Source organism: Plecotus auritus (assembly GCF_963455305.1).
Source record: "Plecotus auritus genome assembly, chromosome: 6".
NCBI lineage: Eukaryota > Metazoa > Chordata > Mammalia > Chiroptera > Vespertilionidae > Plecotus > Plecotus auritus.
In genome coordinates, this window is record NC_137773.1 from 100058130 (window position 1) to 100313252 (window position 255123).

At 47.8% G+C, this 255123-nt stretch overlaps 6 protein-coding genes across 15 annotated transcripts; 5 read left to right on the forward strand and 1 right to left on the reverse strand.

Annotated features, from left to right (window-relative positions):
* Positions 1 to 64383: 64383 nt before the first annotated feature.
* Positions 64384 to 73859, reverse strand: DOK2 (docking protein 2). Of its 3 annotated transcripts, XM_080673390.1 has the most exons (6): positions 68646 to 68814; positions 67311 to 67592; positions 67020 to 67107; positions 66033 to 66217; positions 64842 to 65506; positions 64386 to 64695 (listed from the first exon to the last, which is right to left on the reverse strand). In XM_080673390.1, exons 1-5 carry the CDS (start codon positions 68706 to 68708, stop codon positions 64844 to 64846), a joined length of 1281 nt encoding a protein of 426 aa, XP_080529516.1. In that variant the 5' UTR covers positions 68709 to 68814; the 3' UTR covers positions 64386 to 64695; positions 64842 to 64843. The 3 variants fall into 3 exon arrangements, with proteins under 3 accessions (XP_080529517.1, XP_080529515.1, XP_080529516.1); XM_080673391.1 differs by lacking the exon at positions 68646 to 68814 and adding an exon at positions 73812 to 73859 and having other exon boundaries at positions 64384 to 65506; XM_080673389.1 differs by having other exon boundaries at positions 64384 to 65506; positions 68646 to 68817.
* A 255-nt stretch (positions 73860 to 74114) lies between these two features.
* Positions 74115 to 170936, forward strand: XPO7 (exportin 7). Of its 2 annotated transcripts, none has more exons than XM_080674230.1 (28): positions 74115 to 74212; positions 134122 to 134268; positions 136797 to 136890; positions 137455 to 137621; positions 138661 to 138753; positions 141517 to 141621; positions 143624 to 143789; positions 144364 to 144437; positions 145537 to 145656; positions 146812 to 146958; positions 147718 to 147890; positions 150018 to 150211; positions 150657 to 150762; positions 152716 to 152851; positions 153360 to 153433; positions 154575 to 154655; positions 155736 to 155799; positions 156137 to 156245; positions 157165 to 157271; positions 160558 to 160646; positions 161375 to 161482; positions 163727 to 163809; positions 164049 to 164263; positions 164475 to 164613; positions 166608 to 166768; positions 167503 to 167601; positions 168048 to 168175; positions 169363 to 170936. In XM_080674230.1, exons 1-28 carry the CDS (start codon positions 74195 to 74197, stop codon positions 169454 to 169456), a joined length of 3291 nt encoding a protein of 1096 aa, XP_080530356.1. In that variant the 5' UTR covers positions 74115 to 74194; the 3' UTR covers positions 169457 to 170936. The 2 variants fall into 2 exon arrangements, with proteins under 2 accessions (XP_080530356.1, XP_080530357.1); XM_080674231.1 differs by having other exon boundaries at positions 138661 to 138726.
* An 11248-nt stretch (positions 170937 to 182184) lies between these two features.
* On the forward strand, positions 182185 to 207304 carry NPM2 (nucleophosmin/nucleoplasmin 2). Its single transcript, XM_080674326.1, has 8 exons — positions 182185 to 182470; positions 182561 to 182646; positions 182778 to 182903; positions 204655 to 204745; positions 205742 to 205908; positions 206047 to 206081; positions 206898 to 206931; positions 207021 to 207304. Exons 1-8 carry the CDS (start codon positions 182416 to 182418, stop codon positions 207063 to 207065), a joined length of 639 nt encoding a protein of 212 aa, XP_080530452.1. The 5' UTR covers positions 182185 to 182415; the 3' UTR covers positions 207066 to 207304.
* A 4923-nt stretch (positions 207305 to 212227) lies between these two features.
* Positions 212228 to 217169, forward strand: FGF17 (fibroblast growth factor 17; the record flags this gene model as incomplete). 2 transcript variants are annotated; one of them, XM_080675562.1, is made up of 5 exons in its annotated part: positions 212228 to 212262; positions 212445 to 212481; positions 215320 to 215497; positions 215703 to 215809; positions 216876 to 217169. In XM_080675562.1, the coding sequence occupies 5 exons, from the start codon at positions 212228 to 212230 to the stop codon at positions 217167 to 217169; spliced, it is 651 nt and encodes a 216-aa protein (XP_080531688.1). The 2 variants fall into 2 exon arrangements, with proteins under 2 accessions (XP_080531688.1, XP_080531689.1); XM_080675563.1 differs by having other exon boundaries at positions 215353 to 215497.
* Positions 217170 to 227847: 10678 nt separating this feature from the next.
* DMTN (dematin actin binding protein) lies at positions 227848 to 248634 on the forward strand. Of its 6 annotated transcripts, XM_080675361.1 has the most exons (16): positions 227886 to 227975; positions 229963 to 230072; positions 237853 to 238057; positions 238284 to 238358; positions 238726 to 238881; positions 239753 to 239797; positions 240058 to 240157; positions 240524 to 240580; positions 240786 to 240938; positions 241677 to 241801; positions 242412 to 242517; positions 246287 to 246351; positions 246507 to 246567; positions 246885 to 246950; positions 247212 to 247292; positions 247431 to 248634. In XM_080675361.1, the coding sequence occupies exons 3-15, from the start codon at positions 238040 to 238042 to the stop codon at positions 247244 to 247246; spliced, it is 1062 nt and encodes a 353-aa protein (XP_080531487.1). In that variant the 5' UTR covers positions 227886 to 227975; positions 229963 to 230072; positions 237853 to 238039; the 3' UTR covers positions 247247 to 247292; positions 247431 to 248634. The 6 variants fall into 6 exon arrangements, with proteins under 6 accessions (XP_080531486.1, XP_080531489.1, XP_080531487.1 ...); XM_080675360.1 differs by lacking the exon at positions 229963 to 230072 and having other exon boundaries at positions 227848 to 227975; XM_080675364.1 differs by lacking the exon at positions 238284 to 238358 and having other exon boundaries at positions 227887 to 227975.
* Positions 248635 to 251279: 2645 nt separating this feature from the next.
* Positions 251280 to 252333, forward strand: LOC308251779 (small ribosomal subunit protein eS12-like; the record flags this gene model as incomplete). The annotated part of the gene is made up of 2 exons (XM_080675475.1): positions 251280 to 251956; positions 252316 to 252333. Exons 1-2 carry the CDS (start codon positions 251537 to 251539, stop codon positions 252331 to 252333), a joined length of 438 nt encoding a protein of 145 aa, XP_080531601.1. The 5' UTR covers positions 251280 to 251536.
* Positions 252334 to 255123: the final 2790 nt, after the last annotated feature.

Genomic DNA, 255123 nt, shown 5'->3' on the forward strand with positions numbered 1-255123 from the left:
CCTGCTTCCCCCAACCTATCTTTCAGGACCAGATCGACACCAAATGGTACCACGGGCCAGGTTTGGGTACAGGGAGCGTCCCTGGGCCCTGGATCCTGCTCTCTTCTTCTATGGTTTTGAGATATCGGGACAAACGATGCTTCCCAAACACAGATCACAGACGCAGCACAGGATCAAGACACATTAGCAACGACTCAAACACCCATAATCTCCCTCTGCTCAAAGCAGAGCATTGCACAGCCTCTGGAATCACCTTGTTCACAGTTTCAGCCCTGAAGGTTTCAAAGGTGACAAAGGCAGCAGCTTAATTCTGATCCGCCAGGAGGAAATTACTGAGCGCTGGAAATGACAGAAACCAGGTGCAAAAGGGACAGGAGCTTAGAAAAAAGTGGCCGTGGCGTCTCAGGGCTCGGAGCAGCCCAGGAGAACAGTGGTGCTGAGGGGTGTGTGGAGACTGTGGGAAGCCTAATTTCCACAGTCAGAGAAAAGGTGGCCACCGTCCTGCAACCAGAGACCCTAAGGGGAAGACAACTTGCAAGGGATGGGCAGCAATTCCTGGAGACAAGGGTCTCTCTGTGTGATGGCTAACTATTCCAGCGGGGAGAGGAGAGAGAAATCTAAAGAACACAGCGACTGTCTTGGCTGCACCAGCAGCTCTGGCTTCAGCAGGAAAGCGGAACCAGGAAGCGCCTACCTTCTTCTACATCAAGGACAACGAGCTCTGTTCTGAAAAGCCAGTGTGAGGCACGTCACCACCCAGCTTTCACATGTTCCTGGCGCCCTCTGTCACTGCCCAGCCTGCCAGTGTGGACCTGGCTTACGCCCCCAGCCTCAGCTCCACTCCTCTCCACCCCTGCCACATCAGGCGCCGAGCCAGGGGTCAGCCAGCTGCGGCCCGCAGGCCAACACACCTCACCACCTGTATTTTATTGGTGTTAACCCTCACCCAAGGCTATATTTTTCCCATTGATGTTTTTATAGAGAGAGTGGAAGGAGGGGGGGAGACAGAGACAGAGAGAGAAACATCAATGTGAGAGAGACACATCAACTGGTTGCCTCCCTCACACCCCAACCGGGCTGGGGATCGAACCCGCAACCCAGGTACATGCCCTTGACCGGGAATTGAACCTGTGACCCTTTGGTGCACGAATCGGCACTCTAACCACTGAGCAGCACCAGCCAGGGCTCACCATCTGTTTTTGTACAACTTAGCAATGTTTTTCACATTTTTTAATGATGAGGGGAGAGAACCAAAAGAATACTATTTTGTGATGTGAACATCATAAATTTCAATGTTCATAAATAAAATCTTATTGGCACCCAGACACATTCATTTGTTTACATGCTGCCTGGATCAGTTTCCTGGGGCTGCCAGAACCAAGTCTCACAGACTGGGGGCTTACACACAGTCGTTTATTGTCTCAGTCTGGGGGCTGGGAGCCCAAGATTAAGGTGTCAGCAGGGTGGTTTCTCCCGAGGCCCCTCCCATGGCTGTGGAGGGAGGTCTCCCTGTGTCCTCACATGTGTGTCTGTGTCCTAATCTCTTCTTCTTGTGAGAACACCAGTCATATTGGATTAGGTCCAGACCTAGTGCCTCATTTCACCTTAATCACCTCTTTAATGATCCCATCTCCAAACCCAGTCCCATTCTGAGTCCCGGGGGTTAGGACTTCAACATATGGATTCAGGGACACAATTCAGCCCATGTTACCTGTGCTGCAGCTGCCACAGAGCCACATGTCCACAACCACCATCAAAGACAGACTTTCACCATCTACAGACTATTTACTCTCCAGCCCTTTACAGAAAATGCCTGCCAACCCTGTGCTGGATGATCACATGTTCCCCAACACCATGCTACAGGTTCCCCCAACACTGTGCTACAGTTCCCCCAACACCGTGCTACAGGTTCCCCAACACCGTGCTACAGGTTCCCCCAACACTGTGCTACAGATTCCCAACACTGTGCTACAAATTCCCCAACACCGTGCTACAGATTCCCCAACACCGTGCTACAGGTTCCCCAACACCGTGCTACAGATTCCCCAACACCATGCTACAGGTTCCCCAACACCGTGCTACAGGTTCCCCCAACACCGTGCTACAGGTTCCCCAACACCGTGCTACAGGTTCCCCCAACACTGTGCTACAGTTCCCCAACACCATGCTACAGATTCCCCCAACACTGTGCTACAGATTCCCCAACACCATGCTATAGATTCCCCAACACTGTGCTACAGTTCCCCCAACACCATGCTACAGATTCCCCAACACCGTGCTACAAATTCCCCAACACCGTGCTACAGATTCCCCAACACTGTGCTACAGATTCCCCAACACTGTGCTACAGATCCCCAACACCGTGCTACAGATTCCCAACACCGTGCTACAAATTCCCCAACACCGTGCTACAGATTCCCCAACACCGTGCTACAGGTTCCCCAACACCGTGCTACAGTTCCCCCAACACCGTGCTACAGGTTCCCCAACACCGTGCTACAGGTTCCCCCAACACCATGCTACAGATTCCCCAACACTGTGCTACAGTTCCCCCAACACCGTGCTACAGGTTCCCCCAACACTGTGCTACAGTTCCCCAACACCGTGCTACAGATTCCCCCAACACTGTGCTACAGATTCCCCCAACACTGTGCTACAGATTCCCCCAACACCATGCTACAGATTCCCCCAACACTGTGCTACAGATTCCCCAACACCGTGCTACAGGTTCCCCCAACACTGTGCTACAGGTTCCCCAACACCGTGCTACAGATTGCCCAACACCGTGCTACAGATTCCCCAGCACTGTGGTCATTTTCTTTTTTACTGGACCTGAGTTCTGAGTGAAACTTAGATGCCCTCTCCTTTCACGGATAAAGCCCTTCCTATCCTCAAGGCACCAATACTGGCCATGGCTTCATGTGTGGCCACTCCCAAGGGCATTTGCATTGAAGCCAAAGAAATGTGTCTCTCATGAGAGACTTTCAGATCATCATTCACACTGATCAGGAAATGCATCTGGGACTATGGGATGTAGCTGTCCTCACTCGGGGAATGGGTAAGTCTGGGGAATGAGCCCTAGAGATTACAAATGGGGTTGGGGGGCAGCAGAAGATTCTAGGCTAGAGAGCGCTAAGAGGTAGGTGTCAGAGGAGAGAGGAGGAATCGAAGAGAAGCAGCAAAAAGAGGAAAGGTGGGTAACAGGGACTAGGAGGGGAGCTTGGAGAGGGCACGGGGTCATGTGACAGCTCCCGGAGACGGGATTCCTGGGGCATAGTGTCCCGGGGCCCTAAGTGAGGTGCTGGGCTTATGGAAGGAGCACTAGAGAGGCGGGTCGGGGGCCTGGGGCTCTCCTGCCACCAGGCTGCCACATGGGGGCAGGTCAGCTGGGCAGGAATCTGTAAAGGACACAGAACACCAGTGAGATAGAGAAGTAAAATGGTGTCCAGTAACTTGCGTCTCTGCACATGGCTTCTTTACTAACTGGACCCCCACTTCCGCTAAAATGGACAGGGCTTGCTCAGGAGCCCCACATTGCTCCTCTTGGGCACCAATTCCACCCCCTCTGAAAGTGTGGGGCACATTTCAGAAAGCCTGTCTGAAGGGCCCCATATGAGGATGGGCGCAGGTACGGACAGGTCCAGGCCCTGGCTCCCGCTCCGCCAAGCACTCGCTCTGTGACCTTGGACAGCTGCATCCCTATCAGCCTCAGCTGTCCTCATCTGAAGCACCAGGGCTGGACCAGGCCCTCCCAGCAGTAATGTTCTGGGAGGGGCCCCGTGTGGGCCTTACTGGGACTGACAGATGTGGGGGAGGGCTGGGAGCAACAGCCAGTGCTGGCTGGATGCAGCCCAGAAACCCTCGCTGTGGCTTGTTTGCTCTGAAAGCGTGATAAGGGTGTCTGCAAGGAGAAAGAACAGGGCCTTGCCAACGAGGCACCAGCAGACAGATGGTGTGCTTAGCATGATGTGCACACACACATACATGCATGCGTGGATGGTGTGCGCCGCCTTGAATGTGCCTTCCCGGCTGAGGAGGAAAGAAGGGAAGCCTCAAGAAGATGGTGCTCCAGAGAGGGAAGTGACAGAGGGCCAGTGGAGACCCTTTCTGCTCAGCCCTGCACAAAGCTCTATCACTTTCCCCATTTTATAGACAGAGAAACGGAGGCGGTCCTCAGTACGAGCATCCTCTTAAAAGATAAACTAGAAGCAGCCGGAGGCCTCGGACGCTGACGGCGGTCTAGGTCTCACTTTAATTGATTGGCAGGGAGGGAGGGGGAAGGATGACTCAGGTGGAGGGCGGGCTGGAAAAGACCTCACCCCTTACAGAGGAAAAATCCACAACCACACAGCGCTGCCATCCACTGAGAGCAAAGAGCGGAACATTCTGGGCACTGAGGCCTGTGGTCAAATAAATGGCCCAGCAGCCTCATCTCCTCACCCTCCTTGGTGTGTGTTTCCATTTGCCAACCTCTGAAAGGAGGCACCCTCGAGGGTAGCTCAAGCCCCAGATCACTGCATTCTTATCTAATATAATTCCTATATTAAAAAATAGTATTTGAAGGTATGTTCCCTGAACTCTCAGACATACTCCAGGCCTCGCTCTCTGTAGTGATCCCCATGGAGATGTCTCAGCTCATCACAGACTTCTCTGGAAGGGAAACCCAAGCCTGTCTTGTTGAATCTAAGCTCCGTGGAGTGGAATCCAGCAGCCACAGGGGAGACCAGTTTTGTAGACACGAGTCCCGTGCACCAGCCCGGGCCCAGGGGAAATGGGGGTGGAAAATAAATAAAAATTTTTAAACAGTTCTCACAAAACAACTGCTTTGGACTTACTACTGGATCTGGTCCGAGAACTTGCCGTCTGAGGTGAAACCTGCTGGACCGACTCAGGCGTGCCTGGAGGGGTGACTTCTGATGGGGGGAGTATGTTGGGGGTGGTCATTTCCCTTCACAGTCATCCTGAACATCCTCTAATATCACCTCATGGACCCATCACCCCCCAAGTGAGTGAAGTCTCGGGGCCTGCTTACATTTCCAGCAGGTCCCTCTCAAGGGGCGGGGCTCCATGCACTTACCACCCTGACACAACAGGGCCTGCTCCCTGTTTGCTCTAAAACTGCCCCCCGAAGCCTCCCTGGGGCCCCTCAGCACATCCTCCGGACAAAGGTGAGGAGCAAGAGACCAGAATCTCTGGTCAGTCCTGCTGCCCTGAGATGTGGAGGGTGGGGTGGGGGAGACCCCGTGGGATCCAGGGGTCTCCTGTGAGGCATGTGGTGGGCCCAAACTGCCCTTGGGGAAGCAGCTCCCAGCAGCCTTCCTGGCTTGTCACTGTCATTGTGCTGCTCAGATGAATTCCTGGCTACGTTAGTTTTCTGTGGCTGCTGTAACAAATTACATCAAACCTGGTGGAAGAAAACAAAGGAAATTTATTCTCTCAGAGTTCTGGAGCCAGAAGTCCAAGATCAAGGGGTCAGCAAGGCCACGCTCCCCCCAAAGACTCTAGTGGCGAATCCTTCCTTGCCTCGGCCAGCTTCTGGGGCCTCCAGCATTTCTTAGCTTGTGGCAGCATCACTCCAATCTCCACCTCTATCTTCCTGCCTTCCCTTGTGTCTCATCTCTGTGTCTTTCTCTTATAAGGATACCAATCATTGGATTTAGGGCCCATCCTCTATCCAGGATGATCTTATTTTGAGATCCTTCATTGCATCTGCAAAGACCTATTTCTAAATAAGGTCACATTCCTAGATATGGGGAGGGGGCTGTGGGACTTGAACATTGATGTAAGAGAGCTAAACATCAGTTGGCTGCTCCTTCATGCTGCCTATGAGGGATTGAGCCCACAACCCCTGCATGTGCCCTGCCTAGGAATCGAACCAGCAACCTCTGGTGCATGGGCTGACACCCAACCAATTTAGCCACACTGGCCGGGGCTGGTCTTTTCTTGAAGGTGACCCCCTCTACCAAACTTTGAAGTCCAGACTCTCCTGTGAGTTATTCAAGGCCCCCCGTCTTATTTACAGGGCCCTATTCCCATGTTCCTCACCACATGCACCATAGCAGTTCTCTCACTTTCCCCTCTCCGTGTCCTCAGTAACGTTACTGAACTCTGCTCAAGCTGTCCCCCCACCAAAGTGACCCCCCCTTCCCACTGGATCCTGCCTCAGAGCCTTCCCCAACCACCCCAGCCCCGGAGAGCCAGTGGGAAAGGAAGGATTTGGCCCTGAGGCCCTGAGCCCTGGCTCACTTACCAGCTGCTGTAGGTCAGACAAGGCTCGCAATGTCTCTGAGCCTCAATTTCCCCACCTGAAAATGGAGACAGATGCTTCCATGCGGATTGGTGAGAAGTAAATGGCACAGCGCACATGAAAGAATCTGCCACCCAGTAAATTCCCAATGAATGTTTGTTCTCTGGTTATTTGATCTTCCCTTCTCTGCATCCAATTCTATTTATGGTCAGCACCGCCCTTAATTATTTCATTCTGTTGCCTCATGTCCTCGGGTTATGCTTCGTGAAGAAAGGGACAGGATTGGGGCTTTTGGGGGATCTCTCACAGCACCTGGTGTAGCCCTAGCTGGTAAAGGCCAGATGCCTGGAATAGACCCACAGCAACACCCGTCTGTCCTACTTCAGACTAGAGAAGCAGCTTGGCCTGGATCCCAGACCCTGTGACTCCCTGTCACCTCCCTGGTCTACTCCCCCCAGGGCCTCACACCTCACAGGAGAGGCAGGGCTGGCCTGGCTTCTGCAGGCAGTGGCCCAAGTGGAGAGAGGTTGGGGGGGGGGATTAGGGAGGGACAGTAATGGAATGAGAGGCACTGAGATCCAATTCCACAACCATTAAGGTGAGAGAAACAAACTCCAGAGGCCAACTGTTGGGTGTAATTAGGTTGAACAGCGAATCATAACAGGCCTGAGAGCCCCCAGGCCAGACAGGCCTGGCCCATCCCTGGTTCAGGAGGACTCTGTGGTTAGCCAGGCCGAGGAGATCTCTCTCCATTAGGTCCTGGCAGGGAGGGGCCAGGGGCCTGCTCTTCATCATCAGGGTGGAGCGGCTGAGTGGATGTGACATAATTGAATGAGGCCTCCATATCCTCCACCCTGAGCGGAGGAATTAGCAGGCTGGCCCTCGCCTGGGAGACGGCGTTCTGCCCTCATCTGCCTGCATTGCTCCACTCTGTCCCCTACCCTACCCGGGTAGGGGGGAGCCCAGTGCCGGGAAGAGACACTGCAAGGACTTCTGGAGGGAAGGAGGGAGCTGGAGTCAGGGATGCTCAGCCAGGGAGTTCCCAGGGGAGGGCTATGGAGCGGGGGGGGGGGGGGGGTGCGGGGGGGGCAGGGGATAGTGAGGGCAGGGGCGGGAGACACCAGGACTGCCAAACAGATGGCAAGGAGGTAGCCAGATTCAGGAGGGAGGATGGGGATGGAGGGTCTGGGGAGGGATGGAGACGGGCAGAGATCAGGAGATTAGAACAAGATAGGCTGACATGACAGCAGCCAGAGATAGAGAGATGAGCTGAGTGATGGAGGGGAAGAACAGGGGCCGATAAAAAGAAGCTTAGTAAGAAGGATAGGCTGATGGGCGGTCAGAAGGAATAAGCAGACGGGAAGATAGGAGCTTCATGTGACATGGGGCTGGGGCCTCCCCCGTGGTTGGTATAAGAAACCTTGTTCCTTTTGTATATTCATGGTGTGGCGGTCACTATCCTAAATGCTCCAGGTTTTCTCCTTTATTCCTCACAACCCTCCATCTTACAGATGAGGAAACTGGGGTTGGAGAGGGGAGGCGACCTGCTTAAACCTGGCTAGAAAGCAAGGGAGCCATCATGACCCCAAGTCTGGCCTGGCTCCGTGGCCCCTCACTCCCACACTACTGGGGCCTCGCCTGGGTTCAGCCCCGGGTGAATCCACTCCGAGTTTGTTGCCTCCCAGGCTGGCCAGATGCAGAGGACCTCCTGGTGGCTGTGGGCATGGAGTGTGGTCAGGAGGCTGTCTTTTCCACTCTTCCTGGTCCCTGATCCCTTCTCCTGAGACCTCCGCAACTCTCAGCTGGCTCTCCACAAAAGTGTGGACTGATGTCATGTTATGGTCTGGCCTCACTAGGAGTAGTTAATGTTAGTGGGGGGCTCGGGGTGCAATAGGAGAGACATTGGGGGCAGAAAGTGCTCTGTGTAACCTTTAATAACCCATCATGGCCAGGCTCCTCCCACACAGCAAGCTAGTCTATCTGACCTGCTCTGTCCAGATGGGGAGAAAAGATATCGGGACACACATCCCTTGTCTCCCACCCCTATACCCCAGCCGTGGGAGATTTCCAATCAGAGGCTCCAGCTGGGAAGGATCTGCCTGCCAGACCAACCCACCCTCCCCCAGGAGCAGGGCTTTGCTTCCAATGGGAGCCACCAACCAACTGCTCCCACTCGGGGAAGGGGCTCCTCTGTCCTCCCTGGCTGCCCTGTCAGGGTCCAGAGGGCCTTTGGGCCACTGTAACCCCCCAGCTCCTCATTGCTGGGCACTCTCTGACCCAACCAGATGGCTATGGGGGCCTGGGGAGGGCCCCTGTCCCACCCAGTGCCTTCCCAGCCCCAGAGGGAAGAGAGAGGTGGTGCCATTTCAGCTCACAGACAGCAGCAAAGCTGGGTCACCTTCACGGTCAGTAGTTTCCAAACCGCAAAGCTGGGATGGACAGCGCCAGGAAGGAGGTGTGACCCCTCCATCCCCTCCGCTTGGGTGCAGCAGGGCAGGGAGCATGTCAGCTGGCAGAGAAGGCAGGGAGGGAGGCAGAGGGCAGGAGCAAAGGTTGAAGACATAGTCAGGAAAAAGACAGGAAAAAAGCTGCTAATGAAGGAACTCAAAGCTGGAGGAATGGCTTTATCCAAGCCTCTGCCTTGACCCATAAGGGACTCACCCAAGGTCACTCAGCTAGTCGCAATACTGCATGGGGGCCTCCCAGGGCAATCTCATCATCAGATCCTGATTTGTGGATCCAAGAGGAAGCTCATGGCTTAGTCAATAAGGGGCCAGGGGCCTAGCTCTGCCCTGGGTACCAAGGAGCCATGTCTCCCCTTCTGTTTCGAAACCCTCCATGGGCTCCAGAACCAAGGTTCCCTCCTGGGCCTGCAGCCAATGCCTCCCGCACCGGCTCCAGCATCCTCTCCACTTCCCTCCCAATCATGCTCACCACAGGCCCTGGTCAAGCTTATGGCTTGCTGTGTGGTGACCCCTGCACTCCCTCTTCTAAGGTCAAATGGCAATCTCCTTCGCTTTGGCGCTTCTCTCAGATGTCAGTTTTTTGTGTTTGTTGTTTTTTTTTTCAGAGAGTAAGGGAGGGGGAGAGGGAGAGAGAAACATCAATGGTGAGAGAGAATCATTGATTGGCTGCCTCCTGCACGCCCCACACTAGGGATTGAGCCCGCAACCTGGGCATGTGCCCTGACCAGGAATCAAACCCTGACCTCCTAGTTCATAGGTCAACTCTCAACCACTGAGCCATGCCGGCCAGGCTCAAATGTTAGTTATTCTGAGAGGCCTTCCTTGAGGCTTTCAGGCTTCAAGGAGCTCTCCCTGTCCTGTATGGGAGGCCACATTTTTTGTACCTCTTTTATGGAGACAGAAGAATATTATTTATTGAGATCAGTCCCTACCTTAAGTTTATCTTTACTTTACAAATGATGAAATAGATTCAGAAAAGTTAAGTAACTCACCCAAAATTACACAGCCAACTATTAAGTGAGTGGTGGAGGTAGAAATCAAATCTAAGGCTAACTCCAAAAGCCTGCCCTTTTGTGTTATAGTTTCTATGTATTATCCATTCACCATCTGCTGTGCAGCAAGTGTGTGGATGCAGGAGATATGCATGCTCATTCCTGTATGTCTAGCACCTGGAAGAGTACTTGGTGCATAATGGGCGCTCCAAATCATCACTTTTAGGATGGGTGAGTGGATGGATAATGGATGGGTGGATGGATGATGGGTGGGATGGATGGTTGGATGGATGGATAGATAAATGGAGGATAAATGGGTGGATGGATAAATGGGTGGGTAGATGGATGGATGGATGGATGGATGGATGGATGAGTAGGTGGATGGATGGATGGATGGATGAATGGATAGATAATGAGAGAGTATGACATCTCCACCTGAGAGGGAAGAAGCAACTTAGAAAGGCCATGCAGAACTGTAGAGTGGGATTTGAGCACCACTTCAGGGATCATGACCAGTCACCAGCAACATTTCAGCAGAGTCTTGGGAAAAAGGTAAAGGTGTAACTGCCTTGGAATCTAGAGTGTGAAGAGCTGCTACACTACCAGAGCAGCAGGGGCACTTCAGCAAGTGGCAAGGATCATCGGCCTTGAAACATTGGCTTTGAACTGGGATATCGTTAGAGATAATGAGGTCCCACCTCGCATCACTCCTACTCTCCCATTTTACAGATGAATAAACTGAGGTTCAGGGAGAGACAATGACAGGCAATGTCATACAGCTGGGTGATTCCAGACACTCAGTTTCTATAGAAACAAAATGACTTTGTGTAGGGGTATAGTCCATTAAATGCATTCGATGATATTTAATGCTGTGTCTTGCTGAACAGGAGCCTCTGCTTGGAGACACTCTGTGAGGGCCGTGGGAAAGTGGACGGCAAGAAGGTCACTGGGCTACTCACCACCAAGCCCAGGGCACTGAAAGGGGCTGCACCCCCTTTGCTGAGGGAGGCTTGGCAGTACTGCCCACTTAGGCTACACGTGTGGCCGGCCCCATGTCACATCAGCTTGGGAAGGACCTTTGATCTACTCCACCTGCCTCCATTTTCAGCCTACTGCAACCACAGGCTGTCCACTTCTCTGGACAGCCCTAGGTCCAGTCTCGGTAACTCCTTCAGGGGTGAAGACAACCCCCTTTCAGGCTGTGCTGTGCTCTGACCTTTACTTCAGGAGGTCCAAACACATTTGTTGTGCTCTGTTTGGGCTTCCCTGATACAACTACAAATGACAACTCACCTCCCAACACCTTCACAAGGCAGGAAAAAAAGATGAGAACACTACCTGTGTTCCAGGTGAGGAAGCCAAGGCACCGAGTGGCAATGCGCATTCGCCCAGGTAAGCCAGGAGATGGAGGCACAATCAGAACCCCTCAGTCCCAGCTGACCAATCCCGCCTGCCCTCAGCAGCTCAGCCAAGCCCAGAGGCAGCGCGGAGCTGAAAGTCTTCCCAGGGAGACGTGTGTCCTTTCTCCTTTTGTGCCAGTTGCACGTCCTCCTATCTACTAGTTTTCATCCCCGAGTGCTCAAGGGTCCCATGAAAGAGCTTCAAATGGAATTCCCCCTGAAACCCTGGAAGAAAGGAGGACAACAGGGAAGGGCCCTGAACTGGGAAGGAGCCTTGGAAGGCCCAGGGTGGGAAGCAGAGGCGCTCAGCGTGGACAGCAGGGCGGGCCTACCAGGCCTGTGGAAGTTCCAAGACGCCTGTTGGGAGCTGATGAGAGGAACTGCAGACAGGCCGGCCATCCTCCTGCTGCACTAACGCTCTGGGTCAAGTCTGCAGAGGCGCAGGGCTGGGCTTCAGCTCCGTGAAAACCCTCACCTCTTCCCCTCCCTCAATGAGACGAGGCACCAGTACTGTCCTCCTCCCCCCACCCTCACCCCCCTATTCCCACCCACCCCTGTTCCTAAGCCTGAACCAAATGAGATCCAGAGGGCAGTACTGTCACCCAGATCAAATTCTCCCCTCTGCTCCACTCACGCACCTTACAAATGTCAACGGAGACAGGGGTTGCAGCCCACTGTATCCAAAAGGCCATGGCTGTCAGGGGTGCGTGGAGGGGAATGGAGACCCACTTGCCTGGCTTGCCCAGGGGCACCTCAAAAGCTCAGGGTCTGGTAGGCAGGCCCCCCCAGAGGCACCTGAAACAGGATTTCTAATTATGTTTCCGCTACTACTGAGCTGTGTGACTTCCAGCAAATCCTGTCCCTTTCAGGGCCTCCATTTCTTTATTTGTGTAACTAGAAGCCCAGTGCACAAATTTGTGCACCGGTGGGGTCCCTCTGGGTGGCCTGCAGGGATTGGGCTGAAACCCACAGTCCAGCGCTGCCTACAGCTCCTACCTGCTGCTCTCACTCATCCTGGCCCCACTGTGCGTGCACTGGCTCATGCCCAATCAGTCCTGATGGGGAGAGATTCGTGCTGCCGCAGCAGCGCTCACCAGCCATGAGCTCTGCTTCTGGCACCCTCCCAAGAGGAGTTGCCTGTGGGATCAGGGTGAAACTGGCTCTCTGACATCCCCTGAGGGGTCCCAGATTGTGAGAGGGTGCAGGCCAGGCTGAGGGACCCCACCGGAGCATGATCAGGCCAGGGAGGGACCACAGGAGGGTTCCAGGGCATGTCCAGCCCATCTCACTCAGTCCCGATCAGCCAGACCCCAGCAGCAAGCTAACCTAACAGTCGGAGCATCTGCCCCCTGGTGATTAGTGCTCGTCATAGTGAGCGGTTGAGCAACCTTAGCATATCATTAGCATATTACACTTTGATTGGTTGTTGGGTTGTTTTGCCGTTCAGTCTATTTGCATATTACCCTTTCATTATATAGGATGAGAGAGCTCAGGAGACAAGAGAGGGAGTTAGCAATGGGACTTGGGCCTCTCCTCTCATCCTGGGCCTGGGCAACCTTGCTTTTGTGTCTTTTATTTAAAAGGCTTGAGTAAGATTTCACTTGAAAAAAAGTTTTGGTGGCTGTAAAAAAAGCGGGGGAGGGACTTAAATCCATTGGCCTAGAGATGACCTCTGCAATTCCTCTCTGTCTCATTCTAGGACAGAATACATGCCCATGTGTTTTCTGTTGACTACTCTCACCGGTCAGTCCTGATTTCACCCATTCTTTCCAATGGTCCCCACAAGGTGGCCATAGTAACCAGGGCTCATGCCCTGGTTTGGTTCAAAATGCAGGTCCCCCTGCACCTCTGGGTGTATAATACATGGCCCCATCCAAAGTTCAGGAACCAGGTGCCCCTGAAAGGATGCACAGCCTAGCCAGAACATCTGTGCCAAGTGTAGAGAGAGGGTTTTAGCCATGAAGGGTGGCAAGGGGCTCAGGAAGCAGAGGTGCCCTGGGCTACAGGACACCAGGCAGCCTTCCTGGGTGAAGTGGGATGAGACCCAGATACGTAGAGATTCCAAGATGGGATTCACTGGTTGTGGGGCTCAGCAAATGGAACCATCTGGCTTCAGGGCTGAGTGAGGAGGTGAGATGTCAAGACTCCAAGTCGCAATACCTGGGTTTAACTCTGATTCTCTCACTTAAGTGCCATTATGACCTGGGCAAGCCATTTACAGTTTTAGCCCCAGTTTCCCCACCTGTTTAAGCAATACCTAGGACTCCATCCAGTTCCCTGTAAGTCTCTGGTGCTTCTGCCTCAGTCTCCTTCCTAGAGGGGGCCTTGGTTAGAGATGGCCTCGGTCACAGTTTTCATAGGAGAAGAAGAGGACAGGGAGAAATTCAAAGCCCAGACAGATCAGACCAAACCCCCCAAAATTGGGGATGGAACATAGAGCCCGGGGCCTTGCTCCCTGGCTCTGCCTCGGCCATACTCCCCGGGTCAGGAGGGGCGAGAGGAGGCTGGGGAGAGGAAAGGCAGGGTGAAGAAGGACCTCTCTCTCTTTGCCTGCCAGGTTCATTAGCAAGCCTGGAGGAATTCCGTGGTTCAGAAGGGAGCGCTCCTGATGAATATTCATAGTCACCAAAGGACTCATTTGCACTGTCCAATGTGGCCGAAAAGCCACAACCAACAGCAGCTTCTGTCCTCCCTGGCTGCCCCTCTCTGGGGAGATGACCTGCCCATCTAGGACTATCACTCCTGCAAACCGACCACCGCCTTCGCCTCCTCTCACCCTGGAGAGCTCATGTTTGCCCCACCCAGCAACCTGCCCCCCAGGCCCCAGGGGAGCACCAAGACCCTCCACTGTTGAACCCCAAGCTGAGCAAACAGGTGGGCTGCCAGACCCAGGTGAGGGAAGACAGCCAGCCCCAAGCTGAGAAAGCAAGAGAGGTGAGTGAGTGTGCGCGAGGGCCAGCGGGGGCACCCCTCTGGGAGAGCAGCAGGGGACAGGATGGAGAGCGGGGAAGAGGTGGTTTTGCCACCTCATTCAGGCAACACCAGGAGAAAGAGATTGACGAAGGGAGAAAAGCATCATGCCTTCATCAGTGGACCATGGGCCTCACCACTCAGGCCGCCTTCAAAATGCAATTTCCATTTAGAGCAGTCAGAGGTCCATCAGTGGAGGATTGGTTAAATGAGTGGTGCCTCCTGCATATCACAGGGTATTACATGGCCATTAAAAAAGAAGGCAGTGCAGATTAAAGAACAACCCACAATGTCGGCAACATGTTGCTAGGTAATAGAGGAAGTTTCAGAACTATGCTTAGTAGGATCCTGCTTTTCTAGCATAAACAAAGGTAGTGGATGAACCAGAAAAAAACATCTGTAAGGACATACCCAGCTATCTCACAGGACACCGGGATGGATAGAAGGGTTGTTGTTTTTTACTTTTCGAGTTAAATATGTTAAGTATTTCCTTCCTGTTTGAAGTTTGAGTGCTTTACAATGATTTGTTTTATCATCAGAACTACAAAGTAAAATTTCCCGTGAAAAGAGGATGGTGGTGCTGCTGCTCAGGGCTGTCTCCTGTGGTGCCAGGAGGCCTGGCAGTGGGCTGGCCGAAGGGCTGCAGAGGAGAGGGTGCTGGCAGGGGTGGCCCCACCCGACCCCACCCCAAATCATCCTGCAGGCCAGGCTCCTGTCTGGCCTTGGCCTTGAATCAGGCTGTTACTTCATCTGTGTTTGCCAGAGGCTTGCTCTCTGGAGAAGCATGTAAATAACTTTTGTAAGTTCTGACCAATTTACAAAGCACTTCCCCACTTTCGTTCATTCATTCAGAAACATCCGTGAGCCTCTCCCGCAAGGTGCTGGGAATAAGAGAACAAACAAGCCATAGGCCCTGCTCCTGTGGGGAGACCTCGTGCAGGGTGGCGCCTCACCTTGAGGCTATGTCACCGATGTGCCCAGGGTGGATCGGAGCCCAGAGGCCCCAGTCTGAACTTAAGGGGAGCAAAGGCATTAGCCCGATGACGAGGGAAGGAGCTGTAGCAGAAGAGCTCTCGCCAACAGATGCCCAGGCAAAGCCTGGCCCCATGTTAGGAAGGGAGGTGCCCTCCTTGTTTAATCTCCACAACAACCGTAAGAGGTGCAGCATCACTGTCCCCTTCAGAGGAAAAGGCCAAGAAGCCAAAAGCACGGGAAAGGGCAGAAGCTGGGGGAGGCGTTTGGGGTCACGTTACCCAGGGGACAGAGGCCCTGCTGGTCCCACAGAAGCCTTCACAGTGCCTGATTCTCCCTCCCACCAGTGGGCTGGACTAGTTCGTTCAGAACCGTCCCCCATACTCAAACTAGCCAGTGTGACCACATCCACAGCCCAGGGTCTCCCAGGGTCTCCCAGGGTCTTCCAGGCTCCCTGGGTCTGGAACAGCTGTTCTGCCTACTCCCCGCCCCTCCATCCCCACCCCCCAAACAGGCACTCTGCAGCCACCTCGAGAGGACGACGCTGGGTGCTGCCTCCCAGGAGGGTGGGTCTCCTGCGGGGTCCTCTGTGCAAACAAGGCTCATGGGAGCCCCCACCCTTCATCAGGCTGCTCCTGCCCAGATGCGGCCCTGCAGGTCCCTACGCTGAGCACAAACACAGACGCTGCTCCCACTGTGAACCTGCTTCATTTGTGCCAACTGGACCACTCTCCTCAGAACAACTCACTGCCATCTACAGCCCCCAGAGCTTAGTGGTCCTTCATGGCCTCGGGGTGTGTGTGTGTGATCTGTGTAGGCGTGTGGGCATGTCTGTGTATGCGGTGCATTAGCATGTGTGTATACAACTAAAGTGTAAGTCCCCGAGGCCAGTGCCGTGGCCCTGCTCCCACTGAGTGTCAGTATTCCCTGACCACACCAGTCACAAAACAGGGGTTCTCTACATCTGCTCCCAAGGGCATGCTCCCAACTCCCCCCGCCCAAAGAGCCCCCTGCTCCCCCTGCAGCTCCCCAAGCACCCCCATGTGCTCAAAGCTGCTTGTTGAGGGAGTGGTCCATGCTTAGATGCTGAATGTCCCTTGGACGGTGTATCTCTGGCTGCCGCCGCCATCTCCTCGTCCATTGCTCCCTCTCTCTCATGGGCACTACGGAAGGCCCATGCCCGGTGGCTGAGCCGCAAGAGCAGAAGTTCCCATTGTGTCTCTGAAACCAAGCCAGGCCTCCAGACAGCAGGGAGGGAATGGTGGCTCCAGGAGCTGGCGGCACTTATTCCATGACCCTACCCCCCTGGGAGGGCCTCGCCACCTGGGAAGATGTGGGGTGACCCTGACTCAGGCCTCCCAACCATCATGTAGGAGCGAGGACCAGCTAGGGAGCCCATCCTTCAGAAAAAGGGCTCAGAGATGGCCGGAGTGCCCTGGGGCCTCCACTACGAAAGTGGGTCACCATGGGGGGAAAGGTGTTTAAAAAAAGACAGACTCTGCTTCTGGAAGCTGGTCTCGGCGCTGACTGGGAGCTAGGGGTACCCTGAGGGAGCTGCAGAAACAAACCTCCTGGGTTTCTTCCCGGCCTCCGTGAGCCGAGCCTGTCCCAGCTGCCACACAGCTCTACTCTAGGCAGAACCCACGGGGTCTGGGGGCCTCTCCCTCAGCCCACACACCACCACTGCCACCTCCTGGGGCTCCCTTCTCCAGCCAGTGGCCCGAAGCCAGACCTGGGCCCTGGAGTGGGGACTGCAGGGTGGTGTGGGTTGCGTGTCTGCTTTCTGGGTTGTTTCTGAACTGCTCCACTTCCCCTTAAGTAGGACACACCAGGGAGGGATGGCGCTGAGCTCCTAGACGGGCCAGGCAGATGCACGGCAATTCCCCAGGCCAAGGAGGGGCCTCTCGAGGATCCCCTAAGGACAAGGCTCAGCAGTGGGGGGACTCATCCAAGATCACCCCACTAAATGAGAGGCCGGGGTGGGACTGGCCATCGCTGCTCTGTCACAGTGCTTCAGTGCATGGGGCAGAAGGAGAGGCTGGACTGGAAGCCAGACACCCAGGGACCATAGCTGGCAGACAATCTCAGACAAGTCATTTCACTGCACTAAGCCTCAGTCTTTTCATCTCTAAAATGGGAATAACAATATCTACTTCATGGGTTGTTGTCAAAACTGTATGAAATACTGTATGTAAAAGATGTTGGTGTATAGGACTTAATGTTCTATACAAATGTAGGATGTCATCGTTATTCTTATCTGTGGTCCCTTCTATCAGTAAATCCCCCAATTGGTCACATGTTGGCAACTGCTGAACCTGGATGAGGGGGTTCATTATACCACTCTCTGTATGTGTGTGAAAGCAGGTCACTGTTGGGTACCTCTTGTGGGCCAGTCACTTCAGAACATGTGATACAACTGTCATAACTACCTTTATTATTATTACTAGAGGCCCAGTGCACAAAATCCATGCATGGGTAGGGTCCTTAGGCCTGGCCGGCAATCAGGGCCGATCAGGGACTTTCAGCTGCCAGCCAGGGCCTTCCTTCATTCCGCCCCACCGCCTGGTGGTCAGTGCACGTCACAGAGAGTGAGCGAACTCCCGGTCTCCCAGTCAAATTCCCGCGGGGACACTTTGCATATTAACCTTTTATATATAGATTATTATTACTATTCCCAGTTTACAGAGATTAAGTGACTGATTTTAGAGTCAAATTCTGGCCAAACTCCAACCCCTGAGCTGCGCACTTAGCCACTGCCCTGAGGCCTGCTCTCCTCTGGCCATCACGGCGGCTTTATCCTTCTCTGTTATGAGCACAGGTTCTGCCAGTCGGGCCCCTCACTCCTCAGGGGCACAGCTCGTTATGAAGACTGTGTCCAGTTTTCCCTTTCCCTCCTTCCCAGAGCCCACACCAAACCCTCCTCCTTCATGTCAGTACCCACTTCCATGTGTTTGCTGCACGTCCTTAAATAGCGTATGTTCCTGTAAATTATAGAGCATTGTTGTGAGCATGTGTTTTGAATTTTCATTAATGGTATTGTGTTATGAATGTTATTCTGCATTTTACTTTTTTCAGCTAACACTGCTTTTATGAGATGTATCCTGCTGCTGTAAGTATCTGGTTGGATGATTGCAACACTTCGTAAGACCCGCAGTAATCACCCATCACAGTCCTCTTCATTGACAGACATCAAGGGGCCCCCAGCTTCCCTCTGCCACAAACAATACACTCTGTCCATGTCCCTTTTATCAACTATGGGTCCCACCCTGCCAGTGGGGTCACTAGGTTGTAAGACAAACACATACTCAGTCAAATAAGTTAGTCATGATGTGAGTTGGTATTTGTGAATTGCCTCAAACTGTGTCTAAACACAGTAAGGCCCTAGTCGATGTGGCTCAGGGGTTAGAGCATTGGCCTGCTCACTGAAAGTTCTCAGGTTTGATTCCTGGTCAAAGGCAAGTACCTAGGTTGCAGGTTTGATCCCCAGCCCCAGCCCGGTTGGGGTGCATGCAGGAGGAAACCAACCAATGTGTCTCTTGCACATTGATCTCTCTCTCTCTCTCTCTCTCTCTCTCTCTCTCTCTCTCTCTCTTTCTCTCTCTCCTTGCCTCCCTCCCTTTCACTCTCTCTAAAAACGAATGGAGAAAAATATATCCTCGGGTGGGGATTAACAAAAAAGCAATGGAAAAATCTACACTAACAAAAGAGAAATATGCAAATTAACCATACCTCCACGACGCCCACCAGTCAATCAGGAGTGAGTATGCAAAATTAACACAACAAAGAAGGCGAGTTATTTTGCATACACAGGTGCAGAGTGAAGACTGAAGGCTCTGGCCCAAGCGAAGACTGAAGACTGAAGACTGCAAAGGCTTGGCTTCCAGCGGCCAGAGCAGAGGAGCTTAGCCTCGGGGCTTGGCTTCTCCACTGCAGCCAGAGCAAAGGCCTGGGTCCCGGGTGCCAGAGGAAAACCGGTGCTGGCAACCAGGGGAAGAAAGGCCTATTGCACGAATCTTCATGCAACAGGCTTCTAGTATCCTAAATAAACACAGTAAGCAGTATGTGAGGTGTGTTCAATAAAAATAATTAAAGAAAATAAATAGCACTAAATTTTCCAGATTGCTTTCCAAATAAGCACACAGTTTCTGTGCCTACCTGAGATTCAAGGGAGGCCTCACCTACACACACACACACACACACACACACACACACACACACACACACACACATCCTCACCGATTCTGTTTGATCCATCTTTCTGATTTTGACATTCAGATAAGAGTAAATTTTTTAAATTTACATTTCTCTCATTCATAGCCTTTGAACCTCTCTTCAGATGCTTGTTATTCGTTTGGTGTGTGTGTTTTAGTGTTAGAAATGTGCTTGCATTCCCCAAGGTAAGCCAAAGAACCTGAGACTCTTTCTTTTTTTTTAATAGGAAGGCAGAGGGAGATAGAAACATCAATGATGAGAGAGAATCATTGATCGGCTGCCTCCCGCATGCCCCACACTGGGGATTGAGACTGAAACCTGGGTATGTGCCCTGACTGGAATCCAACCGTGACCTCCTGGTTCATAGGTCAACACTCAACCACTGAGCCACATACACTGGGCAACCTGAGACTCTTTGGTGCCACCTCTGGTGGAAGTTGATTTCATGTGGGGGGTGGGCGGGGACAGAATGGAGGGGAGAGGCAGAGAAAGAGGTGAATGTGGTGGGGAAGGAAGTTGTTTTCTATACAGGGCCTCAGTCAACTCATGAAGGCTCCTCCCCTCCCGCCCTTGCCCAGGCCCCAGCATGGTGGTCCTCATACGCTGGTAGCCTCGGAACCCTCTGGAAGGAAGGCTGCTGAAAATGCAGCTTTCTGGGCCCCACCCCTCATTTCTGGTTTAGGGGGTCTAGGTGGGGCTGAGAATTTGCATTTCTAGCAAGTTCCCAGGTGGTTCTGATGCTGCAGGTCCAGATCCCACTCTGAGAACCACTGCAGGAGAGAACTCACCACCCTGTCAGTGTGGCATTGTCACCTGCAAAAGAGTTCAAGCCTTTCAAAGAACATTAAAATCCAACCGGCCACAAGTACCCACCTCTCCTGTGTGAAGGGGTGCCAGCTCTCACTTCCAGGGCCCGCCTTTGGAAGAGGTGAGCAAGGCCCCCCCAGAGCAACACCCAAGAAGGTCCTTCCCCCAGGCGCACCGCAGGGTCAAAGTCGTCTAGAATGTTGTACCCTAGGGGCCTCGCTTGCTTGGCCCAGCCCTGGCCTATCCTGTTCCCTTCCCTTCTGCTCCTAACCACTGACAGTAATCACATGTTGCATTCTAGCACTTTATCCATTTTCAACCTATATACAGTCAGCACATTATCTTATTTGATTCTCAAGACAAACCCTAAGGGGTTCTTTACCCCCATTTGACAGATGGAATCACTGAGGCCTGGAGGGTCTCTGCAGCAAGTCAGCCAGGCTTTGCTGAGCAGCATGTTCCAGGCCCTCTGCCTACGCAGACCACCACCTGGCTGCCCTGCCAAAGCCTCAAAGGACTCCACAACCCTCACCATCCACCCTGCTGGCCACCTCCAGCATCTCATTTGCATCCTCCCAAAGCGCTTTGAAGGAGGTCCTTGAGGCTATCATTACCATTGCACAGCAGAGGTCATGGAACTTCAGAAAAGTCAAGGCCTTTCCCAAGGCCACTGAGTTCGTTGGTAATAGCACACATGCTACATTCAGCCAGCGTGGCCCACTGACATGATTCAAATCACCATCCCTTCCCTCCTGGTGCACTTGCCTCATACATCCTTCCCACCTCTTTCTTAATTGAAGACAGGGAAAGAGAGGGATTGGCTCATGCAATTGTGGGGGCTGGCAAGTCAAATTCTGCATGGTGAGCCAGAGGGAGACCCAGAGAGGAGCTGATATTGCAGCTTGAAACTGAAGGCTACCTACTGGCAGAATTCCCTCTTCTCCAAGGGACTCAGTCTGTTTTCCCTTAAAGCCTTCAATTGATTTGATGAGGCCCACCGTACTATGAAGAGTAATCTGCTTTACTCAAAGTCCACTGATTTAAATGTTAATCTCATCTAAAACTATCCTCACAATGAAACCTAGGCTGGTGATAGATCAATATATGGGTACCCAACCTCGTCACGTTGACACAGAATTAACCACCCCAAGGCTAGCACTGCTCCCTCTCCTCTGTAGATGACCCTGCCATGTTTACTTGTCTGCGTGGCCACCAGGCTGCATGCTCCCTGCCGAGATCACATGTCTGTCTTATTCATTGCTGTATCCACAGATGACCACAGCATGAGGCCCTCTGGGAGAATTCTATAAGCTGTCACAGGATGAATGAATGAAACTGGATGTCGCTGCCCACCACCACCCAATGCTGTTCTGTTTTGCAATCAGTGTGCAGGAGCTCTTCCCCATCTGCTCATTGGTCCTCTCCTCAACTCTGCACAGTGGCAGAGCCTTCTCTGATGCAGCATTGAGCAGAGGGAGTCGGGCCCAACCACTTTGGCCCCAGGCAAATCCCTGATTATCTTCCGCAGGGGGTCTTCTCCCCTCTCCAGGCAGTCACTCATTCCCTAGGGTCCTCTGTTCATCTCTGTTTGTGGTTGGCCCATGACTACTGCCCAGGCTTTCAGGGTTAGGACTGAAGGACAAGCTGTAGGACTGGCTTCCCCAGGGAGACAACAGTGCTCGGAGGGACAGGCTACACTGGAGAACAGGGCTGAGGGATAAACACAACACTTGTCCCTGCTCTCCTACCCTCCCCACAACCATTTACCTAGGTGACATCACATAAAGTGCATATCAAGCTCTTTTTTCTTTCCTTTTTTTAATATATATTTTTATTGATTTCAGAGAGGCAGGGAGAGGGAGAGATAGAAACATAAATAATCATTGATTGGCTGCCTCCTGCACACCCCCTACTGGGGACCGAGCCCGCAACTGGAGCTTGTGCTCATGACCAGAATCGAACCCAGGACCCTTCAGTCTGCAGGCCGATGCTCTATTTACTGAGTCAAACCGTCTAGGGTTCAAGCTCTTAAAAAAAAAAAGATTTGTTACTGATTTTTATAGAGAGGAAGGGAGAGGAAGAAAGAGAAGCATCGATGTGAGAGTGCAATATCAATCATCTGCCTCCTGCGTGCTCCATACAGGGGATAGAGCCCGCATCCCAGGCATGTGCCCTGATGGGAATTGAACTGGCAACCTTTCAGTGCACGGGATGATGCCCAACCAACTGAGCCACACTGGTCCGGGCTTTTTTTAATTGATTTTAGGGAGAGAGGAAGGAAGAGAGAGAGGGAAACATTGATGTGAGAGAGAAACATTGATCAGGTGCCTCCCATACATGCCCTGACTGGGATTCGAACCCGCAACCTTTTAGTACACAGGATGATATTCTCACCACCTGAGCCACCTGGCCAGCGCTCAAACTCTTTTAAAGCAAAAGAGAAGTTGCATAAGGATGACATAGGATGGGAGCAAAGGAACAGAAGGGTCAAGGGGAATGTGTAAAACACATGCCAAGTATGTAGGTGTGCGTGAGTGTGTGTGTGTGTGTGTGTGTATGTGTGTGTGTGCATGAGTGAATGAGTGTGTATGTGTGTGCATGAGTGTGTATGTAAGTGTGTGCATAAATACACTGACCTTTTATGTTCACATGGGCAGGTGGAGCCACCCGCTCCCCTATCCCAGCACCCTCCCGCTAAACACACACACACACACACACACACACACACACACACACACACACACTAGCCCTAGTTCAGGCTCCCCATTTCCTGGCTGCATCCTGGAGACTGCTCTGCAGAGGGGAAGGCCAATGCCTGGGAAACAGCCTGCAGCTGGGATTGCAGAGGCAGGTTGAGGCTCAGACACCCCTGGGGTCAGAAGGGAAGGAATAAGGCTTAGGACAAAAGAGGAGGTAGAGCTGAACCAGGGCAGGACCAGTCTAGGGGGAAATCACCAAGGATACACCTGAATAATGAGATGCAAATTGCCAGGCTGGGGGTGGAGGAGATGCTTATATGCAAATGAGCAGACCAGACCTCTATCTGGATTAAGCTCAGCTATAGTTTTTAACCCCTTTTTGGTAGAATTAGTCCCCAGGCTAAGGGGGCAGAGAGCAGCCCTCTCCATTCTGCAAAAGGGAAAGGTGAGAACCACTCATGGAGAGTGTCCAAGCGGGCAGTGGAGAAGCAACTAAGTGCCCAAATTCAGGGGGGCACCTAGAGCCCCATCCAAGAGGCCCTCCCCCACCCACGACCCCAGGAATCTGCTTGCAGCCTAAGCCCCGGTGTACGGATTCATGTGTGCAAATGACCCAGCACACATGAACCCCTATCTATGTTAAAATCCCTTGGACTAATATCTCCCTATCTAAGGAGCCAGGCCTGCGTCAGACACAGGAGGATGGGGCCTGAAGGATGAAAGACCAGGAAGAGGAACCAGGGAGAAGCTGGGGGAGGGAATAACGTCATGCATATGGAAAAGGAGAAGGAAGAAGGCAAGCATCAAAAGGGGCCTAGAGCAGGTCTGCCTGGCATTCCCAGGAGAGCAGAGCAGAAGAGGGAGAGAAGCAGCTGCCAACTGGCTCACTTGCAGGGCAGGGTCCCCACAAAGCTTGGTTCCAATTCCCCTTCTGCAGTAGATGTGTGACCTTGTGTAAGTCACTTAACCTCTTGAACTTCGGTTTCATTTTCTGTAAAGTGGGAACCAGTGCTCCCAGCCCTGCCTACTTCACAGAGTGACCAAGGATCACGTGAGATAATGGCTGTGAGAAAGCTTTATAAAGTGCTATGCAAATGGTGCTAGCGTCATAATTCCTGGCCCAGTAGTCAGCCAGGGAGTCGGGGCCAAAGATAAGGGTCTTCCTCACCACTGGAAGCAACAGGTGTGCGGGGCTGGTGCTGGGAGACCTACCTAAGGATCCTGCCTCTTGAGCCCCGACACCCCTGGGTTAGCCCCAGGTGGCCTTGGGATCAGGAGACTTGGCTTCTGGTCTGGCCTCCGGCCCCAGCCACCTGGTGGCCTTGGGTGAGTCACTTCCTCTCTCTGGGCCTGAGCTTCCCACCTGCAGAATGAGGTCTCTGGGCCTGAGCTTCCCACCTGCAGAATGAGGTCTCTGGGCCGGATGGCCTCTGGGGCACGGCACGAAGCCTGCTGCCCGTGCAGAGCAGAGAATCTGCTGACCCTTTGGCTGATGGGTGACCCATGAGAACTCAATTTGTGTTTGGTTTCATTTTTGCTTCTTTAGCAAGAAACGCTTCTCAGCATCACATGGAGGGATCAAAAGCTTTTCACTTCTCCCTCAAAGAGGGAAGGATGGGCCTTTCCGCTTCTCAGAAGCGGCCTTGCCTGGCCTGGGGAGTGGGTCAATAGGTCTTTCTCAGTGACTGGAGAGCAGAGAGCTTCCCTGGAGGATGCAGACAATTGTGGGATGGGCCTAAAGGAAGGTGGGCAGGACCATGCAGAGGAAATGGGATAGGAACTGGGAGAGGGGGCTGTGGCCAGGGTTTAGACTGCGGGTCCCATCCCCAAAAGGTCTCTAGAACAGGCCTGTGGCCCAAAAAACGCTGAGTCTGCGAGCCCCCAAGAATTGCGTGCACGCTCCCTGGTGTGTGTGGGAGCAGAGAGCACAGCCCAGCTGCAGCCCCGGGGGAGCGGGCGCCTGTCCGGCCTGTACCCACACACCTCGCCCAGGGAGTTTCTGTTCCCTGCTCAGGGGCACACTGGGTATTCAGGAGCTCGGGGGCCACTGGGAGCCCAGGAGGCCAGGAAAGGGCAGGCTCCCTAATCTGAAGTTAGGGCCAGACTCAGACATAGTAGGGCTCCTTGATCTGGAGACAGGGGGACCACACCGCACCATACACACTCATCTGTATCCCTTTACCGTGTTCCGACAAGGGTTTGAGACGAACTTTGCCTGGTTACCACAATCCAGGTTCAACGTGATGAGGAAACAAATCTGGACGCTTTTGAAAGGCAAATGACAGCAGACCCAGTAAGCCCACCCCGGAACCAGTGACCTTCACCCAGGAAACAGAGAAGACCCTCTGCCTAAGATGATGGCATTGAGGCATGAAGAAGGTTTTTATGTCTGCCGGCCAACTTCCTGGCACTCATACGTCTGAGCATTCATTTCCTGGAGCTGCTGTAACGAAGGGGGAATCCTTCCTGGCCTCTTCTAGCCCCTGGGGATTTCCGCCCATCCTGAGCATTCATTGGCTGTGGACGCATCACTCCAACTTCTGCCTCCTTCTTCACATGGCTAGCTTCCCTTTGTGTGTGTCTTTGTGTCCAAAACTCCCTCTTCATATTAGGACACCAGTCATTGAAGTTAGAGCCCACCCTAATCCAGTATGAGCTCTTCTTAATTTGATTACATCTGTAAAGATCCTATTTCCAACCCTGGCTGGTTGTGGCTCAGCTGGTTGGAGCATCGTCCCATGCACTGAAGGTTCATGGGTTCAATTCCTGGTCAGGGCACATACCTAGGTTATAGGTTCAATCCAGGTCAGGTGTGTGCAGGAGGAAACCAGTGGATGTTTCTCTCCACCCCAACCCCCCTTCCTCTCTCTTTAATGAAAACATGTCTTTGGGTGAGGATTGAAAAAAATTCCTGTTTCCAACAAGTAAGGTCACAATCACAAGTTCTAGGTGGACATGAAATTGGGGGGGTGTGAGGGGACATCATTCAAGCCAGTATAGTTGATAAGCGTTCACTTTATCTTTATGCATCCAAAATAGAGTATCACTCTCCCAAAGGAGAGACCTTTCTAAGTTCTGTATGACTGTCCAACCAACATATTTACTCCAGGTTAAGGCACAAAGGGGAATGAGACATGGTCCCTGCACATCCACACGTTTGTGGGCCGGTGCATCGTCTGGGGTGGGGGCAGCTGCTAAAGGGGTGGGGGAATGACAGTCAAAGCTGATTGAGAACAAGATTCCACAAACCAGAGCAAGAGGGGCACCTCTGCACACATGCGACTGGAATGCACACCAGTCCCTGGCCTCAAGCATGCACAGTCCACCATCATTTTAAGAAGCATTTCATGCCCAGGCCGGTATGTTCAGTAGTTAGAGCATCAGCCCATGCACCAAAGAGTCATGGATTCAATTCCAAGTCAAGGGCACATACCTCGGTTGCAGGTTGGATCCCCAGCTCCAGTCAGGGCGAGTGTAGGAGGCAACCAATGGATGTGTCTCTTTCACCTCTCTCTCTCTCTCTCTCTCTCTCTCTCTCTCTCTCTCTCTCTCTCTCTCTCTCTCTCCCCCCCTTCCCCTTCCATCCCTCCCTTTCACTCTCTCTAAAATAAAATAAAAAGCAATGGAAAAAATATTTCCTCAGGTGAGGATTTAAAAAAAAAAAAAAAAAAAGCATTTCTTCCCCTCAGCATTATCGACATTTTGGGTAGGATAATTCTTCATTGTAGGGAGCTGCCCTGTGCATTGTAGGATATTTAGCAGCATCCCTAGCCTCTACCCACTAGATGCCAATAGCAAGTCCCCTCCTGTGATACCAAAAGTATCCCCAGACATCACTAAATCTTCCCAGGAAGCAAAATCTCACCCGGTTTAGAACCACTACCTTAAAGGCTCAGAGGCGACAGTGTCCAGAAAAGAAGCAGGCTGTACTCCTGACCACAAGAAAGGCCCAGACATTTGCTGTTACAGGTTTTCTCTCCCATGACCCTCCCACACCCACCTTCTCTAAGACCAGGACATTTGATAAATTTTTGAGACATGATTAAAATCATGCCTATCCTGAGTACCATCACTCACTACATAGAAGTTTGGACCTCGTGGTGAAATCAACTGATAGAATCCATGAGCTTCAAATGCAAGACATGTTAGCATCTTATCGGTGGACCAGCAAGGGAAGAGGACAATTTAGGACCTCAAAGGTAGAGCTGGCCCCACCCTTCTCCTGGGCCCCAATCACAGAGCCCTGTTTGAGTCCAATCAAGCTATTGCTGTTGTCCACGTGGGTGTGTTCGCCCAGCAGGAATCCTGATTGAGTTCAAAGGGGTCTGCTAGGTTAACACAGAACCCTAGTGAGTACGTGGAGCTACAGAAAACATCCTGGCTTCTGTACAAACTGCCAAAAGCTAGCCAGAGAGACAGAGCTCCTCCCAGCAAGACCAGGATTCAGACAGGCTCCATCCCACCAAGGAGCTGAGCTGCCGTGGCCTGCTGCTGGACCAGCTCTGCCCAGCAGAGCTTGGAGGTAGGCCAGATCTCACAGGCACCCGAGACACCAGGGACTTGCCTAGGACACACTTGGTGGCAGTGGAGGAGCCACGATGTCCTTGGTGCCACTGACCGAGCGGCTGGGTCCTGCGGGAAGGGGAGAGCCTGGCCTGCCTCAGGACGCAGCGCCTTCCTCTGCTCGCCATGCCACTTGTCTCGCATGGAGGCCTGGAAGGTTCCCTGGCTGATAAACTGCCCCTCCCCTTTGAATGTGAAATTCACAGTGACGTCCTCCAGTGTCACTTCTTTTTTTTAATATATTTTATTTTATTGATTTTTTACAGAGAGGAAGGGAGAGGGAGAGAGAGTCAGAAACATGGATGAGAGAGAAACATCAATCAGCTGCCTCCTGCACACCCCCTACTGAGGATGTGCCCACAACCAAGGTACATGCCCTTGACCAGAATCGAACCTGGGACCCTTCAGCCCGCAGGCTGATGCTCTATCCACTGAGCCAAACCAGTTAGGGCTCCAGTGTCACTTCTTAACTATATCAAGCCTGAAGTTTATGGGGTCTGCGGAAAGCCTCCGGTCGGTGAGACTGCAGGAGGCGGCAGAACATGGACAGAAAGATCAGGGCTTCGGGCTCCCACGAGCCTGCATCGGTACTGCTCAGCCGTGTGCAGGCTGCTTTACCTACAGTAGTAACTTATCCTCTGTGCCTCAAGGTTCTCCTCTATAAAATGGAAGGAACTAGAGGCACCCATTTCAAAGGACCTGAGGATTAGGTGACATGACTTACTGGGACATAAAGCTTTGGCACAGTGCCCAGCACATAAAAAGTCCTCAACAAATGTGCTTTCCTCATAGACAGCCCCATCCCACAGACATTCCAGGTGTGGCCTCCACCATAGGTCAGGGAGCCAAGAGCTGTGCACATGCAAAGTTTATGCAGAATTTCCAGTTGTGCTTCTCAGTGGTGCGCCCCCAGGTGGCCATCAGCTGGGCTCAGGGCCCCTCAAGAATCAGTGAGCACACCCTCCTGAGCTCTCCCCACCACCCTGGGCACGGCCAACGAGGGCCAGGGTGCTCATTGCAAACTGCAGTGATGAAGGTGCATCCGTTGGCGCAGCAACTTCAGAGGCCACCGTGTAACCCACTCTGGGAGAAGCCAAGTGGCCAAACTTTTGAAAAGGAATCGGAGGTCTAGGTTTGCATTAGAACAGCCCACCCAGAGGCCGGTGCTAACAGATTTCCTCAAAGAACCGCAGAGAGGCCTGTGTGAGGAAAGTCAAGCCAAGGCTAGTTTGCAACAGGCACCCATTGCTCACCTTTCCTCCCTTCCACAGCCTCATCGGGCTTTATCGTGGCCTGTCTCCACCACTCGGCTGTACGCTCTAGGAGAGGGGGACCGTGGCTGGCTTGTATTTGCCATATCCCAGCACTACCACCATGTCTGATGGATACATAAATATGGAATACAGGATGTTAAACTGACTTTGAAAAGACAAAGCATGGGACATGGTTACATCAGGTGATCTGGAATCATTCATGGACTCGGTGAATGTTGTTGCCGCTAGTGCCTACTGGTTGGTAAGACTGTGGAGAGCCCTGCAATCGAGGTATTTACTCTATAGAGGTATTGACTCTAGTAAGACATGTGCACACCAGCCCAGCAGGGAGCGAACTCCTCCTTCTTGGTGGACCTCGCCCAAGCCCACCAAGAGGGAATCCACAGAAATAAATAATTGTCACTCATTGAGGAACAGCTGAAGCACCTTAAAACGTAGGATATGTGCTGTCCTAGAACTTCCCCAGGCATTAAGAACACCAGGGGGCCCTAGCCTGTTTGGCTCACTGGATAGAGCATCGGCCTGGGGACTGAGGGGTCAAGAGCGCAAACCTCAGTTGCAGGCTCCATCCATTGGGGTGTGTGCAGGAGGCAACTATGGGCCTCTAAGTCTGCTCCAGGGTGTTTTAATAAGCATAATTAACCATTTCTGACGCTTCACCTGACCCCACCCGGGCTGTGCTAAGCCACCAGGGGCCACAGAGAACGGATAAGCCAATTGCTTATGACTTGAGAGCAACATCATCTGGGCACAAATTGATAAAGAAGCCCTGGAGATTATCACAAAAGTCAAGGAGCCTTAAAAATAATTCTATGTCCTTGCAATTATAAACCCTTTTTGCAAATCTTCTCCAAGGACAAGCCTTCCCTCTTAATTATGCCACAATGTATGCATCCCTGAAATGAGAGGCTCTGCTCAGCATTTATGACGATATGCTTATCTTCCAGCCTGGAGATACACTGTCACGTGCTGACTGCTGAACCATCTACTGTGCCAGGTTCCAGAAAACTGCCCCTCAAAGCAGAGAAGGGACAGACGGCCACAAAAGTGGAGGTGGGGATGAGACATGGTAAGGATGCAATTGACAGGATGTGCTACAGACAGACATGAGGAAAAAGACCCTACTGCTCCAAAGGAAGAGGACCCCTCCCCCAAACCAAGCAGCGGAGCAGACTGGGGGACAGTCAGTACAGGGACAGGTTGGAAGAACTTGGGCTCCACGCCTTCCATGCCAGACTTAGAAAGGGCTCCCAAGGTCATGTGGCTTAGCTCTGTCTCCTGGAATCTAGAAGCCACCCTATGAGAGCTTCAGCCACCTCCCAAGGCCCAGTGTGAGTCTATGCAGGTCTCTGGGACCGACAGTGACCTGCCACCCCAGCCCCACAGCAGGAAGCTGCCTCCAGGGTTGAGTGTCCCCGCCAGGCCCTGCCACATCTTCAGCTTCCAAAAATAGTATGAGACGGGGATAGAAGTTCTTTGGATGCCAACCCTGTGGCTTTGTTGAATTTGGGGGAGCACAGCGAATATGGACTGAACTGTGTTTCCCAAAATACACGTGTTGAAGCCCTAACCCCTGATGGGACTGCATTTGGAGAGAGGGCTTTTAAAGAGGTAATTAAGCCTGACCGGTGGTGCTCAGTGGTTGAGCGTGGACCTTTGAACCAGGAAATCACGGTTCGATTCACAGTCAGGGCACATGACTGGGTTGCGGGCTCCATCTCCAGTGGGGGGGGGGGGTGATGATGTTTCTCTCTTTCCCTCTCCCTTCCTCTCTCTCTCTAAAATCAATAAAACATATCTTCAAGTGAGGATATTAAAATCTTTTTTTAAAAAAAGAAGTAATTAAGGTTAAATTAGTCATATGGATGGGCCTTGATCTAATAGGAGTGGTGTCCTGACAGGAAGAGGAAGGGACGCCGGGGATGTGCATGCACAGAGAATGAACCATGCGAGGACACAGCAGAGGGCAGCCATCTGCAGCCTCAGGAGAAACCAACGCTGCCACCACCTGGGTCTTGGACTGCCGGCCTCCAGAACTGTGAGACCATAAATGTCTGATGTTTAAGCCCAGCGTGTGGTGTTTTGTTATGGCAGCATGAGCAGGCTAACCCCACAGCGAAGCGAATGCCTGAGCTAAGAGCTGCAGCCCTGGAGTCCAGGCAAGGGCCATGCTGCAGCCTTGCAGTGCTGGGTCACTCGGCTTTTGGGTCAGGTTGACTGACTCCTTTAGTCCGAGTAAACCCCCAGGACCTGAGGAAGGTGAGGCCCTGGGTTCACTAACACAGGGGGCAGGTGGACTACACCACGTTCTTACCCCAAACTGGAAAATGTTACCAGTGATTATCTCAGAATTATAAGAGCTTGTGCTTTCTTTGTTTGATTTATGTACATTCCTTCAGTTTTCTAAAATGAACATGTATTGCTTTTGCATTATAAAAAGAATAAGTTAATCACGTTTAAAAGCTCTACCATGCTTCTGGGCCCAAATCCAAAGCCACTTTCCCCAAGGGCTGCTCCCCCACCGCTGATGTCTGAGCCTTTTCTACTCTGAGGCCCGTGGGAGTGGACTTTGCCCCCGCTCCCTCCGTCTGGGCTGTCGTTAGTTATGTGCATGATTTTCTTAGACCACGTGCCATCGCCTCCCTGGGCCCACAGACAACGCCCGCCCACCTCTGTGGTCACTGTAGAGCTTGGCGTGCCCTGTCCCATACTACAAGCAAACACTTTGTAAATCATGGCTCTTCTGATTTTTACAATAAAACTGAACAATATCTGTCATCTTCCTTATTTTATAGATTAGGAAAGTAAAATTCAAAGATCCTACTGCAGATGTCACTTGGGTTCTGACCTCCACTTTCACCTCAACTGGGTCTGGGCTGCACTGGCTGCCATTTTAGGCAAAGAAGAGCTCACTGGGGCCGGGGCGGGGGGGTGGGGGAGGAGGGGACAGGGACCAGGCATCCGTGGCTCGAAACAGGGAGATCCCTCTTCCCTCTGCTGTGCCAGGCTCCATACAGAGCCCTGTGTGTCCAAGGGAGATGAATAAATGCAATGTAGACATGTCAAATTAGGAATCTCCTCAGATGCAGACCAATGCCCTATTCTCCAACTGCTTTTTCAGTAATAAGGAGGCATTTTCACCTCCCTCTGCCTGATTCATGACTCAGAATTTGCGCAGAGAAGAGAAGGTATCATATAAAGATCCCCTCAGATGCCACCAGAGTCCAGCTGACCCGGAAACATGATGTCGCTCCTCTGGTAACCGTGTTGGACGGACCCTAGGCAAGGTTTCTCAGCCTTGGCACTATCAGGATTTTGGATGGAATCATCTTTGCTGGGGGGCTATCCTGGGCACTGGAGGCTGGTAGGCAGCATCTCGGACCTGCCACTGGATGCTAGTAGTGTCCCCCCAGTCATGACAACCAAAAGTGTCCCCAAAATTGCTGAACGCCTCCTGGGAGCCCTGCTCTGGAGTTTGGTACTCCCCGACTTCTCCTCCCTCAGTGTCAGTCTGAGCCCTTCAGAACCTGCCACTGGGGGATAAGAAGGAATAGGGGCTTTGACCCCACATCAGGACTAACCTGTGAGCAGTCGCAGATAGACAGTCTTAGGAGAGGAGGTTATAAGCAATTAGTCATTCAACCAGCCAATCAACAGATATGTATTTACTAGTGCCCCAGTGCACGGATTCATGCTCATTGAAAAGAAATTAATTAGAAGGTGGCCAGGTGAGACAGGCCAGACACACCCTGGAGCCAACCTCCCAATGTCCCTCCCCAGCCAGCCGCACCTGAGGTGACATCGTGGCTCAAAGGGTGTCTGTGGAGTGAGTGGGGGTCCCTCCAGCAGATGGGGTCCCTCAGCCTGGCCTGCGGGGATTAGGCCGAAACCAGCTCTCCGACATCCCCCGAGGTGACCCAGACTGCAAGAGGGTGGGTTCTCTGGTGATGCACCCCAGTATCAGGCTCCCTCCTCTCTGATTCCAGGGTGCATCACCCGAGGACCGCCACTGCCAAGTCACTGCAGCTCAGCAGCTCCTGCATTGAGCATCCGCCCCCTGGTGGTCAATGCATGTCATAGCTACCGGTTGGATAGTCAGCCGGTCACTTAACCTTTTATATATGTAGATTGATCTGTCCACTGGGCACTGTGCTACAAGTTGGGAACACAAAGAACAAGAAGATAAGCAAAGGCCTTGCCCTCACATAGCTTGCTCTCCAGCAGGAAAACAGATATCAATTACGCAATCGATGACAATAAAGTGTGTTCAGGTCGATGATGGAAAAGTACAGAGAGCTCTGCACGAATTTACAAAACATGAACTTGGGGGGCTAGGAACAGCTCTTTTGTGTCATCTCAAGCTATAAAATACCAAACACCAGCCAATCTAACAAGCCACCTCTCCCCACCCACCAGGCTCAGAGGTTCCCCCTCAGATCTGGAAACAAGATTGTGAGTTGTGACGGCAATCCCCTGGGACCAGGCAGGCCCCTGAGGACTGAGGGTGTGTCAGGATCCAGTTGACTTTGCTCCCAGGTGTAAATTCTGATTCCATTTTGAACCAGCTGAGGCCGTGGAGTAATCGAATTAGGCAAATATTATGGGGAAGAAAATGGGCCTGTAAGTAGCTTAAAGTGATGGAAATGACCTAAAGGTGGCCATGCAAATGGTCTGTATAATATCCTGTAATAACCCTGGCCAGCCAGCCCGAGGAGGCAGGCTTCCAATAATGAGGTGTCTGATTAGAATAATGTTCAGTGGGATAGTGTGTGAATGTCCGCATAAATCAGGCCTGGAGAGCCTCCCCAATTAGCCAGGAAGGAGACAGGCAAGGTAGGTGCCAGCGCTGCACCTGGAGGCTGCTGGGCAAGCTGCAGAGGGGGGGGGTACTAATCATCTTTATAACAGCCCCTGACGTTTTATAGCACTCTACAGTTTATAAACTCTTTTCCTGTACAATATTTCATCGGTCCTAGCAAAGCTGTTCTAAAGATTAAATGAGATAATAATGCTGTCCTGTGAGATCATTAATGGTCTGTCTGGGTCATGCTCTTACCCGCAGCACCCAGCATGGTGTCTGGTACATAGTAGTTGTTCAATAAACAGGAGCCATTAAGGAGCATGTAGCAGAGTGCTGACTGCACTGAGGACACTAGCAGGCTCTCATGCATCCGTGGAGCACTTCCCTTCCCTGCCTCTGCTCCCCAAACTATGGGGTAAATTAGCATTATGTTCAAAAATAATTCTTAAATACCCAGTGTGGGCCAGGGTCAAACACATGGGGAAAGAGGAGAAAACGGAAACCAACATTTCTAGGAGCCTGGGTCTGGGAAGGACATAGAGCCTGGAGAGGTCACCCCGCCTGTGGCCCCCCCTGCTCCCTGGGGGCCAGAATCAAGAAGTCTTAGGAAGGGTAAAAGAGCCTCCGGACTCCTCACACCTGTGGGCAGCTGGGCCGCAAACAGGGGATTCCACTCTCACTCCCCCCGTCCTCTGAGAAACATGTCCATTCTCTTCCTTTCACAGAGGAAGATCCTGAGGCTCTAAGAAATGAAGTATCTTGCTGAAGATAGCATAACTGATAAGCAAAAGCTTATTTCAACCCAGGGTTTTAGACTCCAAATCTAGTCTTTTCCATGTAAACAAGTGTGTGTAATATTCAAACTCCTGGGCTCACCCTCAGCCTCATTTAGCAGATCCACATGTGACCACTATACTTACCCAAACACTGTGTCCCCACATGCAAGCCCACACATGTGCAGACCCAAGCAACACCCCAGGATGGCACCTTACCTCTTGGGCTTTTATCTTTTGATGCCAAGCGCAGCAATTTGTGGGGGAGCAGTTAAAGGGCCAAAATGGTTTTGGAGTACTGCATCCTGTGCCCTGAAATGCTTGGCTGGATGTGAAACTTCTGGGGGCCAAGATGGGGAAAACTTGACCCACAAAGAACTTTTGTGATCTCCCAAAGCTCAGACTAATTTGAAGGTTCCTTTTGGTAATTTGTTATGTATAAATGTACTACCTGCTTGAATGAAAGAATGTTCCCCCAGGTATACGTCTGATCAGGCTACTATAGCAAAATGCCAGAGACTCGGGTGGATTAAACCACAGACATCTATTTTCTCACAGGGCTGCAGGCTAGAAACCTGAGCTCGAGGTGTCAGCAGGGTTAGCTTCTGGTGAGGACTCTCTTCCTGGCCTGAAGACCACCACCTTCTCACTGTGTTTTCACCTGGCCTTTCCTCTGTGTGCATGCAGAGAAAGAGAGGGCTGGTGTCTCTTCCACTTCCAATAAGCACACCAGTTCTATCAGATTGGGGCCCCACCCTCATGACCTTATTTAACCTTAACTGCCTCTTTAAAAGCCCTCTCTCCAAATAGTCCCACTAGGGGCCAGGGCTTCCATATTAATTTGGGGGAGACATAATCAGTCCATAACACATCCATGCCATAAGCTGGAGGCCAGCTCTGGGCATAGGAATGTAGAAACATGTAAACAGCTGCATGTCACACTGACCTAGGAGCAACCCTACAGGGCCTTGGTTACTGCACATCTGGAGCACAGCTTCCTTCTGTACCAGAGGCTGGTAGCACATAATCCTAGAGGGGGAAGTCTGTCAGAATGCAGAAAGGCTAAAATTCAGACTCTCCCTGGTACTCAGGAGCCTTCTCTCTTGACCCTTCCCCAGCATCTGGAGATGGGGCTGGAGGAATGGCTGGTCCAGGAGCAGCAGGAAGTACCCCCTGAACCCATAGGTAACCAGTTACAGTTGCACAGCCTTCTGAGAAGTGGGCCCAAGCAGAGGAGAAGAGGACATCCACAGCAGGGAACAGAAGCAGAGCTGTGGAATTCCAGCTTGCAGACTGAGAAGAGAATCTAAAGCCCAGCCCCTTCAAATCCCTCATTTTGCAGAGAGGGGAACCAAGAAAAGGGACTTGCTCAAGCTATAACTGGTCCCCAGGCATGTGCTTTCATGAACACATAATCCCAACTTCTTCCAGCCAGTCTCCAGAGTAGCAGGCTAAGGACCCCCACGTCAGAGCACCTATGGGCTGCTTGTTTTAGGCAGATTCCTAAGTCCCACAGCCCGAGGCTCTGTTTCATAATGCCCGAGATGGACCCCAACATGTTACTTAGCTCCCCAAGAGGTTTGAGTGCACTCCAAAACTTGAGAATGATGCTCCAGAGGAGTCTTGTCTGCTGAACTACTCAGAAACTACCAAGCATTAGGGACAGGGAGAGACAGCATGTAATGGTGACATGGGTAGAGGGAAGCAGTCCCCGACTGTAGCCAGCATGGAGCTAATGGACAGTCTCACATGGAACAGAGAGCCCACCCATTCATCCAGGTCACCAAGTCCACCCTGGTGAACAAGAAAATGCCAGATTGTCCTTATATCTAATATATAGGCACATCCTTTTCTTTGGGAACCCCAGGATTTGGCACAGAGAATCCCGAGTCTTAACTTAGAAATCTCGTGTACCTAGAAGTACACAGAATATTTGCACATTGCCTCTCCCAGCCATCTAGAAGTCCCCTCAAACAGCACTGAAGCTGCTCTAGGTCTGAGAGGCCACTTGGTGACCACAGGAGGAACTGTCTGACCTGACCCCTGTCCCCTCCCTGCCCTCATCCTTTCAGTGATATACACAACTAAGCTCCCTTTTCTCTTTTTATCTTTTACTAGAGGCCCGGTGCACAAATTCATGCACAGGTGGGGTCCCTCAGCCTGGCCAGCGATCTGGGCCAATCGTGGCCTTCTCACCCAGTCCCCATTGGGGCCAATTGGGCCAGCTGGCCAGGACCGCAGGAGGTTGGCTGTGGGAGCACACTGACCACCCGGCTAGCCAGGGGGTGGAGAGGGGAAGGTTAGTTGTGGGAGGGAGCACATTAACCACCGGGGGGCAGCTCCTTCGTTGAACATCTGCCCCCTGGTGGTCAGTGTGCATCATAGCTACTGGCCATTTGGCCATTTGGCAGGTCGTCCAGTTGTAACAGTCGCTTAGGCTTTTATGTATATACTAGCAGATTATTTCTTCCAGTTGATTCCCTCTCAGGTCATCTCTTTCATGCAATCACACTCACATTCTTTTCAATCCCCTTGTTAAATTATGTCACTTGGGGTTTCCAAACCTAAATGCCTACAGAGGCCAATCGGAAAACATTTTTATTGAATGAAAAGGACCTGGTCAGGTAAGCACCAGTCTATTGTCACCTGTGGAAGTTTAGTGCCATAGGCCCAGGTTGCTAGGGCTTCCCATAGCCAGGAATCTGAATATTTTTAATGACATTTTAATATTCTGGAAGATAATTTTTAAAGCTTTAAAATGTTATGTGATACACTGGAAATTTCCTAAGGGGATGGATCTTAAGTGTTCTAACTACAAAAGAAAACGGTAACTATACAAAGTGAGGAATATGTCCATGTTAATTAGATTGCAGTGATTATTTTACAATGTATACTACATCAACACATCAAGCCATACACTTGAAATATATACCATTTTTTGTCAATCATACCTCAATAAAGATCGAAAAATAAAATTTAAAAAGTTTTAATTATAAAAATAATTATGTTGGCCAGCATGACTCAGGCCCAACAACACAGGCCTGTGGGTAATGCTGGGATAATGATTGCCTCTTGTCCTGTTTCACTTTCTTCCCTCTCCCTCTCCACTTTTCATTGCTAAACCCAAAAAATTGCAATGTTGGATGTGAGACTTAGGTCAATGCTATCTCAGGGAAGAAATAAAGTGGTATAGAGAAATCCTTGCATTTTTTAACCAAAATCAGACATTTAAAGAACTTGTGCCATCAGCCTCCGTCAGAATCCCCTGAGAGAGCCCAGAGGAGCCAGCGCAGACTCCCTTCCTCCCCCCACCTCAACACACATTTCCATAGTTCTTCTAAATTAAGCCACTTCCCTCGAGCACCAGGATCCTAGCTAAATAAAAAATGAGTCCTTATTCAATGGAATTGTTTTTGTTTTGTTTAATTACCAGTGTTGTGGCAGTATTGTTTCCTGCCATTTTCAGTGCAAATGGGCAGTGTTTCTGCTTCACTGGGGATTAATCAGCTGTGTTTCATGAGCTGGCCCTGGACGCTAACCAGCACGTAAAAACTATGCTTACGGAAAAATAAGTGCCAGATTCCAAAGATCCAACTTTTACAGATCAGCTCTGGGGTACGGTCTGTTCACATGCTGAGGGCTGCCTGGACAAATGCCGTGTTTTGAGGAGTACATTTTGCTTTTCACACCAATCTTATGAGCCTCACAGACTGTGAGGGTGAGAAGATCTTTAGAGACCATTTAGTCCACCCTCTCGTTTCACAACTGAGGAAAATGTTTACATGTGAGAGAGCAGTGAAATGGAGTGACATGCCCCAATTCACACAGCTAGTCAGTGACCCAGGTCCCCGGGCACCCACTGCCGAGATGGCAGCCTGTTCATAAGGTGGGAAAACCATGGCCACAGGGACCTTAGGGGGACAAGAAGTAAAACTGTAACAGCCAACATTTATTGAACACTTACTCTGTGCCAAGGACCATGCTAAGTACTCAAGCACATGTAATCTTCCCAAAGGCCTATGGGGTGGTACAAATACTATCCCCACTCCATAGATAGAGCTCCAGAGGTTAAGCTATCAGCCCAAAGTGACACTGTGAGTGCATAAGTAAGTGGAACAACAAATCAATGTCTCTCTCTCTCTCTCTCTCTCTCTCTCTCTCTCTCTCTCTCTTCTCTCTCTCTGTAATCAATCTATACTAATAAAAGGGTAATATGTTAATTAGACCAAACAACTTCCGGACAACTTTTTGGATGTCCTTTCAGACAAAGCCATGGTGGTGGGGCCCAGGCAGAGGCAGTTAGGGGTGATCAGGCCGGCAGGGGAGAGCAGTTAGGGATATCAGGCCAGCAGTCCCAGATTGCAAGAGGGAAGTCCAACTGCCGGTTTAGGCCTGATCCCTCAAGGGGTCCCCGACTGGAGAGGATGCAGGCTGGGCTAAGGGAAGCCACACACCCCCATGCACAAATTTCATGCACCAGGCCACTAGTCAATAAATAATTTTTTAAAATAAGTTGAATAAGGTCTGAGCGGCTTACGTATAGCATGGTGACTACAGTATCCTGCATTCTATACTGGAAATTTGCTAAGAGACAGTTCCTCCTTAAGCATTCTCATACACACACACACACATACACACACACACACAATGTGACTGTGTGAGGTGAGGGTGTGTTATTAACCTGATTATAGGAATCACTTCAGCATGTACATGTACATCAGATTATCATGTTGTACACTTCAGATACATTATCATTTTATTTGTAAATTATACCTCAATAAGCTAGGGGAATCATCTCACAATAAAAAATTACAGGACAGGAAATGAGAAGCACCTGAAGGGAAAAGCCACGGGGAGAAGTGAAGGGGGCTCCAGGGCTGAGGCCAATCCAGGCAACAGAGCAAAGGAACAACTGGCCGTCAGAGGACATCTCGAGGGGCCGCGCCCTGTGCTAGGGGCTCCACATGGACATAGCCATAACCTTTACCTGCACGTTCAACCAATCAGCCAATGACAGGCTTAGAAACAAGCTTAAAATAGCAGAATTGCAAAGGGCATTATCGACAACCTATTCTCAGTGTTTATCACATTGCGAGTCTTGCAATTTTGTCCAGTTACATAGATAGATGATAGATAGATAACAGAGATAAATGTGCACACAAATATTTATACACAAATGTGTGTGTGTGTGTGTGTGTGTATTAGTCAGGGTTCTCCAGAGAAACAGAACAATAGGAGATACACACACACACACACACACACACACACACACAGGTTGAGGCAAAAGTAGGTTTACAGCTATGAGTACCCAAAACACAGAGTTTATTATTGCATTATTATTTAATTATTGTATTATTTTCCATACGAACTACTGTAATCCTAACTACTTTTGCTCCACTCTGTGTGTGTATATACAGAGGGAGACAGACAGGCAGGCAGACAGACAGACACAGAGACACAGAGTCAGAGAATGAGGAATTGGCTCACACAGTAACGAGGGCTGTGATGCCCCCAACCTGCCGCCTACACACTAGAGCCACAGGAGAGCTAGTGGTGTAGCTCAGTTCTGGTCTAAAGGCCTGGGAGCCAGGGGAGTGGAGGGTGCAGGTGACAGTCTAAGAGCAGGAGAAGAGGAGCTGAGATCCCGGCGCAGCGGGACGGAGGAAAGGAAATGCCTCTTCTCTCTGCCTCTGTTCTGCTCAGGCTCTCGGTGGACCGGGAGGTGCCCACATTGGGGAGGGCCACCTACCACACTGGGTTCACTGATTCAAACACTAATCTCATCCAGAAACACCCTCGCAGACACCCCAGAAACCATGTTAATCTGGGCACCCCATGGCCAGTCCAGGTGGCACATAAAATTAACACCGAGGTATATATGTGTATCCATCACATATACACACACGATATGAATACATATACCGGGTGTCAATGTAAAATGTATTTCTAACTGCAGATCAAAGTTTTAAAAAAAAGTCTAGGAAACACCGATACAGCCCCCGGCACCATCTTCTTTCATGGGAAACTGAGGCTCGGAGAGGGAGCCACCAAAGGTGCCAGCCTGGCCAGCGGAGTCCAGGTCTCCCTGCGGCTGTTAGGGCAGCAAGGTGGCACCGGAGCCTTCACAGGCACAGCCCTGGGCTGGGACGCCCCCTCACCTGGCCCGTGGGGAGGGAAGCACGGAGCAGGTCTGGCTTTGCACATGGTGGAACATGAGGTCATTGCCGCGCCCCTCTGGCTTCCAGTGATGCCTCCTCCTTCCCACCCCTTTGGCAGGAACACCCGTGGCCCTTCTGCTGTCTGTCCTCTCCCACTCCCCAGGCCTGGTCTTGGGAAATGAGCTGGTAACCTCCTCCACACACAGGTGTGACTTACACTCATGCTATCTGCTATCTTCTTCCTGGTTATTTGCTCTCGTGTTGAATGAAGGCTTGAAAATTTAAGCCAAAGACAAGAATTTCTCATCCTGCAGTCTCTCTCTGGCGTCAGCGTCTCTGCAGCGGAGCACTGAGGGAGGCAGTGCGGGAGGGAGGACATAGTCGGCCTCCTGGGTACCTGGCGACTCACCATGTCTAGAGCTGGGTGACCACATGCCACTAGTGACAGTGATGGTCCGAGGGGTGATGGAGACCTTGCCATTTTCTTCTCCCCGTGATCTCCTCCAGCTGCTCTTTTCTCTGATACAGAGCCTTCCGTCTTCCTATTTGCAAGGCTGATAAAGAGATTAACAGATACAATCATAAAGTTATGAAGCTGCTTTTTTTTAACAGACTTAGCAAAATGTATCAGTCTGGATAAAGTCTGTCCCTTCAAAGCCGTCACCTTGGGCAAGGAATCGCTTATGTCAATGATGCTTCTATTCATTGCAGAATCTCTGTTTTAGGAATATTAATCATTACCAATTATGAACTGCCTGCTGTGGATCAAAAAACCACACCAAGCTGTGCATATTATACCTTATTAAATCCTGTAAAAGAAATGTTGTCCCCTTTTGAACAAGACAAAGCTAGTTTTATTCTATCTGTATCAAACCTCATCAGTGGCCACGAAAAAAACTCTTAATCCCCAATTTTGGTCATCACACTTGGCTCCAAATGACTTTGGGCTGTTTCCAGAAATCAAATCTACCCTTGAAGTACTAAGAGTGACCCCACAGAGAACAGGCAGCGCATGTCCCATGCTCAGTTGGATTTCCAAAAAAAAGGAGTTCTGGGAGTATTTTATGCCATGGCAACATCTTTGCAGTAAGTTCATGGTGCAAGATGATGGCGCACACGTGTGTGTGTATGTGTGTGTGCATGAGTGTATGTGTGTATGTGTGTATATGTGTGGATGTATATGTGTGGATGTTTGTGGATGTGTGCATATGTGTGTGTGTGTTTAATCAGCCAAGGCACTGTAGAGATGTGGCCTATATACCCTTGGAAAGATCTATCTAAATGTCTCACCTGGAGGGGAGACAAAATGGCAGCGGAATAGACGGACGTGTCCTGAGCCTTGTCCCGGAGCAAATAGAGGGAGCAGCTGAAACGAGTGGAATCCAGCCCGAATTGGCGAAGGAGGCGCAGCTGGTGAGACAGTTTGCAGCTGGGAAGGGCAGAGATCCCCCCCGATAAAGATTCCTTTATTAACTTTTGGTCGAGAATATGTTTGTATATTTTCAGAAAACAACTCCAAGACCATGTGGATCCTGCAACAGAGAGGAATTGGCAGGTCTGCTCCAACCACGAAGACAAGAGGAGAAACAGTCCAGAGATGGGAGACGCTGACAACGCCTTGCCACGCTAGCAGTCAGCAGCTGTGTGACGCAGCAGGTTGCCTAGGACCAAACCAGAGAGGGTCGGACCTGCATTGCTACCATGTGCCCACCATCCAGATATCATTGCTGACATGTACACTTAAGGAACTGTTTGACATTGAAACTGGGACTCAGAACTGTTGGACATTGAAATTGGGACTCAAACATTTTTTATTATATGTTTATTTCTAGTCTGCAGAGGAGGTTGAGGGCGGGGGGGGGGGGGGGCTGTAAGAAATCAACCAAAGGACTTGTACGCATGCATATAAGCATAACCAATGGATAAAAGACACTGCGGCGGGGGGCAGGTAAAGGCATGTACTGGGGGGAAGGGGAGGCTGGGGGGAGGTCAACAGGGGAAAAATAAGGAGACATATGTACTACTATTTGTAATACTTCAAACAATTAAAAAATAAATAAATAAAAACAGCCAAAAATAAATAAATAAATAAAAATAAATGTCTCACCTGGTATTTGAGAGAGGGAGGGAGCAAGGAGAGGTGTCACAGGAGTGTCCCTTCCTGACCCATGAGGGGGCGTGGCCACTAGTTCAGCTGGCGCCCCACTCTCTAGTCCTGCACCTCCCTTGTCATCCCACAGGCTGCATTTCTGGGGACTGCACACAGCGAGGGACAGAGGGGACGGCTTGGCTCTCAGCTGCATGGCTTACCTCTCCTAGAAGTTCTCCCTCCTCCCTACTTCTGTGAGACCTACCCTGGAAGAAAGGGGGTGCCCTATTGGTTTGGCCTTATTTTCCTTCCCTTTCAGATCCTCCTTTCTTCAATATGAATGACTGAAGTTCCTCAGCCTCCTGTGGGCCTTGTGCAGGTTCATTGTCAGACCAGACCTGCATCTCTAAGTCCTTCAAACACAGAAATTCTGGGGTTGCCACGTGTCAGGTGGCCCTAAGTGCTGCCCAGCTGTCGCCACACTTCCTGAGTCCCCTTTTCTCCTCTCTTCAAGCTTCCAGCACCTCCTCTCGCGTCCCCCTCGGCCCGTGTTTCTTACTTCACTGAGAGCAGAAGCAACCAGAGACCACAGGCTCCCACCACTGCTTCCCGTGTCCTGCCTCTGCCTTCCTCTAAGACAGTGACCTACCAGCAACATTTAATTAACAGGTGGGTCACCATCCCTGCCCCTCAAAACCCTTTCTTCCAGCAGCTTCAGGGCAGCCACTCTCTCCTGGTTCTTCTCGGCTTCATTAGCCGCCTCCTCTGTTGTCTGTGCTGATCTGTCCTCAGCCTTACTAGTTGTGGTGCCCCAGGGATCAATCCTTCAATCCTTTGATTTCTTATCTTTTTTTTACACTCAGTTTCAAAGTGAGCTCATTCTGTCTCAGAGCTTTCATACACCATCTAAACTCTAAAACTAGCCCATAACGTTCGGTCTCTAGCCCACACTCTTCCCCCCAAGTTCCAGGCTCTGTGATTAACTGCCCACCCACTTGAAAGGCACATCTTCACCTTAACCTACACCCCAGGGAGCCCTTGATCTCCCTCCAGACCTGCACCTCCTGCAGCCTTCACTGTCTCCACAAATGGCAGCTCCATCCCTCCAGCGGCTCAGAAAGCCTTGCCGCCTTAACGTCCCCCTCTCACGCTCATCCAATGAGGAACTCTCACTGGACCTACTTTCAGAGAATATCCAGAATCCGGTCACTATCGCCTCCCCGGTCTCAGCCACCATCCCCTTGTCTGCGTTATGGCAGGAGCCTCTCTCTGCCGCTCCTCCTGCCTCTCAGAGTATATTCTCAACAGTAGGATGATCTGTTTAAAAGTAAGTCACTTTATTGACGTCTCTGCTCAAAATCCTGCATTGACACTTAAAATAAAATACCACATCCTTACCCACGTGGAATCCCCAGGCCTTCCCAAGACCTGGCCCCCCACTGCCTCTCTACCTCTTGTCCCGCCTGTTCCCACTCACTCTGCTCCAGCCCGTTATGCTGCTGCTCCCTCTGCCAGGAATATTCTTCCCTGTCCTCTGCCTGCTTTCCTTTTCTCCTTGTCCTATCACCCCTCCGCTCTCTGCCTCCCCCTCCCCCAGCCCAGCAGAGCTTCAGGAGATGGGGGGAGGGGTCTATCTCCACTCCCTGCCCAGCAGTGCTCAATGAAGTCCGCCTAAGAGACCCTTCCTGGAGCTGCAGCTGCCCCCTGTCCTAGAAGCCACAGTGTCTCCCCTCTTCCCCACCCTCTGCCCCCCTCACCCACCTCTGGCCCTTTCCACTTACCCTTCTGCCTGGCGCTGCCGTGGTTGTGCCCATGAGATCTGACACTCAGGAGCAACATCTGGGAACTGCAGGGCTTTGCCCCCCTCCTCCCCGCCCCCCCACCCAGGCCACCCCCACCCCTACCCAGAGGATCTCAGGAAAGGCTGGCCGCTTGCAACGAGGTCTCTAAGTTGCTCATTTTGTGGTCCAAGTGGGGCTGAGTGTCCTTGATGACTACACACACCCTGACCCCGGGGGGCGCCTACTGGCCCCAGAGCTGACTTACCCAAGCCCACCTGAGAGCTGTGGGGACCTCCACACTCCTCAGCCCAGAAGGAGAGGTGAGGGAACCTCGCAGCCTTCGCAGCCCCTGAAGTCCACCTACGTCCTGCTGCCGGACCTTGGACAGGCATTCAATAGCATTGACCACACAATGAAAAAGCTCTCCCTTTTCATTCTCTTTCAAAGACCCTGCTACGGAAAAATTGTGCCCCCCTGATAAAAGGCATGCGGAAACCCTAACTCTCAACACCTCAGAACGTGAGCTTATTTGGGAATAGAGTTGTTGCAGATGTAGTTAGTTAGGATGAGGTCATGCTGGAGTAGGACGGGCCCCTGATCCAACAGGACTATTGTCCTTATAAGAAGGCTAGTGACCTGGTGCATGGATTCATGCACATTGAAAGGAAAATAATTAGAAGGTGGCGGGCTGGGTGGGACTGGGCGAGAAGGGCCAGACACACCCTGGATCCAACCTCCCATGGTCTCTCCCCAGCTGGCTGCACCTGGGGTGACGCTGCAGCTCCAAGGGCATCTGCGGAGTGAGTGGGGTCCCTCCAGCAGGTGGAGTCCCTCAGTCTGGCCTCCGGGGATGGGGCCAAAACCGGCTCTCTGACATCCCCCAAGAGGTCCTAGAGTGCAAGAGGGCACTCTGTAAAGTTGCTGTTGTACAGGGTGTGGAACGCAAACACCCGTGTGCAGTAAACTAGATTCGGGGTGACAGTGCCCTAGCAACAACATAACCCACAGCTGAAGGTGGAATCGCCCAGCCCCGCGAGCAATTGGGCTCCCTCCTCTCTGGTTTCAGGGTGTGCCACCCAAGAACCGCTGCTGCCAAGTCACTGCAGCTCAGCAGCTCCTGCGTTGAGTGTCTACCCCCTGGTGGTCAGTGCACATCACAGCGACTGGTCAGACTGGCAGAGGGACACTTAGCATATTAGCCTTTTATATATATAGATAGATGGCCATGTGACAGTGAAGGCAGAGATTGGAGTGCTGCAGCCATAAAACAAGCATTGGAGTAGGCAGTTAGTTAGATAGTAACAAAAGAGGAGGGAGCCACTGGAGCAGTCACCCTGGAGGGTAACCGGCATCTTTCCACTAACCAGAGCCAAACATCCTGCCTAGTGACTAAAAGATAGCTTTACAGCTATGGGGCGGGAAGGGGGGCGGGGCGGGAATGCAGGATTAATGGGGAAAGGAGAAAATTGCTAGAGGGAAGCCCTTTTACAAAGCACATGCACATTACAAGCCAAACCGGCACCATGCAAGGGGAGGGCACTGGCCTGGGAAAGTCTGGGAGAAAGATCAGGTTGGGGAAGGGCACAGTCCCGGAGAATCCAGGAAGGAGATTGGCTAGAGAGAGGGCACGAGCCTGAGCCCGGGATAGGCCAGGAAGAGATTAGGTAGTTTGGCAGAAAGCCTGCTCTTTCCTGAACCCAAGGAAATATATGGAAGCTAGACAAAGAACCCAGGCATGCCCTTCCTCTCTCAGGCACGTACTTCTTGCCTTTTCTCCTAAACTCTACAGGTCCACTAGACTTGCAACCAGGGGAGCAGCGAGCAGTGGCAGAGGACTCTCCTTTTGCCTCTGTGACTTCCTTTCCTGAGTCCACACAGCCGCTGTCCTCTAGCTGGCCCACTTTCTGCCTCTCTCCAAGAGTGTACGATCGCTTTATGCTCTAATAAATCTTGCCAATATCCCTTAAAACTCCATCTATGTGAGTGTCCCCAAAATTCTTTCCCTGGGACACTGCTGAAGGACCTATTTCCTCCGGTAACACAAGGAACAACAAGGATCACCAGCCAACCAGAAGCTCTAAGTAAGAGGCAAGGAAGACCACAATGAGATGTCACCTCACACCTGTTGGAATGGCCAGCATCAATAAGCCAATAAACAAGTGTTGGTGAGGATGTGGAGAAAAGCAAACCCTCGTGCACTGGTGGTGGAAACACAGATTGGTGCAGCCACTGTGGGAAACATGATGGAGGGTCCTCAAAAAATTAAAAACAGAACTGCCTTCTGACAGAGCAACTCCACTTCTGGATATTTATTGGAAGAAATCCAAAACACTACTTCAAGAAGATACATGCACCTCTATGTTCATTGCAGCACTACTTACAATAGCCACGATGTGGAAGCAATCCAAGTGTCCGTCCAGAGATGAATACTTCATCCATCCAGGATGAAGAAGAAGTGGTGCATATAAACAATGGAATAGTACTCAGCCATAAAAAATGATATCTTACCACTTTGACATTATAGATGGGACGAGAGGGTATTATGCTCAATGAAATAAGTCAGGCAGAAAGAGACCCATACCATGATTTCACTTATATGTGGAATCTAAAGAACAAAATAAACAAACATGCCAAACAGAAACAGATTTATAGATACAGACAATAAAATGATGGTTGCCAGATGGGAGGGAGGTTGGGGGTTTGGGTGAAAAAGTGAAGGGATTAAGAAGTACAAATGGGTAGTTATAGAATAGCCACGGGAATGAATGTAAAGAGCCTCATAGGGAAAATAGTCAGTGATGTTGTAATTGCTATGTATGGTGCCAAATGGGTGCTAGAATTACTGGGGAATCAATTAATATCTATATATATAATAAAACCCTAATATGCAAATAGACCAAACAGTAGAACAACCGAACAACCGGTCGCTATGACGTGCGCTGACCACCAGGGGGCACACTCGAAACATGGCAGGTGTTGGCAGCAGGCAGCAGAGTACATAACATGGCGGGCATGGCCACAGCTGGATGGTGGAACAGGTGAGCAGGGGCGCCAGACCAAGGCAGGGTGCCGGTCGCTGTCATCGGGCTGAGCCTCTGGTGATTACTGAAAATTCTTTGCTCCCACCCACTGCGGTCCCACCGGGCACTTGCATCTGCTGCCAGCACCGGCCTGCTTGCACCCGGTGCCAGCCCTGATCACTCGGCGCCATCAGTGGGTGTGAGTGGCAGCTGCTGGCCCCAATCACCCCTCAAGGCTTCTACATCTCCCCCTGCTCCTAAGTGGCGTTCAGGGCCAGCAGCCAACTCTCACACCTGCTGCTGGCGCTGGAGCCACCTCTCGCACCCACTGCCGGCAGCGTTGGTCCCAATCACTCAACACCGTCAGCAGGTGCAAGCAGCGGCTGCCGGCCCTGATCACCCCTGAGGGCTTCTCCATCTTCCCCTGCTCCTGAGGGGTGATCAGGGCAGCAGCCACTGCTGGCACTCACTGCTGGCACTGGCCCCAATTGTTTTGCACCATCAGTGCATGGGAGTGGCAGTGCTGGCAGACAGGGGACTGAGGGCCGTGGTGGGAGGGGCCAGGTGGGGGCTCGGAGGGTGGGCCGAGACCCGCTCTGTGCCCACTGCAGCCTCTCGGCCCACAGTTCCTTTCAAGGTGCACAAATTCATGCACTGGGCCCCTAGTACTACATAAATGTCTAATCATGCTGCTGTACACCTGAAATTAATATAATATTGAACATCAGCTGTAATTGAGAAATAAAAAAAAATTTTTTTAAAGAGGCAAGCAAGGGTTCTCCTCTACAGTTTTCAGAGAGAGCGTGGCCCTGCTGACACCTCGGTTTCTGCCTTCCGGCCTCCAGAACTGTGAGACAACACATTTCTGTTGTGCTAAGCCGTTCAGTTTGCAGCAGCCCCAAGAAACTAACACAGATCCTGATACCTCAGGAAAGTCTCGCTTGGGGGGGTCGGGGGGGGACAGTGGTGGCCAGCAGATTTTTAATACCTTCCCAACACTTGCTAATTTTCCTTTTCACAGAAGAGAAATAAACTTTAGGCTAAAAGCCTTTGACAGCAAAGGCACCTGACAATATTTTAATAAATGTCTTTTGATCTCATTATAATTATTTTATGATTACCATCTATTTCTGACAAGTGATAACTGGTTTTCCTCGCACAATAATAAACCAGAGTTTAGCTTTTAAATAAATTAAGTTAAAATGAGTTTTTAAATGTTATATCATATTAATAAAAGTGGCATAAGATATGGCCAAAATAGCAAAGGTAGGGATGAAGACTGAAATTTGGCATACATTGTCTAAAGAAAGGCCAAGACCAGCCAGCCAGTATAGAGCTATCTTTGATGTCTTGAATCATAAACTACAAAAGATAAAATGAAAATGACAATACATACAGTCAGGTAAAACAGGACATAGGCAAAATTATCTTCACATCAGTCTTGCTTTTCTATGCGTTTTCTCCATCCCATCCCATCCCACCCCCTTGTTGGCCTTCCCTCAGTTGGGGGCCAGGGCCTACATATGGCCAGGCTCCCTCTTGTCACCAAAGAAAACTGAGCTGATAACCCGATCCCACTGAGCTGGAGTTGGAGGATCTGGGTGACAGCCACATCACGTCACTGATGTGATGAATGACCCTGGGCAAATCCCTTCGTCTCCCCAGACTTCAGTTCCCTCTCTACAAGAGAAGATAAGACTATCTTTAGGATCTCTTCCGGCTCTGAATTCTGTGCTTCGGGGATGTTAGTGACTTAATGCATTTCCCTCTTAGGAACTCATATTTCACTTTAAAAGAGACCCCAGGAAAAAGATGAATAAATTCGTAGGAATGAGTCCCTGGTGGAGGTATTCCAGGTTCCGTGGCACATGGAGGAGAAATATTTTCAGAGTGGGGGGTGGGGCACTTCTACAACCACACAGCTGGCAGCCTCTGCCTCTGCAGGAGGCTGGCTGCATCCCCAGGTGGCAGGGGACCATCACCTCAGACCTCTGTCCCCAGGTCGCTTCCCTCCACATTGTCAGGAATCAAGAAGCCAGATCTCCAACAGGGCTGAATGTCACATCTTTAATTTTTAAAAAGCACGCGCGCACACACACACACACACACACACACACACACACACACACACACTGATTTGGGGGCAGAAAAGGGCCAGGAAGAAAAATCAGTTTTGACAACCTAATAAATGTCAATTTCTGAGGGGGGCTGAGTTAGAAGATGGATCCTCACAACTTTAATTGGAGACACGATGCTGGAACTTTGCTGGGCAGCCCCACCTCCCTCCAGATCCCCCCAGAGACAGTGAGGCCCTTGCCTTGCTCTCATTGACGAGAGGCCTCTGTAGGTCAGGATTGGTTTCTGGGATGTCAGAGATGCCAGGCCAGGGTGGGGTTGGGGCGGGGTCAGGATGGGAGAGTGGTAGTGACACAGAAGCAGCAGGACATGGGCTGAGCAGCCACCTAGATGGTGCCCCACCGTGCCTGCCCATATGACATCCGGGAGAGACAAAGGGGTCTCCCAACAGTGATGCTTGCCCCCACCTAACAGGAAGTCAGGGGCTCCTTTCTGACCCAGTGCTGGTGCTCTAATCTAGGAGCAGTGGAGGGACGGACAGCACCAGGGGAGGCAGGGAGCCAAGGGCCTCCCACCAAGAGGCAGGGTGCCATAATGGCTGGGAGAACTGCTCCAGAGCCAGACTGACTGGAATCATAGCTGAACCCACTCCCGGCTGCACCTTGAATAAAGTGCTTGATCTTTCTGGCTTCGGTTACATCATCTGTAAAATGGAGACAATCATATGCCTACTTGTGCATTGTAAGAGGCTTAAATGAGCAGTTACAGGTGGAGCATTCACGCTCACACCTGGCCCAGGGTCAGAACTCAACCAGCAAGAGCCCAGCACACCTCTCCCTGTAGGGGCCTTGGAGCCAGCACTCCTAAGCAAAGCGGGGAGCCTTGGTGCCATTACCCAAACAGGGGACAATCCCCATTTTGATGGATCTGGGCAAGAACATCAGTCCCCACCACCAACCCGACCCTCCACGTCCCGCTGACCAGCCGATTTCCAATAAAAGAGGGAGAACACTTTCCCTTCAAGACGACCCACTTCAGCTGCTCCTGCTCTGTCCAGAACCCCAAGCATTCTCTTCTTCCCACCACCCCCCACGGACCCCCACCCCCACAGACTCTGGTCCTACTCATGCAATTTAGCTCATTTTTATAATAGCCCAGGGAACTAGCATCTCCACGGTGCTTTACAGTATACGAAACCACTTTTAATTTATACTTTTGAATTGTTAATACACTCACAAGGCTCAAAAAATAAAATATGCATATTAAAAGGCAAACCCTGGCCTAGCCGGCGTGGCTCAGCGGTTGAGCGTCAACCCATGAACCAGGAGGTCACGGTTTGATTCCCAGTCGGGGCACGTGCCCAGGTTTCGGGCTCGATCTCCAGTAGGGAGCGTGCAAGAGGCCGTCAATCAATGACTCTCTCTCATCATTGATGTTTCTCTCTCTCTCTCTCTCTCTCTCTCTCTCTCTCACTCTCACTCTCTCTCTCTCTTCCTCTCTGAAATCAATAAAAATATATTTTTTAAAGAAGGGCAAACCCTGGAGACTCTCCTTGTTACTCTCACCTCTTATCCTTCAAGATCCCAGCCTCATCCCCACAGAACCACTGTCAGAGATCCGTCTAGAGTTTCACTACATAATCATGGCAAATATTCCCACTTCCTCCTTTTTTAAACACAAATGTACATACTGTACATAGCATTCATACCTTGCTTTTCTTCCTTGGCAATGTGTCTTTTACATCAGTACAAAAGCTTTCTCTTTCCCCTTTGCAGCTGCATAATCCTCCATGGTGTGGTTGAGCCATGGTCTCCTAAAGACCCCTCTTGGTGGACATTCACATTGTTTCAAATCTTTTCCCATCTAAAACAACTGCAACAAAAAGCCATAAATATAAACCCTTTGCACTTATGCAAACATATTTGTAGGATAACTTCCCAGAAGTGGAATTGCTGGGTCAGAAGATACGAGTATTTATATGGTTGATAGCTATTGCCAAATTGCCCTCCATGGAGGTTACACACATTTATTTCCCAATGAGAAATATAAAACTGCCTGTGTCCTCACAACTTCCCCATTAGAGTGGGTTATCAAATTCTGGAATCTTGCCAATCTGAGAGGTGAAAAAATTATCTTTCAGTGTAATTTTAATTTACATTCCTCTTATTTTGAATGAGATTGAACATTGTTATACACATTTTTAATATATTCTTATTGATTTCAGAGAGGAAGGGAGAAACATCAATGATGAGAGAGAACCATCAATCACCTGTCTCCTACATGCTCCCACTGGGGACCAAACCCAAAACCCAGGCATGTTCCCTGACTGGGAATCAAACCATGATCTCTCCTGGTTTACAGGTGGATGTTCAACCCCTGAGCCACACGGACCCGGCTCGTCGTACACATTTAAGAGCTATTTGTGTTTCCTTCTCTTGTATGTACTTTGCTACTCATTTATCTCTTTTGGTCTTCACAACATCCCCATGAGATACAAAAGGCAAGTATTAATAAGGTCTGCATTTTAAAGTGATGAAGCTAAGGCTCAAGGCATCTAAGATATTGGCTCAAAGCCATTGGCTGGTGTATGGCAAAGCCAAACTCCATCATGCCTTTTTCTCTTGTCGGCCTGCATCCACCCCCCTGCACCTGGAACAGAGCTGAGATGCAGCAGGAGTAAACCCAGGGGCCAGGAGGCCTGCGACCGGCTCCTGAGTTATTGGCTGTGCCTTCAGGCCAGACCCTCCCCGCTCAGGGCAGACTTTGCATATCTGCAAACCAAGGTTCCAATAAATCACAAAGGACCCGTCCAGAAAATGGTTATACTATAGTGGGAAGCACTCCATGAGTCTTTTATTATTATTTCTTTTTGAGCAGAGGAAATAAAACAGTTTTCAAACCTCCCAAGTTGAGAACTTTCAAATCACACCCTTTTTATGTGAACCTAGTCTCCTCAGAGGTGGTGAGAGAGGTGGCAGGGGAAGGGAGAGGGAGGCTTTGGGCAGTGTCGGGGGGGATGGGGCCCTGTGGCCAGGTGCACTGGAGTTGGCCCACACTGAGAGCCGATGGTGAGACTTTTCAGGGGTTTCAAAAGCCAACTGATGTCTGATAGCTTGAAAGCAGCCCTAGTGATTTAAACACTGAGAAGGCACCTACTAAGAAGCGCTCCTGGTGGCTAACTGGGCTCAAATTTTAAAAATTAAAAAAAAATACTAGTAGAGCCTAGCAGCCATTTCTGTACAAGAACCTCTCACACAAACTGCACTTCTCGGAGAAACCTGAACCACCTGCTTCTGCACTAGAATTGCACTGTTTTTCTGCCATCTGAGCCAGCCCTTATAAAGGAGAGCCTGAAATCCTATTTCAACCAATAGGACTGAGGCTTTCTCCATCCAATCAGAACTGTGCAGCTGTGGCCAATCAGAGTGGCTCTATTCTGACCAATCAGGACAGTGCCTTTGGGCCCAATCAAATTGTGAGAATTTGGAGTCCTCATTTGCATGAGGAGGAACCAATCAAGGACCCCAGGGACAGGCACTCCTGTCATATAAGCCAGCTCCCAGCTGGCTCTCTGAGAAGGCATTTTCCCTTTCATTGGAGAATGAAGATTACCTTTCCCGTAGCTGGTTTGCCAAAGCAGAGTAAAGCCAGGGGAGGCAGGCCAGCACAGTGCGAAGCAGATCAGCAGGAGCAGAGCAGACCATCAAAGAGCATCACACAGCCCTAACTGGTTTGGCTCAATGGATAGAGCGTCAGCCTGCGGACTCAAGGGTTCCAGGTTCGATTCCGGTCAAGGGCATGTACCTTGGTTGCGGGCACATCCCCAGTAGGGGGCGTGCAGGAGGCAGTTGATCGATGATTCTAACTCCCTATCCCTCTCCCTTCCTCTCTGTAAAAAAGTCAATTAAAAAAAATATATAAAGTGCTGTATCACATACACATATGTGTGTGTATATATATATGTATATATATATATACATACACATATGTGTGTGTGTATATATATGTATATATATATGTGTGTGTGTATATATATATATATATATATATATATATATATATATATAGGCATCACACAGCCCAGGCAGAGAAGGCCCAGCCCCAGAGCTGCTCTACAACAGTGCTGTATCACAGCTGAGCTGTTTTGCACTTAGTAAAGTTTCCCTCTTCACTGCATGCACCCCAGATTGCAGGTTCTTGTAGGCCTTGAATTGTCACCAAGGACCATCCGTTGAGAGTGCCAGGGGTCCTCAAACTTTTTAAACAGGGGGCCAGTTCACTGTCCCTCAGACCGTTGGAGGGCCGGACTATAGTTTAAAAAAAAACTATGAACAAATTCCTATGTGCACTGCGGGCCCGGACGAGTCGGCGGCTAAGCAGGACAGGCAGCGGCACCCGGCGGGCCGGATAAATGTCCTCGGCGGGCGGCATGTGGCCCGTGGGCCGTAGTTTGAGGACGCCTGGTTTATACCATGGAAAGCAGCAAGTGCTACAAATGAGAGCATCCCATCTTCTATCTCCAGGGCAGGTTGCTCAGATTCTATCACTATGTCTTTGCTTGTGGAGGGGGTGGGCAGTATCTACAAATACCATAAGCAATGGGGAGCCTGGGAATCAAGAAGACTTCCCAGGAGGCTGCTGAAACTGAGCCAGCTCACCAGAGCCAGCACCATGCCCACATCCGGCAGCCTTGATCAGTAGGAGTCAGGACCCCACATTCCACATCACTTCCAGGGGTAAGAGCATGGACCTGGGAGCACACTATGGGGTTCAGATCCCTGCTCTCCACACACCAGCTGTAAGATGAGTAAGTTGCTTCCCCTCTCTACCTTAGGGGAGTCATAACCATGTACCTGCCTCTCAAGGGTCTGTGAAGCAGAGGAGTTAGTCCATATAAAGACCTCAAGGCCTGGCTTCATGAAAGGCTCAGTGAGGATGGCTGCTGGTATTCTTTCACTGCAGCACAGGGCTAGCACGCTGAAGCAGCATGTGGGAGGGGCCCCTCCCTGTGTGTAGCTATGAAACCTTGAGTAACTCTCTCAGCCCCTCGAGCTTATTTCTGTAACCATAAAAGAGAGGATTGGACCCATAATCACTAGGATCCCTCAGCTCCCCCGGCTCTAGTGGCAGTGTCCCTTGACCCTATTGGGGTCCGCCAGTGATGAGTGCAACCCTCAGGAATGTCTGCTGCAGGCCTCCTCCCTGCCCTGCCCTGCCAGGGGCGGTGCTTCAGGTTATGACCAGCCCTTCCTGCCTTTACTCAGCACATTCACCGTACGTTCCATCCAGAGGGACCACACAGCTGTCCCTCTGCCCAGAGCGCCCTTTCTCCTCCCCAGTTTAGGGGGCTGCCCTGCATCACCTGGCCTGGGATGGGACACCTTCCTTCAGGCCCAGGTAGAGTCAGACCTCCTTTCTAAAGCTGGGCACCCATGCTGTGTCTGCAGACCTCTGAGCACTAAACACACCCAGCCTGGAGCATCTGCTGTCTGTCCACTAGACTCCACGAGGCAAGAAATTTTCCTTTGCTTCTCTACCCCCTTACCTGGCCAGAGGAGGCCCTGTGGTGGAATGAGGAAGGGAGGAAGGGAGAGAAAAGGAGATGGAGAAATAAACAGAGCAAGGGAGACCAGGCACCTTCTGAAACAGGCCCATGGCCACCTATCCTATGCCCTCCCCACACCACACACCCTCCCCTCTCTCCATACACCCTTACCACTTCCCTTCCACACCCCCCCATCTCCTCCCCTCTCACCACAACACCATCACAAGCCTTGACTTTCTGCTGCAGTGACCCCTGACATCCCACATGGCTACACTGCTCCCTCCAAACTTTGGTGTGAAAAAGTGAGAAATGGCCCAGATTAGGGCTGGGTAATGAGCCATAAGAGGTGAGCAAGCACTGTTTCTCACTAATTTGGGCTGGTCCAGAGCTTTCTGGCTCCACCCACTCCCTCCTTCTGTAACCCAGGGAACATTTCCAGATGGTGGTCTGCCAGAGGGTCTCCCACATGCCCCTTTGCTGGACCCAAGTGCTCTGTGGCTCTTGGGGTGTTGGATGGAGGAGGAGGCGGCAAGAGCATAGGGAAGGTCCCAGGGCACTTGCACACCCCTCAAAATAAGACCTTCATCCAGCCAGTGTGGCTCAGTAGTTAAGCGTTGACCTATGAACCAGGAGGTCATGGTTTGATCCCCGGTCAGGGCACATTCCCCAGGTTTGGGGCTCAATCTCCAGTAGGGGGCATGCAAGAGGCAGCCAATCAATGATTCTCTCTCATCATTAATGTTTCTATCTCTCTCTCCCTTCCTCTCTGAAATCAATAACAATTTTTTTTTTTTTTAATTTTTAAAGCAACTCCTTCTAGTCCCGGGGCTTGCAGAGGCCAAGAGGCTAGTCCTTCCCTCATAGACAAGCCCCCACCAAGAGGTCTGCCCCTCCTGCAGCCATAATCCTGTCCCCTCCTCTGCTTTACTCTTCCCCACAGCAAGGACTGCATCTGACATACATACGTTGTATTTGGCTTTTTGTTTGTTTGTGTGTGTGTGTTTGTTTGTTGTCCTGTTGCCCCTCCCCGCCCCCATGTAAATGCCACAAGGGCCAAGGGTTTTGTCCCTTTTTTATACTCTGCAACCCCAGAACCAAGAACACTGTTTGGCACCTCATCGATGCTTGGTCAATATTTGTTGAATGAATGGAAATATACATATCCATCCACAACCTGAACACACACACATCACAACACAGATACCTCTATCCAGGCCAAATTCCTGGCTCATCTATTTCCTGTTAAAAATGATAATAATTGACTGTTAGCTGGTGATGAAGTTAAGGCATGAGCACTTTATAGAGGTCTCTGCATTTTATAGGCGAGGCCTTTAGAAATGATAAAATCTTTCATTAGCAAATGGAGTGAAGCGATAATGGATGAATTACATGGGGGAGATTTTTGGGGCCCCCTCTGCCCCACTCAGGGTGCCTCAAAGCAGATGAATACCCAGAGGAGAGTCAGAACCCCAAATCACGCAGCCATCAGCCGCACCCCCCTCTGAAGCCCAGTTCTCAGTCCCTGATTCTTGGGGAAGCTGCATCACTGTCTGACCCCTCCCCTTCCCTACCCAGCTCCCCAGGAGGCCTCATTCTGTCTGTGTCCAGCCTGTAGGTCTGGAGTTGGAGCACAGGGGCAGGGCTCTCTAGGGCAACAGTTCCCAGCCAGGGCTGGGGGGCCCAGGCCGCCGCTACAGAGGTTCCCTGGCATGTCAGGGAGGTGTTACTAGGCCCAAACAAGGTCCTGTAGAGTTCATGGGAACTCTGAAGGTCTTCTAACCTAGAATCCAGCTCTTTCATTTTGCAGATGGAAAAATAAGGCCCTGAGAGACTTGCCCAGCATGCCACAGCCAGTTAGTGGCCAAGCCGGAAGTACAACTCCCAGCTCAGGGCTTGGTCTGGTGGTCCATATTTTCCTTCCTTGTGGACACATGGAGGTTAAGGGCACAGAGCTTAATCCCCATGCCCTATACCCTGCTGCTGGCCTCGCTGCCTTGGCCATCAAAGGAATCAAAAGGCCTTTTTTTCATGGGGGTGAAGCAGCTGTATTTTGTCTACTAGGAAGCAGGATCCTGAGTTAGGCCAGCTGAGCAAGAGGCAGGAACAGGAGAGTGCAGGTCGGCTGTCAGGACCTGACAGAGCCCAGTCTCTGCCTTAGGTTCAGGCTGGGTTCGGCTGGTCCATGAGGCCCAACTGGCCCTGTGGGCCTCCGACATTGGATGCCTGGCTCTGAGCACAGAAGCCTGCTGAGTGCTCCATGCCCATGCTCTGTGCCTGTGCTGCACACCCCGCGGGCCCAGCCGAGCCCACCCAGGCCGGCCATGTTCCCCTGACCCTCCACTCCTCCACCAGCACCACCTCCCACCCCCCAGGCCCAGCCAGGTCCCCACTCCCTCTCAGCCAGCTGTTCTGAAGAAAAGCAGGATTTTTCTCACTGGTTCTAAAGCATAAACCCAGGTTTAGACAAACCCACCTCCCAGGCCACCTGGCAGCCCTGGGTCCTGGCTTCCATAACTCTGCTTCTCTCAAGCCACCACCCCTTGAGATGTCTCCTTCCTCTGTGACCAGGCAGGAGGTCTCATCCCAGCTGCTCCCCCCTGCCCCCCCCCCAGATCCCTAGATAACTACCCCCACCCCACTGGAGCCTCAGGCTCCTCACCCAGTCACCATCTCTGTTTGTTCCTTCGTTCATTCACATCTTCTTGTCCAGATCCATCCCATTCGCCTCCCCACAATCCGCCTCCTGTCCACCAGCCCCTCACCTGCCCTCGTCTCGCACACATGCATGGACTGCGTTGTGCTGGTCTATCGGTGGAAGCAGGACCCTGGAGCCAGGTCTGGCTGCTGCCCCTGCTTGGGAGTTGCCTGCTGAGCCCAGCTGCCCCGGGGTCAAGAGTAAAGTGGGCAAGGGGCTGGGTGGGGGTAGTGACTGGAGGAAAATGAAAAGGGAATAGGACTGCAGGCGTTCCTTCCCGCAGGGACCAGCGAGCGACCAGCAGAAAATGAACAGCTCGCGTGTGTAAGCTGCCCTTGATTAAGCTGGGCCTCTGGTCACACCCCTGGGCATTTGCGTGGTGATTGAAGGAATCAAAATTCTGCCATCCTGAAGCTGCTTTTTCGGATATTGATTTTAAGCTGTTTATTAAGAAACAAAAGACTAAGAAAGAACCTTTGACCCTCCCCACCCCTTCTCCTGCCCAAGAGATTCAGACAGAGAAACCTGCTTCCGGAAGGAGATCTTAGGATGCTGCCTTAGCCTAATTAAGCATGGTAAACAGGAGGGTTCAGGCCGGTGCCTGTCAGCTCGACAGCCCCTGTGTCCCGTTGTTTCTGAGTCAGCCAGCAAGAATTGTCCTGCCACGTGTGTTCCGATCTTCCTCAACTACCTGAACTTCCTCACCCCTTCTGACATCTAATACCCCATTTTCTCCCCTTTCTCCTTTGTCCAAAATGTCCTGCATACCCAGTGTTGGACTTTTCATGGCTGTATCATGTCCATGTGAGTTCCCCGTGTGCATATATTAAACTTTGATTTTTCTCCTGTTAATCTGTCTCAGTTAATTGGGTTGTGAGCCCAGCCTAGAGGAACTTAGAAGGTGGGAGAAAAGGGATGAATATTTTTTAGCACACATGAATTTGGGGAAAGGAAGAAAGCCTTTGCTGAGAGATGGTAGGACTCTCCCCTTTGTCCCTCCCCATCCACATAAAAGGTCACACATGATCTCCCTGTGAACATCCCAAGTGTCAGCATTAGTGATTTGTTGCTTTGCATTCAGCACAACTGTAAACAAAATCTAATCTATAATAATAAAAGTGTAATGTGCTAATTAGACCAGACATCCTTCCAGACGACCTTCTCCAGCTGCCCCAGACGAAGCCACGGAGGAGGGGGCCGAGGCAGAGGCGGCTGGCCACCGTGGTGGGGGCGGGGGGGGAGCTAAGTCCCTTGCACGAATTTCATGCATCTGGCTTCTAGTAAAATATACATACATCTGAGAGGGATTAAAAACTAACTCGGCCTCAGTTTCCTTAAGTGGAAGATAAGGACTCAGGAGAAAGGGTTGCTGAGGCCCCTTTTGGCTCAGACTTTCTGCTCCTTGAAATGTCAGGGGAGAGGGGTTTCTCAGCCTCCAGGGCATCTGGCCCATGGGGGAGTGGGGCTGAGGGTTGGAGATGGGCACAGGAGATAGATGGGCATCCATCAGGGCAACTTACTGATTCCCAGTTCTATTCAGCATTGGACCAGCTACAAAAGGTGCCCTGAGCCGGGCCCCGTGTGCCTCCTGCACCTGCAGGCCCGGCTGCCGGGCTTTAGGACGCATCGGAGGTGCAGCCCCCACCAACCTCCTTACTCCACACCCAGGTCAGGGCCACTCACACCTTCAGCGCCTCCTTCCTGCCACCACGGGGCCCTCCTGCCCCAGCAAGGCCAGGCCAGCTCCTTTTACCCTAGTGGTCTCCCAAGGATTACTAATCGCTCATTACTAGGCTCCAAAAGCTAAGGAAGAGACTCCTGGAGTCAGTGGGGGAGATGTTTCTGGATAGCAAGTCTTCCTAGGGCTCCACAAATCATTACGTGCTGGGGAGCATCTGTGTCCCCCCATTCCAAATAAAGTAGGCTTCATTTATTCTTTCCATCGAGAAAGAGTTACCTGACATGGCCGGTGCTGCTCAATGGTTGAGTGTTGACCCAGGAACTAAGAGGTCACCAGTTGATTCCTGGTCAGGGGCGCATGCCCGGGTTGCAAGTTGTGGGCTCAGTCTCCAGTAGGGGGCATGCAGGAGGCAGGTGATTGATGATGTTTCTCTCTCATGGGTGTTTCTATCTCTCTATCCCTCTCCCTTCCTCTCTCTCTAAAAATCAATAAAAACGTATTTTTTGAAAAGAAAGAGTTGTCTGTACCTACCTGGTGCCAGGCATTGCATTAGGTGCTGGGGATACAATGATAAATTAGGTAAAGAATGAATGCCGCCCATAGGACGTCTGCAGTCTAGTGTGAGAGAAGGCAAACCTTCAGAGTGCTCTCCGCTTCATCTGCCCCGTCCTCCCAGCCTCCTCCCCAGGTTTAGAGGTGGGCACAGGGAGACAGGTGGGATCCCCAGCTGCAGAGCAATGGCCCCAGGCTGTGCACTGACCGCACCAGTTGGTGGGCCACGCAGTCTGGACCACCAGGAGCTGCTGCCCAGCAAGGAGCCTGCCCCGTGCCCTGGCGTACCAGCTGCAGGCCATGAGCGGATGCAGCAGCTCAGATGAAAGGGAAAATCTGCCCTGTAGCTTTGGTTCTCCAGCCTGCTTCCAGCCAAAGGCCTTCCAGTCTGGAAAGCAGCTTTCCTTCCAAGCTCTCCTATTTCTGGGCAAAATGGGGGGGACAAGCCCGCTCTGCCCAGGTGTGAAGAGGCCCCAGCCAGGAGCCACCCATCCTGGCCTTTGATGTTACTCCTCTCGCCTCTCCTGGAATGCTTTCCCACTTTTCTTTCTTCCTATCAAAATCCTACCTCTCCTCCCCAAGTCCTCCCACTTCCACAAAGCCTAAGTTCCCCCCCCCCACTTCCTGCACCCCACAAGTTCATTCTGCTTGTCCACGTCTCCATTCCTTGCTTGTGAAACAGGGACATCTTGCCCTGCTGGCCTTGTGGGGCCCCACTGGGAGGGGAGGGAGATGACGGGCAACGCTGCAGCTCTGTGTGCCAGGCACCGCTCTAGGCAATGGGCTTGTATTCACTCACTGTCTTCACAGCAAGCCTGTGAAAAACATACCATTATCTCCCCCTTACAGATGTGGAAACAGATGTGTGGAGACACAGCTAAGGAGCAGCAGGGCCAGAGCTTGGACACAGGTAGTCAGGCCCCTGAACGGTCTGTACTGGAAAAAAATGCTGCACGAACTCAAGAACAATGTTTTCCCAAACGCTGTTGCCCCAGGCCTTCCTTCAGTCCACCCCCCAGTCAGCCCTCTCTGATCAGACTCCTGAACGCACCTGGGGTGCAGGTCCCAGAATTACTTAACCCAACCCTGGGACTCCAGCTTCCCCACAAATCCCTCAGCACCCCCTGCTTCCCTCTCCACGCCTTCTCCCAAACACACCAGCCACCTCTGGCCCAGGAATCCAGGGCTGCAGAGTGGGAGGGAAGCAAGAAGGAGCCTGGAGATGGATGGACCCGGCTCTGTGCTGGCCCGCATCTGGCCTAGGAGCTGAGGGTTGGAGCAGGGCAGTGGTGTACAGCCACCTGCTCAGGGAAGCCAGCCCGATAGCTAATTGAATCAGGTTCCCCTACCAGGCCCCCGTTCTTCTACCTCCCCTCCCCAGTTCACCGCCCTCCCCCTGCTTCCCAGCCCTGCCCTCCCTGAGTTCTCCAGCTGCCCTAGTTGATTTTATAAATGGCCATGCAAGAGGTGGGCACCTTAGCTAATTGAATCAGCGCCCACAAGGCAGGAGGCAGGCGGCTGGTTAGCATCACAGCTGAAAGGTGGTGGCAGCAACAGCTTGAGTGCAGCCATCAGGGAGGAGTCTGAGGGAGCAGAGAGGCCCAGGCAATCTGGGCCTTGGTCTATCCTGAGCTCCAAGGTGGGAACTCGCCAGAGGGCCTGGCCTGGGAGCAGACTTAGGGGTGGACCACAGGCCAACACACACACACACACACACACACACACACACACACACACCATTCCCATGCTCTGGAAAAAGAAAATATAAGAGGAGGCAAAAGAGAGAGAAGAAAAGAAACAGAAGAATGATAACGTATGCTTATGTGTGCACAGCCACAGTTATATGAATCTGGGTACACAGCTCTATCATGGGCTCAGTCACCGGGTAGGTCTTACCTGCCCTGATGCAACCCCTGCATCATAATTAGCAAATAAAAACAGTGTCCTGGCCACAGCAACGCTTCTCCTGGTATTGACAGCAGCTAGGTAGCAGACAGATCCTGGAGCTGAGACAGTGTCTTAGTCCTTGGTCTTACTTTGCCCCATTTCCTTTGAAACCAACTGTCTCCTTACTTATGAATTTGCCCCTCAACAGCCAAGGAGGGCTTTTCCTCTGTGTTTGTTTGAGGAGATGTATCCCTAAGGCTCACGCCTTTAAGAATCCAGCCAGTTGCCGAAACCGGTTTGGCTCAGTGGATAGAGCGTCGGCCTGCGGACTCAAGGGTCCCGGGTTCGATTCCGGTCAAGGGCATGTACCTTGGTTGCGGGCACATCCCCAGTAGGGGGTGTGCAGGAGGCAGCTGATCGATGTTTCTCTCTCATCGATGTTTCTAACTCTCTATCCCTCTCTCTTCCTCTCTGTAAAAAAGCAATAAAATATACTTAAAAAAAAAAAAAAAAAAAAGAATCCAGCCAGCAACCATCTCTGCAGATCAGCCCTGCATGTGGGCTCCAGGCGGTGGGGACGGGTCTTCCCCACCCCCTACCCCCAGCGCCGGGCTCCTCAGCTCTGGGAGGGGCTCCTAGGAGGAATGAACTAAGAAATGATGTGCACGTCACAAGCGATGGTGCGGTTAAGGGTGGCTGCGCTGGTGCTGACACAATTTTCTGCAGGATGACCCACCCACCCGGTCATGCCTTCTGAGAGGGCCCCTGGCAGTGTGGTCAGCGTCTTTGACGCACTATCTCAAGGGCTTTCATTACCCTTCCCAAGTTCCCCAAATGCTCCACTTCCCCGTCCCAGCAGCCCTCGCCCACCTTTCCCTGCAGCGCCCATCTACCACTTCCCCTTTCGAGCAAAGCCAGCATCAGAACAAAGAATTCAGAACGTCCCAGGATCTTGAGGTGGAGGAGAGGGGAGAAGGGCAAGTTCCAGCTTAGGGTCTCACACTTCTGGGAGGCAGAGTCCACAGGCCTCCAAGTAGGATTCTGAGGACCCTCTGGCCTGTAAGCTTCTCAAGACCAGGGCAGTCATCCTCCATTCTCTAGGGTCATAAAAAAACATTTAAGTTCCCTCCTTCAGGGTCCATATAGGACCCCAGCAGCCTTTTCCACAGGCTAACACTGCGCCCTGCTGGGCTGAGCTGGAATGTCCACCTCAATTGCTACTGACAAATAAGAGAGGCATCTTTGCCTCAGAGCCCCCCCAAGTGCCACCCCTGGCCTGGACTGGGGGATGACTGAAACCCCAAGGGGCAGTGTATTCTGGGGGTAGGCCCAGGCGGTGGCAGCAGGGACAGCCCTTTTGCACAGCCCTTTTGCACAGGGCCTTCCCGTGTCCAGCCCGCTCTCACGCGAGCAAAGGCACCGAGAGACACAGCTTACATCACAGCACACCTGGGAGGCTGCTGGCAATTCTTAGGTTTCTAACTCATCTCCCTCCCACCTGAGAGCCCCTTTCCACCTGCTTCAAGCATGCCTTTTAGTGGGTAGAGTAGAGCCAGTTTAACCTAACCACATCAGAAACTAATCTCTCCTTCTTTCCAAAACCTGAATCTCTTTCGAAACCCTATTTCTCCGCGTTCAACACCCAACAGACTCCAAGATCTGCAGGCCCCCTCTCTACAGCATCTTTTGAATCCACAGTCTCTTCTGAGTTCCTCTTACAGTTCAGCCCCGGCCACCCTGCACCCGGTCCATTTCCACGGGGTTTTTGCCCCAGTATGCAGCTCTTATGGGACTCTACTCAGAAGCCTTGTCGTTCCTCCCTCCCTGTAATCATGTACAAAGTCCTCCACCACATGGCTGGGGCCCCCTTCCCAACCAGAGTGCCGCACACTCCCTCCATATGAATGGAGAGCGCTTTACTGAATCTGTCCGCACCTTCCCCGACCTTCACTCATGCCGGCTTTTCTACCCAGGATGCTCTCTTCTTCACATCCTTAATCTTCATCAAGTCCCTCCTGCCTTGAAGGTCCACCTCGAATGCCACCTTCCATAGGGAGCCCTTTCTTGGTCCCCCAATGAACCCAGAGGTATCTCCTCTGACCCCAAGGCCCTGAGTCACCCTCTCATGACAGACATCCATGTCCTTGTCGCCACCCCCTCTGGCCTGTCAGCCTCTCAAGACCAGGGCAGTCTGGGGCCTACAAACAGTGCTCCCTGATGCTGGCTGGCTGGCTGGCAGCAGAACTGTACCGGCCTGCCTTGCCATGAAAGCAGGTTTTAATGAAGAGAGTGCACGGGTCCCAACCTGTGGACGAGTGGGACACAGGCCTGTGGAGAATGACAGGGCAGGAAGCCTATGTGGTAGAACCCCCTCCTGTTACAAAGAGAGCAAGACTCTACCAGGGTGAGGGGTGGATTGGGTTCCACTCCTTTCTCATCCAGGAGAGGCTCAAAACTACCAACTCGTTCCAGTCCTCCAGTCTAGCTCTTCACACAGACACCCACTCCCCACTTTTTCTGATGATTGGCCCTACACCAGCAAAGGGTTAGAGATGCTTGGACATCTCTCCCGGGTTGGCCTGACTTCTGCAGATCCCGACTCAGAGGCTTGGGACCAGAGAGGACATTGCCGCTGGGAGAGGGGTATGAATCGCCAATAGCAGTGCTCCTTCCCCAGGAGGCTGTGGCTGTCCCGTCCCCGCCCCACAGCACTCATCACACAAAAACACCTCAGAAATGTTTAATGCCACAGAGAAGTCCAACGCCTGCAGAGAGCTGCAGCGCCCCCTGCGAGCCTGGAGGCCTGCGCAAGCCCCAGGAGGGAGCAACTTGCTGACACCCTTTTATCTTCTGTCCTAAATGCCTGAGATTGATCCCCTTAGACCCGGACAAGAACAAGAGGAAGTGGGAAAGGGTAGGAGGAGGGTGGGTCTCTTCAGGGCATTCTTCCTGCTTCGGGATCATGACTCATGCAGCAGACCCAGCAGACCCTGGAGGGACGAGTCCTCGGGTTGTGCGAGGAGCGGAAGGAGGCTCCTGGGACGAGGTGGGCAGGAGGAGTCAGCAGCAGCTAGAAGGGAGGCCTGCCTTCCCCCTCCCACTCCTTCTCATCAGCCTCCAACCCTTTCCTGGTAGGCCCGCCTCAATGCTGGCATTCAATGGGGTCCAGACTCTCTACCCACCATCACTTGGGGCCTTTCTTCAGTATGACATTGTCATACTCGGTTTCCTGCGGCAGGCCAGAAGCAGGAAAGTCCTGCCCCACGGGATAGCTGTGCTGGGGGCCGCTGGGGTCTCCGTCGGCTGTGGCCTGCCTCCTCCAGGCCTCCCCCCGGGGTTCCTGTGGGCTGTCATACAGGGACAGGACTGCCACACCCTCAGGCTCATCATATATGTGGTCGGATCTTGAAGGCCGGTGCTCCTCGATGCTGTCATACAGAGGGTCAACCCGGGGCTGGGGAGGGACCACCAGGATGCCCCGCAGGCTCTTCCCCAGGTTCCGGGCCACCGCATCAAAGGGCACTGCGTATTCCCCCTCCGGGCCGCGTGGCCGGGGGGTGGGCGCAGAGGCGCTGGGTGAAGGTGGTGGCAGTGAGTCGTGGGGCCGGGAGTATGGGCTCTCGGGCCGGGGCAGCACTGCTGGGGCTGGGGCTGGGGCTGGGGCTGGGGCTGGGGCTGGGGCTGGGGCTGGGGCTGGCTGGGTTTGCAGCCCAGTGGGGGGCACATTCTTCTGGGCAGAGATGGCCTCTTCCAGGGCCAAAAAGATCTCATTGCCCTGCCGGGTTTCAAACTCAAAGTTGCCCTCTCCAGAGATGCACCGCCGCCCTGCCTCGAAGGAAAAGGTTACCTGGGGAGAGGGGGGAGGGGGGAGGGGGCAAGGGGAAGGGGAGACAATTGGCTTGGCCACAGGTCAGGGCTGCTTCCCCTGGACCCAGCTCCGAGACTCAAACCCATCACGTCCAGCCTGCCCCATGGGGACTGGCCAAGCCTTCTCCCCAAGCTGCTTCTGCTCCCTTCCTCCATGTTTCTCCTTCAAACAAAGCCCTCTCTCTCCTCTCCCTTCATCCTCCCTCCTCCATCCAAGTGTGGAGCTGGGCACATACTTCACGCTCCGTAACGCCTGCCCCTCGGACTGCTCCCTCTCCCGGCCTCCTTTCCTGCTCCGCCACCTCCACCTTTTCTCTCCCCTTCTCACATCTATGCCTCCTCGTTGCTTCACTCTGCCTCCTCTGGTCCCTTCCCATCTCCTCCTTCAGGCCTTTCTCCTTTCCTTCCTCCTCTCACTCATCCTCACAGGGCCCTTTCGGCTCCCTGACAACCTCCCCCACCCTCCTCCTCCCCCTCCACACCTGCTGCAGCCCCCCCCCCCTCACCTTGTCGCGCCCAAAGCGCCGCAGGAACCTGTAGGGCCAATCGTACAAAAGGGCACGCGGCTCAGGGCCCCCCCACAGCTCCAGGGCACCCTTTCCAGTCCGGAGGGTGTAGGCCCCCCGGAGCCGGCACCTCTCACTGGCCTCCGTGGGTCTCATGGTCACAGCAAACTCCTTGCAGGGGGCCCCTGGGGAGGAGGGGAGAGAAGGCTGTTAAGGGGGACCGCTGCCTGCCTCAGCCTGCCCTGCTCTCAGTGAGCGGCCAGCGGTCATAGAAAAGTGGTGTTCACTCCCCATGACCTGCTCTGTGCCAGGTCACACTCCCCCAAATGCCAGGTACCACCCCCCACCCCAGCAGGCACTGTGCCCCAGCCACATGCACCCCAACCTCGTGCCCACATCCTTCCGACCTGTTGCCAGAGCCACAGCCTTGTCTTTTCTGTCTCATCTCTCCCCCCATCCCTACTGTCTCAACTGCAGGTGCACCTGGCCCTGCCCTCCCCGCTCTCAGCCTCCTCACCCACTGCCCATGCCACCGTGCCCTCTGCAAGGTGGAGACTGGATGCCCCATATCCTGTCCCTCCTGCCCACACCCACCCACCCAGAGGACCAGACTGATTGCAAGAGGCGGGAGCGGGGCCTTGTCAGCAGAAACCTCCCAAAGGACCCCTTCAAGCCTCAGAAAGCCTTTTTTATTCTCCAGAAGCTGCCCAGGTCCTAACAACAGAGGGTTCAAGAGCAGCAGCACCTTCCGTGAACCCCTCAGCTCTGCCCCCTTCCACCAGCAGGGCCTGGGCAAGAGGGAGTGAACCCAGGGTGAAGGGCTGGCAGTCTAGGCAGCCAGGCTCCTCCACCTTGGCCAGGCCCGGAAGCGATGCGGAGAGGCTGATAAGGGGCCTGGCCACGCTGGGGACAACCACAAGCAGGAAGACACGCCTACTGTCCCACACCTCCTCCCACCACGCCCTGGGAGAGCAGGCAGCCCCTCACCTGCGGTCGTGCTGCTGTACAGCTCATTCTCCTCCATGCAGGGCCCGCTGCCCTGCCCCTCCGGCCCCGGCAGCTCCTTCCGCTGGCCCTGGGGAGGAGGCCGGTCTCATCATGTCACCAAGCCCAAGCCCCACCTCTAGCCCAGGCTTTCTTTCAGGGCACACTCAACCTGCTGCCCTGTCTGCATTCTGGATTGGGGTCACCCACCAAGGACCTGCCCCCAACACCCTGGCCCTGGCTCTCACAACTCCTGCACACCCCTGGCCCTTTCTGCACCCCTGGACAGCTCACCGGGAAGGCTAGGAGGCAGATGGCCTGCATCCAGTGGCTACGCTCGGCAGTGGGGGCCGCCAGCAGGTACAGGCGCTCCCTGGTCTCCAGGAAGAAGGCGCTGGTGTCCCTGGGGCTGCTGGCCTCCCCGCTGGCCTCCGTCACCCGTAGACAGTCACTGAGGCGGATCACCCTCCGGGCAGCCTCTCCCCGGCGCGGCTTCTCTGGGCCCTCCTGGAGCTCCAGCCGGGCCAAGGCGCAGCCCGACTGTCCATAAAGCGCGGCCCCGAACCTGCGCCATTTCTGAACCCAGATGCGTGTCAGGGAGGTGCCAAGAGGGAGCCAACCAGAGATGGAGAGATGGTGACTGAAGGGAGTGGAGGATCCATGGGAAGGGGTTGGGGCAGCAACTTGGGGTGAGAAGTGAAGATCCCAGGAGACCCAAGGAGGCAAGCCGGCCTGAGGAATCGGAAGCATTGGAACTGAAGATCCACCGCAAGCAGCCAAGAAGACGCCGGAGAGGACAGCAGAGAGAGCCGGAGGCAGAAAAAGTACAGTGAAGGTGGACTTGGAGGCGGCCAGGCAGGCAGACCCAAGAGATCCACATGGAAGAGGGAAAGCTTGTGAGTTGCTGATGCCTGGGAGGGAGGGGGACAGCACCCGGGGCCCAGACTGCACACCAGCATCTCACTCTGTAGAAGAAGGCCTTATCTCCAGGAACTTCAGGCGACCCTCCGGAATCTTCCCACCTCACCTCTTAACAGGATGGACAGAAAGGGAGGGGAGAGGAGAGAAAGGAGGGGAGGGGAGAGGACAGGAGGGGAGAGGAGAGGAGAGGAAAGGGATACCCTGTGTGGGTCAGCTGAGGGAAGAGGACTTCCTCATTTAAGGCCAAAGAAGGAGAAGGAGGTTGGACACACTGGGGCTCTGCTCAAGCTAATACCAGCCAAACCTACCCCCGTGGGGCAAAGAAGGAAGGAACCACCACTGCAATCCTGAATGACCCCTCCGCTGTTTCTTCCATTCTCTTCCAAAGTGTCCCCGCAAGAAGCCACCCAGAGCAAGAGAGGCAAGAGAGGGAGCTAGAGCCTTCCTTACCCCACCCCCCACCCCCTGGGGGAGCAGCATCAGCAAAGAGCACAGTTTGGGGCCTGCTTGGGGAGGCGAGCAGCTGCTGAGGAAGGAGCTCTCCCAAGCCAAGCTCTGGGTCTAACGTGGTGATGGTACAGTCCCCCCCCACCCACCCCCCTGCCACCCTGAAAGAGTTTGGGGACATTGGGCGCACCCCTCTCCACCACAGGAATTTCTGGCAGCCCCCAGCCCCTCTGCCCAGCCCAGCCCGCCTCCTCCTCCTACCTTTCCAAAAGTCTGCTGCTGCTGAAGGTACAGGAAGCCCTGCTTCACCACCACGTCTTCCATCCTCCCACCATCACGGGCCCTGCCCTGCAGCTCGCGCCTTCCCCTCCTGCCCTCTTTCTCTCCTCTCTGCCCTGTGTGTTCCCCCTTCTCTCAAGTTCATTTCCTCTCTGCCTAGAGTTCTCTGCACTATTCTAGTCTGCTTGATGACGACAGGCTGATAAGCCCTGTGGTTTCTTGCTCTGTGTGTGTTTTTTCTTTTTGATGAGTGAGTTTCAAGCTCAAGCTTCCTGCATTTTCAGTCAGTGAGAGATAATTTCCACACAGCCAATTCCAGCTCTCTGGAGAGCAACAACTCGGGTCCAAAAGCTGGTGTGGGAAGTCACCAACGGAGAGTGGCTGACCCCTGGGAACAAAGAGACCCAGAAACCAACTCTGACAGTAAAGCCAACAGCAAAGGCCCCACATTCAAACTGGTGGTCTGCATGATAGGCTGGAAGAGAACCTAGAAATCAACCAGCCCAACCCCTAGTTTAAAAATGAGAGCCCTGGCCGGGTTGGTTCAGTGGATAGAGCATCAGCCCCACCAACTGAAGAGTCCCGGGTTCAATTGGGGTCTCTGGCTTGATCCCCAGCAGGGGGTGTGCAGGAGGCAGCCAATCAATGGTTCTCTCTCATCATTGATATTTCTATCTCCCTCTCCCTTCCTCCCTGAAATCAATAAAAATATATTTTTTAAAATAAATAAATAAATATGAGGACACAGGTTCAGGAAGATCTGAGGGACATGTTCAAGGCCACTAAACCAGAACCCAAGCCTCTCAACTCCATGAAGCCAAAGCCACACACACCACCAGCCCACCAGGCACATGACAGCTCATCACTTTCACACACGGCTGTTTCTCTCCACGGGAGCACTCCTCCCTGCCCCCGAGGACAACACACACTTACACCGCCTCCTTGAGGTTCCAGACATATGCACGTCCCCAAACACGCTACGCTCCCAGGGCACATCTAAACTGCTGGCGTTGCCATTTCTCCAGACTCTGTGAGCATTATAAAGACACCCGAGTTTCATCTCGAGATTATCATTTAAAGTTACAATAGCAATCTCTTACATTTAAAAAAAATTTACTTCACAGTTGCCAAAATTCCCAGAGACACACACTATTACCTGCCACACTGCCTAGCTCTGGAAGAAGGAAGGGCAAGTATGAACGCACCTGCTTGCAACTCTCCTCCTGAGGTCATGGGGCTGTGGGGGCAGAGGAGGAAGTTCTGGGGCTTCTGATATTTAATTCAACGGTCCTTTTACTGCTGTCCCCTAAGCGGCATCACACTCCATGCAAGAAGGTAGGTACATTTTTTTAGGGAAATCTAAGCTTCCCAGAGAATTTTTAACTCAGAGCCAGAAGGTTTTAAGAAGCAATCTGATAGAGGCATGATGCAGAAATGTTGGGGGAATGGGAGAATTAGACCAGCATTCTTGGGGTAACCCCATAATGGGGGCTATGTAACTGGGCCATTTCCTCTACCACCTGCAGTTCAATTGCCTTGGGAAGGAGAACAGAGCAGTGCACACCCCAGGCCTTCTGCTTACACGCGGTGTGCTTTATCAAAACAGTGTTAGCCCTAGCCGGTGGATAGAGTGTCAGTGGATAGAGCATCAGCCCATGGACTGAAGGTCCCAGGTTCGATTCCCATCAAGGGTACATACCTTGGTTGCAGGTTCGATCCCCAGCCCCAGTTCAGGGCTCATGCAGGAAGCAACCAATCGATGTGTCTCTCTCACATCCACAGTTCTCTCTCTGTCTCTCCCCCTCCTTTCCACTCTCTCTAAAAATCAATGGAAAAATATCCTCAGGTAAGGATTAAAAATAAATAAAACAACTTTAAAAGATGGCTGTTATGAGCTCTTGGAGCAGAGGACTGAGTCACATAAAGCTCACGGCACTCAGGCCTGCTGCCTGGTCTCGAACAGGTTGACCCAGAGACCAGAGGAGAACCAAGGATGCTGGTGTGGGGAAAGGTCCTGGGACGTCTCTCCAGTCCCTAAGGAGAGATATTACCTGAGAGCTGTGTGGTCATTGGCCAACATCAGCATCTCATACAGAGTGAGAAGGGCTTTTAGGGCCATCCCAGAGGCTGGCAGAGCAGTGCCTTTCAAACATATGTACAGATCTTGTTCAAAGTACATATTCTGATAAGGTGTGGAGTGAGACCTGAGATGCTGATGCTGCTGCTGAGTGGACCAGACCTCACCTTGAGTAGCAAGACAATAGATATTCCCCCCACCACCCTGATGCCTTCCCCTAAGGTAAACCGGACACTTTCCACTTGGAACCACAGGGGGGCACCCGAGCTCACCAGACGACTGGAAAGCTATTTAAACCGGGAGCCCTAGGTATTCCAGACACCCCCATGCCCTCCCTTGACGATGGCAGCTGGAGAAATTCGCTTCCTGGAGCTGTTGTCTGCAGAAGATAAGGCAGCAGGAGTGTCCTAAGAGAGACACCCTCAAGGCACTTCCCAGTGTCCTTGGCAGGACGGACCCTGCAGTAGAAGTACTAACCCCAGTACCTTCTGCCCAGCCACAGGTGAACCCAGGTACCAGTGACAAAAAGAGCAACCATTGTAAAGGGAAGGGTCCCAGTGTTTATCCAGAGGCACAGGTGAGGTTCGGGGTGCCCCTGGCTTCACTTTTTGCTTTATAGTCTAGGAAAGGACACCCCTTACCTCCTTGCCCCATTGGTTCCTGACTGGGGGGTGGGGGGTACTACTCTGTACAGACGTACTAAGGACACAACATAAACAGGACAGATAGAATCTTTGTTTTTATTGTGGTTACTTTTTAGTTGAGACCCTGACAATGAAAAGTGTAAATATATAAGTAAATAGTCTTGGACAGATAGTGACAATGTTATAAGTATGATAGTGATGGGATCAGAGGACAACTTTCAATAGAATGATGAGAAAAGCCTCTCTGAGCATATTTTTTCCCCACTGATTTTTAGAGAGAGTGGATGGGAGGGAGGGAGAGAGAAAGAGAAAGAGGGAGAAAGAGAAATATCGATGTGAGAGAGATGTTTCTGGCCCACAGGAAGCTATTACTTCTACCCCAGGATTGGTTGCCTCCACCATGTGCCCTGGCTGCACCCTGACCGGGGATTGAATCTGCAACCCAGGTACGTGTCCTTGACAGGGAACCTGCAACCCTTCGGTGCATGGGTTGATAATCTAACCAGTGAGCACACCGGCCAGGGCCCCATGTTCCGTTTCTATCTCTGAAACTCTCCTGTATGTGAGGTCTCTGACTCTCTCATGTATGTGGGGTTCGAATACATATGTATGTATTAAATTTGGTTATTTTCTCTTGCAAAAAAAAAAGTCAATGGCATGTGGGCAGCAGCCACTTAAAGATCTGAGAAAAAAATAGGCCCTGAAGCAGGAACACCTGTGTGTGAGATATCTTAAGAAGGCCTGAATGACCAGAGCATTGTGAACAAGAGGTGGCACAGTAGAGATGAGGTCAGATCACATGGCATCTTGGCCTACAGCCAAGATTTGGAATGTATTCTAAATGCACTGGGAGGCCACTTAAGGATTTTTAGGCAGGAGAGTAAATGATCTGATTTATGATTTTAAAAAAATGTCCTGCAGCTATATGGAAAGTGGCTTATCCAGAGATCAAGATAGGAAGCAGAGAAACTAGTTAGGAATCTATTCCCAGAGCCCAGGAGAAATGTGATGGGGGCCTAGACAAGGTGTTAGCTGTGGAGATGAGAGAAGTAGCCAGATTTGAGTACGTATTAGATAAATATTCAACAGGACTTCCAAGTGTGGGGACTGTTGAGACACTAGCCATCAAGGTAACTCCTGGGTTTTTAGTTTGAGCAACTGGGTGGATGGTGGTACCATTTACTGAGATGGGGAAGATAAGAGAAACAACTGTGCAGGAAGGGTATGGTGGGAGATGGATTTGGACCTGGCCCACCAGGAGCTGTTACTTCTACCCAGTCAGGCAGGTAGAGTATTGGGAGAGTCCTATTGAAACTTTGACTCCAAGAATATACCACTATAGCTGTGATGCCAAGGTCAGAAAGCATCTGTCCCACCACCCCTGCTCTCTACACTCAGGGAGTTTCCAACACTGTCAAGTTGCTGGAAAACGAACAAACTACATCTCAGGGGCAACAGTAAAAAAAAGCTCTGCGGGCATAATCTTATCTGAGTGAATCTAATTGGCAGAGCCTATCTTGCATATAGAACCATAGCGGCAAGGAAGTCTGGGTAATGTAGTTTTTAGCCCCACCCCCGGCAAACCAGGAAGACACACTAGGAGGAGGAGGAAGATTGAAATGAACGCTTTGCACCAACCAGTACACTCTATCCAAAACAGAAAGTGATATTCACTACCCTCATCGTTTCCATCGCACGTGGTAGCCCCCAGACGGTACGAACTCTCCAAACAACCAACACTCTCAGAATGCAGCTAAAATCTAATCCGGGGCCCTTGATTGGAAGCCAGAGTGGCATCCAATGGGAAACAGGAACCGGCATTATCTAACTTGATAATTCCTAGTGGGAAAGATTGGAATTGGCCTCAGCAGGCAGGGACTGACCTGATCTGACCCAGCAGGATGGCTTTCCCACTCGGACTGAGCCCAGAGGTCCTAAAAACCTCTTGATCTCCCTCCAACTCCACTTCCCAGTATCTGACCCCTCTCAGGAGGCAGCCTAGAGTATTGATTAAGGTAACTATCTACTTGGGAAGATTGGAACTGTGCCTTCTGCAGGTTTCTATCATCGCCACTATTTGGCGGCTATTTCCATGAATGTTTATGGAAGAGAAAAGGATAGAAATGAAAACAAGATCACTATTTGGGTTGTTGGTAAAACCCAGGATCAGAGAGCAATGGTCCTTGTCGACTGGAGCAGAAAGCTAGGAAGACGCAAACATAAACTCGGCCGCGGGCTTGGAAAGTCAGGAAGAACGCAGGCATCCTACGTGGGGTCATGAGCAGAGGGCGCAGAGGCAGACCCCTCGGGGATGCAGTGTCACAGGCGGGGACCAGGGCAAGACAAGAGGAAGCTCTGTTAGAGAGGAGTCCGCCAGGTGCGGGGGTCTGGGCGGGGACAGGTCCCGGCCTCTCCAAGGACTCTCACCGAGCTCAGGCAGCACCAGCTCCCGCTCCCGCTCCAGCGCCCGCCGGCCCGAGCGCGCGGCCCCTTTAAACCCATGTAAACAAAGCTTTGTTCCCGGCCCCCTCCCTCCGCGCGCCCCGGCCCGCACCGCCCCCCCAAACCCCCGCCCCCGACGGCTCCGGCCGCTGACGTTGCCCCCGCCTTTACGGCGTCCCAGCGGCGCTGCGCATTCTCCAACCACCGGCGGGCCACCGGGGCCTGCGCAGCCGGGCCGCGCTACGCCGCCAGCGTAGCGACGGGCCCCAGCGCGCAGGCGCAGCGGCGACGGCGGCGGCAGCGGCGGCGGCCCGGCCGAGGTGCGCGCTGGGGGGGAGGGGGCCGGAGAGGAGCATGAATGGAGCAAAATGGCGGATCATGTGCAGGTGAGAGGAGCGGCGGGGGAGGGGGCGGCCGCGCAGCGTGGGGAGAGGGCGCACGCGGCCCCCGCGGCTAGCCTGGCTGGGGGCTCCCTGGGCCCGCGCCGTCGCCGTCCGGGCCCCGAGGCGCCGCCCGGCCGGGCTCCGGGCCTTTCCCGCCTCCGGGCCGGGGGCCTCCTCCATCCCCTCCCACTCGGTCCCACGCCTTTGGCTCGGGGCTGGGGGTGCGGGAATCGGCGTCCTGGCGTGAACAGCCGATCGCGCTCCGCAGTCACTGTCTTCCCGCCGAGGGAGGCCTCCCGCTAGTCTTCGTCGCCCCCAGGACGGGGGACGGAGGGAGACCCCCTGCCGCCTCTGCCCTGCGGGACTTCCCCATCACACCCGCCGGCCCCAAACGAATAACAAAAAGAGAACCTCGCTCTCCCCAGTCTTTCCGCCGCCCTCCTCCTCTTGCCCCCCAATACAAGAGACCCCCTTCCGGCCTCCCTCCCACGGATGCGCCCTTCACTCCCACACTCCTAATCACACAGCTACAAGGCCGAGCTCCCCAGTGCTCCAAAATGGGTGCTTCGGGCAGGCCCGCCCTCCCTCCGGCGCCCCTGTCCACAGGGAGGGAGTTGAGTGCCCACACCTCCTGTGAAACGCAGGGTGGAGGGGGGTGTGTCAGTCTTGAGAGGTGCTATGTTGGGTGCAGAGGTTGCTGTGGAGGGTCTTGATCCGGTTCAAGAGCTGCCAGGGGCATGCTTTGGGCCCAGGCCACTCTCCACAGACAGGGCACAGGCCCTAGGAAAGGACAGCCCAGACCAGACCTGGAGGAGTTCAGGGTTATTTCTTGCAAACTCCGTAAAGTTTTTCCAATCTGTGCCTTAGATCTGGCATTTTTATGACAGTTATTGACACCAATCTATTATTAGAAACCTTCAGAGATTTTCTAGGTAACAAACCACCCAGGTTTTGTGTTTTGCGAAGTAGAGATTATAATCAATGTAGATTTATTGTGCATTTTATATAGAGTATTCCTCAAGTAAAAGGAATAGTCTTACTCTAATGTCATGTCTACAGGAAGCTAGAGTGGTGTGACTTATACCCGTGTCTTTGATTGGGAGAGAGGGACTAAATTTTCAGACCAATGATCAGTAGACTAAATCTTTGGAATCTGAGGGACTAGTTTTTAGACAGAGTTACATCAAAAACTGTACAGATGGGAGACCACAAGATTTGTGTTTTAAAGCCAGTGTCATGGCCTAATTAAGAAGTAGCAGAAAAACGATACAAAGTGATGGTAATAATGTGTAGAACTTTGAGTTTTATAGCAGCCATTTCTAAGAAGCATGAAAGATTTTATGTGATTTTTTTAAAAATTCTGCTATCCTGAAAGAGTAGATAAGCAAGAATTACTTCTGTCATTCTGAAGGAACAAGCGAAAGCACTGAGCTGATAGGAGATTTACTAAGGTAAGGCTGAGTGAACCAGAGGCCCTTGAATTTGGTACTGGTGCTCTTATCTACAGGAGGTGGGTGGGTGGGTGGGGGGTGGGAATGGTGTCCTTGAGCATTTCAGAACAGGCTTTGATTTAGCTAGCCTTTCTGGGTGAGACTGTCCAAAGGGGAATTCAGAGGAAGTCCGTGTACTTTTATGACTATACATCTGTAAAGAAGTATCTCTTAATGTGATCTCTCTCATATTTTGAACCAAAAAGGTTGTCGTTCCTCACCAGAGGAAAGTCAAGGCCCATCAAAGCAATCTTCCTAGTATTATTATTTTTTTAATTGATATTTAGAGAGAGAAACATCAATCTGTTGCCTCCCACACCCATCCCCAGGGGATCAAGCCTGAAACCTGGGTATGTGCCCTGACCGGGAATTGAACCCACCACCTTTAAGATTAAGGGATGGTGCTCCAACCAACTGAGGCACACCGGCTAGGGCCCAATTTTCCTAGCATTTTTGCCTCAAAGGAGGGTCTACCTTATTTTTAGTAACATGATGTTACTCTTCCACCCACCCCAAAATGAACTTAACTTTCAAAAGAAAGAGGAGTGTGCCAGTCAGTGTTTTATTGTACTTGGGTTGTTGTTGTTAATCCTCACCCGAGGATATTTTCTCCATTGATCTTTTTAAAGTGAGTGGAAAGGAGGGGGGAGACAAGAAAGAAATCTCAATGGGAGAGAGAAATGATTGGTTGCCTCCCACACACACCCCGACCAGGATAGGAATTGAGCCTTGCAACTGAGGTATGTGCCCTTGACCAGTGCTCTTGACCCAAACTGAACCCAAGACCCTTCCTTCAGTCCTCGGGCTGATGCTCTAACCACTGAGAAAACTGGCTAGGGCTTTATTTTACTTTTAAGAGCTGTAGTACATTACTCCCTAAATGAGTGATCCTTGTATCAATAGGATAAGTTCATGAGAGAATTTTTTTCTCTTTAAAGAAAATGGGGCATATTGCTTTTTTTTGTTAGATCACTACATTTTAGTATTGGATACTCACAGATTTTAACATGGTACTTTAGCGCTGTAGCAGAAAAGCTCAAGAAAAAGATAACACTTTCCCTGTTTGGGATGAGTAAACAAATGGAAGGACTAGAGACACATATGAAGTGCATTGAGAGAAACACTTTTCTCAAAACACTGTTCAAACAGTAATGAAAAGGTGTCAGTTACAAATTCAAGACAGTGATTATTTGCAAGTTTAATATATAGGACCAAATGGTTGAGTCATTATTATCTACTACTTTTCTGAACCACCAGGGTGAGCAGTTTCTTGGTTTTGGGTTTTATTTTTTTTAATTAACACTAAGCAAGTGTCATATGATTCTCAGGCTGAAGTCTTGAGCATCTCTTTGGATATGTGTTTTATGGAAGATTTAAGTATCACAAAACGTTAATAATGAAAAAGTAATATTTGATTTGTCTTCTAATTTTGTCAATGTCACAGTCAAACTTCTTTAGAGGAGTGGCTGTCAGCAACTCCTTATTGTAATTGGGGTTTTTTAATCCTTTTGTTTGTTTTTTGTTAATCCTCACCTGAGGATATTTTTCCATTGATTTTTAGAGGGAGTGGAAGGGAGGGGAGGGGGGAGAGAAACTTCAGTGTGAGAGAAACACACCTATTGCTTGCCTCCTGCATAGGGTTGCCTCTTGCACAAGCCTGACCTGGGCCAGGGATCCAACCTGCAACCCAAGTAGGTGCCCTTGACCAGGAATCAAACCCAAGACCCTATGGTATGTAGGCCAGCACTCTAACCACTGAGCAACACCAGCCAGGGTGCAATGTTTTGGTTTTGTTTTTTTAATATATTTTTATTGATTTCAGAGAGGAAGGGAGGAGAGAGATAAAAACATCAATGATGACAGAGAATCATTGATTGGCTGCCACCTGCATGCTCTACATTGGGGATTGAGCCCGAAACCCTGCATGTGCTATGACCAGGAATCAAACCGTAACCTCCTGGTTCATAGGTCGAGCTCAACCCCTGAGCCATGCCAGCTGGTCAGGGTACGGTTTTTTTATTCTTGGTTTTGGATCATATCTAACACCCACCTAGGAGACAGAAAGTATGGAGCACTGACTGTAAAAACAACAAACAAACTTCATTTGTATTTATCTTCATGAAACAAATGCCCCTCCTTCCTTTTTTTTTAAATTTATATATAAAGTTAGATGAAGGTAATGAGGATTCGATGCTTTGCTGGCTAGTTATTGCAAAAAGATGAAGATAACTCTTAGGATACAGTGGTAATGAAAAAGATTAAGAAGGATAAAAAAGCTTTAATAGTGCTAGCTGGTGATCAGGATCTTGAGGAAAAGGAAGAATGTATGGCATTATAATTATATATCAAGTACTTATTTAATATATATATTGTAATATAAATAATAATGTAAATGAAGGATAATTCTGGGGTTTTGTTGGGTTTATTTTGTTGTTATGCCAGGCCTTACACAGAATCTTAAAGTATTACTGGGCTCTGCATTATGACTATGTAATAACAGAAAATACTATTTTCAAATAATCATACTTTGTTTTAAATTTAATGTGAAGTAATTAAACATTGACCACCAGTGTAAACCTAGAGAGCCATGAAGAATCGTTACAACTGGCAGGTTAAAATTTAACAGAGTGCAAAAATTTAGCCTGATTGTAGCAAAATTGATTGTTGTTTTTTCAGATTATAAAAATATGCAAGGAAACGATAGCAGCTATGCTAGTCCATTTTGAGAAGGGGTTTCTGTACAACTTTTGAGAATTTTAAATTAGAAAAAAAAAATGGTAACTTTTGTGATTCCCACCACCACCAGTTAAACTAATACCATAATGCTCAATGTCTACAAGGCCCTTTGCTGTGTTGGGCGCTGCAGAGGGCTCAGAACTGAGAAAAGACAGGAGTCAGACTGCTGAAGCGTCAGTTCTGGTGCTGTCTTTGAGCAGGTTCAGAAGACAAACATATAAGAACTAATACAGTGATTTCAAAACATGCTACATTTGTGTTGTATGATTTTGGAATCGCTACATTCCCTCACTGAACCCATTACCTCTTCTGTGGATTTATACAAATAATATGCTCACATTTACTTGATAACTCTGACTTTAGTATATTTCCTCTTGTGAGAAAAGACTTTGGAAAAGTTAAGGGATGTATATTGCATGTGGTATCATTCAAACACTTAATGCAGTAAAACACAAAACATTATTCTAACAGAATCTCTAATTTAGATGGAGGTATGAGAAAGATGCATTGAGAAGCTCCCTGTTTTATATCTTACATAAAAATTAACTTCCATTGATCCAGAAATTAATGTTCAGAATAACCAGCTGTATTTTCATTTTTCTCTCTTGGGTTTTGAAAGCAACATTGCACCACAGCCTTTCAAGAAGCGAAAGTTGCCAATTTAAACTAATAAGCTACTGTCTTTGTAGGTACAACTACTAAGGCTACTTCAATATATGTTAAAAAGGATAGTGTTTACATCCTTTTTTAAATTTTTTTAACACCAAGCATATATTATCTCACAGATTTTCTGTCAGGAATCTGAGAGTGGCTTATCTTGAGGGTTCTAGTTCATGGTGTTTCATTTGTAGTCAGGCTCTCAGCTGGCGCTGCAATCAACCTCAAGGCTTGACAGGATGGAGAATCTGCTTTCAGGCTTACTCGTGCGGTCATTGGCAGGCCTCAGTTAACTTGCAGGCTTTTGGACTAAGGGCCTCAGTGCCTCACTGGCTGTTGCCCAGATGTTTCAGGTCTTCACCTTGAGGGCTTTAATTTTTAAGAACTTCTTTTTTGCATTACACATTGTTGTCTGCTTTGTATGGTAGCCTGTCTGCTACTGTTTTGTTTTGCTTTAATCTCTTATTAAACTATACCTTCAAATACAAAAATTTTAAGTGTTCAGCTTGATGAATTTTCACAAAGTGAACATTTTTTTTTAAAGTGCTGTTGTTTTTTAATTTCAAAGAGAGGAAAGGAGAGGAAGAGAGGGATAGGAACATCAGTGATGAGAATCATTGATCAGCTGCCTCCTGCACACCCCCTACTGGGGATCGAGCCCACAACCCGGGAATGTGCCCTGATCTACTGGTTCATGGCAATGCTCAACCATTGAGCCATACTGGCTGGGCTGAAAACTCTTTTATAACACATCCAAATCCACAATATTATCAGTGCCTCACAAGTCCCCCTCAACAACTAATTGTACACTCTCCTAAGGGTAACTATCCTGTCATTTGATTTTTAATATGCTAGAAGTCAAGCTGAGTAATGCTTGAACTTGAACATGAGAGCTTGAACTTCAAAGCCAGGGAAGAAGCAATATAGGGCAGTGATTCTCCAACTACCTGTATTGGGGAAGTTTGGCAGGGTGTTTGTTTAGAATGTGATGGAAGCTGTGTGCTCTCCAGGGAGGAAAAGTACCTACAAAAAAATTTGCTTACAGTTTCAGGCCATTCTTGGACTTTAGAACTAGAATTTAAAGATATACTCCTTTTTAGATAAAAATGCTCACTACATTATATTCAGAAACTGATTTACCGGTGTTTCTCTTTTGACCTATATGAAAGGCTAGTTGAGGGTCACAATATGTATTCCTGGATAGTTATATGTAGACTGATTTTTTTAAAATTTATCTTTATTGTTGAAAGTATTACATATGTCCCCTTTTATTTTCCCATTGACCCCCACCCCCCTCCACCCTGCACCTGTCCACGCCCCAGGCTGAATTTTTAAAAATTGAATTCTTGGGGATGATAAATAGTGACTATTAAGCATCTACCAATGTCCTGTTCTTGGTGTTAATGCTGACACACTGAAGGAAGTATAAGATGTGATGTCCTATTTTCAGGAGCTTTGCCTTTTAGTTGGGAAGATAATAATAAGCCTGGGTTATTGAGTTGTGGATTTACAATGAGATTATGGTTTTGTCAACATGTTCCCGAATGAGGAGACTATTACTCCCATTATTATCCCCCGCCCCCCATTCCAATACATCTGAGCTCCTGCCTCACATTTGTAGTGACTCACTATATCAGGGAATTCTCAGTGGAATGAGATTGGTACCCCAGAGGCATATCAAAATCTTGGGGAAAGGAGGGCAATTATAAAAAACTGGGTCCTATGTCCAGTATTTGCATCCCTGGCTCTTTACGCTTTGTACACATTCATGTATGTACACAAACACACACACACACACACACAGACAACACACCCTACCATAAATGGAAAGGATGTGTTTGAGAGAAGGCAGAGTTGGAAACTTCATTTATTGGACTTTTAGTTGTTCGCCACATTAATGCTCACAGCAACTCTAGAAGGCTGGTGTTACTGAGATAATAGTAATGAAATTTTCCTTGAAGTAGGCTGATGAAAGGACCTCGTGTCGCTGGAAGACTGGAGAACTGTTGGAAGATTTAGGTGATGACTGTGGTGGTGGTTATTGTAAAGTCCCTGGCTTGGGATTTGGTTGGGGGTAAGGGAAAGGGATATAACCAACATTTGTTGAGCACATGTTAGCCAGGCACCATGCTAAAACCCTTTAATATGTGTTATGCCATTTAATTGGATAATTCATTTAGTCTTTGAGCCTGGGTTAGGTGACCTGGTAAATACTTTATATTCCAAGATTCTGGTTGGGATTTCCAGTTGTTACCTTTAGCATTCTCCCAGATAAACCACTGTGTTCTCAATTCATATGTACCTTTTTGTAAATGTTTCTAAAATATTTATGTTCATACTAATATTTCTATTTCATCTGTTAAATATGCCTTCCTCTACCACATCTATAAGAATTGAAAGACTTTTCTTATGGAACAAGAAATTGACATTAGTCAGATATTGATGCTAGTATACTGAAAAATGATTCTCACTTAAAAATCCCAGGAAAACAGTCAAATCATTCCTTTACCTACCTCTGAAGACAACTAACTTCATGAAATATCCCTTGTGTTGCCTCAGGAAGTTGTGATCTTATAGCTCTGGTGGCCTTCTAATTTTTTAAATGTTCAAACTTGTGTTGGACACAAATGCTGATTTCATCTGTAATTTGTATGATAAATTACATTTAAAGTGTGTAGTCTCGGAAAGAATCAAGTTATGCTAGACATTTGCCCTAAAGTTGAAGTCAATTGCACAGTTAAAAGGGGTGTATTCAAGACTAAGAAAGGAAAAGCAGGGGGGGTTTTTTGTTTGTTTGTTTATTTGTTTTTTTTCGGATTTTTGTCCAATTCTATTTAGAATTGCTTGCAAAGTTTCAAAAGTATGTGTCGTAAATTTGGCAAATATAATTTCAAAGCTCAGTTTTTTAACCTTATTCATCTCCACTGACTCCTGAATTTTGGTGTGCTCTTTCTGTCTTCCAAAAAGACATTGCCTAAGTCATGCATGAAATTTAATTTGGCTATAGGAACCTGTAACATATAGTTTGCTCTGAAAAGAATCTGGGTCTCTGGCCGGGTGGCTCAGTTGGTTAGAGCATCCTCCCATACACCAAAAAGGTTGTGGGTTTGATTTCCGGTTAGGGTACATTTCCGGTTAGGTTGTGGGTTCAATCCCAGCTTTGAATCCCTGGTTGGGGCACAAATGGGAGGTGACCAATTGATTTTTCTCTCACATTGATGTTTCTCTCTCACACTGCCATGTCTTCCCCCCGCCCCTAAAAATTGATAAACATATCCTTGGGTGAGGTAAAAAAAAAAAAAAAAGAATCTGGGAAGCCAGATATGCATTTCATATATCTATTCTTGGTGAAAAAAACATTTTTCATTTCCATTTTTCCCAATGTATAGCCACAAATTATTTAGAATATTATTTGTTTTGTGTTAGTAGATTATTTTTTTATTTTTTTATCAGCGACCCTGAGGAATCCTGTAGGGTTTTATCAAAAACTAGTCTAGTGCATACCCAAGAATTGAGAGGGATAATTAAAACTTACTGGAAAATGGGACCTTGTTTTCTCTACTCTTAATATTTTGACCTCTTGTTCCACAGCTGAGCAAGTTTCATCAAGCCTTCATAAGACCTATAACAAAAAGCTATTAAACCTGAGCAGCAGGGTGTATTTAAAATAAGGACATTATCCCAAAGGTGTTACAAATGATAACTTGCTGTAATGTAAAGGATTATTTATTAACTAGAGGCCCAGTGCACAAAATTCATGCACAGGGAGAGGGTCCCCTCAGCCCAGCCTGCACCCTTTCCAATCTGGGACCCCTTGGGGGATGTTCAACTGCTGGCAGTCAAACATCCCTCTCACAATCCTGGACCGCTGGCTCCTAATTACTCACCTGCCTACCTGCCTGGTCGCCCCTAACTGCCCCCCCCTGCTGGCCTGGTCGCCCTAAACTGCCCCCCTCTGCCAGCTTGGTCACTCCTAACTGCCCCCCCCTGCCGGCCTGGTTGCCTCTCAGCGTCCCCCCACCCCCTCCGCCGGCCTGGTCGCCCCACGCAGCCTGCTTGTTCAGTCATTTGGTTGTCCCTCACTAACCCCTCTGCCGGCCTGGTCACCCCCACGCAGCCTGCTTGTTCAGTCATTCAGTCATCCCTCACTAACCCCCCTGCTGGCCTGATTGTTGGCAGCCATCTTGTGAGGGCGTGAGAGTTAATTTGCATATTACCTCTTTATTATATAGGATTCTTGGAATTCTACATTGTAGTCTAACTTAAAATCCATATTCCAAATACAGAGATCACAATGTTGTGAACAGGAAAGATTTCAGTCTACAGAATTCCTAGAGCCTGTCTATTCCAAGCTCTTTAATTTGATTTCTATCACTGTGTGCTAGAAGTCCCAGAGGCACACTTCACATCAGCAGTGAGTGTGTGAGACTTCAAATCAGCTTCTAGTTTATCCCTTCTTACCCAGCTCTTCACATTAAAAGTAAATTCATAGGGATTGTTGGGTAACTGATGCCAGCAGAGTTATCTTTGTGTGTACAGTAAACTGCATCTATTTAAAGCGTACAGTTAGACAGATATACACCTGTGACTCCTTCACAACTATCAAAATACAGAACATTTTCTCCTGACTACAGTCTGTCCCTCTCTCGGCCCCAGGCAACCCCAGTATGCTTTCTGTCACTGTAAATTAGTTTTCATTTCTTGAAGTTTTAGAAAATGGATTTACTGTGTATTCTTTTTTTTTTTAATATATTTTATTGATTTTTTACAGAGAGGAAGGAAGAGGGATAGAGAGTTAGAAACATCGATGAGAGAGAAACATAGATCAGCTGCCTCCTGCATACTCCCTCCTGGGGATGTGCCTGCAACCAAGGTATATGCCCTTGACCGGAATCGGAACTGGTACCCTTCAGTCCGCAGGCTGACGCTCTATCTACTGAGACAAACCGGTTAGGGCTACTGTGTATTCTTGTTTTTTACTACTTTTACTCAATGCAGTGATTTTGGGAATCATTCAGATCATTCAGTTTGTTGCATAGTATCAGTAGTTGGTTATTTTTTTATTGCTGAGTAGTAGTATTCCACTGTATGAATGTACCACATTTTATATATCTATTCACCCTTGGAGGATATTTGAAAGAATTCTAGTTTTTAGTCACTGAATAAAGGGGCTGTTAATATTCATATGCAAGTCTTTGGACATGAATTTTAACTTCTCTTAAGTAGAAGTAGAATGGCTGAGTTCTAGGGTATGTTTAACTTTTTAAAGAAACTCAATTTTCCAAAGTGATTGGACCATTTTACTTTTTCGCTAGCACTGTATGAGAGTTCTGGGTGCTCCATATCTTCACCAACCTTTGATATTGTCATTCTTGTGGGACCTAATTGTGGTTTTAGGTTGTACTTGTTTGATGACTAATAGTATTGAATATCTAAATGTGCTCTCTGAGAGAGGTTTGCAAACCAGGCTGGTGGTTTGGCTCCACAGTTGTTTTTGTATGGCCTGAGAACTAAGAATAGTTTTTATATTTTTAAGCTGTTGAAAAAAATCTAAAAGAGAGTAATATTTTATGATACATGATAATTATATGAAATTCTAAGTTCAGCGTTTGTAAATAAAAGTTTTATTGGAACACCGCCACACGAGTTCCTTTATAGATTGTCTGTGGCTACATTTGCTACAATGGCAGGATTGAATAGTTGCAGCAGGGACCTTTTGGCTTATTGGCCTACAAAGCCTAAAATGATTACTGTCTGACCCTTCACATAAAATGTTTGCAGATTCCTAGCTGTATGTCCCTTCATATATATTGCCTGGCTGTTGGGTGGGGAAGGGGCTAGCTCAGTAAGGTTCTAACTCAAGCCCAGTTTGACAGGAACCAGATCAGACTTGATATATTTTGTTGACTGTGGCATTCTGGGATCTCTACTGCACTGTTCAAAATGGTAACCATTAGCCACATGCTGCTATTCAAATTTAATTTAGATTAAGTTAAAAATTAAGTTCTTCAGTCACACCAACCACATTCAAGTGCTCAGTAGCAGCATGTGGCTAGTGACTACCATGTTGCACAGTGAAAATATAAATATTCCCATTATCGTGGAAATTTCTATTGGACAGTGCTACTCTAGAATAAGAAAAACTTGCCACTGAACCAAAGGGATTGGAAGCAGAAGTGGAACTTAGGCTCTGGAATTGCATTCCTGTGTGCCAATAAAATAAGCTAGATCCTCATTCTCCCAGAGGTGAATGCAAATGACTGTATTAAAGGATTTTAAGATTATTGACTGTTCACACCATGAGCCTGTGGTATGTTCTGTCTTCTTAGCCTGGTGAGTGAGAGGAAGTAGTGTTTTAAGGACTTAAAAAAATGTTCTAAATGTATTTTTCCCCACAGCATTTTGCAAAAACAACTTTTATAAAATTCCCATGTATTTGTAACCATTTTACAGATAAGATTGGACTATTGAGGAAGGTATTAAAACCATGAAATCACTTAAGTGCTAACTCTTGATACATTAGCAAGCCGAGTTCCCTTCAGCTACTAATTTTTAAATATTATTGCTCTTAAAGTTTTTCATAATGATAGCATTAGTTTTGAAAATAACCCAGAAATATTCTAGGTTAAAATGATTAAGATGGCCTATTTTAAAATTGAATTTAAATCTTCATGTCTCTGGAAACGGTTTTTGTGTGATTCTACTCTTAGGGGCAGGCATAATTGTTTCTAAATACATTTTGGTTAATGACAGACCCCATGTACGACAGTGAGATTATATCCTTCCTATAAGATTATAAATGGAGCTGAAAAATCCCTGTTGCTTAGTGACATCATAGCTATTGTACCTTCGTAGCACAGTGCATTATTCAGTTGTTTGTGGTGATGCCCTGGTATAAACAAACCTACTGCACTGCCAGTTCTATAGAAGTGTAGCATATACAATTATGTATGGTACATAATGATAAACATCTATGTTGCTGGTTTATGTATTTATTATACCATTTATCATAATTTTGAGTGTAAGGTTTTATAAAGAAAGGGTTTGCTATAAAACAGTATGGCATGTTACCCTGGCAGCAGCCTCGTACATCGATGTTTGCTGCATTTCTAGATTGCACCATTTTCTCTTGTACTTGATTTAATCTCATGTTGTTTTGTTTATCATGGCCCCTAAGTATACAAAATCCACTGCTAATGTTGCCAGTAAGAGGCCATGTACAATAATTGACTTGGAAACAAAATTAAAAGTGATTACAGACTATGAAGGTGGAAAATCAGTGATAGTTTTTGCTTACCAGTCAGGCATGTCCTATTCCACCACGATCTACAATCTTGAAGAACAAGAACAAAATGACAAAAGCTGTTAAAGGATCAGTTTCATTGAAGGCGATGGACTAACAAAAATTCGAGAAGGGTCTATGTCAGACATGGAGAAACTTCTAGTGACCTGGATTAAAGACCAGACATTAAAACATGTCCCTTTCAGCACCATGATGATCACGGCCAAAGCAAAAAGTTTGTTTGCAGTGTTGAAAGAAAAAGGTTGGACCCGACTACAGTGTTGAATTTACCACTAGCTCTGGGTGTTTTAAATGATTTAAGAGTTGTTATTCATTATATCATATGAAAGTAAGTGCTGAGTCTGTGGGTGCTGATGTGAAGGCAGGAGAAGAATTTTTTGAAACTTTGGATAAGCTGATAGTGGAGGAAAATTACTTGCTAAAGCAAATATTTAATATAGATGAAACTTCTTTATTTTAGAAATGGATGCCTGAAAGGACTCTTATCCATAAGGAGGCCAAGTCAATGACAGGTTTCAAGGTTTTAAGGACAGGATAACAGTCTTGCTTGTGGGCAGTGTTGCAGGTTACAAATTGTGATCTGGCACAGTGAGAACACCTTCAAGCTTATCAGTAAGTACAGGCAGCCATTGTACGACAGGAGCAGTAAGAAGTCATGGATGACCCAGTTCCTTTTCTAAGATGCTCTCCTGAATTGCTGTGCCAAGGAAATGGACAAATACAGTTTGGAGAATAACATACTTTTCAAGATTTTGCTTATCTATATATATATAAAAGCCTAAGCAACCCTTACAACCTGTTGCTATGATGCGCACTGACCACTAGGGAACAGATGCTCAAGGCAGGAGCTGCCCCCTGGTGGCCAGAAGCCGGGCTCATGGCTGGGAGCAGGTGCAGCGGGGCCAGGATGAGCAGCAGCAGCGGAGCTGCGCCCAGCCACCTGCTGCTTCGGCACTGCTACATCCCTGGGGCGGGGGGGGAGGGGGGGCGGGGTGGAGGGCGTCCTGGATTGCGAGAGGGCGCAGGCCAGGCCAGGCTGAGGGACCCCATCCGTGCATGGATCCGTGCACCGGGTCTCTAATTGTTGATAATGCTCCTGGACATCCTCCTTTTGATGGTGATCTTCATCCCAACATCAAAGTGGTGTTTTTCCCTCCAGACCCAACTAATAAGTCAAGGAGTTATAGCAGCTTTTAAGGCCTACTATCTGAGGAGGGCCTTTGCACAGGCTATTGCTGCAACGGAGGAAAACACTGAGAAGAAGCTAATGTAATTCTAAAACGATTACAGTATCTATGTCTGCATCAAGAACCTTGCTTGGGCTTGGGGTGATGTCACTAAGGAATGTACTGATAGCATCTGGAAGAAGACACTCAAGAGGTCCATCCATGACTTCAGAGTATATGCCAAGGATGAGGAGACTACAATAATCAGACTGTGGTTGAGATGGCAAACAACTTTAACCTAAGGATGACAGTTAGGAGCTTCTGGAGGTGATTCCTGAGGAATTGGCTAATGAGGAGTCATTGGAATTAGAAAAGGAATGTGTAACTTAAGAAGAGGCAACATAAAAAACTAGGAGAAGAAAAAGTACCCACCCCACATGAAAATTTACAATTAAGGGTTTAGCAGACGCTTTTGCAGACCTCAATAAGCTCCTTACTAAGTTTGAAAATGGACACTAACATGGAAAGCTTTCATTAATAGAGAGGGGTGTTAATGGTATATCATCTGCCTACAAGCAAATCTATGATGAGAAAAGTTTCTGAAAAGAGTGATAACCTTCTCAAGAAGAGCCTCAGGCAGATCCTTCAGGACGTGTTCCAGAAGAAGCCATTGTTATCATAGGAGAGGACAGCTCCTTGTGTGTTGCCACTGAACACCCTCCAGTGGGCTGAGATGTGGAAGTAGAAGACAGTGATATTGATGATCATTACCCTGCTTATGCCCAAGCTACAGTGTGTGTTTGTGTTTTAGTTTTTAACAAAAAAGTTTTAAAAGTAAAAAATTTAAAAATGAAAAAATGCTTACATAATAAGGATATGAACGAAGAAAATATTTTTATACAGCTGTACAGTGTGGTTGTGTTTTAAGCTAAGTGTTACTATAAAAGAGTCAAAAGGTTTTAAAAAATTAGAAAGTTTATAAAGTAAAAAAGTTACAGAAAGCTAAAGAAAAAGAAACCCTAGTACACACCTGGTGGGAATGCAGACTGGTGTAGCCAATGTGGAAAACAGTGTGGAGCTTCTTCAACCAATTGATTTATCTCCCACATTGTCCTCCCCTCCCTCCCTTCCACTGTTCTTGAAGAAAAATATTTTTAATAAATTTAGTGTAACTTAAGGGTACAGTGTTTATAAAGTCTACAATAGTGCACAGTAATGTCCTGGGCCTTCACATTTGCTCACCACTCATCCACTGACTCAGCCAGACCAACTTCTAGTCCTGCAAGCTCCATTCATGTTAAGTGCCCTATATGGGTAAACCATTTTTTATCACTTACACTATACTAGAGGCCCAGGGCATGAGATTTGTGCACTTGGGGGCGGAGAGGGGGAATGGATGGTCCTCAGCCCGGCCTGTGCCCTCTCGCAGTCTGGGAGCCCTTGGGGGATGTCCGATGGACAGCTTAGGCCCACTCCCCGCGGGGAGCGGGCCGGGAATGGGCCTAAGCCAGCCGTGGGCAAACTACGGCCCACGGGCCGGATCCGGCTGTTCTATCCGGTTCTCTTGCTCTCCCCTCCACTCCTTTACTTTGAATTTATATTAGTTCACACAAACACTCCATCCATGCTTTTGTTCCGGCCCTCCGGTCCAGTTTAAGAACCCATTGTGGCCCTCGAGTCAAAAAGTTTGCCCACCCCCGGCCTAAGCCGTCCCTCGGACATCCTTAGTGCTGCTGCAGAGGCGGGAGAGGCTCCCGCCACCACCATTGTGCTCTCCAGTGTGAGCCTGGCTTCTGGCTGAGCAGCGCTCCCCCTGTGGGAGAGCACTGACCACCAGGGGGCAGCTCCTGCATTGAGCATCTGCCCCCTGGTGGTCAGTGCACATCATAGCGAATGGTCGTTCCACTGTATGGTCGATTTGCATGTTACCTTTTTATTATATAGGACTAGTGGCCCGGTGCACGAAATTCGTGCATGGGGGGTGTCCCTCAGCCTGGCCTGTACCCTCTCCAACCTGGGACCCCTTGGGGGGTGTCCGACTGTCGTTTTAGGCCTGATCTCTGTGGGATTGGGCCTAAACCAGCAGTCGGACATCCCTTTCACAATCCAGGACCGCTGGCTCCTAACCACTCGCCTGCCTGCCTGATCGCCTCTAAGCACTCTGCCTGCTGGTCTGCTCGCCCCCAACGGCCACCCCTCCACTGACCTTCTTGCCCCCAACTGCCCCCCCTTGCAGGCCTGGTCGCCGCCAATTGCCCCTCCCCTACCGGCCTGATTGCCCCTAACTGCCTCTGCTTCGGCCCCGCCACCATGGCTTTGTCCGGAAGGACATCCAGAAAGTCTCCCAATCTAATTAGCATATTACCCTTTTATTAGTATAGATTTTTACTGCACCTTTTCTATGTCTAGATACACAAATACTTACTATTGTGTTACAATTGTGTACAGTATTTAACACAGTAACATGTTTTGCAGGTTCCTAGCCCAAGAGCAATAGGCTATACCAGCAGTCGCCAACCTTTCGGACCTCACGGACCACTGTGGACCACTGGTTGGCGACTGCTGGGCTATACCATATATGAAAATATACAATGAAAAAGAACCCACTGTATGGGAGAACATATTCACCAGTGATATATCTGATAAGGGGTTAATTTCCAAAATATACAAAGAACTCATTCAACTCAACACCAGGGAGACTCCAATTTTTAAAATGAGCAAAAGACCTAAATAAGACACTTCTCCAAAGAAGATATGCAGATGGCCAATAGACATGAAAAAATGCTCAGCTTCACTAATCATGGGAGAGATGCAAATAAAAACAATAATGAGTTATCACCTCACACTTGACAGAATGGCTATCATCAAACAAAAAGTGCTTGTGAGGATGAGGAGAAAAGGAAACTCTAGTACACTCCTGGAGGGAATGCAGACTGGTGTAGCCACTGTGGAAAACAGTGTGGAGTTTCCTCAACCAATTGATGTATCTCTCAAATTGTTCTCTCTTTTCCCCCTCCCTCCCTCCCTCCCTTCCTCCCTTCCTCCCTTGTACTGTCTCTCTGAAAATCAGTGGGAAAAAATATCCTTGGGTGAGGATTTAAAAAAAGGAGCTCTTACCCTTTGCAACAGCATGGATGTACCTGGAGACTATTATGCTAAGTGAAATAAGCCAGTTAGAGAAAGATAAATATCACATGATCTCACTTATACTAGTATATGGAACCTAATAACCAAAATAAACTAACGAATAATATAGGTCCAGAGACATGGATGCATGGAACATAATGACAGATCTCAGAGGGGTGGGGGGTGGAGAGGGTGGGAAGAGATTAACCAAAGAACGTACTATATATGCATAGCCCAAGGACACAGACACTAGTGTGGGGAAGACCTGGGGTAGGATAGGAGTTGGGTCGAGGGGGGCAAAGGGGTGGAAAATGTTGGGCATCTGTAATAAATTTAAAATATATATAATAATTCAAAAAATAAACACACCAGTTAATACAGAATAAGGAAATGTATAATGAATGGATATTTCAGAGACTTCCAGAAAGGTACCTTTTTTTTTTTTTTTTTTTTTTAGAGGGAGAGAGACAGAGAGAGAGAGAGAAACATCAATCGGTTGCCTCCCGCACACGCCCCAACTGGTGATCGAACCCGCCACCTTTTGGTGTACGGGATTACATTCCAACCAACTGAGCCACTCTGGCCAGGGCCAGTGAAAGGTTCATTTTTAAACAACTATTATTTCTGGTTTGAAACAATTTTTGTCACATTCTCAAATTGACCTGATGTCTTTCATATGCACCCTAAATGTGTCAACTATTTGCTTCTTTGACCGGATAGTATTATTTATAATCGTATCACCCTCTTGGTTTAGTGAGGTAGAAGAACTCACAACTAAATATACTTATCAGTAAACATTTCTTCATCTGGCTGATAGTTTTTCATTGTGCACTGTGTGCCAGATTGCTAGGCAGTGGAAATATAAAGGTGAATAGGCACAGCATTTGTGCTCAAGGACTTCAGTCGCTGGAAATGTATACCAATAAGGGATATAGAGTGATATAAGTAATATGACACATGTATGCATAGAACATAATGAGACACAAATGTCAGTCCTCCTTTGGAGAGCCAGAAAATACTTCTTAAAGTGCTGAATTACAGCCAAAACCGGTTTGGCTCAGTGGATAGAGCGTCAGCCTGCGAACTGAAAGGTCCCAGGTTCGATTCCGGTCAAGGGCATGTAACTTGGTTGCGGGCACATCCCCAGTGGGAGGTGTGCAAGAGGCAACTGATCGATGTTTCTCTCTCATCGATGTTTCTGACTATCTATCCCTCTTCCTTCCTCTCTGTAAAAAATCAATAAAAATATATTTAAAAAAAAAAAAAAAAAGTGCTGAATTACTAAGCCAGATCTTAACAGATGTGGTAATATTCTCTAGGTTGGTAAGTAGCATACCAGGCAGAGAGGACACATAAACAAAACTGTATATGTCCTTGGAACATTCCAAGAAAGTGAAAGCAATTAAATATTGCTGCTGTATGCCCTGGCCAGGTGGCTCAGTTGGTTGGAGCGTCTTCCATACACCAAAAAGTTGTGGGTTCAATTGCTGGTCAGGGCACATACCTAGGTTGCAGATTTGGTATCCAGCTGGGGAGCATAGGAGAGACAACTTATTGATGTTTTTCTCTCATATTGATGTTTCTCTTTCTCTCTGTCTAAAAATCAATAAACATATCCTTGGGTGGAGATGGATAAATAAATAAGTAAATAATGGATAAATAAATAAATATTGCTGCTGTATTGGAAATAGAGGAGCAAGACAAAACATGAGATTGTCATGGTAGGAAGGGACGAGAACATGAAGAATTTATATCTTGCTAAAAAATGTGTATTATAGATGTGTAGTTGACGGTTTTTAAGTAGTGTGACAATAATCACATTATGATGGCAATGGTATAGAAAATCGATTGAATGTAGACAAAGTAAGAGATGAAGCGGTAGTCCAGACAAGAATTAATTGGGACTTGAGCCAGGGTTAATAACTGTGAAGGTGGAGAACAGGACATGGCTGTTAAAGAACTTACACTTGGTGGGATTTGAATGACAGTTGAATGTGCAAAGTGAGAAGGCAGGCTCTCATATTTCTGGGCAGCTAAGGAGAGTGAATGAATGACCAGGATGTTGAAAAAAAGGATAGTAAGGTCAGTCTCCAATACCCAGATTTTGAGGTGCTTGTATACATTTGAGTGGAGATGTCTGGTAGGCATGTCTGTTAACTGACCTGGGTTAGAGCTCACATTTTCATAGTGAAAGCCCATTTCAGTAGCAGCCATCAGCTGTTGTAAATATGTAAAATGTTAGTTGCTCATATACACCTTCATTATTTATTATTAAGACTTAGCAACTATAAAGCTTGAGTGAAAATCCAATATTTTATTTTAGCCTGTTTGCTGGAAGAACCTCAGATTCTGTTAGCAACAGGAGTAAAATACTTTTTTCTTTATTGTTAAGGCAATTAAAATTAAATCTACTCAATTTGCACTTGGTCTGTTTTGTCTCCCAGTCCCATCTTTAACTTTTGGGAAACCAGATTAGTTTTTCTTTGTCCCTTCATAGCTAGTGTTTGAGGGGTATCCAGAAAATATATTTTTTTAAACCTCCCATTTCTTCTATTAGAAGATTCTTCTAAACCTTGTATTTCACAACTTGCCTGATCCTCATTTGTTGACTTGAGTTCCTGGAAAGCATTTTTCATAGGTTATATAGTAGTATAAACTTCAAGACAGATTGATATTTTATGAAACTGTTAAGGGAAATATTATTTAGAATTCCAGAGAATCGGAAAACCAGTATGTATGGGACATGTATCCCAAAACTTCTTAAGAAACATTTACTTAATATTCTTTTTTACTTGTTTTGTCAGAGGGTAAATATGGAGTTCAGAATCCTTTACTTCTCTGAATCAAAGTTCAAGGTTCCAAGATTAAGTATTCGTGATTGCTTTTATCCTTTTTCTTTTAATGTTCTGTTTTGAGTTTCTTATGCTTCTTTTTTGTTGAGTCTTCTAAAGGAGTCCATACAGTGTTTGGGGGCTTTTCTCATGAGAAAAGAGATAAGGAGAGCTGAGACGCTTTCTTCTAAATTTTTAGGCTTTCCCTGGCCGGTGTTGCTCAGTTGGTTGGGCGTTTCAGGTTCAATTCCCAATCAGGACACATGCAAGTGGCAGCCAATTGAAACATTGATCGTTTCTCTTTCTCCCTCTCCCTTCCTCTCTCTCAAAATCAATTTTTTAAAATCTTTAATAAATAAATAAATTTTTACATGAGTAAAAACTCACTGTCCTCTTTCTGCCTTTATTTCTTAAAATTTCTTCCATTCTTACTAGCAAATTTTTAAACATTTATTATCAACTAGTGGCCCGGTGCACAAAATTCATGCACATTAAAAGGGAATTAATTAGAGGAAATATTTTAATATTGCTATTTGCCCTTTCTCTATAATAGAAGTGTCAGAGATGAAAGAAAATTAGTAAAATGTATATGAAAATCTTCCTCCTGTCAGTCTGGGGCGCGCCGCAGGACCCAGAGTCAAGTTCCCGCCCACCCAGGTGCGCCTCGAAATCGCACGAGACCCAGACCCGACTGGCCCCACCCCCATTGGGCAAGATCCAGACCCGGCCGGCCCCACCCCCGTCAAGCCCCACCGGGCGGGAGCGCAGCCTCAGGTCCCCCCTCAAGCCCAGCGCCAGGGTGGGGGCACGCCTTGAGGTCTCCCATCAAGCCCCGCCGGGCAGGGTGCGCAGCCTGAGATCCCCCAGTCTGGTGCCTGGGCGGGGGGGTGCAGCCTCAGGTCCCCCACCCCAGCCTGGCTCCACGCAGCCTCAGGTCCCTGCTGATCGCTCGTTATGGGACCTCCACTGTGGGCGCAGCCATCTTGTGTTACAGGAACCCCACCTCTGCTGTGGGTGCAGCCATCTTGTGATGGTGTGATGGTTAATTTGCATATTACGTCTTTATTATATAGGATAGTTAGACTGTCAGGCCAAGAGGTTATGCTACTTAACATCTCAGAATATTTAGTTTGAGCTAGCCTCGGAACCTATAGGTTGTTCATTCTTGATACCTGTGATATACAGGTATAAAGAAATAACATACAAAATGGAGTCATTCAAGGAAAGCTGGCTGTAATGTGTATTTAATATATACCTTGACTTAGAGAATCAAGGATGCATTGCAATAGGGCAAGAAAGTATTAATTGGCCTGTGGTATATACTATAGTACTTCACTGTCAGAATTATAGTTGCACTTCACATTCTGCAGTTTTAGAAAACTATTGAAATATCTTCCTCCTAGCCCTGGCCGGTTTGGCTCAGTGGATAGAGCGTTGGCCTGTGGACTGAAAGGTCCCAGGTTCGATTCCAGTCAAGGGCATGTACCTTGGTTACGGGCACATCCCCAGTAGGAGGTGTGCAGGAGGCAGCTAATTGATGTTTCTCTCTCATCAGTGTTTCTGATTCTCTATCCTTCTCCCTTACTCTCTGTAAAAAATCAATAAAATATATTAAAAAATTAAAAAAAAAGAAATATCTTCCTCCTTTTGCTGGATATTATGATATTATCGTTGTTACTATTATTTAGTAGTGATGTCTGCAAACTCCTCTAAATCAAGGCTGTGGGGTATAGAAATCATTATTATTCAATCACAAATATAGGTTTGTTTAAAATTGGAATATTGTCCAGACTCCTGTTTTTAAGCAGACAGCTATTCTAATAATGTACAACCATAACTTCCTGTTTAATGTTACATTTTTATTTATGTGGTTGTATTAAGAAATCATTTTAAAGCCAAATAACATTTCTCCACCAAATGCGTTGTTTTTGTTTATCCACAACTGAATATTTAGAATGTTTTATTTATGAATGCAACAATTATATTATGTGTCCATGGTAATGGAAAGAATACTGTTATCAGGTTAATGAAATGGGATTAGAATCATAATTTTTTAAGATAGTAAGAATTTTAGAATGTGATGCTACAATTTAAAATATTGATATGCCCTCATATCAATAGTTTTGAAGGATAACTAGCTGTATATTGTTTTTTAGAGATAATATAAGAAATTTAACTTTTTCCACTATTAAAATCTTAATTTTATTATACAGCTAGAGGCCCAGTGCACAAAATTCGTGCACAGGGGTGGGGGGGTTGTCCCTCAGCCCAGCCTGCACCCTCTCCAATCTGGGACTCCTCAAGGGATGTCCAACTGCCCGTTTAGGCCCGATCCCACCAGGCCGGGATCGGGCCTAAACGGACAGTCGTACATCCCTCTCACAACCCAGGACTACTGGCTCCCAACCACTCGCCTGCCTGCCTGCCTGATTGCCCCTAACTGCTTCTGCCTGCCAGCCTGATCACCCCCTAACCACTTCCCTGCCAGCCTGATCGACGCCTAACTGCTCCCCTACTGGCCCGATTGCCCCTCACTGTCCTCCCTGCCGGCCTGGTCACTCCTAACTGTCCTCCCATGCCGGCCTGGTCGCCCCTAACTGTCCTCCCCTGCAGGTCTGGTTCCCCCAACTGCCCTCCCCTGCAGGCCTGGTCACTCCCAACTGCCCTCCCCTGCAGGCCTGGTCCCCCCCAACTGCCCTATCCTGCAGGCCTGATCGCCCACAACTGCCCTCCTTGCTGGCCATCTTGTGTCCACATGGGGACGGCCATCTTGTGTGTTGGAGTGATGGTCAATTTGCATATTACCTCTTTATTATATAGGATTAGCACAATTAAAGAAAAATACAAGTAAACATGCTTAAGGAAGGTTTAGACAACAGTAGATTTAAACAAGAAAATGGTTTTTATAATTGTAACTGCTTACAGATACTTAACAAATTGTACCAATAAATACATGTCTAAAAATTGTGTGATAACTGATATGAAGAAAGGGGGTATTTTATAACACTAGAGGCCTGGTGCACGAAATTCATGCAGGGGTAGGGTCCCTAGGCCTGGCCAGCCTGGCGCTGCCCGCTCGCCGGCCCTGCCCCCGCCCACTCGCTGACCAACCCCACTCCCTGCCACCGCCAGTCGCCTCCCTCTGCAGGGCGATCAGGGGACTCCCACTGGCACCCGCCTTGCCTGGCCTGGGGCCTGCAGACTGGATGCAGCTCCTGCATTGAGCGTCTGCCCCCTGGTGGTCAGTGCATGTCATAGCGACCAGTCATTCCACCAGTTGTTCCACCATTCAGTTGATTTGCATATTAGGCTTTTTATTATATAGGATTTTCAGAGTGCTGATTTCTTATTTTTATTATTAGATGGGGATGTAGGAGGAAGGAAGGGATAGTGTACCCGACAAAAAGAAATGGCTTGTTTAACCACCCTATGGTGAGGAGACCTCTCCTCACAGACTGGAAGACACCATCCTGACCGAAGCCTAGTGAACCAAGGGAGGAGATGAGGCTAGAGATTAGCATGAACTAGAATGTGATGGATGGCTAGGCAGGCATTCAAAACAGATTGTCAGAGATTTGAGTGATTTTTTTTTAATATATTTTTATTGATTTCAGAGAGGAAGGGATGAGGGGAGAGAGATAGAAACATCAATGATGAGAGAGAATCATTGATTGGCTGCCTCTTGCACACCCCCTACTGGGGATGGAGCCCACAACCCAGGCATGTGCCCTTGTCTGGAATCGAACCCGGGACCCTTCATTCCCAAGGCCGACGCTCTATCCACTGAGCCAAACCAGCTAGGGAAGAGATTTGAGTGATTTATGAAAATTATCATCTCACAATTTAAATGGAAAAAAACAAGGAATAAAACTATGTGTAGCATCTTGATTCTAATTTTCAGTTGTAGGGACAGAGGTGTAATAGCAAAAAGGTGGAAATGCACCATATAGTAGATCATGATCATCCGTGTACTTTTTATTTCTTCCTACCTTTCAGTTTGGCTGTTTGTTGGAATTATGTCATGAAAAATGATATGACTAAAATAGGGTCATTTGAATTAATAAAAATACCCTTTTTCCCATGGTAATTTGTAATCTATAAGGACTATACTATTTTAATGTGCATTTAACTTGTACTTGGTATGTAATGCATATGTGTATGTGTTTATATATATTTTATTGTATTATAGTATATAACCTTGTAATTTTAGTTTCAATTAGCTGGGACATTTATTCTAGTATTTATAGAGATTCAAATTGTTTTCTAGAAGAACATTTAATGTCCTTTGGTTAAACCATTCTATTTATGGGAAAAAGTAAAAACTGACATTTTTATCATACTTTAAATGTTACCTACTGAAATTCATTTTGGAGTAGAGGTCTAATTTTACTTTTTCCCAATGGATTCTCCCAACCATGTTTATTGTATAGTTCACTCAGCTTTCTCCACTGATCTGTATTGCCATATCCCCCTATATATTAAAAGGCTAATATGCAAATTATCCGCTTGGGAGTTCGACTGACCGGGAGTTTGACTGCTCACTATGACGTGCGCTGACCACTAGGGGGTGGCGCGGAATGAAGGAAGTCCCCAGCCAGCAGCCAGGGGAAGGAAGGCCCTCGCCGGCAGCCGGGGAAAAGAAGGCCCCGAGCATCCCTGATCACCTGCCAGGCTTAGGGACCCTACCGTGCACAAATTTTGTGCACCGGGCCTCTAGTCTGTGATATAAGAAGCTTTCTTTTGGATGCTCTGTTTCATCGGTCTATTTCTCTGTCACTACACTCACTATATCATACTGTCTTAATTAATGTAGCTTTATAATCAGTTTTGGTCTCTTGTAAGGCTAGTGCCCCCAAACTTGTTCTTCTTCAAAATGGTCTTTATTATTCTTGGTCCTTTTTCTCTTCCATATGAATTTTAAGATCAGCTTGTTGAATTTATTTTGGGGGGGTGGGGGGATCACTAATATTTTATTTGGAATTTTTTTAACTGTTCATAAAAATTGGCTTGTAATATTCCTTTGTCATTCTATGCTCTTCCCTTGTCTGTTTTTGGTGTAAGATTATACTAACCTCAAACTCAAGTAAGGAGCTTTCCTATCCCTCCCTCCCTCTCTTCCTCCGTTCCTTTCCTCTTTATTTCGTTCCTTCTCTGGAATAATTAGATGTTTATGTCAGGGGTTTTGAAGCTAACTACTTTGCCATATTGCTGGAACCAGAAGTCTGAACCTAGTTTATAAATAGGTTCAAAATACATTATTATCAAATACATTATTTTGATTTTTATTTCAAGGTGCAAGCTTCTCCCAGGCAAGCAAACTAATTGCAAAATTAAATTTTTTGCCTGAAATCACACAATCAGTGAGTGCCAGGATTAAAATTCTAGTCTTAAGCTCTCAAAACAGGTTTCTTGCCAATATTCCCTCTTTTCCACTAAATAGACCTAACTACCTGGTATGTATTTGGTATGTATTTATTTTCACCAAATAACGGCCTCTTCTTTCTCAGAGATAGGACTTTTTTTTTTTTTTTTTCAAATTTTTATTGATTTCAGAGAGGAAGGGAGAGGGAGAGAGAGATAGAAACATCAATGATGAAAGAGAATCATTGATTGGCTGCCTCCTGCACGCCCCCTACTGGGGATCAAGCCTGCAACACGGCATGTGCCCTTGACTGGAATCGAACCCAGGACCCTTCAGTCCACAGGCCGATGCTCTATCCCTTGAGCCAAACCAGCTAGGGCAGGACTTTTTTTTTTTTTTAATAAATCTTTATTCAGATTATTACAATTGTTTCTCCTTTTTCCCCCCATAGCTCCCCTCCACCCGGTTCTCACCCCACCTTCTGCCCTTACCTCCCCCGCACTGTCCTCATCCATAGGTGTATGATTTTTGTCCAGTCTCTTCATGAACCCCCATACCCCTTTCCCCCTGAAAATTATCAGTCCACTCCCTTTCTATGCCCCTGATTCTATTATATTCACCAGATTATTCTGTTCCTCAGGTTTTTAATTCACTTGATTTTTAGGTTCATTTGTTGATAGATATGTATTTGTTGTTCATAATTTTTATCTTTACTTTTTTCTTCTTCCTCTTCTTTAAGAATACCTTTCAGCATTTCATATAATACTGGTTTGGTGGTGATGAACTCCTTTAGCTTTTTCTTATCTGTGAAGCTCTTTATCTGCCCTTCAATTCTGAATGATAGCTTTGCTGGGTAGAGTAATCTTGGTTGTAGGTTCTTGCTATTCATCACATTAAAAATTTCTTTCCACTCCCATCTGGCCTGCATAGTTTCTGTTGAGAAATCAGCTGACAGTCATATGGGTGCTCCCTTGTAGGTAACTAACTGTTTTTCTCTTGCTGCTTTTAATATTCTCTCTTTGTCTTTTGCTCTTGGCATTTTAATTATGATGTGTCTTGGTATGGTCCTCTTTGGATTCCTTTTGTTTGGGGTTCTGTGCGCTTCCTGGACTTGTAAGTCTATTTCTTTCACCAGGTGGGGGAAGTTTTTGGTCATTATTTCTTCAAATAGGTTTTCAGTATCTTGCTCTCTCTCTTCTCTGGCACCCCCATAATTCTGATGTTGGTACACTTGAAGTTGTCCCAGAGTCTTCTTACACTATCTTCAACTTTTTGGATTTTTTTTTTTTTTTTTTTTGCTTTTTGCTTTTTGGTTGAGTGTTTTTTGCTTCTTTGTATTTCAATTCTTTGACTTGATTTTTGTGTTCCTCTAGTCTGTTTTTGGGTCTCTGTATAATATTTTTTATTTCAGTCAGTGTATGTTTAATTTCTAGTTGGTCCTTTTTCATATCTTCGAGGGTCTCGTTATATTTATCGGCCTTTTCTAGGATATTCTTGAAAAGCCTTATAACCGTGGTTTTGAATTCTATATCCAGTCGTTTGTTTTCCTCCATTTCTTTCGTTTGTGATCTGTTTCTTTGACGCCGCATTTTCACTGCTTCCCTGAGTTGGTAAGGTAGATTTGTGTGCTAGGTTTCCAATATGGCCCAGTGGGTCTGCCTCCCCAGTTAACCTTAGGTGGACACTCTTGGTGCACCCCTTTGTGGACTGTGTGTACAGTCTTGTTGTAGTTAAGTCTTGATTGTTGTTGGTATCACTGGGAAGAATTGACCTCCAGGCCAGTTGGCTGTAAGGATCAGCTGTGTCTATGCTGGGAGAAGTTCGGTGCTGGAGACAGCCTTATAGGATTAGACTTGCCAAATTGCAATAGCCTCTGTGCTCAGCTTGGATGGGGTGGAGTCTCAGTCTTGGCTTCCAGTCAGCCTTGCCCTTGCGCGCACGTGCACGCCTTCAGACCTCTGCCTTCCCCGGCTCCCAAGTCTCCACCCGAGAGTCCAGACTCCCCCCACAAGAGTGTGGGACCCCTGGGGCTCGCCTGGAACCGGGGTTCAGTGCAGTCAGAACTGGGGCCCAGTGCAGTCAGGAGCCTCCGACTCCCTTCCACTAGGGAAAGCCTGTGGCAACCTCCGCAGCCTTTGTGCGCACTGGTACACGCGCGCCTTCAGTCCTCCGCCTTCCCCGGCTCCGAGTCTCCGCCCGAGAGTCCAGATTCCCCCCACAAGAGCGTGGGTCCCAGGGGCTCACCTGGGACTGGGGTCCAGTGCAGTCAGAACTGGGGCTCAGTGCAGTCAGGAGCCTCCGACTCCCTTCCACTAGGGAAAGCCTGTGGCAACCTCCGCAGCCTTTGTGCGCACTGGTACACGCGCGCCTTCAGTCCTCCGCCTTCCCCGGCTCCGAGTCTCCGCCCGAGAGTCCAGATTCCCCCCACAAGAGCGTGGGTCCCAGGGGCTCACCTGGGACTGGGGTCCAGTGCAGTCAGAACTGGGGCTCAGTGCAGTCAGGAGCCTCCGACTCCCTTCCACTAGGGAAAGCCTGTGGCAACCTCCGCAGCCTTTGTGCGCACTGGCACGCGCACGCCTTCAGACTTCTGCCTTCCCCAGCTCCCGAGTCTCCGCACGAGAGTCCAGGCTCTCCCCCCCCCCACCCCCCGTAAAAGTGTGGGTCCCCAGGGGCTCGCCCAGAACTGGGGTTCAGTGCAGTCAGAACTGGTGTTCAGTGCGGTCAGAGGCTTCCTTCCCCCTTCCGCCAGAGAAAGTCAGCCAGGCTCTCAGCCACCCTTCCTCTCTGCGCGCACAAAGACCCTTTGCCGTACCTCCAATTCTCTGTGAGCTTTTCTCTTTCCTTCTAGTTGTAGAATTTTTACTCAGCCAGCTTTCCTGTGCTTCTGGATGGTGTCTGTTCTGTCTTTTAGTTGTAGTTTTGAAATTGTGCGAGGCAGCAGTTTAGGTGCTTACCTATGCCGCCATCTTGGTTTCTCTCTTGAGATAGGACTTAATGAAGAATTCTTTTCAGACAGTATGGTTCAATGGAAGGTGCATTGAATTTGAAGCAATATCTAAATTTTAATTTAATAGCAGTGTAACATTGGGCAAATAACTTTAACTACCAGAACTAATTTCAGAGAGGAAGGGAAAGGGAGTGAGAGATAGAAACATCAATGGTGAGAGAAAACCACTGATCGGCTGTCTCCTGCATACCCCACACTGAGGATCAAGCCCACAACCCAGGCATGTGATCTGACTGGGTAATGAACAGTGACCTCCTGGTTCATAGGTCAATGCTCAGCCACTGAGCCACAACAGCCAGGCTTCCAAAACATTTTTATGTACTGGTTCCTCCTAAAATAATATCATAAGGCTCTCCCTACCCCTAACAGTTTTACTCCTAATCACTACTGGAAGGCTGACCAAGAATAACAATAATGACAGTGTATGTTGAGCTCTTATCACATATCAGACACTTTGCTAAGTACTTTATATTATAGGTAAGAAAACTGAGGCACAGAGAGATTAAATTTCACACAGATAGTAAGTTATGGAGTAGGAATTTAAACCTAAATCTCATCTATTCCAATCATACAACTCTGCAATTTACGCTGAATGGTCAGATTATTATGGTCTCTGAACGCATAATAATCTGGCCACTCAGTTCGTGTGTGTGTGTGTGTGTGTGTGTATAAAATATATATATATATATTATTTTTATATTTATATTTATATTTATATTTATATTTATATTTATGAGGCCCGGTGCATGAATTGGTGCATGGGTGGGGTCCGGCCAGCCTGGCCAGGGGGAGGGGACATGGGCAGTTGGCCGGCCAGCCTGCTGGTCAAACTCCTGGTTGAGGGGACAATTTGCATATTAGCCTTTTATTATATAGGATATATACTGAGTGGCCAGATTATTATGCATTCAGAGATCATAATCTGGCCACTCAGTGTATACTAAAGATACAAAGGTTACCCAGTTCTCATGGTTATGGTCCATGACTTACTGTTTCTTGACTCCATTCTGAGATGGCAGCTGGAGGCATTTGCCTTTCTGTTTTATCCTCTTGAAAGCCAAGCTCTCTAGTCTCTTCCCTCTGTCTCCTAACCCTACCTCTATTAGAATCACTGGGACCCACCTCAACCTAATGAATCAGAATCTTGATTGTGGCAATTTGGTGGGTTTTTTTCCTATTTGGCTATAGCAATTTGATATTTTTAAGAGCACCCCCAAGTGATTCTGATTAGCAGTCATTTAAGGATTGTTAGTAATTATTTCTTCCACCATGACTTCTCTTTATGTCCAGAAGATACAAACAACAACAATTTTGACCTTTTGTTTCATAAAGGCTGTTGAATCTTGAATCTGCAATCCTTTATAAAATCCAAATCACTGGATTCCTGCCCTATAAAGAATGATTATGTATGATGCCTGTCCTAACCAATAGACTGCAATGAAAATTAATCCCCAAACTTTTATGAATCTTCAAATTTTGTGAGACCATAATGGCATTATTTCCTAAGTATTTCATGGCTCATTTGTCTATCACCTGTTCCCCACCCACAAAAGTATTGATTGTTTGGTCTTAGAAGTTGGGAAACTACATATTGTATCTCTCTCAAAAATTCCTGGTGTGCAATTAGCATATTGAAGGACTCTTAGAAATTCTTTAGTTTAAAAATGATTTTTGCTTTGTTTAACTTGGCAGTTCCCAAATTGGCACGTCTTTTAGTCATGATTCCATAAGTAGTTGATGTGAAACACTCATTGCTCTATAGATAGAATTTTCTGTTTTTTTCATCTGAAAAGAGGGAGTAATATCTACTTCACATTGGGTGATTTTGAGGGTGAAATGGGAGTTCAGAGGTAAATGTTGAGTGCTTAACTAGACTACCCACGACCTACATAAGTGCCTTGTTACTACATATCAGCCTCAGCAAAATAATAACTTAATCTGTCATCAACCTTGACAGACTCAGACTTTGACTAATCAAATCCATGAGTTCCAAAATTGTACTATATTTTTAAATGCCTAGCACAATAAGAGCTCAAAAAATTTCAAACTTGCATTTCTCCTGAAATTTTCAACACGGGAGAAAAATGTTACTGTAACATCTGTAATTTACATAAATCATTGGTAGATTATAAAATCCACCACCATAAAGTGTACACAAATTTATATTGTTTGAATGAATGAATCTTATTTGGATATATTAAGTGTATTTCTAAAACATGATTGAGGTGACATTAAACTATTGGCTTGTTTTTTTTGTAGATTTATTTGCTTTTTAAAACATTTTTTTTATATGTTTCAGACAAAAACACTTGATTTCTCTACTACCAAGATTAAACCTCTTAGTACTGAAATATAACAGGGAAGACTTGCAACTGATGTTTTGCTGGCTGATCCCACAGGAGCTGAGCTTAGTATACTTTTCAAACTATGCTTATCTAGTTCCTTAGGATTCTGAAGTAGCTCTTAGAATAGTTCCTTCCTAATCCCATCACTGTTCCTGTCACTGCACTATCCCTGTCTATTACAGCTTACCAGTTGTCAGATCAGGGAGGGTATTCCTTTTTTGAGTTTATTAATTACTAAAATGCTCACTAGAACCACTAGAAGTTACTGACTAGTAACTTTGTTTAATTGTAGAGGATCAAGCAGAAACTGAAGTATCCTGGGACCAATGCGGAAACCTGCATTTCTATTTCTCAGTACCTGATTCTTGGTACCTTTGTTCATTTTTTAAAGCAATGTATATTTGTTGAGCAGCTGCTATGTTTAAATTAGTAATTCAGGTGTGTGTGTTTTGAGGGGGGGTTATTTTTTTTTTAATATATTTTTATTGATTTCAGAGAGGGAGGAAAGGAGAGAGAGAGAGACAGAGAGAGAGAGAATTATTGATCGGCTGCCTCCTGCACACCCCACATTGCGGATTGAGCCCGCAACCCGGGCATGTTCCCTGACCAGGAATCGAACAGTGACTTCCTGGTTCATAGCTCGGCGCTCAACCACTGAGCCATGCTGACTGGCTTATGTCAGGGGTTTTGAATAGGGTGATAATTCAGTTTTTACAAGTAGAAATATTATATGGGTAAATAAGAAACTTCAAAGGTCTTGGAGTAATTTATAAAGAAGATATAAAATTTCTAATATGTTGCCATTTTTTATTACTATAGTTTCAGAAATAAAATGTGGATAGTGTTTACGAGTCTTTCATATCAGTTTTTCTCAAACTTTCTTAATTAGTAGCCCATTTTAAAGTTGAAAATGGTGTCTCACAGATCCCCAGTATTGATTTGAATTATTTTGGTTCTAATGGAACAAATATTAACAAACATAAAACTAGGCATAATTTCCACAGGATTGTCACTCTTAAGCAACTATAAATGAAGCTACAAATTTAAAACAAACCACAAAACTAATTATATTCAAATTGGCAACATACATTTAATATGCTATCTACAATAGTGACTGCTATGGTCCAAGTTCCTTTTTTATTGAGATAAAATTCACATAACATAAAAATCAGCACTTTTAAAGTATATAACTCAGTGGCTTTTATCACCCCAATAAGAACCCCTGTACCTATTAAGACATTTTTGTAAGTTCTTTATTGAGTTCAACATGCTAGTACTGCTGTGTGCCATACGATAACCCATTTCTCCCACCATTTTTCTGCATTCAAGGGACTGGGAAACCAAGTCCTTTTTATTAGACCTCAATTATTAAAGCATACTTGGCACCAGTACATCCCTAAACACATATGTGAGTGCCAAAATCATCAGGCAGATAATCTAAAATATGATTGTATTATTTTTTAAACAGTCATTAAAATGAAAGCATCATTATGAAATTCTCATAGAGAACTCATGGAACACGGAGACTGTATCTGAGGATCCCATATTCAAAACATTGTTCTCTATACTGGTTGAGGTCTTGTGTGTATTTAGAGAGAATGAGGAGCATGAGCATTTAAATCTCTTATTATACTTAAAATTTTTTATGATAATCGCTCTCCAGTATGGAAAATATCTTTTGGGAAAGTCTTATTCCTATCTCATTTCGGAATAAGATTAAAAAACAAGATTTTTATCTACATAATTTTTGTGACTGGGAACATGAAAAACACTTCTGTTTTGGAAACTTAAAGTTGATCATAAAATGAGATGATTTTATTTTTAGCCCTTTTATTTTTATTTTGTTATATATTTTTTGTAACTTAAAAATAGATGGATGTAGGCATTGCCTATAGAATGTGCCCATGATTTTCAAGCGATAACTTTTTTTTATTTTTAAAGTTATTTTAGAATAATTAGTTTCAACAATTGAGTCATTTTTTAAAAATATGTATATATGTTTTTATTGATTTTAGAGAGAGAGGAACAAAGGGAGAGAAACATGGATCGGTTGCCTCCTGCATGCCCCTTACTGGGGACCTAGTCCTTAACCCGAGCATGTGCCCTGACCAGGAATTGAACCTGCAACCTCTCAGTGCATGGGATTGACCAACCAACTGAGCCACACTGGCCAGGGCGAGTCATGTTTTTTAAAGCCAAAGTTAATTGAATCAGATTCTTATAAAATACTGGTAGTATGAACTCTCTCTAGATTTTTATGGATAATTTTTTAACATTGGATCAGAAAAACAGCATCACCAAAACAACTTTTTAAAATATTTTATCTGAATTTATCTCAGCATAAGTGTTAAGAAAATCATTTTTTTAATATTTTGTCATATATTTAAGAACTAAATAGTTATCAACCTTTTCTATAACTAAAAATGCCTTTACTATGGAGCTGTACCTTTACAGGCATATAAAACGGATTGTTACACAGCTAAATCTAACATAGTTTTGTGCTGTTTGAAAATTGGGCAGAGAGCCCTAACTGGTTTGGCTCAGTGGATAGAGTGTCGGCCTACGGACTGAAGGGTCCCAGGTTCGATTCCAGTCAAGGGCATGTACCTTGGTTGCGGGCACATCCCCTGTAGGGGGTGTGCAGTAGGCAGCTGATCGATGTTTCTCTCTCATCGATGTTTCTAACTCTCTATCCCTCTCCCTTCCTCTCTGTAAAAAATCAATAAAATATATTTTTTTAAAAATAGAAAATTGGGCAGAGAGGTTAATCAACTATTTTTAAATTAATTAACTCTTAATTATATTTTAAAAATAAGAATGCCTGGTCACCTTCAGAGGATGGCAGGAAACGAATTCATTATCTTAAAAACTGGTAAAGGAAAAGAATCATCTCCTGTGTCTTTTCTATGTACTGATCCAATACATAACCAAATAGTAAATGAGGGGCAGAATTTATAAATATATTCCGACGAATAAGTGAAAAAGAATTATAGAATTAAAGCATCACCATTTTACAGTCCCCCCTGACTGAATGGATGTGGTTATTGGTATAGAGCAGTGGTCGGCAAACTGCGGCTCGTGAGTCACATGCAGCTCGCGAGCCGCGGTTTGCCGCTTTGTTGACTAATGAGTTTGCCGACCACTGGTATAGAGCATCAGTGGCTCCTAAGATCAGAAAAAGAAACAATCAGACATTATGTGTCTCCTATAATCTTGCCAAAGTAGTGGGGAAAGAACCTAAGTCTAATTCAGTCTGGATCCATCTGTCAGTTTTTAGGAAATACCAAAAACAGGAACATGTTGAACTGTACCAAGAAGATACAGTCAGCAAAACTCAGACCTGGGGAACTCTTATAGATCAAACAGCCTGGGTTTCTTCAATAGATAAATTATATGGAAATGAAAGGGATGCTGGAGAAGAATCCTGTGTATAAAAAGAAACCTAAAGATACCAAAAAAATTTTTAAGTAGGCAAAACTAAACTGCTGTGTCTAGGGAAGCACACCATAAAAAGAAAATGACAAAGAAGGGATTACTATAAAGCCAGGATAATGGTTGTTTACAGCAAGAGAGGGAAGGTGTTATGTTTGGGATGGGGCATAGAGGCAGGGTTTCTGAGGTGGTTGGCAAAGTTGTTTCTGGGAGTGACTGCTGTTCACCTTATAGTAATGTATTAGGTCTTACATTGCAATATTGGAGATGTACAGATGGCAAATAGTAGTCCGAAGTATTTCTTGCTAGATAAGGTAAATTACGTAGTTTGTTCCTGCTGTGTGTAAAGTGGAACAGGACTCCCCAGTGATGTTTTTCATCAGCCACAGCAGCAGTTATCAAACTTTTGGTCTCAGGACCCCTCTCTACACTCTTAATATTATTGAGGACCCCAAAGAGTTTTTATTTATGTAATTTTAGCTACAGTATTTACTTTTTAGAAATTAATGCAGCCCTAGCTGGTTTGGCTCAGTGGATAGAGTGTCAGCCTGCAGACTGAAGGGTCCTAGGTTTGATTCCGGTCAAGGTCAAGGGCACAGGCACGGGCATGGGTTTCGGGCTCTATCTCCTGGTAGGGGCGTGCAGGAGGCAGCCTATCAATGATTCTCTCTCATCATTGATGTTTCTATCTCTCCCTCTTTCTTTCTGAAATTAATTAATTAAAAATCAATGAAAACATTTTTTAAAAAATAAATTTAAGTATAATTTTTAGAATGTTTTTAAATTCATTTAAAATAACAGTCATAACCCATTATAAACATTTTAATGAAAAAACGTTCCAAGACAAAACAAAAATTTACTAAAGTAGCATTTTGGGGGGTACATCTCTAATATCTGGCTTCATGGAGTACTGCTGGATTCTCATACAGTTGCCCCTCAATATCCATGGGGGATTGGTTATAGTACACATCCTCCACCCCCATGGATACTAAAATCAGCGGATGCTCAAGTCCCTATATAAAATGGCATAGTATTTGTATATAATCTGTGCACATCCTCCTGTGTACTTTCTGATCTCTAGATTACTTAAGATACCTAATGCAATGTAAATGCTAAATAACAGTTGTTATACTGTATTCTTTAGGGAATAATGACAAGTAAAAAGTCTGTATATGTTCAGTATAGAGACAGCCATTGTAAGCCTTACTACATAGTATGTGTCAGTAACAGTGTAACATATTTTTCTGGATATTTTCAGTCCATGGTTGGTTGAAATGGTTGGTTGAATCTGCTAATTCAAAACCCGAGGATCGGGGGGATGGCTCTACTTCTGTATTCAGTCCATTACCATGTCTTATTCTGGTTGAAATGTATGAATAAAATGCATCTTCACACAGATATATAATTGGAAAAACAGTAATATTTTAATAGCCTTTTCAAGTAATTGTGGATATTCTTCTTTAATACTTCTTTGGCAAGTAGTAGTTTCGTGAAGGCTAATTGCAACATAAAATCTGAAACCACATCTGAACTTTTTTATTCAGCTACATGAAAACCCATTGGTATGCAGCAGAAACGTTTTATGTATACTTTCCCTTTGTCACGTTGAATATTAAAAAGATGTGTCCTCAAGATTGAGGTTTAAGGATAATAATTTTTCATTTCCTTCATCAAAGACATTCTTAAATGAAACCAGCTTTTCTTTTCTTTTTCTTTTTTTCTGTTTCTTTTTTTAAATATGTGTGTGGCAGTGAAAAATACAATGACTGCTATTACACTCTTGATGCCACTGGGTTGTGCTAAGGCACCAGCAGTTTTATCCACCATTGCATTGGTGCCATTGGTGCACCATTTGTGCAAACGTCAATACAGTGAAAAAGGTAAATAATGTTGTAGTATTACTATGAATGTAGCTTGGATTTTATAGACCTCCTGAAAGAGTCTCAGTAACCCCCAGGGGTCCGTGGGCCACACTTGGACAATCATTGAACTAGAGAACTTGGTGGAGTCTCACTGGCTGTTATATTCAGCACTCATCTTGGTTCCTTTTTTAGAAAGATATGAAAATAATCTTGGGTTTTTAAGGAATTGGTGCACAATGTGGTTTTCCCAGGCTTCTCAAGAATTAGAACTTGTCCTGGCCTGGTTGGTTGGAGCACTGTTACATGCACCATAAAATCTTGGGTTTCGTTCCCCGGTCATGGCACGTGCCTGGGTTGCAGTTTCGATCCCCAGTTGTGGGGTACAGGAGGTGGCTGATCGATTGATGGGTGTGTGTCTCCCTCTCTCCCTCTCTAAAATAAAATAAAAAATGAATTAGAACTTGATGGAAGTTCCTTTTGAATGTCATCAATTAGAATATTTAGGGATGTAGTGTTAATATGCTACAGTGATTGACAGTATGTTTCAAAATATTCTATTTCACATCATCTGAGAAATATACAGGTCCCTTTCCTATTTGGATTGGTAACTGAATACATTACTCTCACAAGTATTTGTTTGAAAAAATGATGTTTAACAAAATGAAAGCAGATTTTGGTAGTATTAAAGGGTAATTCTATTAAACACAACATTCTTTTTTTTAATATATTTTTTACTGATTTCAGAGAGGAAGGGAAAGGGAGAGATAGAAACATCAATGATGAAAGAGAATCATTGATCGGCTGCCTCCTGCATGCCCCCTACTGGAGATCAAGCCCGCAACCCCGGGCATGTGACCTGACTGGGAATCAAACTGTGACCTCCTGGTTCATAGGTCGACACTCAACCACTGAGCCACGCCAGCTGGGCAGACACAACATTCTTTATTCCCTTTCCTTGGAATAAAGAAATACAGAATCCTATTTCTTCTCCCCTTTCCCTCTAGTGAGGGTGGGACTAGAGATGAGCATTCTCATTTTTCTCCCCAATTACCACACATTTAAAAGATACTCTGCTATAATAAAGTAGTTATTTATTGATGGCTTACTGTATGTTCAGCACTATGTTAAATATCATGAGAAGATAAGTTGAAATTCAGTAAGACAGCATATAAAGTAAAAATGTCTATTGCTGAGTTCAAAGTTGTGCTAAAGAGATCAATATGATTTGGAAGGGTTTAAGGCAGCCGTGGGCAAACTACGGCCTGCGGGCCCGATCCGGCTGTTCTATCCAGTTCTCTTGCTCTCCCCTCCGCTCCTTTACTTTGAATTTATATTAGTTCACACAAACACTCCATCCATGCTTTTTTTCCGGCCCTCCGGTCCAGTTTGAGAACCCATTGTGGCCCTCGAGTCAAAAAGTTTGCCCACCCCTGGTTTAAGGTGAGTCAGTAAGGCTAGTAGAAAAAGGAAATGCTGTAGCCAGTGGTCGGCAAACTGCGGCTCTGTTGACTAATGAGTTTGCCGACCACTGGGATAGGGGCTTAATCACAAGGAACAACAACAGCCTGTAATTATTGGAATTGAGAGTCTAGGTCAGTGGTCAGCAAACTCATTAGTCAACAGAGCAGCAAACCGCGGCTTGCGAGCCGCATGTGGCTCGCGAGCCGCAGTTTGCCAATCACTGCTATAGACAGAATATATCTGGATTTCAGCAAAGCATTTGATAAAATTTCTCAGAATATCCTCATAGTAATTAGGTAATTGGCTGAAATTCAAGATTTCATACAGACCCAACTATTTTGTTGAATCATTGAATAATTGAATGGTCATACCCAAGAGTGCTGTCAATGGATCATTGACGGCTAGGAGCAGGGTCTATTATGGGTCTCAGGGCTCTGGCAATTGACTTATTATGCTATTCAATATTGTTATCAGCAACTTAGATAAGGACATTAAATTAGCATGCATTTATTCAATACTTCCTATGAGTTATATATTCCTACATGTCCTCAAAAATCAAGAGTAACTAAATGTATCCTATCCTTTAGTTTCAAAGGACAATAAGAGAAACAATCATATAAACAAATAACTGCTGAAATATAAATTTAATATGCTGCTCATAAACAAGGCAAGGGGAGGGTTGTTTGAAAATAGGAGCTAAAAATATCTTAATAGACTAGAAAAGTTCTCTAAATCTGACAAGATAAGAGATGATACTGATAAATATCACAGATCCCACCTATAGGTATAGAAAAACTTGAGAAGTATATGACTGGAGAGATCTAGTTTAACAGCAGCGTTTGAAAAAAAAGAAGACTTACAACATTTCTAGCAGTATGGCAGAATATACTACTTGAAAATTCTTCTATACAACACTCAGAAATGCTTAGTAAAGTATTAAAATAATTCCCTTTAAAGCATAGTTGACCTTACCCCGAAAAAGTAAGGAAAATCTCTTGGGAGCAAAAGTGAGTAGGAAGATAGAGTTCATTTTCCTACTGTATAGCAAACTATTTTTCTGAAGTGCCCTGTCACTATTAAGTAGATCCTGTTAGAATTTGAATAAGCATTGAGAAGCTTGTAAGAAATGAGGGAACCCTCCAGGTCTTCACCCCCATTAATATAAATGAACCCTCTCAAACGGGAGTGTAGGGAGTGAATTGTGAGCAAAAATCATTCTAGAGTCAAATGCTAAAACTGAACACTTGTGCTGCAAAGTGAGGAAACCAAAACTGAAACTTCATATTAACCCAAGATCCTAGAAAGTGCTGTAGTTCTTTTTTTCCCCCCAGTATGTGTGGGGTTTTACTAATTGATTTCAGAGAGAGGATGAGACAGGGAGAGAGAGAAACAACGATATGCTGCCTCCTGCACACCCCCTACTGGGGATCCAGCCAGCAACCTGGGCATGTGCCCTGACCAGTAATCAAACCTGAGACCTCTTGGTGCATGGAACGCGTTCAACCAACTGAGACACACTGGCCAGGCAGCCCTGTAGTTCTTAGCAGAAACAGAACAACATGGATATTTCTTTTTTTTTTTTTTTAACTTATTTTATTGATTTTTTTACAGAGAGGAAGGGAGAGGGAGAGAGAGTCAGAAACATCGATGAGAGTGAAACATCGATCAGCTGCCTCCTGCGCACCCCCTACTGGGGATGTGCCCACAACCAAGGTACATGCCCTTGACCAGAATCGAATCTGGGACCCTTCAGTCCGCAGGCCAACGCTCTATCCACTGAGCCAAATCGGTTAGGGCCAACATGGATATTTCAATTTCCATAGATTTATACCAACCAATTATGAGTTTATATTACCCCACACAGAAAAAGGCACCTATAAATGAGATTGAGCAGAAAATGTAAGCAGCAGGTATAAATTACTTCAATCCCCCCTAACACCCCCCCCCCAACACACACACACACAATACTTCAGATACAGGAACATCATTAGATACAGAATTTAAAAATTAATTAAACTATGTATGAAATACTTAACAAAATAATTTTTAAGAAAAAAATGAGCATGCAAAAAGTGGTCGTCAAAAATGACGAATCACATGCAAAAATGAAATAGAATGTTAAAAATATAATCATTGAGATTTTAAACCCAATAAATAGGTTAGGATATTAGACACAGTGAGGAAGAGAGAGTACTAGAAGATCTGAAGTTATTGTTCAGAATACAGCACAGGGAGATAAGGACAGGAAAAGTATGAAAGGTTAGAGACATGGAGGTTACTTAGAAACAATGGAAGAGAGACAAATATTTGAAGAATAATGGCTGAGAATTTTCTAGAACTGAAAAAAACATGAATGTAAGTTAAAGTTGTCTACATTTACAAAACAAGATAAATTTTTAAAAACCATCTTGACATATTTATAGTAAAGCTACAAACTAGAAAGATAAAGAGGTCTTAAAATTAGAAAGAAAAATATCACCTGCAAATAAAAAGAACAGTTTTATAGAGATAACAGCAATCTGTGAGCCAAAAGATAGTACAGATAAAAATGAATGTCAACTTAAAATTTGTGCCCAACAAAATAATCTGTTAAGAATCAACAAAAACTGAGTTTACCACCAACAGATTTTTACTTACAGAACTTCTATAAAAGATATACTTAAAGAAGAAGGAAAATACTCTAAAAAGGTTTGATTATGAGAGAAGTAAAGGTGAGCAATGAAAGTGATAAACATAAGTAAATCTAAACAAACGTTGTATGAAATAATAGTAATGTGTAATTCTTAGTCCTAAAAAGACAAAACTAAAATAATGGACTATAATCCTATATAATAAAACCCTAATATGCAAATTGACCAAATAGCAGAACGACTGGTTGCTATGATACACACTGACTACCAGGGGGCAGATGCTCAAGGCAGGAGCTGTCCCCCCGGTTGTCAGTGCACTCCCACAAGGGGAGCACCACTCAGCCAGAAGCCGGGCTCACGGCTGGCGAGTGCAGCTGTGGTGGCGGGAGCCTCTCCTGCCTCTGCGACAGCGCTAAGAACCCCTGAGGGGTCCTGGACTGCGAGAGGGCACAGGCTGGGCTGAGGGTACCCCCTCCCCCAGTGCACAAATGTTGTGCACTGGGCCTCTAGTAGAATATAACTGATCATATTCATGTTCTGCGGCTATTGTGTTATTCAAGAGGGGAGATTTTAAATGTTGCCTAACTTTGGATTTTATTAAGAACTAGAGGCCCGGTGCACGAAATTCGTGCACGGGGGTGTGTGTGTCCCTCAGCCCAGACTGCACCCTCTCCAATCAGGGACCCCTTGAGGGATGTCCGACTGCCCGTTTAGGCCCGATCCCACTGGGCCTCACAATCCAGGACTGCTGGCTCCCAACTGCTCGCCTGCATACCTTCCTGATTGCTCCTAACCGCTTCTGCCTGCCAGCCTGAGCACCCCCTAACCACTCCCCTGCCAGCCTGATTGATGCCTAACTGCTCCCCTGCCAGCCTGGTCACCCCTAACTGCCCTCCCCTGCAGGCCTGGTCACCCCTAACTGCTCTCCCCTGCAGGCCTGGGTCCCTCCTAACTGCCTTTCCCTGCAGGCTTGATCGCCCCCAACTGCCCTCCCTTGCAGGCCTGGTCCCTCCCAACTGCCCTCCCCTGCTGGCCTGATCACCCACAACTGCCCTCCCTTTAAGACCTGGTCCCTCCCAACTGCCCTCCCTTGCTGGCCATCTTGTGGTGGCCATCTTGTGTCCACATGGGGGCAGGATCTTTGACCACATGGGGGCAGCCATCTTGTGTGTTGGAGTGATGGTCAATCTGCATATTACTCTTTTATTAGCTAGGATAGAGGCCTGGTGCATGGGTGGGGGCCAGCTGGTTTGCCCTGAAGGATGTCCCGGATCAGGGTAGGGGTTCGCTTGGGGCATGAGGCAGCCTGGGTGAGGGGCCTGTGGTGGTTTGCAGGCCGGCCACACCCCCTGGTGACCCAAGCGGAGGCCCTGGTATCTGGGGTTTATTTATCTTCTACAATTGAAACTTTGTAGCCTGGAGCGGAGCCAAGCCTTCTGCTTGCTCCGTGGCGGCAGCCTTTTTTAGGGGGATTTATGTATCTTCTATAATTGAAAGTTTGTAGCCTTAAGCGGAGGCCTGGGCCCGCCAGGGTGTGGGAAAGCTTGGCTTCCTCCATCACCGGGGGCAACCCTAGACTCCTGCTCTTTCCAGCTCCGTGGCTGCCGCCATTTCTGTTGGGCTATATTTATCTTCTATCATTGAAACGTTGTAGCCTTGAGTGGAGGCCTAGGCCGGCAAGGGCAGGCGGAAAGCTTGGCTTCCTCCATTGCCAGGGAAATCCAAGCCTCCCTCCTGCTCTCTGTGGCTGTAGCCATCTTGGTTGGGTTTATTTGCATATTCTCTCTGATTGGGTGGTGGGCGTGGCTTGTGGGTGTAGTGGAGTGAGGGTTAATTTGCATATTACTCTTTTATCAGATAGGATGTGTAGTAACTAATATTTGGGGGAAAAGTGGAATTCAAAAAGTAACAAAGAAAGAAAAAAGAAAAAGTAACAAAGAAAATTTTTCGTCATTGACTATAAATGACAGTGTTATAATGTCTATGTATTAAATTCGATAATTTTAAGCATTTTATTGCCCTGCCAAATGGACCAGTGACATGAAAACTAAGATGTAAAATATCATGTTGTATTATAGAACATTGGTTAGTAAATCAAAAAACAATAAGATAAAACTTGTAGAGGAAGAGTAGGACTTTTTTTAAATGAGAAATTAGATTTGCTTTTAATAGACTTTGTAATATACTTTTTTATTAAATCTTAATTGTTGAAAGTATTACAAATGTCCCCCTTTTACCCCCATTGACCCCTTCCAGCCTGCTTCCACCTCCCTGCCCCAGGCCTTCACCCCCCTGTTGTCTGTGTCCATGGGTTATGCATATATGCATACAAGTTCTTTGGTTCATCTCTTCCCACCCACCCATCCTCCCCCACCTTCCCTCTGAGATTCCACAGTCTGTTCTATACTTCTATGTCTCTGGATCTATTTTGTTGATCAGTTTATTTTGTTCATTAGATTCCACATATGAGTGAGATCATGTGATACTTGTCTTTTTCTGACTGGCTTATTTTGCTTAGCATAATACTCTCCAGTTCCCTCCATGCTGTCTCAAAGGATAAGAGATCCTTCTTTTTTACTGCTGCTTAGTATTCCATGGTGTAAATGTACCACAGCTTTTTTTATTCATTCTGCTACTGATAGGCACATGGGCTGTTCCCAGATCTTAGCTATTGTAAATTGTGCTGCTATGAACATAGAGGTGCATACATTCTTCTGATAGGTGTTTCGGATATCTTAGGATATATTTTTTTTCCTGCTCTAATCTTTACTTCTTCTGGGCTTTTCTTCTCTTTCTAATTCTTTAAGTTTAGGGTTAAATAGTTTATTGTTAATTTTTCTTGTTTTTTTGAGGTAGGCCTGTAGTGCTATGAACTTTCCTCTTAGGACTTCTTTTGCTGTGTCCCAGAGATTTTGTGTTGTTATGTGTTCATTTTCTTTTTTTTTTTTTTTTAAATATTTTATTGCTTTTTTACAGAGAGGAAGGGAGAGGGATAGAGAGTTAGAAACATCAAGAGAGAAACATCGATCAGCTGCCTCCTGCACACCTCCTACTGGGGATGTGCCCACAACCAAGGTACATGCCCTTGACCGGAATCGAACCTGGGACCTTTCAGTCCGCAAGCCTACGCTCTATCCACTGAGCCAAACCGGTTAGGGCCATTTTCATTTTTTTTCCAGGAAGTTTTTTATTTTCTTTCTTGATCTCATTGGCAACCCATTCATTTTTCAATAACATGCTATTTAGCCTCCATGTGTTTGAATGTTTTTGAGTGTTTGTACTGTAGTTGATTTCTAATTTCATTCCATTGTGACCTGAGAAGATGCTTGATAAGATTTCAATCTTCTTGAACTTGTAGAGACTTGTTTTGTGTCCTCACATGTGAGCTGTCTTTGAGAATGACCCATGTGCACTTGAGAAGAATGTGTATTCTACAGCTTTGGGGTGAAATGTTCTATAAATGTCCATTAAATCCATGTGATCCAGTGTGTCATTTAGTCATTGTTTCCTTGTTAATTTTTTGTCTGGAAGATCTATCCATTGAAGTCAGCGTGGTGTTAAAGTTCCCCTCTTTGACTATATTGCTGTCGATCTCTCCCTTAAAGTCCTCTAGAAGTTTTTTAAATATATATTTAGATGCTCCTATATTGGGTGCATGTATGTTTACCAGGGTTATATCCTCTTGTTGGATCGATCCCTTTAGTATTATGTAATGACCTTTGTTGTCTCTTGTGATTGCCTTCATTTTGAAGTCTTTTTTCTCCCCCCCATTTCCATTTACCTGGAAAGAATTGTTCCATTCCTTCACTCTCATCCTGTGTGAGTCTTTTGTTCTGAGGTGGGTCTCTTGTAGACAGCATGTAATTGGGTCATGTTTTTATATCCATTCAGATACCCTATGTCTTTTGATTGGAGCATTTAATCCATTTACATTTAAGGTTATTATTGATAGGTACTTTTTTATTGTCATTTTAATTCTGTATGCCTATGTTTCTCTCTATTTCTTCTCATTACTCTAGTCCCTTTAAAATTTCTTGCAGTGCTGGTGTGGTGGTGATAAACTCCTTTAGCCTTTTTTTTTTTTTTTTTTTTTTTTTTGTCTGGGAAGCTCTTTATTTCACCATGTATTTTGAATGATATCTTGCTGGATATAGTAATCTTGGTTTCAGATCCTTGTTTTTCATTACCTTGAATACTTCATGCCATTCCCTCCTGGCCTGTAGAGTTTCTGAGGAGAAATCAACTGACAGCCTTATGGGAGCTCCTTTGTAGGTAACAAATTGTTTTTCTCTTGATGCCTTTAAGATTCTCTCTTTGTCTTTAATATTTGGCATTTTAATTATGATGTGTCTGGGTGTGGGCCTGTTTGTCGATCTCTCCCTTAAAGTCCTCTAGAAGTTTTTTAAATATATATTTAGATGCTCCTATATTGGGTGCATGTATGTTTACCATGAGACTGGGACTTGGGACTCTCTGCCTCCTGAACTTGTGTGACTTTTGCTTGGGACTCTCTGCCTCCTGAACTTGTGTGACTTTTTCCTTCACCAGGTTAGGGATATTTTCTGCCATTATTTCTTCAAACACCACTATCCCTTGCTCACTTTCTTCTCCTTCTGGCATTTCAATTATGCGAATATTGTTACATTTCATGTTGTCCCACAGCTCCCTTACGCTTTCCTTTTGTATTTTAATTGTTTTTTCCTTTTGGTTCTCTGAGTGATTTTTTTCTATCCTGTCTTTTAATTCACAAATCCAATCCTCAGCTTCCCCTAATCTGCTGTGTATTCCTTCCAGTGTCTTCTTTATTAGTGCTATGTCATTCTTTATTTCCATCTGTTTGTTTTTCATAGTTACTATATCTTTTCTCATGCTCCTGAGCATCTTTGCCATCATTATTCTGAACTCTATATCAGATAAGTTTCTTATCTCCATTTCATTTATCTCTTCTTCTGGAGAATTCTTTTGTTCTTTCATTTGGGGGCTGTTTTTTTTATCTCCCCAATTTGGCTGCCTATTTGGCTGCCTATTTGGGTTTGTGTCTATGTATTAGGTAGATCTGCTACAACTCCCAATCTCTAGTGGAGGACAATATCAGATGCTGTTTCTCATTGGCCCTGAGTACCCTGTTTGGGACTATCAGCAATCCACAGCTTGTGCCTCTCTGCTGGGGCTGCATGGTTAGAAAGGACCAAGATGTGCACCAGGGTCTGCTTTTCCTAGTCCCGGGCCCAGAAATGGATCAGGCAAAGACTCAAAGCCTCCAGAGATCACCTTTGCCTGCAGTGTGATTGGTATTATCCTGATTGGCCTCAGGCTGTTGACCACAGGATGGGGCAACTGCCTTTCCCCCAAGCCAAAACTACCTGGATAGCAAAGGTCCATGAGAGAAAGATGTCCTCTGCAGCTGAGGGAATGATTCAGCACAGGAAACAAGGGTGGCTGCCCTCTGAGTTCCAACCCCAGAGCCCCCAACCCTGGACTCTCCTCACGCAGCTCCAATCCACTCTGCCCTCCTGTCAGAGCTCAAGGTGAATAGATGCACATGAAATTTTGGCCCTTTAAGAGGGTGCCTGCATTTCCAGCAGTCTCTGGCCGGCAGACAGCAACCCTGCTGCTTTTCATAGCCAGGTGTTATGTGGGCACCTTTCTCAGTTCTGGTGCTCTGGGCTGGGGAACCCTACTTGGGGTTTAGACCCCAGAGTTCTCAGTGGGAACCCCCCACAGCTGAGATATTCCTCCAGATCTTCAGCTACTGTCTGTGCAAGCACAGCCACCCCTCACACACCTCTGCACTTCCTACCAGTCTCTATGTAATCTCCACTGTCCTTGATTCTTCAGGGTGGTTTTTCTGTGTTTTAGTTGAATTTCTAGTTTGCTCCTGTGAGAGTGTCAGTGTAGCTTCCACTTACTCCACTGCCATTTTTAATCTCTAATATACTTTTTTAAAAAGTGATTATATACAGAGAGAGAAACATTGATGTGAGAGAGAAATATTGATCAGTTTCCTCCCATATGTGCCCAGACTGGAAATTGAACCTACAATCTAGGTATGTGCCCTGACCGGAAATCAAACCCACACCTTTTTGGTGTACAGGACGATACTCCAAACAACTGAGCCACCTGGCCAAGGCTATAATATACTTCTTAGAGCAGTTTTAGATTTATAGAAAAATTGAGTGGAAAGTAGAGTTCTCACATACCTCCTTGTTCACAGTTTTCTATGTTATTAACATGTTATTAGCATTATTGTAGTATATTATCATTATTTGTTATTAGCATTATTGTAGTAATATTATAATTGATGAGCAGTATTGATACATTGCTATTAACTAAAGTCCACTGTTAGTGTTATACAGTCTACAGTATGGTTTTAACAAATGTATAATGACATGTATCCATCATTACAATATTGTACAGACTAGTTTCACTGCCCTAAACATCCCCTGGGTTCAGCCTATTCTTCATCCCTTTCTCCTCCCCCGAGCCCCCCCCCCCCCCCCCAAAAAAAACAAAAACTCTTGGCAACTACTGCTCTTTTTATGATTTCTATAGTTTTGCCTTTTCCTGAATGTCATGTAGGTGGAATCATACAGTATGTAGCCTTTCAGATTGACTTTTTTTTCCACTTAGTAATATGCATTTAAGGTTTTTCTATGTCTTTTGTGGCTTGGTAGCTCATTTCTGTTTATCACTGAACAAGATTCCATTGTCTGAATGTATGTACCATAGTTTATTTACCCATTCTCCTACTGAAGGACACCTTGGTTGCTTCCAAGTGTTGGCAATTCTGAATATACCTGCTGTAAACACTCATGTGCAGGTTTTTGTGTAGATGTGTTTTCAGCTCATTTGAGTAAATACCAAAGGACACAATTGCTGGATCATATAGTAAGAGCATGTTTAGTTTTGTAAGAAACTGCCAAACTGTCTTCCAAAGTGGCTGTACCATTTTGCATTCCCATCAGCAATAAATGAGAGTTACTGTTTTTCCACATCCTTGCCAGCATTTGGTGTTTTCAGTGTTTGGGATTTTAGCCATTCTAATAGGTGTGTAGTAATATCTTACTGTTGTTTTAATTGCATTTCTTTGATAATACACATTGTTAAGCATCTTTTCTTATGCTTATCTGCCATCTGTACATCTTTGGTGAGGTTTCTGTTCAGATCTTTTGCCAATTTTTTTATTGGGTTGTTGTCAAGTTTTAAGAGTTCTTTGTATATTTTAAATACCAGTCTTTTCTTAGATACATGTTTTATAAGATTTTCTCCCAGTCTGTAGCTAGTCCATATAGTCTCTTTAAAAAAAACAAAATGGTTTCTATTTGTACATGCAATTCCTATCAGCAGTGAAAATTGTAAGAACTAGTAACAATAAAGGGAGTGGGGGGGACCCTAAGATTCCTAAAGTTCCTTAAATACTTACCAGGCCAGTTGCACTTATTTGCCTAGCCTATTAATAAAACTAAGTATATAAGTGCTTTATTTAGTCATTGTAAAACATAATATGATTTTTGTGTAGTGATTGGTGGCCTCAGATAATTGGTGATTGTGTTTGATAGCTTTCTTTGCTTTCTTATATACAAACTAGAGGCCTGGTGCACGAAATTCGTGCATGGGGGGGCTCCCCTCAGCCCAGCCTGCACCCTCTCCAATCCAGGACCCCTTGGGGAATGTCCGACTGCTGGTTTAGGCCCGATCCCAGGGATCGGGCCTAAACGGGCAGTCAGACATCCCTCTCACAATCCTGGACCGCTGGCTCCTAATTGCTCACCTGCCTGCCTGCCTGGTCGCCCCCAACTGCCCCCCCGCCTGCCGGCCTGATTGCCCCTTACTGCCTCTGCGTGCCGGCCTGATCGCCCCTAACTGCCCCTCCTGCTGGACTGGTCGCCCCCAACTGCCCCCTCCCTGCCAGCCTGGTTGCTCCTAACTGCGCCCTCCCACCCCCCGCTGGCCTGGTCACCCCTTACTGCCCCCCCTGCCAGCTTGGTCGCCCCAACTGCCCCCCTCTGCTGGCCTAGTCGCCACTAACTGCCCTCCCCTGCCGGCCTGGTCGCCCCCAACTGCTGCCCCCCCGCCGGCCTAATCGCCCCCAACTGCACACACCCCTCCCCCCCGCCGGCCTAATCGCCCCTAACTGCCCCTTCTGCTGGACTGGTCGCCCCCAACTGCCCCCTCCCTGCCAGCCTGGTCACTCCTAACTGCCCTTCCCCCCCACCCCCGCTGACCTGGTCACCCCTTACTGCCCTCCCTGCTGGCCTAGTCACCCCCAACTGCCCCCACTGCTGGCCTGGTGGTAGGCAGCCATCTTGTGAAGGTGTGATGGTCAATTTGCATATTACCTCTTTATTATATAGGATCAATGTTCAAATGGCACTTTTAATATTTTAATATGACTCTGCCCAAAATACCCTCAATAATCTAAAGTTTGAATCTTGTACCAAACGGATATTAAGAACATAAAATTAAGTTGGTAAATACGTAGTGGCCCAACAGTATCTCTCTATAGTGTAACTTTAATAGTAAAGAACTCAAAAGCAAATAGTTCTTGGAAACCAGGACTAAATGAGGTGAAAGTTTATACAACTCGCACATTTTGGCTCCTTTAATACTTAACCAATAGGCTATCACTTTCTGACCTTTAGAAGGTAATTGTTTGATCATGCTTGCTATGTGGTTAAAATCATTATTAACTTTGTAAGAAAAAAATCTGAGAATAGCAGTAGACCATATATTCCAATTTAAATTGTTAGAGATGTGACTTAACACTTTTAACAGTAGTATTGAATGATTATAGGATTGTACAGATGTGTTTTTAAAAACAAGGTTTCAGGGCAATGGTAATATAGCAGAGAAGTTTATTTACACATATGATTGTTTCAAACTGCAAATTTGTGTTCCCAAGTGTCTGTGTGTTGGCTTCCGTTCCTAAGAACTTAAGAACATCAGTTGTCAAAATGAAAGGGTCTACCGAATGCTTAACACAAATAAATGAAAATTCCTGCATGGCTTCCATGGTCTGCTCTCTTACTCACCATTTTGCCTTGGTCTTTTAATACTGTCAGCATGACAGAATCAAGTTTCATAAAAGACATTGCAGAGACAAACTTCTTTTACCAAGAAAGTGAAGGTGACAAAAGCCAACTTTATTGTTTTTTTTATTTTTTCTAATTGGAACTCCATAGGGCACAAAAATGTTATGCCTAAAGCTTATTACAGCCTTTAAATGCAGTATTAATTTCAAAGTCATCCTTTAATGTTGCACAACTGCCTTTGTCCTTAGAATGTTAGTTTTAAATGATTATGCAGATCTATAAAAAAACTTTCCAAAGTTTAAGGGCGAGCGGTTACATTGTTAGTTGAGAACTTTTCTGTGAACTTCAATATGGATTAAGATGAAAACTTCTTAACATGAGAACTCTCACCCAGGTATTCTGCCCTGCATGGCATCAGGCATCTTGGTGATGCCTTTCGGCACGTGACCTGCCCCTTGGGCCACTTTGCTTGGACAGGGCCTGGCTCCTCTGGATGAGTAGCACACAGTTGTCATCTCCCTTCGTCACCCTCCCAGAGATCCCTTGATGCCCCTCTCCTGTTTTTGTAGTTCTTTCCTGCATTCCATGCTTACCTTTTTATGAGATTGCTCCTATTTTGGTGTGAAGCACGGCTATAGATTCTTGTGTCCTTCCATGCCTGAAATAGCGTGGTTTTTTGCCCTCACATTTGATTAGTTCATGGCCTGCGTATAGCATTCTATGTTGATCATTTTCCTTCAGAATCTTGCAGACATTGATTGTTATGTTGGCTTATTTTCAGTGTTGCTTTTGTGTTGTCCAGAGCCATCTGATCCCTCATCATTTATGTGTTACCTGGCTTGGATTTTCATTTATTTATTTATTTATTTATTTATTTAGTCCCACTACAGCTTATAGAATCTTCTTTTTGTCCCTCAGGTTTATGAGGTTTCACAGTAAGAGCCTGGGTGTGACTTGATTTTCATCTGTTGTGCTAAAAGCATTCGGTAGATATTTTGTCTACTCTGTTGTATTTCTAATTTTTGAGATCGCTTTTATGTTTTTTAAATGTGTATGTTGTTATTGTTGTGTCTTTTTTTTTTTTTTTCTTTTCAGTGCTTCTTGTTATTCCACAGTTGTAATATGTTTTCTTATCTTTTGGTGAGGTTAATATCCTCTCCTCCCCCCCCAATTTTTTTCTTTTTCAAGTTTCCTTCTCCCTGCAGTTTCTCTTTGCTCCTGGTAGGTTGCTTTTGGTGTGTTTGCTTAGATTCAAATTGTTAAAAGATAAACTGAAGCATATTAAAAAAAATTTTATGTTTATTTGAGCAAATATCTCTTTCGATTGGGCAGCATCCAGTCTAGCAGATAGAAAGCTCTGCAGAGCTGTGTAAAACGAAAGACTTACAGACGGAAGAGCAGGAATAAGGAAGTCATAATGGGCAAAAAGGAAGGTTGGTTAGTGTCAAGTTACTTTCCTGATTGACTGGTTTATGATTCCATTTCTGGGAGAGCTGAAACTAATTGTCTCAGTTTGGTGACATGGGGCTTGGCATAAGCAATTTCATTTTGGGTCTGTTGTCTTGTTTTTAACACTGTCTTCCACATTAAAGGCTTTCTTCAGATTTCTGGTAATCCTTGATTATTTGCTTAAAATCAAGATTAAGAGACTACAAAGCTGATTGGATACTCTAAGTGTGGGGGTGAGGCTTGTCTGTTTGAGACATCAAGCAGACAAGTAGGGTAATTGGACTGTGCCATTTATTGGGTAACCCCTATATTAGTGCATCTTTTTTAGGTGTTTCCTTTATGACTAATGAGACTCTCAGGGGAAAATCTTCTAAACTCCTGTCTAGATAATAGTCTAGACACAGGCATTTCTGGGTGGAAGGAACAGAGTAAGGAGAGACTCAGCAGCATGGGATGCACACGTGGCCACTTAATCAACCTGTTAGCTTATATGATGTTCACATCATCAACTGTGCTTTTGACTGCCGTGGTGAATCCCAGGCCAGAGAAAGTGGAACAGCCATTCAGAAACGTAGAGTAAAGGAAGATATCTGACTTCTCAAAAATACTTTCACCCTGTTTTTCTTTGCTTTGGTCACCCCACTTCACCTTAACACCTGAGCATGGAGTGTAAATCAGGTTGATTTTCCCCACCACTGGCAAGGGATTTGGCTTTCTTGAGTCAGTTAAGTCAGTTAGACTGATTTTTCTGGATTCTAAAAATTTGTTGCTATTGACCCCTCTCCTGTCATAATACTTGTGGGTTTATGACTTTTAAAGACATTCCTTTAGTGTTGTTTCAGTTAAGTTTGGGAGGGAACAAAATTATATGTGTGGTCAGTGTGTCATTTTAACACAAAGTCCTTTTAGAAGCTTGTTAAGAGTTAGACTTACCTATTTTTGCAAAACATCTTTATGCAGCTCCTACTGTGTGCCAGACACCAAAGCACACTTTTGTCCTTTACATGTATGTGTGCATTAGTGCTCATGACCTAAAATCACAATACATAATCAACATAAATGGCAATTTAAGCAGACATTTGATTCAGTTGTGCAAGAATATGAGTATTATGGCCCTAACTGGTAAGGCTCAGTGGTTAGAGCGTCAACGTTCGATTCCCGGTCACCTGGGTGGGTTGCAGGTTCAATCTCTGGCCCCAGTTGGGATAAGTGCGGGAAGTAACCGATCAATGTGTCTCTCTCACATCAGTGTTTCTGTCTCTCTCCCCCCTTTCACTTTCTTTCTTTAAAAAAAAAAAAAAAATCAGTGGAAAATAATATCATTGGGTAAGAATTTACCAAAAATAACAAAGAATTTTAGTATTATGGACAATAATATGAAAGATATATAAGTTAATAAATACCTGTTTGAACAAATGCCTATAACAGTGGCAATATAATAAAGTTCTGTGGGGAAATGTGTACTAAATACCACCCAGTGATGCCAGAAATACAATTGATCCTCATTATTCTTGGTGTTTGTGTTCTATAAAGTTGTCAAGGAATACTGAATTAGCAAATACTGAACCATTGCCTAGAGGATATACAGGGTTAGGATTTTAGGTCCTGTTATGACCTCTGGTCATAACATTTTCATCAACCAAACTACAACCTTGTTTTATTTGTGTTTCTGTGTAGACAGCTTATTTAATATGCCTGAATGAAACTTATCTCATGTATTTCCACACAGCTTTCTTGCTACTAGGAACACTAGATAGCACTTCAGCACCATGCTTGGAGGCCATTTTAAACAGTGAAATTGGCAACAAAAAGCACAAAATTATAAAAGCATGGCACTAAATAAAACACAGAAGGAACTTAGACTAGTATGGTATGAGGCCTGAAACGAGAAGGCAAAGCTTTGCCTTGTACCACAGCTGGGAATGTGTGTGTCAGGCTCCAAGCTTTTCATCATTCTGTGCATGTCCACAAATGACCACAAAATTGCTGCAAGTATGGACTTTGGGGTTACAAATAAGTTTTAGCAAGTAGGTAAATTTACAGATAAGGAATTCTCAAAGAGTAAGGATCAATTGTATATTGTATCCCCAACCCTCTGGCCTTACAGGGAAAGGTATTTATAACCCCTCTAGAAGAAACTGCAGATTTTTATACGCATTTATCTTGTTCTCCAGTTTTTAGTAGCCAATGTGATCGATAACAGCCAGTATTAAAGTCAGTAATTAACACTTTACATACATTGCCTCATTGACTTTTCCAACCTTGTGAAGTAGATGTTATTTCTATTTAAAAGAAATGAACGCTGGGTTGAAAGATTTGAGTAATTAATCATATTTCCACAGCTAGTAAAAAGAGGAGTAGGGATTTATCTGACATCTAAGGTCTTAACTATTAGACTGTACTGACCCTCCACTCCAAAGGATCCTGTTCCTGCTGCTGGGTCACTAAAGTTGTGGGTAAGCTGCTATGCTACAGTGAGTATTGCCTGATTTATTTTTTAAGTGTAATTCTCTCTTTTAAAAAATTGTTTTCATCATTATTTTAATTTTAATTTTGCTTGTCTTTAAATCTGATTTGCTTATATAATTAAAGTAGGAAGAACAGTATATTGCAATCATAGCATTTTAGAATTGGGAGTGTCTTTTAAAAACAATATAATAATACCCATTTATTTTACACATGAGAGAACTGAAGCTCAAGGAAATTGACTTGCCCAAAGTCACCCAGTTAATTACTAAGACCAGTATCCAATTGCTTAATTCTCCATCTAATTCTTTTCTCTGCCTAAATTTTATGTAGCCCCTTATACTCAAAAGTTCACATTTGGCACAAGGTTAGTACCCAAAGTTAAGCCAAAGTCTATTGTACTGCCATATGCTCACTATTTAACTTTGACTTCCCAGATGGAACCACTGGTATGCGACAAAATTCCATTCAAGCGAGAACACTCAGATGTCTGCAGTGTCAAGGTGCTTAGGGACTGTGGTGACCTAGAGCAGCCTGCCCAGAGCGCTGCCTTCTTAGTGTCATCTGATTAGTGACACTTGAAAATGCAGGTCCAGTATTATAAGATCTTCTCATTTTTAATGGGAAGCTAGAAAACCAGGTGTTACTATGAAATATTGGTCCAAAGTTTTAAACCAGTTGAAAAACAGAAACATGGACCAGTTTGAAGCCACCAGTTTGACACCAGTGCTTCAGAAAATTCAGTTTACACTGCAGCTTGTATTTCTCTGCACCATTAGTGACTATGAGAAGGGACCAAAACTGGTTTCTAGGGACATGTTAAGTGAAACTGTTGAATTAAATTTATAAGTCAATAAACCACTAAGTGACCAGGCATAGTCTGGCAGTTTATAATGTTTACGTGTGTTTTGGTTGCCTATTACCCACAATGCAAAATCATGTGTTTATTACAAATTAGAATTGATTAGTAGTTTGAAGTGTGAATTTTGCAGTCTCATACGCCGACTTGCCATCCTTATCTAATGCATGCAAGGCTCTTGCATAGCATTATCACTTGCCAAAAATATGTGTTTTATCTTGTTTTACAGCAATACACATTACACAGCATCTGCAACCAAAAAGTTTTACTCACCCTCTTAGTACTCTCAGAAACAGAATGTCCTTAAATGCATCCAAAACTCCTACCTTATTTATTTACTGAGAAAATAATGGGACTTGTGGTTCTAAACATTCTAAATCTAAAGTGCAGTTGTTGGTCATTGATGAACTTCTTTTCCATAGTATCAGAAAGAAATAGATGAGAGTAAATACCTGGAGAATGTGGGGAAAACTGTGGCATTCATTCATCCATCTGTTTTTAAAGCTTATTGAAATATAATATACAGAAAAATACACTAATTATAAATGAACAATCAATGGATTTTCTCAAAATGAGCGTGCCTGTGAAACCAGCACGCAGATTAAAATATGAAATATTGCCCTAGCTGGTTTGGCTCAGTGGATAGAGTATCGGCCTGGGGACTGAAGGGTCCTGGGTTCGATTCTGGTCAAGGGCACATGCCTGGGTTGTGGGCTCGAACCCCAGTAAGGGGGGCGGGGGGCGGGGCGTGCAGGAGGCAGCCGATCAGTGATTCTCTCTCATCATTGATAATTCTATCTCTCTCCCTCTCCCTTCCTCTCTGAAAACAATAAAGATATATTTTTAAATGAAATATTTATTCATACTACTATGATGGCTTTCTGTTTGGGAACTATTACATTTAGTGCTGCCATGAACATTCTTGTACATGTTTTTTTGGTGAATTTAGCACATCTACCGGGTGTGTAACTGGGAGTGGAATGGCTGGGTCATAGGGTATCCATATGTTTAGCTTTCATAGATGGCTGCCAGTTTTTCAATGTGTTTGAACCAACTCAGACTCCACTAGTAGTGTATGAGTTCCAGTTTCTTATCCACTTGATCTGGGCATTTTCATTTTAGTCATTCTAATGGCTATCTCATTGTGATTTGAGTTTGCATTTCCTGATGATAGTTGAGCTGAAGCACCTTTCATTTGTTGGCCATTCGGATGTTCTCTTGCAAAGTTTAGATTCAAGTCTTGTGCACTGGCTTTGTAAACTTTTTTCTTTAACTTTTAAAAATAAACAGTTTGTATATGTAAACATTCTCATTCAGAGAGCCATCTACTTTCCCCCATTGGCCCCACTGCAGTAACATCCTAGAGATCTACTAATATATGTATAAAACCAAAATAGCTTTGACCTACAAGATTGCTGTCAAGATTACCTGGTAAACAAGAGGAAACTTTGCATGAAATGTTCTTTTCAGGCCCTTAAAACTGTCAACATTTATTAATGGTAAGAAAGAACAAAATAAAAGTGGTAATAAACAGAGACATATTTTTTTTAAATTTAGCCTTTTGCCGTTTTGGTTTTATGAATTCTGATTGGAAACAGAATCAGCTGTTAATTAATAATATGTTACTAATTAGAAGAGTTACTTTAGAAGAAGAATATAACTTAAATTTGCTCAATCTATATACAGTTGTTGGATGTGTTATTTCCTGCTTATAAGTAGTATATGGTTGTGATAAAAAAATTATGGAAATATATATAACATAGAAATTAAGTCTCCCATAATCTCATCTCCAGAGATAATTGTTTGGCTTGTATTCATCCACATTTTCATCTATGAATTTGCTAACATATATCACACATGATATACTCTACATACTGTTTTGCCACTTTTTTTTTAACCTCTCAATAATTATTGTTACTGAATTTTTAGGAGTTTTAGTATATCACCTTTTAAACCTTACTTGTAGATCTTTAACATGCTTCGTTTTCTGACAGGTTCAGTATACATCTTTTAATTTATTTAACACAGTGTTCTCTAGAACACAGAAAAATTCCAACTAAAGATCTAAATTGATGGAGATTATAAACAGGTTGAAAATGGCTTGATTTTATCTCCCAGCAATTCTTTTTATATTTAAGGCATCCTAATCATGAAAATTCAGCTATTAGATTGGTAATTCTACTCTATACTCTTCATGAGAACTTCTCTGGGTTGAGCCTGCCTTTACACTTTGTGACTCCTGATCATTCCAGGTGGTTCCGACAGATGTGCCCTGAAGAGCACCTGCACAGCTCACTAGCCACCCAAGGATTGTGCTTGTTTTCTAGTTCAGTAGTTGGCATTAGTGGGAATGTCATCAAATCCTTTTTCAAAGAGAGTAGCCTAGTCTCCTGTAAACCTCCAAGTGGATATTTTTTAAAGCAGTGAGACTAATTTAAAAGTATATACTGTTAGGCTTTTTTAAAAAGCATGTTTTACGAATTAATAAAAATAAATTCCAAGGTATTCTACTTTGTGGGATAGTATATAGCATCTAATGTACAAACAAAATTTTCATTTTCTTCTAATCTTAGATAAATCATTATATTCTGAGGTTCATAGTCTGAACTGATAGCACCTTATATTGAAAAGAGAATAATTGAGCTACATTTTCTCTATCCGGGTTTAAAAGACTATATTAAAAATAATGTTGCTAAACATTGAAGAAGATATATTCTCTTAATACCTTCATTGTAGCTATTGCTAGTGAAATCGTGTGGTCTAGGCTTGGGGGTTTGATCACCTTGCGTTTTTACTAAAGCAATACTTTGTTAGTTGAAGATTGCCTTCCAGTTCTGTGAAGTATTTCGCCCCAACCCAATGGGCTTTTCTGTTGCAGTGGGACTAGATGGAAGCTTCTCTGTGGATTATAGGTTTGGCCATCTCAGGAACAGAAAATAGGCATTTTTCTCTGGGGACTTCTGTGTGACTGAACTGGCATCATGTGGTAGCCATCCTATCTAATAAAAGAGTAATATGCAAATTAACCCTCACTCTGCTACACCCACAAGCCACGCCCACCAGCCAATCAGAGCGAATATGCAAATAAACCCAACCAAGATGGCTACGGCCACAGAGAGCAGGAGGGAGGCTTGGGTTTCCCTGGCAATGGAGGAAGCCAAGCTTTCTGCCTGCCCTTGCCGGCCTAGGCCTCCACTCAAGGCTACAAAGTTTCAGTGATAGAAGATACATAAACCCAAACAGAAATGGTGGCAGCCACAGAGCTGGAAAGAGCAGGAGGCTAGGGTTGCCCCCGGTGATGGAGGAAGCCAAGCTTTCCCACACCCTGGCGGGCCCAGGCCTCTGCTTAAGGCTACAAACTTTCAATTATAGAAGATACATAAATCCCTCTAAAAAGGCTGCCGCCACGGAGCAAGCAGAAGGCTTGGCTCCGCTCCAGGCTACAAAGTTTCAATTGTAGAAGATAAATATACCCCAGATACCAGGGCCTCCGCTTGGGTCACCAGGGGGCTTGGCTGGCCTGCAAACCACCACAGGCCCCTCACCCAGGCCGCCCCACGCCCCAAGGGAACCCCCACCCTGATCCGGGACATCCTTCAGGGCAAACCAGCTGGCCCCCACCCGTGCACCAGGCCTCTATCCTAGCTAATAAAAGAGTAATATGCAGATTGACCATCACTCCAGCACACAAGATGGCTGCCCCCATGTGGTCAAAGATCCTGCCCCCATGTGGACACAAGATGGCCAGCAAGGGAGGGCAGTTGGGAGGGACCAGGCCTTAAAGGGAGGGCAGTTGTGGGCGATCAGGCCAGCAGGGGAGGGCAGTTGGGAGGAACCAGGCCTGTAAGGGAGGGCAGTTGGGGGCGACCAGGCCTGCAGGGAAAGGCAGTTAGGAGGGACCCAGGCCTACAGGGGAGGGCAGTTAGGCATCAATCAGGCTGGCAGGGGAGTTGGTTAGGGGGTGCTCCGGCTGGCAGGCAGAAGCGGTTAGGAGCAATCAGGAAGGTATGCAGGCGAGCAGTTGGGAGCCAGCAGTCCTGGATTGTGAGGCCCAGTGGGATCGGGCCTAAACGGGCAGTCGGACATCCCTCGAGGGGTCCCTGATTGGAGAGGGTGCAGTCTGGGCTGAGGGACACACACACCCCCGTGCACGAATTTTGTGCACCGGGCCTCTAGTCCTTAATAAGAAATGGTGAATGGGAGGAGGTTTCATACAGGTATGACCAAGCAAAAGGGGAAGATGCTGGGTTGTATTGTTGCTACCCTAAATGTAAGGTACTAGTTTTAATAGCTAATCAAATAAGATAAATTATTTTATTCTGTGTCCAGAAAAAGGTCATTCAGAATAATCTATTAGATTTACTTTGGGAACATGAGGATCTAAAACAAAATAATGTAAATGTCTCAGCCCCTCTCCTTCCATGGGGAGTATGGGCAAATATAATGACTCTCAACCCTGTGGATTTTAGATGTTTCTACTAATTGTTTGGGAAAACAAAATGGTTTCCTATTTGTTCTTCTGGAAACAAAGAAGTAAAAGCTCTAGTTCTCCAAACTGTTTGTGTAAATAGTCAAATTACTTATTGTTTTTTAAACATTCTTGTTTCCTGAGCTGAAAACTCATTACCAGACTTACCCTGCAGTATGTTTTTTCTCTGCTAAATTAAAGCAAAACAACAACACGATGCCCACCATAACCTGCATGTCTGTTGTTAGCAGTACGGAACTACTGGTGACAGATGCTTAGCTATTGTGTGAACAACTTTGTTGTAATGAACATAAACAAGAGTTGCATTGGAGGTGCCACCAGGAACTGATTGATCCGACTTTAAGGATATCATTATATCTTAAGCAGCAGAACTGTTTAGGGAATCTGCTCAGGGTGTGGTGGCTGTGGAGGTTTTGAGGCTGCTGCTAATACCCAATACCAGATTTTACAGCTATCTTCCCATTTAGTTAAAATAGTTCTCCCCATTTAGTTAAAATAATGTGTTCCCTTTCTTTTAAGTGAACCATTTTATAGGTGGAGGGAGGAAAAACTTGCCTGCTAGGTTGAAACAAAAACTTTGCGAGGGAGATTTAATCCCTTGCTTAGGTGTGGGAATTTATAATTAAACTGATTTATTTGTCGGTAGGGTCTTGGACCAATATTGGCAAGCAGATCACTGACTTTCATATGTGTTTTATGGAATATTTGTAATTAATTCTTTGTGTTTATAAGGTATGTGAAAAAAAAATCCAGATACTACTTACAGAGCTTTATTCCTTGAGATCTTTGCAAGCGCAGTTTTCTCTGTGCTTTTGAATTGAAGAAGGTATTAAGTGTAAGTCAGAGAGCAATTAAACAAACACAGGCCTAGTCAGAGCCGAGTTGTGAAGGGTGGTTGGTCTGTTTTGTTGTTTTACTGTGTTCTTAGGTGTGGGGGGGGAGGGCGCTCTCAAGCGAGACTAGTGGTGATCTTGGAGTGTCAGTATTTGTCTTTCTGGTTTTCTTTAGGTTAATGTTTGAAATTTATTAATCATGTTGAGTAAAATTGGTATCCTGCCCTAAGAGCTTTCTTGCTTAATGGGAAAACTGTGATTTATAGTCACAGCCTAGTGAAATAACAGGGTAATAGAAGTCTTGGGCAGACTGTGGCTGTGCAATATTATTTTAGGCTATTCACCCAGGTTGGTTTTTTAAAATATTTTTTTTCTTATCAGAATTGTCAATTCTAGTATTGGGGTTCTTTGAACTGTTTAAACCACATCTTGCTTGCTACTGTAGAAAATAGGCATAGATTCCTTTTTAAAGTCCAAACCATTCCTTTAAACACTAACAGATGTTTTTGCCTCCTCTCTAGTTAGGGCAGGGTGATATTAAGTCAACTCTTACTAGTTCTTTCCTCTGCTTTTTAACACCGCATTAAGTGGAAGTAGATTTGTGTCCCTCTGGGGTTTGACCAAAGCACACGCCCATCCCCTTCCTGCTTATTTGGAACTGGTTCAAGATTTGGAGAGAAGGGTTTATTTGGGGGTGTTTCCCTTGTCTTATCTCTGTGTGAGCATATGCTAGGGTTGAATTTATTTTGACCCGGCCATTTAAATTTGGAACCGAAGCAAGAGTTTAAAGTACAACAGAAAAGACTCCTGGCTACGGAACTTTAGCCATGAGGGACCCAGGGAGGAAGGTGCGTATGTACATACATTCTGAAGTTTTCTTAGAGAGGTTGGTATCTGTATGCATGCACATAATTGTAAGCTAATACTACTTGGCAAAGGGAAAATATGTAAAACTAAAGATATATGTGACATTTATAGTATGTGTTTATGTGCTTCATTTTACAGCAACAACTAGTATTCATAATTTTGGCAAATAAATTCTAAATTTTCATTTGAAAGCTTTTGGGTAAAGCTTAAGAGAATGGGTATTTTCAAGGAAAAAATATATCATTTGTGATTGATTTTTAACGGAGTAACTGAAAAAATATATAGATTGATTAGGCATTGTCTTCTAAAGCATCAAATAAAGAGCTATAAATTATATATATATATATTATCTATATATTATTAGATAAAGGTCACCTGGCTTCTCCTCAGAGTTGAGAAGCCAGTCTCTCTTCATTGATTATTATTTCTTTTTGTCCGGTAATTTCAAGCATGGTTTCTTGCTTATATAGTAGGCTGTACTGATTACTTTCTTGACTGATCTTTTCCAGAGCCTGGCCCAGTTAGAGAATCTGTGCAAACAGCTGTATGAAACCACAGATACAACCACTCGGCTCCAGGCAGAGAAAGCCTTGGTTGAATTCACCAACAGCCCCGACTGCCTGAGCAAGTGCCAGCTACTCCTCGAAAGAGGAAGTGTACGTAAGATTTGAAAAAACCTAAAGGATAACATGTTTAAGAAAATATATTCATGTTTAGGGGTGGATTGAGATTCTTCTAGGTGCCTTTCCCTTCTTAATTTTACTTTTAAAAAGCACTATACCTGCCAGATTAGCAAAAAAAAAAAGAAGGAAGGCCATATAGCCTCTTCAGTAAAATCTCATTGAACACACTGAACATATATATTTTGTCCTGTCATTTTTTATGTTGTCTAGTTTCTGGGACTCCTTTTCTGTTGTTTACTCTTAATTACTACCTCCTTGCAAAGAAGAAAGGGCTGTATATAAATATCCACAAAATCCATGTCACCTTACAAGTTCCCCAGTCTTCTCTATTTTTCCTCCTCTGTGCTACAGCTGCTGCTTATTGCCTTAGAAATATAGGGGAAATGGTCTTGACAATGAAAAGTATTAGAAGTTACAGTTTTAAAAATGGAATTAGAACCTCTTCTAGCTAAAAATAGCAGTGCGGTGATCAAAATAATACTTTTAATGAAACATAGTTTGATAAATATTTTTGGCAAGATGGGGGTCTGAGGAAGGATAAAAATCCAACCATCATGAAAGGGCATTGAGAGCCCCAACCGGTTTGGCTCAGTGGATAGAGCGTCGGCCTGCGGACTCAAGGGTCCCAGGTTCGATTCCGGTCAAGGGCATGTACCTGGGTTGCGGGCACATCCCCAGTGGGAGGTGTGCAGGAGGCAGCTGATCGATGTTTCTCTCTCATCGATGTTTCTAGCTCTCTATCCCTCTCCCTTCCTCTCTGTAAAAAACTCAATAAAATATATTTAAAAAAAAAAAAAAAAAGAAAGAAAGGGCATTGAGAGAGTAGAATCCCAACCAGACTAGCGGCTAGTACTGTACTTAAGACTGGAAGGAAATGTGAAAAGAACGAAGGAAACTAATTTGTTGAGAGGGTAAAATTCTGGGTGACTCCATTTTTACATTTTCATTAGTAGAGTTACAGTATTATTCAGTAAACAGAACAAATTACAGTCTAAAAATTATCCTTTAGTAAGTAGTTGGAGAAGCTAACTCTTTTTGCAAGTATCTGAAGGGTACAGAGTCATGGTCAGATATTGCATGGTGCTCTGTTCTGTTTTCATATGTAGTGTTTTATATATTTCCTTTCAGTCACTTGATCTTAGGATTGATCCACTTAGATTTGTACTGTGGAAGATGCACAACTAGCTTTTCCACTTGACTCCCTCTCTGACACTATGCTAACTGGAGACGCTCCTACTGACAGTGAGCAGGCTGCAATAGAACAGGACCTCTGCAATACTAAAAACACCTCATCATAGTGGATTCTTCCCTGTTAATCTATGTTGACTTCTTAGTGACCTTACAGATTTATTGGAATTAATGGTGTAGAGACCATTTGCGTGTTTTGTAGTGTATAGTTATACACCATGTTACAGCAGCCTCTCTTACGTTATTAGTGATTTTACACACCCACTCTAATCAGTTTAAAACCTGTTCAGGGAAGTTGAATAAAAGTCACATGTCAAAGTCACTTTTATAGATTTTTTCTTAAGCTTAAATTTTTTTTATAACTGGTGTTATAATGTAATGCCTGTAGATAGCCTACTGTCTTAAGAAGGACTTTTAGTTTTATCAACAATTATCCTTGATCCTTGATTAAATTATTTTAATGGTTCTGAGTCTGTCTCTGTTTATGACATTATGTAATACAGTCACATGGAGGAATTCGCACATGGCTCCTTCTTGCACATTATGATCAGATAGATAATTCTGATTCTGTATAAGGTTAAAATTCATTAAAATCCACACTTGAGAATATGATGCTACTCCATTTCTGTGGCCATAATTTCTCTTTCTCATAAATAATTGTTATGAATTTACTTTAAAACTAGCATATTCTCCAAAGCTGTAGCTGATTGATAGCTGTGCTGGTGAAAAGACATACTAGTAATTTGGGAGTTAACTGTACAGCATAATGTAGATATTGGAGTATTGGAGATACTGGATTCAGTTTGATCAGGCCTTTTACTTGATCTTCCCTCTAATACTTTTTTTTTTGTCTTTCTTTCTACCATACTAAAGGAATATTTTGAGGTGATTTTGGGAATATTTTTGAGGTGAAACTTTTTAAAACATCACTTTAACAAGTCTCTTGGTGGGAGAAGAGTTCTTGGTTTAAATGAAAACAGATTTCTTCTGAAAACCGTAATACCTTTCTGAAAAGATACCTTCTCCCATGTTCCCCCTTGAAGTAATGGAAATATTGGATTCAGTTTGATCAGGCCATTTACTTGATCTTGCCCCTCGTTCATTACTGAAATCAGCCAAATTGAGCACATGCTATATTGGCCTCTTTTTCTTAGAATGATAGACGCTCTAAAATCTATAAGATTTAATCTAGCAAAACAATTTTTTCTTGAATCTGAGCAGATATCTCCAAATGAAAAAATCTTATGACTGGCTAACTCAATAAAATGTAATTCTACATTTCTCCCCACGCCCCACCCCCCCTCTTTTCACAGTCATCGTACTCCCAGTTACTGGCAGCTACATGCCTTACAAAGCTTGTATCACGCACAAACAACCCTCTACCATTGGAGCAACGAATAGATATTCGTAAGTAGAGAATTGTCTATTCTCTCTTCAAGAAATTAGTTTGCTTAGTAACGTGCTGGTGGTAATAGTTAAATTTATATTGCTTGTTTGATAATGTCCTGAAATTGCTAAGCATACAGAATATCTGGAATCTAGGTTTCCCCCCACCCCCAGAATTTTGAGCTTATGAAAGTGAAGAGGGCCCAGAATAATTACTTCTAGATAAGCCTAAGTAACCCCTTTAGTTGTCAGAAGGTTTCTTTAATTCAGTCTTTACTGCCATTAATAACTAAGAAAAACATTGTTAAAGATTTTGAATTCTGTGCAGACTGTGTGATTTAACCATCTAGGAGTAGATTCAAGGCTGCAATACTTCGGGTTCTTCATTGTGACAAGTATAACATTCTCAATTAGAAAGCCTAGTAATCTTACACTCAAAAGTCCCATTTCTCGGTAGCATGAAGACGTAAGGGAGTTTAGAGTCAATAGCATAATATTGCCATTTCTTGGACATTTCGTACATTTAAAGATATATGCCCTTCCCTGGCAGAGCTTTATGTCATGTGGATTGTTTTTGCTTTATAGGGAACTATGTGCTCAACTACCTTGCCACTCGGCCAAAGTTGGCTACTTTCGTGACACAAGCACTTATTCAGTTGTATGCCAGAATCACAAAGCTGGGCTGGTTTGACTGTCAGAAGGATGACTATGTCTTCAGAAATGCAATCACAGATGTCACAAGGTTTTTACAGGTATGATTATATATTTAATGTAATAAGAATGGGAGAAGCAACATGCATATACTTACTTATATACAGTTCTACTCTCTAGAAAGTACACAAAATAGAATTATTTGATATGTTCTTGTCTGTGTCTTTTTTACCCTTAATGTGTCTTGGCTTTGTATGTTTACATCAGCACAAACAAACCCTCCTTCATTCTTTCTAATGCCTAATACTATTCTGATCTAAAATACCATACTTTGATTAACTGATCTCTTAGGGGTAGGCATTAAGTTTGCTTCTATATTTGACTGTTAAATAAACACTCAGTGATTATCCAAATAGGTAGGTAGGTAGGTAGGTAGGTAGGTAGGTAGATAGATAGATTTACATATATATCTATCTTGTCATACTTTGAATAAGTGTATAGGGATTATTGGAATTATTCAAGCAAAAGGATATGTGTATTTTGGCTTTTAAAGATAGTTCCAAATCACCCCCCAAAAAAAGTTCCTTCCTCCAACAATTAGAAGGTGCCTATTTCCCTGTGCCTCCACCCTGAAAGCTCAACTATTGTATTTCTTCAATTTAATAGGTAAAAAGAATTAGTATCTCAGCATTTGAGTTATGAATGGGATGGAACAATTTCTCATAGGTTAATTTACTACTTAATTTTTGTTTTTCTATGAACTTCCTGCTTATATCTTATTTACATTTTGCCTTTTTTCTTGTTGTGTACAGTTTCTTTGAAAATTGTTACACATTCATTTGTAATTTATCTTAAGTGTGTTTTGCCACTTTCTCTTTTTATAATGTGCATGGTATAATGCTTATGGTTATTTTTAAATTATGAAAGGTTTCAATTTTGATGAAGTCAGATTCAGCCGTCTTCCTTATGGCAGTTAGGTTTTATGTCCTGCAAAGCAGCAGTTTTGAACTACAGTTCCTTGCTACCTTGTCTAGGCAGTTTTAATAGCAACCCATGATTCCATCATTTCCAAGGTGTGACTGCATCTCCAATGCTGAAATCGAGCTGCACACACCAACTCTTCCTTTTTCTTTTTACCAGGATAGTGTTGAATACTGCATCATTGGCGTCACAATTTTATCTCAGCTAACCAATGAAATTAATCAAGTAAGTGCTACAGCCTTCCTCATTGAAGTAAGTGCCATATTTTTCTTAGTATTGGTGTTTTCTGCTCTGTGTGGGATGATCGTTTTTGGCAGTTGTGTGCTTTCGCGGTAAGTGATTAATGCCCTTTTGAAACAAAATAATTGCATTGGGTTTTCCTCTGTAAGTACAACCTACCTCACTCTTTTTGTCTTGGTCCCCTTCTGTCTCCAGAATATTTTATCCCCATCTCAGCTTTCCTCACTGGTATTAATGTTCACTATTAGAGATACAAGCAATGGTCCTAAATCAAAAGCTTAATGAAATAATTTATTTGTTAATGAAAAAGAATGAGTTTTAAAAAAGGAATCACAAAAGTGGAACCAGCATCATTTTACATTATGCTGCATACATTAATACATGTTTATAATCATTTAAAAATAAATTACCACGTCTGATAATTAAAGATTTTGCTGGTAATCTTTTCAGAATGCATAAAATATTCTACTAAATACCAAATGTTTTAAATAGTCATTGATGATACAGATCACTACAGAGGAAACACCAGTGGCTTTCTTTTGCTCTGGCTGTTATTTTTCAGTCATTTACTTTCGTATCCAGCTAAAATTTATAATTACTGAACAGGCCAGTATTAATATTAGTTATAATATCTCACCCTTCAGTTGTCAGCTAATAATTACATTGGCATCACTTTTGCTGTTGCTCATAATTGTACAGACATTTTTATTAACCCATGAGAAGTTTTAAATGTATTGGTACTATTTTAAATACACTTGCTTAGCCTATTAAAATCTGGAGGCTGTATGTGTTCTCTGTCACATGCAATCCCCATTGTGGTCGATAATTATCAAAATAATAATAGCTTATACGTTTGAGTGATTACTGTGTGATAGGCACTATTCTGAGCACTTTACTTGTATTAACTTATTTCATTCTCACAATAGTCCTAGAAAGGTACTGTGGTTATCCCATTTTCTAGAGAAGGAAACTGAGGCTAAATAATTTGTCTAAGGTGTCACAGTTAGCAGGCAACAGTATCTGAATTTGAGTCCTCAGTCTTATTCCAAAGACTGTGCTTTAATAACTTTTTAAAAAAATACATTTTTATTGATTTCAGAGAGGAAAGGAGAGAGATAGAAACATCAATGATGAAAGAGAATATCATTGATTGGCTGCCTCCTGCAGGCCCCCCACTGGGGACCAAGCCCACAACCTGAGCATGTGCCCTTGACCAGAATTGAATGTGGGACCCTTCAGTCCACAGGCCAACGCTCCATCCACTGAGCCAAACCAGCTAGGGCTAACTACTTATTTAGCTACTCGCAGGGGTCCTCAAACTTTTTAAACGGGGGGCCAGTTCACTGTCCCTCTTGGAGGGCCAGACTATAGTTTAAAAAAAAAAACTACGAACAAATTCCTATGCGCACTGCGGGCCCGGGACAAGTCGGCTGCTAAGCAAGACAGGCTGCGGCACCCGGCGGACCGGATAAATGTCCTCGGCGGGCCGCAGTTTGAGGACGCCTGAGCTACGGTTACCTTTGTAGTCGGGAAGCGAGCATTAACTAAGTGCAGAAATTGTGGGATTCATGTTCTCCCCTTGTGAAGCTTGGCCTGACAAAATACCATCAGTGTTGGTATAAAAAAGACTTAAATTTTACTTGTCTTTCTTAAGAAGATAATAGAAATGTGTGTAACATACTTAATGTAATTATTCTTGGTAGTATGATTAGCATAATAGGTTATATGTGTTATAGGATGTATAATCCAGCAGTAGCTTATTTATTTAGGACACTTATGATAACACAGTGACATTGAAGCTGGAAATGAGTAATATTTTGAACCTCTACATAACTTAATTTTCTGTGGGGCTTTTTAGTTAAGGGGTTGTCAGATTCAAATCAGAAAGTGTATTTCTGTTACCATTCCTATCTGAGCTTAAAAATAAAAGCAGGAGGGCCCATAACTGGCTATCTGTCAGAAATCTTGCCTCATTATTCTTTAATGTGCCGAAAGCAAAATGAGCTTCCTCTTGGATGAACTGGTCAGTGCATAGAAAGATTTAAGCTTTCAATTGGAAAAAATACCCTGACAACCTTTAACATTTTTTATCCCTTTTATTGAGTTACCACCTACTTATTGAGTAGCGGCAGGAATAGAGGACATACTAAAGAAGTAAAAGATTTAATCCTTAACCACAAAAACCTTTAAAATGTGGCTGAAAAGATGAATAAGTGAGCAATATAACCATTTAATTAAAGTGTTCACTCCTGGGGTCTGGACTTCACGTAGAAACAAATAGGTTAGAGAAGGAGGAAAGTATTTACAGGCTATTGTCATTCATATGAAGTCCATGGCTGCTGGTTAATGACTGTTTTGGAAATTCTGCAGTAACTTCAGCCCAGTGGATTGTTTACCAAAACCCAAGCCATGCTACTATGTGTTTTTGAAACTAAACCACAGGGCAACATAATAGTAATTTTTAGCAGTAACTGCCAAAAATTTGTTAAATTTTACCTAGGTGTAGAGGAAATTAAAACTTTGCAATGGAGATATTCATTCTTCGTTCTGTCTTCCCTCTGTAAACCTTGGAGACATGATATTCTGGCTATTAGCAGCTTATTGTCCTTTGCATCCTCTCACTTTATATAATTTTATAGTAATTTAAATGTTTAAAATGTATTTTGTATTTATGTTGCTTTTATTGGAAATCTTTCTACTTTATTTGAAGTCTGCATGAAATTGTTTTTCTTTTTATTTAATTCTAAAACTTGTATTGTTTATTTTTCTGCACAGGCAGACACCACCCATCCTTTAACCAAACACAGAAAAATTGCCTCTTCTTTCCGAGATTCATCGTTATTTGATATCTTCACACTTTCCTGCAATTTACTAAAACAGGTGAGATGGTAGGCTGGGTCCTGCTTCCCTGTTTATTTTGAAAGGGTGACAGATGAGTGACCCCATAGGTATTTATGCATCTCTTTAATCACCATCAACACCTCTCACATAATACCGTCTCCAAGATGCTGAAGAAACTTGCCAGCCTGAGCACTGGTGTTGGAGAAAGGATTGTGATTTCCCGAGCAGTGAGAGAATATTATCCTATGCTCCTATCTTAAAGGAATCTAGTTTACCACAAAGTTTGAGATTCTGTTGTTTGTTCTTTTTATAGCCACATAAAATCTTCCTGTGTGGAGTAAAGGCATGTTAACTGTAGTGCTCTGAAAGCAGGCTCAGACGACATTGTTAGCACACTAAACCTCATCTGACTCCCTGTCCCCTGCTGAGCTAAAAGCAGCCAATAAACAAGCAACATCTGTAAGGAAAAGCAGATTTTGGAATTTTAACATCCATTTAGATTTCATAACCTGAAGGGGTAGACAGTATCACATAAGGAAATTACCTGTTTTAAAATAGAATAGTTGGTGTTTCCATTCATTTATTGATAGAGTTGAACTAAGAAATGTTAACTTACGTGTTCTACACATTTATAACAATGTTTGGCTGCTTTGTCCCTATAGAAAGCTAAATGGGATTAGTCTCTAGCTCTTTGTTCATTTGGGGGACTTGGGGTTTTTTGTTCTTATTCTCATTTTCCAGTGTGTCCCAGTTTTAGTTTTATTATTTGTTGTTATTGTTAATCCTCACCCAAGGATTGATTTTCAGGGAGAATGGAAGAGAGAGGCAAAGACAGAGAGAAACATCAATGTGAGAGAAACATATCGGTTGGTTGCCTCCTGCACAAGCCCTGACCAGGGCCCGGGCCGGGGAGGAGACTGCAACTGAGGTATGTGCCCTTAACCGGAATTGAACCTGGGACCCTTTAATCCACAGGCTGCCACTCTATCCACTGAGCCAAACTGGCTAGGGCCCAGTTTTAGTTTTAGAAACAAGTTTGAATTCTTTGTCATTCCACTTAATGATGTCCATCTTTTTCCTCAATTGCCTGCTTATCTCAGAATTCCCAGATAGTACTCAGGTTGGGTGAGCTGTCCAGAAAAAAACTGTTTTACCCCCTGGAGGGGAAAAGTTTTTGAGAAAACCAAGGTTTGAATCCTCCTCACTGATACTATCAAACACAACTAGCTTCCCTGCCGGTGTGGCTCAGTTGTTGATCGTGGACCTGTGAACCAGGAGGTTATGGTTCAATTCCCAGTCAGGGCACATGCCTGTATTGCAGGCTCAATCCTCAGTGTGTGGGGGGCAGGAGGAAGCTGATCAGTGATTCTCTCTCATCATTGATGCTTCTATCTCTCTCCCTTTCCCTTCCTCTTTGAAATCAATAAAAATATATTAAAAAATAAAAACAGATAGCCAGCTCTCACCAAGTTCATAGCTGGTATGAACTTTGAACATGAGAATCCCAGTAGCTATGGACCAGTATTTAGCTACAGGCAGGTAAACTGCCAGTGAATAAATAAAATGATTTTGTTTTAGGTTTGGTTTAAAAGATTTTTGTTGATTCTGATGATGGTAATATTAAAAAGAGGAAGGAAGGTAGGACAGGATATAAAACGAACTAGAACTCCCTCCCAGAATTTAACCCCAGCCCTGCCTAGACATAGCTAGATTTTCACATGCAAATGAAGTAACCACACATATTGCTTCAGGATTCCCTGTGGCCACTATGTCTACATGGAAAGAATAAGTGTCAAAGGGGGGATTTCTTTAAATACCGGCTTCATGTTTTACGGTAAATGTGTTGTAATAGTAATAAGTAGCTAGGGTTGTCATGATGGCATTAAGGTAATAGAAGTGCAGCATCTTGTGGCAGGGGAAACATCGCTTTTCTGTGTTGAAATGTAGTCCTCCCTTTCTGGCTCAACAGCCTGCTTGTGAGTCTAGTAGCAAGCTTGGAAGAGGAGTGGTTGCTTGGGGCTCATTATGTTAATTTTTACAGGCTTCTGGAAAGAATCTAAACTTGAATGATGAAAGTCAGCATGGTTTGCTCATGCAACTGCTCAAACTCACTCATAACTGCCTAAACTTTGATTTCATCGGCACATCTACTGACGAGTCCTCAGATGACCTGTGCACAGTACAGATTCCCACCAGCTGGAGATCAGGTAAGAGCATCACCCCACCTGAAACAGGCTGCTGCTCAGCTCTGCGCAGTATCTGTAGGACGGTCTACAGGACCCCTGGCAGTCCCTGTTTATTGTACAAGAGCATTTATAATTTCAGCATCTATCTTCATAAAGTGAGGAAGAGATTCTTGGAGACCTTATGGATCGCCCAGCCTGAAAGAACTCTTAATTACTGACCAGTGTGACTTTGACCTTCTTATATTAACCACCTAGAGACTTTCATTAGGTTATTCATTTGAGCTTTAAAAACAAAATCAAGCAAAAGAACATGTGCTTATGTTTGTGTGTTCCTAAGGATAAAAATTCTTGCTATGAACAGAGCCCTATTGTCTTAAGTTTCTGAGAATTAAAAGAATGAATCTGTTTTTCAGAAGAGCTAAAAACTATGCCTTAAAACAGGAAACAAAAAGCCTTTATTAGCTTATCACTTTCAAAGGACATAAGCACCGTGTAAGTGAAGAAAGCGGAAAGATAATGCTCCCTAACGCAGTGCCAGCACTCAGCCAGTGGCAGTGTGCAGACATGCTCAGTGAAGTGCTTTTGTGTCTTTCAGCATTCTTAGATTCTTCAACTCTGCAGCTGTTTTTTGACCTGTATCATTCCATCCCTCCTTCATTTTCACCTCTGGTAAGTCAGTTTCTAAAGCAAACCTATTTCTAGAAAATAGCAATGGTGAATGAGCCTTATGTTCATTTTGTTGTACAAAATCATAGAACTAACGCATGGAAATACTAGGTTTGGTTATCTAGCCAAGGTCAAGCTTATAGCTTAAAAGTTCTTGCAATAAAGTCTTAATTGTTTTAAAATTATTCCTGTTTAATGACAAATTGCTACAGATCTCAAGCTCTTTTGGTCTCATCTTGACTTTTTACCTCTAATTGTCGAGCTGAAGGTTGTCCTGACTGAGAAGTTTTGAAAATCACTCAAATATAAGTGATAAATGGAAGCTGTGATAGGAAGGCAAATTTGCATACTTATTTCTAAATAGCATTTGAAAACTCTTGGGAATGATGCATTTCTCCTTTAAAACAATAAACTCCTCAAATCACAGAATTCATTCAAGTCCTAAAAGATGTTGGCCTGGGGTTTCAGATGGTTGGGGTAAAATACCGTTTTGCAAAACATAAAGAAGACACAGTATAGTAATGGGTGTTTGGCGTAGTGTGTCTACGGTAGACTACTTCCTGGTCATTGTTATACTTTTCCAAATTAATGTAGACCTTCCTTTGCTTTAACAAAACATGAATTCAGTGTTGTTTGTATCAAGTTAGGAAAAGATAATGTACTCAATAAGGGTAATTAATGAAAAGGCTATTTATAAAGGTGTGGGCAAAATGAAGGGAATCTAAGAAAAGGTGATCACTGTACCCCCTGTGGTGAGCAGTTGTGGGAAGCTTCAAGGGGCCAGGTAGGAGCTCAGGAGAAAGCTGAAGCTGTACAGCAGAGGTAGAGACGCACACACATACCTATCTGTTACAAGTCGGAAGGAAATCCATCTACAGGCCATACTTAGTGGAAATCCCAGTTTCCACTTGCTTAGTACAGATTGCCTCTGTTAGAAGATCCCTGTGTAACAATGCAGAGAGGGCCAATTATAATTGAGGAGGGGTTGAAAGAAGAGAATTAGAGGCATATGTAAAGAAGAATAGAGGAGTGGAAAAGATCATGAAAATAGCTGTACAGTCTTTTTAATATGAGCTGTGTTTGGGTTGTGCCCTGTTTTTAGGTATTATCTTGCTTAGTACAGATTGCCTCCGTTAGAAGATCCCTGTTTAACAATGCAGAGAGGGCCAAGTTTCTCTCTCATCTTGTCGATGGTGTTAAACGTATACTGGAAAATCCACAGGTAAAATTTGAGGATTTGTTTTTATTTGAATAAATATATGATTGCTATCTCTATATATGTGATATATATGATTCTGAAATCCCAGAAAACAGCTCAGTCTTGTTCTAAAAGGTTTAAGTGAATCTGTATTTGTAGAAAGTTCTTGAGAATGTTGGCCCAAAAGAGGAGCTTGTATCCTCTAGCTTAGAAATGCACGAGTTGTGGGAAGGATCCCTTTGCACAGGAAAATAAGGTTAGAGCTAGAGTCATTTCCCCCCAAGAAATTAAGAATTTAAATTTGTTTGTGTTTCCAATTTTTTGAATGTGCATTGTTTATTTAACTATATAGAACAGCTTTTAGGTGGGAAGGGAGAGATTTCTCATTCAAATATTTTTTCCATAACTCAGTAGTCCTTTTTGTCTTTTTCAGTCCCCAAGATTTTGTAAACACTTCTTTTTTTAAAAGTATAACTTCTCTACACTAGGACATACCATAAAATCAGTTCATAGTTCATTCATTCACCAAATTTTATGAAACACCTACCATGCTCCAGGAATACAGTGGTGAACAAAACAAGGTCTGTCCCCCTATACCAATAGAAGAAGACATATATAAGGAAAATAAATATGTTGGTATTATATGCGAATAAATCAAAAGTTTGATATAAGTATAAAATATATAAACATAATATAGGAATAGATAAATTTATTTTTTATTATTAAATGTTTAAATATATAAAACATTTGTATAACTTTGCTGCTGTGGTTTAATTGTTCTTGATAAATTTGACAGATGTGAAGATGAAAATTTCTTTTATCTTTTAATTGATGAGAAGCAAGCAGACTAGTTACATCTTAGATCACGCCCTTTTTTTGCCATTTATCAGCTTTACAACCTTAGGCCCATACTGTGATCCTTCTGGGCTTCCGTTTCAGACTCTTTCAGTTGAGGCTAATGCCACAAGGTGATTACTGTGAACACATGAGATAAGCAAAGTACCCATCCTTTTTTAAAAAATTATTTTTAAACATTATACTGATGTGTCCTTCTGAATGATGGCTCGCATCTTACAAGTTTAAGTAAATTTCCCCCCTCCCCTGATGCCATCCCAAATGTCGTTTGGAAGTATAGTGAGTCACATTTTACATTTTGTTTTCCTCCTGTGCTGTCACCAGAGTTTATCAGACCCAAACAATTACCATGAGTTTTGCAGACTACTGGCCCGACTGAAGAGTAACTATCAACTGGGAGAATTAGTAAAGGTGGAAAACTACCCTGAGGTCATCCGATTGATAGCTAACTTCACAGTGACCAGCTTACAGGTTTGTCTTTGATAGCTTGGCTCTTTCTTCCTAAACATTGGAACCTCTTCTCTTGCTCACTGGTTTTAGCCTTCTAAGACTATTCTTTTTTTTCCCCTTGGCAAAAGTGAATTGTAAATACATGTAGGGTAACCTTGCAGAGTAATTACTATGGTAGTCTACTCATGTGTATTACAAAAGTGCAAGGAGTATTGGGAGAAGAACATATGGGAATTACAAGGCAAAGAGAATCCCCTCAGAATCACACACACACACACCCAATAGGCAAGACTGGAACAGGGAACTAGACAGTAAAGAGAGAGTGAATGCCCTCTCTTTCTTATTCATATAATGAAGGGCTCTGTCTCTCAAACGTTATGGCTTGCATCAAAATCATCTGAGGAGCTTAATGAAAAAGACAGGTGCTTAGATCTTACCCCACAATTTCTGGTTCACTAGGTTCCGGGTGGAGGCCTGGTGTCTCTATTTCTAACATGCTCTCTAAGTGATTCTCATGCATACTAATGTGTGAGAAACACTTATGCAAGGTTTTCCTTGTGGCAAGGTTTACTCATCCAGCATAGAACAGCTCTTCTCATTAGTTGCATAGTCTCTGAAATACTAATAAACACATTAGACTAATTGCCATACACAGAACAAAGCCCATAAAAGATTCTCATCTTTTTTTTAAGTCTTTATCCTTTGTGTCGAGTGGCATGGGACTAGTGTATTGTGTATAGAAATAAGAAGTATGCCTCCTGCTCTTTTGGTTTTCCTTAGCACTGGGAATTTGCCCCAAATAGCGTGCACTATCTCCTGAGCCTATGGCAGCGTCTGGCAGCCTCTGTGCCATATGTGAAAGCCACAGAGCCCCACATGCTGGAAACTTATACTCCTGAAGTCACCAAAGCCTACATTACATCCCGTTTGGAGTCTGTGCACATCATACTGAGGTAAGGACATTGGGACAGCCTTCCCCCAGTAGCCTGGTGTTAGACTTGCCAGAGATCAGACACCCCATTGGCAAAAAAATGTATTTGATGGGAGTCTTATTGGAGCTAATACTGTTAATGGTCATTCTTTTATGTCAGCAGAATAGCATAAAATCTGAAAGAATAGTCTTTAACATCCTATTCATGTCCTATTATTGCCATCGGTAGCAATATCTTTGAATACAAAATAAAATGTTTGTCCTTGCCACTGATTTTCCTTAAATAGGAGAGAGACATTTATAGACTACAGATTATAAGAATTATAATGTGTAAGTTACAGGTGCTTAATGTGAACTCCTAAAATACTAAATAAATAAAAGGGATTACACAATCCAGAATTGACTAGAGGAAATAAGAATTCTAGGCAACTCATCACTGATTGTATTACATTAACACATGGTTTCTGTCTACCCTGTCAACTGTACCAGAAACTTATAGCTAAAGGAATGTCAGACCCCTACAAAAATGACCTGTGTGAAGTTATTTGGTTTAGGTACCTTTCTTGCTTGTGGTTTGGGTTGTTGTTTGTTTTTCCTCACAGTTTTGGAGGCTAGAAGTCTGAGATCCAGGTGCCAGCAGGGTTGGTTTCTGGTGAGGCCTTTCTCCTTGGCCTGCAGATGACCACCTTCTCTCTGGGTCTTCACAGGGCCTTTTCTGTGTGTGTGCACGCACATATATGTATGTTATAAGGACACCAGTCCTATTGGACTAGAGTCCCACCTTTAAGACCTCATTTAACCTTTTTTTTTTTTGGAGGTATAATTGACATAAAGCTTTCTATTACTTTCAGATGTACAACATAGTGCTTCAGTATTTGTATATATTGCAAGATGATCACAATAAGTCTGGTTAACATCCATTACTGTACATAGTTAAAATATTTTTTTTCTTGTGATGAGAACTTTCAAGACTACTTGTATATTTTTCATTGGCTATTTCTCAAGAGAATTTACTTGGACTCTGAAGATCTTGGTTTTTTAAGTTGGATTTTTAATTTCCTTAGAGTCGAATGCATTTAATTGTCATAACAGTTCATGGTCTTAACTGATTATGACTTTGAATCATTTCAAAATTTGAGTATTTTTGAAGTCCACTGGGAGGTGTTATTTTATTAGCTGCTTAGTTTCTGTTCTTGAGTCAGCTGATATCTGTGAGACCATGTCGGGGAGTGGTTACATGGGTGGGCTCTGGGTCCAGAGAGCTAGTTAATGGCTGTGTACTCTTGGGCAAGGTTATTATAGGGATTAATTTACTATGTCTCCTGGCCCACTGTGTGGACCACAGTAAACACACAACTATGAGCTGCTAGTGGTAGTGATAGTGCTGCTGCTGGGTTGTCATTCTGTGATGTAACAGTCAACAGAGAGCTTGTAATATGACAAGATTTTCAATTTATGAACTAGTAGAGAAGGCAAGACCTGGTACAAATCCACAGGGCCCCATCTGTAATTCTGAAATCCAAGATGTGAAAACTAAATTTTCTCATAAGTTTGGCACCAAAATTCATTTGGTGGCAAAATGTGACATGCACTGATATGAGACCCCTTGTGGTCTTTTTAAATTCTACTTGGTGTGACTATTCATAATATTTATACATTCTGCTATAGGAATATTGTATTTGCCACACCACAGAGCCCATTGAGGGTTCATATTACATGGCAGAAGTACCATATTGTCTCCCTAAAACCTCAAGATTTCTGAATTCCAAAACACATCTGGTCACAATGGCCTCACTCAGGAGTCAGGATACTTACCATCTCAAAGTTTATTATGGTTGAGAACAAACGAGAGGCTAAGAAGCCAGAGCTCCTGGGGTGGAGAAACATAGGAATGAGAGGATCAGGGCCAACAAATGTTAAGGACTGGAAATCCAGATTGAAAGATTGGACACCAATAAGCAAAATATTCCTAAGGGAGACTGGTGCTTAGGTTGAAGGTGTCTGCCTTCCAATATTTTTTGATATTCCTTCTTTGATTAAAAGTTGTGTTGGAATATGGGCCTCTACTGTTGGAAACAGTGGATAAATGAAGAGGAAGGAACTGCTCGGATGGGGAAATCAATAGGCATATTTCTTCCCTTGGGAGTAGAGATGGACTGGAAGATCCTCTGGAGGATACAGGTCTGGTCCAGCAGCAATTGGACCAGCTGTCTACAATCGGGCGTTGTGAATACGAGAAGACATGTGCGCTCCTCGTGCAGTTGTTTGACCAGTCGGCTCAGTCCTATCAGGAGCTGCTGCAGAGTGCCAGCGCAAGCCCAATGGATATTGCCGTGCAGGAGGGTGAGTGGACAGTAGACCGGGCCTGTACGGAGGTGATGTCAGGACCCTTTCACTCATTGCCACCTCTATCCTCCCTTTCCTTCAGAAGCATTCTTCCGTCATCAGTTTCCTCTGTGCATGCAAAAGAGTGTTTGTTAAATGCCACAGGAGACTAGGGGAAGAGTAACTGAAATCATTTGCAGTGGTTGTGTTTAAGTTCTGCACTCTAAAAATAATGACCTTGTCTGGTAGGGGAAACTTGGTTATCTGGTGAATTTTCCCCTTGCCAGCACCCTTACCAGAGCAGAGTAGTAGCTATACTCTATAAGCCAAGTAAGGCTTTGTGGCTTCTCCATGGTGTTCTTAAGATAAAGGAAGCTCCTAATAAGAAGTGATCCTCCCAGTGAGGGATTTCTTCTTGAAATTATTACTGGAGGTGACATTAATGGGTTTTCTCCTGTTGCAGGAAGGCTGACATGGCTGGTTTACATTATTGGGGCAGTGATTGGTGGCCGGGTCTCTTTTGCCAGCACTGATGAGCAGGATGCTATGGATGGTGAGCTTGTCTGTCGGTAAGTGCTCCCACGGGGCTTCCTATTTCACTGCTGCGACCCACCCTCACCCACAACCCCTTTTGGGTTCTGAGACCACAGGAACTTGACATGCTTCTGTTAATGCTTTTCTCCCTATTTATGGAATATAATCTCATGAGAATGAAGGACTGTTTGTTACAGGTCCAGTTTCAAACCTTTCATACGTATAGCAAGAACTCTGACTACCAACCTTACTTTAATTCGGCAAGGAATTGGTGGATACAGAATTAGGAAAATTAGACTGAGGAGTTGCTTTTAGTTCTGTTTAAGGACAATACCTGAAAGTTAATAAAATGTGGACTGCTTTTGCCGTACCAGAGCAAGTCTAATAGAAAACTGGTTCTTCCAATATCCTCCAAAGATAGAATTATATAGTTTCTGCAGCCTTTCAGATCTCTTGACCATATACTTCTCCACCTACAGGACTTCAGGTTATTTTGTATCTGTGTGATTCTTATATTACTAAACCCCATAAATAAGCATTTAGTGATTTCTAAAAATTTACCATAGAAATAAAACGGTGGGCTATTGAATACCCTACAGCAGAGGTTCTCAAACCTTGAGGACCTCAGAGAGCCTTTGTTTAATGTGAGATACATCTGTCAGTGTTTATCGTATTAGAAATAAAACAGAAAATTTTTATAATTCATTTTAAAGTAGCAATAAGCCAAATTACATCTCAACATAAATAATATTTTTAATAACTTTTTCCAAAAAAAACTAATGAGAAGAGTGGCTTTGTTCTAATGTCTGGCATAGAAGTCAGCTGGATTCTCAGACCTGCTTCTGCATTCAGTCTTGTGATCCCATGGGCTTGTAGCCCCTAAGAAACCACACTGCACCCTCCTGTGAGAATTTGAGGGAAAGGGCAAATAGTGTGGTAGTATTTTTATGAAAATGGTTTTGTGACCTTTCAGAGAACTGCTACCCTGAAGGGTTCTAAACTTTCTGATGTCTCCTTAGAGATAAACACATTTTAACAGGGTGCCTTAGAATTTATTGCTCCCCACATATTTTAATCCATAATCTTTATTCATATTCTGAAAATCCCCATTTGTCTCTTTCTACCCCCATTTTGTTTGTCAGATGACCACTTCACAGCTTGTCACACTGGCATTTTTTGACGAGTCGAGCAAAGGTTTACTAAGGATGACATCTAATACCTCTTTGAGTTTGCAGCCTGGTGTGATACTGTGTGTGCCACAATGTAAATTGAGTTCAGACCATCTCTTCTATACCAGTTCTAGTTGCGTGTTGCTGCACAGTGGCTGAATCTAATTCACTCATGACATGTCACACATAGTTTGTTATCTATTCTCACAATATCAGAGTGTCAGATGATTCACTTGTAATAACATTATTCTTATTCATTCACATTCATGCACTTGCATTCCAGTATGCTTTCTTTGTGGGGATGGGTCCAGGGAGAAGGGATGAAGTCACAGGTAGCATATCTGCTTGGTCCCTGGAAGTGTTGCCACCTGTGACCATTGTCCTTCATGTGTCTTCATTTCTTTCTTGGCTCTGTGAGAAAAATGAGTGAGAACCATTGGTTTCATCCAGTCTCCCTCATTTTTATAAATGAGGAACAGGGACTCAAAATAAATTGCTTTACTCAAGGTCTCACAGAAGTTTCAAGGAAAACCATTACTGAAAGATGGGCTTTTCCCCCCACCGTCGTTAAGCTGATTACAAGTTCTGCCTCGATCTACAGTCTCAGCGGACTGGAACTTTTAAACATCTCACTAGTCATTCATATTTATTCCTTGGCTGTGGTTCCTGTGGGGCAGACTTCTTAGTCCCTCCCCAGCACTTAGAGCCTGCAGAGAATGCCTTTCAGATAGTATGGGGAGGAGAGGAGACTTGTACGACTCTTTCTAGAGTGACTGGGATATCCTGCTGTTGAGAGAACCATTGCTCTTCTTCTTCTAGGGTGCTCCAGCTGATGAATCTAACAGATTCTCGCTTGGCTCAGGCGGGCAACGAGAAGCTAGAGCTGGCCATGTTGAGCTTTTTTGAACAGTTTCGTAAGATCTACATTGGGGACCAGGTGCAAAAATCCTCGAAGGTAACAGACTCTCTGTTGGCTCCATTGGTTCTCCCTTCTGTTTGTGGAATTGCCGTTCAAGGAAACAGCTGCTAACAGTTCCGACAGTCTCCAGGTTTTACGTATCAGGAATAGTCCAGCTGTCTCCTCTTAGTTTATAGAATTTTGGGAGACTCATCAAAGAATGGGCCCATTTCTCTAGTGCTCCATATACTTAACAAATACCTGTTGGTGTTCCCAGAATTTTCAGTTCTCAGTCTCTGTTCATGAATTGATGTTTAGAACAGCAGAAGGATTTCACAGTCTTTTTGTAAATTCAGTGTTTGAAGGGACTATAAAATAGCCCAACACCTACCCAGTATTTAGTAATACTTAGAGCCTAGCTTTTCACTTCAGTAAAGGCTTCTTCAGCATTGTTGGCCATTCTTCTTCCCACATCTTACCCCCTGAATGAGGACATAACAGTACTGGGATGTGATTTTTCTAATCCATGTTTTCTGGTTACTTTCTCTTCTCAACACAACACCAGCTGTACCGCCGCCTCTCAGAAGTTCTGGGCTTGAATGATGAGACCATGGTCCTAAGCGTCTTCATAGGAAAAATGTAAGTGTTTTGGCTTGCCATCAGCAAGAGTCCCTTGCAATCCTATTGCAACTGTAAAATGTGATCTTGGCATTGTGCTGCCAGTGCCTTGGTATTCCAGCATTGATCGTTTGCGTCAGAATACTGTGCATTTTGAGTGTGTGACAAGCTGTGCTTAGAGATATGGCCCGGCCCCAGAGCATTCCAGGCTTGTACAGGCAAGGATTTAATTTTGTTCATGTGGAATCTCATCCAAAGCCTCTGGAATCACAGGTGAAACCCTGTCGTGGCATTAGCAAAACGGCCCTCCCTCCCCAGTGATTGGTGCTCAGCCTTCACTCCATCACCCTGCTGCCAGGGGTGCCCAGAGTGGGCACTTGCCTTCTGGTGCTGATTTTCACTAGACGGCCCCCTGGGAGGAGAGCCCCACTTTAAAACAGGCTTGTTCCTCTCAAGCATCACACCCTTTGAGAGTCTTGAATCTCCAAAATCTGGTGCTATTGTTGGACTTGTCTTCAAAGTTGGAAGGAAGAAAAGCTCCTAATTGGCCCTTTTGTTGTTGTTGTTTTAAGTTGTGCCCTTTGTTTGCATTTCCCCTTTTTAGGAGCTTAATTTATCAAAGCACACATTGGAGCCAACTTAACCAGGGCTGTGTGCAAAGTGACATTTTGCCTCCTTCCAACCATCCCAATCCTAAACACTCATATCCATGAGCTGGTTGATAATTTAAGATGAAAAAGGCAAAGGGGGTCTACAGGACTCTGCCAGCCAAGAATCCAGAAGCAAGGGCTACTAGAATTCTGCAGCTGACAGTGGATGGTGCAGGTGCAGAATTTCATACGTCTGCATGTTATCACTGCCGCAGAAATCTCTTACCCTTGCTGCAGAAATCAGCCCTGGAGTGCCCCAGAATTCCAAGGGCCTGGGTATGGGCCAGTGTAGCTTTGGAACCAAGTAGTGAAGATTATCTGAAGGATAATTTTTCTAGTCAACCAAATGTAAGTACGGAGATTTTATACCCATTTTTTGTGGTTGTGATGTCTGTGAATTGGTGATGCAGATGTGTGGTGATTCGTGATGGATGATTTTCTAATCCCAACCCTCAAGGAAAACAGGCAAATCAAAAGTGTCTCTTGTGTTGTTTTTTCTTTTTGTCCTCCAGCATCACCAACCTCAAGTACTGGGGCCGCTGTGAACCAATCACCTCTAAGACACTACAGCTTCTCAATGACCTCTCCATTGGATATCCTTTTCTAAGCCAGCTTCTGTGCACCACAGGAACTGTGGTGTGGGCCCTCCTAGAAATCATGGCCGCCTGCTGTTACCACTTTAATTTAGCTGTATGGGTATTTAAGTGTCTTCCATTCTAGGAGCCAAAAGCAGTGCCCACACAGAATCCAGGAATAATTCCAGGCCCCAGAAATGAGGCAACCCACAAGCTGATAGTTTACTACAGATTTATCCCTGGCTATCTCTAGAAGCAACCTGATTACAAGCTTCCCAGTAAAAGCAGTGGCTCTGCTTCCTCTCCGCTTGGACTAGGTCTGCTGCAAAGTTGGAACCACTCTGAGACAGCCTCTCACAAGCCGGAGTCTGCAAGAAAAGTAAACCTTAAAAATATTGAGTGACTTTTCTCAATTCTCCCAAAGATTATACACTGAGTGGCCAGATTATTAAGATCTCTGAATGCATAATAATCTGGCCACTCTGTGTGTGTGTGTGTGTATATGTATATATATATTAGAGGCCCAGTGCATGAATTGGTGCATGGGTGGGATCTGGCCAGCCTGGCCAGGGAGAGGGGACATGGGCGTTGGCTGGCCTGCCTGCTAGTCAAGGAGACAATTTGCGTATTAGCCTTTTATTATATAGGATATACACTGAGTGGCCAGATTATTATGCGTTCAGAGATCATAATAATCTGGCCACTCAGTGTATATAGCTAGTACCCTCCTAAATGCATAGGAGAGAAAGTTAATTCACTACACACAATGGACCCCTTAGGCAGGGCCTTAGGGCTTAATTATCTCTTAGAAGCCTTCTGGAGAAAAGCTGCTCTAGGATGTTCATGGTTCTTGGGTGAAACTGCTGGGTTTTATCTATTTTCTTACTGATAGGAGTTTGATATGGGTATTCTCATTGCTCAGTTAAACACTGCTTAGAAGAGTACACATTTTTTCCCCTGTTGACAGTGTTATACTCAAGTGGTTAAGAAAAATAATATCTGGATATGGAACTGTACTTAGGATAAAGTAGTTTCATTCTGCATTCAAGATTCTTGGTTTGCATCACACTTTCCTTGACCTTCTCCTTTTGCCTGCACATACAGTAGTGTAAGGAAACTAGTGAAGCTGAGTGCGGTACAGTTCATGCTGAACAATCACACGGTGAGTGGTCCTAGCCCTCTTCCTGCTCCTCTCCAGCCAGACTGTTCTCGACCCCCAGCACACTGCAGCTTACACTTAACTGTCGTCACAACTGCTCTTTGTGCTCCAGAAGGTCTGAGTTATGGTGAAACCGCCAGCTGTTATTCATACCAAGATAAATTAGTTGTAGGTAACAATAACAAATCAAAAAATAAATTCTTAATACCCATGATATCCTTAAGGAATGATGATTGTAGCCATTAGCTTGAAAGGGATCAGTAGTTCTAAAATTACTGGCTTGCATTCTGCCTCTAACCCATGTTTTTATCATTTTAACTTGTTTTCTCTTTTTCAATAGAGCGAGCACTTTTCATTTTTGGGCATTAACAATCAGTCCAACCTGACAGACATGCGGTGTCGGACTACCTTCTACACAGCACTTGGGCGTCTCCTCATGGTGGATTTAGGTACTGCAGTAAATCTTAGACACTTAAAGTAATCTGACATTGTTCTAAATTTTTACTTGAGGATAGAAAACTAGGTGTGGGGTCGGTCTTTTCTGTTGTTTCAACAGAAACAAAACTATCTGAAATAATAGTCTGAGAGTACATAACACTATCAGGGTCCCTGTACCTGAAAGAGAATAGCAGTATGCATCTGAAATTTTCAGCTGATGTGCAGTGGCTTTAAAATACTGTCCATATTTCTCACCTGTAAAATAAGGAATTGGGAATTGAGATTCCTAAATGCTTCTTGTTGGTCATATAACCCCATCCACCCCACATAGGGGTGCAACAAAACCTTTTATTTCCCAGTTCATTAGCACATATGAACCCGGAGGGCATTACACACCTTTCTAGCTCTAGCTGTGATATTAGCAGTTTGGGATCAACTAATAACTGAAGCAGAATGGAATCATAATTTTGAGCTATTTAAATTTAATCCTACTACAATGACATTAAATATTTTTTTAGGTTTGTGAAAGGTTACTAAAAAGAGAAAACTGAATAAAGCCTCTACACACACCTGTTTCAAGCTTGAGTCTCGTCTAGTTCTCACACACCAGACTCAGTTCTCTCTCAGCTGACTATAGTTCTCACTTAAGGAAAAACAGATAAATACCAGAGTGCCTTATACACATACATATGAATCTCTGATATTGTAACTCAGTATGGAAAAAAATTGAACATATTTGGACAAGATGATTTCAGCCATTTTCTAGCTTAAAAATTGTTTCTATATGTATACATTTTATTCTGAAATTACTACTAATTAGGGTATTAAAGGGCCCCTGATTTACCCTTGGACCTGCTCGTCTCATTTTCTATGCATACCCAGCTTTGAGTTGTGTGTGTTGGGGTCACATCCTGCTTGTTTCCCTTACAGGAGAGGATGAAGATCAGTATGAGCAATTCATGCTGCCACTCACAGCAGCGTTTGAGGCAGTGGCCCAGATGTTTAGCACCAATAGTTTCAATGAGCAAGAGGCAAAGGTGAGTCCTTCACCCATTGACTGGTCAGCTTCTGATTGAGGGAGTCCCTGGTAGAGACTCGATTAGCTTAGCAATACAGAATATATTGCTGATCCATGAATTTTCCACAGAGTTAGCTTTTTATTTAACCACCTCAACTCCTGGGGTCCTGAAATACAAGGGCCAGTATGGATTTATCAACTCTATATTTACATTACAGCATGTTCTTAAGCAGCAATTAGGATTTTTTATCTTAAATTTTTCAGTGTATGAGCATGAAGTTATTTTATGTTTTTACATTGCCTTGTTAATTTTTGTATCTTTAGTTTATGTCTCTTTTTCATTTTTAATACTAATTAGTACTTCTTTTTTTTTTCTATCAGTCCTGCCAGAGCTTAGTTTTATTAGTCTTTGTAATTTTTTTTACTTTGTTTTAGCTCTATTTTACCCGTGTTTTGTATTTCATTCATTTCTACTTTTAATCTTTATTTTCGTATATTTTTGTTGAGGTGATGCTATTCTAACTTCTTAACTTTTCAGCCCTTCTTTCATAATGTAACCGTTTAAGACTATAAGTGCCCCTCTAGGTATATTACTCCAGAAGTTTTTGGGGGGCTTTTTAATATATTTTTTTTTTATCTCAGAGAGGAAGAGAGAGAGAGAAACATCAGTGATAAGAGAGAATTATTGATTGGCTGCCTCCTGCACACCTCACACTGGAGATCAAGCCCACAACCCAGGCATGTGCCCAGACCAGGAATGGACCCATGGCCTCCTACTTCATAGGTCGATGCTCAAGTACTGAGCCACGCCAGCTGGGCCAGAAGTTGTTTAATTGTGCTTAAAAAAAAAAACAAGCAAACCACATAACATGAAATTTGCAGTGTAACCATATTTAAGTGTACCATATTAATTTCAGTGGTATTATGTTCATACTATTGTGAAACAGGTCTGCAGAATCCACAAGTTTTGAAATGTAACATTTTTATTATCATTAAGTCTTTTGTATTTTCTAATTTCCATTAAGATTTCTTTGATACATGAGTCATTTAGAAGGGTTTATGAATTTCCATATATATGGAATTTTAAAGTTAACCTTAGTTATTGATTCCTGGCCCTCAAAATTATCATTATTTATTTTTAATTTATTCTTTTTTAATCCTTACCCGAGGGTATGTCCATTGACTTTTAGGGAGAAGAAAGGGGGCAAGAGAGAGAGAAACGTTGATGTGAGAGAGAAATACGCCCCAACCGGGGATTGAACCCGAAACCTTTCAATGTATGGGACAATGCTCCAACCAACCAAACCACACCAGCCAAGGCAAAATTGTCATTTTTAGATTTTTGCTTCTCTTGTGTTTTTACTTCATGCACATCTGCTCTCTTTACTTACAGCTCTCTGTACCAAAACCAGAAGACACTGTGCTATTAATATGTGTAGGACGTTTTGTAGTATCCATAATGACATTGTGGCTGAATTCTAGAATGCCAGGTTTTACCTGACATTCTAAAATTCTCCTTTTTTATATTTAGAAAGCCTCTTTATTTTCTATCTCCAAGTCAGCAGGGACGTCAGAGAGCAACACCACTTGGTCCACCTCTCCTCTTTACATCAGTGTTTTAGGATCTGAGATGGGTGCCATTCAAAGCTAAGTTAGCCCAGCTGGTTTGGCTCAGTGGATAGAGCGTCGGCCTGCAGACTGAAGGGTCCTGGGTTCAATTCCGGTCAAGGGCACATGCTTGGGTTGCCGGCTCGGTCCCCAGTAGGGGGCATGCAGGAGGCTGCTGATCAATGATTCTCTCTCATCATTGATGTTTCTGACTCTCTCCTTCTCCCTTCCTCTCGGAAATCAATTTTAAAAAATTTATTTTTTTAAAAAGCTAAGTTAGTGTGGGACATACCAGTAATGTAGAGTGACAACCTGCTAGCACCAAATATAACTGAGGGATATCAGAAAACATCAGCCTTTTCCCCATCACACTAGTTCTGTACAAAGCAAGTAAAGTTCATGAAAGAAACACCTGGCCTTGAACTACAACTGTTGTTATGCCTAATGTAACAAGTCTTTTAGACTGGCCGTGTCTTAGACTTGAACATCGAGCTCACAGTATCAGTTTAGGAATAGAACTGCTTGCTTAAAGCAGGCTGTCAGCAGAAGTACAGTCATTTTTAACAAATGAGACAGGATACACAAATGTGCTACCTCCTTGAGCCTGCTGGTGACGACTAGCTTTTAAGAGCAGTCTTACTGCTGCTCAGCAAAGGCTCCATCGAGAAAGGCAGCACTGGATTTGGAGCCTTGGTGCTATGAGTCCTAATCCTGGCCCTCTTGCCACGTAGTAGCGTGACTGCAGGCAAGTTATTTGACCTCTGGGCCTCAGTCTCTTTCTGAAAAAGTACAGCGTAGTGCTTTTTGGCTCCAAGATCTGACACATGAGTCTTATTTCCAGGCACCGTGTGGCCTCCTTTGTCTTCTCCTGACAGGGTCTGCATTTGAGGGGCAGAGGCACTGCTGGCATTGTTGTGTCACTAGGTGTGGTACCAGACCTTCAGGATATGGGACTCTTCTACTGCCTGTTTTTCCTTTTTCCGTGTTTACATGATTTATCACATTAATATCTTAAAACTTCATCAGCCTCTATTTTTGCTGTGATGAGCCTGGGACCATCCCGTTTTCATAGTACAACAAGGTTCTAAACCTAATTTTCCCAGGGAAAGGATGTCATTCTAGTATGGAAGAGATTGATTCCAAATATTTGGGAAGAAATGTTTATTTGTTTGTTTGTTTGAATTTATTGGGGTGACGTTGGTTTGCAAAACCATATAGGTCTCAAGTGTACAACTCAATAAAGCATCGTCTGCACACTGCATTGTGCCCCCACCACCCCAAGGAAAGTTGCTTTCCATCCCCATTCCCCCCTCCTTGACCACCTCCACCTAGCCTCCATCTCTCTTTCCTTATGTGTAATCCATTCACCTTCTTTCATCCAATCCCCCATCACCCTCCCCTCTTGACAGCTGTCAGTCTGTTCCATGTGTCCATGCCATTGTTTCTGTGTTGTCAGTTTATTTTTGTTCATTAGATTCCATGTATGAGTGAAATCATATGTCTTTCTCTTGACTGGCTTACTTCACTTAGCATAATATCCAGGTTCATCATGCTGTCACAAAAGGTAAGATTTCTGGGAAGGAGTGTTTTTTGAAAGATGGCAGGAAGAATTCGATTACAGATATGTGAAGTCCCCATAAGGTGGCTATAAGTTTGCTTTTTCATTGCTTTTAACATATTTTTGCCTTCTTCTACAGCGAACTCTAGTTGGCCTGGTAAGAGACCTGAGAGGGATAGCTTTTGCCTTCAATGCCAAGACCAGTTTCATGATGCTGTTTGAATGGATGTATCCTAACTCGTGTCACAGCTGGCCTTAACTGATGTTTGAATGAGTGATGGGGTTATGGGGAAGGAGGCAGGGGGAGGAGTGGGGAGGCAAAGAAGGTGAAGAGTTACCCAGAAGACCTGCCATAGCTATGTCTATAAGCTGCCATTCCGGTGTGGTTTAATGACATAACATTGTCTGCTCTGGTCACTGAGGTGGGGAAATGAATCGGTGGTTCCCCAGCTTTTCTCAGAGTCCCAGATATAAATGGCTGTGGAACTGTCCCACTGGAATTTTTGCACGTGAATTTTGCCACACTTAGGAAAGACAGACATTTCAATCTACTAAAAAAAGACAGTTTCACTAGGAATTATAAAATCTAACCTTACTGACTTCATAATTTGAACAAATCACAAAACAGAATGCCTCTGTTTATCCAAAGTTATGTAACAGAAACAGCTGATTCCCTATCGTACCACAAGTAAGAGAATAAATAACAACATGAAATGCATTGTGCTCTTCAGAAGAAAGGCATTATGTAAACTTCAATGTGTTATTAGATGCCTATTACAAGTTAAAGGACACACAATCACTTTAGCTCCTGGTTAGAAAGACTAAGATTAGCACAGCAAGAGACAGGAAGTTAGAGAACTTTCATCTGACAGTTTATCCTTGGCCAGAGCTGAGAAATCATTTTAAATTCTGTACCTTTCTGAATTCGGAATTCTTCCTTAGCTTTTCACTTACAGATACCCATCCTATATGCCAATTCTTCAGCGGGCAATTGAGCTGTGGTACCATGATCCAGCCTGCACCACACCTGTGCTCAAGCTGATGGCTGAATTAGTTCATAACAGGTAAGGAGGAAGATTTTTAAAGGGCACAACTGCCCTTTTATCTGGGAGAGTCCTAAGAGAATTTGCTTTTTCTAGTGTTTTCGGCAGATTGTGGAAGATGATGTGGTTCACTGCTATCAAAATTTGAAAACTTCTAAAAGTTTACGGGTATATGTTTTCCTTTGTTTAGAAGAAAGGTGTCCCAACCATACAAAGCTATGGCTGCTTGCAGGAAATAAGTCACTTTAAAGAGTCTCACTGTACACATTCCTATGAGAAGTGAATTTGGCAACCAGGATTCTGATTTCCCTGCCCACACATACAAGTTAACATTTGGAAATGATGCCGTGCCCATCAAGTTTCATGGAGATGGTTAAGAGTGATACGGGGCACATTGGAACACCCTTTCTGTAAAAAAATATATATATTTTTTTTTTTAATTGATTTCAGAGAGAGAGAGAGATAGAAACATCAATGCTGAGAGAGAACCATTGACCAACTACCTCCTGCAGGCCCCCTACTGGGGATTGAGCCAGAAACCCTGGCATGTGCCCTGACCAGGAATCGAATCCTGACCTCCTGGTTCATAGGTCGGCACTCAACCACTGAGCCACATAGGCTAGGCAGAACACCCTTTCTTACAAAAGGTATTTGTTATGCAGATTATAGTTGGATCAGTAAAGATTTACTTCAAAAGAAAGTGAGAACAAATTCCCAAATACCAGATAGTTAGATTTGCCCAATGATTTAGGGACGGAGAAAAAGAAAAATCTAGCACTTTGACTCAACTAAAATTTCAGATCTGTGTATCTGCCTCTTGTGGCACTCCTGAGAGAATAATTTTTAAAACTACCTTGGTAAGGGAGTCTGTAATATTCAGAGAGGATGTTGCCTCCCATGGGGCTTATGGTTAAGAGTTATTCACTTATAAACTATATATTTGAGAGCATCTACTCTTTGTCAGGCAATTTCCCAAGCTATTGTGCCAGCCAAACCTTAGGTGTTACATTCTGGGGGGGAGACAGACAGTAAAACAAGCATGAACAATCATTTCAAACAGTGGAAAGGGCTAGGGGGAAAAATAAGGTACTAAACAAAGGAATTGAAGGAGAGGGGGTCAGAGAAGGTGATATTTAAGTTGGGTTCTTAATGACAAGAAAAATTCTGGGTGCCCTGCAGAGAGAGGGATGAGAGCATTCTAAACAGAAAACAACTGCAGAAGTCTTGAGAAGGGGGAGCTTGCTAGGACTTGGACAGAAAAATGCCACCGGAGTGAGCATGTGAATGGGGAAGCCCTGGTAGGCGGAGCCAAGCAAGGGGCAGAAGCTGATCTAACAGGACCTGGTCCCGCAGTAGTCAAGAGTGGGCATGTATTCTCATTACAGTGGGAAGCTGCTGAAGTACTGTAAGCAAGGAATTAAAGTGATCTCGTTTACATTACTTAAAGGTACCATTCTAACTACCACATGAAGAATGGACTGTCGGGGGCAAGAGTGGCAGTAGAGGGCCATAGAAGTGGAAGGATTCAGGGCATATTGTAGAGCGAGATCTTGATGGGATCAGTGTGGGAGGGGAGGAAAGGATTAAGAAGGACTCCTGGGGGTGAGACCTTAAATTAGAGTCAGTGAAACTCATTAAAAGATAGGGCAAACCAATGAAGAGTTGCTCTGGTCTAGGGAACAGTCTGGAACTCAAAGCTCGGGTTGTTTTAAAATGTTTGCCTTCTTGCCTGATTTATGTAAGAGCAGTCCCAGTCCCTTTGCATTTCTCTCCTTAAAAAGCGTAATGATGCGTGTGCCCTCCCTTAGTTCCACCGAAGCTATAAAGGTAAATGTAGGTTGATGTCTAAAGGTTGTGAGTTAGACATTCTGGGGGAAGACAGACAATAAAACAAGTATGGACAGTCATTTCAGACAGTGGAAATGCCTAGGAAAGAAACAAAGCACTAAAACCAAGAAGTGATGGTGGTAGAAGTCTGCTTTCATCAAACAATTTTAAGAGTAATTTTATCTGCTGCCTCATATTTTTGTTTCCTTCAAATGTTTTCTATTTGAGCAGCAGAACTTGAATCTAACATGTTGGTCTTCAAGATAAAAGCTATATCACTAGTTAAATATCTTTGATCAACTTGGTTACTTCATATAAGGATAGGGAATCTGCATATCTCAGTACAAAAAGAATCACCCCGGGTCCTCAGATTAGAGCCTGGGGTACCCAGCCTTCAGCAGCATACCTCTGACTTTCTCTCCTGTGTTCTCGGCCCAGATCCCAGCGGCTCCAGTTTGATGTCTCTTCCCCCAATGGCATCTTACTCTTCAGAGAAACTAGCAAGATGATCACAATGTATGGTACGTGCTTTAGAGGAGCCGAGCCTGACATGACTTCCGGCTCCATCCTGGTTGCTGCATGTGGGTCTCAGGCCAGCTCTGGCCGTAACCAGGACAGCACTGCCATGCGTGCTATGTCACTCAATGTTTGTATTACAGTGCCAGCTGGCACTGGGGCCTTTGGAGCAGGAGGATTGAGTTGGTATATAAAGTACCTATTGTAACGTAGTTAAATAAGTATATATCACATGTCTATTCAGGCAATCGCATCCTGACACTGGGAGAGGTCCCAAAGGACCAGGTCTATGCACTGAAGCTCAAGGGCATCTCCATCTGCTTCTCCATGCTGAAGGCTGCTCTCAGTGGGAGTTATGTCAACTTTGGAGTCTTTCGTCTCTATGGAGACGATGCTCTGGACAATGCTCTCCAGACCTTCATCAAGCTGCTCCTCTCCATTCCCCACAGTGATCTCCTGGTAAGCCTTCAGCTTCCTAGGCAGGCCCGATCCCTCATGGCAGTCTTCTCTTGGCCTCAGACTATGATTGAACCATTCTCTGCAGAACTCTAAGCCAGCTCTAACTTTTGTTTTCCTATCTGAAGGGACTGGGCCCTTTTATTTAGGCTCTTGCTCCCCGCAAGCTGTGCACAGCGCCTGGGCTGATTTTTGTTTTCCTGTTCTCCCACAGGATTATCCCAAGCTCAGCCAGTCCTACTACTCACTACTGGAAGTCCTGACGCAGGACCACATGAACTTCATTGCAAGCCTGGAACCTCACGTCATCATGTACATTCTCTCCTCCATATCTGAAGGACTTACTGCACTTGGTAAGCACCTGGAGTAGTAGTCTTGTTTTTACCACTTAACAGAAAGAGGGGATCTTGCCCCAGTATCCAAAGGTTTACTCTTTCAGGAGTTGGCCCATCAACAGAGCACATGACTCCTGGGTACATTCTCATCCAGCAAATACTTACTGATCCCCTCCTCAGGACCAGCACCTGCTAGGCACTTCAGATACAGTGATTAATAACACTTGGTCCCTGTCCCTTAGGAGCTTTTTATCTGAGGATGAAACAGACACAACCACCTATTCCCTTGCCCAGGACAGTAGTGGGAAGTAGAAGCGCTATGGGAGCTCTCAGGAAGGCACCCCTAAACTCCTGGGTTCAGGAGTGGAGTCAAGGAAAGCTGACGAACTGGTATCAAAGCATAAACCTCAAAACCGAACAGGTGTTACCAGGTTAGCAGGGGAGGCTTCCTAGCAGCAGGGACCACAAGTACTGGCATGTAGAGGCAAGAAAGAACCAGAAGTCCAGATGTCTGTACACCCATGTAGAAGAGAATGAAAAGGAATGAAGCTGCAGAGAGACAGGCGGGGGCACACTTGGGGATTACAAGGGACCTTTAGCCATATCAGGGTCTTGGATTATTAGGCTGAGCAAAACATAAATGGAAGATTAAATCAACTGCAAAGTAATCATGATACATTGTAAGTGCATAGAATGACTTGGGTTGTCAGCCGGTGCACAGCCATATCTAGGGCAGTCCAGCCAGGGCAGCACACCCTGCTTTGGAAGGCTTTTTTATAGCTTCTTAAGAATGGAGGGGCCTCTGCATAGACAGAAACAGAATGGTTTACTCTTGTAAGCGTTCATCCTCGCCAGGCCAGCACTCGGTCCACAGGCTGTGCTGCAGTGTCATCTTTGTGAAACGCGCAGCAGAGTCTGCAGCCCACTAGCAAACTGCAGATGCTGATAGGCTGCGCTATGCTGGGTTTAACACCATCCCCCAGGTCCCTCTGAGTGTGGGCTCACAGCTCCAGCTTCTTGGCTTCTAATCACTAGCAGTGTGATTTCCAAACTTCCGTTTACTCATTTGTAAAGTACAATGCCTATCTCTTGGAGTTCTCGAGAGGACAGATTAGAGAGAATATCTATAGAGTCCTTAGCACAATAGAAGTACTTGCTACATGTGAACCATTTATTTTTTATGAAGCAGAAGATATGCATCCATACTACATTGAGCCACTAATTTCAATAATATTTATTTATGTACTAGAGGCCCGGTGCACAAATTCGTGCACAGCGGCGGGGCGGGGGTCCCTCAGCCCAGCCTGCACCCTCTCCAATCTGGGACCCCTCGAGGGATATCCAACCTGCTGTTTAGGCCCGATCCCAGTAGGATCGGGCCTAAACGGGCAGTCAGACATCCCTCTCACAATCCAGGACTGCTGGCTCCCAACTGCTTGCCTGCCTGCCTTCCTGATTGCCCCTAACCGCTTCTGCCTGCCAGCCTGATCACCCCCTAACCACTCCCCTGCCAGCCTGTTTGCCCCTAACTGCCCTCCCCTGCAGACCTGGTCCCCCCATCTGCTCTCCCCTGCAGGCCTGGGTCCCCCCCAACTGCCCTCCCATGCAGGCTTGATCACCCCCAACTGCCCTCCCTTTCAGGCCTGGTCCCTCCCAACTACCCTCCCCTGCTGGCCATCTTGTGGCAGCCATCTTGTGTCCACATGGGGGCAGCCATCTTTGACCACATAGAGGCAGCCATCTTGTGTGTTGGAGTGATGGTCAATTTGCATATTACTCTTTTATTAGATAGGATTATCAGACACTCACTTTCAAACTTAGAATTTGACCTATGTTAAGGGTGAGAGGTTAACAAAAAGCATCCCAATCCATGGCCTTGGCTGAACTGGTGACGGTTCCCAGTCTGACTGGGTACCCCTGGGGTCTCAGCTAAGGTCAGTCGTGCTTGCCCAAGTCCCCATCAGCAGCTCAGTATCCCTGCTCTGTTCTCCCCTGGCCCCTCTTCCTTCTAGACACCATGGTATGCACAGGCTGCTGCTCCTGCCTGGACCACATTGTGACGTACCTCTTCAAGCAGCTGTCACGTAGCACCAAGAAGAGGACAGCACCTCTGAACCAGGAGAGTGACCGCTTTCTGCACATCATGCAGCAGCATCCAGAGATGATCCAGCAAGTAAGGATATGAGGGTTCGTGGGCAGCGTGGGGTGTCCCACAGGGGAAGAACCTCTCTTCAAGACAGGAGAGGCCAAGCAAGATAATGAGTCTGATAGCTCACCAGACTACTGCTGCCTGGGTGAAGTTATGCCTTAGGATTGTGATAGGTTCTGAGTGTGCAAAGTAATCATTGGATATAGAAGTTCTAGTGTCACAACAACCCTGTGCTTTGGGCCTGTCCCATGACAGTGCCTTGCCCCCCTTCGCTGTGCATGGAGCATGAGTTAGCAGCTTGCACCTATGAAGCTTGTTCTCCCATATCTCGTCTTAGTCTACCTTGTTCTCTAAGGAAGCAGTAAAATAATGCACATTCCATCACATCCCCGAAAATGTTACAAAGTTCTCTCCGCTGAGATAAGTGCAAGGAGCTATAGTGCAAAGTCATTTTGCACCATAATCATTTTCTTGACTGATCCCATTTTCCACAAGTCAGGGTGAACTGGGAATGTTCATTTTAAAATGAATTAGCAAACCACTTTAAAGAACAGGAAAGGAAATGTCTTAGAAGAAAAACTTACCTTGTAATAGAAGATTAAAATGAAGCTGCATAAAATATTTGTCTGGTTTATCCTAGACCAGTGGTCGGCAAACTGCGACAGAAAAGGCTTCCACCCTAATAAACTCCTCTGTTTGGAATCTAATTAGTTTGGGTAGCGACCACTAGGTCACTGCCTCAGTTTCTCCATTTTCAGATGTTGTCAACGGTGCTGAACATCATCATCTTTGAAGACTGCAGGAACCAGTGGTCTATGTCCCGACCCCTACTTGGCTTGATACTGCTTAATGAAAAGGTAAGTGAGCCATCTCCCTGACGCCCAGCGCCAGGGGCAGGGGGAGGTGAATTGAACATTTTTCAGTACACTGTGAGCAGCACAGGAACATGCCACAATGAGAAACTCGTGCTTTGAACAACACATAATCACCTACCTGGTCGAAGTCAGCACATGGGGCAGGTTAAAAAAAAAGTAAAGGATGAGCAAGTGTTACAAGGGGAGAACATACTTGGAGATCAGAGTACCAGCTCTTCCATGAACAAGCATAAGTCAAGCGTCCCATTAAGGAACAGGTGATTAAGTGAGATAAAGATATATTATCCTGCAAGTGCGTGCTTGAAATTTAAAAAAAAAGATATCCAGTTTTAGTAGATATTCCATCCTTCAAGCCTGCAGATGATGGAGGGCTGATCTGCTCTTCCATCTTCTCTCCTCACCCTGCCCTGTCCCATTCCTGCCCCCAGTATTTTTCTGACCTGAGGAGCAGCATTGTGAACAGCCAGCCCCCAGAGAAGCAGCAGGCTATGCATCTGTGTTTCGAAAACCTGATGGAAGGCATAGAGCGAAATCTTCTAACGAAAAACAGAGACAGGTGAGTTGAGTGTGGAGGGCCCTGCCAAGAAATCCTAGACGACTTGTGTTTCAAATCCCTTGTCTTTAGAGGCCGTTTAAGCAGTGCTGTCCAATAGAAAAGCAAGGCACATGCGTAGTTTTTTTGGGTTTTTGTTTGTTTGCTTTGTATGTTTGTATTGATTTTAGAGAGAGAGGAAGAGACAGGGAGAGAGAAACATCAATCAGAGAGAAGTATGGATCGGCTGCCTCCTGCAATCCCCCTATTGGCATTGAGCCCACAACCAGGGCATGTGCCCTAACCAGGAATTGAACCGGTGACCTCTCAGTGCATGGGTCAATGCTCAGCCAACTGAGCTACACTGGCTGGACCCACATAAGTAGTTTTAAATTTTCTAGTAGCCACATTAAAAAAGTAAAACACAAAATTTATTTTAATATACTTTAGTTAACCCATTGTATCAAAAATGTTGTCAAGGTGTAATCAGTATTTTAAAATAGAATTTTAACATTCTTTTTATTGCACTAAGTTCAAGAACCTATGTATTTTATACTTACCATGGCATCTCAATTCAGTGCTGAAGTTTCATCAGAAATATGATTTAGATTTAGATTTCATAAAATTTACAGATGACGAAGTAGATTCCCCATACTGTAGTTGTTCCAAACGCATGTAGAAATTCTCCCAATAACTGAATTGAGATTTTTCTAAATTAAACTTTAAAGTTTATTTTACTTTAACTAACTTAAAATACAGCATTTTCATTTCATTAGAATCGGTTCCTCAGTTGCACTGGGCATAATTCAGGTGTTCAGCGGGCACATGTGGCTAGTGCCTATCATATTGGACAGCATAGCTCGATGCCATAGGTCTCTTAGGCATTAAGAAATGAAATAGCTTCATCCTCATCCTTTGTGAAGGTTGCTTCCTGCCTCTGTCAGTGAGGTTCCTTTGTGCTGCCGTGAACCCAAGGTGGCCCTCAGCCCCATGTAATGAGCAGATCTCGAGGCCTGCCCTGAAGTTGCCAGTAGAAGGGGCACAAACTAGCCCACCTTTCCCTGAGTCTTAAGTCTGATGTTTACTGACCTTAGAAACACAACCCATCAGTTCATAGCTCTGCCTCAGTAGCCACTTGTCTGCTAGAAACCTTTAGGCAAAGACCTTTCCCTTTCACCTTACTCCCCCAACCTACGTGCATCCTCTCTTAGGTTCACCCAGAACCTGTCAGCATTCCGTCGGGAAGTGAACGACTCGATGAAGAATTCCACTTACGGTGTGAACAGCAATGATATGATGAGCTGACACCTCCTTGGACTCTACCTACACAGAGCAGCGTCCTTTTGGTCTGGCCCCGAGGGGCAAACAATTACAAGGGAGAGGGCCTGGCTGATCCCTGCTCCCTCCTCCAAGGGTGTGGGAAAAATGGCAAAGGTCAACTCGCTGTTTCCCCAGGGAATAGGGGTGTGAGTGCACTCACTAGGGGGCAGGGCGCTGCTGGTTCTTGGGGGATGGGGTGGGAAGGGTGGTGGGAGGAGATAGACACAAATATGTGAGACTCCAGCCCCCTCCTGGGGCCACCCAAAGGCGAAGAACCCCCAGTGTCCTGCCACAACCTGCCTTGTAAAAACATGTACATTTTTTCATAACATTTTGAACAAGGTTTATATTGACTCAAGTTTAAAAAAAAAAGTGTGACTGAAAAATTTTTACAGAGTCTAGTGCACCAATGCTGATGTGAGGGGTTGTGTATGCGAGTGAGGAAAAATGTGTATTCTGGTGGCCTGAAGCTTTACTGAAGAGGATGTGTGGACATGCAGAGATATATTTAGTGACACAGTGTAGAGGCAAAAAAAGGTAAAAATTCCAAATGTATATTTTTTCTTATTGCCCTTTCCTTGCCCCCCCAATTATCACTTCCTGTTACTGTATCACCCTTGTTATTAGGAACTCTAAGCCATTCGGAGCACCACCCCTCCCCCGCAACCACAGATGCTGCCCTAGGTCCCTGGTCTCCCGCAGTGCTACCACTCCAGCTAAAAGTGTTTGGTGTTCTGAGCTTCATCCTGTTTCCCACTTTGCTTACCCTCATCCTCAGACAGATGCCTCTTGCTTCTAAAAGTCGGATGTAAGTCTATGATTAGGGTTCCTGGTCTCTGTACAGGTGGAGACCAGAGAGAGAGATTGAGCCAGTTGCTCTCCTGTGGAGCAATTTGGAAGAGTCCACCAGAGACCCAACTGTGTGTGGCCAACAACTTTCAGTCTTCCCCAGCCCTTGAGGCAGTGTGTGTGGGTGTGTGCGTGTGGATATTTATATGTGTACCCTGCACTCGTGAATGTATGAACTGGAGGGAGTAACTAAGTGGAGGGGTTCTTAATAACAAGGTCTGCCTAGCATGAAGTATTTAACATTCTCCCATACCCTTAAAAATATACATTTTTATAAAATGAAAACCATAATAAATGTTTTGAATATTTAAAAAGAATTTAACCTACAGAGGAAAATGAATGGAGAAAGCTTTTTGCCTTGTACTTTTTCCACAATTGTTGCTGCTAGTTGTACACATCTCTAGTTCAGCTCTTGCCCATGGGACACTCATCAATTAGGTGTTATTTTTATTTCTATCCCCAGAAACAAACCTATTAATTTTTTCTTCCTTCTCCTCTGGCGACTGTTTGGTGAATCCTTTCTTGCGTGATCAGGTTGCGGATAGACTTGTAAGGGTGTTTGCTGCATACAGTGTAAGCATTGTGACCGCCAATAAACTTCAATGGTTTCTACTGACCTGGTTTCAGCAATCAAGTCTAGTGTTTCTACAGGAAAGTCTCACTCTCAACACATGAAGAGGTTTGAAACTTGCATTCTTAAAAGCCAGGGCCCCTCAACCTTGGGAAATTACTTTCTCATTGCACTAAGTCTGGCTCAATTTCTTCCAAGAGTATGATTGGTTTGGTTGATACACACACATACACATACACACATAATACCATTCAATCTGCAGTAAAGTATGTACATGTTTTCATAACTTTTGAACACAGTTTATATTGACTCAAGGTTAAAAACAAAAAGTGTGACTAAAACATGTTTCCAGTCTGGTGTGCCAGTGCTGACACGACTGATGTTACATATGTGCGTGAGGGGAAAGTGTATATTAACACATACATGCTGTTGTCCACAACTATAAAAGTAAAGCCACTCTATCTCTTTACTAGTTTCCAGGTGACAGCATGGCAACCAGCAGAGAAATAATAATTTCAGAAAGCCCAGTTTGTTACTGTTGTGACATCTCCTCTAATGTGGATTAGACCTGACAAGTTCAAGGATAAGTGTTAGCTCCTAAAATACTTGGCAGACCTCATGGGCCAGAATTATCAAATGAAGGCCACTGTAGTGAACAGGGACCGCTTCTCATCCCCATACTATGTAGTACCTCAGTCTGAGAGGACATAATTGCCGGAACATTGGAAAGTATTAAAGTACAGATAGGAGTTGTGCTTGATACAGATTTACATCCAAGAAATCAGACTAGAGTGCTGCTCTTGCCCACCTTATCCAGATGTACCTTTGTCTGCTGTCTGCTGGGTAACTTCTTGGTGCTAAGTTATTTCAAAGGCAAAAAAAAAAAGTATCCTAATGGCTAGAAGGCAAATTGAAGTGATCATCATAGTCAAGTTTATCCCCAAGCCTGGTATAATCTCAATCTCTATATATAAAAGTCTACGCAACTGTGATGACCGGTCAATCGGCTGCTATGATGTGCACTGACCACCAGGGAGCAGATGCTCAATGCAGGAGCTGTCCCCCTGGTGGTCAGTGGGCTCCCACAGCCAACCTCCTGCGGCCGGCCAACCTCCCGTGGTCCCTCCCTCTTGCCAGCCGGCCCCCATTGGGACTCGGCAAGATGGCCCCGATCACCAGCCAGGCCGATGGACCCCACCCGTGCATGAATTCATGCACCAGGCCTCTAGTAGAAATATAAAATGGCCAGGCTCCATTAATACGTAAAACATTCCAGTCACATTGCTTCAGTAACCTGGATTCTAATTCTGTAGTGAGTAAGACAAAGTAACTTTCACAGGTACCTGAAGACCACCCACCCCAACTATCCTGAGATGCTGGTTGATACCAAAACCACAGACCCTTCCCTTCCACAAAAACTATTTCAGAAAACTGATCAGAGGTAGTGGTCTCAGTGCAACCTGAGTGCAGTCCAGTCACGACAAAATGCCATAGGTAAAATCTCCCTCAACCACATGAAATTTTTTTAAACAGTGAAGCTGTTCCTTGCTTAATTGACAATTATAACAGGGCAATCCAAAACCTAGCCTTTTTTTCTGGTCAGCAGTTTCCTCTTTCAACCTAATAAATGTGAAAGCCAGTTCTCTTTTTTAAAATATATGTTTTGATTTTTTTAGAGGGAGAGGGAGAAAGAAATAGCAATGAAAGATAAATATTGATTAGTTGCCTCCTGCACACCCTTTACTGGGGATCGAGCCTGAAATCCAGGCATGTGCCCTGACTTGGAATCAAACCAGCAACCTCTTTAAACTTTAATTCCCGCAAGAAATCATGTGGAGGTTTTATTCAGTTAAAACATGAGTTGGGCCCCAGCCAGTTTGGCTCAGTGGATAGAGCGTTGGCCTACAGACTGAAGGGACATGAGTTCGATTCCAGTCAAGGGCACGTACCTCAGTTGCAGGCTCGATCCTCGGCCCTGGCCAGGGCTCGTGTGGGAGGCAACTAGCATATCTCACATCGATGTTTCTCTCTCTGACTCTCCTCCTCCTTTCCACCCTCTAAAAAAATGAATGGAAAAATATCCTCAGGTGAGGATTAGCTACCCAAAAAAAAAGAATAGCTAATAGAAAATGTTTTAAAAAGTTTGTTCATTTCTAAGCTGTCCTGGGCTCTATGGTCATCAAGTCGAGTGCTTTAGACTGTGTTCCCTAACAAATTAGACCTTGACAAAACACCTAAAGTCTTTACTGAAGATTACTGTAGCATGTATGTGTACGTATGTATTTGTTTTGTTGGCTCTGTCAAAATAAGGGTTCTCTATTCCCACTAAAGTATAAATCAGACAAGGGATTTGACCCAGGATCAGATTTTAGGTTTTTCAATTTTAAAGAGTAAGGACTTTAAACCAAGTGTCAACTTTCCAATGACAAGTGACAGCCTATTAGGAAATAATATTTATGTTCTGCAGACATGAAGTTATTCTTAGTAAGTTTTTTATCCCAAGTGGAAAAAAAATGTTATTATGAAATTTCAACCAAGTGTAGGAACAGACTACCTTCCAAAATATTTCTGGTCATTGGGTAATATAAATTGAATGTAGAGAGCCAAAACACTTGCCCAAGTGCCAAAGCAACAAAAGAAGCCTGCAAAAGCCATAAGTTTTAAACAGAGCCTTGGAAAATGTAAATAGTTATAACTATTTAACAGTCCTGTTTCTTTAAAAACTTTAAAAGGATGAACATGTAGTCACCAGCCATAATTAATACAACTGCAAATTAGGACCTCAATAATGTCTATGGATTCTTGCCTCTAGCTGGACCCTGGGTCCATTACACCTGGCTTGGGTTTCTTAGAGACCCTGGAATCCATTGGTCAGCCACCTTGGTGTATTTCAGGAGTAGTGGGTCAACTAAACAAATCAGCTGTCAGTGGGGCATCAGATGATCAGAGTGGAGGACAGAATCAAGCTTGGAATACTCCCCCACACACACACACACTTCCTCAGAAAAACTCATGATTTTCAGGACAGGCTGTCTGTCCATTCATCAAATAGTTAGCATCCACTATAGGCCAACTACCTTTTAGAAAGCACCAGAAAAGCAAACCCAGCATTTGCAAGGCAAATTCATTGCCATCATTCTGCCTGAGGGACCTCACCAGTACAAACTGCAAAACACAGTGAACAGTACTTTACAAGCATCACACACAATTATATTTTAAATTCTGCTTGATAACTATGAAGACAGAAACTGAGACAAGCATACAGGATCATCTATGTGGTCCAAACCATCCCATTAGTTCACAAATGAATAAAAGTGACAATCAATCCCTGTCAGCCAATGGGTAACAAATTAAGCAAATCCATGCATGTCTGGATTCAAGTTCTGGTGGACAACCAAGCTCAGGATAAGAACTGATGAGTTGGACAATAGAAGTGGCCTTACCTCAAGCTCAGAGGGGCCATGGTATGGTCTGATAGTTTAAAAGGGTGGGCAAATGTAAGAGCAGTGGTCTGGAAATGAGAAAACCCAAGCCATCTCTCCGCTCTTAAAAGACTGATTATACTGTGCAATGAAAGTAAAGCATCCTCTCTTAATTAAGAATACAGCAGGCCATTGTCATTTCCATTTCTCAGAAAACCAATTCCCCATCCTTCAACAGCTTGCAGTCTGGGGTTCTCATCACAAAGCAAATCGAGTTATAAACTACCAACCAAACCATTAAGTGCTGCAGTGGAACTCTTCCATCCAACCAGACAGCTACCGTTGCCACCTCTGCCTCCACATCCTGCCTCCTCCCCTGCCTTTTCACCATCTGCAGAACCCTCACTTCTCAGGCTAGAGTTGCATGCCCTTTGCCCACCTGCCCTTTTCAAGACAGAGCCCCCCTCCCTCTCTGAAGTCTCCCTCGCCGACCTGCCCTATTTGAGGTAGCCCTTTCCCCACTCCCTCTCCAGCCTCTGCAACCAAAACGTGCTCATTACGAGCTGAGCCCAATCGAAAAGGATGAGGATGAATGGAAAGGAAGTGTGCCTGGGACGTAGGCAGTGCCTGCAGATGGTAGCTGGAAGGTAGAGTGGTTGGATCTGATTTGGGTGAAGCCCTTGCAGGGAGCCCCAGCCGCCTGGTTTGGGCGCGTTAAACTCACACCGTGGCCATAGCCCTCCACCAAAAGGAAAGAGCAGAAACCACCAACATCAGACCCCCGACCCTGCGAAGGACTGAGGGAAAGTGGCCACCCCTGCCCCGGCACTGCTTCCCTTCAAGCCGCCGCGCCCTGGAAGTGGTTGCGTCCTAGCGTCCCCCCTGGCACTGCGCACACAGGCCCACTTCCGACCTGCGTCTTCCCCCGGCCGCCGCTCGCCTTGCCTCCGTTGCCTTGCGCAGGCGCAGTTGTGACTCCTCGCGGCGCCGACCGCCCCCGCATTGCGGCTGCTTAGGGGTTGGGATCCGGGGTGAGGTTGACTGCTGGACGGTTGCGTTCTTGGGGAAACCCGACCTGGACTCCTGCGGGGTCAGACCCGCACCGAACCGTGTGCGGTAGAGGTTCGACTTCACACGCACCGTGGCCTCACCCAGTATCCGCGGTGGTGCTCGCTGAGGCACTGTTCACGGACTTGCCCCTGGCCGGGAAGAATTCAGAGAAGTGGACAGACAGGCGGACAGGGATGGTCATTGCGCGGCTCATCCTGCTCTGCGAGTACCAAAGAGGAGCCCGCAAGCGGAGTCCCGCCAGAACGAGCCAGTGGGCAGAAGGCCGGGAAGGGCAAAAACGGGGGCATGAAACGTGGTACCTTTCAAGGAGGCGCAGAAATAGCACGGCTGGAGGCCGCGTGCAGACCTACACTTGTCTGACTGGGGAGTGGGGTACAAGAGCTTGCGATTTCACCCTAAAAGCCAGAAATTTCCACTAAGGGCCACTTTGCAAAGCAGCCTAGTGACCAATCTTTTTTCTTTTAATACATATTTTTATTGATTTCAGAGAGGAAGGGAGGGGAAGAGAGAGATAGAAACATCAATGATGAGACAGAATCATTGATTGGCTGCCTCCTAAACATCCCACACTGGGGATGGAGCCCACAACCTGGGCATGTGCCCTGACTGAGGATTGAACTCTGACCTCCTGGTTCATAGATCATGCTCAACCACTAAGCCACGCTGGCCCCAGCTAGTGACCAATCTTTGTTTAACCCATCAGCTAGTGGGTAATAAGGATTTGAACCGAGACAAGAGCTGTGGGGAGTTGAGAAATATTGGGGGAGAAGGGGTGTCAACAGGACTTTGTGACCAATTGGATGTGGAGAGTAAAGGGAAGAGGATTCTAGTATGATTCCCAGCTTCCAGGATAGAGCAGCAACTCAGTCAAGGCAGAGCAAGTCCTATGGGACAGTAAGAAGATGAGGGCAGAGTGCTCTGCACCAAGGACACATCCCTGCTCTTGCAGTCAGAGCACCTGAAGTTGCACAAGAATCAGAAAATAACAGAGGCGGAAACACTTTCCCAAACATTTTATGAAACATACATTTCCCTGATAACAAAACCCTGATAGACAAAGACATTAAAAGGGGGGAAAAACTAGACTAATATTCCTCATGAACATAAATGCAAAATTCCTTAATAAAATACAGGCAAATCATATTCAGAAATAACAAGGATATCATGACAAAGTGAGATTGATCCTAGGAATTCAAGTTTGGTTTAACATTTTAAAAAAATCAATAAATGCAGTTCACCATATAAACAAAATAAAGGAGAAAGCTGATCTTACTAGATAAAAAGCACATGACAAAATTTAATAACCATTTATTATCCAACAAATTATCAGCAAACTAGGAATAGAAACATTCTTAACCTTTTAAAAGACATCTAGAAAAAAACTAACAGCATACTGGAAGGTAAAAAAAACAATGTTTCCCCTTAGATCAAGAACAAGGGAAGGAAAGGATGCCAACTCTTAACAATTCTCTTCAACATTGTACCTGAGGTCCTCACCAGAACAAAGAGGCACAAAAATTAAATAAAAGGCACACAGATAAAAAAGGAAGAAGTAAAACTGTCTTTATTGCCCATCCAGTGTGGCTCAGTGGTTGAGGTTCAACCCATGAACCAGGAGGTCACAGTTCAATTCCTGGTCAGGGCACATGCCTAGGTTGTGGGCTCCATCCCCAATAGGGGGCATGCAGGAGGCAGTTGATCAATGATTCTCTCATCATTGATGTTTCTCTCTCTCTACCTTCCTCTCTCTGAAATCAATTTTATACATACATACATACATATATATATATATATATGTGTGTGTGTGTGTATATATATACATATATACATATGTATATATGTATGTGTGTGTGTGTGTGTGTGTGTGTGTGTGTGTGTGTGTGTGTATATATATATATATATATATATATATATATATAAAAATAAAAGAGTAATGTGCTAATTAGACCGGACGTCATTCCGGACATCCTTCCTGACAAAGCCTGGGCCAGAGGGAAGCCAGCCCGGGTCCTGGGTGCCTGCCGGTGGCCAGAGGAGGGAAGCAGCCTGGGTCCCAGGTGCCTGCCGGCGGCTAGAGGAGGGATGCCCAGGTCCCAGGTACCTGCCAGAGGGAACCCGGTGCCAGCAGCCAGGGGAATGAAGGCCTACTCTTGAATGAATTTTCATGCATCAGGCCTCTAGTATCTATACTAATAAAAGGGTAATATGCTAATTAGACCGGACATCTTCTGGACGTCCTTCCGGACAAAGCCATGGTGGTGGGGCTGAGGCAGAGGCAGTTAGGGGTGATCAGGCCGGCAGGGGAGAACAATTAAGGGGATCAGGCTGGCAAGCTGAGGAACCGCCCCTCCCCCCCCCACATGAATTTCATGCACCGGGCCTCTAGTATGTAATAAAAGCATAATATGCTAATTAGACCAAACAGCCAAAAGATCTTCCGGATGTCCTTCCAGACATCCTTCCGACCAACCTTCTGGACAAAGCCGGGGCTGCGAGGGCTGAGCCCCTTGCACGAATTTTGTGCACCAGGCCTGTATATACTAGAGGTCCGGTGCACAAAATTCGTGAACCTTGAAAGTAACTGTGGGCCGCGAGGCTACAGTGGGCACAGGGGCGGGTCTCGGCCCACCCTCCACGCCCCTGCCCGGCCCATCCTGCTGTGGCCCCCAGTCCCCTGTCTGTCTGCAGCCCCGCTCCCACCACCACTGCTCCCACGCGCTGACAGCACAGAGCAATTGGGGCCAGCACCAGCAGCAGCTGCGAGCGGGGCCGGCGCTGTCAGTGGGTGTGAGCAGCAGCTGCTTCCCTGATCGCCCCTCAGAAGCAGGGGGAGGTGGAGAAGCCCTAAGGGGCGATTGCACCAGCTGATAGTGTTGAGCAATCGGGGCCAGCGCTGGGCGCCAGCAGCGGGTGCAAGCAGCAGCTCTGGTGCTGGCAGCAGATGTGAGCAGAGCTGGCACCAACAGCAGGTACAAGTGCCAGGCAGGACCATGGCACATGGGAGCAAAGAATTTTCAGTAACCACCAGACGCTCGCCCTGATGACAGTGACCGGTGCCCCACCTTGATCTGGTGCCCTGCTCACCTGCTCCACCATCCCACTGCAGCCGACGCCCGCCATGTTCCACGCTCTGCCGCCTGCTGCCGACACCTGCCATGTTCTGCGCACACCCCTGGTGGTCAGTGCACGTCATAGCAACTGGTTGTTTGGTTGTTCCACCATTCGGTCTATTTGCATATTAGCCTTCTATTATATAGGATATATATATTCTAATATATATATTAGAACTGTCTTTATTCCAAGATATCATTATTTGGGATACAAAAAAAGCTACTGGAACTAATACGTAAATTTTACCAAAGTCACAGAATACAAGGTCAATATACAAAAACTAACTGTATTTCTAGATACTAAAAATAAACTATTAGAGATGAAATTTTAAAATGTATACTAGTTGCTACAGCATCCAAAAGCATGAAAAACATAGCAATAAATTTAAAAAGATATGTGCCAGACCTGTACACTAAAATGTATAAAACATTGCTGAGGAAAATTTTTAAAGATCTAAATAAATGGAGAAATTATAACATGTTCATGGGTTGGAATGACTAAAAAATTGTGCTGTCAATTCTCCCATAATTGAACTATGCATTCAACAAAATCCAATAAAAATTCCAAAAGACCTTTTTTTAAAAAATAGAAATGGAGAAGCTAATTCTGAAATTTATATTAAAATGCAAAGAATCTGGAATAGCCAAAACATTTTTTTTAGCCAAAATATTTTTAAAAAGAAGAATAGGAGAACTCAACTACCTGATTTCAAGATTTACTATAATGCTACAGTAATCAGGATAGTGTGGTTTGACATGAGGGCAGACAGATCAATGGAACAGTATAAAGACCAGGAACAGACTGATATATATGGTTGATTTTTGACAAAAGTGCCAAGGTAATTCAGTAGAGAGGGGATAGTCTTTTTCCAAAAATGGTGCTAGAAGAACTGGATGTCCACTTGGGGGTTGGGGGAATAACCTTGACCCTTGCCTAACACCATCACAAAAATTAACTCCATATGGATTACTGATGTAAAAGTGAAAGCTAAAACTGCAAGGCTTCTAAAAGAAAACTTAGGAGAAAACTCTCACAACCTTAGGTTAAGCAAAGATTTCTTTAAATAACAGAAGCACAAGCCAGCCCTGACCAGTTTGGCTCAGTGGATAGAGCGTCGGCCTGCAGACTGAAGGGTCCCAGGTTTGATTCCGGTCAAGGGCATGTACCTTGGTTGCGGGCACATCCCCAGTAGGAGGTGTGCAGGAGGCAGCTGACCGATATTTCTCTCTCATCGATGTTTCCAGCTCTCTATCCCTCTCCCTTCCTCTCTGTAAAAATCAATAAAATAAAATTAAAAAAGCACAGGCCATAAAAGAAAAAATAATTATTGGGCTTCATCTAATTTTTAAAATTTTGCTCTTTAAAAGGTATCATTTTTTTTAATGAAAAGACAAGCTATAGACAGGAGTGAAAAATCTATGGAATACATATATATTTGACAGAAAACAGGTATCCAAGATATATAAAAGAACCCCTACAACTCAATAACAATAACCCAATTTAAAAATGGACAAAATATTTGAACAGTATTTTACAAAAGAAGATACACAAATGACAAACACTTGAAAAGATGCTCAACATCACTCATCATCAAATAAATACAAATAAAAACCAGTAGAAATGTCACTATACACATCCACTACAATGGCTACAATTAGGAAGACTGACAATTCCAAGTGTTGGCAGAGATGTAGAGCAACTGGAATTCTTATACATTGCTGGTAGAAATGCAAAATGTACAGGAAAAGCCCTAGCTGGTTTTGCTCAGTGGTTAGAGCATCAGCCTGTGGACTGAAGGCTCCTGGGTTCGATTCCGGTCAGGGGCACATACCCGGGTTTTGGGCTTGATCCCCAGTGGTGGCCATGCAGGAGGCAGCCGATCAATGATTCTCTCTCATCATTGATGTTTCTATCTGTCTCTCCCTTTCTCTTCCTCTCTGAAATCAATTAAAAATATGTGTTTTTTTAAAAAAAACAAAATGTACAAGAAAATAGTTTTATAGTTTTACATAGTCTGGTATATGCTTACTAATGATCCAGCAATTCCACTTTTAGGCACGTATCCAAGAAAAACGAAAACATATGTCCAAGCAAAGACTTGCTCTCAAATGTTCATAGCATTTGTATTCAGAATAGTCTAAACCTGGGCTACCCAAATATCCATCAACAGGTGTACCAGTCAGGCATGTGTTACAAGGAACTGGTTTACGCAACTATGAGGGCTGGCTAGGCAAGCCTGACATCCACAGCGCAGGTCTCCAGGCAGGGCCGGCTGGAGCTCTCTTGTGGGACCTGAAGCTGCAGTCCACACAACTTCAGGGGGATCTGTGCTGCCCTCGAGGCCTTTAAATTATTGAATCACCCCAACCCACATTACTGAGGGTAATATTTACTTAAAAGCAACTGATGGGAGATGTTAAGCATGTCTACAAAACACCTACCTTAGTGTTTGCTTGAATAACTGGATACAGTAGCCTCGCCAAGTTGGCAGCTGACCAGCAGGTGAATGGATATACAAATTGAATACTAATCAACAAAAACAAACTATTGATACAAGCAGTAATGTGGATAAATAAATCCCAAACACGTTTTGTTCAGCAAAAGGGGGCAAACAGTTCCTATGATTCTCTTTATGCGTGAAATTCCAGAATAGTCGATGCTAATCTGTAGTGTCAGAAAGCAGACATTTGCCTGATACCAATTAGGCATTAAGGGGAGGAGACTGACTGCAAGGGAAACAAGAAAATTTGGGGGCGTGATGGAAATGATGACTGCGGTGAGGCCTACACAGGTGTGTTCATTTGTTAAAATTCATCTAATCATACACCTTAAATGAGTACATTTTTGTATGTAAGTTATTTTTTTCTATAAAATTGACATTTTAAAAAGAAAAAAAGCTGGTTCCTGCACAACAGAAGCTCCAACCAGGGTTCCAGAGAGAGAGGTATCCAGCTACATCCTCCAGCACCGCTCTCGGGAAAGACTATCCCTTCCGGTAGAATTGCTGGCGCCTCTGCTGAAAATCAGCGAAACTTACATCAGGGCGAGGAGTCCCGGGATGGGAGGGACGGATGAGGGTGCCAGGAGAGTTCCCCGGTGGTTCTGGACGCTGTGCTCTGCTGTTTGTTAAATGACTGGCCCTGACAGCGTCACTCTCTCTGCTCTGGCCATGGGACAAACCAGGCCACACCCGCTCCTGGCCATGGGACAAACCATCCTTCTGGAAACAGGGCTCTCCTCCCCGGGACCCACCCTTGGGATAGGGGGTTGGGGGGTGGGGGTAAAGGGGGCAAGAAGAAAGCGGTGAGCACAAAGAAGCGCGAGTGCTAGGGCTTCCTCCGGTGGCAAAGCCTCTCCAAGCGGGGCGGCGGGCGCTGTAGACCCCATAAGTGCCGTGGGTCCCCGCGCGTCCCGGACCGCAGCACCCACCTCACCTGGGAACAGTCACAAGTGCAAACGCCTGGGCCCGGGGCGGCCTGCTCAGTGGGAAACCGGCGGGGCCTGCAGCACGTGCGTTTTCACTGGCCGTCCAGGTGCTCCGGAGACACGGGGCAAAGGATGGCAGACGGGGCGGGGAGAAGGGCCTCCCTTTAGGGCTGATTAGACACCATCCGTGCCCGCCGCAGGCCTCATAACAGCTGCGGAGGGCAGTGGCGGGGCGGGGTTGGCCGGCGTGAGAGCCCACAGCGAGTGCTCCGAGGACGAGGACGAGGACGGGCCCAGGGCGACGCGCGCCCGCCAAGCAGCCACAGCGAGGCCAGCCGGGCCGGGGTGAGGGGGGCCCGGAGCTCACGACGCGCACTTCCCCTGCGTGCGGGGCGGGCAGCGGGTGGCTGGGTCCTAGCTGCGCTCTGGGCTGCCCTGTGCGGGGCTCTCCTCCCCGGGCCCCACCGCAGCGCACCGCCGGCTCCTCCGGCGCCATGAACCGCAGCCGCACCAGCACCCCCGACAAGGCCGGGACAGCCCTGCTTTGGGGTGAGTGCGCACGGGATGCTGGCGCGTCCGTCCGCCGGGTGAGGACTGCCTGGAGGACAGGGCCCCCCACTGCCTGCCTCTCCCTTCCAGGCTGTGAGTTAAACCAGGAGAAGCGGACCTGGACCTTCAAACCGCAGAAGGAGGGGAAGCAGGACTGTAAGGTGTTGCTCAATACGGTGGGTGCCCCCCAACCCCAGGGCGGGGAGGAGGGACTCAAACTACCAGAGAGGAGCGGGGAGTCTGACCCCTACAGATGCATCAAGGTTTCCCTCCTCTGCCCTCGGGGGACTGTGGTCCGCCCTCTCAGATTTGCCTGGGGGAGAAAGTCAAAGGGGAGATGAACCTCGTGGAGATCCTGCCCCCAGCAAGCCAGGAGGAGAAGAGGACCAAGCCCATCACCATCGCCTCGCTGCAGGCCTCTGTCCTGCCCACGGTGAGGGACACTGCTGCTCAGCTCACTCCGCGGGTGGGCCTCCTGCCACAGGTAGCCATGCTAGAGAGGGCATATGGCCCATGGCTAAAAGCCTGAACTCATCCCGGCTCCACCCCAGCCCGCCCTTTATTAGCTGCGGGGTGGAAGTTAAATAGCTTCTCTTCTAAACCACATATTTTAACTGTTTACTGATGGTGTCAGGACACTGTTGATGACTTACATATTGATTGTGTATCCAGAAATTCTCTCATTTCTAATAATTTATCTTGTGTTTTCTATGCAAAACATCATTGTGAATAATGGCAGTGTTTGTGTCCCTTTTTAAAATCCTACTACACTGGTTAGAACCTCCAGTATCATATCAGATAAAATGATATTGGTAGATGCCCTTGTTTCATTCTTGATTTCTTTCTAAAGAAATGCTTCTCCATTAAGTATGACAGGTTTGATAGACACGCTTTCAGGAAGTCCCCATCCCGTCCTGCTCTGCGTTTAAAATTAGGTTTTCTTCTTTTTAATCAAAAGTGGTTATCAAACACTTGTCTATTCAAATGATCTTAGGTTCTTCTTTAATCTGTTGAGTGGTAAGTTATATAATAAAATAATATTCAGCCAACTTTGCATTCCTGAGATAAACACAATTTGATCATATTATAAACTGCTAGATTTGCTTTGTTAATATAGTAAGACTTTTTTTAAAAAAAAATGTATATACTCATAAGTGAGGTTGGCCTATAAATTCCTTATCTGGGTATCAAGGCCTACTGGCCTCATGACCTGAGGGTAGAGTGTGCTCTTCTGTGTGTTGGGACAGTGAATATAAGACTAGGATGATCTGTCCTTGAGAATCTGGGAGACTGACCTTGTAAAACTGCCCTCAAACCTCGTTTTTTCCCTCCCTCTGAGATCTCCCTAGATCTCATTCGTTCCCGTGGTTTTAAAGACCATCTATACAAAGTGAATACTCTGAAATTTATTTGTGTAAACCCAACCTCTGAATATATTTAGGAGATATCGAAGAGATATCCCAAATGTAACAAATCTAAATCCAAATTCTTGATTTTTATCTATAATCTCTTTCCCTACCCAACCGGATCCTCTCCCAGGGCATAGTTTCTCAGGCAGGACAGAGCCTCCTTCTGTAGCACCCCCAGTCTGATCCACCAGCAAATCCTGTTGGCCCCACCTTCCCCAGTCTGACCACATCTTACCTCCCTGCTATACCTGGTCCAGGGGACCATCACTTCTCACTCAGTTTTATTGCAGGGACTCCTCACTGGTCTACCTGCCTAGACTTTGGTCCCCTATAGTCTAGTCCAGGGTTGACAAACTACAAGGTTAAATCCAGCCCACTGCCTGTTTTGTCAAGTTTTATTGAAACACAGCTATCCTCCTTCGTTTACATATTACCCATGGCTGTTTCCATGCAGTAACAGCAGGGTTGAGTATTCTCCACAGACCATAGGGTTTACAAACTAAGAGATTTACCATCTAGCCCTGTGGTCGGCAAACTCATTAGTCAACAGAGCCAAATATCAACAGTACAACGATTGAAATTTCTTTTCAGAGCCGAAAACCGACTTCTGCGCATGGGCCACGAAGTTTCAACCGCACTGTACGTGCGCGCCCGCACGTGGTATTTTGTGGAAGAGCCACATTCAAGGGGCCAAAGAGCCGCATGTGACTCGCAAGCCACAGCTTGCCGACCACTGATCTAGCCCTTTCTGGAAAAGTTTCCCAGCCTCTGGTCATTCTATACACGGCTGCCGGCAAGATACTTTTAAACAGTCAGGCTGTGTTGCTTCTCTGCTTAGGTCATTGGCTTCCCATTTCATTGAGAATGACATCCAAGATCGTTTATGTTCTGGCCCTCAGCACCCCCTCTGGCCTCCACTTTCGCTGCTCTCCCCTCCCTGATCCTGCTGAAACCACTCTGGCTTCACTGGCTATACCTTGAAAACTCCCAAATACCCCTCCTCGGAGTCCTAGCATTTACTGTTCCTGGGGCCAGGGCTACGCCTGTCCCTCACTTCCATCTGGTCTTTCTTCGAATGTCATCTCTTCACAGAGGTCTTTCCTGACCACAGCAGCATCCCCTCGGCTTCCCAGCCCATACTCCCTTTTTCCCGCATAGGACCGCCCGCTGGCATCAGTCTTCATGTGTGCGTTCTTCCTCCCTAACCATAACCTCCAGGAGAGCACGGACTTGGCCTGTTTTGTCCGCGGCCTTATCCACGCTGCCTGTCTAACAGTGCCTGGTGTACCGTAGGGACTCCATCTGTAGTGAAGGAGTGAGTGAATAAGCAAATGAACTATGTGGGACTGGTTTGTTTTTAAGTTACTGTGACTTATTTAAGTTTATGATCTCATATGTTTCTATTTCTTGTTTTTAATATATTTTTATTGATTTCAGAGAGGGTGAGAGAGATAGAAACATCAATGATGAGAGAGAATCATTTTTTTTTAATATATTTTATTGATATTTCACAGAGAGGAAGGGAGAGGGATAGAGAGCTAGAAACATCGATGAGAGAGAAACATCGATCAGCTGCCTCCTGCACACCTCCCACTGGGGATGTGCCCGCAACCAAAGTACATGCCCTTGACCGGAATCGAACCCGGGACCCTTCAGTCCGCAGGCCGACGCTCTATCCACTGAGCCAAACCGGTTCCGGCGAGAGAGAATCATTGATTGGCTGCCTCCTGCAGGCCCCCTACTGGGGATTGGGCCTACAATCCGGGCATGTGCCCTGACCAGGAATTGAACTGTGAACTCCTGGTTCATAGGTCGACACTCAACCTCTGAGCCACATCAGCCGGGTTACTTCTTTGAGTCAGTTTTTTACCAGCTTTATTGAGATATGATTTAGAACAAGACTCACCAATGGTAAATGTACAGCTTGATGCATTTGACAAATGTTTATACTTGTGTAACCACCACCGCATTTAAGCCTCTTTGCAGTCAATCCTTTCCACCTACCTCTGCCTCTGAGACCATTGATCTACTTTCTGTCACTATAGTTTTACCTTTTCTAGAATTTCATTTAAATGGGAGCTTGCAATACATAGTCTCTTGTGCCCAGCTTTTTCCACCTAGCATAATGCTTTTGAGGTTTATCCATGTTGTTGATCAGATGACAATGTGCTCCTTTTTTATATCTGAGTAATGTTCCAATCTATGAAAATAATGCATATATATATATATATATATATATATATATATAATTGTTTATTCATTCACTTATTAATGCACATTTGGGTAGTTTTCGATTTTATACTATTATGAATTTAATGTAGGTATTTGCATGGACATATTTCCTCATTCTTCTTGAGCAAATACCTAGGAGTGGAATTGCTGTATCATGTAGCAAATGTGTGTTAAACTTTGTACAAAACTGCCAAACTGTTTTCCAAATTGCATTCCTACCAACAATGTGTGAGAATTACAGTCCTCTATATCCTCATCAATGCACGTCAATCTTAATTTTAGCTATTCAGTACCTAGATAGTGGAATCTCATTGTGATTTTGATTTTCTTAACTGGTGATGTTGATCATTTTTTAAAATATGTTTTCTTCTTGTAGGGGGTTGGGGAGAGGAAGAGAGAGAGAGAGGGAGGGAGGGAGAGAGAGAGAGAGAGGGAGGGAGGGAAGGAGGGAGAGAGAGAGACATCAATGTGAGAGAGAAACATTGATTGGCTGCCTCCCACATGTACCCCAGCTGGGGTTGAAACCTGCAACTTGGGTATGTGCCCTGACTGGGATTCAAACCAGCAACCTTTCAGTGCACAGTATGATGGCCAACTAACTGAGCCATACCAGCCAGGGCAATATTGATCATTTTTTAAATGTCTTTTAGTCATTTGTATATCTTCTTTTTTCAAAATGCCTGTTTAGATGTTTTGCCAATTTTTGTTTTGTCTTTTTTAAAAAATATTTATTGTTGAGGTTATTACAGATGTCCACCCCTCCCCCCGCATTATCCCCTTCCACCCGGTTCCTGCCCCACCCCAGGCCTTTACCACCCTATTGTCATGTCCACAGGTGATGCATATCCTATGTCAGGGGTGGGCAAACTTTTTGACTCGAGGGCCACAATGGGTTCTTAAACTGGACCGGAGGGCCGGAACAAAAGCATGGATGGAGTGTTTGTGTGAACTAATATAAATTCAAAGTAAAGGAGCGGAGGGGAGAGCAAGAGAACCCTCAGCTCTTTCGGCTCCGCGGGCCGGATAGAACAGCCGAACGGGCCGGATCCGGCCCACAGGCCATAGTTTGCCCATGGCTGTCCTATGTAATAAAAGCCTAATATGCTAAGTGTCTGGTGGTCCAGTCGGCCATTCAACCAATCAAAGTGTAATATGCTAATGATATGCTAAGGCCACTCAACCACTCGCTGTGATGTGCACTGACCACCAGGGAGCAGATGCTCCAACCGGTAGGTTAGATTGCTGCTGGGGTCCGGCCGATGGGACTGAGTGAGATGGGCTGGACACGCCCTGGAACCCTCCCACGGTCCCACCCCAGCTGGCCAATCTCCTGCATCCCTCCCTGGCCCTGATCATGCACCCGTGGGGTCCCTCGGCCTGGCCTGCACCCTCTCGCAATCCAGGACCCCTCGGGGGATGTTGGAGAGCCAGTTTCAGCCCGATGGCAGAACAACCAGTTGCTATGATGCACACTGACCACCAGGGGACAGGTGCTCAATGCAGGAGCTGCCCCCCGGTGGTTAGTGCGCTCTCACAGGGCGAGCACCGCTCAGCCAGAAGCTGGGCTCACGGCTGGCAAGTGCAGTGGCAGGGGAGCGGGCCTAAGCCATCAGTAGGACATCCTCTGAGGGCTCTGGACTGCAAGAGGGCACAGGCCGGGCTGAGGGACCCCCCACCCACCCAGTGCATGAATTTCGTACACCAGGCCTCCAGTATGCTTATAAGTTCTTTGGTTAATCTCTTCCTGCCCCCCCCCCTTCTTCCATGTTCCCATGCCTCTGGTTCTATTTTATTGATCAGTTTATTTTGTTCATTAGATTCCTTGTTAATTTATTCTGATTTTTAGATTCAATTGTTGATTGTTTTACCAATGTTTAAATTGAGTTATTCTTATTGAGTTGTAGGAGTTTTTTATATATTTTGGAGACAAGTGATTTATCAAAAATATTTATTTCAAATATTTTCTCCTAGTGCATGGCTTGCCTTTCCATTTTTGTAATAGTGTTTTTTGGTTTTATTTTTTTTTAATTTTTATTGATTTCGGAGAGGGAGAGAGAGATAGAAACATCAATAATGAGAGAGAATCATTGATTGGCTGCCTTCCACTCTGGGGATCGAGCCCACAACCCTGGGCATGTGCCCTGACCGGGAATGGAACCATAACCTCCTGGTTCATAGGTTGATGCTCAACCACTGAGCCACACTAGCTGGACTGCAATAGTGTATTTTGAAAAGCACAAGTTTTTAATTTTGATAGTCCAATCTAACTTTTTTTTTTCTCTTATGGTTCATCCTTTTGGTGTCCTAAGAAATCATTACCTAAGGTCACAAATGTTTTCCTTTAGAAGTGCTATTATTTTAGCTCTTATATCTAAGTCTATGATCCATTTCAAGATCATTTTTTTGTACAGTATGAAGTAAGGATAAAGGAATGTTTCCCCCCAAAGTGATATCCAGTGCACTAGCACCATTTTTTGAAAAGACGATTTTAGCATTTTTGTCAAAGGTCAATTGACTACATATGATTGCATACATTTCTATTCTCTGTTCTGTTTCATTGCTTTATATGTTTACCCTGTTTTCAATAATAGACTGAGTTAATTATTGTAGTTTTATAATGAGTCTTAAAATAAGGTAAATTGACTATATTAATCTTCCAACTTTCTTCTTCTTTTCCAAAATTGTGTTGACAATTATAGGTGCTTAGCATTTCCATATAAATTTCAGAATAGGACTTCTTTCAAAAATCACATGCAGCACTAGCCACTACTTTCTGTCTCTATAGATCTGCCTGTTCTGAACAGTTCATATAAACGAAATTATAAGATGTATGGTCTGTTATGACCAGCTCTTTTCCCCTGGCATACTGCTTTTAAGGCTCACCCACCTTGTAGCCTGTATTCGTGCTCCATTTCTTTTTGTTGTCAAAGACTATTCATTGCATGGATATAGCACCTTTCACTTATCCTTCCAGCAGGTGATGGACACTTGGATTGTCTCAACTTTTTGGCGAATATGAGTGCTGTTATGAACACTCATGTGCAGAGTTGTTAATGAGCATATGCCTTCATCTCCCTCTTGAGCATATATCTGGAGTGCAATTGCTGGGTCCTATGTGGTAGTTTTATGTATAACATTTTGAGGAACTACCAGATTGTTTCTCAAAATAGTCACACTGTGTACAATTCTACCGACAATGTACGAGGATTCCAGCATCCTCCCCAGCACTTGTTATTGTCTGTAATCTTGATTAGTCATCTTAGTGGGTGTGACCTGGTAGCTCCGTGTGGTTTTAATTTGCATTTCCCTGATGACTAATGACGCTGCGCATCTCTTCATGTGCTTATTGGTCATTTGTTTATCTATTTTGGAGAGCTATCTATTCAAGTCTTTATTCATCCCACAAGTTTTGTCAAGTATGGTTTTTGTTTTTATTCAGTTGAAATTATTGTATAGTTTTCCTTCTTCAGCCCCTAGGGTATTTAGAAGTATGTATATTTTAAATTTTCCGAATAATAGGGATTTTCTAAGACTCTTTAATTGATTTCTAGTTTAATTCCATCATGGTCTGAGAGCATGCTTTATATGATTTCAGTCTAAACTGCGCTGTGACTTGTTTTATGACCCAGAGTGTGTTATCTTGGTGAATATTTCATTTACACTTGAAGGAGGTGTGTTCTCATTTTGTTGGGTGTGTTGCTCTATAAATGTCAATTATATCGAGTTGGTTGGTTGTTTTGTTGGAGTCTTCTCTAGTCTTACTTATTATCTATCTAGTTGATCTATTAATTACTGAGAGGAGAATGTTGAAGTCTTCAACAATAATTGTGGTTTGTCTATTTCTCCTTTCAGTTGCTAGTTTTTACTTCAGGTATTTTGAAGCTCTTATTAGGCACATACGCTTCTACGGTTGCTAATCCTCTTAGTTAATTGAGCCCTTCATTGTTACAAAATGCCCCTCTTTATCCCTAGAAGATATTGTGAGGTCCGCTTAATCTGATTAATATACCAGTAGTCAATCTAGCTCTCTTTTCATTTGTGTTTCTGTGGTATTTTTTAAAAGTGTTTTCATTGATTTTAAAGAGAGTGGAAAGGAGAGGGAGAAGAAAAAACAAAAACAAAACATCGATCAATCCGATCGGCTGCCTCCTGCACACCTGCTCCTGGGGATCAAGCCCACAACCCAGGCATGTGCCCTGACTGGGAATCAAACCAGCAACCTTTTGGGGCATGGGACAATGCTCAATCAACTGAGCACACTGGCCAGGGCTTTTTTCCCGTTTTATTATTTTGTTATCATTTTACTTTTAACCTCCGTATCTTTATGTATAAAATGTATTTCTTCTAGATACCATGTAATTCTTACTTTTTTATCCAAAGTGATACACTCTGCCTTTTAATTTGAGTATTTAAATGATTAATATTTTCTGTAATTATCAACAAGATTCGGTTTAAATCTATCATCTTGCTATTTGTTTTTCAATTTGTTCCACCTGTGCTCCATTTTTCCTCCTTTCAGGCCTTCTTTTGGATTAGCTGTTTTCTATGATTACATTTTCATTTCTCCTATTGGCTTATAATTCATCGCTTTGTTATTTTTTAGTGGTTGCTCTAGAGTTGACAATATGCGTTTTTTACTTAATTAAAATACTATTGTACCACTTTGTGTATGATGAGTCTCTTACTACAGCATACTTTATTTCTCACTTCTCTTTCTTTGTACTATTGTAATAACTCTTCTACATATGCTATAAATCCCTCACTACAGTGTTATTGTCTTTGCTTTAAACAGTCTATATTTTAAAGAGATTAGGAATTGGAATAAAACATTTACATATTTACAATTTCTAGTATTCCTCATTCATTTGTGTAAATTCAAGTTTCCATTTGATATCATTTTTCTTCTGCTTGAAGGAGTTAAACATCTCTTGTAATGCAGGCCTGCTTGTGATGAATTCTTTCAGCTTTTGTATATCTGAAAAGTCCTTAATTCACTTTACCTTTTTTTTTTACTCTCAGCTGACTTTTATTTTTAGGGCTTCGCTTTACTTTTGAAAGGTATTTTCACTGGGTAAAAAACTCTAGGTTGAATGTTTTTGCTTTCAAAACTTGAAAAACATTGCTAGATTCTCCAAACATAGCTTGCATAATTGGCAGGCATCTGTTAGCATCTTTGCCTTTATGCCTCTGTATGTGATGTCTTTTTACCTCTGGCTGCTTTTAAGATTTTCTCCTTATTGTCAAGTTTTGAGCAATTTGATTATGAAATGCCTTGAGATTCATTGAGCTTCTTGGATATGTAGGCTTATTGTTTTCACCATATTTGGAAATGTTTTGCCCATGATTTCTTCAAATATTTTTCCTGCTCCCCACTTCTCTCACATCTCCATTGGGGAATCCAATTACATATATAGTTGGCTCCTTAAAATTGTCCCAAAGTCTGTTGGTATGGTTCATTTTTCTAAAAGTGTTTTTCCTCAGTGTGTTTCATTTTGGATAGTCTATGTATCATTACTGCTTCTGTAGTATCTAATATGCTGTTAACCTCATCCGTGTATTTTCATTTCAGATATTGTAGTTTGCAACTCTACAAATTTTATTGAGTCTTTCATGTCTCATTGATTTTCAGTGTTACCTCTAGTTTCTCTTATTTAATTTTATTTTCAATTACAGTTTACGTTCAACATTATTTTATATGAGTTTCAGGTGTATAGCCTAATGGTTACGCAATCACATCCTTTACAAAGTAATCCCCTGATCTGTCAAGTACCCACCTGGCAGCAGACACAGTCATTAAATATATTGACTATATTCCTTATGCTGTACCTCACATTCCCATGACTGATTTGTCTGCCTGTAGTTTCGTAAACATATGGACTACAGTCATAACACTTATTTTAATCTTACTGTCTATTAATTCTACCATTTGTATCATTTTGATTGAATTTTTTTTTTCTTCATTATGAGTGGTGGCTTCCTGGTTCTTTGTATGTCTAGCAAATTTTAATTGGATGCTAGACATGAATTTTACCTTGTTGAATTTTACCTGTAGTTTATTCTACAGTCAAGTTACTTAAATACCATTTGATCTTGTTGCGCCTTGTTTTTTTTCTTTTTTATTGATTTCAGAGAGGAAGGGAGAGGGATAGAGAGATAGAAACATCAATGATGACAGAGAATCATTGATCAGCTGCCTCCTGCACGCCCCCTATTGGGGATCAAGCCCAACAACCCGGGCATGTGCCCTTGGCCGGAATCGAACCTGGGACCCCCCAGTCCGCAGGCCGACGCTCTATCCACTGAGCCAAACCGGCTAGGGCACTGGGCCTTGTTTTTAAGCCTTGTTTGGTGGGACTGAAGCTGTGTTTAGTTTGGTTAATTCCCCCACATACCCACTACTGTGGCAAGACCCTTCTCAGTGCCCAGCAGGTGGCCCAGCAGTTATGCGATGTCCAACTCCAGCTGTTAGAAACAGGCGCCCTCTCTGACTCTATGCGAACTCTTTCCCCAGCCTCGGGTGGTTTTCTCATAGGCAGGTGCTGATCGCTACTGGACTGAATGCTCAAGGGGGACTTTCTCCAGATTTCCAGAGTTCTGTCTTTGCAGCTCCCTCCTCTCCTGCTTTCTTCTCCAGGAACTCTGGGTGCCTTGGCTTCCCTGGGTTCCCAATTCCATTTTCTCATTTCAGGGAGATCACTGGGCGTGGCCTGTGTTCCCCGTCCCTGCACTGTCCAGGAAGGAATTTGGACAACGATAGGTCTCATCTCATTTGTGTCCCATCTCTCAGGGATTACTGTTCTCCCTTGACTAATGTCTAATGATTTGAGAGCCATTTTTCCTCTACTATGTTTGGATATTTTTAAAAAATATATTTCTTTATTGCTGTCAGAGAGGAAGGGAGAGGGAGAGAGGGATAGAAACATCAATGATGAGAGAGAATCACTGATCAGCTGCCTCCTGCACGCCCCCTACTGGGGATTGAGCCCACAACCCGGGAATGTGCCCTTGGCTGGAATCGAACCCGGGACCCTTCAGTCTGACACTCCATCCACTGAGCCAAACCAGCTAGGGCTGTTTGGATTTTTTTAGTCATTTCAAGTTGAAAGATAAATTCAGTCCCTGTTACTTACTTGGCCTAAATCAAATGACTCCTCTGAGTCATTTGCTCACTTATTTTTTTCAAAATATTGTTTATGTAATTTGCTGAGAATATTGTTAATCACAACTGTGTCTGCTATTATATCTCTCTTTTTTGAATTCCCAGTATTGTTTATCATCTTTTCTTTCCCCGGCCCCCCTTAATTTCAGTCTCTGGAGTTGGTCTATTTTTCCCCACAAAGAACTAGCTTTTGGTTTCATCAATGTTTCTATTACTTCTTTATTTCCTATTTTATTAATTTCTCTTGTTATCTGATATTTTTCTGATCTCTTTCTCTTTTTTAAAAATAATTATTTATTGTTGAAAGTATTATATATGTCCCATTTTCCCCTCATTCACCCCCACCTTCACCACCCCATTGTCTGTGTCCATGGATTATGCATATATGCATATAAGGTTCTTGGTTGATTACCGCCCTGCCACCCACCCTTCCCCACCTTCCCTCTGAGGTTCCTCACTCTGTTCCATGTCTCTGGATCTACTCTGTTCATCAGTTTATTTTATTACTTAGATCACATGAGTGAGATCATGTGATACTTATCTTTCTCTGACTCTCTTATTTCACTTAGCATGATACTCTCCAGGTCCCTCCATGCTGTCTCAAAGGGTAAGAGATCCTTCTTTTTTACTGCTGCATAGTATTCCATGGTATAAACGTACCACAGCTTTTTTATCCACTCATTTACTGATGGGTACTTGGGCTGTTTCCAGATATTAGCTGTTATAAATTGTGCTGCTGTGTGTCTATTCCTTTTTTTTTTTTTTTACTTCCTCATTTATATACTTAGCCCGTTCATGTTCTAGCTAATTTTTTTTTCCAAGTAAGTTTTTTTTAAATATATTTTATTGATTTTTTACAGAGAGGAAGGGAGAGGGATAGAGAGTTAGAAACATCGATGAGAGAGAAACATTGATCAGCTGCCTCCTGCACACCTCCCACTGGGGATGTGCCCGCAACCAAGGTACATGCCCTTGACCGGAATCGAACCCGGGACCCTTCAGTTCACAGGCTGACGCTCTATCCACTGAGCCAAACCGGTTTCGGCCCAAGTAAGTTTTATTTTATTTACTTTGGCTGCTATAAATTTCCCTCTAAGAGTGTTTTTTAGCTGCATCCCTCAATTTGCAGGTTGAGTTGTCACTCTTTTTCTCAATGTAATTGCAACAGAAAATGTGGTCCTTATAAATATCAATTCTTTGGTATTTGATGAGCCTTGAATTGTGGCCTACTGATAGCTTTACAGGTTTCTATGTGAATCCATTAAATCAAGCTTATTAACTGTGTTCAAATCTATGAATTTTTTTGTCTCCCTTATCTATCAATTACCAAAAAACAATGTGTTAAAATTACCTATTGTGATTGTGGTTTTTCAGTGGATTCTTATAATTTTATTGTTTGCTTTATTCATGATTTAATTGTATTTTTATAGATAACTAGAGGCCTGATGCACGAAGATTCGTGCAAGAATGGGCCTTCCTTCCCCTGGCTGCCGGCACCACCTTCACTCCGGCTGGAGCCGCCTTTTCGCTCTGGCCCGGAGCCACCTTTCCGCCTTCCCATGCTGCCCAGAGGCCCGGAGTGGCTGGGGAGGTGCGGAACGTCTGCATCATTGCCATGGTGATGACACAAGTGTCCTGCCCTTCCCCGGCTGCTTGGTGCCTGTATATGCAAATTAACCCACCATCTTTGTTGGGTTAATTTGCATACTCACTCCTGATTGGCTGGTGGGCATCACGAAGGTACGGTCAATTTGCATCTTACTCTTTTATTAGTGTAGATTATAGATTCACTTTCAGCTGTAAGAAATAATATAGAGAGAAAAAAACAAGATGGCGGCATAGGTAAACACCTAAACTGCTGCCTCGCACAACAATTTCAAAACTACAACTAAAAGACAAAATGTCTATCACCCAGAACCACGGGTTGGCTGAGTGGAAGTTCTACAATGAGAAGGAAAGAAAAGAGCAGTGAGACGTGCACAAGCACTGAAAAGCTGATGTACGGCGGCGCGCAAATCGGGCTAGCGGCGGGCAACTGGGTGCGCCGCTTTTTTCAACCTGAAGGGAGACAAGCTCCCGATTACTCTGAACTCCAGTTTCTGGGGAGATGCTGGGGACCCAAACTCCTATGGGGAGAAGCTGGACTGTTTGCCATTGGGTTGGAAAGTGAGGGTGGCTTTCTGGCAGAGGTGAGTGCAGCAATCATTATTTACTGCGCTGGGGTGGGGGGACTTGGAAATGTGGAGACGCAGAGATGGCTGACTGGCAACCATCGCTGTTTGCCACGCCCTAGCCTAGTGACTCCCTGAGACCCCGCCCCACACAATCTACAAACCCACCCAAGCTCCATGCAGTGGCTTTTGCATATAAATGGTCTGCCCTATCGCAGCTTAACCTAACAAACTGCAGCTCTGGTCAGACAGCTCCAAAACCTCCAAACCTCAAGCAAAGAGGAGAAAACTGTAGTTCTTGTTGTAGCTCCTGCTGGGTGGCCTCAGACAGTAGCTGACCTTCATGCCATTGGAGATCCAGAAGCCAGTGTACCTAGTGGTCAGTGTGAGACGACACCAGATTTCAACTCCTCACATCCATAAGTGACACATTCAAGAGGCAGACTCAGTGAGCACCAAAGCCCCGCTGAAGCAAGTCCTACCCCATAAGCGTGTCTCCAGCACAACAGTTCTTCCATTATAGACACAGTGGGTCCTCACAGCCAATTGGCCTGGAGGTCAATTCCTCCCAGTGTACCAACAGCAATCAAGGCTTAACTACACCAAGACTTCTCACTCAGCCCACAAAGGGGTGTACTAAGAGTGTCCACCTCAGCTGATAGGCTGAACCACTGGTCACCTACCACAGAAAACCACTCCATCAACACAGGGAAGCAGCAAAATGCGGAGACAAAGAAACATGTCACGATTGAAAGAAATGGAGGAAAGCAAACTACTGGGCATAGAGTTCAAAACCACATTTATAAGTTTACTCAAGAATCTTCTAAAAACCTCTGAGGAAATTAGTGAGACCTTTAAGGATCTTAATGAGAATGCCAAAAAATGGAAAAGGACCAGTCAGAAATTAAGCATACACTGTCTGAAATAAAGAATATACAGAAGTTCAACTGTAGATCAAAGGACCCCAAGAATCAAACCAAAGATCTGAAATATGAGGAAACAGAAAACATCCAACCAGAAAAACAAAAAAAAGAATCCAAAAATATGAAGATAGTGTAAGGAGCCTTTGGGACAACTTTAAGCATACCAACATCCGAATTATTGGGGTGCCAGAAGAAGAGAGAGAGCAAAATATTGAAAACCTATTTGAAGAAATAATGACAGAAAACTTTCTCTACCTGATGAAAGAAATAGACTTACAAGTCCAGGAAGTGCACAGAACCCCAAACAAAAGGAATCCAAAGAGGACCACACTAAGACACATCATAATTAAAATGCCAAGGGCAAAAGACAAAGAGAGAATCTTGAAAGCAGCAAGAGAAAAACAGTTACCTATAAGGGAGCACCCATATGGCTGTCAGCTGATTTCTCAACAGAAACTATGCAGGCCAGACGGGAGTGGCAAGAAATATTCAAAGTGATGAACAGCAAGAACCTACAACCAAGATTACTCTACCCAGCAAAGCTATCATTCAGAATTGAAGGTCAGATAAAGAGCTTCACAGACAAGAAAAAGCTAAAGGAGTTCATCACCACCAAACCAGTATTATATGAAATGCTGAAAGGTATTCTTTAAGAAGAGGAAGAAGGCCGAAACCGGTTTGGCTCAGTGGATAGAGCATCGGCCTGCGGACTGAAGGGTCCCGGGTTCGATTCCGGTCAAGGGCATGTACCTTGGTTGTGGGCACATCCCCAGTGGGAGGTGTGCAGGAGCCAGCTGATCGATGTTTCTCTCTCATCAATGTTTCTAGATCTCTATCCCTCTCCCTTCCTCTCTGTAAAATATCAATAAAAAATATATTTAAAAAAAAATAATGACCTACCTTTAAAAAAAAAAAAAGAAGAGGAAGAAGAAAAAGGTAAAGATAAAAATTATGAACAACAAAATGACATCAAATACATACCTACCAACAAGTGAATCTAAAAATCAAGTGAATGGAAAATCTGATGAACAGAATGGACTGATGAATATAATAGAATCAGGGACATAGAAAGGGAGTGGACTGACAATTCTCAGGGGGAAGGGGGTGTGAGGGGTGCAGGAAGAGATTGGACAAAAATCGTACACCTATGGATGAAGACAGCAGTGGGGGGTAAGGGCATGGGGTGGGGTGGGGAATCAGGTGGAGGGGAGCTATGGAGGGGAAAAAAGAGGAACAATTGTAATAATCTGAACAATAAAGATTTATTTTTTTAAAAAAAGAAATAATATAGAGATCCCTGTACATTTCGCCCATTTTTCCCCAATGGTAACATTTTGCAAAACTACAATATAATATGGGAACCAGAATATTGACACTGATAAAATCTAGAGCTCTCGTTTATACAGTTTTATCACCGAAGTTCATATATCCACCACCACAGTAAGATAAACAATTTAAACACCTTAAAGGTCCCTCATGTAACCATACCCACCTCCCTCCTATGATCCTCCTCCATCCCAAACCCTGGCAACTACCAGTATGTCTTCACTTTCTAAAATTTGGTTGTAGAAATAGACTCAAACACATATAACCTTTCTGGAACTGACTTTTTTTCACTCAGCATAATTCTCTGGAAATTCACCCAAGTGGTTGTGTGTCTGTGTGTGTGTGTGTGTGTTTACTGCTGAATAGTATTCCATGGTATAGATATACCACAGTTCAACCATTCATCTGTGGGAAAACAGGGTGGATTCCAGTTTGGAACTATTATGAATAAAGCTGCCATGATCATTTATGTAAAGATTTTTGTGTAAGCGTAGGTTTTAATTTCTCTGGAATAAATGCCGAGGAGTGCAATTGCTGGGTTGTGTGGTAACTGCATGTTTAGTTTCTTAAACTGCCACACTGTTTTCTAAAGTGACTGTACCATTTTACATTCCCACCAGCAATGTATGAGTGGTCAAGTGTCTCTGCATTCTCGGTGACATTTCTTGTCACTTTTTCTTATTTCAGCCATTCTGCTGAAATGAGTGTAGTAACATCTCATTGTGCCTTTAATTTGTATTTCCTAGTGACTGATGAGGTTAAACATTTTTTTCATGTGTTTATTTGCCATCTGAATATTCAGAAAATTGTCTGTTTGTGGCTTTGGCACATTTTCTAATTGGATTGTCTGCTTTATTGCTGTGGAGTTTTGCTAATTCTTTAGTGTTCTAGGCACGATTCCTTTGTTAAATATATGGTTCGCAAATATTTTCTCCCCAGTCTATGACTTGTCTTTTCATCCTCTTCAGATGAGCTGCTACAGAGCAAAAGTTTTTAATTTTGATGAGTTCCATTTTATCAGTGTTTTCTCTTATGACTTTTGGTGTTAAGTCTAAAAACTCTTTGCCTAGAGTGAGGTCAAAAAGATGTTCTAATTTTTTTGTCCAAAAATCTCACATATATGTGTTTTTTTTATTTCATTTCATTTTTTAAAATAAATCTTTATTGTTCAGATTATTACAATTGTTCCTCTTTTTTTCCCCCCATAGCTCCCTTCCACCTGGTTCCCACCCCACCCTCTGCCATTACCACCCCCCGCACTGTCCTCATCCATAGGTGTACGATTTTTGTCCAGTCTCTTCCCGCACCCCCCACACCCCTTTCCCCCCGAGAATTGTCAGTCCACTCCCTTTCTATGCCCCTGATTCTATTATATTCACAAGTTTATTCTGTTCATCAGATTTTTTATTCACTTGATTTTTAGATTCACTTGTTGATAGATACGTATTTGTTGTTCATAATTTTTATCTTTACCTTTTTCTTCTTCTTCCTCTTCTTAAATAATACCTTTCAGCATTTCATATAATACTGGTTTGGCAGTGATGAACTCCTTTAGCTTTTTCTTATCTGTGAAGCTCTTTGTCTGACCTTCAATTCTGAATGATAGCTTTGCTGGGTAGAGTAATCTTGGTTGTAGGTTCTTGCTATTCATCACTTTGAATATTTCTTGCCACTCCCGTCTGGCCTGCATAGTTTCTGTTGAGAAATCAGCTGACAGCCATATGGGTGCTCCCTTGTAGGTAACTGTTTTTCTCTTGCTGCTTTTAATATTCTCCCTTTGTCTTTTGCTCTTGGCATTTTAATTATGATGTGTCTTGGTATGGTCCTCTTTGGATTCCTTTTGTTTGGGGTTCTGTGCGCTTCCTGGACTTGTAAGTCTATTTCTTTCACCAAGTGGAGGAAGTTTTCTGTCATTATTTCTTCAAATAGGTTTTCAGTATCTTGCTCACTCTCTTCTTCTGGCACCCCCATAATTCTGATGTTGGTATGCTTGAACTTGTCCCAAAGGCTCCTTACACTATCTTCATATTTTTGGATTCTTTTTTATTTTTTCTTTTCCAGTTGGGTGTTTTTTGCTTTTTTGTATTTCAAATCTTTGACTTGATTCTTGCGATCCTCTAGTCTGCTGTTAGATTTCTGTATATTATTTTTTATTTCAGTCAGTGTATGCTTAATTTCTAGTTGGTCCTTTTTCATATCCTCGAGGGTCTCGCTAAATTTATCGGCCTTTTCTAGGAAATTCTTGAAAAACCTTATAACCGTGGTTTTGAACTCTATGTCCAGTCGTTTGCTTTCCTCCATTTCTTTCATTTTTGACCTGTTTCTTTGTCTCCGCATTCTGGCTGCTTCCCTGAGTTGAGAGAGTGGCTTTGTGTGCTAGGTGTCCTATAGGGCCCAGTGGCTCAGCCTCCCCAGTTACCTGAGGTGGACACTCTTTTTTTTTTTTAATATATTTTATTGATATTTTTTACAGAGAGGAAGGGAGAGGGATAGAGATCTAGAAACATCGATGAGAGAGAAACATCGATCAGCTGGCTCCTGCACACCTCCCACTGGGGATGTGCCCGCAACCAAGGTACATGCCCTTGACCGGAATCGAACCCGGGACCCTTCAGTCCGCAGGCCAACGCTCTATCCATTGAGCCAAACCGGTTTCGGCTGAGGTGGACACTCTTGGTGCAGCCCTTTGTGGGCTGTGTGCACAGTCTTGTTGTAGTTAAGCCTTGATTGTTGTTGGTATCACTGGGAGGAATTGACCTCCAGGCCAATTGGCTGTGAGGATCAGCTGTGTCTAGGCTGGGAGAACTTCTGTGCTGGAGACACCTTATGAGACAAGACTTGCAAAAGCCTCTGTGCTCAGCTTGGATGGGACGGAGTCTCAGGACAAAGCAGACAGCAATGGCTTCCTGTCAGCCCTGTCCTAAGAGACCCCTGGGACTCAGTGTTCCATGGTAATCGCTGCAAGCACCTCTGAGAGAAAGCTGCCCTTGAGTTTCGCCCACTGCCAGACAGTCCAGTTTCTCCCCGAATGGGTCTGGGTCCCCAGAGTCTCACCCGGAACTGGAGTTCAGCGCAGTCGGGAGCTTTTGTCTCCCTCCCAATTGAGAAAGCCAGCCGCGCACTCAGTTGCCAGCCCTCTCTGCTCACGCGTCTCAGTACCTCTGCCTCCTGCAGCTCCTCTGAGTCTCAGTGTGCTTTTCTCTTTCCTTCTAGTTGTAGAATTTCCACTCAGCCAGCCTTCCTGTGGTTCTGGATGATGTCCGTTTTGTCTTTTAGTTGTAGTTTTGAAATTGTTGTGCAAGGCAGAGGTGTTTACCTATGCCGTCATCTTGGTTTCTCACATGTATGTTTTACATTTAAGTCCGAGATCCATTTTGAGTTCAGTGTTGTATACGCTGTGTGCTTCAGGTCAAGGTTGATTTCTTTGCCTTTGGACGTCCAATTACTCGAGCACCATTTGTTGAAAAAGTTGTCCTTCCTCCACTTAACTGATTTTGTACCTTTGTCAAAAATCAGTTGCACATTTTTGGGTGGGTCTATTTCTAGGTCTTCTGTTCCACTGATCCCTGGGTATCTCCCCAATTCCACACTGTCTTGATCTGAAGCTATAGTTTTATGTATATTTATACTGTGCTGTTGGTACATATAACTTTCAGAATTATCTTCCTTATAAGCTAACTAGAGGCCTATTGCACAAATTCATGCATGGGTGGGGTCCCTAGGCCTGGGAGTCCCTCAGCCTGGCCGGCAATTGGGGCCAATCGGGGCCTGTCTCACCCAGTCCCAATTGGGGCCAGCTGGCAGGAGGTGGGATGGGGACAGACTGCGGGAGGTTGGCTGGCTAGGGGGAAGGACTGCAGGAGGTTGGCAGGCTGTAGGAGGTTGGCTGTGGGAGCGCACTGACCACCAGGGGGCAGCTCTGGCATTGAGCATCTTCCCCCGGTGGTCAGTGTGTGTAATAGCTATCGGCTGGTTGTCCGGTCATGATGGTCACTTTGACTGCCTCCTGCACGCCCCACACTGGGAATTGAGCCCGTAACCCAGGCATGTGCCTTAGAACCGGAATCGAACCTGAGACCCTTCAGTCTGCAGGCTGACACTCTATTCACTGAGCCAAACCGGCTAGGGCTTGGTGGTTTTCACTTTAAATATTGACTTTATTCTCTCCAGCCCTTTAGTCTGATCAGATGCATGTTGGGTCTTCTCGTCCTGTCCTCTGTGTCTCAGCTTCTCTTTCAGACTTGGTTAGTCTGTCTCTCTGTGATGCATTCTGGGTAATTCTTCACAGCTGTTTCCCAGTTTATCTTCTCGCTTCAGCTGGCTTATTCTGCTTTTTAAACATTTGTTCAGTTTATTTCAACACTTATATTTTTTCATGTATAGAAACTGCATTTGGTTCTTTTTTTTTATTTTTCTCAATATGTTGTTCTTAGGTTTCTGATTCCTCCTTTTATATTTATTTGGTTTCCATCAGCCTTACTTCCTAGAAGTCTGGATTGTTATTCTCCTACCTCGGGCCCCTGCTTGTGCTCGTGCGCAGTCATTTTGTTTCCTTCTGCTGATGCAGGATTGCTTCTTGTATGGCTTGCAATTTTATTTATTTTTTTAAAGAAGGTGGTTTCTTTTTTTTAATGTTTTATTAGGTTTTTTTTAGAGAAGAATGGAGAGGGAGAGAAAGAGAAGCATGGATAGTCTGCCTCCTGCATGCCCCCTACTGGGGATCCACCTGCAACCCGGGCCTGTGCCCTGACCTGAAATCCAACCACAGACCTTTCGGTGAACAGGAGGGCAATCGATGCTCAACCAACTGAGCCACACTGGCCAGGTCTGTTTTGTAATTTTAGACTGCGAGTTATCTTCGGGGTTTTGTTTTCTCTAAAAAATTCTGTGTAAAAAGAATGGAAAGCGGTTTTGTGTTTGCGTCTGCCATTTACCCCAGGAACATCACAAGTCTGGAATTTTAGGTGGGTTTCTCAGCTTGGCTGTCCGCTCCAGGAAAATCCAGACAGCAGACTAGCGACAGGTGCATTCTGGGATGTTAGCTCTATCCCAGCTGACATTTCCTTGTTGACTTTCTGTGGTAGGGTGTAGTTTCTTGTTCTTTTCTTTCTTTTTTTTAAAAACTGAAGTTTAATAACATACATATTTCCTGTATACCTGGGAGAGACCCAGAAAAATTGAGTAACTCTCCAAAATGGCCCAAGCCACACCATTTTTCAAATTTAAATTTTATTTTTTAACTACAGTTGACATTTAAGATTATTTTGTTTTCATTTCAATTTATATAGCATAGTGGTTAGACAATCCTATACTTTACAAAGTGGTCCCTGTGACATTCCAAGTACCCACCTGGCACCATACATAGTTATTACATCACTAGAGGCCCGGTGCACGAAACGGGGGTCCCTCAGCCCGGCCTGCGCCCTCTTGCAGTCTGGGAGCCCTCAGGGGACGTCTGAGTGATGGCTAAGTGGACCTAAGCCGGCAGTCGGACATCCTTAGCGCTGCTGTAGAGGTGGGAGAGGCTCCAGCCACCGTCGCTGCGTTCGCCATCCTTGAGCCCAGCTTCTGGCTGAGCAGCACTCCCACCGTGGGAGTGCACTGACCACCAGGGGGCAGCTCCTGCATTGAATGTCTGCGCCCCGGTGGTCAGTGCGCGTCATAGCAACCGGTCGTTCTGCCATTCAGTCGATTTGCATATTAGCCTTTTATTATATAGGATTATTGACTCTAGTCCCTATGCTGTACTTTACATCCCCACGACTATTTTGTGACTACCAATTTGTGCTTCTTAATCCCGTCACCTTTTTCTGGTGGTGTGTAAGTTCCTAGCTGTTGGCTTGGGGTTCTTTAGTCCCCTCCCCGTGAGCCTCACGCTGGGGCTTTTTACTGAGATGCAGCCCTTCGAGGGTGCTGGCCTCCGTACAGTGGGCCCCCATCCGCGCACGCGTATTATCTCAAGTGCATTTAGCGTCTCGCACAGGCTGCCTCACGTCTGATGCCTGGGGACCCTCCTTTCTTCTGATATTAAGCCACGCAGAGAGAACATGGGGTTACATTTCATCCAGCCTTTCTAGGTGTTTGTGCTGCAGAGTTTGTTTTTGCTTATTTGCTCCCTGTCTGAACCAGAAACTCTAAGTGAATCTCTCAGCCTCAATTTCCTCTGTAAAGTAACGGCACCTCCTCCATGGGTGTGGAGTAAAGGAGATTTTACTTCCTGTGGGCCTGCCACATGGTAGAAACTTTGGAATGTCTGGAAAAATCTTTTTAAAAAATATGCTGTACTACCCACTGAAAACTATGATTAGCACTTAATCTTTTCCAACCTTTATTCATATGCATATTCCCACGTTACTTATAAGACAAAAGTCCCACTGCACATGCAGATTTGCATCTGCTTGCTCATCTGATCCATGCGTAGTCTATGTGGGATCAGGGTGCCAGCATGGTCAGGTCCTAGGAAGGGCTCTTCCCAGCTTCTACATGGTGCCTCCTCTGTCCCACCTGGGACGGGTAGGAGGGGGCGCGGGGGGGAGGGGCAAGGGGAGAGCTCTCTAGTATCATCTTAAAGGGACACTAATCCCATGATGACTCTCATGGCCGCATCTCACCCTAATCACCTCCCAAAGGCCTCATCCCCAGATACCATCACAGTGGGGTTAGGGCTTCAACATATGACTTTGGGAGACACAGTTTCGTCTGTAGCCGTAAGATTTATCTACTAACAGCTGCCCCTGAGGTTGGAGCTCACCTGTGGTCTTAGCAAGAATGAGTTGTCAGATTCACATTCTTCTCCGCCAGAGTCCACCTCGGCAGAAAGGTGGAGGGGCCGAGCGCAGTGACTGTCCGTGGTTGGGGCTTGGGGGATAAACTGAGTGTTTCTGCAGGAGGCCAGCCCCCAGCCTGGTGGCACCCTAGCCACCCTGTCTTCTCTGCTCTTGCCCCCACATCCCTCCCCCTGCAGGTCACAATGGGCCTGGAGCTCTCTCCTCCAGTCACTTTCCAGCTCCGGGCTGGCTCGGGACCTGTGTTCCTCAGTGGCCAGGAATGTTATGGTGAGTCTGAGCTCGGACCTGGGGAAGGTCTGAGGGTGCACAGGGCCAAGGACATAATAAACACCCCAACACTGGAGGGCTCTTGAGTGATAGTGAAAATCCCCAAAGGCAGCACAGTTGCCAGTAGCCTGGGCGGGAAGGCCACAGGCACAGTTCTACCCCCAGGTCTCCTTCACCTCACTCACCGTCCCCGTGCCTCAGCCCCTCACCTGGAACATGAGCATAGGAGTGTACTTGGTTTCATCTTCAAAGAGTAGCTGTGAGGAATGAATGGGATGTTCAGGAAAGGCAGTTAGCAGGTACCCAGTACTAGCACGCACTTACAGTGTTAGCATAGCCTGGCCAGTGTGGCTCAGTGTTTGAGTGTCAACCTTTAGATTCCCACCATTTGAGGCTGTGTCCATCCCCAGTAGGGGGCGCACGCAGGAGGCAGCCCATCCATGATTCTCTCTTATCGTTGATGTTTCCATCTCTCTCTCCCTCTTCCTTCTTCTCTGAAATCAATAAAAATACATATTTTTTAAATGTTAACTCAAAGTGAAGTACATAGCTGTAGTAGTCACATGGCCAGCAAGTCGCTGTGCTGTTGACTCTCGCGATATCCTCTCTCTGGCCTCTTCTCTGTCCAGCTTTGCCTCTGTCCTCAGGGTGCTCTCCTGTCCCCAAACCCCAGCAGCATCCACTTCCCTGCAGATAAGGCCTGAAGTCCTTAGCTGCTGCTCTGGTTCCTCCCCACCTTCCCCTCCCTCCCCTCCCACACTCCTTCCCAGGTGAATCCCCCCTCCCGCCTCTCCCTGCCCCCAGGCAGAACCCAGTTTGCCCTTCCCCGTCTCCTTCTACCACCCTCCCATGGGCCCTCTGAGCTGTCCAGGCCGCTCCCCACCACCTCCTTGCCTCCACTCTGTCAGGGAGGCCAGGAGGGCTTCCCAGGTGGGCAGGCAGACACGTGCACTCCTGCGGGGACTCCCCCAGGCACCTCTCCTCTCCCATGTGCAGACATTCCAGACCTCTCCTGGGAAGAGGAGGAGGAGGAGGAGGAGGAGCAGCAGTCAGAGGAAGATGATGACGATGATGACGATGAAGATGAAGACGTGTCCCTAGAGGAGTCCCCTGTTAAACAAGGCAAGAGGCTGGCGTCCCAGAAGCAGACCAGCGTTGCCAAGGTGAGGGAAGGGACCCTGGCCAGGCCCCCGGGCTGAGGGTGCAGGAGGTGGGGGCCCAGCGAGGCCTGCCAGGGGCGCAGCAGGGTCTGCTCAGGCCCTCACCCTAACCATCCAATGACACTTGTGTTTGGTTCCCAGAAAAAGAAAGTGGAAAAAGAAGAGGAGGCGGTCAGGTAATTCTTTCCATCTCTTAACTTGCCCGAACCCTTTGGGCGAAGCATATAGTGCTAGAAAGGGCATTTGTGCCTGGTGTGCGCACGCGTGTGCGTGTGTATGGGTACAAGGGTACGCGGTAGGTTGGCATGACCTTTTTGAGAAACATGAAACGGTGCTTATAATCTGACCTAATTCCCCTGTGGCAATGCCTGTCCAAGGGTTCCGTCCAGAATACGGGGAGCACTGTGTGCGCTGAGAAACCCCTCACTGATGACTGAACCACGAGTGGGAGCGGAGCATTCTGAATGCTGCCGGCAGCACCGGTTCCACTGCGGAGCGTTTGCTCAGTGGCTGCTGCCTGTGCCTATGAAGAAGAGAGCAACCCGGGACGTGTTGATAGAATTAACAAGAGCAGGATATTAAATCGTTTTCATTTTATTGCACATACTATGATTAGGAGGAAAAAACGTGAGAGGAAATACACCAAAATGTTAATGTTGGTGGGAGGTAAACAACATAAGTAATTTATTCTGTCCTTTATTTGCTATTTTGTGCAACATGATTACCATTACTTTTATAATGAAAAAGACATGTTTATTGTAAATAAAAGAAAGAGAGCAGATGGAAGCCTACGAAAAAGCATCTTTGTTAAAAAAATAAATAAAAAGGGAATCAGAGTGGTCCCTGGCAGGAGGCAGGTGGAGAGGAGAATTCAGGCACAGACCCTGCTTCCTGCTCAGCAGTGTGGGCACTGGGAGGGCCGGGCTAGGGCACAGGCTGAGCTCGCTCTCTCTCACCCACCTCCTGCTCCTCACCCCACCCCCCCATTTCAGACCCAGTCTTAAAGGCAAGAGCCCTGTGAACAAGGTGAGTGCATAAGGAGGGCTGGTCCTCCTGGGGGATGTGGTGGTCTCTGGGAAGGTGCCAGGACCTGGAGCCCTGCCTTCTCTCCATAGGCCAGATACACACCCAAGGGAAGAAAGCCGGTACTCAAGAAATGAGAAGCCAGTAGTGCATGCCACCGAGATCCGAGGAGGGCCTGCCAGGCCACCATGCACAGTGGGCCTTCCTGGGATGCACCATGGGCCCAGGGAATATCCCCCCCGGCCCTCAACCTGAGTCTGAATGTGATGGAGCTGTTGGGGGGCAACACAAGAGTCCCTCACCCAAACTCTCTGGATTCAGCAGGACCTGGAGGGAAGAGCCCCAACCTCAGGGACACAATAAAGTTTGCTTTGCCAAGACCTTGTGTCTGCGTCTCTTCCAAGGAGCCCTGCTTGTGCCGGCTGCAGTGAGCGCTTGTGCCCAGCGGAGGGCGGCGTGTGCCACCACATCCGCCCTGGGCGCCAGGCCCTGCCAGCTCTGCTCCGTCATCTCCCTCTCTTGTCCTGGCACCTCTCACCGCCCATCTTTGGGGGAAGAACCCAGTGTCTCAGCCCCTTACCCAGCTTTGACCTCTGCCCCTGGGCTGAGGGTGGGAGTCAGCACTGCTGTGGGTCCTCCTGCGCCCACACTCCCTTCCGGCAGGCCCCGTTTTCTGGGGCCTGCCCGCGGCTCCGGGCGTGAGGCGGCTTAGGAAGGGCCAGCCCGTGGGACCAGCCCGAGGGTGTGCATCTGTGGGGACCTTGGGGCACAAGCTAGTGCTGTTCTCCCAGGCGTGTGTCCTGCTCAGGGCGAGCTCCTGCTCACTTGTGGGAAGGTCTGTCCTGAACAGGAGCCCAGAGGCCTGCACCTTCGAGGAAGCCCTCCCGGTGGCTGTCAGGTGTCTCCTATGGGAGGTGGACAGGTGAGCACTGTCAGCTCCGATGCCAGGCTCCCCGGGCAGCTCTCGGAGCTGAGACCGACGGAGGATTGGAAAGGGGTGAACGACCCTGCGTGGCTCTGGCCTCCTGCCCTCTCCCAGGCCTGCAGAGCCACTTGGCAGCCAGTTCATCCATGGTGACAGGCAGATGGCCCCTGACTCGGGTTATACTTGTAGGGCCCCTGCTAGGCTGCCCCCTGCCCCTCCTAGCACCTCCGCTGGCCAGGCCTGCAGTGGGCTGATGGGGAGCTGGCCTGCCGTCTCCCAGGACCTCCAGATCTGGATCCCAGAGGAGGGCTTTGGACACCTGCACAGAAGGCCAGCGACCCGGCCTGGGCTTCCCACTCGGCTCTGCCATTTTCTTGAGGTGGCAGAAGGCGGGCTGGCCTTCCTGCTGCTTGCATTCTACACCCCACGGGATGACGGGAGCACCGGCCCCCACATGAGAACGGGGCCGCGGACCTCAGGTTCATCAGAATGAAAAGGCACAACAGTTCAGGTCTGGCTCCAGGTGGCCAGCTGGCATTTACCATGGCTCCCTGCCCCAGTGATGCCAGGCAGACAAGACAAAGTCCTCGCCTTCAAGTACCCTACAGCCCAGTGGGCACAAAAGCCAGCAACGGAGCATAACCAATGGACAGACAGCGGCAAGGGGGGCGGCATGTGCTGGGGGTGGGGGTGGCCGGGGAGAGGTCAATGGGGGGGAAAGGAGACTTATGTAATACTTCAAACAATAAAGAATTTAAGTCAAAAATAATTTTAAAAAGCCAACAAACATAATTTCAATTACTTTCAAGTGCATTGGAGGAAGTAAAACGGGCGACTGTCCAGGGTGGGAGAGTGCTTAGTGAGGAGATCTGAGGTTGCTGAGACGGAGCAGTTGACAGGAAGGGGCCAGCCAGCCAAGCGAGGAGCTGGCAGGACAGTCCCAGGAGCAGGACAGAGAGTGCAAAGGGCCTGCGGCAGAACAAGCTTGGAGGTTTGGACAGAAAGAAGACTGACAGGATTGCAGCGATGACCCTGTGGGCTGGGCACCGCTCTGTCTTACAGGACTCACTCCTTTAGTCCTCACAGCCATGCCTGGCGGTGGGTGTAATTAGCCCTAATTCTCAGGTGTAGAGAGTGAGGCACAGAGAGGTTAAACAACTTGGCCCCAAGGTCGCACCGATGCTAGGAGGAGCCAGAATTCACTCCCAGGTGGCCTGGCCCCAGAGCCCTGGTCTTCAGCCACCCTGCGGATGCGAGGCAGGGGCAAGGCAGCACCGCTGCTCGGAAGTGTCATAAACGGGGGGCAGGAGCCAGCACTGAGCCCAGAATGCCTGCGACACTGCAGCCCTAGGAGCGGCAGCACACAGTCACGCAGGGACTCCTCCCCAGTCCTCGGGCTCAGCCATGGGTCTGCGCACAAGGGCACTCAACAGCTGCCCTGTTGCTCACTTGACTTCCCTGTGGGGCAGGCAGTAGGGGTCACAGAGCAAAGATGGGGTCTACCTGCACTGCTGAGGGCCCTTCCCCCACCCCACCCTCAGCCCTAGCTCCTCTGGGTCTCAACAGGAAAAGTGTGGGCCGGGGTCAAAGCAGGAGGCCAGTGGCAGGTCTGCAGGTGGGCTCTGTGCGCTGTGTCTGCACCAGCGGGGCTGTTAGGACGAACAGGTGTGAGACATCCCAGCTGGGGGGATCGAACTTGTCACTCGGGAGTGAGGATTAACCACTGTGCACTTCCCCTATCACCTCCAGCTGCCCCCCCCCATAAATGTTAATGACCCTGCCCTTCTCCCCTCCTCCAAGCTCCCTCTGGTCAAGGGAGAAAGTCAGGCAAAGTTGAGGTACATTGAGTCTGGACCACATAAGAGGGTCTCTTTCCCCTCCCCCATCCTTGTGAGGATATTTGATGCTTCCCAAGGGGGTGTCCTTCACCCCAGTTGACAGTTTTGACAGCATCATAGTTGTTTCCTTTTTATAAACTGGGAAGCTGAGACCAGAGAAGTGAAGGGCTGGCCACAGGTCACACAGCCACAGCCTAGAGTGGCCAGGGCCTGGAGATGGGGACAGAGGCCAGGCCTGGACCATTCTCCATGCTGCCTCCCCGCTGGGGGCCACCACGGGCCCTTCCGTGGCGGTAAAAGCCAAGCCTGCAGGTGTGGAATGGGAAGGGACAAGGAGCAGAAGATGTCACACCGTGAAACAAGCCATGCCCCTGAGCCCCCTGGCACCAGTGCCCTGGCTGAACCCCAAGGCCAAACTGGACTGCTAGCATCTGTTACCATGGGGACCCTGGCTGGGCCAGGGGCTGGCCAGTGACAGCAGGCTTTTCCCCCATGGTTAGAAACCGGGGCTCAGGCTCAGAGGCCTTGCGCCCAGATAGCGTTAGGTGGAATGCCTCACACCCACCTCTCCTTATGGCACTGCTGTGGCCCTGCTGACCGCCCCCCCACCACCACCACCACCACCAAACCCCAGCCTGAGCTGTCTCCTCCCTGTGCCTCTCCTCAGGATGAAGGTCAGGAGGAGGGAGCATGTCGTACCCTACCTGGGAGCTGGGCTGGCGGGGATGTGGGCATCAGGGCACGGGCACCCCGAGGGCAGAGCCAGCACCAAGTACAAGTGGGGCGGTCGATGGGGGAAGTTTCCATGAAAGAGGCAGAATTTAAATGGGCCCCAAATGGTGGGAGGAATATGGAAAATGGAAATGCTCAGGGGGCTGGGCCTGGGTGAACACAAAGAGGCGGGCAGGCTGGGTATGTTCTGAGTCTGGACACCCGTACTTGCCCCCGCCCCCGTCCCCCCCGCACCACTGACTGGCTCTGAGACCGCATCAATGAATGGAAAAGCACTAAGAGCCTTTCTAGTTTTGACATCTTCCCATTTGATTCCAACCCTGACTCCGCCAGCTATACAGGGGTGGGGCTCCCACCACCCTCCCCAGGCCAGCTCAGGCCTGTGGGCTCCCTGGGGCGGCGGGCTGGGAGCCAGGTGCTGAGGGGGACAGGGCGGAGGGTCTCTGTTGTCTGTGGGGGCAGGGATGGCAGACGACTTTGTGGATTGATGTAGCTCAGGAAGGTGAGAAGGCCTGGAGGTGAGAGCTGTGCCCTCCCACTCATCTCTTCAGGTAAATGAACCACGCACAGCTTTCCCCCTTCTCTTCCAATCCTGGGGGCACAGAGACCCTCAGGGAGCCAAGCTGAGTGTGAGTGAAGGCAGGGTTTCCCCAAGAGGTCCCCCAGGACCAGCCCCCCACCGAAGCCACCATCACCACCTTCTGTGGAAGGAACAGGGAGACTTGGCTATTGGGACGCGCTGGGCTGGGCGGGGCCCTGAGCTTGCCTCCGGTCTGGGCAGAGGCTCAGACACACAGCGTGAACTTTGGAAACCTGGTTCCGCCATTCACTGGCTGGGTTCTGAGCTGATGACCGACCAGTGTACCTGTTTCCTCATCTGCAGAATGGGGCAATAGCGGCCTGACAGAGCGGTGTGGGGCCAGCGGTCATGTGACATGGCTGCCGGGCACTCTCCCGGTCCCGGAGGCTCCAGGACTGGCTTCTGCCCTGGGGGATGGCGAGTGATGGGCCTTCTGACACCCACTAGTTATCTCTTTGGGTCCTCCAACACTCAGGGCCTCACTGTCCCATCTCTCAGAGGAAACTGCCCACCCCTAGCAGCCAGCTCTTTGTCCCCACCTCAGGCCAGCTCTCGGGACTCCCTGGGGGTCCTCCTCAGCCCCAGCTGCCCCTTCCGCCCCACCCCTGGCCCCAAGCTGTTGCACCCACTGTTTGCTGCCAGTCCGGACGTCACCGTGGCCAGACAGCAGGTAGGGGGACTAGGAGCCAGGCAGCGGCAGGCAGCGCAGTCCTGGCCAAGCCCGCCCCTGCCCTGCAGGGAGGCTCCCCCTTCTAAGGCTGCTTCCGGGAGTTCCCATCGCCACCACCTCAGACAGACACCTGCTGCTCACCCTTGGGGAGTGGGCACCAAACCCTGGCGGGAGAAGCTGGCCCACAGAGGGGAGGAGGGGTCGGGTTGGGGTCGGAGCCCACAGGGCCAGCCTCCTATTGAGAAGGCTCCAGCAGCCCCATCCTCTGCCCTGGGAGCCCCAGAGGTTGGCAGCCCCGCCGGTGGCTGCTTCGCAGTCTCACTGGCCAGGAAGGTGGACACATCACACCTCAGTCTCCCAATTACGCCCTCCTCCCCCTCCTCCACCTCCTCCTCCCCTCTCTCCTCCCTTCCCCTGTCTCTCCTCCTCTCCCCCCTGAAAACCTGTGGCTTGAAGAGACCTTGGCTTCTCTGGGACTCTACCCTGGGGACTGCCCACATCTTCTCCCGAGTTTGGGGGCAGGGGGGTCACTGCCCCAAGAAACCTCTCCGGTGATGGAAGCCGCCCGCCTGCTGCCCAACTTCACTCTGTAAGTGCGCGGCCCTTCGGACAAACAGGAGTTCTGTTGCCATCCCCAGCCTCCGGCAGCCCTAATCTCACCGGGACTCCCACACGGACTGGCGGGTGGGGTGGGGGCGGGGGCGGGCGCCCGGTGCGCCCTGGGCTGGCTGCTGGCACCCACACCCGGGTCTGCCTCGTGTCCCCACACAGGTGCCTGCAGCTACTGATTCTCTGCTGTCAAACTCAGGTAGGCAACCTGCCCCGCGAGCTTCTCCCCATGCCTCCCACCCACCGAAGGGGGAGGGGCAGTCTCCTTTCTTTGGACAGAGGCAGGTTCTGGCCTCTCTCTGGGGTTTGAGGGGGTCCAGCTCTGAAGGGGAGTAGGACAAGGGGCTACCGCAGATTTGGGGATCGACTGAGGTTTTTATCTGTGTTCTTTCCCATGACCCTCCCTGCTTCCCCTGGGGTCTCTGACTCGCTCTCCATCCCTCCACACTGGATCACCCTAAGGCTAAGTGCAGAGGCCACACAGACTTGAGGGATGGAGCTGGGAGTGGCTGGAAGAGGGCGGAGGTGATGGCTCCAGTGAGGCTTGTACCTGAGAGGACAGGTTTCCATGCAAAACCACCTGTATATTCCATTCCTGACCCCACTCCCACCAACACAGGTGTCCTGGTGGTGGGGGGTGGGTGCTGTCCTGGGGGGTTATGGGAGCAGAGTGCCCAGCCAGGGCAGGTGACTCCAGACACAATGAAGTCAAACCCGAAAGAGGTTGTCTGACACGAGATCCAGGGTTTGCTTCTCCAGGCTCCCCCACCCAAGCCTGCCCCCCATGCCCACCTCCCCCTGCCCAGCTGCAGCTCGAGGCTGGTCCCTTTTTGTGATCCTCCATAAAAGTGCAGCTATTAAAATGCACTGGTCCAGAACGCGCTGGGGAGATGGCTTGGCTTTCCCAGGCCAGAGGCCGCTTCTCTTCATATCCAGTGGGGACTTTTTTTGAAGGTAATGCCTTTTCTCTGAGAAGGAAAGAGGCTGCCTTTGAAGCAGTGGGGGGGTGGGAGAGAGAGACACCCCCCTTTTTCTTCCCACTTTTGCTCAAGCCCCCGTTCCAGGCCTTTTGCTTCACACATCCAGAGAGGCAAGAAGAAAGCCCCCAGCCTGGCCGGGCGGGGGTGGGGGTGGGCCCAACCTGTTCTGGAAGGGGAATTAGCACAATGGTGCGGCTGGCCTGGCGTTTATGGCCTGGCTGAGGCCCCATTCAGGATTCGGGGAAGGTGGCAAAGCTGTCCTTTCCCCCTTGAAGTGCCCCCTCACCCCCCGGGAGGGGGGGCCGCAGGCCGGACCACAGCCATGCTTGAGGGGCCGGCTGACAAGCAGCTGTCTGCAGCCCTGGAAGGGGAGGTCCCCCACAGCGGGAACATGAAAGGGACAGGCAAGGTCCCGCGGGGAGAGCAACTTGTGGGCTGTGGGCTGTGGGGGGGGCGTGGGGCTGCTTTTGTGCAGGGCTTGAAGGGGGATGAGGAGAGGAGGGGGCTCTGGGGGGGCCTCTCTGCTCCTGACCTGGAACAGCCGGCCAGAAGGAGGCTGCCCGCCAAGAAGGGCGGAGGGCCTGAACCTGGGCCAGGCGGCTGGGGCTGGGGGCAGGCAGACCCCACCAAGGGTCCTGGGCCAGCCAGACCCCACCTCCTGGCAGGGAGGCAGGTCTCCCACCCCAAATTCAGGCCTCAGGTTTTTCGAGGGAGGCGCGTGGGGTGGGCTGGGGTCTCCTAGGCTGGGGTCCTGGCCTGTGGACAGCTGAAGTTGGAAATGAGCAGTGACACACGAAGGGTTAACCCCCAGCAGGTTACACTGTCAGCCTCAGGCTGCTCCCTCACCTCCCCTTCCTCAAAGCCAACAGTCCCACCGCTCCCTCCAGGAGAGAGGGGCCCTAACAGATCTGGTCCAGGTCTAGCTCTGTCCAGAGGGTTGGCCTTAGGGACTGGGGGCTGGGAAAGGCTGTCCCAGCAAGGCCACGGGGTCCAGGTGGAGAGAAGCGTTGGTGCTGGCCCTGAGGCAGCGGCAGCAGCTGGGAGTGCAGTCAGGCTGCACCTGGCTGCAGAGGCGGGAAGAGGTCTCTCCGGCTCAGTGCTGCAGACGGCTAAGGAGAGACCAGGTACTCTCCTGCCTTTGTTTACAGGCTGTGTGGGCAGAAGAGCCCCTCCCCCCTCCTGGAGGAGAGGGTGGGTGGCGGCAGGGCTGGCCATGATGCCCACGAGCCTCTGTTACATTGTGCCACAGGCAGGTGGCCTGGCAAGGGCAGCCCTTGGACCATTGCTGACAGCACCTTCGCAACTCCTTGGCCTCCCTCCACTAAGGCGGAGCCTCACCCAAGCAGGCGGGAGGAAGACTGGAAGGGGGTCTGGCTTCTCTGAGGGCCCCGAGCACCTAGGGGAGAGGCAGAGGAGCAGGACTAGCTCAGGACCCCACATGCTACTAAGAAATGCTTCCAGGGGCCTGCAGAGCTAGAGGCAAGGGTCTTACAGCCCCCACAATGCTCGCCGGTGACCCTAACAAACCAGCCGCTGTGTGTGCACGTGCGTGTGTGCGCATGTGCTGGGGTGGGGTCCTTCAAGGCTAGCGGGGAGGATGGAGGGAAACCTGGCTCTCCTGGCTAACAGAGCCAACGCCCCAGAGTTCTGGACGGGTGACAAGCTCCATGCGAGAGGCAGGACAGGGTTCTGTCTCTAATTTGCGGTGTGGCCTGTGCACCTCCTCCTTAGAATATGGGGATCAGATACAGAACTGAAGGCTCCCCCCAGCTCCCAGAGTCACGACTCCAAGTTCGCACCCTGTCACCAGGAGTCCTCAAGCCTGGGCAGCCAGCACTTCTCTCTGCAGGCTGGACAGGGAGCCCAGAGGTCATGATTGGCTCACCCACTGGCCAGAGAAAGTCATGGTTATATGCCCCCTTCAGCCTGCACCTCGACCTCCCAGGACCAATGGCCTGCCCCGCCATACTCACCTCTGTACCCCTCTCCCCTGGATGGACCAGTGGTGGTGTCACCCAAAGCAAATTGACACTATTTTTCCCTTGGTAACCGCAAAGGGGGAGAATCACCCGTCTCCTAATTTTAACCAGTACGTGAGGGACCAGGGCGCCATGACCGACCAGCTGAGCCGGCGGCAGATCCGTGAGTACCAGCTCTACAGCCGGACCAGCGGCAAGCACGTGCAGGTGACCGGGCGTCGCATCTCCGCCACCGCTGAAGACGGCAACAAGTTTGGTGAGACCCAGCCCTCACCTGAGGCCACCCATACCCATGGCCAGCTTCACCTGGTTCATCCCAGATCTTGTGTCAGGGCCTCCCCATGTTCCCCACCTGAGTTCAGAGGTCAGGTTGGTTGGGGCGGGGGAGGGGGGTGTTGGAGGGGGGGTTCCACCCCCTGGGCTTGCAGCCCTCATAGACAGAAGTCTCTCTCTCATGACAGCCAAGCTCATAGTGGAGACGGACACCTTTGGGAGCCGGGTGCGCATCAAGGGGGCTGAGAGCGAGAAATACATCTGCATGAACAAGAGGGGCAAGCTCATTGGGAAGGTGAGGCCAGAGGACAGAGCAGACACTTGACTGGATCCTCCTGGGGTGGGGTGCCCCGGGCCAACAGCATCCCCATTGCAGCGTCACCGGGAACATGACTCTTCTGCTCTCACCCACCACTGTCCCTCTGTGTTCTCCGTGTCAGTGAGTCCCTCTGGACTGACAAGCACTCTGAGAACACTGACTGGTCCACATGGCCCTTGCTCAGATTCATGGGGCATTTCCCAGCGTCCATGAGTAAGAATTTCAGCACCTACATAATGTTGCAGCCTCTGTGTTGCAGGTTCAGTGCTCCCTGGGGTTGAAAGTGGGCATTCAGACAGGGTCAGAAACTCCCCCAAGGTCTCCACGGACCCAGCCAGCGAGATGCACACGGAACACCTGCTAGTGTAACCGTGTGCGCGAGTGTAGCCAACTAGTGGGCCCGCGTGCTAGTATAACCTACGCCGCGGTGGCGGGTCCAGCACCGCTGAGCAGGAGAACTCCATTTCTTTAGCATTGGTCAGTCCTGGCTTCCGGTTCTGGCTGTTCTCACAAAAATATTTATTTTTGTCAAGCCTCAGGCTACTCATCTGTAAAAATGGGCACAGCATCAGGGTTATCTGGAGAGTCTAAGGGCTGCTTGAATGGCTCTCGACACAAGTTGGTGTCCATAAGTGTTTGCCCCTTCTTTTCATCAGAGAATGGTGCCTCCTTTCCCTCTGCCCAGCAACGCCATGCACCCACCGAGGGCTGCTCTTGTGTACGAGTGCCCACTGGTTAAGCAGGAAACCGCCAAGCCCCTAGATCTTTATGCCTCGTCTCGGTAAACTGAAGCTCCGCGTGGCTGGATGCCTGGCTCGAGGTGTACAACTTCCAAATGACAAGCCTGCCTTTAAGTGCAGGTCTGACTCCAGCCACAGTTTGTCCCTCTCTTCCCGCGTGGCCTCCCCAGCCAGGGCACCACCTCACCAGGCAGAAACCCTCGGGGTCCCAGCCCTCCAAGGTCTTAAAAGAGGCCCATGAGGCAGAGCAGCCAGGACGGGTGGGTGGACAAACTTCCCTCCTCTCCCTCTTTCCCTGGCAGCCCAGCGGGAAAAGCAAAGACTGCGTGTTCACGGAGATTGTGCTGGAAAACAACTACACGGCCTTCCAGAATGCCAGGCACGAGGGCTGGTTCATGGCCTTCACGCGGCAGGGCCGGCCCCGCCAGGCCTCCCGCAGCCGCCAGAACCAGCGAGAGGCTCACTTCATCAAGCGCCTCTACGAGGGCCAGCTGCCCTTCCCCAACCAAGTGGAGAGGCAGAAGCAGTTCGAGTTCGTAGGCTCAGCCCCCACCCGCCGGACCAAGCGCACTCGGAGGCCTCAGCCCCTGACGTAGTCAGGGACACAGGGTGGCAGCTGTCCCTCCTCAGCCTTCCCGTCGTCCCCTCCCCTTCCTAATCCAAAGATGGGGCTGGGGTGGAGGGAGGGAAGCCAGAGCCCCCAGGAGGTCCCGAGGGCCAACAAGCATCAGCGCCCAAGCTGGACGGCAGATGTGTCACCCAGGGCTGGGCCTCGGGGCCGCCTCCTGGACCCCACACTGGCATGGGCCCCAGCCGTGTGGCAGGTTCCGCGAGAGACGCTGTAGCGTCCCCCCGAGGACACAGACTCACTGAACTGAGTGGGAGGTCAGCAGGTTCAAGGCCTTGCAGACTGTGGGGAGGTGGCTCTTCTCAACTCTGCTCCCAGGGTATCAGTCTGCCCCAGCCTCAAGCTCCTCCTGGCCAGACCGTAGGAAGGGACTTTCGATTTTGTTTCAGGAAAAAAAAAAAAGGAGAAAAAAGAGGGTTGACCATTCTTCACATTCCACTACCCAGGCCTGCACCCCTACCCCCAGCTCCCAGCCCCAGAATAAAACCATTTTCCTGCAAACGGGTGATCTGAAGGGGCGAGGGGTAGACGGATCCAACTCCAAAACCCCACTGGGGACAAGCTGGCCGCTCGGAGAGGCGCGGGGACGCGCAGCGCCCAGGCCCGGCAGGTGCAGGGCCGCGCGGGGCGGGACGGGGCGGGGCGTCCTGGGGCGCATGCAGGCCTGGGTGGCCCGGAGGCCCGCACCTCCGCCGCGGGAGCCCAGGGCACCCCCTCCCTCCACGGGCTCTGGTTTCCTGGCTCTTCTCACGCGTCCCGTGCTACCTGTTGGGGCGCAGGGAACCCACACCCTGGGGCCGAGCCTGGGGCCGGGCGGGCGGCCAGCCGGGCAGCAGGCCCGCGCCCCGGCCGCAGAAGCCGCCCGCCGAGCAGGATTGCTTTTTTCCGGTGAGGAGGGTCGGGTGGGGGAGGAGGGCGCGGACGGGCGGAAGGTGGAGTGAGGACCAGAAAGTGTCCCCTCGCCGCCCAGGTCCGCTGCGGAGGGCGGGAGCACACCTAGGGGGACCTCAGAGGCCGCCGGCTAGGGGGAGGGGAGAGGGGCGGCCCTCCCCACCCGAGCGTCCCCGGTGGGCTTTCCCAGACGCCCCCAGGTGCGCACTTCAGGGATGGAACTCAGAGGCCATAAAACCCGCCTCTTTCCTCCTTCGCACTGGCTTTTAATCTTGTCAAGGGGGAGGCCCTTCCCTGCAGGTCTCTCTCCAAACCCCAGTCTGTGCTTAGGGGCACACCTTCCCCAGTCCTTCTTCTGCGGAAGGACCCCAGTCTCAGTTTCCCTCCTTTCCGAGAACACATTGGGGAAGGGGAGTATGGAAAGAGAAGGGAAAGATGAAAGACATCGCTTCTCCCAAGAATGGCCTGAAAATCAGGACAATGGGGAGTGTGGAGGGGCCTGGTTTAGTCCAACTGGGAGCAGAGGGGAGTGTAAGCGGATGCGGGTGGGAGGGATCACTCCCCTCTCCTTGAGGATGGAGCCCAACACCCCCAACTCTGGGCAGTTTAGACCAGAGGGAGGTTCCCAGGCCCCAGGACATTCTCCCTCCAGTTTGTCATAATTGCTTTTTACCAGGTCGCTTTTTTCTCTCCCCTACCTCCCCAGTCACAAAGAGCCTTAATCCCGGTGAAGACCGGGGGCGGGGGGTGGGGGGGCGCATTTTCAGGAGGGGGTGAGGGGGTGTGGGGAGGGTGGTCTGGAGCCACAGCTGATAACTGGCAAGATCAATGGGATTTTAAACTCGGGGGCAACGCCCAGCAATTACCTGAGGACAAAGGGTTGGCGCCCCCAGGTGTGGAGGACTGGACTTGGGGGGCCTGGGAAGGAAGTGTGTTGGGGAGGGGCAGTTCTTACAATCCCTCTGATTTCCGAAGGAATTTGAGACATTCTTTAAAACTCTAGACTGCCTCCCCCTAGCCAGGCTCTCAGACCCACCCCCACCTTCCCTGGCTTGGGTTAGAGACAGCTTCAAAGGTGGACGGGCCCTTTGTCTGGCCTCTGCTTTCTTCTCTGCCTTTCTCGGCCCCTCCCTCCCTCTTTGACCTCCCCAGCACAGACAGGCCTCTGGGGGCCAGCTCCAGAAAGCCCTCACTGTTTCCTTGCTTACTTTTTGAGGTGAGACCTGGCCGAGAGGGACACATTGGGGAAGGGTGAGGGAGGAAGGCAGCTTGGAGGCTTATGCCATCTCAGAGTGCCCGTGCCCCACCCCAAGCCCAAGCCTGGCAGGTCTCAGGCCTGCGTGTGGCCTTGGGTCCCTGGCTCACCACACCATTTAGTGCCTCTGCAGAGACAGGCTCTTTCCCGGGTGCCTCTGCATAGGGGGGTGGGAAGGTGTCTGTTCAGCTCATTCCCTCTGAACTGGCCATTTCATAGGTGCTCACAGGAAGGGGTCGGAAGAATGGGTCTCTAATCAAAGGCCCTCGGCGGGGTGTAAAGTGTGGTAGGAGGGAGGCTTCCCCTGGGCCTCAGCCAGCTCGCAGCTGGCTACAGCACCCTGCTTGCTTCTGTGTGCCCGCAGATTCTAAGCAAGTGTGCGGAAGCGGGGAGGGGGGGAGACTTAGGGCAAGAAGAACCTGTCCCTGTCAGGGGGATGTGACAAGGTGGAGGGAGGTGGCAGCAGCGTGCCTCAGTTCCGGTACCTGTTTGGGGTTACCAAGACTCGAGCTAAGAATAGCCTCCATATTGATCTCTCTTCCCTGTCCTGTCCTCCAAACAGCCAGAAGAGGCAGAGGGAGGCCAAAGCAGGAAGTCAGAGGGGGAGTCCACGCTTGTTAGTGGTTGCAAGCTGGCTTCTACTTATGTCATTCCATTCTGCCCCGTCCCTGGGACCCCAATGTCGGCAGCTTCCCAGTCACCAAGCCAAAAGGCCTGCCTCAGACCCCGGTGTCCTCAGCCTCACAGGACCACCCCTGTGACATGCTTTCCTCCCTCAGCCTGCCAGCGCAGTCCTGTCTTCACTCTCTCCGCCTCCCCCTGCTCGGACCTTCTCCTTCCTGCCTCCTCTTCATAGGGACCATCCTCTCTGCTCTTCAAGCTGTCCCTCTGAGCAGCCCAGTCTCAACTCTCACCCCCTCGCCATGACTGCTTCCTCGTCCAACTCGGGAACACCATTGCCAACCCTCACTGGATGTCTCAATCACTGCACAGCTTTCAAATGGTCTCTCTGCCTCCTGAGGCCACCGCCCACCCCTACTCCAGAACGTCCGTTTCTTCCGCCTGCCTCACCCTACCACACACCACAGATCCGGCCACACGATCGATCGCTAGCAAGCAGCATGGCTTTCAAGGCTCCTGCTCAGTCCTGACTGAAGGCCCTTCCCAGCCCCAGCCCTGCAGCTCCTCTTCAAGAACGCTGGCAAACTACGACCCTGGCCATTCAGCAAGCACGCGTGCCCACCTCTGTTCAGGAGGTTCCCACGGCCTAGCATCCCTCCGGAAAGCTTGCCTGTCCGGACCGTAGTCGCCTTGCCTGGTCCGTGACTTCCCCGCTCTCCAGGGAAGCAGCAGTGTCCATTGTGCTGGTCTCTTCGGCTGCACAGCCTTGCCCTCTGGCACATATCACAGCTGGTCCAGACTGTCCTTATTTATGCTTGGCCATGGATCTGCTAGATAGCAAGCGCCACAGATGTGGAAATAGTCCGTCTTTGCCCCCCGCCCCCGTACCCAGCACAGTACATTACACAGAATAAGGATTTATTGAGGAAATAAACCATCAGAAGGCCGAAAGAAGTCCTAGTGTAGTCCCTCACAGTGAGGGCAGGATGAGAAGCCAGAATCCAGCCTTTCTCCTCCATCCTTAGGTGTACTTGGGTGGGGATGAGCCCTAAGCAGTTAATCCAAATATTTATCCACTAGAGGCCCGGTGCATGAAAATTCATGCACTGGAGAGGGATCCCTCAGCCCGGCCTGCCCCCTCTCACAGTCCGGGAGCCCTCAGGGGCGGGAGGTGACCTGGCCATCAGGGGAAGGTGATGCCCCATCACACCTCTGCTGCTGCCACTGCTGGCAGTGCAAGCCTCGGCCGGCCCTGGTTACCTGAGCCTCCGGCAGCCCTGGGTGGCTGGGCAGCTGCCATCCGAGGCTTGCCTGTGCCTCAGGCCAGCCCTAGGCGGCTGGGGGGCTGAGGGGACTGGGCACCACCATCTTGTGGCTGTGGATGCCACCATCTTTGAGGGCGTGGCAGTCAATTAGCATATTCCCTCCTTATTGGCTGTGGGTGCTGCCATCTTTGAGGGTGGGGCAGTAAGTAGCATATTCCCTCATTATTGGCTGTGGGTGCTGCCATCTTTGAGGGTGGGGCAGTAAGTAGCATATTCCCTCCTTATTGGCTGTGGCTGCTGCCATCTTTGAGGGCGGGGCAGTCAATTAGCATATTCCCCCCTATTGGCTATGGGCACCACCATCTTTGCATGGCATGAGGGTCAATTAGCACATTCCCTCTTTATTAGATAGGATTCCCTATAATGTACAAGCATTGTGCTACCCCTCAGTTAATTAAAAAGATGGACAAGAATGCATCATCCCCGTCAGGCAGTTGTGGGGATAAACCCATGAAGAGGCCTTCTCTCCTGGGACTTTTGGAGCTCTCTCTCTTACAGTTAAGATAGCAAAGCAGCATTTGATACCTCCCCAAAGAGTGAAGGAGGAGATGGGAGCTGTGGGAAGTGAGGACACGGATGTGCGCAGTGCTCTGGTGATGGATGGCCAGGCAGCATGCAAGGCTGGCTCACATGGAGCTCCTCATTTAGGGGATAAGATTATTCCCGTGTCATGAGTGGGCGAGCTCAAAACGCAGACATGTGAAATCATCCACGGTCACAGACAGTGAGCCCTACAATCTAGATTCTCTCCTGTCCTCAACACCTCGAGTGGGATGTTCTCCACTCCCCACCAGGCATGATGGGTTCTCAAGTGGAGAGTGCATGGGGTGAGGCAGTTGGGAAGTGCTGGGGTTTGCATGATCTTTCAGAACAAGCAGGATTCCAGCCGGCAAAGGAGGCACACAAGGGGAAAACTGAGTGAAAACAGCATGAGAAGAAGGCCTTCAGACGGGAAAACGTGAGGTGTGCTCAAGGGGAGGTGAGCGTGAACCTGAGTGTGCTCAGGGGGGGTGAGTGTGGATCTGAGTGTGCTCAGGGAAGGTAAGTGTGTATCTGAGCGTGCTCAGGGGAAGGTAAGTGTGTATCTGAGTGTGCTCAGGGGGAGGTGAGTGTGGATCTGAGTGTGCTCAGGGGGAGGTGAGCAGAGATCTGAGAGTGCTCAGAGGGAGGTGAGCAGAGATCTGAGTGTGCTCACGAGGAGGTGAGTGTGGATCTGAGTGTGCTCAGGGGAAGGTAAGTGTGGATCTGAGTGTGCTCAGGGGGAGGTGAGTGTGGATCTGAGTGTGCTCAGGGGGAGGTGAGTGTGGATCTGAGTGTGCTCAGGGGAGGTGAGCAGTGATCTGAGTGTGCTCAGGGGGAGGAGAGTGTGGATCTGAGTGTGCTCAGGGGGAGGTGAGTATGGATCTGAGTGTGCTCAGGGGGAGGTGAGCAGTGATCTGAGTTCGCTCAGGGGGAGGTAAGTGTGGATCTGAGTGTGCTCAGGGGGAGGTGAGTGTGGATCTGAGTGTGCTCAGGGGGAGGTGAGTGTGGATCTGAGTGTGCTCAGGGGGAGGTGAGCAGAGATCTGAGTGTGCTCAGGGGGAGGTGAGTGTGGATCTGAGTGGGCTCAGGGGGAGGTGAGCAGAGATCTGAGTGTGCTCAGGGAGAGGTGAGTGTGGATCTGAGTGTGCTCAGGGCGAGGTGAGCGTGGATCTGAGTGTGCTCAGGGGGAGGTGAGTGTGGATCTGAGTATGCTCAGGGGAAGGTGAGTGTGGATCTGAGTGTGCTCAGGGGGAGGTGAGTGTGGATCTGAGTGTGCTCAGGGGGAGGTGAGCAGTGATCTGAGTTCGCTCAGGGGGAGGTAAGTGTGGATCTGAGTGTGCTCAGGGGGAGGTGAGTGTGGATCTGAGTGTGCTCAGGGGGAGGTGAGCAGAGATCTGAGTGTGCTCAGGGGAAGGTGAGTGTGGATCTGAGTGGGCTCAGGGGGAGGTGAGCAGAGATCTGAGTGTGCTCGGGGAGGTGAGCGTGGATCTGAGTGTGCTCTGGGGGAGGTGAGCGTGGATCTGAGTGTGCTCAGGGAGAGGTGAGTGTGGATCTGAGTATGCTCAGGGGAAGGTGAGCAGTGATCTGAGTGTGCTCAGGGCGAGGTGAGCGTGGATCTGAGTGTGCTCAGGGGGAGGTGAGTGTGGATCTGAGTGTGCTCAGGGAGAGGTGCGTGTGGATCTGAGTGTGCTCAGGGCGAGGTGAGCGTGGATCTGAGTGTGCTCGGGGAGGTGAGCGTGGATCTGAGTGTGCTCTGGGGGAGGTGAGCGTGGATCTGAGTGTGCTCAGGGAGAGGTGAGTGTGGATCTGAGTATGCTCAGGGGAAGGTGAGCAGTGATCTGAGTGTGCTCAGGGCGAGGTGAGCGTGGATCTGAGTGTGCTCAGGGGAAGGTGAGTGTGGATCTGAGTGTGCTCAGGGGGAGGTGAGTGTGGATCTGAGTGTGCTCAGGGGGAGGTGATCAGAGATCTGAGTGTGCTCAGGGGGAGATGAGTGTGGATCTGAGTATGCTCAGGGGAAGGTGAGCGTGGATCTGAGTGTGCTCAGGGGAAGGTAAGTGTGGATCTGAGTGTGCTCAGGGGGAGGTGATCAGAGATCTGAGTGTGCTCAGGGGGAGGTGATCAGAGATCTGAGTGTGCTCAGGGGGAGGTGAGCGTGGATCTGAGTGTGCTCAGGGGAAGGTGAGCAGTGATCTGAGTGTGCTCAGGGGGAGGTGAGTGTGGATCTGAGTGTGCTCAGGGGGAGGTGAATGTGAACCTGAGTGTGCTCAGGGGGAGGTGAGTGTGGATCTGAGTGTGCTCAGGGGAAGGTGAGCAGTGATCTGAGTGTGCTCAGGGGGAGGTGAGTGTGGATCTGAGTGTGCTCAGGGGAAGGTGAGCGTGGATCTGAGTGTGCTCAGGGGAAGGTAAGTGTGGATCTGAGTGTGCTCAGGGGGAGGTGATCAGAGATCTGAGTGTGCTCAGGGGGAGGTGATCAGAGATCTGAGTGTGCTCAGGGGGAGGTGAGTGTGGATCTGAGTGTGCTCAGGGGAAGGTGAGCAGTGATCTGAGTGTGCTCAGGGGGAGGTGAGTGTGGATCTGAGTGTGCTCAGGGGGAGGTGAATGTGAACCTGAGTGTGCTCAGGGGGAGGTGAGTGTGGATCTGAGTGTGCTCAGGGCGAGGTGAGCGTGGATCTGAGTGTGCTCAGGGGGAGGTGAGTGTGGATCTGAGTATGCTCAGGGGAAGGTGAGCAGTGATCTGAGTGTGCTCAGGGCGAGGTGAGCGTGGATCTGAGTGTGCTCGGGGAGGTGAGCGTGGATCTGAGTGTGCTCTGGGGGAGGTGAGCGTGGATCTGAGTGTGCTCAGGGAGAGATGAGTGTGGATCTGAGTATGCTCAGGGGAAGGTGAGCAGTGATCTGAGTGTGCTCAGGGCGAGGTGAGCGTGGATCTGAGTGTGCTCAGGGCGAGGTGAGCGTGGATCTGAGTGTGCTCAGGGGGAGGTGAGTGTGGATATGAGTATGCTCAGGGGAAGGTGAGTGTGGATCTGAGTGTGCTCAGGGGGAGGTGAGTGTGGATCTGAGTGTGCTCAGGGGGAGGTGATCAGAGATCTGAGTGTGCTCAGGGGGAGGTGAGTGTGGATCTGAGTATGCTCAGGGGAAGGTGAGCGTGGATCTGAGTGTGCTCAGGGGAAGGTAAGTGTGGATCTGAGTGTGCTCAGGGGGAGGTGAGTGTGGATCTGAGTATGCTCAGGGGGAGGTGAGCGTGGATCTGAGTGTGCTCAGGGGAAGGTGAGCAGTGATCTGAGTGTGCTCAGGGGGAGGTGAGTGTGGATCTGAGTGTGCTCAGGGGGAGGTGAGTGTGGATCTGAGAGTGCTCAGGGGGAGGTGATCAGAGATCTGAGTGTGCTCAAGGGGAGGTGAGCGTGGATCTGAGTGGGCTCAGGGGAAGGTGAGCAGTGATCTGAGTCTGCTCAGGGGGAGGTGAGTGTGGATCTGAGTGTGCTCAGGGGGAGGTGAATGTGAACCTGAGTGTGCTCAGGGGGAGGTGAGTGTGGATCTGAGTGGGCTCAGGGGAAGGTGAGCAGTGATCTGAGTGTGCTCAGGGGGAGGTGAGTGTGGATCTGAGTGTTCTCAGGGCGAGGTGAGCAGAGATCTGAGTGTGCTCAGGGGGAGGTGAGTGTGGATCTGAGTGTGCTCAGGGGGAGGTGAACGTGAACCTGAGTGTGCTCAGGGCGAGGTGAGCGTGGATCTGAGTGTGCTCAGGGGGAGGTGAGCGTGGATCTGAGTGTGCTCAGGGGGAGGTGAGTGTGGATCTGAGTGTGCTCAGGGGGAGGTGCGTGTGGATCTGAGTGTGCTCAGGGGGAGGTGAGCGTGGATCTGAGTGTGCTCAGGGGGAGGTGAGTGTGGATCTGAGTGTGCTCAGGGGGAGGTGATCAGAGATCTGAGTGTGCTCAGGGGGAGGTGAGCAGAGATCTGAGTGTGCTCAGGGGGAGGTGAGTGTGGATCTGAGTGTGCTCAGGGGGAGGTGAACGTGAACCTGAGTGTGCTCAGGGCGAGGTGAGCGTGGATCTGAGTGTGCTCAGGGGGAGGTGAGCGTGGATCTGAGTGTGCTCAGGGGGAGGTGAGTGTGGATCTGAGTGTGCTCAGGGGGAGGTGCGTGTGGATCTGAGTGTGCTCAGGGGGAGGTGAGCGTGGATCTGAGTGTGCTCAGGGGGAGGTGAGTGTGGATCTGAGTGTGCTCAGGGGGAGGTGATCAGAGATCTGAGTGTGCTCAGGGGGAGGTGATCAGAGATCTGAGTGTGCTCAGGGGGAGGTGAGCGTGGATCTGAGTGTGCTCAGGGCGAGGTGAGCGTGGATCTGAGTGTGCTCAGGGGGAGGTGAGCATGGTTCTGTGTGTGCTCAGGGGGAGATGAGTGTGGATCTGAGTATGCTCAGGGGGAGGTGAGCCGTTGATCAGTGTGGCCAGAACTGAGTTTGCATAGAGCATCAGCAGGAAGTGATGGGGTCACATTTTGGAGTTTGGTCTTTGAGCTCTGACAGGGAGGGGCGCGAGGGACCGGAGAAGGGGAAGGAGCAGGTGCAATTGTGAGGTCGGGCTTGGGGTTTGAGGCAGCATGCTGGGGCTGAAACCCTGGGGTCCAGGAGACAGAGGGTCTGGTGATTGGATATAGGGGGACAGGTTTCCAGGCTCATGATGAGGAAGTCTCTTCTGGGCCCTCATCCTTTCTCTGTTCCTCGGCGCAGTTCTCTTCTCCTCAGGGGCCCAGGGCCCTCGTCAGCCTCTAGGAGTTAATGTTTAGGCGGCAGAGGCACAGGGGGGCATCGCTGGTGCTCCCCCTCCCTGGCAGGTTCATGCTTGGGGCGGGGCAGGGGGCACTGGAGTGAGACGGAAAGGACAGAGAGCCTATCGCACAGGCCCTGGGGAGGCCTGTTCAGTCAGGACATGTGGCGCCAGTGACCTTGCTGGGGAAGGAAGTCGAGAACTAGGTGTGCTGGGCCTGACACCTCCTGTCTGGGCACCCCTGTTGTGAACACCAGCGCCCATCCTCAGGGCCTCAGGCACTCCTGGGCTTAAAGGTACGCTAGTGCTGCTACCAGCCTTCTGGGTATGGCCAAGCAGTGCCTGGGAAGCCTGCCCTGGGGCCGAGCTAAGAGGCACCTGGTATTCAGTTTGCCTGCTTCTGGGGGAGGTTTTTCCCTGCCTGATGGGGAGACAGGCAAGCAACGGGGGAGGATGGGGCAGCTGGCCTTGGGGCGTCTGGGGCTTCCCAGGGGGAGGGGCAGGAGGCAGAGCAGGCTCTCTGTGGGATGAGGCCGGAAGTGAGGTGAAGGTGGAGGAGGGCTAGAGATGGCTCTCCTGTCCTTCTGTGGCCTCTGGACCCCCACCCAACACGACACAGGCCAGGATCACTCTCAGCCAGAAATGACCTTGACAGCTACATGCCTCGGGTCGACAGAGGGAGCCCTAACTCTGCAGTCCCCGTGGTTTAGGGCTGGCTGGCTGAACAGCCCCAGGTGGCTCTGCCGGGGGAGGGACACTGTCATGGAGCTGGGCAGTGGGGATGGGCCTTGTGGCCCTAGGAGAGCACTGTCTCCTGTAGGTCCAGGGGAATGAGAGGGGTGGGGACTAGGAGGCTGCGGTCAGGGAAAGCAGAGGTCAGATGGGGTCAGGCTTCTGGGCCCACAGCCACGCGCCTGCCCAGCCTTGCCCAGACCCTCTCGTTCTGGCTGGAAGCCACCTCTAACCCTTCGGTACAGCCTATCCCTTCCTCGTACCTACCGCTCTCTCCCAACTCCACGCTGAGCTTTCTGAATGGGGGCTGCTGCCCAGCACTGACTGCCTCCTTCTCCAAGGCAGGCCTGCTCTCTGGGCCTGAGTTAGGGTTCTCCTGAGGCCACCCGGGGAGCCAATCCCAGAGCCTGTGGAAGGGGGAGGGGAGAGTGGCCAGGCTGGGTGGGAGCCCTGGCTCCTGAAGCTTCCACCCCCAGCAGAGAGGCCCCCCTCAGGCCTCGGTCCTCCATCACTGAAGAACAAGCCACCTCCTCCCCCCTCCCTGCCGCCTCCTCAGCTCAGCCGGCAGGTTGTCTTGGCAACGGGAGGCGGAGAGGAGATGCGCCCAGGGATGGAGGTGTATGTCACTGAGGAAGCTGCCGTGCTCCTGCCTCACGTCCCAGGCCCTTGAAGGTACCGATTACCCTCCCTACTCCCCCCATCCTTCCCCTGGAACCCCCCCACCTCGACATGCCTGTTTGCCTGAGGTGAAGGCTCCCTCCCGGCCCAGAGACTGTTACCCATCCCTCACGAGCCACCTCGCTCCAGGCCCCTGCTCACAGCTTCCGAGCTGGCAGCAGCTCGTTCCAGCCTTACCTCTGGGACCCTTGCACGGGAGGACAAGCCTCCTGGGGTGGGTCTGGTGAGGGGTAGTGAGAGCAGGGGAGGACCTGAGGCGAAGGGAAGATCAGCGGTGCTGAAGGCTGAGGCGGAAAGCACCCGGCACTTGCTCCTCGGGAGGATGGAGGGAGGCTGTGCAGGCCTGGGGTGGGGCCATGGCAGTAAGGGGGCGGTGGTGGAGGAAGAGAGAGCAGAGAGGCCCTGGCGGCCAGGCTGGTTACCCAGAGAAGCCTGGTCCCTCTCTTCAAGGATGTGGCCCCTCCTGTGACATCTAAGGTACAGCCCCTCCCATCATCTCCTGGCCCCTTCTTCACTGTTAGATGGGCCCTGTGTTCCCTCCCCCACGCCTGGCTTCCTCACCCCTTTCCAAGGCCCTCTCCCCACCCCACACACAGCAGCTGGACTTTATCTGCTCCTCCTCGCCACTCAGCAACCTGCCTTCATTTCTCCTTGCTTTCTAGAGCCCGGCCTTCAGAATTCATTCTCCTGCCTTCCAGTAACCCAGACACATACCTCCTTCCTTCCTGTCCCTACCTGTCCCCTCCTGTCCTCTTCTTTTAGGGAAAAAGGCCCCAGGGAACATTCTCACTTGCCCCCTTCAAGACCCTTCCCCGTGATTTTTCCGTTCAGATATCCCAGAGCCCCCTCCCCAGTTTCTCCATTTCCCCAATGACAGCTGATACATCAGCTGACCGGCTGTGGGCAGTGGTTACCAGGGCAACAGCAAGAGCTGCCTAGGTAGGCAGGTCTTCCAGGCGGAGGTAGAGAGAGGAGGCCAGGGCCAGGGCCAGGGTCAGCTGGCTGGGCTCCCTCCCCTGCCTGCCTCCGGGGGTCACAAGTGAACTGGGCTCTGCTCTGAGCCCACAGCAAACCCAAGGCGGTGACAGGGTCCTGGAGTGGCCGAGGTCCTCCCAGAGACAAGGAAAACATCCTGAAGCTCTGTGCTGGGACCTGGGCACCACCTGGCAGGAAGTTCCCTTTTGATGAAGTGGCCCTGGCAAGAAATGGGGTTCCTCTCCCTCACACCACCACCGCTGTGCTCTGCTGCATTTCCGAGGGGACTCAGGTTACTGGAGGGCTAACCAGTCTCCTGTGCTGAAGACCTGCTTTTCCCAATCCTCCCAGGAGAGGGTTAATCCTGGGGTGATCAGTTCTGGCATCTGTGCCCACACTCCTAGCTCTCGGCACCCATGCCCTTTATCACCCAGGGAGACAAGGACCCCAGATGCCCCTGTGGCTGCTGTTAGCTGCTGAGCAGGAGATACAGGTGCTTGGAGGAACCAGAAGTTGTCCCCCCTGGGTTATCAGCAGGGCCCCGTCCCGCTGTTAACGTCTGGCTGCTTTTGAGAACGCTCTAGGAGCTGTGTGTATGTGCGAGCGCGAGTGTTGCAGGGTAGGGGTGTGGGAAAGGGAAAAAGGCCAGCGGCTGGCCCCGTCTGCTTCCGATTCTGCTTCGTCATGATGTCGGCTTAATGCTCCTCTTGTTTGAAATGGATTGAGCTACATCGAGCGAACGAGGTGGAAGAGCAGACACATACAAACACACCCTGGGCCGGCCACACGCTATCAGTGGAGGTGGGGAGGGTGCGGGTGCGGGGGAGCCAGTGGCCCACGCCTGCCTGCCACGCGCAGACGCCCCAGCTCAGCTGGGATCCGAGCTCCAGGCTTGTGGAGGAGCAGGGTGGGAGCGAGGGAGGTGGGGGCCAGGAGGGTAGGTCTCTTCCTCCAGCTCCCACCACACCCCAACCAGCTCTTTTCCTGTTATCTGTGCTCCGGGAAGAGATGCCGGCTACCTAGGCTCAGAGGAAAAGCAGCAGCCGGGGACCTGGCCTGCGCCTGTCCCTGCCCGGCCTTGGGGCTCAGTATCTGGGCCACGCTGTCTGGGAACAGGTAGGTGGCAGGGTCTCCCACTCTCTTCCCCTCTGTGGGCACTTTGGGCCACAACACCAGCCCGAGAGTGAGGCCCCAGTGGTGGGGGGGTGCAGGGAGCCCCTGAGGATGGTCAGCTGTGGCCTGTTGTTTAGTAGGAGATAGGGCCCTGTGGCCAGGCCTGAGACAGCTGGGTTTGATCTGATCCAGCCGCCTTCGGATTTGAGGAAGAGGGCCTGGGGGGTTCCATGCTGGCACCCCGGCGCCCCCCTCACCTAGTTGTGTGGGCCAGACGTCCAGGTGATGGGATGGGGCCAGGGAGGGCAGGGGGGCTGTTCTCTCTGCTGAATGACAAGGAAGGGAGAGAAAGGGGTGGCAGCCTCCCTCCCACCACACCACAGGTATTCTGGGGGGAGCAGTTCACACAGAGGCCGAATGTTGTTGGTGTGGGGTGTGCTCCTGGGGCAAGGGCTCTGGGGAGGCCCCTGCTAGCCCTTGGCTGGCCAGGCTGGGTGAGGGCCAAGTGCAGGATGAGGTTGGGTGGCAGGGTGTGGCGGCAGCCTGACCCCAGCTCTCTCTGGTGCTGGCTGTTGATGTGCTTGAAGGGGCTGGGGCTGAGCAGACACGCAGGCCCCCCAGGATCAGAGGCGCCCCTGCTACCTCTGCCCTGCCTCAGCCCTACAGGCCAAGTGCCCTTTCCTGGGGAGATGCACCCGGTGTTTCCCTCCCAGGGGACCGTGTCGCCAGGGTGCCAGAGTCAGGGGAGCAAGGGCGGGTCTAGGAGATGGAGGTAGTTGTGCTGTGGCAAGGGGTGGCGCGGAAGCCCCCAGGGACGGGTACTGGTAGAGGTGGGGCTCTGGGTGTGTTGCTGCACAGGTGCACAGCTTGGAGAGGGGGTGTCAGCATGTGGTGTGAGTGGCTGTGAAGGGGCAGAACGGTGGGTGGGTACAAGTGGGTGTCAGTGGCACCATGTGTCGGTGTGTGGGGCCCTCTCTGGGAAAGTGGGTGTGTGATCTTGCAAGCAGGTGGGTGCATTCTGTAATGATGTTTCTGCGTGGGCTCTCCTGCCTGTGCGCACGCGTGAGTCTCGCCTCAGCGAGGCCAGCCTCTCCATGGCCAGGTGTGGGACACCTGGCGCAGGCTGTCCACCTAGGGGTGCAGGTCTATAGGAATTCCTCCTTCGGAGCTCATGTGTGTATAAAGACAAGAATAGGGAAGGCCCATAATTCAGAAAGCTGAAGTTGGGATGCAAGATCCTTGCATCTCCCCCAGCCCTATTGATCCAGCTTGTACAGGTGACATCACAATCCACCCACGGGACCCACTATAAACAGAGGCCATGCTGGGGACCAAGCAAGCCCGAGGGGCTGAGGGACACAGAAAGAGGGGCTCCTCAGCGGGGGGATAGAGAGAGAGGACACAGAAACCCAAGTGGGAGATCTAAGAGAAACCAGATGAATAGATGCATATTTGGGGGGTAGGTGGGAGGAAGGGGGACCCAGTCCTGATGTCATCAAGAGCAAAGGAGGGGAGGATAGGGGCCCACCTACTCCTGCCTGATGCTTCTCAGAGTGTGAGAGGGTGCTGTAGAGTGTTGGCACTAGAGGAACCCCAATCCTAGTCCCAGCAAATGGAACAGGGCTTTACCATGGGGATGCGATGAAGGAGAATATGAGAGTAGAGGAGAGAGTGAGGGCTTCACCAGTCTTAGAAAAGGCACAGGCCTCAGGCTTGGTGGAGGTGGGAGATACTCTGATGAGCCACTGGCCCAGAGCAGGGATCCTCTCTTGCTCACGCAATGCAATGTCCTTTTTGGGGGAGCATGGGTGCCCCTCCCCACAGAGCCCACCCCCAGAGCAGGCCTGGGTCCACAGGCCCTTCCCCTTCCGCACTGGGATGCTGTTTTGGGAACTGGTGACCTAGCTGGATCCTGCCTTTATTTCTGGCACTGAGTTGTTGCCACAGTAACTGCGGGGGTGGGGCTGGGAGTGGGAGAGGGTGAAAGGGAAACAAACGGAGAAGGATGAAGAAAGTAAAGAAAAAGGGAAAGGAAAGCAGAGAGAGGGAGGCGGGAGCAAGGACGTCAGTCACACTGAATGAAACTGGAGAAGAAGGGGAGGCCAAGTCCCTGGCCACGCTGACCCCAGCCCACTTGGACAGCTAGCCTCACTTCATAACTCGTTTATTGTCAGCACCTCGACTGGACCCTGCCTGCCCGCCAGAGCCCAACCCCCAGCCTCCCGCTACTGCCCACAGGCCAGGCCAGTGAGGGAAGCACACAGGACCCTCGTTCTGAGTTCCAATTAAGTGGGATCCTTGGGGACCCACTGAAAAGAGTATTCCTTGACTTTGACCCGATAAGGATTCAAGTAGGCCTGGGCAGGAAATCTAGCCTGGCTTCTATCCGGGCGGCCTTTGGCAAGTTAACCTCTTGGCCACCAGTTCCTCATCTCTAGGTCGGCTGCCTCGTGCACGCCCCCTACTGGGGATCGAGCCCGCAACCCGGGCATGTGCCCTTGATGGGAATCCAACCCAGAACCCTTCAGTCCACAGGCTGACGCTCTATCCACTGAGCAAACCAGCTAGGGCCCCGATGAGCCTTTATTTCTACCAGCCACAGTCAGGTCAGCCCCTACTGGAGCAAGAGCCAGCCTGGTGGGTGGGTGGGTGGGTGGGTGGGTGGGTCTTATCACCCCATCCGGGAGCCTGAGGCTCTGGTTGTCCTGGAGATGCGGGTGGGCAGTGTGAGGTGGGGCTGGCTGGCGGCTCAGATAAGGCGGGCAGCACAGCCCAGGAGGGCGGGGTGGAGGGGGAAGGAGGAGGAGCCGCCAGTGTCTGATCAGAGCTGGGGCAGCTGAGGTGTCCCTTCCGCCACCTGGGCTTGCCTTCCTCCCAGGTCTTCCCCTTCCTCCCATCCCGCCCTGCCTTCCTGCTGCAGCCTGCCCTGTGGCCTCGGCCAGGGAGTCAGTGCAGAGGCAGGAGGGGCGCAGCACAGGTGCTGGAGGGTGGGGGTTGGAGGCAACTGAGTGAGAGGGGGTGTGAACTTGGAGGAAAGTAGCTTTGGGTGTGGGGGGGTGCTATGTGTGGGTGGAGTAAGCAGTTGCTTTGCAGTATGATTTGACAGAAGCCAAGAAAACTCCACCCCCACTCCCCCCTCACTCCTCCACTCCAAAACATTCTCCCTCCTGGCTTAAAATGTCACCAGTAATACCTCACACCATAAGACTAGCCCACATTAACAAGTAATGCCCTGGAAAGGGCAAAACATTAACACGGTACCAGCATGCTGTCTGACATCCCGCAGAGGGGTGACCCAGCCCCAGGGATGGCTTGGTGTGCACAGAGCAGAGACATCATTCTGTGGAACCCCGTTTCTGAAAGGCCACGCCCATAGGACGTGTGCAGGTGTGAGTGTGGGTCTCGGCATGATCATGCACACCTGTGACACCGCCCACCTCCGACCCCTCCCCTCCCTCCTTCCCTGGGCAGCTATCCCTGATAGACAGTCATTGCCCTGCTGTGTCCCCTCAAACAGTTCAAAGGGACGTGCCAGGTGCAGCCTTCGCCTCCCGGAGACAAGCTCTCTGTCCTCCCCAACCTGCTCTCGGCTCAGCCACCCACACCCCACGATGACCCTTGCAAACCTCCTCTGCTCTCTTTAGCCTCTGCCTAGCCGGCCTGTGACATCCGCATAGGACCTTATCTCTCATTTTTAATAAAAGCCCCCGAATTGGGATTGGCCCCTCTCAATGCTCCTCTGGGTGGTCACCTTGCTTCTTACCCTGTCCTCTCCTTTCAGGGAAACAAGCGTTTCTAAAGCTGGCCCTCCCCCCGGGCGTGGACCGGCCCCTCCACCTGCTGGAACTGGCTCCCTCTGCCTGCAAGCATGGTCCAGGCTCCCCCTTCCTTAGCCTCCAGCCCACCTTCCTCCGGAGTTACTCCCCCTAGCCCCGCCCTGCCCGCCCTTCTGGGCACTTCCTGGAAGCACTCCCTACGGGGGTCCAGGCCAAGCCTGCCCTCCCTGTGATCCCTAACAAGGAGGCCTCACTATTCCGCTGAAGATGCCCTCAGAGGCCACCAGGCCTTGACACCCACCGGGCGAGTTGCCACTCCCTTCAGCACTCTGGCCTTCTCCGGGTGATGGGCTCTCGCTTCCCGACATTCTTTCTCAGCCCCTTCCTCTCCCCACTCCCACCCTTTCTCTCAGATTGTACTGCACACTTACTACCTATCAGGCCCTTTGCGGGGGGTGGGGGGGAGCATCACTAGACACACCCCTCCCCTCCCCTCCCCCGCTTGCCCTTCTAGGAGCTGGCCAGGTAATTTTCCTCCTCCCTTTCCTGCTGTCTCAGGATTGTTTTTGACCTTCTTTCTCCCTTGGCAACCTCCTGGGCAGACCACCTCCTCTAGCTCACGTGGCTCCCAAATCTCTGTCTCTAGCCTGCTCCTCCCGCAGCCTCATATTCTCCTTGGGCATTCCCACCTGTTCACCTACTACGCCCACCTCAGCCTCCACCTGGCAAAAGTGAACTCCTGGCTCCCCTTCTCCTGGCTCCCAGCCTTGCAAGCTGCCTCTCCCCTGGGGCTCTCTGAGCAAGTCCTGCTTTGCACATTCTGCCTCTAGGCTATCTCTCATTTGCCCCTTGCCATCTTTGGCCCCATGCCCAAGTGTAGACCCTCACAGTCTTCCCCCACCCCCACCCCCCGCCGACCGCCCCGCAACTGCTGCCATGGCTTCCTGGCTTGTCTCTCTGTTTCTGTCCAATCCATCTCCCAGGCTGCAGCCAAATTCCCTTTCCCAGAGCACTGCTTGGATCTGTCACTTTTTTCTTTCACACAAGTTTCTAAGCATTCCATGGCCCCTGTTGCCCACAGAATACAATCTAACACCCACCGGTCTGGGTTCAAAGGCCTCCACAATCTTGCCCCCAACCCCTGGCCCAAGCATGCCTCCACCTCATGAGCTCTGCGACTCGGCCATGCGTGCTGCTCCGCAGACAGACCAGTGCTTCTCGGCCCCACTTTCACTCCTGCTGCTTCCTCTTTCAAGAATCCCTTTTCCCATTTTTGCATGATTTCACACTGGGCATCCTTCAAGGCCCACCTCACTTACCTCCTCCAGTAAGAAACCTTCTTTATTTTCCCCTCTTGACGCCCCAGCAGGAGTGATCCTCTCTCCTGGGACCTCTCACAGCCCCTTAGACGATCTTATCTAACACGTGTAATTTTCTGCTTTGCATGGGAGCTAACTATAGGGATGCCTCATTTCTGGAGGGGCAGCCAGCTCCTTTGACTCATCTTTGTGTTCTCCAGAGGACATCACAGAGTGCTGCTCTGTGGTCATTTGCAGAATAGGTGCTGAGAGAGTACTTGGTGAATGGATGGAAAAACAATACATGACTGGGTGGGTGGGCTGATGGATGGGTGGATGGGTGGATGGGTGGATGGACGGATTGATGGATGGATGGGTGGATAGATGAGTGGATGGTGGATGGATGGGTGGGTGGATGGATGGGTGGATGGATGGGTGGGTAGATGGATGGACTGATGGATGAATAAGTGTATGCCTCTAGGACTAAGCAAAGTGTATCGCTAGTTTGACAATGGCTGTTAATAAAGTAAAGATTAGAGAGGAGTGAGAGGGAGCTAACAGTTCCTTTAATATGTACCAGCGTTAATTCTGGTCCTCAGACCGCTAGTTGAAAGCATTACAGAGTGAGTGCTGAGAAGGCAGGAAAAGGATGGAACATGGGCACAAATACCTAGCGTGGCTCTGGGGCCAGAGCCTGTCTTAGAGAAGCCTTGGCTCTAGAATTCCAAAAAGACTGGAGAAACGTGGCAGATGCACCTGACACAGTACTAGGTAGGCACTCTGACTCACGCCATTGCCTGAGATACGGCCATTTTCAGCTCCACAACTCTGGACAAGTTCTTAACCTCTCTGAGCCTCCGTTTCCTCACACCCCAGATGGATCTACCTTATAGGAGATGAAACCAAATAATCTTTGTAAAATGCTTATCAAAATGCCTAGCATGCGCATGCAAAACATGATAGCTATTATCATTGTTGTTTGCCCTCCAGAAGTTAGCAGCCATTCTAGTTAGCAAAAAACAAAACATGTTCCCTTGTCAGGCAACATTTAATCAAGGACTAAGCCATACAGTTGTTGTTTTTTCAAGTCCCACTGGAATTCAGAGACGGGTGGGGACTAGAATAGTAGGGAAGGCCTCCCGGGGGAGGAGGGTTGAGGACTGACCTCAAAGGATGGGTGGGATCTGAAAGATAAAGAGGTGGATGGAGAACAGTGAAAGGGCATGTGCAAAAGCAGGGGAGTGGGAGTGAGGGCTGCTTGTGCAGCAAGCAGGTGGTTTTGGTGGTGGAGAGACAGTGAGCAGAATGACCTGATACAAAGTAATAGATGATGCGATGCACCAATGACTTCAGTCTTTCATGACCCTCTGTCGCAAAGAATGGCTACAGAAAAACCATCGAAGTCCATTAGCCCTTGTGGAGAGAGAAATAATAATAGCTAACACTACATAGAATAGCGCTTTGAGCATTTCACATATTATAATTTATCTGATACTCAGAGCAACCCTATGACATTATCCTCCATTCTACAGATGAGAAATGTGAGGCACAGAGAGGGTAAGTACTTGCCCAAGGTCATATAGCTTCTAAGTAGCAGACTCTTATACTCATCCCCAGGCTCTCTCAGGTCCAGAGTCCACGCTCTGAACCACTACATTAGGCTGCCTCTTCCCTGAACCTCTGTAGCCATCAGCTCTCTTCACTCTGGCTTACTGCCTACAGATAAGAAGGCACTCCCACTGCCACCATCACATCAAACTCAGCCAGGCATTCAATGAATGGTTATTGTGAGTCCAGTGCCGGTGCGTGTGGGGTGAAGGGATGGGAGCATGGCTAAGGGAGTCACTGAAGAAGGAGGAGACTGTGGCTGCAGGGAACTCATAATCTATTGCAGAAGACAGGGCCTAACTCCCTGGGAACAAAGGGAGAGCAGTGCCCACCCGGTGCCTCCCTGCAGGGAAGCAGCACTTCAGAGGGCAGCCTCAGCACAGGCATGAGAAGGCTGTGGGCACTGGGATGGGGCCTTGGCCCCAAAGGGTGCTTTACCCTGCTGTACAGAGACAGTTGCATGGGGACGTGGGCTGCCTCCACCCTCCTCTCCCTTTTTCACAGCGGTTGAAACCAGGGCAGAACCCGGGTCAGAGTATGACCTGACCACTTCACTCCAAGTCGCCCCCCCGCCAATGACTTCACCCCAAGTGGGCTTCATACCCTGTCCTCTCCTCCCTGCGTGTTCACCCCATAGACATTACTAAGACCCTCTGTGGGCAGCCTTCCTGGGAGGAGAGCTAGCTGGCACAGTGGACAGTGGATGGAGGTGGAGTGGGACGAGGGGCCAGCGCGGAGCCGGGGAAAGGAGCGCCATAGAGACCGAGGCGTGAGAGCCTGAGTCTGAAACTGGCTGCAGCCCCAGGCAGGGCAGGTGTGACGAAGCAAGGATGTAGGGCCGCCCAGGGATGGCTGACCCCTGCCGTCATTTCCTTTCTAGCCAGAGAACAATGGCTCAAAAACAAGTGCAGCCCTCCACTTTCCCGCTCCCGGTCCACAGCACTGGCTTCCCCAGGCTGAGCGAATGGAAAGCCAGAGCCCGGCGCCTTCCGCCCTGCTCTCGGAGCCCAGGCCCAGCTCGGGCGGCTGCCCAGCCCCAGCCCAGGCCCGCTGAGATCCCGGCCCCACGGACTGGCTGGCACGTTCTCCCTCCCCTTCCAGGCCCTGCACTCGGCCAGCAGCCTGGAGAGTCACCGAGGGATGAGGACGCTACAGCCCAGTGGGACGCCCTTTCTGCCCTCGCGGCCCCAAGCGCACAGCGCCCAGGAGCCGGGCCGAGCTTGACGCCCCGTCGCCTCCCCTCGCGCCCAGGGATCTGCGAGTGACCCGACCACCACCTCCCGGCTGCATGGAGCGGCTGCAGAAGGTACGCGGGGCAGTGAGGGCCTGGGGCTCCGGGTGGGTGTGGCCAGGCTTCCAGCGGAGGGTCAGGTCGGGGTCGATGGTGCCACCTGGTGGTTGCCCGCAGCTCCGCACCCTGGGGTCCCAGAGGCCTAGGACACCCTCTCTGCCCTGGCCCACCCTTTGGAACGCCCTGCCCCTGGCCCTCGCCCACACGCACATTCCCACGCCCGCCTTCTCACTCTCCCCAGCAACCACTTACCTCCCCCGGGAGCGTCAGCTCCTCCCGAGACTCCAGTGTTCCCGGCTCTCCCTCCAGCATTGTGGTGAGTACCTCTTGGCCACCAGCACCCTCAGGCTGGGAGGGAGAAGGGCAGGGACACACTCCCGGCTGTGCCGCTTTACTCAGCCTCCCTCATGGTGGTTCTGCCAGGGCTGGTGGACAGAGAGAACCCCGAAAGCCTGAGAAGATTCCCCCACTGTCCTTCTCCTGGTCTGGTCCTGTCTTGTACCCAGAGTGCTAGGCGAAGGACTCCCTAAACCCTTAAAATTGAATAATGGAACTTAGCGCGGAGCTGACATCTAAAAAGGCTGTCCATTTTCTTCCTAATAAGTTGCAAATTTGGCTTGTAAGGCCAAGATCCCAGGTGAGCCTTTGAGCATGTCTGTTCCATCAGCACCGTTTCCCTTCAGGCCAAGATGGACAACCAGGTGCTGGGCTACAAAGACTTGGCTGCCCTCCCCAAGGACAAGGCCATCCTGGACATCGAGCGGCCTGACCTCATGATCTACGAGCCCCACTTTACCTATTCTCTCCTGGAACATGTGGAGCTGCCTAGAAGCCGGGAGGTGAGTGGGGGGAAGCTTGCTCTTGGGCAGGATTTGGGGGGAAGGTCTCCCCCAGGCCACATTGGGTGGGTGGCAGAATCCCCGTCCTGCTTTCTCTCCTGGAGAAACGACTCCAAAACAAGAAAGGGAACTATGCATAGGACTCACCCAGTGATAACCGCGTGCTGTGGAGAGCAGGAGAGATGGGCTGGAGGGCTCCATGGAAGAGCAGGGGAGGCTGTGTCTGAATGGCAGCGACCCCAAGGGGTCAGGGAGGAGCGGGGGGCGAGGGGAGTAGGCAGAAATATAGCAGATTTGTGGAAAGCACCCAGAAGCACTGACCTCAGAGGCTGAAAGTCCTAGCTGAGTGACCTGTGTGACAGTGTGGGCCAGCTTCCCCTCCTATAAAATGGAGGTGGTACCTCTGCCCATCCATCTCATCAGAGAGCCAAGTGCACGAGATAAAGCACACATGCCAGGTGCTTTGTAAATGGTATTTGAGAGAGGAGTAGTGTCAGTGAGATGGGGCCAGGCTGGAGGGAGACTTAAATACCCGCCAAGAGCCCAGACTCCATTCTCGATGCTTGTGGGTCTGGCCCTGAGGATGGTGCCACAGCCATCCTCAGCTGGCCCTCAGAGCACAAGCACACTGCTCCAGGGCTGGTGGCTTCCTGGTGCACCCTAGGAGCAGACCTAGGAGTCTGCCCAGGAGAGCACTGGGAGCAGGGAGGGCCAGCGCTGGGAATGGGGAGGGTTGATAGAGAAGAGATGGCCAAAACATTGGCCAGGTAAGGATGGAGACTTGGGGGAGGGATGAAGTGGCCCCTCTGGGGCTCTAGGAACGAGGGTTTAATCCTACCCTGTGGCTCTGACCAGCTCCTCTCCTTCGCAGCGCTCGCTGTCACCCAAATCCACATCCCCACCTCCATCCCCAGAGGTGAGTATTGCCAGCCCTGCTCCCACAGGCCCAACTCCCTGTCCCCAAAGGCACCCAGACCGGGCTCTGCAGAGCCCAGGGATGCTGGAATCACTGGCCCTCCTTTGTCACCGGCCAGCTCTGTCCACCTATCTGTCTAGCTTGGGGGCTGCGCTGTGGGAGACAGAGATGGTGGAGTAAGGTGAAGCTGCGTCGGCATGGGTAGGAAGAGCTGGGTAGGGGACCCAGGAGCTGCAGCGAACCTCACTTGTGCTCTGCAGGTGTGGGCGGAGAGCCGGTCCCCTGGAACCATCTCTCAGGCTTCAGCCCCAAGAACCACTGGGACCCCCCGAACCAGCCTGCCCCATTTCCACCATCCTGGTAGGTTTCACTGCCAGCCGGGTGGCATCCTTTTCCTAGGACCTCTTTTCTCCGTCAGGAATCCAAACCCCTTGCTGGGGTATACGCTCCCCACAGAACTGGCCAGACCCCTCTGAAGCCAGAACCCCAGGCAGAGCTCCCAAAGATGGTAGACCCCGTCTCATCTTCCCTCCCACCCAACCAAAAAAGTGCAAAAAGTCCCAGCCCCCTCGGGAACAGTTCCAGGAACTCTGCTTCTGTCTTGGCTCTTGACAGGAGCCCATGAATGTCCTACCTTCTCCCATTCCCCTTGCCTCCTTTCTCATCCCTGACCTGGCCTCCCCGCCATCAACACATCCTCCTTCTCCTCCACTTTGCTCTCTACAGAGACCACCCGCCCAGATTCCAACATCTACAAGAAGCCACCCATCTACAAGCAGAGAGGTGAGGCCCCCTGACTCACCTGATCCACATGCTGGGAGGCTGTGCCAAAGGCTGGGAGGGGACAGGAGAGTATCTGTCCATATCAGCACACAACCGTGCCCTGTGCTTCCTTACGCACTGTTTTGACATCCACAACCTCAGAGGTGTGAAGGGGGCAGGTGCGGGGCTGGGGTGTGCACAGGCTGACCCTGACCTCCACCCGCAGAGTCCATGGGAGGCAGCCCTCAGAGCAAGCACCAGATTGAGGACCTCATCATTGAGTCATCTAAGTTCCCTGCAGCCCAGCCCCCCGACCCCAACCAGCCAGCCAAGATCGAGACTGACTACTGGCCATGCCCCCCATCACTGGCTGTTGTGGGTAAGAGAAACTGTTGAAAGGGGACAGGGAGGCAGGACACTGCCCATAGCCCCTGTAGGTGCCCCATGAGCCCACCCTCACCCCACCCCACCCCACCCTGTGTCCTCTGGTGAACCCTGTAGGCTTTTCACTCACCCACTCCTAGAGCTTTTGATGTCAGCACCCTAGTGGTTAGTCATTCGTCACTTTCCATTCATTTACTGGACCACTCAGCAGACATTTGCCACACTTCTACTGCATCCCAGGCTCTGTGGTGGGAACTCTGAGAAAGAGAAAGAGAAATGAGACAATGTCTTGGTCCCAATGAATTTATTTTTTTTTTAATATTTTTTTATTGATTTCAGAGAGGAAGGGAGAGAGATAGGGAGAAACATCAATGGTGATAGAGAATCACCGATTGGCTGCCTCCTGCATGGCCCCCACTGGGGGGAATCGAGCCTGCAACCCGGGCATGTGCCTCTGGCCAGAATCGAACCCGGGACCCCTCAGTCCACAGGCTGACGCTCTATCCACCGAGCCAAACCGGCTAGGGCGGTCCCAATGAATTTAAGTTATGTGAGTGTGTATTGTCCACCCAGCCTCACTGTCGGGCAATTGTTATTATTCTTTTCTAAAAAAAAAAAATGTGTAGTGCTCACTTTAATGTGCAGCGCGGTGTGATGCACACAGCCAGTACCTGATAGATACCTGTTGGGCCAGTGGTTAGTTGACACACTGGCTTTCGCCTGTGTTTCCCAGAAACAGAATGGAGGAAGCGGAAAGCATCCCGGAGAGGTGCAGAGGAGGAGGAGGAGGAGGAAGACGATGACTCCGGGGAGGAGATGAAGGCTCTCAGGGAGCGCCAGAGAGAGGAACTCAGTAAGGTAGCATCTCGCTGCCCCCTCTCCCCTTCCTGGGTCTTCCTGGGGACAGACGCTCTGGTTCCAGAGCTGTTCGCTCTAAAGGGTTCGCGCCTGGTCAGAGCATGAGAGGCGTTCCTCTTCTTTCCCAGCATTTCAGTTGCTGCCCTGGCAGGGACCCCAGGACTTCGTGCTGCTTGGGGGGAAACACTGGTTATATGAGGGTCAAAGGCCCAGAAAGGTGGTCCCATCAGTGCCAGGCTTAGCAGGCTGAGCAGTTCTGGGGAAGAGGAGAAGGGGGAGAGCATGCTGCTGGTCTCCAGGGGATGAGAGAGGGTGTTGGGAGCAGTGCAAAGGCCACTGATGGTGACGTGGGCTTGTGCTCTGGGCCTGGCGACCTGGGCTGCGAGGCCACCGGGGTAGAGTTACACTGAGCGGCGCTGACTCCTTGCTCTTGGGGGTGGCCAAACCCAATGTGACAGTGCCTCAGACCAGGATGCCAGGCTCCCGGGGTTCCCGGCTCAGCCACTGGGGAAATGCGTCCCCGTTCCTGCCTGCAACATGCCCAACTCTGAGCCTTTTGGAGATGAGACACAAGTATCAAAGTCTTGGATCTATCCCCTTTTGTCACCAGGTCACTTCCAACTTGGGAAAGATGATCTTGAAAGAAGAGATGGAAAAGTCATTGCCTATCCGGAGGAAAACCCGCTCCCTGCCTGACCGGACACCCTTTCATGCCTGTGAGTGCCACCAAGGGGGCTCGAAGGCCTGGCCAGACCCTGAGGCCAGAACTGAACAGCCTGTTGAGTCTGCCTGTCATGTGCCTGGCACCATGCTAATGCGGGTGTACGGGACAGAGCATTTGGTCACTGGCTCAAGGCGCTCACGTTGTCCGTAGGGCAAGAATTCCAGTGGTGGAACAAGACTAGATGATAAACAATAGTATCAGCTAAAGCAGAATTAGCTAATTTTGCTTAATTGAGTAAACATTTATTGGGTGTTACCATGTGGAAGGCAATGGGGCTTACAAAGAGTGAAAAAATCCTGTCCTTCAGTAGCTGCCAATCACTGGGGAAATGGCCGTGGAAACAGATTTCGGTGCAGTGTAGCAGGTACTGTGATGAGATGTGCACAGTGACAGGGCCTGTAGTCAGAGGGCCAGGGGGTGCTCACTGAGTCTTGAAGAATGAGACAAATCGAGTGGGGGTTTGACACGGGGGACGGTGGGAGCAAAGGCAGGACCAGGAACCTCCTGGCCAGAGGAGAGGGCCTCCAGGAGCCTGGAATCAGTGCCCGAGTGTGCCATGTGGTGGCAGGATTGACACCAGAGAGCCAGGGTAGCCAGCACTTTGGATACCATGTCTTGAATCACCCGAGTTTGGCATGGACTTCCTTGGCAGAGTTTTTAAAGAATGTGGAGAGGAGAGGGGAGATCTGAGAGCCCAGAACTGGGAGTTACAGGCCTCTAAAATCCCGGAGGCCACACAGCCTCGCTTCCACTGCATTCTATTGGTCAGAGCAGCTCAGGCTCCGGAAAGGGGGAGATTCCATTTCCTGACGACAGGAATGGCACTTAGGCGCTGGATTATGGTGTTGCGGGCCACTTTTGGAGACAACCTACCACACTTCCCAGCGGTCTGGGTAAGGCCTAACATAGACCCAGTGCAGAGAAGAGGGAATGGGTTTGAGAAATAGATAGGAGACTGAAGCAACTGGACTCAGTGGGAGGAGAGGTGCAGACGAGTTGGGGTTTGGCCTTGGGTGCTGGGTGATGAAAGACCTAGAACTGAGATCATGAAAGAGGCAGACTTGGGAGAAAGATGAAGAGACTGGTTTGGGACATGATGGATTTGAAGTTCGAGTTTGACTGAGTCAGGAGCTTGAGGGGCAAGGCAGGCCTCAGGGAGAGTCTTCAGGGTATACATTGAGTGGCCAGATTATGATGATCTCTGAACGCATAATAATCTGGCCACTCAGTGTGTGTGTGTGTGTGTGTGTGTGTGTGTGTGTGTGTGTGTGTGTATTTTAGAGGCCCAGTGCATGAATTCGTGCATGGGTGGGGTCCAGTCAGCCTGGCCAGGGGGAGGGGACATAGGCAGTTGGCTGGCCTGCCGACTGGTCGAACTCCTAGTCGAGGGGACAATTTGCATATTAGCCTTTTATTATATAGGATATACACTGAGTGGCCAGATTATTATGCGTTCAGAGGTCATAATAATCTGGCCACTCAGTGTAGGTAGTAGTAAGGCTGTAAGAAAGATGGGATTGTGCAGAGAGGAGAGAGGGCAGGGACGGGGCCAGGCTGTACCCTGGAGAGCACACACGTTTAGATCCAACTGAGGGTTGGCTCGGCTAGTCAGGATGTGGGGCTGGCCTCAGGGGCCTCTCTCTCTGAAGGTGGGGACTTGAGCTGGGAGCAGCCAATTGGAAGTGGAGATTTGGGAAGGTTGGGAACAGCTGCCTCAGGGAAGGGAGTTGCTCCAGGCCGTCCAACTGCAGTGATGACCATCTACCTGGTGTGGTTGTCACCTCCACAGCCTGAAGGCGAGCCGGGGCCCAAGGCTGATCCAGGCAGAGTTTATTGAGGCAGGTCTGTGGGAGGCGGGGCCAGGTGAGCTGCTCAGTACTGGTGAAAGCAGCTTTGTACCCAACCATAGGTTGAAAGACAGGGAGTGTGGGTCAGGTCCCCAGAGGTCCCCATGAGATTGACGAGCAGGTGTGCTGGGAACCAGGCTGAAGGAAGCTGCAAACAAAGACGGACGCTATGGTCACAAAGTGGGGCCCCGGGCTCCAAGTGCCAGGGTGAAGCAGTGTGGATAGCGAGGTCGGGGGTGACCGTTGCAGGGGCTGCCTGCTGTGCAGTAGAGATGAAGGCCCTGAGGTGGGGGTGGGGGGTCAGGAACCCTAAGGTGTGTCTCTGGCTAGGACATCCACAGGGTCACCAAAAGACCAGGATGATATTTCAGAAGGGGTGGGAAGAGTTTTTAGAGAATGTGGGCTAAATAGTTAAGGCCTGAAGAATGAGACAGAGAGATGCTCTGAAGGTTGAATTCAGCCTCTGTGTTCCACTAGAACTTGCTTTCAGTCCAAATTAGCTCTCTAACTTCCATTTGGCCTTGCAAAGCTGAATAGCCAAATGTCTCCATCATCATCATTTTGGCACCCCTGAACTTGTATGTGATCAAAGGTCATAGGATTGCATAGGTTACAGTCACAGCTAATCAACCTTAACAATTTCAAAATTATAGATAGCCCTAGCTGGTGTGCTCAGTAGTTAGAGCATTGACCTGTGCACCAAAGGGTCAAGGGTTCGATTCCCAGTCAAGGGCATGTACCTGGGTTGCAGGTTAGATGCCCAGCCCTAGTAGGGACTTGTGCGGGGGGGGGGGGGGGGGCGGGGAGACAATCAATCGATGTGTCTCTCTCACATCAATGTTTCTCTCCCCCCCCCCCCCCCGCTTTCTTTCATTATCTCTAAAAATCCATGGAAAAAATTTCCTCGGGTGAGGACTAACCAAAAAAGTTTTAAAATTATGGATAGGCTTATTGTCATTCTGACTTAATGGTAACATTGAATAGTCACTTTCAAACACCCTGAATGATATTACAAAAGCAGATGATTTTCTACACAAAAGTAAGTGTTTAAGTAGTTTTAAAAGTAAGTATTAAGGGAAAAAAAAAAAAAACACAAGGTCCCCAAAACACATTTTATTCTCACCAATTAAACTTCCAAGTAACAGATTTTATAAGAATGTTTTAAGAAGACAGTTCCTTATAGTTTTGAGTCTGTCAAAGGCTAAACATTTAAACAAAAGGTCTGGTCAAAATGATTACTATAGAATGCCAACAATTTCTAGTAATTGGAGATGAAGGAGTTTTGAGATCTGCCCAAACTAAAAATCTTAGGTACAAAGATATTCTAGGAAAACCTGTTACTGAAAACCAATTTCCTTGAATTATAATCTCAGTGCTTGAAAGCTTAGTGATATTAAATGTGTAAGCTGAAGGTGACACCTAATCATGCAATCCACCTTTTGGCTGCGGGTGCAATCCAGCAGCTGACAGAGCTGAGGAAAGTATTGTTTCTGTATTATAGGGTCAAATGTTTGAAACTTGGTTACTAAATTCGCTAATAATAAAATTGTAATGATTTGATTTTTTTCACGAGATGTCAGATTCATTTTTTTACCCCAGAGGTTCATTTTACACTGGGGAGCTTCATCATTTATCGCTCACTAACTCTGATTTTAACTCGGGCATTTGGCCCAAATGAGTGTTTGGTGCCCTTCTGTTAGAGGGAAGGCATTAGAGAGAGTTCAGAGGCACCAGCACAATGCCCCTCGCTGGAGGTGATGAGCAGGAGCTGGAAGCCAACAGAGACCACAGGTTCCCCCAGGTCTACCCTTCACTGTCCTGCCCCTGGTTGGGTGGGGCCAGAGAGGGATCCCGTTCAAAATGACTATCAAGCCAGAGGGACTGAACAGGTCTCTCTCTCTCTCTCCCCCCTAGCCTTGCACGGTGGAACATCAAAGTCATCTTCCCTCCCAGCCTACGGCAGGACCACCCTGAGCCGGGTAAGGTCCCTGACCACAGGTCCCAGACTGCAAGGGAGGAGTGTGCATGTGGGGTCCTCTGAGGGACTGAGCTACTTGGGGAAAGGAAGACCCTTCAAGTGAAGGGACTGATGAGGAACACTCAGCTTCCTTCTGATCCTTTATGTCCTTTCTAGCTGCAGTCCACAGACTTCAGCCCGACCGGGAGTGAGGCCGGTAGCCCAGGTGAGCGGCAGGGTCAGGCAAGCAAGCGGGAGAAAGGGCCTTAAGCAGGCCCTGGGGGCAGCTGTGTCTGGGATGCGGGCAGGGCTGTGTGGCTGCAGGTCGGGGAGGCTAAGCTGACAGGTCTGAACAATGACTTTTCTCTCCCCAGGCCTGCAGGTGAGTGCCCTCTGGAGGACGCCGAGCATAGAAGCCTGGGACAGGCAACTGGCAGTGTTGGGGGAGGGGGTGTTGGGCCACCCAGTTGCCTGGTGAGCACCTGAGAAGCCCCGGGTAAGGCTGGGGAGGTCTCCCGGCCCCACTCTGGCTCACTGCGGCTTTGGTCTCCCCAGAACGGAGAGGGCCAGAGGGGGAGGATGGACCGGGGAAACTCCCTGCCCTGTGTGCTGGAGCAGAAGGTGAGGGGCAGCGGCAGAGCCAGGGGGGGTGGGCAGGGGACAGAAGCCTCTACAGTGGGGTGGCCAGCTTGGGGAGAAGCCAGGAAAGTGAATGCGCTATGGGATCCTCCTGGAGTTGCTGATGGGGAAGCTGGGGGCGCTGGATGGCAACATGGCATGAACCCGATGGCCCTGCAGGCTGATAAGGGGGGCTGGGGAATTGAGGGGTGACAGCAACAGGGAACACTATGAGCCTAAGAGTGCCCCCTGCCCTGCCCCCAGATCTATCCCTACGAAATGCTGGTGGTGACCAATAAGGGGCGAACCAAGTTGCCTCCAGGTGTGGATCGGATGAGGCTGGAGGTATGCAGGGGAAAGGCGCTGGTGGGTGCAGGGGCTCCAAAGGGCAGCCTCGCCTGCTGGTGGGGAAGACCTGCCCCCTTGGTCACTCAGCCCAGCCCGCCCTCCTCTCCCTAAGCGGCCTTGGTATGTCCCCTGCAGAGGCATCTGTCAGCGGAGGACTTCTCCAGGGTGTTCGCCATGTCTCCCGAAGAGTTTAGCAAGCTGGCTCTGTGGAAGCGGAATGAGCTCAAGAAGAAGGCTTCCCTCTTCTGACCGCCCCGCACTCCATGACTGACCCTCACCCCTGCTGCTCTCTGGAGCTGGGTCACTGGACCCTAAAGCCTCATCTCTTGGGGGGCAGGGAGGTGGGCAAAGGTGTGGTGGGCTGCATTCGTTAGGTCAAGGGGAGCCTTGCCTTCTCTCCGTGGTGGGCTGTGGGACATGGACCTTCTTCTCATAATGAGCCAGGGGCCTCCCCTCCTCCCTCGTCCTCGCTGCACAGGGCAAACCCAGGCTGGACTCCAGCATTCAGAGTTAATGTCTGCACCCTCTCCCTGCCCCCACCCCATAAAGAGAGGTCCTAGAAGAGGGAGTGAGGAGACCTGGACATGGCACGTGGTGCAGGCCTGTTGATGTCTGGAGCAGTGGGCGGGTAGAACCCTCGGCCTGCGGAGGAGTGAGGCAGGAAGCAGGCAGGCAGGCACAGCTCCAGGACCGTGTCTGCCCAGCACTCCTCCTTGCCTCACCTGGGAGGCTTCCCCTGCACCTGCGCCTCCCGCCTCTGACTCCAGCAGGAGCAAGGTTGAGCTCAGCCTCCAACAGGGAGGCTGCCCTGCCCTCCAGCTTACCCTCTGCTCTCCTTGCACATCCTATGCTTTGAAGCCTCATGCTCAGCTCTGTGGCTTCCCGAGAAGCCTTGGCTTAGAGTGGAGATGTCGCCTATACTGAACCCCAGGCCCCCATCAGCCTCCAGGCAAAGTGAGCTAGACTCCTTCCTACCTTCTGACACCAGGATCCTCGGCAGGACCAGGCCTTCAGGCTCCCTCAGATGGGAACAAGAGGCCAGGCCACCAGGTCCCACCCATACCCATGCATCCCCCATCATGCTCTCTAAAGAATGTAATTTATTGGGGTACCCCCAGCTGCTTTCCTCACCCAACTCTCTGCCCTACCTAATCACATTCCCAGCTTTTCTTCTCTACAAATACATATGTGTATATAATTATATATATATATTTTTTTTGCCCAGGTCTGGGTTTTGTTCCTGCCCAGACCCTGGCATCCCTTTCCACTGTGTGTATGTGTGAGATGATACTGGGGGAGGGGAACTCTGCTTGGAATTAAAAGGTTGCATTGGGTCCCCAAATTTACTTGTTCTTTATGAGCCACCAGGTCCAGGTGAGAGGGACGGGTGATGCCAGGCTGAGGGAAGTCATGGGAGTGAAGGTTCAAATGGGGGGCAGATAGGGTTGGAGGAGGTAGAGCGATGACACACAACACTATCCTTACCCACCTGGGCCACAGAGCAGGGGCTGGTCCAGCAGGCTCCCAGCTGCCACCTCCCCTTCGGGGCTGTGTGATGGTGATGGTGGATGGAAAGGCAGAAACATACTCCAGAGCCTGAGAGAGACCCAGCAAGGAGGAAAGGCTGCTCCGTCCTCCACCGAGGCCCTAAGTGCTCCCCTGCACAGGGAGCTCATCAATATCTGACATGACTGCCCCCTCCAGCGCCTGAGATAGGACAGTTCAGCGGGAAGCCAAACACACAGCAAAGGTCAACAGGATATGAGTAGGCAGTGAGCTGACTATCAAGGACCAGGCTGAGGACACTGAGGAATGGAGACACGATGGCTGAACTCTAGCAGGAGCAAGGGTCAAGTGGAGGCCGAGGGAGAAGGGTACAGTCATTTGGTCTTGGTTAACTTGGCAAAGCATTCCAGGGGGAACAAACTGGGAACTGGGCATCAAAGTGGGTGAAGGGGTGAGGATTTGATTGGAAGATCAGAGGGAGGACTTTGGTGTGGGGACTCGTGGGTGGAGGGGCTGCCTCACCTGGCTGGAACAGAGCCCATGGGTGGGCGTGTAAAGCGGCATGCGTTCCGTCAGAAGGATCAGGTGAGGTGGAGGGGACCCCGGTGTGAACCAAAGACTGCAGCTGGGACCTGAATCCAGTCTCCCACCCAGGACGAGTTTCTAGCCCTTTGGGCTGAAACAAAAGGAAAGTGGGTAAGAATCATTCAAATGTGAATGATTATTTTAAGTTGCTGAAGTTCTGTTATGTCCACAACATTGTTTTATCCTCTCAACAAACCTGTGAGGGCAACAAATCATTTTAATCCATTTAGTTTAGGAGAAAATTGTGAAACAGAGACATTTCATCTGAAGCCTGAAGCTACATGCAACTGAGTAGATAATGGAGACAAACATCTGAGTTTCTTGACTGCTGAGGACTTTCCCAATATAGACACTTGTCTCTCAAGGGGCAGCAGAGAGTCCAGACTAGGAGGCACAGAGAGGGATGGTCTCCACACTCACCCCTCTATGAGGCATCAGTGAACGTGTGGAGGGCTTACCTGTTCCGGCAGAGGGACAGTCGGGGGGAGGCCAGCACCGCCGTGTACACCCAGCTCCCAGACTGTTGAGCAACAAAGCAAGCTGAGGCAGTATTTAACCACAGCTCACTGGGAAATGCTTGTGGTGGGGCTGACTGGATAGTATATCCTAAAGGATTTTAAGTTCCTGAGATTCAGAGCAAATTGGCGGCTCTGTCCCTAAAACAAAAGCTTAGGGAGAATCTCTCAGTGCCTCCTCCCCAAAATACACATATACACACGAATGTACAAACAGATGCAAAACCTTGGTAGTTATTTAGTCCAGTAGTTTCCAAACCTTTTTAGTAGAAACCCTTAGAAAAAATTAGATCTTACTACTACTATTTTAAGTACATTTATAAGTTGAATTTTATAGTCAACTAGAAGCCGTGCACCTGTGGGGTCCCTCAGCCTGGCCTGCACCCTCTCGCAATCCGGGACCCTCGGAGTATGTTGGATAGCTGGTTTTGGCCCGATCCAGATAGGAGGGAGCCCAATCCTGTGCATTGAGTGGCTGTCCCCTGGTGGTCAGTGCGTGTCATAGTGACCAGTCGACCAGTCATTCGGTTGGCCAGTCAGCCGGTCACTTAGGCTTTTATATATAGACTAGAGGCCCAGTGCACAAATTTGTGCACGGGTGGGGTCCAGCCAGCCCACCCCGATGGGGCCAGCTGCAGGGAGGGGTTGTGGGAGGGCTCCAGGGCATGTCCAGCTCATCTTGCTCAGTCCCGACCCCAGCAGCAAGCTAGCCTACCGGTTGGAGCATCTGCCCCCTGGTGGTCAGTGCACATCATAGCGAGCAGTTGAGCAGCCTTAGCATATCATTAGCATATTACGCTTTGATTGGTTGAACAGACGACCGGACGACCAGACACTTAGCATACTAGGCATTTATTATATAGGGTTATTATGAAAATCAATGAGAATAAAGAAGCTATGATCAATAAAAAGTAAGCTTTGCCCTAGCCAGTTTGGCTCAGTGGATAGAGCATTGGCCTGGGGATTGAAGGCTCCTGTGTTTAATTCTGGTCAAGGGCACATACCTGGGTTATGGGCTCAATTCCCAATGTGAGGCATGCAGGAGGTGGCCAATCGATGATTCCCTTCATCATTGATGTTTCCATCTCTCTCTCCCTCTCTGAAATCAATAAATAAGTAAATAAATAAATACAAAGTTTCTCAAAAAAAAGTAAACTTTGATTGCCCTACTGGTGTGGCTCAGTGGTTAAGCATCGACCTATGAACCCAGAGGTCATGGTTCGATTCCCGGTCAGGGCACATGCCCGGTTTGCGGGCTCGATCCCCAGTAGGGGGCATGCAGGAGGCAGCTGATTCATGATTCTCTCTTACCAATGATATTTCTAACTCTCTCTCCCTCTCCCTTCCTCTCTGAAATCAATTTAAAAATACATTTTTTAAAGTAAGCTTTGATGAACATAAAAAATTTAGGTCAGGGGTTATATATGACAGTTGCTCTTTTGTCAAGTGAAGGATCTAATTTATTATTGCATTTGGTGCACACTATCAAGGAAAATCCCGATTCACATAGGTAAGAAGTTACAAAATTGTGGTAGTTTAAAAATGCATGCCAACTCTTTCCCTGCCACCGCGGAGTTGCGCGGAAGTGGAGGCTTGGGTGCGTTCAAGATTCTGCTCTACCCATAACCCACCGCCATGGCCGAGGAAGGCATTGCTGCTAGAGGTGCAATGGATGTTAATACTGCTTTGCAAGAGGTGCTGAAGACCACCCTCATCCACGACGGCCTCACACACGGAATTCGCGAAGCTGCCAAAGCCTTAGACAAGCGCCAAGCCCACCTTTGTGTACTTGCATCCAACTGTGATGAGCCTATGGACGTCAAGTTGGTGGAGGCTCTTTGTGCCGAACACCAAATCAACCTAATTAAGGTTGACGACAACAAGAAACTAGGGGAATGGGTAGGCCTCTGTAAAATCGACAGAGAGGGAAAACCCTGTAAAGTGGTTGGCTGCAGTTGTGTGGTGGTTAAGGACTATGGCAAAGAGTCTCAGGCAAAGGATGTCATCGAGGAGAACTTCAAATGCAAGAAACGAACAAATAAACTTGGCTTTTGTGTTGTTGTTTTTTTTTTTTAATTTTTTTTAAAATATATTTTATTGATTTTTTACAGAGAGGAAGAGAGAGGGATAGAGAGTTAGAAACATCGATGAGAGAGAGACATCGATCAGCTGCCTCCTGCACGCCCCCTACTGGGGATGTGCCCGCAACCCAGGTACATGCCCCTGACCGGAATCGAACCTGGGACCCTTCAGTCCGCAGACCAACGCTCCATCCACTGAGCCAAACCGGTTAGGGCTTGGCTTTTGTTTATCATGAAAAAAAAATGCATGTCAATCCGTTCACATCCTTCCTGCTGAGCAGCAGCATCTATGCCCCCTCTCCTTGACTCGGGCCTGTGACTTGCCCGTTATAGCTCTTTATCCTGCAGTAGCCTTCTACTTTTATTTAAGGCCCAGGTATAGGGAGCATCTGGCCCATGGGCCACAAAAGGTCCGAGAGATCATTTGGTCTGGCCCTGCCAAGGCCTTAGGGGTGAGTTAATTAAATGTTTGACCAAATATTGCAGGCTAATTGTTAAGCTGATGATTTTGAATGGCCCGCGAATCCTATATAATAAAGAGGTAATATGCAAATTGACCATCACTCCAACACACAAGATGGCCACCCCATGTGGACACAAGATGGCCACCACAAGATGGCCAGCAGGGGAGGGAAGTTGGGAGGGACCAGGCCTGCAGGGGAGGGCAGTTGGGAGGGACAAGGCCTGCAGGGGAGGGCAATTAGGGGCAATTGGGCCAGCAGGGGAGGGCAGTTGGGGGTGACCAGGCCGGCAGGGGAGGGCAGTTAGGGGCAATCGGGCCAGCAGGGGAGGGCAGTTAGGGACGACCAGGCTGGCAAGGAAGGGAAGTTAGGGGTGACTGGGCCAGCAGGGGAGGACAGTTGGGGGCGACCAGGCCTGCAGGGGAGGACTGTTAGGGGCAACCAGGCTGGCAAGGGAAGGCAGTTAGGGTGACCGGGCCAGCAGGGGAGGGCCGTTAGGGGCAATTGGGCTGGCAGGGGAGCAGTTAGGCATCAATCAGTCTGGCAGGGGAGTGGTTAGGGGGTGATCAGGCTGGCAGGCAAAAGTGGTTAGAGCAGCCGTGGGCAAACTACGGCCCGCGGGCCGGATCCGGCTGTTCTATCCGGTTCTCTTGCTCTCCCCTCCGCTCCTTTACTTCGAATTTATATTAGTTCACACAAACACTCCATCCATGCTTTTGTTCCAGCCCTCCGGTCCAGTTTAAGAACCCATTGTGGCCCTCGAGTCAAAAAGTTTGCCCACCCCTGGGTTAGGGGTAACCAGGCAGGCAGGCAGGCGAGCGGTTAGGAGCCAGCAGTCCTGGATTGTGAGAGGGGTCCCAGATTGGAGAGGGTACAGGCTGGGCTGAAGGACACACCCCCGCCCCCGTGCACGAATTTCATGCACCGGGCCTCTAATGCTGTTACAAATATCCACGTGGCCCTTGGCAGAAAAACGGTTCCCCACCCTGAAAGCTGACAGGAAGAGAGACTTTATTCATGGTCTTCTCCCAAATGAGCTAACCTCACAGCAGAATTTAAATTCACCAGTGATTCTTAACACTTTTGGCATATAACACACATAAGGGTGTCCACTGACTTTTATCAGAACTTTTAAAATACAATCTAAAAAGTTACCATGACCTATGAACTAGGAGGCCAGGGTTTGATTCCCAGTCAAGGCATATGCCGGGTTGTGGGCAGCGGGCTCCATCCCCAGTGTGGGGCATGTAGGAGGCAGCCGATCTATGATTCTCTCTCATCATTGATGTTTCTATCTCTCCCTCTCCATTCCTCTCTAAAATAAATAAAAATATGTTTTAAAAATAATCCTATCTAATAAAGAGGGGATATGCAAATTGACCGTCACACCATCACAAATATGTCGGTGCCCACAGCGGAGGCAGGGTTTTTGTAACACAAGATGGCTGCGCTCACAGTGGAGGCCGAGTTCCCATAATGAGCCTTAAGGAGCAATCAGCAGGGACCTGAGGTTGCATGGTGCTGGGCCAGGACTGGGGACCTGAGCCTGCGCCCCCCGCCCGGTGGGGCTTGACAGGGGACCTCAAGGCGCGCCCCCTGCCCTGGTGCCGGGCCGGGGGACCTCAGGCCGCACCCTCCACCTGGCGGGGCTTGACGGGGGTGGGGCCAGCCAGGTCTGCATCTTGCCCAATGTGGGTGGGGCCAGCTGGGTCTGGGTCTTGTGTGATTTTGAGGCGCCGCGGGTTGGCGGGGACTTGACTCTGGGTCCCACGGCATGCCCCAGACTCTGACAGGAGGAAGATTTTCATATACGTTTTACTAATTTTCTTTCATCTCTGACACTTCTATTATAGAGAAAGGGCAAATAGCAATATTAAAATATTTCCTCTAATTAATCCCCTTTTAATGTGCACGAATTTTGTGCACCAGGCCACTAGTAACAATATAAAAATAAATGAAAAGTTAAGCCAAATAAAAGGCTATGGATTCCTGATACACTTCCACTATACCCTAGAGTTCCTTGAAACATTGTTGAGGGGGGAACAGATTCAATCCATCCAGCTGCTTCCCTTACCCAAGAGGAAATGGGCCCAGAGGAGAACAGTGCTGGCTGGACGGAGCTCCAACTCCCAGGTTGCTTCTGGATACACAAAATGGGCTGGTTTCTTCCCTTTATACACATTTTTGGCCTAAAAGCCTCCTTGTTTCCCATAGGGCTCCTTACCAGGGACCTGTCTGCAGATGAACTGTTAGAAAATACACCCCCCCCCAAACACACACACACACACACACACACACACACACACACACAACTGTAGGAGAACTGAGCTCCAAATATTAGTACTAGGTCAGCCTAGACTTGGCCCTCCCCATGCCTCAGGCTGCCCTCCACAGCACACAGCCCGCTCTAGGCAGGTCACTGTCTCCTGGGTCTCAGACCCCATGGCGAACAAGACCCCACAGCTCAAGGTCCTACGGTTCTGTGACAGGGCCTCCCCCTCCCCATCCCAGTTCCTAGTGGGACTCTCAGCGCCTTGCCCCTTAGTCACAGGCTGGCAGTGGTCAGCAGAAATATATTTTGAACAGACATCTATATCCTGTCTTCAGAAAGAAAGAACCTCTTTCCATTCCTGGAGCAGTGGAGGGGCGGGGGCGGGGGAGGGCGGGGGCGCTTTAAACT

Coding starts and splice junctions, on each gene's coding strand:
- NPM2 (XM_080674326.1), top strand. CDS start 182,416: ATGAACCGCAGCCGCACCAGCACCCCCGACAAGGCCGGGACAGCCCTG. Junction 182,471..182,560: donor CGGGACAGCCCTGCTTTGGG/GTGAGTGCGCAC, acceptor TCTCCCTTCCAG/GCTGTGAGTTAAACCAGGAG. Junction 182,904..204,654: donor AGGCCTCTGTCCTGCCCACG/GTGAGGGACACT, acceptor CTCCCCCTGCAG/GTCACAATGGGCCTGGAGCT.
- XPO7 (XM_080674230.1), top strand. Junction 152,852..153,359: donor AGGTGCAAAAATCCTCGAAG/GTAACAGACTCT, acceptor ACACAACACCAG/CTGTACCGCCGCCTCTCAGA. Junction 157,272..160,557: donor TCAATGAGCAAGAGGCAAAG/GTGAGTCCTTCA, acceptor CTTCTTCTACAG/CGAACTCTAGTTGGCCTGGT.
- DOK2 (XM_080673389.1), bottom strand. CDS start 68,708: ATGGAAGACGTGGTGGTGAAGCAGGGCTTCCTGTACCTTCAGCAGCAG. Junction 67,108..67,310: donor TCTGCCTCCTAGCCTTCCCG/GTGAGCTGTCCA, acceptor CCTCCTCCCCAG/GGCCAGCGGAAGGAGCTGCC. Junction 65,507..66,032: donor GGCGCTTTGGGCGCGACAAG/GTGAGGGGGGGG, acceptor CCCTCTCCCCAG/GTAACCTTTTCCTTCGAGGC.
- DMTN (XM_080675365.1), top strand. Junction 240,939..241,676: donor CCCATCACTGGCTGTTGTGG/GTAAGAGAAACT, acceptor TGTGTTTCCCAG/AAACAGAATGGAGGAAGCGG. Junction 246,951..247,211: donor CCTGTGTGCTGGAGCAGAAG/GTGAGGGGCAGC, acceptor CCCTGCCCCCAG/ATCTATCCCTACGAAATGCT.